Source organism: Tiliqua scincoides, chromosome 4, assembly GCF_035046505.1.
Source record: "Tiliqua scincoides isolate rTilSci1 chromosome 4, rTilSci1.hap2, whole genome shotgun sequence".
NCBI classification, from domain to species: domain Eukaryota; kingdom Metazoa; phylum Chordata; class Lepidosauria; order Squamata; family Scincidae; genus Tiliqua; species Tiliqua scincoides.
In genome coordinates this window covers 177,711,920-177,979,496 of record NC_089824.1, presented here as the reverse complement: position 1 = coordinate 177,979,496, position 267,577 = coordinate 177,711,920, and the positions used below count along the sequence as shown (strand labels likewise).

At 43.7% G+C, this 267,577-nt stretch overlaps 4 protein-coding genes across 6 annotated transcripts; all 4 read left to right on the top strand.

The window, feature by feature from the left end:
- Nucleotides 1-68,555: 68,555 nt before the first annotated feature.
- Nucleotides 68,556-117,967, top strand: SLC26A9 (solute carrier family 26 member 9). The gene is made up of 20 exons (XM_066625583.1): nucleotides 68,556-68,680; nucleotides 73,005-73,144; nucleotides 74,082-74,192; nucleotides 74,581-74,756; nucleotides 76,000-76,164; nucleotides 78,105-78,257; nucleotides 80,318-80,400; nucleotides 82,463-82,610; nucleotides 84,963-85,076; nucleotides 85,182-85,259; nucleotides 86,390-86,485; nucleotides 89,615-89,721; nucleotides 91,864-91,933; nucleotides 93,566-93,658; nucleotides 95,122-95,244; nucleotides 105,500-105,817; nucleotides 107,079-107,133; nucleotides 109,053-109,198; nucleotides 117,726-117,803; nucleotides 117,920-117,967. Exons 1-20 carry the CDS (start codon nucleotides 68,556-68,558, stop codon nucleotides 117,965-117,967), a joined length of 2,427 nt encoding a protein of 808 aa, XP_066481680.1.
- Nucleotides 117,968-123,391: 5,424 nt separating this feature from the next.
- Nucleotides 123,392-153,614, top strand: PM20D1 (peptidase M20 domain containing 1). Its single transcript, XM_066624227.1, has 13 exons — nucleotides 123,392-123,623; nucleotides 128,291-128,377; nucleotides 130,296-130,531; nucleotides 132,207-132,293; nucleotides 133,654-133,787; nucleotides 137,269-137,388; nucleotides 139,316-139,391; nucleotides 140,650-140,711; nucleotides 142,181-142,259; nucleotides 146,989-147,060; nucleotides 148,461-148,629; nucleotides 149,741-149,840; nucleotides 151,044-153,614. The coding sequence occupies exons 1-13, from the start codon at nucleotides 123,392-123,394 to the stop codon at nucleotides 151,174-151,176; spliced, it is 1,587 nt and encodes a 528-aa protein (XP_066480324.1). The 3' UTR covers nucleotides 151,177-153,614.
- A 26,348-nt stretch (nucleotides 153,615-179,962) lies between these two features.
- SLC41A1 (solute carrier family 41 member 1) lies at nucleotides 179,963-225,871 on the top strand. Of its 3 annotated transcripts, XM_066625094.1 has the most exons (11): nucleotides 179,963-180,070; nucleotides 183,868-185,195; nucleotides 205,001-205,108; nucleotides 216,481-216,552; nucleotides 216,950-217,094; nucleotides 217,194-217,340; nucleotides 217,953-218,100; nucleotides 219,157-219,236; nucleotides 221,337-221,471; nucleotides 222,604-222,752; nucleotides 224,933-225,871. In XM_066625094.1, exons 2-11 carry the CDS (start codon nucleotides 184,812-184,814, stop codon nucleotides 225,116-225,118), a joined length of 1,554 nt encoding a protein of 517 aa, XP_066481191.1. In that variant the 5' UTR covers nucleotides 179,963-180,070; nucleotides 183,868-184,811; the 3' UTR covers nucleotides 225,119-225,871. The 3 variants fall into 3 exon arrangements, with proteins under 3 accessions (XP_066481191.1, XP_066481193.1, XP_066481192.1); XM_066625096.1 differs by lacking the exons at nucleotides 179,963-180,070; nucleotides 183,868-185,195 and adding an exon at nucleotides 193,890-193,946; XM_066625095.1 differs by lacking the exons at nucleotides 179,963-180,070; nucleotides 183,868-185,195 and adding an exon at nucleotides 194,028-194,099.
- Nucleotides 225,872-239,790: 13,919 nt separating this feature from the next.
- Nucleotides 239,791-264,277, top strand: RAB29 (RAB29, member RAS oncogene family). Its single transcript, XM_066623863.1, has 5 exons — nucleotides 239,791-240,459; nucleotides 253,768-253,839; nucleotides 254,959-255,140; nucleotides 259,561-259,682; nucleotides 260,470-264,277. Exons 1-5 carry the CDS (start codon nucleotides 240,336-240,338, stop codon nucleotides 260,591-260,593), a joined length of 624 nt encoding a protein of 207 aa, XP_066479960.1. The 5' UTR covers nucleotides 239,791-240,335; the 3' UTR covers nucleotides 260,594-264,277.
- Nucleotides 264,278-267,577: the final 3,300 nt, after the last annotated feature.

Sequence of the window (267,577 nt, the reverse complement as noted above, 5' to 3'; positions counted from 1 at the left end):
CAAATAGTGGTTCATTACTTCAGGTACTCTGCATGGAGAATCCATGTGGATCCCAGGCTTGTAAAAAGCCCACCAAGTAGTCTGAGCTGTTACCCCACTGCACCACAGCATAAATTGGACAAGCATCAAGACTTTTCAATGCTGTTGGCCTGTTAAACCCTATGTGCAACTAGTTTGCAGACTGGGATGCATACTACATAATGTGCAGCGCCATCTTAACTTGCACTGGAGCAGGCAGGCCAGTGGGCCTACGCTGCATCCAGGGCAAGTTTGGGGCTAGAAGCAGGGCAACCCGAGGCAAGGAGAAAACTTTCCCCCTTACCCTGTGTCATAGTGCACGGGCCCCAATAGGTCTTTTCAGATCTGCACCACCTCAAGAGGTGGTGCAGATCCAAGTAGCAGCCAGAGGCTGCTCCGTGCCGCCCGGAAACAGGGGTCAAGATCCCTGCTGGATAACTGCCGGATCCTGGCCCCGCCTCCCGCTTCCTGCCAGCCCACCCTGGGAATGCCCACTGCCTGCCCTCTCCATGCCCCGAAATGCCTCCTCCCCACCTCCTCCCTTCCCTTCACATGCCCCCCCCGACCCCTGCGTTGGCCAAGCTTGGCCGACACAAACATACCCCACCTGGCCTGGATCTGGCACAGGGAGGCCAGAGCAACTCATTGCGCTGGCCTCCCCAACTTCTGAGTCAGTGCAAACGTGCCTTATGGCACATTTGTGACAACCCCGGGTTGGTGCAAGTGACTTCTGCCAGCCTAACCCGGCGGTTAGGATTGCGCCCTCAATCTTGCAGCTAAAAAATATGATCTTGTGAACCTGAACATCAGGGGTATTTTGTGGAGTATGTTTTTGAACACTTCAGAATTCAGCTTCAGCTATGAAGCTCTGGTCAATTCATTCATGCTCGATTATATTCTGCCTGTGCTGGGCCACAGCAGAGAAATTGTAACTATCGTGGAACCTTCCTGATTAGCTGAATGAGACTGTCTACTGCCATTGAAGCCCCCTAAAGACTAAAGGCTTCTGGGGGTTGGACGTTTGGTGAGCAGCTGGTGATAGCTAGGACATAGGTCTGTGCAGGAGGTTCATGTTGGTGCTTTCAAATCTGTGTTAGCAAAATGTATAGAGAAAGTAAACAAGATTTTGTAAGAAATGTCAGTTGTGTGTGTCTTCTATTGTTTGCTGTTGCAGAGGTTGGGGTGAATACTTTCTTCAGCAGCTCATAAACCTGAAGAGTCCACATGTATTTCTTCATTCTTTTCCCCGTTTCCTTGGGCAGTCATTTCCTGTGTTTTCAGTGGGAATACATTCAGCTGCCATAAGACTGTTCAAGCTCAGCACAGTTAAACACAAGCCAAACTGGGGAAGGGGAGACTTGCTTGTTCCCAACCCCTAAAATTGCAAAGACCTGGACATAATAATCTGGCAGTCTCTTGACTTCAAGGAAACCACACTCTCTTTTTATATTTATTTTAGGATTTATGCACCGCCTTTGTTGTTTAGATAGCATTCAAGATGGTTTACATGGGCAAGCTAAGTCTAAACCACCATTTTTCAGTAGGGGCTTTACAAATTTTTGAATCACAGAATCCCCAGTCACCAGGTGTTGCCTTCATAGTGTTGTTATCTTCTCTGGCTGCATGCCATCAAGCTTCAGTAGCCAATTGTCAATCAAGCCTGAACAGATCCTCATGGTCATTCTCCGTTCCTTGCCGTCTGACCTTCTCACACATGCTTCTCTCACTGCATGGCTCACTCCTGCCACAACGGGTACTACAATTTGCCACAACGGGTACTACAATTTGCCACAGCCTGGTATCCCATCTCCCATCCAAAAGCACAACCACAGAGACTCCTGTTTCGTTCTTGAGGCAGTACCAACAGCTCAACCATCAGTCCACACCTCCTACTTATATATCTAGGCAGTTTTTGCCACTCTGGTCTAGACCAGTAAAATTGAAGTAGAACTTGTGTGAATGAATAAAAAATTAATAATTTTTTTAAATAGAAAACACAATTAATGAGACAAACTATGAGAATATTAATGCAGTCTGTTTATAATAATGACATACTTTACATTAGAAATCTCAGTTTTAGGCATGTGCAAATTATATCAGCTTACACTCAGTTTAAGAGCCCAATCCTATGGGCTTTGAGTACCTACACTGTGCTCTAACATTAGTACTGGGCGTTGCAAACATGCCATCAGGCACATCTGTGACACCCAGAGTAAGGAGCACTAGCACTGGGCCCAGCAACAGTTGGACAAACACTGCCTGGAGCATGTTAAGAGCTCGGGGGGTGGTGCTGAGGGCCTTGGGGGCAGGGGGAGACTTCCGGAGTGGTGGGATGTTGGAGCAGGGGGGAGGAACTGAGGTGGGAAGGGGAGGGGCTGGTGCAGCCCTGCTCAGCCATATCCTATCCTCCATGTCGAACTGAAAAGCCTGACACGGAGGTTCTCAAGTCTGTGCCGGCAAGACAGCCACTGCAGACTTGAGAAGCCATTGTGGGACCTGGGGCTTTCCCTGGGGGAAGGGGACAAAAGTCCCCTTCAGCCGAGGAGACCTCCAGCAGCCTTGGTAGTGCCGCTGGATACAACAGTAGCCATTTTGGCTCTGTTGCCTCCGGTGGTGCCACTGGGAATAGGATTGGGCTACCCGCCTTTGTTACAATTAAGTAACAAAGACTGCAAGCCTATGTGTGTCTACTGAAATGTAAGCTCCATTGAGTTCAATGGGCGCTACTGCCAGATACATAAATAGCTACCAGTGGTTCTCAAACTGTGGGTCCGTGACCCACTTATGTGTTATGATCCACTTTTTGGTTGGTTGTGAAACTGACAAGGCAGATTGGGCTATGCACATCAAAGGTTAAACAACCTGCTACTGGGGGTGAGTGCTGTTGCCCAGTCAGCATTATAGCCACAGAGGCTTGAGCATCTGGTAAAGTGAAACTTTTTGGAGGTAGGTCCCATTGCTAAAAAGTTTGAGAACCACTGAGCTATCCTATGCACACATTCTTGGGAGTAAGCCTCACTGAATACAGGAGGGTAAACATGTAAATTGTGCTGTTCGATATACGTTTCTTTATATGTTTTATCCAGTCCTATATATGTTTACCTTCTCTCCCCCTTCATTCAGTGAATATCTGCAAGGAGCTTAAGAAACAACCTTAAGTCTGTTGTCTGTTGAGCCCTAATTTGTCTTTGTTAATCAAGTGACAGTCATACCAATAAGGTGTTTAGGGCAAGGGAAGGGTGTGACATTAAATTTGCAGGTGAAAACTATTTGCATATTGCTCCAGGAAAAGTGAGGCTTTGGAACTGGGCTGCCAACCTTCCAAAGTGACCTCTGAATATTTAGGGCAGGGGTGTCCAAACATTTTTGGCAGGAGAGCCACATCTGACACTGTGTCTGGGGCCGGGGGAAAAAAGAATTAATTTACATTTCAAATTTAAAAAAATTTATATAAACGAATATATTAGAGATGAAACTTATATGATTGAATGAAGGTCTTGCAATAGCTGAAGGCCTATAAAAAGCCTTGCACAAAGTAAGGTTGGCCTTTCCTTCGCTGCTGCTGCTGCTGCATCACAGACATGAAACAGCAAGCAGTGGAGGGAGCCCTCTTTCCACAGTTCACGCAAGAGGTCGAACAGTCACCCTCATGCTGAGAACAGTTGCATTGGGCCAGCATGGGCTCCAGCAAGTCCCCAGAGGGCCAGAGGCTCATTGGAGACCGAGGGCTCCCTGCAGGCCAGATTGGGAGTTCCCAAGGGCCGCATATGACCCCTTATTATTTTATTTATTTATTTATTTTATAAACCCCTGGGCTGGGGTTTGGGCACTGCTAATTTAGGGCAATCATCACAGAAAAACAAACAGACTATAAAACTCATGATGCAACATGACTGCGTGACCAGAGGGCGACAAAAAGAGGAGCAGATAGGTTCTGTAGTGTTATGCAATCTCCACACCATTTAAAAAAAAAAAAAGGGAAATCAGATTTCATAGTAGAATTCAGACAGGAGACTGTACATTCATGCAATTCTTAAACTAAGTCATAATGAAACAGGCAGTTTCCAAATGTGAAATTTGAAAATTCAGCATTCTTATATTGGACATCTAGTATGACTATAGTTAAAGAGAGGCCTAAATCTTCAGAGTCAGAATGCAAAAAAGGGGGGACAAAGGATCCTAAAGAAAAGCACTGGTGTGCCTCTTTGATTGTATTGATCTACAAAACTTTAATCAATTTATATTGCTGCCTAATTAATAAAAGCAAATCAGGGCCCAATCTTATTCAAATTTCCAACAGCAATGCAGCTGTGGCAACGGGGCAAGTGTTACATCCTGTGGTTTTGGGGCAGTCATGGAGGCCTCCTCAAGATAAGGGAATGTTTGTCCCCTTACCTTGGGGCTGCATTGTGGTTGCAGCTGAGTTGGACAGTTGGGAAGGACTGGGCCCTCAGAGATGCTCTTTTATCCAGCACTAGCTATGACCGAAGTTTCCTTGTATGGCACAGCTGTGCCATAGCAATGGCAGGGCCCAGTCACTAATGCTGGCTGTTGTTGTGTCAAATGATGGGCCATCAGGCTGAGCTGTTTCAGCACAGATCCAAAGGCGTTTGATAGTAGAGCACTGGAAGATGCGGCAGGGCTATAAACAACCACATTATCAGCAGTGCTCTGCTCATTTTCTAGCCTGCCCTATCAACCAGGCTCAATCTGGGCAGAAGCCAATTTAAAACATATACCAGCTGCAAGAATAACGCTAAATACATATACAGCCAAAATAACCCCACATTTATCCCCAACCACTAAATGCCTGTTGCAGTCCAGACAACTTGCATCATTTCTGGAAGACATCCAGGCCCAGCTAGTCTTTGGTAACTCTGTGGAAAAGGGAAATTAATCAATGAACCAATTTTGATTCACAAATTGGTACTTACTTAGAAGCCTTCTACTTCTTTTGTAAGCTAATAGGAAGCAGGACACTTGCATCCTGCACTCCTTTCCTGCTGTTGTAGTCCAATGAAGCTGCAGCTGTGGTTGTCTGGTGGTGTAACTTTGTATTTTCCCTGGATGTACGGGGTGAGAATTATTTCAGCACAAGTTCCTGCTGCACCGCACTGCTGACGTCATCAGGAAAAGGTGTAAACAAATTATTTGATCCCTAAGCAAAATGCCTTGAGGCGCAAAAATATAGTTCATGTTTTTAGCACTGTCGTAGGTGCTAAAGGGGCAGTAGCATAGCTAAAGGGGTTTTGCATGGTGTGCAAGTGGCCCCTCTCCTTTGGAGTCGTACTGGGCCACTAGAGCAAAACAGAGGAGATGCCTCTGCATTGCTTATGCTGTCCAGAATGCCACCGAAGGGGAGGGGGATGGGCAGCTTGCACGTCACATTGAGGTGCTATGCAAAACTTAGTGCTTTGCACACCCTCTAGCTAAGCTACTGGGTGGTCTTCAGAGAACCTCCTTCCACATATAATTCCAAAGTATAGAAAGGGAAACAGGCTGCTATCCCCTAGTCCCAGCCACACATTCAGTGTGACATTGGAAAAGGAGTGCCCATGTACAGCTGCCATGAAATTCCCACAGTGCCATGTAATGCCCACAGTGGCTTGATGTGTAATCAGGAACTGCAGGTGTGCAGAGTTCTTGATCAGATGGACAGCTTATATGCACACAATTGTGTGTGTAGGCTCATTCAGACCTTCCAGTGAAAGCATAGGGGTGGAGCCAAGAGGTACACTAAAGTGGCCAGCAGGGGCAGAGCCCTATTTCAGTCTTTATTCGGTGAATAAGTGTGGGGAACTCATGAAACAAGCTTGAGTGTGTTGTCTGTTGACAACACACATTAATCATTCAGGTCTTCATTATTCATTTAGGTCTCACAGAGGTTTTATGAAAACAAGGTTATATACAACTCTCTAGTAAGGCTCTAGACCAGGGGTGTCCAAACATTTTGGCAGGAGGGCCACATCATCTCTCTGACACTGTGTCGGGGGCCAGGAAAAAAAGAATTAATTTACATTTCAAATTTGAATAAATTTACAAAAATGAATAAAGGTCTTGCAATAGCTCAAGGCCTATAAAAAGCCTTGCACAAAGCAAGGTTAGCCTTTCCTTCACTGCCGCTGCTGCATCACAGACGTGAAACAACAAGCAATGGAGGGAGCCCTCATCCCACAGCTCATGCGAGAGGTTGAACAGTCGCCCCACACTGAGAGCAGTTGTGTTGGGCCAGTACAAGCTCCAGCAATTCTCCAGAGGGCCAGAGGCTTATGGAAGACAGGGGCCTCTCCGGGGGCCAGATTGGGAGTCCTCAAGGGCCACAAGTGGCCCCTGGGTCGGGGTTTGGGCACCCCTGCTCTAGACAAAAGCCTGCTGTAGGATATATCCCAGAACAAGGAGAAAGTGGAAGTGGGTATCTGAATGCTGGGTTATCCTTAAGAGAACAATACACATGAACTCAATCTCGTTGAAGACACATTGAGGATTCCAGAAAAATATCACAAGATGGCTATCACTGACCCTTTCCTGGAAGGCATGCATATAATCGTCAGTGAGATAAATCAGCTGCCTAGAAACATGGCCTCAAATTATGAAGGCAAATCACCAGGCAGGTGAGGTAATGGGCTGTTCATTGTGTCTCTAATTTAAAAACAGCAAGGGATTTTCCTGCAGCTTCCTATGTCACAATCTTATTCATGAGAATGACTTATCAACATGTCCATGCTGGGAAGAGTAATATGAAAGCCAGGCTGCATATCCTAAGAAGCCCTTCCTTTTCTATGTGGGGCTCCCATTCTCCGGCAGCAAGGATTACAATGGATGACTTGCTTTGGATGCTCAAAACGTTGCATCGGCTTCACATACATTTTACATCTGTCCTGACATAAAAAGACTGGTGAATTTCATAAGGAAGAAAATACACAGAGAACCCCCAAGAAAGGAAGAGTCAGAATCCTAACCCACATAGTGTCAATTAGGTCTCTCTCTCACTCCCAGATGATGCACCATCACTAACTTTCTCTTTTGACTGGGATTCTCATGTTCATGTTGGTTGCTGCTGGTCAACAGAGTAATGAAGGGTGGGCAGCATGAACTCAGTACAGTCAGAATGCCTAGTGCTTTGCTTCCCATACACGTAACATACGGAATAGTTTCTTGGATGCTAATGTTGGGGTCAATCAGGGTGCAAAAACTGCTGTTTAGAGCTCTAGTGTTCTTAAAATGCCACTGAATGGAGTGCTGGGAATAATGGGATGCTTCAGGCAGGACATTGTGGGTTGCACATTTAAGGCACTGAGTTCCATTTTGTCTCTATCCTTATTTTAAGTTTAAAAATTGTAATTGAAAAAATTGCATGTAGACAAGTAAACACGCATGTCCTTTAGCTACACGTATTTGGAAGACTCAGATCCAATTTCTTGCATGCGCCCATAGAGTTGATGTACAGCTGATATCTTTCATTTGGGCTCCCACTGCCCTTCTGAATCTCCTTGTCGTACATGTGACTGGCAGAGCCACAGAGCCAGTGAGTGTTCATCAGATTTATTCATTGCAAGGTCAGCTGGTTGAGAAAGCCCTGCCATGTGATCTGCCCCAATAGTGGTAATGGCAAATGTGGATTTGTGGCATCCTCTGCCTTCTTAGCAGTTCCCAGCCTACCAGCACTTGCATGCATAAGGGAGCCTATTGCCAATGTGGTGTCCCCCTGTGCACCACATTGCAAGTCCACTTGTGTGTTTCCCTGCCCAGGGCATCCAAGAGGAATTTTATCAGGGGATACAAAGTTTTTTTGAGGGTCCTTCCCAAAGAGGGAGGGAAAAGCAGGGCCTCTGAGAGGAATTTTATCAGAGGGTACAAAGTTTCTTTTGGGCCCCTTCCCAAAGGGGGGTGGAAATAGGGGTGAACAGGATGGAGGCAAAACCGGCAGGGGGAAAGTGGCTACAGCCAGAATAGTCTTTGGAGCCCAGGTCTACCTGTCTGTCCAGTGTTGGCAGCTTGATACAGTAATAAGGAAAACCAAACACACTCTCTTAATTCTCTCTAAAATCTTTCAAATACAGAAAAATTTTGCAGGAGATTACTATCATTGTATTTAGGCTCACACTAAACTGGAAACTGTCCTTTCCAGGACAGGGGGAGGATGGCAACAGCCTTTGGAGTCTTTGGAGCCCAGTTCTACTGGGTTCCCCAATGTAGAGCCCAGGTCTACCTGCCTGTGCAGCTAGATACAGTAATATGGAAAACCAAATGCACTCCTAAGTCTCTCTAAAATCTTTAAAATATAGAAAATCATTGCAGAAAGTTAGGGTCATCTTGTTTAGGCTCTCACTAGAATAGAAAGTGTTCTGTTTGCACCAAAACACACTTCTGCAGCAGCTGTAGTCCCACAGCAGTGCTTCTGAGCACCTATGCACTCCTTCACGGCAAGCAAATCTACATGTCAAAAAGCTACTGTAAGTAGGCCAGTTTCCTCCCAGATTTGACACTTTGTTAATGAGTGTCATTTTCTTGGCCCATCACATACGGCTTTGGGTAGCAGCAGCAGCAGCAGCCACACACCCAGCATCCCACACAGGTAGCGAGTCTAGGTGGGGTAGGAAAATATAAGATCCCAGGAAATTTCTGGGCCCGCTTCTTTGGCTCTTGGGCTCCCTTTTTGACACTGGGTCCAGGTACAAATTACCCCCTTTATTAACCTCTCATGGGCCCTGTGCCTATCCCTCACCCAAGAGCCACTAACCTGTTCCCTTGCTTTCTTTCCTAATCATCAGGACAAACATGGAGAAGAAAAGTGATGGAAGCCATGGAGAGAGAACTACACACAGCTACTGCACAGCAGTAGCTCTTAGTCAAGATTTTGCTATAAGAGCTCAGGTGCTAGCCAGTCAATTAGTGAGGGAGCCATGATTACTTGTTTTTTGGTTGACCTGCTTGTTGGCCTAATGAAGTGACAATAGTCGGCTCCACAGCTCAGCTCCAGTCCCTTATTCTGATATTTGTTCCTTGTTTAAAGGAAACAGATCAGCAAGAAATAAATGCTGTGCAGTTAAGCTGTGGTGCTTATAGAGCAGGAAGTTACTTACAGCAGATCTTTTAAGCTTGGCCAATAAACAGTTAGAATGAACGTGGTTTCCGCCTTAAAATCACAATCTGGGCATTGTGCTGGGCATTGTGCTGCTCCAGGATGTCCTGCTCACAGGGCAACAGCTGCTGTGCAGTCGACAGCAACTATTTGCAGCTGGGTGGAGACAGGTGTGCGGTGGTGGCTGAAGCAGGTCGGGGACAGCTCACTTCCATGGCATCATCAGCCATTGTGACAGCAACCTGATCAAGGTAACAATCAAGCAAGCAAGCAAGCAGTAACTGGCATAGCTGGACAGACTTGCTCCATTAGCCATGCAGAGGAGACTTCCAAGTCATGCTGTATACTCCTAGCAGGCCTGTTTAACCTATTTTTTTCATCATCATCCTCATCATCATCACCATTATTATTATTATTATTATTATTATTATTATTATTATTATTATTATTATACTTTATTTTTACCCAGACTTTCTCCCCAAAAGGGACTCAAGGCGGCTTACAAACAAGGTTAAAACAAGTTAAAAACATAATTTAAAAGCAGATAAAAGCATAACATACCATAAAAACAGTAGTCAGATAAAAACTAATCAGGTAAGAGCATAGGGCAGCAAATTAGAAAAGGATCAGGCCTGTGAGAAGATGTTAAAAAATGTTAAGAGATGTTAAAAAGATGTTAAAAAGACCAGGAACTCAGAAGGCTTGTCTAAACAGAAGGGTCTTCAGGCCTCGCTGGAAAGTTACAAGAGAGGGAGCCGTGCTTAAGTCAAGGGGAAGGGAATTGCATAGCATAAGAACATAAGAACAGCCCCACTGGATCAGGCCATAGGCCCATCTAGTCCAGCTTCCTGTATCTCACAGCGGCCCACCAAATGCCCCAGGGAGCACACCAGATAACAAGAGACCTGCATCCTGGTGCCCTCCCTTGCATCTGGCCTTCTGACATAGCCCATTACTAAAATCAGGAGGTTGCACATACACATCATGGCTTGTACCCCATAATGGATTTTTCCTCCAGAAACTTTCCAATCCCCTTTTAAAGGCGTCCAGGCCAGATGCTGTCACCACATCCTGTGGCAAGGAGTTCCACAGAGCAACCACACGCTGAGTAAAGAAATATTTTCTCTTGTCTGTTCTAATTCTCCCAACACTCAATTTTAGTGGATGTCCCCTGGTTCTGGTGTTATGTGAGAATGTAAAGAGCATCTCCCTATCCACTCTGTCCATCCCCTGCATAATTTTGTATGTCTCAATCATGTCCCCCCTCAGGCGTCTCTTTTCTAGGCTGAAGAAGCCCAAACACCGTAGCCTTTCCTCGTAAGGAAGGTGCCCCAGCCCAGTAATCATCTTAGTTGCTCTCTTTTACACCTTTTCCATTTCCACTATGTCTTTGTTGAGATGTGGCGACCAGAAGAGATGTGGCCAAAGATAGCACTGGTGCCACTACTGAGAAGGCCCTATTTCTTGCCGCCGCCCCACATACCTCCTTAGGCGGCGGCACTTGTAAAAAGGCCTTCTCTGATGACCTAAGAGGATGAGCCGGATTGGATGGGAGTAGGCAATCTCTAGGCAATCTCTAAGATACCCTGGCCCAGAGCAGTATAGGGCTTTAAAGGTCAAAACCAGCACCTTGAATTGGGCCCAGAAACAAATGGGCGGCCAGTGCAGCCGCTGGAGAAGCGGACTGACAGAGTCAAACCACCTACCTCCAGTAACCATGCGGGCCGCAGCATTCTGCACTAGTTGCAGTATCCAAACTGTCTTCAAAGGCAGCCCCACATAGAGCGTGTTACAATAATCTAGCCTCGATGTCTTGTCGCTTGCCAGATCCTTACCATTATGTCGCTTGCCAGATCCTTACCCAGGGTGGTGACTAGCAGGACTGTGTGCTCCTAGCAGGGTAAAAAGGCAGTACTGGTTGCTCTCTGGAACATATTCCAGGGTCTTAACCAATTCAAAGGGAAGCCGACCAAGGAACTCAGGCCCTTGGTCTGAAGTGTGACAGTGACTGTGACAATATTCTCCCTGTGATTTTCCCAAATGTAACGCATTTTTCCTCATTTTGTACATTTTACATACAAATGTATGGAATGAAAGCCCCTTTAGAGGGGCCTTTGGTGAGCCTTTGGTGAGGGACCGTGTCAAACACCTTCTGAAAGTCCAGATATATAATGTCCACAGGTTGTCCCACATCCACAATTTTCACAATGGAGAGAGGTGAAAAGCGGTGTGCCCCAAGGATCTGTCCTGGGACAGGTACTTTTCAACCTCTTCATAAATGACCTGGAGACACAGGTGAACAGTGAAGTGGCTAAGTTTGCAGATGACACCAAACTTTTCCGAGTGGTGAAGACCAGAAGTGATTGTGAGGAGCTCCAGAAGGATCTCTCCAGACTGGCAGAATGGGCAGCAAAATGGCAGGTGCGTTTCAATGTCAGTAAGTGTAAAGTTATGCACATTGGGGCAAAAAACCAAAACTTCACATATAGGCTAATGGGTTCTGAGCTGTCTGTGACAGATCAGGAGAGAGCTCTTGGGGGGGTGGTGGACAGGTCGATGAAAGTGTCGATGTAATGTGCGGCGGCAGTAAAGAATTCTATGCTTGGGATCATTAGAAAAGGTACTGAGAACAAAACAGCTAATATGATAATGCCGTTGTTCAAATCGATGGTAAGGCCACACCTGGAGTATTGTGTCCAGTTCTGGTTGCCACATCTCAAAAAGGATACAGTGGAAATGGAAAAGGTGCAAAAGAGAGCAACTAAGATGATTACTGGGCTGGGGCACCTTCCTTATGAGGAAAGGCTATGGCGTTTGGGCCTCTTCAGCCTAGAAAAGAGACGCCTGAGGGGGGACATGATTGAGACATATAAAATTATGCAGGGGAAGGATAAAGTGGATAGAGAGATGCTCTTTACACTCTCACATAACACCAGAACCAGGGGACATCCACTAAAATTGAGTGTTGGGAGGGTTAGGACAGACAACAGAAAATATTTACTCAGTGTATGGTCAGTATGTGGAACTCCTTGCTGCAAGATGTGGTGACGGCATCTGGCCTGGATGCCTTTAAAAGGGGATTGGACAAATTTCTGGAGGAAAAATCCATTATGGGTTACAAGCCATGATGTGTATGTGCAACCTCCTGATTTTAGAAATGGGCTATGTCAGAATGCCAGATGCAAGGGGGGCACCAGGATGCAGGTCTCTTGTTATCTGGTGTGCTCCCTGGGGCATTTGGTGGGCCGCTGTGAGATACAGGAAGCTGGACTAGATGGGCCTATGGCCTGATCCAGTGGAGCTGTTCTTATGTTCTTATGACAAAGCACTAAAATTTTCAAGGCACACCCTCACATTTTTGATAATTGCCAAGGCACACCATGCTGCCAGTGGGAGCCTCACATCCCTATTGGCCCTACTAATAAATGACCTTCTCTCAAATTCCTGTGGCACACCTGTGGACCACAGCACAGTGGTTGAAAATGATTGTCTTAGCCACACACCTCAATTGCTCTTGTGTACAGAGCTTGTCGGCAGAGCCTTTCAGCATGTATATAAAATTCTCTCACCCTAAAGTTGGATACATCTCTGCCCCATTCAGATCAGAAGCTGACATACCTGGAAAATGCCCTTCAGCTTGCGTAACATATAGTTAATTACTTTGACCACAGTCAAGGAATCCTCCAGATATTTCCTAGATAGACTTATCTAGAATATTGGTTCATCTGAGAGAAGGAAAACTCTGATCCCAAACTTCCACTGCCTTATGGCTACATCCAGTTATGGAAAAGACTTCAGGAGACAACCTCAAGGCAAAATCCAGAGCCAGAGTCCCTGAGGCAGTTCATGGCTGAACACAGTCACACTCTGGCAACTCCTGCGACGCCACTGGAACCAACCGTATTGGCTTCTGCCTTTCCATTGGTCCATTCCAGCAACGTGGAGAGGGGGGATTTGCTGTACGGTAACAGTCTAACCTCCATATCTACTTTACCCAAGCTTCGTGCACTGGAGAGGACACTAACCACCATTCAGAGCACGATACCATAGTCCTCCGAGACTGAAGGATGCCAACTGGTTCAAAGCATGGTCCTCCCACATTTTGGGGGATAATCCTACACTGCCTATGCCAGGGATGGATATTAGCATATCCATATTAGCATATCCAAAGCATATTTGAGCTCCTGTAATCTTAATAGTTGGGTAGGAGAGGGAATTTTGGTATGCAAATGGTCACAGTACTGAAAAGATCTGAAAAGCTACCAGAATTCCCTTGGGTTACAGAACCCTACTGCTGAAAGAATGGCCAGCTCTGCGTTATATTGCCAGAGCATGTGCAGAAATATTTTACTTCCAGCTACCAGCTGCAGAACTATAATAATAATAATAATAATAATAATAATAATAATAATAATAATAATAATAATAATAATAATGGTATTTATATACGACCTTTCTTGGTCATCAGATTTCTTCTCAGACTTTAATTCAAGGTGGTTTACATAAGCAGGCTGTTCTAATTCCCCATGGGGATTTTTACAATTGAAGAAAGGTTCTATCTTTCAAGAACCACAACATTTCAGATGGATCTTTTTGATCTGGTATCACATTCTGGCCTCCAATTTCCTCCCACACAAGCTGACAAGCAGCTCCTTCCTCTCTCACATGGAGGGCAGCCAAGACGCTTCTTCGCTCACACCAAAGAGCAGGTGGAATAACTCGGCTCAGCTTGTCAGTTGCTTCAAGGTCTCGCCATTCATGGTGCTGGTGGCCTCAAACTGGCAACCTTCGGATGTTATCTTCAGGCAAACGGAGCCTCAACCCTCTAGACCAGACCTCCTGCCCCTGTATATAATACAGACATATAGAAGCATACCTGGTTCAGATTGCAAGTGGAACTTGTACACATGGTAGTTTGCAAATCCCCTGTTGGAACTGAGATAGCCCCAACATGGACTTTCAAATTTGGTTTACTACATAGGATTCTCTTTTTGTATGTCCAATACTTTGAAATGATAGCAGTGGTGGACCTCCCCAGCCCTGAGCCCCAGGGCAAAGGTCCACAGTAGTACCCCCCCCCCCACACAGGCTGCCGCCATCCCCCCTACGAATCCACTCCCTCACAGAGCTTTGTACAAGACCCTGTCAGGGAAGCTTCCTGAGGCTTCCCCAACACTTTAAACTGTGCTTCTGGAAAAACAGAAGCACAGTTTCAGACCCCATTGAGAGCCTCAGAGGGGCCTCCGCGGGATCCTAAAGGCACGCGAGGCTCTGTGCCCAGGGCATTTGCCCCATAGACTTTAATGGGAGGTCTGCCACTGAATGACAGAGCACCTAAACAACACATTGGCCCAGTTTAAATAAAGCAATAAACTAAGATTTGTTGGCTACCCATATGCCTGTGTCCTTGCTCCTCCCTTTTCTTCCTCCCTCCCATTACTGACTGAAATTCAGTGTCCAAGTTTGTTAAGACACCGTTTCCTGCAATACCGAGAACTGAGAAACTATGGTCTAAGTCAGGGTTGGGCAAACATTTTGGCAGGAGAGCCACATCATCTCTCTGACACTATGTCGGGGCCAGGAACAAAAATAATTCATTCACATTTCAAATTTGAATAAATCTACATAAATGAATGCAGTGGAGGCGGAACTTATATGAATGAATTATTTTTACTGAGCATTTTTAAAACACATGAGAACTATAATACAGGCATGTAAAACCATACCTGGAGACATAGGTGGTTCAGAGGCAATGGGGTGTGTGTGTGTGTAAAATAATGCTCAAGAAAAAGCAGAAAACACATGGAGACTATAAAAGGCCTTGCTCTAGCTTGGCCAGCAGCTCACATCTGGTAGTCATGACTGGTAATTGTGAGCCAGCACAGGCTCCAACAGTCTCCGGTGGGCCAGAGGCTCATTGGAGCCTGGGCACTCCCTGCGAGCCAGATTGGGGGTCCCCAAGGGCTGCAAATGGCCCCTGGGCTGGGTTAAGGGTGCAATCCCAGCACTGACATAAGGGCAATCCCAGCACTGACATAAGGGCAATGCAGCTCTGAGATAAGGGAACAAACATTCCCTTACATTGAGGAAGCCTCCATTAGTGACACCCAACTGCAGGATGCAGCACACGCCCCACTGGCTATGCCAGTTCTGGAAAGCACTGACATAAGGCGTTAGGTTTGCGCATAAGTGACCCAAACAAGGATATCAACCAGGATATCAAACCCTTGTTTGATCCAAGTTTGCAATCCTGTTTTGTAGGAATTCCTTAATCCACAGTTATTCCAGTTGAAACATCATAGTAAAGTTCTATATAAAACAACAAGAAACTCAATAAACCAGAGCAGCATTTAAGCTTCCAGGCCACCTGAGGGAACTTCTGAACTTGCATGCCAGGGCTATTTCCGAAAGCATCCCATATACTCCACCCTGGTCACATATACAAGCAAGCTGCATCTGCAAATGGCATCCAGTAATGCAAGTGAAATATTTTGTCTCTGCCTGGCACTAAGTCCGGAAACCTGAATAGTCAGGAACTTCCTAGCAGAAAAAAACACATGACAAAAGAAGCGTACATATTTATGAGAGCCAAACATGCCTTCTTTGTTGTAGGGTGATTTATATGTTAAAGTTAAGAATGTAAGAATTGCTTGGATTAGTGTGCTGTATGAAATGAGTAGGTCATTCAGTTTGTTCATTGCCAGATACTAATCCCTCCTTCTTTCATGTTGTTATAGCATTTCCTCCAATATCAGTCTGGACGTAGGCTTACGTGCAAATCCATACATTTTTGTGTTAATGCTCAGTGGATTTAAGCTATTATTAGTCTAAGACTGAAACACAAACCATAAATAGAACGCTTCGTTCTATTTTTCACCAAGTTCAAAGGGGGAAAAATGAATGATGTCGTTTAGATTTTATATAGGGAAACAAAATTCCAAGGGAGCAAGAATGTAATGCAATCGTCATCTCAAATGACTCATATGTAATAGTCATCCCAAAGAGCAAGCAGCAGCCCCTGGAAAGGTTCCATTAATGAATAAGTGGCTTATAAAGGATTAATATATGCTTACTAGATGCTTGACTAATTTGTTAATCCACTTACACATCTTGTACATAGAATCATACACCTTCACACCTGAAGGTTGCAATCCTGAGTTTCACTGAACTTGTGATGCTCCCTTAGTTTCATGCAGTAATATAGACTGCCTCATTCATAACCCCCCCCCCCAAAATACTCTACATCTTCACATGTATTGAAGATACATGAAAATTCACATTTCGCCTAGCTAGCTGTAGAGCAGGCGCCTGTTTATCCTACTTCTGTGGAGTATTAGGTCAGCCACACTGGACAAATGGTCCACCAATGGTCACATAAAGAGGGTGTCATATCAGTGCCTTTTGAGTGCTGGGAAGGACTTCCCACTTCTGCGAATCTCATGGCAGGTGTTTGCATTTAACTGAATTTATTATCAGAATCCTTCCCTTGTTTATTTGACCATTTCACTGTTATCCTAGCCCAGCAGCCAGCAAGCTGCAAAGTGCTCAGTTGTGCATGATTCATAAGAGGATTGGGTATCCTGGGAACATACAAAATTAGCCCATTTCCAAGACAAATGAGAAAGCATGGCATGCAAACCCTCCCGAAATATTCTCATGTTGCAATAAATATTTGTGTTCCCACTTAAAGCCCATATCTATTAGATTCACAATGTGTTTTCTAATTACCTTGTTCATCAAGCACTCAGCTGGAACAATCATTCCCCTCACACTGTGCCTAACCTGAATGGCCACAGAACCTAAAGATTAATGGGAAATAAATTGGTATAATCCCATGTGCTTTCAGTGTGTGCTGTTCATGACTCTGTCCTTTTAAGTCTGTCTAAGGACCTCTCTAGGTAAATATCATTTTCCATTAATCAATTACAGTAGAACATCCATTATCTCAGTGTCCTAGTTTCCTCAGGTGCTTTCCCTCATCTATTTCATGTTGATCTATATCCAGGTAACCATCCGTAAGAAGCACTTCAGTTTATCCAAAGTACTTACTATCTGATTGTTTGAAGGCCTCCCAGACCCCTTGGATAAGGAAAGGCATCCTCTATAGTAAAAAAATGTATGGTGAGTAAAAGCTATTTATGTAGCCCTGAATGTTATTTAGTAGCACAATGCCAAAGGTTAGCATAAGGGGTTGGCATTGGTGGGACCTGAGAAGAGACCACAGCTGATCCCGAGATGTAAATTCTCATGCGGTGATACAGCAGCATCGGTATGGCTATTGCTATACTCTGCAGGGGACTTTTGGCTGCTGGAGTTCTCCTCAGTGTAAGGGGACATTTGTCCTCTTCCCTCAGGGTAAGCCCCAGCAGCTGCTATGGGTCAACATGAACCCGCACCACCTCAATCACTGGTGCAAGTCCACAGTGACCCAGGAAGGTGGATCAGGCCAGGGAAGGGAGTCAGGATATTGTATACACCACCACCGCCGCCAATTTCAACACCCTCTAGAGCCTGATCCTCCTTCCTCCATACCCCCATCATTCCCTGCCTATCTTCAACCCCATGTTCAGGCTTACCTGCTCCAATGGGTCTCCATGGACCTGTTGGCATGCAGGAGGCTATTCTGGCCTCCCCACCAGTGGGCTGCAGCATGTGTTGGCAGAGGCTGCTTTGTGACTGCCATCAAGTAACCTCAGCTGGCACAAAACAAGTTATGCTAGAGTGGAGGGGGATAGAATTCGGCCGTTAGTTGAATTTTCTCCATTTTGTAATTTTATGCTACATTTTTGGTTGTTGCCCTTTATTGTTTATGAATTTTTATTGTTTTTGTTATTTTTAAATTGTCGTTAGGGTAGAATATAAGTATTTTAATTAATAAATACTAAATGAAAATATATATCAGTATCATTTTTACATTATAATGCCATGCGCCCCACCCAGATTTTCACACTATTTTTAAAAATAATTTTGCCCTAGCTGAGGACTCGTATTTTGAGGTTATTTGTTCTTAGCCTATCCCCTGTTACTTGTGAACTTCCATTCACCATAGGTGGTGTGATGTCACAGAATGTTCATGAACGTTCCAACTGCTAAAGGGGAAGTTGACATTATGGAATGGGGTGGAGGGACAGGAAGTGCAAGTGCCTCACACTACATGTCCCTTGTATTTCTCAGCTATCTTCTGAAAGGGAACTCCCCACAACAGAGAGATGTGCAAGGTTCCAGCTTGAGCATAGCTCTACCGTGGTAGATGTGAACATTCTTCTCATAAGAACCAGCTGCGCCTGGACTCTGATGATAATACACCCAACACAGAGCAAGATCTCTAGGAGTCAACAACTCCTGAGTGACAACGTCCCCCCCATGATACCCCACTCAAAGGGCTTGAGATGTCAGATGATCCAACATTCCTTGGCTGGATCTGAGTTCCAGGCACCCTTGCAACTTCAGGAGTAGTGGTGAGAAGCCCAGACCCAGACTCCTAACCTAATAAGGCACCCATTTGGTACCCTAAGATCTTCATTCATACAGTCCTACTTTGGATGTGGAGGCATGGACAAGTACAATTCCTGAATCCATACCAGATGAGATCCAGGAAGAGGTGGAGCAGTGAGTCACACAGACTCTGCCTGCCAAGTGCTTGTGCATCAGCTCCATGTAGATAGCTTCACAATGACCCTTTCAAGCTCCACGCTCTGGTCTTGCATGACCAACTGGGAACAATTGGCAAAAATGCTATTTGGACATAGCTCTAACAAAAAAATTATACAGAACTGCTAGCTTCCATGACTATCTCACAATTTTCATAATCAGGATCGTTTATTTCAGTAAATATTTGGGGGGGGGAAGAATCTGTACTTTTGCTCAATCACAAGCTACAGAAGACTAATTGTTTGGAAAAACACAATTCAGTAGACTTCCACTGCAAAGGTTGGATCCACTTATGGGAAGATTTTGGCCCAAATCCTTATAAACTTTCCAGCATTGGCACAGCTGTGCCAATGTGACATGTGCTGCATCCTGCAGTTGGGTGACACTCACGGAGGCCTCTTCAAAGTAAGGGAATGTTTGTTCCCTTACCTCAGAGCTGCAATGCCCTTATGTCAGTGCTAGAAAATGGGTTAGGACTGCGCCCTTAGTTATTTAATTGTAAGCAAGTCTGCCTTGGACAGTAACTGAACATCAAGGCACGTGTAACGGTCCCTCCACCTGCTGTTCACTAGCACACTGCATTATTACCTTTGGGGAGGTGAGGTATCTGCAAAGGAATGAAGAGCCCCAGTGCTTTTCAGATCTCCTTGCAACTTGAGATCCAGTATTGGCCTCCTTAGCCTTGTGCCAGGGATAGAGAAAAGGTTCATGTTGTTGCACATACCATGGCCATGTGTGAGAAAGGGATTGTGGCTAGCAGCACCTAAACCAACCCCATTTTCTGTAGGTGTCCTGCCTTTTGCAGCCTCTGATCCCTTTCACTCAAACAAGCCTTATCTTATCTTCAGTGTATTTTAATCTGTAGCCTGCACGGTAGCTGGGTAATCACGGTTCGTAAAAATGACATCATAAACTGTGTTTCTGTGCCATATAATTATGCATTCCCTGAAATTTCCTAGAACAAAAATAACCTGGAGCTGCTTACTTCCACGTAGTCTACATTTCTGAGTTCCCACTAAAGTCATGGACACTGAAGGGCTTACCAGGGCTTCACAATTTTTCAGTACCTGCATTTTTCTAAACTAAAATTGGAGGCCCACTTGGTTCTACACTTTTAAAAGATGTATGTTTCTTAATCAGCTCCCAAGTGATGAATAGGCATCTTCTTTGCAACATCAGAATAACTAATAGCACAATCCTAGGCATGTCTACTTAGAGGTAAGTCCCATTCTGTTCAGTTGGGCTTACTCCCAGGAAGATTTGTATAGGATTGCAGGCTAAATTAAACTGTCCTACCACCCTGTTTGTTTTACTGAACATGGGGAAACCAAACGGAAATGAACCTGCTGGCCCTGTCCTCTGGCTGCCCCTTTGTCAAGGATGCCAAATACTGTACAGTTGCCAGAGGTGTGGCTAATAGGCATGTCACTTTGTAGAACTCAAGGGTACAAACCTGTTCCTTCTCATCATGTTTGATCAACACAGAGCACAGGGTTTGCAGGACCGGCCTTAGGAGCTGTGGGGCCCAATTTGAAACATTTTTCTGCTGGGCTCCCAGGCTCGTAACCAAAATCTAGAATTTTAGGGACATAAATAAAATTGATTATAGACTTTGTTTTCCATTCTACCATAGGGATACAATCAACATGTGTGCTTCAAAACTGCATGTGAGTTAATTGACCAAATGGATCTAAACATATTTTAATATTAATTTGCATACAAAACAATAGCAAGGGTGCGGACCAAACTGAGAACAATTTGTCCGGTTGGCTTAAAGCAGGCCCTTAAAGCAGGCCCTTGAATCACTCAAAGGTATAATGCTTCCTGACCATTGACAGAACTTTTACATTCCCCATGCTTCTCAGTTGGGCTGTATTTAGAAATGCTTACTTCCTTCCCCAGGACATTGTCACTGTTCTTCTTCTTCTTCTTCTTCTTCTTATTATTATTAATAATAATAATAATAATAATAATAATAATAATAATACAGGTATTTCTATACCGCCTTTCTTGGTCTTCACATTTCTCCTTAGACTTTATTCAAGGCGGTTTACATAGGCAGGCAAATTAAATCCCCATAGGGATTTTTACAATTTGAAAGGTTCTATCTTTCAAGAAACCACAACAATCAGATGTTACTTTCTTGATCTGGTCGCACATTCTGGCCTCCATCCTCCCACGCTCAGAGCAGATGGAATAACTCGGCTCAGCTTGTCAGCTGCTTCAAGTCGCACAGTGCCGGTGGCCTCGAACTGGCGACCTTCGGATGTTATCTTCAGGCAAATGGAGGCTCAACCCTCTAGACCAGACCTCCTGCCCTGGGAGAACAGAACAGTTCTCCCAGTCCCAGGGGCAGAGCCTCCAGGAGGAATTTTATCAGGGGCTACAAATATTCTTTTAAATCCCTTCCCAAAGGAGTAGGGAGAGGTGAAATAGAGCAGAGGGAGGGTGACAAAAGGGTGGGCAGAACAGGGGTGGGAGGAAACAAAATAGGGCAGGGAGAGGGTAGCAACAGCCAGAAAAGTCTCAGGAGCCCAGGTCTACCCACCTGAACAGTGTCGGCAGCTAGATACAGTCATGCAGAAAACCAAATGCACTCCTAAGTCTCTCTAAAACCTTTTACATATAGAAAATCATTGCAGAAAATTAGCATCATAGTATCTAGGCTTACACTAGAATGGAAAGTGTTCTGTGTGTCCGAAAATCTGCAGAAGCTGTAGGCTCCTACCTGTACACTCCTTCATGGTTAGTGGATCCACAAGCTAAAGAGCTACTGTAACAGCCTAGTTTCCCCCAAGATTTTACACTGCAGTAAGGAGTGTCATATATGCATTCCCCCAGCAGATATGGCTTGCAGCAGCAGCTGCCACTTCACACCCAGTATCCCATGCAGTCAGCGAGATCAGAAAATGTAAGATTCCAGGAAATTTCTGGGGCCCCTCCTTTGGCCCCTCCTTTCCTTCCAAAAGCAGTGCAACCTGAGGCAAGGGGAAACCTTACCTCGTGTTGCAGTGCAGTGGCCCCAATGGATAGACTTGGATCTGCACCATCTGGCAAGGTGGCACAGATCAGAGTAGAACAGAGCAGCCAGGGGCTGCCCAGGAATGAAGTCAGGGTCCGGCATAACCATTGGATACTGGCCCCGCCTCCTGTTCCCTGTTCCCCTGGGAACACCCGCTAGCTGCCCTCCCCCACCCCAAAACGCTTCCACCCCACCTCTTCCCTGCTCTCCCCATGCCCCCCCCACCCCAGACTCCTGCATCAGCCAAGCTTGGTTGACGCAAACTTACCCCACCTGGCCTGAATCCAGTGCAGGGAGGCCAGTGCAGGGAGGCCAGCGCAACTCTGACTCCTTGCGCCAGCCTCCCTGACTCCTAAGTCAGTGCAAATGTGCCTTACAGGACTTGCACCAGCCCAAGTGCTGGTTTGGATTGCACCCATAGTGTCATGCCTAAAAGACTCATGCTTCCATCAAAAATTATGTCTAAGTGGCCTTAGGCATGTTCCTTCCTCTCAAGCTCTGTACACCAGCTGCAATGTGGAAATATGTGCTTATTTTACACGGTTGTTGTACAGACAATGTCAAGGTAATCCACTTGAACCACTTTGAACATTCAAAAAGTACTATATGCATGCAAATTATTATTATTACAGTACTTTCAGTATAGGTAAACTGTCAAATTCCTTCTCAGTCTTCCTTCCACCGAGCCATGTTTGGCACAGGGGAATGTGAGGACACCAGAATGGTCCCGATCCAATGGAACTGGAGCGCAACAAATGCTCCAGAAGGCAGCCTTCCCCCCACTGAAAAGGACAAAAAAAGAGGCTTGAACTGGTAAGGGGAATGTTTTCTATTTTGCACTTGTAAAGCCAGGTGGGTCTTTATTCTGATATGCTTGAAGTAGAAGAACTTTAAACTGGGCACTGGGGAGGGCTGGAAATCTCATTGATTCTTTGGGTGGGGTATTGCAGGCAGACGACAGAGAAAATTCACTTGGTGGAACAGGGCTGACCCCTCCTTACTTAATTATTTCTTTTATTTTAATTTAATTATTTATAATTATTTATTTTAATTTGCTTGATGATGTCACTTCTGGCCATGATATCACTTCCAATGGGTCCTGGATAGATTGTCACTCTAAAAAGTGGGTCCTGTGCTAAAAGTTTGAGAACTGCTGCAATAAGGTGTTTGCAAGTTGACACGGTGTGTGTGTGACTCTACAAGTTTTCAAAATCACTAAAATCAGAGTTTGGAGGAATAAGACCATTGTGTTATATATCAATCAATGTGTAATTTCATGCAGAATGCAATGGAACAAACCACATTGAAATATCTGTGTTCTAACAAAAGGTACAGCCAAAAAACCAGTGGGGGTGGGGCAATGGTACATCACCATGCCTACCACCTGGGGTGTTGCCCTGCCCACTGCATGGGGTGACGCGCAGGCCTCCCGCACCGGGTAATGTGTATCCTAGTGACGCCACTGACTGCACCCACACCAAAGTGAACAGAATACCCATGTTGCAGGAAGAAAAGCTCTGTGTGTAACTGGAACTCTGAGGTCAACTCAAGGCCCCTGAATCAACAGATGTGGCTCAGGCTCTCATTCAGGTATGTTCTGGGTAAATGTATTTCAAGCGAAATATTCTTATGGCAGGCAATCCATTAACTTTCTGAACGGGTAAGTCACAGATCACTCACACTCGTGTCATCTTCTGGATTCAACAGGACATTATCTGTGAATTGCCTTCAATTTCAAGAGTGTTATAAAGTCAATAAACCAATACCATGTTCTCCTGCGAACTGGGCAAAGAGGCATCTTTTACAGTGGCGTCTTCTTATATTTAGCAGTGGGAGGGTAATCGGCCTACTTTACCCTAGAATGGCACCTTTTCCAGTGGCTGTTGTCTTTTCCAAACTTTTTAGATTGTGAGCCCTTTGGGAACAGGGAACCATTTATATATTTAACTACTTAACCCACTTTGTGAACTACTTTTTGTTGAAAAGTGGTATATAAATACTCTTGATAATAACAATAGTGCCATCAATGTTGGTTGGGGGGAGAAACATTGATGTCAATGTCTGCCTCTGTTCTCCTGATCTGCCTCATGCTAGGACCCAAAATAAATTTCACTGTTGCCACCATGATGAAGCCAGAAAGAGAGAGATAAAAAGAGAAAAGGAGGGAGGGAAGGAGAGAGAGAGAGAGAGAGAGAGAGAGAGAGAGATCATCCTTAGAAGCCTCTCTCCCAGTTATGTGGAGAATTCCCACAACACGAAGATGCAACATGCATCCCAAAGGTCTGAGGGCCCCAATCCTATCCAACTTCTCAGTGCTGATGCAGGTGAGCCAATGGGGCATGTGCTGCATCCTATGGTGGGAGGGGGAGAGTCATGGAGGCCTCCTCAGGGTGAGGCAGCGATTTTCAAACTCTCAGGGAGAGTTTGAGCCACTCTAAGTTCTTGTGGGGGCAGGGGGGGGAGGCAGCAGAGGTGGGGAAGGCAGCGGCGCGATCCCCAGGAGGCTTTAGAGGAGGCGGGGCACAATCGCTCCACTTTCGCTTTCAAAGCTCCGGGGAGCCCTGCAGAAGGTCGTGCAGGGCTCCCCACACCCCTGGGAGGCTGCAGGAGGTTCAGGTACGTTCAGCCAAGCCCCTGCAGTCCCCCTGAGCGGCACGATCCTGGGGATCGTGCTTCTGCCTCCTCCCTGCTTCCAGGTTGCCCCCTGCCGCTTATGGTGAAAGTGGCCAGGGCCCACAGGCTGGGACGTCACGACACCCCAGTTTGAAAAGCCCTGGGGTAAAGGAACATTTCTTCCCTAACTTTGGATAGGATTGGGCCCTGAGAGGACTGGGGCTATGGTCTGGTTCAATCTCAGAACAGGCAGAAGAAGGATTTTTAAAAAGTGTATTAAAGGGGAGGGGAATATCAATTTGTATATCAAAGAGGAAAGAAATAAAACAAGTAGACTTTGGGAAAGACAGGTGTTTGCAACACCCAGGTGCAGATCATAGCAATCTTAAGGAAAATACAGATGATTACCAGGAAACCATAAAACAACATAAAATTCTGTAATGTGGCTATCTCACTGGCACAGTTTGTACAGTTCCTGGAGTCCTGGAGCCTTCTGGATGTCATTGCACCTTACTGAGTTCTGGAAGGCGGGTGAGAACATGATCACACACGGAAGCATTATCTATGGAAGCCAACCTGAAACACACAAGGACATTCCTGGAAACCTAGGTTCTTTTCAAGGGAAGACTAGCCATGAGGCCAGTCAGAGCCCATTCCTATGCATGGCTACTCAGAAGTACGTCCCATTTTAATCAAAGGGCCCTACTCCCAGGTAAGTATGGATAGGATTGTAGCCTTAAACTCCTTGCCTTAGGCAGTGGGCTGGTGAAGGTGCATGGTTGGGGATGCTCATGTTCGCCCACCACCACCACCACCACTTGGGTGCCCTAATCTCTTCCCATACACTCTTTGAGAGAATTTTGGCACAAAGACTTCATCCCTCTCTTTGTTCTGCAGCATGTCACTATGTATGCACTATGTATGCAAATTATTGCAAACCTCATGTGATTAAACAAAATCATTACAAGGTAATACACTAGACCAGTGTTTCTCAAACTGTGGGTCAGGACCCACTAGGTGGGTCACAAGCCAATTTCAGGTGGATCCCCATTCATTTCAGTGTGCATTTTATTTTTAATATATTAGACTTGATGCTACCATGGTATGCAACTGCACTTGGGGATATGTTACAGATCTATACGTACTTTTAACAGGCTATTATGCATATTCTTTTAACAATGATAGTCAATGGGGCTTACTCCCAGGTAAGTGTGGGTAGAATTGCAGCCTGTGGAATGTTCTGGGGAATTTTTAGAAAAATCAACAACTGCTTGGGAGAGTTAGAAGGGTTTATCTTTATTTTAAATAAATTTTTAAACTTATATTTATTGTAAACTTTTAATTCACTTAATCCAATTTGATTTTGTTGTATGAGGGGGTGTTAAAAATGTTCCTGCTTGATGATGTCACTTGATGATGTCATCTGGCCATGACATCACTTCCAGGTTAAATGGCATCACTTCTGGTGGGTCCCAGACAGGACCCATTCATTCTAAAATTCTAAAATTTGTCATTCTAAAAAGTGGGTCCTAGTGCTAAAAAGTCTGGGAACCACTGCACTAGACTCATGTAGACCAAGTCATATTCAGTCTGCCATTTGCTAAAAATATAAATAGTGATCACACATCAAAAATTCATATGAATCAATGACATTTGGCAGGCTGAATACAGAATCTCAGAAAAAAATTGCCACAATGCACTGAAGTTGCAAGGGAAGCCTAACAGCGCTATTTTCGAAATCCCATAGCTGATGAAAAGGGACGCACAGATGAGTGAATATGGTGTTAAATGATGCGATTGCAAGGTCAAGAAACCCCACAGGTATGTTTTCATGCCTGTCAAATAGATGGTTATTAATCAGCAGACTCCAGATATGGGATTTTGCACCAGCTGTTTTCAACCACTGTGCTGTGGTACATTGGTGTGCAGCAAATGATCTGCAGGTGTGCTGCTGGAGTTTGGGGGGAAGGCCTTTGGAGAATGCAAGCTCCCTGCTGGCAATGTGGTGTCAATTGTCAAAAAACTGTTGGTGCGCTTTGTCAGTGAGATGAAAAAGCAGAGAAAAAGCAAAGATGTCATGTGAGTTTTAACTAACAGGGCAAATTGCAATTTCAAGAGTACAGTTTTAATGATGAAACCATGCTAGGAGAAAAGGTTAAACCCCATCCCCCCATGCTATAATCCTGATCCAGAAGCCCCCTCTCTCACCTCATAGCTACTTGCCAAAACAGAAAGAGATGGGAGATCTGATCCCTGATCTCCATCCCATCATCCAGTTGGCTCGTACCAGCTACATGCCTGGTAAGAGGTGGTAACTGTGGGAGCATATAGAGTAAGCCATAAGCAATTCAGCCACAGAGACAGAAAGCAAGATCCTCCACTCTATGAGAAACAAGAGTGAACCTTTGAATCATTTTTGTTTTGGTTACCAAAACATTTTCTTACTTTCTTCAGTTACTCTCCCAGGCCCTTCCCCTTTCCTCCTCCTCTCTCTAATTTCGGTTCCTCATTCCTGCATGGATAAAGTTCTCCCTCCCTGTGCCAGCTCAGGCAAGCAGACTCTGCTGCATTCAGGGTAAAACAAGGGGATTTATTTGGGCTAAAATTATAACATTGATGGCTGAAATATTTGACAGGGATTATTTTACCTGAAAAAAAGACAAAGGGCCTGCATCTTCCTTGGAGTAACATCGTGGGCTCAATCCTGCAAATATTTTTGGTGATATTTGCTACTGTAGATGTAAGGGCTTCAGCTCTGAACCTCATTTGACCCAACTAGGACACACTGTCATATAATAGCTTCCCTCCTGGAGCAATTAGCAGCTATGCCAGGATATGATCTAGATTGGAACCACAGCAGGGGTAATGTGTTAAATCCTTTCTCCCCCATTTCATGTGCCCAGTGTAGATCAGGGCCCTGCCTCATGGCTGTTAATCAAAAAGCAAACAAAAATGCAAACATGACACATTCAAAGTAAGGTCTAGTTTGCCCCTAGCCTTCATTCATATGAAATCCAAAGAGTAATTTGGGACAACAAATGTTATCATCAGCTTATCCACTCAGCTGTCTCTCTCCACCAAGAATAACAAACATTTCCAGGAAAAAAAGTTATGTTGCCAACTTTTCAACCAGCATCTGTAGCTGCACTTCAATAGGGGCTTTAAGTGGGCATCAGTTAACAGGTGATTGCATTTATCTCTTGGTCCTGAAATGATTTTTCTTCCAATTCACACAGAACAAGCTGCTGTTGGATACTGCTACTGTCAGTTGGAAACCCTGAAAACAGCATCCAGGCATGGTAATGTTTTGTGAAAAGAACTAGAATTATCTATTTTTAATTGGTTCTGGTCCGATGCCTTTAGCAGCAGCCCAGATGGTAGCATGGGACGCTTTTCCTAACATGGATTTTAAAACTATAAGAAAGGGTTCATATGTTTAGGGTAGGGCTCTAGCTTACTGGAAAAGCATCTGTTTTGCATGCAGAAGGTCCCAGTCTCAATCCCCAGCAATCCTAGGTCCCCTTCCCACGAGCAATCAAGCAAGTTGCCCTCTTAAAAGAATACACAGATGCACATCGTATTTCCATTTTTAAAAATGTTAACAGTTCATCTCTTCAGGTCAAGAATACACAAACACACCTTGCATTTCCATTTTTTTAAGTGCTACCGATTAATCAAATCATGCTCCAACCTGCTCCCTGGTACCAAGAATACACAGACATACATATTTCCATTTGTAAAAGTGATCTCAGTTAATCAAATCTAGCTTGCCCATAACAAAGAATACACAGATACTCATCAGATTTCCATTTTAAAGAGAACCAATTAATATCTTTGCAGTCCTATCCTGTCCCATCGCACCCTCAACAGCAATCTAGAGCAGTGCTTCTTAACCAGTAGTACAGGTATCACCAGTGGAACTTGACATGATGTCTGATGTTACATGTAGGACCCCCGTCCATTTGCCACCCAGCAGTGAGAGAAGCAACGTGATGTGACGAACAGCAATAGAAGCTTGACTTGGCAGGCAAAGCTCCAAAGCATGCTTTTTGTGTGCTCAAAAAAGCCCTCCTGTCCACCCTGAGCCTCTTTCTGGTGTTTGTCATGTCACATCTAGCCTCCCAACCCAGAAGTAACTGGCAATTATGTCATCACCAGTTACTTCTGGTGATACTTCCAACATGTGGACCATACAAAATGTTAGGGTGGAGGGCTAACATTGAGAAACGCTGATCTAGAGTTTGTTTTCCCCAAGTTGTCAATAACCCCTGCTAACAGGGTAAGAGGCACTCTTTCAAGTGGGTGCTCTTCTTCTTAGCAGGGGGAGAGTAACTAGCCCACCTCACCCCAGCAGCGTCTTTTCTAGTGGCTGTCTGCTGGTCTTCTTTTGCATCTTTTTGGATTGTGAGCCCTTTTGGGTCAGGGAGCCATTAGTTGTTTGTTTGATTTTCTCTGTAAACCGCTTTGTGAACTTTAGTTGAAAAGCGGTATATAAATACTGTTAACAACAACAACAACAATGACAACAACAACAACAACACTAGGTACATATTTTTTTCTAATACTGTCTGTCCCTCCTCACTGCCAGAGGTGGTGTTTTCCCCTGAGCAATCATACAACTAGCCTCACTCTCAGTGTTCCTCTGGCTGGCTTTGCTGGGGTTCTGTCCTAGAACACAATCCTATGCTTGCATACTCAGAAACCCCATTGTCTTCAATGGAGTTTATTCTAAGGAAAGTGTGCAAAGGATTGCAGCCCTAGTGAGCCAGGCACTATACTGGGCTGGCATGCCTGACACACAAACCCTGAATCTTGGCTGGAGCCTGTGCTGGCATAGCAGGAGCTGGCTAGGCTTGGATGTTTAGTCTGCATCCTAGGGTCACCTCCAAGAAAAGAAATCCTGGTAAACATCATTAAAGTAAATTGGATGCCACAAGAATTAATTAAATCATTGTAAGTTTCAGTGCTGAGTAATGATGTGCAGGATTGGGCTACAAGCCTAACAGTACATGTTCACCCTGTACTTCTTTACCCCCAATGCTGCGGTCATATTTTTCTTCATGCAAACTGCAGCCTGGAGCTCCAGGATGAGGTTTATTGGGCTTATGGCAATAAATTAGTCCTGAATTATTATCCAGTCAAAAGCAATCAAGTTGCTAATATTAAGAGCCTGAAAATAAACCCTTTCACATGATGGTGTTATCATGGTGGGAAATAGTCATGTGGCATGAACGTGTAGGGTACTGATGTCCAGATTGGAATAGAACCATTTCCTCTTTCTCAGTCTTTCAACCATCTAAGAGCCATAACTAATTGTATCTCTGGGTCTAGCACAGAGGTTAAAATCATTTCTTCATCTGGAGAAATAGGACTAACCTTCCATCTTGCAGGAGTCAGTCATAGTATCAAGCCCTCATCCCCTTCTCCTGGGGTGAGGAAACAGGTAAGGTACAATGTATAGAGTTGTCATCCCTTTTTCCTCACTGCCTTTAACAATAGCCTAACAAATGGAAATTTAAGAGGTGAAGTTGCTTTTTTCTCCCACTTATCTTCATGTCAGGAAAAGCTTCACCAACTACATTTGGCTATCAGGCTGCTGGTAAAAACAAGGTAACAGAACTTCAGGGGGAAATGTGGCTATTATGCAGACAGGCTGATTCAAGGCATAGTCTGAGATCACACAGTAAAACAGCCACCTTGTTAAAGTTAAGCAGATCTAAGCTGTGTCAGTGCCTGGATGGATAACCACCTGGAAACCATGTGAATGCCACCTTGAACTATTTGATGGGGAAAAAATGCAGAAACTAAAGGTAATTATTAATTAATGGGAAGTCAGTGGAGACTGTAGAAAAACAGCAATTTTTCACATAAAGGTGTGGAAGATGTACATAATCAATTCACCTGGATGATTTTAATATTGCTTGTTAACATTCGCAGTTTCCAAAAGATGCAAGGTGTGGCCTGGAGGTTGAGCTGTCACCTTGCCTGAAGAAGCAAAGCAGGATCTATTCAGATCTTACCTTGGATAGGTGATCAGAAGCTGGTGGCAAGAGATGAAGGAATGTAGAGAAATCAGCTTGTCAGGAGTATGAGAACCAGCCTAAGGCATGTTGAATAGGTATGAATATCTATTGTAAAATATGAATACCACTTGTAAAAACACCATTTGAAAAAATTGGGTTTATGATCAACCTGCCTTGAACCTGCAAGATTCAAGTCTGTAAGTAAGTAAGGGCCGAATCTTTCCAGCACTAGTGTGGCTGCAATGCAGCCCCAAAGAAAGGGAACAAATGTTGCATACATTGAGGAGGCCTCTAGGATTGTCTTCCCACCTCAGGATGCAGTGCACACCCCAATGGCATGGCTGCACCAGTACTGAAAAATTGAATAGGATTAGGTCCTAAATAAGTAACATTGCCCTTCTTTGTTTAGGTTCGCTGAACTTTCACGGTAGCTTGAACACACTGTAGCTTTACATTTGATGTACTGCGGTTTGCTCAGTGTCTAAATAAGGAAACCATCAAACAAAAAAGTCAAAGCATAATTCAAAATCATCTCGACATAATTCTGACATGGGATGAAACATCACTTGTCACCAGTGATGTCATGGATGTTACCCTCCTACAACCACCTTCCAAGTAGTACTTTGTATTGCAAGAAACACTCTAACTGGGGGAGGAATAACACTTTCCCAGCTTGAGTTCAACAAAAATGCAGCTTGAATTCAACAAAAAATTTTAGCGGATTGAGTTCAACAAAAATGATACATATACAGTATGTGGAAAGCCATCTCCCACAATTAATGAATAACAGTAGCATGGTCGTTCCAAAAAAGAAAAAGTTTAGAGAGGCCCTAAATCAAACATTTTAAAAACTCAAGGACATATAGATTTATCCTTCCCTTAGAAACCCACCCATCAAAAGTAAAAAGGCAGAATAAAACTAGGTATTGTATCATAATACAGTATTTGGATTCATCCCAACCTCTTTAATGTAAGTGTAAAGCAAACACATTAAGGCTGCAGCCGAATGCACTCTTACCAGGAAGTAACCCCATGGAAGTCGACAAACCTTACATCTGAGTAAGCATGCTTAAGATCATGCTACGCAGTTACAATCTTATGCACATTTACCAGAGGAAATACCCGCTGAACTAATTTCTGTTTAAACATAAACAGTATCAGGCTAGTTTTAAACCAGAATAAAGTCAGGTTTTCCGTTGTTCTGTGAATATGCTGAATAACCCTAAATCCAGCTTTGTTCTGTTTGGTCTATCAAAACCCTTTACAGGCAACTAATCGTAAGAAAGAAACTCTGCCAGGCGACACATGGGATTCAAAAGTGACAAGATGGTGGAGCAGCCTTTGTAGCAGTTGTGGGCCATTAAAAGTGGTACAGCTGGCAGATCTCCTAAACCACAAAGCCCTCAACGCTTCTTTCCATTAAATCTGGCATTTGTTTCCTCCAGTGTCAATCCTATCAAAAATGTACATGACTTGGCACATATAACACAAAACTCCAGGGAACATAAGCAACCAATGGTTTTTTTCTCAGCTGGAGCTGATTATGTTTCCCTCATTACCACCAGTGTCTTAAACATGTAGCCAATATTTTGTTCTGCTGTGAACTAACAAGCTATCAGGTTCCACTTTTCAGATATGATGCAAATTCAGCTGCCTCTTATGCGGTGTATCTTAACAAAGGCAAGGTCCTACGCTGTCAGCTCTGTGTTTTACGATTGCCAGAAGCACCATTAACTAAGGCAGTGGTACTCAAACTTTTCCAGCCAGTGGCTCCCTTGACCCCCATGGCTGTTGGCCATGACTCCCCATCATGTTCCTGAGGGCTGGAAGTGACATTATTAAACAGGAAGTGGCCAGAAATATTAACTATATTAAATATAATATTATAATATTATATTTATTATAATATAATATTAAATATATTAACTATATTAATATTAATTATATTAATATTAATTATATTAATAATATCATTAATTAAATGCAGATCTTAAAAATATATTATTAATACACAGCAATATGCATGCTTTATAAATGATCAGTTGCTGATCACTGTTGGAGACAGGATGCTGGAGTAGGTAGATTTTGTCTGGTCCAGGAGGACTCATTTTTTAAAACTTTGTAAGCATACCAATAGAATTGTTTTATCAAATGAACTTTGTGAACAACCAGTCTGACCAACATCACACACACACACACCCCTGTGGACCCCAATCCAACTAGTCATTTCTCCCATTCTCCTTGGATAGGATTGAACCCTTTATTAATTTAATGAAATTAAATTTTTCCAGCAGCTGGTGGGGAAAACAAAGAGAGACCATGAAAATATATCAGAGCTGATAAGGGTTTGGTTAGGAAGCTGATTTGTCTCCTATACTAGAGGATGCACAGCTCAAGTCTATGCATGTCTACTCAGAAGTAAGTCCCATTAGAGTCAATGGGGCTTACTCCCAGGAAAGTGTGGATAGGATTGGGCTGGCAATCACTTCATCAATGGCTGATAAGTATTCCCTTCAAATAGCAAGCTTCATCACTTTAAAAATACAGCCTTTCTTCTTCAGTCAAACAACAAGATTAATAAATCATTTTAAAAACAGTACCCTTCTTCTGCTCCTGGCCAAGTAAAGTGCGTGCTTGTCTCCCCCCCCCCCCCTTTGCCAACTGCATGGAAGCAACTTTAAGAGTCCTGATGACTGGTAAAATAGGAAGTGTTTTATTTGGGGAGGGGGAGGAAAGCGGGAAGGTTTGGAGATCGAAAGGGGGGAGTGGAAGAGGGAGGGGGTTGAAAAGAGAGATTTCACTTCGATGAGAAGCGATCCCAGTGTGGGAACTAGGAACCAACCAGATGAGGATCAGCAAGGATTAAGGACTGCAAGCTGAGCATGCTCGGTACTTGCCAGATGGGGGTTGGAGTCCGAGAACTTTGGGAACAACATGCAGCGAACACAGAAGGCAGCAGCCTCGGAGTGGAGGGAGAAGAGGGCGGGGCAGCGGCAGCCACTCTCGCAGCTGAGCGATGGGCAGAAGACAGGCTCACATTCTGCCCAGGGGTGTGACTGTATCGCTGTGAGAGGACATCCCGTGCCTCCCCTTTGAGTTCCTGGTGCCGCCCTAAAGAGCCGTGACTCACAGTTTGAATAACACTGAACTAAGGCATGTACCTGTACATTTTAATTTAATGCACTTTTGCCCACATGTATCTGGATAGCTGATTTTGTCAGTGCTGTAGCTAAGGCTAAAGTTAACAAAAAAAAGAGCATTGCAATGGAGGGTAGAGAAGTAGATTTCCACCAGCAAATCTTCTTGCTATTATTCAGTTTCTAAATAATGTTTCCATCCTACTTGGGCTCCAACCCTGCATCTAGTTGTATGTTTAAGGTCACTCATTCCAATGATATTAATACCCCAGCTGAAGCAAGTCTATTCAGAAGTAGGTTCCTCTAAATCCAGTTGGGTCTACTTCCTAGTAGGTGTACTTCAGGGTGGCAACTGTATGCCATAATCCACAAAAGTGCTCCATTGTGCTGACATTATGTGACTATGTAATTAACCTCCAAAATATGCAAAACTCTTTTCTTCTTTTTTCCTCTTCAAAACATGCAAATCTTAATAAAAGAGGAATAACAAAATATGTTCTAACAAATGTATACTTATACCATACCATGCAGATATACATGTCAGGCTTGCCTGTGGCTCACCGACCTGTGTTAGGATGGTGGAAAATGTGTGTGCCAGACCAACTCAGAACAACAGTAGATAATTGTAGTTAAACAGAGCAGACTTCCAAGCAAACGTGCCAAAGTTCACATACCACAAACATAATGTAGATGTTTATAGAGAACTAAGAGCCCAATCCTGAGTTTGGTGCTGGTGCGCTGCCAGTGCGCACTTTTGCAAATGTGCCATAAGGCACGTTTGCGGGCCGTAGCACTGGTGCTCTGCTGGTGCTAGCCCAGCACTGGCCAACGCTGGGCTAGCGCTGGGCGAGCACCAGAGCTCCACCGCTCAGCAGTCATGCGGACTGCCTAGCAGTGGAGAGGTAGGTGGAGGCATGAGGGGAGGCGGCGTTCCGGGAAGAGGGGAGGTGGAGAAAGGATGGGGAGAGGGCAGGGAGGAGGTTGCCTGGAGTGTGCTGGATGCAGCAGCAGTCATTTTCTGTGCCACTACCGCCCCATGCGCCGGGCAGCTCAGGATTGGGCTGTTAAGAACTGGAGGCCTCTGGTTCATTTCTCAGTTAAATCAATGACATCAAACCAATGCTAATGGCCTTCAGAAGATACTTTTTCATGTGGAAGTGAAATGAGATGCTGGAAGACACGGGCAAGAACCTCATGCTCTGCTAGAATGGTGTTAAGCCTGGTAAGACTCTCCCAGCTCACTTCCTGTTTTGGAGGACTCTGCAGTTTCATATCAAGCTGCCCTTTTAAAAGACAGTGATAGAGGTAATTAATTATATGTACAGGAGAACAATTGGGGGACTATTTCCTCTTTTCTCTCAGAAAAGAATTAATCAGACTTCTGCTTTCACTGATAGACTAAACAAGTACGACCTGTGTGTATGTGTGTGTTCTCTTTGGACAAGGTGATAAGCTCCTTGTATTAATGATACTTAATGATGAAAAATTACTGACACTTTTTGAGCTTCTAGTATAGAATAAACAATGTATCAATGTATTATTTTCCCAAGGCCAGAGAGTAAATTCCTGGGAACCTCCTATAGCAGTGATTTTCAGCTACTGTGCTGTGGCACACTGGTATGCTGCAGATGGTCCACAGGTATGCTGCGGAAGTTTGGGGGACATAAACCCCCCCACCGGCAGTGAAGTGTACCTTGACAATTGTCCAAAATACAATAGTGGCCTTGACAATTTTAGTGCCTTATTTGTGTGCACTGAGATGGAAAGGGTTAAAAATTGCTGTCCTACTGCCTTCTCTAGCCCTCCTTTTCTATTTTATAACCCACCTACCTATCTTGCTACCACAGAAATGCCGAGACCTGTTGTCCCCTGGTCTGTAAGCCACAGAATAAAGCTATGCAAGAGCTTATAATTCCAAATGGTCACTCAGATGCATTGGCATATAATGCAGTCTCTGGAGGGCGCAATCCTAACCCCTTATGTCAGTGCTGGAAAGCACTGACATAAGGGCAATGCAGCTCTGCGGTAAGGGAACAAACATTCCCTTACTTTGAGGAGGCCTCCGTGAGTGACACTCATCTTTAGGATGCAGCACACGTCCCATTGGCACCGCTATGCCAGTGCTGGAAAGTACTGACATAAGGGGTTAGGATTGTGCCCTAAATTGTATTGTGTTTATCTTTTTAAACATTTTATTTGTATTGCTATTGTTATGATTCATGATATGTTTTTTATTAGCAGACTTGAAGCTTGTGCAAAAAGTAGAATACAGATCATGCCTCAATATCCACAGGGGTTGCATCCATGAAACCCACAGGTCAGGCACTTCAGACCCTCTGAAGCTGTGCTCCAGTCATGTCTAGAGGGTGTTCTGAGACCCGGGGTGGCTGCGGGCTTCAAAATGCCTTCTAGAAGCAAAAATATACTACTTCCAGTTTGGGGGCAAAATCCAGAAGTGACATTTTAATGCCTATAAAAGGCATTTGGGGGGGGGGGGAACCCTGCATTGGAGTTCCTGTATTGAGTCACATCCATGAATTAAAAAATCTGTGATCAGGCACCACCTGTATACAGGTGGAGCCTTTTTATCTTTGGATTTTACATCCACGTATCTGGCTCAACATTGGTCCTCTGAATCCACACTGGGCTAGACTTGGCCTATCTGATCCCTCCAAGGGTGACTGGAACTGTGCTCCGGTTGCCTACAGAGGGCTTTCTGAAGCCCGCAGAGGCTGCACGCGTCTGCCCGTGGCCTCTACGGGTTCAGAATGGCCTGTAAAGGTGAAAAAGAGACTTCTGGTTTCCCTCGGAAAACCAGAAGTGATGTCTTTATGACTTTTAAGGCAGGCCCAAGAAAGCAGGAATTTTTTTGCCTCTATGGACCATTCTGAAACCCAGAGGTTGTGGGTGGATGCTTTGGAATGCCTCTAGCAGGGACTGAAACACAGCTCCGGTCCCTTTTGTAGATGTTAAGGGGCCAAAGATTGCGAATTTCCTTATCCACAATTTTCGATATCCACGTGGGGCCTGAGAACAGATCCCTGTGGATACCAAGGCCCCATCTGTACATACTTAAAATGGAACAGCTGATTTTTTCCTTACCTTTCTTCTAAGGTTTGTGGCTCAAGCAGAAGGGATTGTGCCTCAGTGGCAGATCACTTGCTTTGCATCGATATACAGGTTCAATCATTAGCCCCTCCACATATGCCTGGGAAACATTTCTGCTTGAAACTCTGGCGAGTGCTGTACCAATGAGGATAGAAGTGATGTGAAAGGGGGGCGGTAGCATTTTGCATCCAGCATCCAGCCTATGCCAATGTACTGCAGTGACCTTTCAGAAGACCTGTTGATTGCCATGGCAGGCATCCAATCTAGCAGGATCCAACATGTCTATGCATGCACATGTAATGTGTGTGTGCACATGCCAAGGGCATTCCTGTGACTATTCAGATGGACAAGTATTTTTCTGGATTTATTCTGAGGTGGTCATATAGGAAAAATAATAATAGCCTCCCTCACAGGACTGTTGTATATTGAAATAATATATACGGATACCGAAATGGTGACAGAGGGAAGTGGGAGGTGGGACTGTAAGCATCACAGGATCTTGTGAGGTATGTCTCCCTGTGAACAATTGTCAGCACAATCCTATGCCTGGATGTGGGAAAAATTGGGATTTTTTATTTTATTTTGGTGTTTTCCAAAGTTAGAAGTGCAGAAAGTGGTGTTAGGTGTTTTTATTTACATTATAATTATAAATTACAATCACTTTAAAAGTGTACTAGGCAGGTGATATAAGTGTATAGTGTCAGTAGATGCAGATGCATTACCCATGCCCCTATTAAATAATATAAACCAAATAAAACAGTTTTTTTCACAGATTTCAGTGTTTTTTGTAAATAAAAAAAATGAGAAATGCAGAAAGTGATGTTATGTGTTTTTATTTCATTATCACCATTTTCTCCCACCTCTACCTGCCTTCTGTGTTCAGTGTTCAGTGCAGCTGTCTGTGTTCAGTGTCTGTGTCATGTCTCTACATGTCTGTGTTCAGTGAGGCTGACTCCCAGGAAAGTATGTATACGATTGCAGCATGTGTCTTATAATGTGGGATTCCTGATGTTTCAATCAGATCATCTGAACATTTCAGTGTATTTCTCTGGAGTTGATTTTTAAGCAGGTGGATTTTTATGCACAATGGCAGTGGTGGTGGGGAACATTTTAACAGCATCCAGCCTGTGCCAGTACATTTCACTGGCAGGTTCAAAAGCATATAAAGACAACTTTTCTGTTTGACCACTTGGAGAGGATCTCCAGAAATCACTGTATGAGAAACCTGTTTCCATGTTCTAAGAGGCATTTGGAAATGCAGTTGCTATGACTGTTCAGAAGAAGCCATTGCATGCCGGTTGGTATTCTATGTCACTCCTTTTAGAAGCAGGTTTGGAAGAAAGTCTCTCCAATATTGTGCGTTTCATGAAGGAATGACACAAGGCATAAATCTGACCCAAGTGAAGCATTTTTCAGTCCCACTTCATTTACAATGGGCTCCTGCATAATATGTCAGTAGAAGTTGTGAATATGAACTACAATTTTGCTCTGGTTAGGCATGTATCTGGACCCCTCCCAGTTTCATCACTATGGCCTCTTAAAAATATCATCATACAAAGTAGGTCTCTGTAGTTGTCTCCTTGGGCCTGAAGGCCAGATTTTTCCAAAGTTACTCTTTCTCAATCATGTTGCCTTCAGCTGTACACATGGGCCAAAGCCAACAAAGAAAAGACTGCATTTTTGAAGATGAATTTTTGAAACAACAAGAATTGTGTGGCATCTTAAAGACAAACAGGTTACTTATGATGTCCCTTTTGAGGACTGGACTCTGCTTTGCCCGTTGCATGATTACTTGCATTATGTAATGATGTGACTTTCATTTTGATGTTTTAAAGAGCTCATTCGGAGAGATGGCCTTCAGTGATTTGTGTGTGCGGCAGAGCAGAAATCCCATGCCTGTGTCTCATTTTTCAAGCTCAGGGACATCAACACAGGGAGTCCAGCATTAATTGTCAGTTTTGAGGAGGTCCTCTCTTTGTTTTCTTCCTTCCTTTCTTGTCTCTTCCTGCACATCCCATCTTCAAAGCCCAACCTGTGGGAGTTCAAGAGCCGGTACAATGAGTTCTATTGTCCTTGTCTGATGCAGAGAAGCCATCAAAGTACAAAGACAGGCTGGAGACATTGTCTAGTCCGTCATGAAACCACAGAACAGGTCAACAAAAGCAACTTCTCTGCTCATAACCCCCAAAAGTCCAAACATTGTGAGTGGAGTGCGGGGGGAGGAACCCCACTGGACACTGAATGTGATGTATTGTCTAGAAGTGGCCAGGTATGTCAAAAGGATCAAACAACCTGATTCTAAAGAGGAAGTGGGGTGGGGGAGGCATGTGTACATGCATACATACACAAAAAGCTGCCCTTCTTCCAGTACCCCCTTATCTCCCTTTCCTATCTCCTGGGCTTTGCCTGGGTATTCTGGCTTCCCAGCAAGCCAATCAAACTTTAAGCTCAACCCTCTGGCCCAATGAATGAGGTGAGTTATAAATGACTCACACACTGGGTTTTTTAAGCACAGAGCTTCTCAGTACACCTTCTTGGGAGCAGCTCTTTGCCTGGGGACTCCTGTCACTTGTGCAGCTCACTCACCTGCCAGAATCAGTCCCTTTCTCCTCTCCTACTGAGTGAAGGTAAGCTTTGCTCTCAACAATTGCACTCTTTGTTCAGGGTGGGTGTAGGGAGGGGTGGAGGGGAGATTTGCACTCCTGGGCTTACAAAACCACTGGGTGTGAATTTCAATATTATAAGACCTAGGTCTCTCTCTCTCTCTCTCTCTCTCTCTCTCTCTCTCTCTCTCTCTCGCTTTTCTTTTTAATGTTTCCTTCTTCTTTTGCAAAGTAAATTTACCAAGGAGTTACTCTTACTAATGATTTATGGCTGGATGTAAATATGTGAATTCATTATTAAAGAATCAAAAACCCAGCTACCCACATTGAGGCACATTTCCACTAAGTTCACTGGAAATTTATTTGAAAAGAGAAGTTATAATGTCAAATTATTCTAAATTCACACACACACACACCCAACACTGGGTTTTTCTTTTCATCCTCAAGTGCGTCAAAGAATGGGCCCCTGCCCCAAAGAATTTACAACCTGAGAACTAAAGAGAAGAAGTTATTAGAATACACAAGAAGAAGGGAACCTTGCATAGCCACTGGTAACTATAAAGAAGTAAAAAAAAAAATCCTTTAATTCAAGGTGATAGCTTGAGTCTTGAGAGTTCCAAGGTCAACACTTATACCTACAGCAGACCAGCAGGTCTGTAGCTTTTCAGTGTGGCTTTGGTCAGGTATTCAAATGACTGCATGACTCAGTTTTCTATGTAAAAAGAAGGAATACTCTTTTTACTCAGCAATACTCAGCAATACTCTTTCCTAGGCTGAGAGAAAAATGCAGTTGTCAGACACTTTGCTATTGTCTCTGCTACTGTAGCAGATGCCAAACTGAAAGGGCACAGAAAATGTTAGGCTGCTTATTTGAACTCAATTAAGATCAACATATGGAAATAGGTTCTGCTTACATGAGAGATGTTACTGTGGAAGTGGGGACATCCTGCAAGACTGACTCAATATGCTCCCCCCAAAGCAGATTGTTAGGGATGTCACATTCACAGTGCCAATGGGGGGGGGGAGTTTACAAGAAAGCAACAAGCACACAACTTTCTGTTACATCTTATCATATCTGGACTGGGGACACTGGGTTTTATTCCTCACTTATTGTTCATCTGCATTAATCTCTTCATAGCAAGCTAAGTCCTACCTAGAATGACTTTAGCGGGGATCTGTGCAGCTATGATGTTTCATCATGTGGTTGCTGTACCAGTTGGAAGTGTCTGCATTTATTCCTAGGGAGCTGCAAGCCTTCTTCTAAGAAGTAGTTGGAAGTAATAGGAAAGTAATTGTAACATATCTCTGCTGTAATTGCAGAGACAGATTGCCATTATCTAGAGCAGGGGTGCTCACACTTTTTTGGCTCGAGAGCTACTTTGAAACCCAGCAAGGCCCGGAGATCTACCAGAGTTTTTTTTACAATGTTCGCGCCATCATAACATATAACATTTATGTGTACAATGTATGTTGGTGTACCTTGAGCCCCACTGAGTATAACAGGACTTACTCCTGAGTAGACATGCCTAGGATTAGGCTGTGAGGCTGCAATCCTAGCCACACTTACCTGGGAGTAAGCCCCATTGAGTACAATGGGCCTTACTCCCAGTGTTTCCTCCCAGAGGCACCTGAAGGGGAGCGGTCGGCACTCTGCGATCTACTCATTTTGCCTCGCGATCTACCGGTAGATCGCGATCCACCTATTGAGTACCCCTAATCTAGAGTTTAATAAAGAGCTATCTTGGACAGTCAAAACAAGTGGTAAGAGAGGAACCAAATCTGATTCATGCTTCCTCTCCCTGCATTCCTGGGTCTTATCCAGGAATTCATTCTGCCAATGCAGGGACAGAATCTGCAACTTTCCTGTCCCCTGCAGGTGAGATCCAGGCACAGGAGAAAGGGCATATGATCTACTGGCACATGCTCTCTTGCTACTGCTTTTTAACATCAAAATAACCCTAAAGTAATCTGTACAGTGTACATGCCATGCGAACATATTTGTATAAGCTGTGAGAAGTGATGGACCCAATTTATGTGTTTGTTTTAATGTAGCATGTGAGTTGAATGACTGTGATTTGAGGTCTATATTTTTTTTTCTTTTCCTCCTCTGAGCAATCATCCAAAACTTGATTTTCACCCTGCAGCAGCAATCGTGCAATGTCATAAATTGAGATCACAGCATGCAATAATCCATCATCCTATCACTTCACTGTGTACACAGAGGATTAAAAAAAGAACACCACAAACCACATTCACTTGACACACATTTCACAATGAGTCAGACCTGTAGTGTGTGGCATCAGAAATGGGCAGGGTTGCGCACTGACTGGGGCCACACCCATCAGAGCCTATCTGACCAGATCAACACTAAACCTTCACTACTGATGGCTGGGGTAACACCCACAGTGGTAGTATTGGGGGTAGAGTGCACCATGTTGGAACCAACTGCTGGATTTTCCCTGGGCCCCAAGGAACCTTGCACCACCAGGCAATCCTAATTTGATTGCTTTGGGATACGTTTAGTGCAGGGGTGCTTGCACTTTTTTGGCTCGAGAGCTACTTTGAAACCCAGCAAGGCCCGGAGATCTACCAGGGGGGAAGGAAGCGTCTGACAGACACCCCCTTTAATGTATGGAGCCCCTGCTGGAGTCTAGTCAGTTTCGTCAGTTTTGTTGCTGCATGCCTGAAGAGCAGCTAAAGTGTCAGTTTCAGTTTAGTGTCAGCTAAATATGTCAGTTTCGTCTAGTCACTAGACGAAACTGACATATTAACAGTTTGGAGAGACAGGGCTCCGCGATCTACTCATTTTGCCTCGCGATCTACCGGTAGATCGCGATCCACCTATTGAGCACCCCTGGTTTAGTGGCTTCCAATTCTAGTTTGGAAAGCGTGTTGTGTTGAGAATGTGGAGAAAGGGTCATAGCTCAATGGCAGATCATAGGATTAACATGGGAAAGAGCTGAAACCCTGGAGGGCCACCACCAGTCGTGGAGATAATACCGAGCTGGATGGAGTAGTAGTCTCCAGCAGTATACATTTAACTTCTTTTGTTGTGCTGGCTAATTCGTATTTGTTCCCTTTATTTCTGACTGGGAAAAGAAAATAGATGAATAGGTTATGATGCTTCATCTAACTCATTATATCACAGTTAAAGAAGGTAGACAGTACTGCTATACATTTGTCCAAAATTTGTTTTCTTCCACTGAATGGTGAAGAAATATAGCACATTCTTCTTCAGATATCTGGCATTCATATGTAGTCTGCTTTAATAGTCTGCTTGCTGTATTTATATTCATTTGACCACTAACAGTGTTATATGTTTTGTGATTAAAAATGACTATACACATGCATGCATTTACCATACAAATATTTTAAAATATTTTAATAAAATGCTTATGTGCGCTAGACTGATATTGTATTTCATTGTATTCATACCTTGGACAGAACATTAATAACGAAGCATATATTGTCTTCATTCCTAGGCCAGTTCTTTTTCTGGTGAGAGAAGACTGATTTCATTATAGTGTATGTGATTGTGGGGCAGGGGAGGAAAAGCAGAGATGCTGCAGTGACACTGATGCCCTTGTATTAAGCTTTTCCAAGGGGAAAAGACTTTCTCCTCAAGGGTCACCTAAGAGTGATTGTCCTTCTCTAAAGCCTGGTTCTCTAGAAGTAGAGGGGGAATGACAGAGAGCTCTCAGTATGAGGCTTAGATAAGAGTGCTTTTAGGCAGTAAAAGAATGCTACAGCAAACTTTTTAATTCCATTGAAAGTGAATGAGAAACACAGCAACCAGTTCAGGAACTTTATCAGTCTTGTGTCCTTTCCATCCTGCAGTTCTGACTGGTAAAGAACATGGAGGTCAATAAATTTCTTTACCAAGCATTTTATTGGGGCTGCAAAAATATTTTCATTACATATCCTCTAAAATTCAGGACTGCCATTTAGGGAATGTAGGAATCTCTCTCTCTCTCTCTCTCTCTCACACACACACACACACACACACACGCGCGCGCGCGCGCGTGCGTGTGTGTATACTCAGCTGAATGGCTAAGGTGACTAGATGCAAAAGCAGATGGGACTTCCTCCCCCCTTTAGGGAAATATAAAAGAGGGAAATCCAGAAGGTGTCCTTTTTATTGCATATTCACTTTGGAGTATTTTGCAAATGGAAAAGTGATAAGTTTTACAAAGAAATGACAGCACAACAAGCTGTGTTCACCAAACACTTTTATACAATTCTGAAAGATACAGGAGGCCTGTCCTTTTAGGCACTTGGTCACCCTACTGATGCCTGCTTTACACTGGTGATGGAAAAGGATGTTGGTTGGTAAAAATAGCTGTGGTAGCCCACTTTTTCTATGCGGTAGACTTGCTGGTTTCTTTGCTTTTGACTGGTCTTGTCCCTTGCTTTATAAAACAGTTTGTTATATTCCTGATATGGAAAGGGCTCGTAGCTAAGGGATTGAACTTATATGTTTAATGCATAAGTATTCCAGGTTCAATTCCCACCATCTCCAGCAGGGCTGGCAGATTCCCAGGCTAAGGATTTGAGGAGCCATTGCCACATGCTGTTGATAACACAAGAATCAGCCATCTTGGGCACTGTCTAAAGACCCACACCACCCTGTCCAGTGAGGGTCAATGAGCCAGACTGATGCCTGAACCCTCCATCCTGGTGGCAGTAGTATTGCCTAGTGCACTGGTGGGAAGGGATGCCATGTGGGCACCAGTGCAGGGTTTTGCCCCAGAACACAGCAACTAGATGCTTCTATTGATACTGCACTAGATGGATCAATGGATTAATTCTGTATGAGGTTCAAATCCGCTCTCGGCCATGAGACTCCCTGGGCAGTGTGACCAGATTTTCTCTTTTTCCAGAACATATCCTCTTTTTTAACATCACATCCTGGAAAATAACTTAAATGCCCTCCTTTTCCCTGTGAGCAGGCCCCTGCAGGCAGCGCATAGCCTTCTTATAATTAATAAATTATATGTAACAAATTATATGTATTATAGTTTTAAATTTAATAATAAATAATGTTGTGTTTAAATTAACCACATGGAATCAATATACAAGTGCTTTCAGCTTTTATTTTGTCATGTTCTACATTTTTCTTGGATGTCCTACATTTTGGGGTGCCTTATCATCTTTTGTGGATATGACATCTGGTCACCCTGTCCCTGGGGAACCTTGAACCTGTTGCTGCCTCTCAGCCTAACCAAACTCAGAGGGTTAAAACAGGAGGGGGGAATCTTTTATGCTACCTTTTGCTCCTTGGAGGTGGGGGGGATGAAAATGTAATAACATAAATAAATACGCCCCACAAACCACACTTGAGCCTATCATACTCTGTCTCATTCCCTAGATAGGGGCACAAATGAAGGCTACCAGCTGATTCAGCACTCTGGGAAGTCCCCAAAAACTTTTCCTTGGTTTAGAGCCCAATCCTATGCATGTCTACTCAGAAGTAAGTTCCATTTTAATCCATGGGGCTTACTGCCTGGAAAATGTGGATAGGATTGTAGCCTGAGAGCCCAATCCTGAACAGTGTGCACTGGCTTGCATGGCATGGTAAGAGGGAGCCAGGGTTGGCAGGAAGCAGGCGTACTAGGGAGGGGGGAGGCAGACGGAGGGCGGAGAGAGGGCGGGGAGGAAGCGTGATGGGGAGGCGAGAGGCGGGGAGAGGGAGGGCGTGCGGGATGCGTGCCAGAGGGAAGGAGGTGGGTCTGGTGGAGCTCTGCTCCACCGGATCCTGTTCGTTTAGGTGGGGTTCGGCACCCTACACAAACGCCTTTACCCTACTACCAACCTTTTGGTCAGTAGTAACTTGAGTAGCCCCATTGCTACTTCCCTTACCCAGGAGAAGTCCCCTTCTCCAGAGGTGCCGCCCGCGATAGCCCGTGGCATGCAGGATCCAGTGGTAGCCATTTTCGGTGTCACCAAAGCTGTGTGCCACAGGAGCTCAGGATTGGGCTGTTAGGGCGCAATCCTAACCAACTTTCCAGCACTGACATGAGGGCAATGCAACTCCGAGGTAAGGGAACAAACACTGCCTTACCTTTAGAAGGCCTCCTTGACTGTCCCCCAACTACAGGATGCAGCACAGGCCCCACTGGCACAGCTATGCCAGTGCTGGAAAGTTGGTTAGGACTGCACCCTTAGTCAGGTTCACTTCAATGGAGAGTGAGAACTCTTGGTATGTACCAGAGAAAAAGAAAAGTACACTGTACTATATGCACTATACAGAACTGTATATTTCTTGGCTTAATGTTAGTTCATAGTTTTGGGCTCAAGATTGAGAGAAAAAATATGAATGTCAATTTTAACTCCCTACTTGTGTCGGGTTCTTGCACTTGTAGCCACTCTCCAGGTGTCTAGAGTGCTCATTCTGGTTGCCAAGTTCATAGTTTGGTTTGAAACTTGTGTGAAGTGGTACATTAAACATTGGCACAGGCTCAGTGGCAATGGAGAGTGCAGGATCTGTGAATGACTACGGGTGACGTTTTTCGTTTTAAAGGACAATCTGCCTAGGGGGAAAATCACCGATAAATGCTTTCAAATATTTAATTTAAGTAAAAGAAAACATTGACTTTCATCTTAGCTTCTGGAGTGTCAAGAGGAATGGTAGAAAAAAAGGGCACTTTATTTTGGCATTAATTTGGGAGGAGAATTTATAAGCATTTTAAAGGGCAAAGGTGCTACAGAAAGATTACTAAAAAAGGTAAGACACACCTTTTATTTCTCAGCTTCTCTCTCAGACACACACGCACAGAGTAAACAGCTTAGAGACTTGCTGCATGTTCAATTACTGCTTCAGGCATTTTCTCTATTTTATCACTGCTGTTTTATCTGTCTGTTTTGCAAAAATCTCTGTACTTTATACTGGATATTCAACTGCCATAATAAATAATCTATATTCACCATCCCGTCCTTTCTCTTCAGCTTTTAAGAAACACTATGGGCACCAGCCTAACCAGGTCTACTCAGAAGTAAGTCCTATTTTGTTCAATGGGGCTTACTCTCAGGAAAGTGTGGTTAGGATTGCAGCCTAATATTATTACATTTTCTCCAAGTGGCTTCCCCTAAGATTCTCCCCCAACTTCTTCTTCAAAATAACCCAGTGAGGTAAGTTAGACAGAGAGGCAGTGACCAGCACAAGGTCATGGAATTATCCTTGTGGTTGACTTGAGTTGGGATTTGAATGCACCACTCTATTTGAATGCACCACTCTACCACTACACCATACTGACTTTCCACAGTGCCACTGTCAATTAGTGTCCTGCATTGTTTTGAAAAGTCTGCTGTGTAGAACAAGGTGCTACTTGAAAGTGCCCACTGATGACAGAACTAGATTTTTAAATGCTGCAATCATGGCTGCAATTATTCACAGCAGAATCTGAAGTGTCAGAGAGTCTGAGCTCTTTGACACTGTAATCAAGGGTATTACTTCTAGAATTGTTAAAAAATTAATTTTGCATGCCTGTTGATTAGACTTGCTAGTTTTCATTAGTGTCAGAAAAATCAGTGATAGCAGGGTCAGGCCCGGTTAGTACTTGGATGGGAGACCGCTTGGGAACACCGGGTGCTGTAGGCTTATACCATAGTCTTTCGAGACTGAAGGTTGCCAACCATGCCAAATCCAGATGCAAATAAACCTACATCTTCTTTGCACCTATAAATCTATCAGGGTAACCAAACATTGGGTGTGGAGGGATACACAGTCCATTGTTTTCATGACTTCTTTCTGTGTCTTTAAGAGCAGTCCAACACACAGAAATTTAGCAGGTTAAGTTTTTCCTGGCAAGGAGATAATATAACCGGAAAACCATCACTTGCTTGATATCTACATGTCAGGCTGCTATTAAATGCAAAGAAGAAGGGCTGTCAAGAATAGTTGGCAACCTGACTATTGATTCATTCTTTAGAGATTCCCATTAAAGACGGAGAAGCTGGGCTTCAGCGGTATCGACCATAACAGGTTTGGGGAATCCGTTTCAAGGTTGGGAACTCTGGTACAACAGGACAGCCCAGACTTTGTATTGTACAGGACCTTGCACAATAAAGCCCTAATTCCAATCAAGGCCTCTAGAGGGCGTGAGACAGCAGTAGCAGGAGGTAGAGAATGTGGCTGATGACTGGCACTCTAGGAACTGGAGAGGCTTTCCAATACTCTCTCATACCCGTTTACATTGGTTTGAAAAGATGTCTCCTTCTCCTTGAATTCCACAAAGAGACAACGTCACAAAACAAATAATATCAGTTGTTCCAGGGTAAAAATAAAAGAATGCTACTTGCACTCAGGAGCACCAAATATAGATACATTCTCCTTAACTCAATTTAGCAATCTTATCACACTCAGCGGGTAGCAGAGGAGGTTGAGAATTTTTCCATCCTTGAAATGAATCCCAATGAGTGAAGCAGGGATGGTAATTCAGGCTAGCGGTTGTGCATACAGAGCCAAAAATGGTAGTTAGATTATTCCACACTGAGGAATCATGGGCAAGACAGAGTGGATTGTATGCATGTTCTATACTCATACAGAAGTTAAACAATAACAGTTAAGAGACAAATAAATGAGGCAATAATCATAACGTTGTATCCTGAATTAATTCTGCAGAAATGAAAAGCATTTCAATTTGTGGAAGCGTGGGGAGGAAGCGGTGAAGTTCCTTTCTTCTACTTGAGTGCCTTAGGATACAACTAGATAACCGTGATGATAGTAAGCATTTAGCACTTCTATAGTATTTTTCCTCAGTGACACATAACAGATAACAGCAATCCTTATAATCACCACCTTGTAAGATAATTACCTCTATATTACAGCTGGGAGAAATGGCTGTAACTGCTTGGAAGTTCTATAGGTTTTGCCAACTAGGACCTTGATTATGGTAGGGTTTTACTTGCAGCCAGGAAGCCTAAAGAGCAAGATCACAGAGTAGATGATCTGTCATAGAGGAGAGTTGTGGCCATTTGAGCAAGGTGACCAAACTAGGCAGGAACAAGGAAGACACTGTTTAGAACTCAGACCAACATCACTGAAATCTGTAAGTCAGCATTTCTCAGTGTGTACTCCTTGGAGCCCTGGGATTCCCTGACACCCAGGGAGTTTGTTAGGAGCAGGAAAGGCTTTGGAGACCACAAAGTTTGAGAAGTGCAGCTGTAAGTTGTTTTTTCTGTTATTGGTGGTTCATTGATAATCCACTTTCGTTTCATGGATGAACTGAAGGCGGTTTATACAAAGTTCCCAGGTGATCACCCATCCTAGCACTAACCAAACCCAATCCTACAGAGTGCCGACCTGGGGACCAATCGACGTATCAGCAGGTCGTATGAAACCATTTCTCTATTAGGATCATGCATCTCACTGATAGAGACAGATTAACTCCAACAATTTTGTACCTCTAACAATCCAGCAATGTTCATCCCTGTGGGCAAGTTCCTGTTATATGTTTACTCAAAAGTATGTTCAGCTGTCTAACAAAGACTCTGAAAACAATCACTGATCTTAATTGGATTGGCAAAATTATGATGAAGATATAGACCTCTGCTACAATACTACATCACATGCACAGGTTATCAAGACGGAGACAGTCATTAGATAAATTACACAGGAGATATATTCCAGAGTGATGCCTATGTTAATCTGTTGTAGTGAAAACAAGAAAAAGTCTTGTGGCACTTTAAAACCAACAAATAAGTTGTGGCCTAAGCTTTTGTGGGCTGGAGCCAGTTTGTAAGACTCATGAAGTTTTTTCATCTGGCAGTTGTGTACAGTGTACGTGTGTGTGAATACATACGCATACTGCAGCAATGTGACATTAGGTTTGATATACAATAACACATGGGAAAAGAGAGAAAAACAATGGTAGGGTGGTGGTGATATTACAAAGTGGTGCCAGAAGCAATGAAAGGGGTAGATGTGTCACGTTATTCTATAGAGCAGCCATTTTCAACCACTGTGCTGTGGCACACTGGTGTGCTGCGAACGGTCTGCAGGTGTGCCGTGGGAGTCAGGGGGAGGGTCATTTATTAGTAGGACCATTGGGGGAATATAAGCCCCCCACCAATAGCATGGTGTGCCTTGTCAATTGTCCAAAAAATGATGGTGTGCCTTGACAATTTTAGTACCTTGTCAGTGTGCCCTGAGACAAAAAAAGGTTGAAAATCACCGCTATAGAGGCAGAGTTTACAATGAAAACTAGTCAAAACAGAAAAGATTCCATCAAAGTTGGTGTGAATTACTAAAGATCAGCAATGAATTGGGAAAGTAAAGCAAATAATGGACATAAACAGCTAAAGAGGGGCAATTTGAGTTCTCTAGCCATTTTATAACTCTGATTTGTGCTCATTTGTTCATTTGCATAGAGGCATTCCAGAGAGGCCTATGCAAATAGCAGAAGGGCTTTGCTGTGTAGAACAATGGTTCTCAAACTTTTAGTACCAGGACCCATTTTTTAGTATAAGAATCTGTCATGACCCACCGGAAGTGATGTCATGACTGGAAGTGATATCATCAAGCAGAGAAATGTTTAACAATACTAGGCTGCAATCCTACCCACACTTACCCAGGAGTAAGTTCCATTTACTATCTTTGTTAAAAGCATATACATAGTAGCAAGTTAAAAGTACAGATCTGTAACTTGCCCCAAATGCAGTCACATATCACAGCCTCAAGTCTAATATATTAAAAATAAAATATTGAAATGAATGGGGACCCAACTGAAAATGGCTCAGGACCCACCTGGTGGGTCCCTACCCACAGTTTGAGAAACACTACTGTAGAGGATGATGGAATATATATATATATATATATATATATATATATATATATATATATATATATATATATATATATATATATATATATATATATATATATAACAGGGAGCAAGTGAGAGAGTGTTGCTTGAGTAAACCTGAAAACATAATTGGCACAGGGGTTTTTTTTTTTGCAAGAGCTAATAAGAAATTTTTTTCCCTTGCTCAAGGAAATTCCCAGCCACCACTATGCATCAATGCGGACCTGTGTTAGCAGTATTGGTGGTGCAAGTCCAAGTTGACCCGTGTTGGTGGACCAGGCCCCAGAAGGGGGGTAGGATATGGTGCTTACTGGCGCCACCAATCCCACCCCCTCCTGGGCATGACCTCATCCCCGACACTATCTTCCGCTGCCCCATTACAACCCCTGTCTTCTCTCCCCTCCACCCCAATATGTGCCCTGCACTGGATCTACCTGCTCAGTGGGCATAGCTCCATCTGCTGGCACTAGTGGGAAGGCCAGAGCCTATAGGCGTGCCATCGCAAAGTTCACTGACTCAAGTTGGGAATAGGACTGGGCCATTAGTCTCTTTGTTGTTTATGCCCCCTTTTGACAGCCCAATCCTATCCACACTTTCCTGGAAGTAAGCCCCACTGACTCTAATGAGACTTATTTCTGAGTAGACATGCCTAGGATTGGGCTGTCAGTTGTTACCCTTTCATTAGTACTCCCGTTCATTTCTAACCATCCCATCCCCATCCTTATTACCCCATTTGTTTTCATAAAGAGTTGGGGAGGGGATTACCTTGTAGGGGGATGACAGAGTAGCAAGCATCTCCCCTCAATCTCTTTTTAAACTGTTTTTGAAGTGTTTAGAAAGCATCAGGACTAGAGCTCCACACAGGAGTCTGTAATTGCTGTGGGGTGGACATGGATAGCTTCCCTAAAAGCCTGCCTGAAGCATGGGAGAGAGCGAGACAATCCCCAGTAGATTCTTGCTGGCCACATACACGTGCGACACTAACTGGTCATATACATGTGCCACTCAGGAAGCAAGGGCAGGGAAAGGTGAAGACTCCATGCAGCAGATAGGCTAGCACAGGTAGGGAGGTATGCCTGTATGCAACCTAACTTTTAGACTGCATACTTTCAGAAGAATAGGGTGTGGCTTCTGCTTTCACAACACAAACAAGTGTTTGCATGGGAGTCACTAGAATTGTTTCAAAGAACTGGGCTGCCCACGTTATGATTAAGCAGTACCAAGCAGGAACCTCAATGTGACTTTCCTTTTTCCAAAACAAGGCTATCATCTGTATCAGAACAAGTGATAAGACCGCAACAATTTATATGAGCAATTGTTGCCCACTGGGAATCTAGTGAAGCCCAAGTGGAATAGACATGACTACTCAGGAGGGAGTAGTGGTGCACTAAAAGCACTTTTGAGGGTTGCCTTGAGCCTCTACTTGTATGTATGCGAATTATTTTAATGCTGGGGGAAAGTTAAACAGAGCCATTCCAGCCAATGGCAGTTTTTGAATTGCCAAATGGATCCAGAAAACCAAAGCCTCATGTGTGAAAATGCATCGTGTCACATAGCCTTGGGTCGCATAGCAATTTTTCAAGGTCTGTAATATGAAGTCATGTGATCCAGGTTTTTTCTACCTCTTGACTTCAGAGAAAAGCTTGCACACATTCAGAACAACCTTCTGTATGTTTACTCATAAAGAAGCCTCATTAAGCTCAGTGGGAAAGTTATATCAGAATAGAATTCCAAGGAACCCTCTCCCAAGGCACAAGATCTAGAATGCAAATATTTTTCCTGACTTTAAATTCACATCATTTTATATCATGTGTACAATTACAGCTTTCTGTTTCAGGAGTCTTGCAAAATTGCCAATCCTAAGCAACTGTTCAGCTCTGGTGCAACCACAATGCAGGCCCAAGGTCAGAGAACAAATTGGCCCTTACCTTGAGGCCTCTGTGACTGCACCCCACCACTATAGAATGCAGTGTGCCCTATTAGCATGGCTGCATCGGCATTGGAAAGCTGGTTAGGATTTGGCTGTAAAGTCACAATCCTTTTTGGAGCCATGAAAGCTGCAATCCTTAAACTGAACTGCCAGAAAAAGCATTCCATTAGTGAAAAATCATTGACGGTTGTCACAAAATGCAAACTGCTAGCTCGTGCTGCCTGGCTGCCATGACAGCCAGCTGAATTCAGTGCGGGGGGGGGGGTTAGGAGAGGGGTTGCAGGATGTGGGAAAGAGATGAAAGCAGGGAGGAGGGCAGATCAGACCCACTATGGGGGCAGTATCAATGGCAGCAGTGCATGCCCATATCCTATCTCCCTTCCTGGCCCCTACCCCCAGACCCAGGTTCACCAAGATGTATTTATTTATTTTTCACATTTTTACACCATCCTTCCTCCAAGGAGCTCAGGGTGGTGTACATGTTCCTCCTTTTGTCCTCACAACAACCCTGTGGGATGGGTGAAGCTGATAGTAACTAGCCTAAGATCACTCTGGGAGCTTCATGGCTGAGTTGGAAATTGAACCTGGATCTTCCAGGTCTAACTCCAACTCCTGAACCACTACACCAACCTGGCTCGCAGGTTCAGATATAGCTGGCATAGGTTTGAGTACACCCAGTGGGATGGTGCGGGCCCCAGAGCAAGGTAACAAATATTCTCGTACCTTGAGGAGACCTCCAGAGGCCAAAACTCCCCCTGCACAATACAGTGCATGCCATGTTGGCACAGCTGCGTTGCTGCACAGGGAGTTAGATAGGATTAGACTGCCCATATAATCCATCTGGTAGTACAATGTACTGTTTAGGGCATACTGTACAATGTACTGTATTGTAAAGGTTAGTTGTGGGGAAGAATGCTTCCACCCTTTTCCCTGACATGGTCCTCTCTCTTCCCCCACCACAGTTACTTGTCTTGAGAAGGACGCCAATGGTTAAAAGGTTAAAGCAGTGGTTCTCAAACTTTTCCGGCTCGCGCCTCCCCTGATCCTTGAAGCCATTGGCCACAGCTCCCTATTACAACACCTCACCTCAGTTATCCCCAAAATGGGGGTGAAGGTGTTATAATTATACACTGGAAACAAGGCTGCCAGCACTCTGAAGCTGCAATCCTAACCACACTTACCTGAGAGTAATTCCCATTAAACAAAATAGGACTTACTTCTGAGTAGACCTGGTTAAGATTGTGCCCTGAGTTTGTTAGCAGCACACCTGGAGGGTTTTGGAAAGGGAGGGGGGAAGAAGTGATGAATTTGCTGGGGGAGGGGAAGACTTGAATGAATGAATAAACCTTTATTAGGCATAGATAAAGAAACCATAAAAACAAACATAATCAGTCCTAATCCCATTTATCAAAAACGGAGTTATGTTACTAAATTACTAATAGTACATTTATAGTTCACCATAAAATATCAATTTTTTTGACAGATTACATTAAGAAGGTTTCGAAATCACTAAAAGTAAAAATTTAGAAACTCCCTCTAGCACATCTGGTGAGCAGTCATTTAGGAGACGCTTCAGTTTTGCCTCATTCGAAAGACCATTCATTTTGCCAAGAAGTGGAGTCATGTAAGTGTGGCGTGATCTAGTGTGCCGAGGACAATAAAAAAGAATGTGTATGATTGATTCAACAATTCCCAAATTACAAGGGCAGAGGTGTTCTTTATATGGTATTTGCCTATATCTGCCTTCTGTGACCTTGGATGGAAACACATTGAATCTTGCACGACGTTCAGAAGGGTTGATCAAAATACTCAAATAAGGAGCCATTTGCCCATACTTATGCGGGATAGAGAAATTAATAGGGGAGCAAATTCTAGGAGCAAGTTCAAAGAGGTTTTGTGCCTCAATGTCTAGCATTCTTTGCTTTACCCTTTGATAAACTCCAGGAATGGATATAAACTTTAAAAATCCAATGAAAAACCAATTGATTCAATTTTTGATTTAATTTGGCTATACCATTTAGAAGAACCAGACTCAGATAACATTCTGGATAGGAGACTGCCCAGTTTCACATTATAATGTAACTGGAGCCAATAGCATATGGTTAAAAGCCGTGCTCTTGATACTAAGAGCGATTGTCGGGTCTCCAAACATAATGCAGAGTATGGTATAGATTTAGGTAAACCCAAGATAGCCCTCAAAAATTTAGCTTGGATACTCTCAAAGGTGTGATTTATAGCGCTAATTCAGATAGGGTACACGTACAGGAGCTGTGCCAAAACCTTGGCATTAAATACCTTGAGAGCAGCTGGTATATAAACGATTGCTCTGACTAAAAAAGAATCGATTGGTGCACTGCAAAGTAACACGGGCTAAGTTTGTAACCAATTTTTGATGAGTACCCCAGCAAAGATTGTAGTGGCAGTGAATTCCAAGATATTTAAAGCTTTTGACCTGTTCTAGTTTCGCCCCTCTAATAGACCAAGGGCCTGGGCTCCATGATTTTGAAAAGACCATAACTTTGGTTTTCTGGGAGTTCAATTCAAGTTTGTTACATTTCAGATAGAATTTCTATTTAAAAGTCGCTTAAGTCCAATAGGTGTACAGGAAACTAGCACTGCATCATCCGCATAAAGCAATGGTGGAATATGCAGTGAACCTAATTTAGGCATATGTCCATCTATCTGAAGCAGAAAGGGGGTAAAATCGTATAGAAAAAGATTTAAAAGGGTAGGTGCTAAAATGCACCCCTGTTTCACTCCCCTTTCGACCTGAATTTTGGGGGTCAATTTCCCCCAAGATGTAAATTTAATTTGGCAGGTGGTGCCTGTGTAAAGTTTCTGAATAAGAATCAGAGGTCTAGGGTCTATATTAAGTTTAATTTGTCCCATAACAGCAATCTATTAACAGTCAAAGGCTCCTTTAAGATCCAGAAAAGCAGCATATAATTTTTGATTTTTTAGCCTTGTGTACTTGTCAATCAAATGAGCTAAAACAGCACAGTGATCAATTGGTGAAAATCCTTTTCAAAATCCTATCTGATCCCACTCTGGAAGGCCCAGATCTTCCATCCAGGATAGCAGCTTGTTTAAAAGATGTTTTGCATAAAGTTTTCCCCCACTGATAAAAGGCTTATAGGTCTAAAATTGGAGGGATCACGATGGTCGCCTTTTTTGTAAATAGGCACTATAGTTGTATTTGTCCATTCAGCTGGTATTATACCTGTTTGGTCCACCACTGTAAATAATGAGGATAGAATAGGAGCCCGCCATTCGGGGTCCACTTTCAGGATCTCTGGCAATACCAAATCTGGCCCAGGAGCTTTCCCTTGTTTAATTTGAGAGACTAGCTCTATAATTTCTTCAGGGGATATAGGAGGCCATGGGGTGGTTGCTAAAAGATTTATAGTAAAAGATGCTAAGCCACTTTCACCCTCTTGGCAGTATAAGGCGGAGAAGTAGTGGCACCACTCGTGTGGGGAGATGACCATCTGGAAGCGAGGTGCAGTTTTCTGAGAAGAATTGGTGATTATACCCCAAAAAAGAATTTTTATGTTCTATGGCGGCTAGTAGTTTATACCACAAGCGGGAAGCATAATTATTTTGCTTTTCTTGGATCAACTGTTTCAGCTGCTTCTTTAGTATAAAATATGTATTGGGAATTTGAATATCCCCTGAATAGCAGTACTGCTGGTAAACGGATCTAATCTGATTTTTGAGTTCCATACAATGCCTATCAAACCAAGGGGATATTGTTTGGGATCCCTCCCCTGTACCACCTTTAGCAAAGGGCATACTAGTGTAGGAGACTAAGGTGGATGAAACCCTAGAGATTAATAACTCATATGTCTTAATTAGTTCTATCGGATCTGACTCATTTAAAAGTTGGATTCTATAGCTCTTATACGGCTCTGTGTAGAGCAGTTCCCTCATTTTCTGATTTATTGTAGTATTCCACAAGATTTTGGGCCTAATTTCATACTCATTTTCAAGCTCTACATCAGGGGTAGAGTATTGGAAAGAACCTAAATCTAGCTTGAGTATTAAAGGAAAATGATCACTCATTCCTAGATCATCAACCAAAAAATCAATAACATTGACCTTGAGGTGAAGTGGAACCAAGAAATAATCTATAACACTGGAACCAATGGCTGAAGCGTAAGTGAATTCACCTGAATTGGGGAAATCTACAAGGCCATTTAACCATATTGTATTATAATTGACACAGAATCTAGAGGCCAGCTGCATTTGTTTACTTATCTTTGGAACATCTTTCTAAAGTAAATAAATCAAGGAAAGATGAATCAGTTTCTAAGTTTACGGCAGTACTGAGCAACGGCTCAGAATTTCCAACCCTGGTGTTGAAATCCACACCAATAAGACAATGGCATCAAGGAAATCCATGTCTAACTCCTTGACAATTTCGGAGAAGGTGCTCCAATTCTGGGATAATAATTGGTTGTTCAAGCCAGGAGGGAGATAAACATTTACAAATATTAATTGGAGATTGAAAAGAATAAGCTTGACTGCATGACATAATTTGCTAGTTGTCTTGGTGACCACCAGTTCTGAATTTAGCTGAGAAGAGACAAAAATTGTCATTCCCGCTTGCAAATGCCCCTTGGAGCTTGTTCTATAAACTGGAATATTGTTGGAATTAAAAACCTTGAAAGTATAAAGGAATTTGAGTCCAGGTTTCCTGCAAAAGGATTACGTGAAAATCACAAATATCTCTGGAAAATCTCATCGTTAACCTTGCTTCGCCATCCTGCAATATTCCAAGAAAGAAGTTTTAAATATGTTCTTGGTGTGAGATCAGATATTGCAGATGTAAGTCAATCTGATGGGAGAGCTTGAATGTCTTCCTCTCCATGTCCCGAAGAAATAAGCTTCTGTGTTTTAAACCGTTGAACAGCAGATGGTCAGTGGTCCTCAGATGCAGCCTGGAGCTGTTTTGTGGGCATTGTCATTTGCTCAGATGAGTCAGATCGTCTATGTATTTCTGGCTTTATTGTAATTTCCTTAGATACTTGTGGAGGAATAATAGCAGTACCAGGATCTAATTTCTCTTCTGAGCAGGCCTGGACAGTTGCGACCTCAACTGAGAGAGGCACCCCATTAAGTAGACCTTGCTGGCGTTGCTGGATCTCAGCTGTTGTGTATATAACTGTGCTCATGGGACTCTGATGGGGAATATTAAAGTACGACTGAGCAGTCCTTGTTCCAATAGCAGTTGAGGTCATGGTCATCTGTCCAGCCACGGAGTCTTTACGTTGGACTCTAATCTTATCCAAATTATCAATAACTTTGGCTTGCTCTCCAGCAGTCAAATTTTTAAAAGCCTCCAAAACCTCTGAGGAAAGAGATCCCTCTGCAGCCTCCAGTTGGAACAAAAGTTCTCAAAAGTTCTCTAGGTCTTCTTCCCCAATACTGTCTTGAGTGCATATAGTTTCCAATCTCATATTGCTTCCATTGACCACGCTGGATTTCTGGAGAGCAGCGCTAACGCCAGATGATTGTAAATAAGCTGTTGGCTGTTCTGTTGGCTGTAGGGTGCCTTACCAGCAGTATTTATTGGCTCCCCAAATGGTTTGGCAGGAGGGGATGTTAGTTCAGCTGTTTCTCCTCCAGCTTCTTGTGTAGAGGCCAGTAGAAGTACCAAGTCCTGAGAGTCATCCAGCTCTGCCAGTTCTCTCTCAGTGGGGGTAGCTGTATCCATGTCCTCCACATGGCAAACCTGACTTGAATGGACCATAGCCTCTACTGCCACCGTGGGAAGTACCCTAGGCATTAGCCTTGCCAAGGATTCCTTGAGGGAGGCTGTCATCTCTTCCAATTCATTTGTGGCTGTATTCAGAGAGTTTTCCAAAATATCCTGGTCATTCAGAGCACCATGTAAATTTTTAGCACTGCTCATCTGTAAATTATTAGCAGCACAAGTCCAGGACAGATTTTCCAAAGTATTTTGAGAGTTAACTACATAGCTCTCCAGCGGGTCATTAGTAGCCCCAGTCGTAGGCTGCACGCCAAGCCTCTCAAATCTTGACCTTGGAATGATAACAGCTGGAAGAGCTGCACATAGGCATTCAGAAGGCAGCATTGGTGGCCGGCTTATATCTGTAAAAACTCTCATTGCTCTTATTTTATAAGAGTTCAGAAAATCCCGCATTCTGAAAAGCATCAGGGGGATGGTCGGGCTTGCAAATTCCAGCCTCAATTTTGTTCTATCAGGAGGGGCAGCCAATCTTTGGAAATATTTTAAATCAATCCATTTGGGTTCCAATCTAAGTAATCTAGCCAGCGGATCCACAATTTTAAATTTATTTAGCCATTTACCAACATTATATCCATTCTTTTTGAGTTCAAAGGTCACCTGTTTCACTAGAAGATGCCGAGATACAGTTGGATTCTCTATCTTCTTCATGTTCTCCCTTTCTCTTCCCCCACTCTTAGGCTTGGGAGTTGCTTTTTTGCCTTTGATGCCTCTCAGACTTAGGAGTGAAGCTTTTATGCCTCCCGTCTGTCTGCTGTTGCGGTGGCTGGGAGTCAACAAAATGTTTACAAAACAATTCTCGGAGGGAGTTAACTGACTCCTGGAAGGTGCAAACACGGGAGGCTATACATTTTATTTCTTCAAAGAAAATCAAGGCGGTCCTCCCTGTTATCACACACTGCTCTGCCATAAGAGGCAACAAGGGACTATTAAGTGAAAACATACCCTCCTTACCCTCCTTTAAGTTCTGAGGTTTGTCTGCGTCTTCCAGGAGGCAGTCGGTAAGAATAGTATTTTCCTTTGTTGGAAGAGAGGATGTAGAAGCTGTGTTGAAGACTTTGTTTTGTGTGCATCTGCTAATTGCAAATTGAGACCTAGAGACTGGCTGGAATCCTAACCCCACTTTCCTGGGAGTAAGTCTCATTGAACACAATAGGACTTACTTCTGAGTAGTCCTAGCTAGGATTGTGCCTTTTGTCTTACAATAGTAGCCAACAGAGTACCCCCCAAAAGGAGGCAGGAGGAAAAAGGGGATGGCTGAAAAGAAATGGGGATTTTAATTTTTAATCAATTTTTGGAGACAAAGCCATCAAGAGTGGCTTTTTTTTCTTTTTTGAAGGGGGAGGAAAAAGAGAAAGGTGAAGATCCTGGGTTAAGCTGACACAGACCCCAAGCCTAAGTAGGTCTACTCAGAAGTACGCCCCATTTGAGTCAATGGGGCTTACTCCCAGGAAAGTGTGGAAAGGATTGTAGCCACATACAGCAAGATTACAACTCACCCCAAAGTAGATGGGGGCTGCTCACACACATACACCCAGCATGCAGATGCTACCCCTGTTTCCCCCAGGCAAGACGGAGGGATGCAGGCTGGGGCATTTGGACACCCTCCACTAAGAGCAGGCTGGCTCCCTCCTTCGCTGAGCTGCAAACTCTACCCTCCCAGTTTGAAGCCTCTTCTCCTCTCCTTCAGCCTTGACCAATCCCAGGATGCCCAGGGCAAGGGGCATGCTGGGAAATGTAGTCCTTGGGGCAAGGTTGCACATGGAGAGAGCTCCATGAGATGCCGCACCTCTGCCTGCCCAGCCAGCCTTCTCTCCCACCTCCCCCCACCATGTTTCACATGCCCTCCCAGCCTCACGCTGCCCCACCCTCCTCGTTCACAGTTGCAGAAAAGCAGCAAGTCAGCAGGCAGCATGTGCAGTGGAGCAGCCCAGCCCCTCTCCCCGAGATGCCTGGCAACATCCCTGGAGGCTAGCCATGCCTCACCAGGGAAGCGGGACGCACAGATTGAACACCTCAGGGTTAAAGTGAAGTAACCTGAAAGGGAGGTATGGAGCCAAGATGTATGCACAACATGAAGAGGGATATCTGTTATCTGTTATCACATGGGGCTGGCTTGAGGGAGGATATCATCTGAACTTGCCCAGTATGTAACTGGAAACTATCAAAGGAAACTGTCTTTTCCCCCTCTTGATCCCTAAAGTGCAGGTTGTCCTTCACAGTTTCTTTTTTTTTTCTGAAACCTTTATTGGCATATCAAACGATTAACAATTGTACTTTACAATTGACATGACAATTTGCATAACACTCAACAATTTAAACAAGATACTAGAATTATTTAAATTCTAACAGCGTTACTTAAAGGATCTCGGATAAATAACCAGCAACAGCTGCAGTTAGGGAATCACAAACATCACTCATAAACTTGGAGAGAATAATATCAGAGGGGATAAGGTCAGAAGGGATCCAAGAATCAAGGTAATGATTCCGAATATCAAAGTGTGCTGGGCAAAGAAAGAGTATATGAAACAAAAAATCAGGAGTCTCATGACAAAAGAGACAGAGGCTTTTCCTTCACAGTTTTAGTATGTCCAATGTGATTTATCCAGATCTGTTTAATCTCCAGCTGACACTTGTCAGATTTTTCTCTCCAAGTTTAACTTATGAAGTGACTCTTTCATTGTTAAATACAAAGCCTCTTTCCCCTACTTTTAAGTAACAAACAGAGAGGCTCACATTTCATGTCCTTTGATTTCGCATACATTTCCCCAATAAAATGCTGGTTTGAGATCAAAAAGCTTCTGCCAAGCTTTCAGCCAAACTTTTTTTGTTCTTCTCAAGAAGAAATGTACAAAGCACAACTGGAAAAATAAAGAGAAGCCTGGACCCTGGATACCCTCTGACCAAATCATACCTCTATTAATATCTCCAAATGCATTACAATAATATCCTTTTCCTTGCTAGAACTTTCTTTTCCAAAGAGCTCTGCTTCTGTGTCCAGAGCAAAACTCTGTGGTCCCAATTCAGCTCTAGTTATGGGCAGCTATTTGCACACAATTACTAGTAGGTCCTAAATGAGGATGAGCATTCTCACTTGCATCAAAAGATGCATCCAGCCAATTCAGCAGGGCCAGGTGAGCGTCTATGAGCTTCAGCTGGACGTAGAATGCTGAAACCTGTTTCAATACTCAGAATGCTCTGCTTATTATAGTTTATTAATTTTCTCACAACTCTAAAATCCCAATACAAGTATGGCACTGTATGCATTTATGTTCTACTGCCACTCAACTGTCTCTAAAATCTTTCTCATGCTTTCAGCCTCTATATTTAGAGACTGCTCTATATTGAAAACTTTGTTCGATCTCTTCCATGCTAGATTGGACTGAGTAGCTACATGTTCTAAAACTATCAGCATAATGTTGATGTTTGCAATCAGCAAGGCCAACTGGAGTTTGAAGGATATCATCTCTGAATTCCTTGTCTGCTTTCTATTGGTCAAAATAGAAGCTGCTCAGGAAATTTTTTCCCTAAGGTGGAAAAATGCAGATCTTGGGGCATATCTGTTCTCTTATGGTCCATTTGCTAAGAAAAAAATTGCATATCTTTATTCCTTCAAAAGAGTGTCTTCAGAGACAATTCACATTCATCTTGTTCAGCTCACACCAGTGCCTTTTTCAGACCTTATCTCTTATGGCACGTGTGTGGGCTCCTTGCAGAGGATGAAACACACACACTGCTGCAGTGCCACTACCCTGCATACACACAATCATTTCTGTCCTGAAAAAGGCTCACGAGAGCTGCCTTTGCGTTATGCTCCATGCTTTACACTCCATGACTCCAAATGCTTTCTTTCTGAAATCTGAAATGTCTCCATGTGTGTTTGATGTAGGGCAAGGCCATTGATAAGGCCATCTCAGAAACCTGACTCTTAGTGATGTTGACATCATTGGCCTGTTTGTTTTAGGTAGAATGTTAATCATGGGATTGTTTTTTTCTTTTGCCCTTCTGCCACTTGCATTTTGTCAGTTCTTCTTGCTTTGATTTTTTTTTTTCTGAGAGAGCCTACTAGCTCTTTCACTTAGCAGGAAGGATATAAAAGGAAAGAGCAGTGTGTGTTTCAGTGCTTGAGCATCTGACAATATAACAGGGTGTGTAGTTCGGAGAGCTGAAAGACTGGAACAGAACTTGCACTTTGCAAACTCAGACTAAGTTCAGTATAGTTTATATACTGACCTCGGGGTCAGCCTGCCTATGGCTGAGTTTTAGATATAGCTCCTTACACAGTCTGAGAACGTCTGGCGTGGTGGAGGGGGCATGGAGGACTAGCTCTGACGGCCAAACAGCATGTGATATTAAACACATCATTGACCCTCACGCACCTCATTTTTGTTTCCTAAATAGCAGTTACAGTGCTTGATATGGATTGGGACCATGTTGTGGTAGAGAGATGGGATTTAATTGTTTGCCTGCCGTAGTCCTGATCTGTATTTGCTATCTGTGGCTCCTGATGGCAGTTCCCTCCTCCGGTAAACAGGAATCACATCAGGTCTAATCCAAACTGGGACTATGACAAGGACAAAGAGTTAAATCCCTTCTTTCCCATGGATCACTGTCCCATTCCCCCTTTCCTAATTCCTGCTGTTTAGGAAACAAAAATTAAATACATACAGGCCAATGATGTCTCTAATATAATACACTGTATGTAGGTTGGCACAAGACTGCAGATCTGTGAACACTTCCTTGGGACATAGTTAAATAGATCTAGTGTAGTGGTTCCCAAAGTGTGGGTCGCGACCCACCAGTGGGAACAAAACCTGGGCCATTCCCTCTTAAGGGGAGTGGCACAGGAATGGGTCCCCAACAGCACCACAGCAGTCATGGTGTTGCGGGGACCCTTCTACTTCCCCACATACTTGGGGGTGTCCTAGAGCCTCTTGGGGGGTCCTGGAGGCTTGCAGCAGCCTCCATGACCCTTCTTGTAGCTGCAGCGAGCTCTGTTCTGATCTAGGAGCTCACTTTGCACAAACTGGAAGTGAGCTCTGAGATCTGAATGGAGCTCACTGCAGTCGGGCGGAGGCTTGTGGAGGCTGCTGCTGGCCTCCAGGACCCCCAGGAGGCTGCAGGACACCCCCAAGTACGTAGGGATGTCCAAGGGTCCCCATAGCACCACAGCCACTATGGTGCTGTCAGGGCCACCCCCCTGCTCCCACCCCGCAAATACTCACAATGGTCCCAAAGTCCAAGTAGGACTTTGGGAACTGCTGCTCTATTGGCGTTCACCACTGAGTAAATATGTATAGAATTAGTACAACAAAAGGGACTCAGTTTCTGAATTGGACTGAAGCTTTCCTTCAGAAACAAGTCAACTGCATGTCATTTGTAAGGGCTATGAATCTCTCCCTGATGTTTGGAACCCAACAGGGCTATTTTATTTTACTTGAGTGTTGCTACATCAGGAGCATTTTTGGAGAAGGGGCACAAAATGGCAGCGGCAAGAAACTGGCCACTAAGAAGAGTTTTGGGGAAAGAAAGGGGGAAATAATGCCTCTTCCCACTAACAATAATCCTTCTCCCCATGAAACATGTTAGGAAATTGAAGCGCTGCACCATAAGGGCTCCACATTTGTTTTGCATCCCAAAATCTGAGAGACATTCTCCAGCAATCAATTATTCTGGGTCATGACAATCGAATGGACACCTATACCATAAAAATATGAAACTGCCTTATGTGAATCAGATCATTGGTCTGTCTGGCCAAGAACTGCCTACTCTGACCTGTAAGAAGTTCCCATGGGCCTCAGGCTGAGGTCTTTGCTAATTCTGCTGAGATCCTGTAACTGGAGATTTTAGCATATGCCCTGGGAGCAGGTGCTCTGTCATTGACCCATATCCCTTCACTATGTTATAGCACCCTCAGCAATGATCTTAGGTCGGACACCTAAGATATGGTACAGAAGGATAGCATTAACAGTAGTATAAGCTTGATGGGAGTGATATTGCTTATTGTCCTATAGTAGTTACATAACTCCTCATCCTGGGTAGGTGTCTAGATTAGAACATGAAGACATTTTAGCCCACATTTCCAGCCAACTGCTTTAAAAAGTCTGGTATTTGAGTTGAATTAGATCATTAAATATTCCATGACATATTTGCATGTAGGCAGAGGTGCTCCACAGATTTCCTGGCTAAAATCCCACAGTGAATTAGTCAATCAGCTGACCTATATTCATCATCAGAGGCACCTCTGTAGTGCACTCATTCCTTCCAGCTCTGACCTGCTATACACTGTTAAAATCGTCAGAACTCCACCCACAAAGATGATGTCATGTTCATGGGGAATGGAAATGGGTTGATGTCTTCCTCCAAATATGACTTCCTAGTAGCTGCTCACAACACATGTACTTCAAACATATTCTTCCAGTATGTATAAGCAGTACTTTACAGTACGTGTAAAGTAATGCACATTGAGGCAAGAACTCAAAACTTCACATATACGCTCACAGCGCTTCCCAAATGTTTTAGCACTGGGACCAAGTTTTTCAAAGGACAGTCTATCATAACCCACACATCTATTGACCCTCCACCTTTAGTCCCACCCTTTAGCCACTCCTGCAGCTCACAAGTCCCCTGAATGCATCCTGCTTTCTGCCCCATGTTCTTCCTCTTCCCACCACCTGTATGGGTGAGAGCCTGGTCAACCATGGTCCATCTGTTGGGTTCTGAGCCTCCAGGAAGGGGCATAGGCCACCTCCTCCAGCTGCTGGTGGCACATAGGCCCGCAGCACCCCAGTGCTCCAGACCGCATCAAGTGTGCAATGCCCCAGCAGGCCTTGTGCACAGTCTGCTGAAGGCCAGTCACCATGGCTTTGTTCTGGCTTGGCAGTGATCTCAGCCATGTCAAGTGCTGGGCGGCCAGGTAGTGCACATGCAGGCATTCTGTGCAGTTCACCAAAGGCAGGTTACCGTGGCCTTGTACTAGCTAGGTGGTGCTCCCATCTGCATCAAGGCCTGCATTGGCTGGGTAGTGCCCCAGCAGGCTATGTGAGCAGTTGGCCAAAGGCCAGCTGCTGCTGCCTTGTTCTGCCACCTGGGGTGGTGATATCATGGCGTCACACAATGTTGTGATGTCACGTAATGCCATTACCTCACTTTTGAGTTCAGATGAGGGCAGTAGCAGCTTTGCAATATGGCTGCCACCCTGTTTCTTCTTCAGCAACCTCCCAGCAAACTTTTCGCTTCTGGCAAGCCATTGCAGGCCCCAAGCACAGCGCTGTGCTCAGAGGTTTGCAGTGGCTCAGCAGAGGCCTAGAGTCGGCTGGTAAACCTCTGCTGATTGGTGCCCAGGGCATGATCCAGTTATGGAAAAGGCTTCAGGAGTCAACCTCGAGGCAAAATCCGGAGCCGGAGTCCCTGAGGCAGTTCATGGCTGAACACAGTCATGTTCTGGCAACTCCTGCGACGCCGCTGGAACCAACCGTATTGGCCTCTGCCTTTCCATTGGACCATTTCAGCGACGTGGAGATTGGGGATTTGCTGCATGGGTAACAGCCTATCCTCCATACCTACTTTACCCAGGCTTCGCGCACTGGAGAGGACACTCTGTTCCAGAACCACCATTCAGAGCGTGACACCATAGTCTTCCGAGACTGAAGGATGCCAACAACAGATACACCTCTGACACCCACTAAAATTGAGTGACAGGAGAGTTAGAACAGACAAAAGGAAAAAAGTTTTTCCCAGTATGCAATTAATCTTTGGAACTCGATGCCACAGGATGTGATTATGGCACCTGGCCTAGATGCCTTTAAAAGGGGATTAGGCAGGAAACATCCATCACAGTTTCCAAGCCAGGCTGGGTATACGCAACCTCCTGGTTTTAGAAGTAGGCTATCTCTGAATGCCAGATGCAAGGGAGTGGTAACAGGATTCTGCAGTGGTTCCCAAACTCTAGGGGTAAGTGCTTGTGGGAGAGTGGCAAAGGCAGCAACGCAATCACACTGCTGTGGGGGAGAAGGAGTTTTTTTAATGTACCTGGGGGTCACTATAGCTCTCTGGAGGGTCCGGGGAATCTGCAACCTCATCTGCAGCCCTCCCCGCACCTCCAAAATATCGTAAAAAGGGAGGGACCACTTCCGGTTTCTGTTGCAAACCACAGCACAGAAGGGTTTTACCCCTTTAATTCTGCAGCATTACCCTGTGAAAAACTGGCACTTGCTGAAGGTGCCTGGGGCTGCGAGGAAGGGGTGCATGTTAGGTGGAAAAATTGCACACAATTAAAGAGTTATATACCCTCTACCACTACAACCATGCCACAATCCCAGTCCAGGTTAGGGCTCTATGCACTTGCTACCTGGAAGCTGCAAGTTGGAAGTACAGACCAGCGCAGATCCTGGAACAACGGATGAACTGATTCTGCATTTGGGCCTCTGTATTCCACTGTAGCAGCAAACCCTTCTAAATCAAGATGTTGCACTGGCCTTTTGCACACACTTCAGAAAGAGAACTTTCCCTCCATTGGCCTGCAAGTGGGCCCAATCCATGTGTAACCATTTTGTTACATTCACATGTGAAAGGATCTGTGGTGAAAATTCTAGAATGAGTGACAAGGGCTAAATTCCTCTATTGACAGACATGATTGGTTACCCATTTCAGTCAGTTTTAGCAGAAACTTGCCTTTCCCCTGACAACCTTTGCTACCCCCTTCTCACCTTCGTCTTCCCTCGGGCTTTCTCAGGGTGGGGTGCAAGAGGCCACCTGTTATTAACTCCCAGTTTATATGGGAAACTTTTCATATATCTGCCAGCTGTTTAAAAAAAAACCCAAAAAAAGTTTAAAAAGGAGTCACAAGGTGAATTCTTTCATCAGAGGGTTATAGATGCAGAGGCTAAAATTTCCGCAGCCAGTGAAAGTCTTAAAGTATGAAAGTCATCTACATTGCCTCTTGCGCAGATGGGTCCACCACCCAAGGTCATCCCCCCCTCACACACAAGGAATGTGGAAACTGGAGGCAAAATATGCAGGGTTTGGTTCTGAAAACCTCCCATCATATGCAAAGTTTTTTAGAAGATTCCCCAAATTACCTTCTGTTCTGAAAAATCATCCAGATAATGCCCACATGAACACTTTGATTTTCAAAACCACATCTTCAATTAGCTTATGTGAATATTCTCATCCGTTTTTGCACTTTTTTGAGAACTGTTTGTGAAAAACTAGAACAAACCATTCCTTTTGCTTTTCCAACTCATTTTGTTCTTATTTCCTTGAATTCTTCTAGGTTTTTCTTTTTAAATTTTACAAATTTGGGCACTTTGCTTTGGTTAGCAAAGACAAAATTTAAAATGGAAATGATACAAATAGCAATGAACTGTTTTAAGATGATGTTGTTGTTGTTGTTGTTGTTAACAGTATATATATACCACTTTTCCAACAGAAAGTGCACAAAGCGGTTTACAGAGAAAATCAAACAAACAACTAATGGCTCCCTGTCCCAAAAGAGCTCACAATCTAAAAGGATGCAAAAGAACACCAGGAGACAGCCACTAGAAAAGACAGTGCTGGGGTGAGGAGGACCAGTTACTCTCCCTCCCCCGCTAAATAAAATAAGAGCATCACTTCAAAAGTGCCTCGTACCCAGTTAGCAGTTACCCAGTTTTTAAACATGTTAATTTTTACTGCTGAAGCTCTCCTATTTAAAAACTGAATTGACCCTATATGAATCTATTACTCAAGTTCCATTATTGAGCCAAACAAATTATAGGGTTCTGATGATTTTTCAGCAGAATTTCACCTCCAGTTGGTGGATGTGCTGCCTGATAAATCTGTTCTAAGAATGTGAACCATGCAACAACATTCACAATTGCTTCATAATCTCTGACTACCCCTTAAAACAATCCCCTCCTCACCATTTTGCCCACTTAACTAGACATCAACATGCTCAAGTGCAATACAAAAATAATGATCTACATCCTTGTTCTATATTGGCACATTCTTCCACTCCAGCCCCCCCCCCAACTCACCATCTTGCCAAAGATCTTTTCCCCTCCTTTGATAGCTTTGTTTATATTAAGGCTACACCTCGAGGAGTGTATTTATTACCTGCCTCTGGAAACACCTTGATACTGCGTAGGACTGGTCAAACAGGAATGCTTAGCATTATTATAATTAAAATAGGTCAAATTGTTGCATTACTGTTGCATTGCCTTAGTTCCATAGCATATTTCCTGAGTTGTATATCACAGCTATTAGTACCTAGGAGCAACATTTCTGAACATAGGTGATTTTATGAGATGTTTGGGGGGCAGATCTACAAGGCACTGAAGCACAAGTTTAAGGGATGTTTAGAAAAGTGTGCCAAGTATTTTGAAGCAGCATCCTGATTCATTCTTGCAGCAATCACTAACCCAATTTTCTTGATGGTGAAATCCTGGTAAAGAAAGGCCAAGTGACTTCCCCAAGGCCAAATGGCAATACAGTGCAGACCAATTATTACAATGTGTTACTTCCCGACACCTGCCCATGTGCACACCTTTTTTAGCTCAAACTATCCTACGTATCATTATCAAGTAATGGATCATTTAAAACTCCTTTGGCCTGCCACGTGAGATCATGACAGAACAGTGTCAAGCCCCACTCCTCCTCCAGGAAGATAAAGGGGTGGAGCTTTTGGGAAGCAAATTCTAAAAGGCGGGCTCTTAGCAAGAAGGCCAAGGTGAGCTGCCTATTTTATTCAAGGCCTCACACTTGCCGACACTCATCTTTTCATTCCAGCTTCCTTCTGCTTCTGTTTGGAGGGAAAGATGAATGAAGCTCGGCCCCGTTATATCATCAACCGCCCAGCCTACTCTAGCAACTTCTTTGATGAAGAGTTTGAGAGGAAAAGTAGAAGTTACCCCCTTCGAGAGAAAGTAAAGAATCTTTTCAGGTATGTGTCATGCTATTATTATTATTATTATTATTATTATTATTTATATACCGCTTTTCAACTAAAAGTTCACAAAGCGGTTTACAGGTTCACAAAGCAGTTTATAAAAGAGTGTTGTGATTTAAACATGCAGCCTAGAGTCTTGTATACCTTGGTGCTTAATGATGGACAAGCAGACAGAAACCAAAAAAGTGATTGTCAAATCCAGTCTGAACCAGTATTGCACAAACTACTAACAATTTAATCCCAATGCTCTCACTAAAAAATGAAACTAGAGATATTTTTCCACAAAGTTCTTCCTGGAATCCGCATGCTTGGCAAACCCTTGGCAGCACCGAATGCTCACACGTCATCAGACTTCAAAGAGAACTTGCAAAGCATCTTATCTCTTTCTCTTTTTTATGTTAAAATATTACAAGGAGACTGTTCTTGTTTGTGCCATATTATTCTGTGTCCACTGCCAAAGCTAGGCAAGAGATTAGAATAAGCAAACTATGCACAGAGAGGACTAAATAGCTTTTCCAACTTTAGGCATCAGAAAAAAAGCATTAATTAGGGATATAGATAAAGAAGCTGTTTGAACAATTCCCTTCCACAATCACCTGCTAGTTGACTTTATTTGTTCATGAATAAATAATGGTTTTCTAAGGAAAGAACTATAATATTGATAAACATCTTTTAAGGCAATTGTGGAGGGAAGAATGAGGCTTATTTGCGTTGACCAGTGACAAATCATCAACTTTCTAACCTATTTTTGAATTAGGATTGTTGGCCCAAAGCAAATTTTGGTCTCTGCTGATATTTTTGGTGCATCGTGGCACTATGTAGGGGCTGCCTACAGAAAGGTCCCTAGCTACAGCTGGTTGAGGGCTGGTGTAGCATAGTGGTTAAGAGACTGAGCTGTGAATCAGGGCTTTCCCCAAATCTCACCTTTGCCATAAATTCACTAGATGCTTCATCCATCACCATGTCAAGCTCAGTAGGTCCAAGGCAGAACTTTTATCCTTTTATCCTTTTCCCCAAACCCTCTTTGCCCTGCACTTGCACTCTCTCATTATTCGCTGACAAAGTATTTCTGTTGCATGTAAAGAAATGAGGTGTGGTGCATAAAACAAAATAAATGGCAGAAGCATTGCCCTGAGGCTTACACTCAGAGGGAGGAGTAGAGGAGAAAACTGGAGGTCTGAAGTCAGAAGATTTTAGAGCGAGAGGAGCATTTTTATCAGACTTTTAAATATACTATCGGAATGAGTCAAATGCCTCAAACAGCATCATTAACACAGATGTGTATGTGTTTGCATGCAGGAGGGATAATATGAAATAGCTCATATAGCTTTATATTGTCCTGTGGCTTCTTTATCACCCTCCTTCCACCCTTGTATATGCTCACAAACAGGCAGTCACCCTTTCCCTATCCTGTTAATTCCATAACTGCTAATCAGATATGGTTGGAAAGTATGACCACTGCATTTCCCAACCTGAGCAAGAGACAAGTATTTTAATTTCCCTACAACTGGGAATTCAGTATTCCTCCCATATCATGTGGAACATTCTCTCTGAAATAGCACCCTCAGATATTTTTACAGACAGCAGATCTTCTACTTTAGTTTGGACCACACTGGGCAGCAAAAAGGTTAAGGATTACATGGGCAAGAAGTTATTCAGCCTGTGCATATTATGTATGAGCCCTTCCTATCCAGGGCTGTGTCATGCATGGATAGATGTATAGTTGTATAAATATTTTCCAATTTCTGAGTTTCCAGCCTTGTTTTACAATGCAATCCTACGCATTACTCAGAAATGCCCCATTGAATTCAGTGAAGTTTACCCTCAACTAAGAATGCAAGGAATTGAAGCCACAAATTGGTAACGGTAAGGACTTGCTTAGATGTGGAATACAAGAACTGCAGAGACCATTTACAGCTGTCATAAAATGCACATGTACACACGTAAGAGACTAACAATAATCAAAAGTGTTTAATCAGGAAATAAGCAGCTGGCAATTGAACACAGGAACTGGAACATTAGAGTTCTCAGCACTAGAGTGTTCTTATTGCACTGTGTGACTTAGATGGATGATGGATTGATGTACTCATTCTCTGAAACACCAGTTGGGTGAAGCCATAGCCTGGCAAGCATTAATTAAGTAAACTGGATGCATTACTTTATTCTACAGAGTAATTCCTATGTTGACTTTAGATTTGGGTGGCACCCAATGTGACTGAATGGCTTCTTAAGTGGACAGAGCTGTGCAATTATGCCAAAGGAATAACTGCTCCCTGTGAGATTTCACAGATACTCAGAACTGAAAAGTAAAGACAATCAATATGGAAAGAGCCAAGTAAACTGAACTGAACTTGGGCTCTCCATTAACTTCATTGGGTGCATATTTGGTTAACTATTCTGCTACTATAATTTATACTGCAGGGTGGGGATGGGACATAGCCATAGGGGAGCATAAGATGCTGACTAAGCTGACCACTTTTCCATTTGTTCCTTGTCCTCAACTCTTTCCACTTCCTTTTCATTTTCATAGTTACAAAGGTGTAACCACTGCATGAACTTAAGGCCACAACTGCATAGTGACATCACTATGCTACTGTAATTTCATTATGCCATTGCAACTTGGAGTTACAAAGACATAGGGGGGTTAATAAAGCTGCAATCCTATCCACACTTACCTGGGAGTAAGTCCCATTAATTGTAAAGGGACTTACTTCTGAGTAGACATGCATAGGATTGTGCTCTAACAATTCTACCTTTATCCAGCCAGTATTACCTGAGGATGGGATTGCACGGTTAGGCTGCAATCTTATGTATTCTTGCACAGTCCTGTTGAATTCCTGTTGAAGCAGTGGGACAACCTTCTGAGTAAACATGCTTAGAATAAGGTTGTTCAGTACTTGCATGTTATATAAGCAGTTGTGTCTTGCTGATTTCTTAGGAAAGCTTGTGTTCCATTTGGGAAGTAGGGCACAAGTGATTATTTACTGTATGTTATTCAGCTGGCTAAATCCATTGAGCAGGTTGTACTAAGGCTGCTTGAACTAATCATATGGTTGTTTATTACACTCATGTGTTTTGTCTCCAATAGCAATGCCAGTTATAAGGACTTTGATAACATTTGATCTGAACATAGGGTACTAATTTCGATGTGTTGCTACTTAACAACAAAGCTGAGCAAACATCGGAACAGAATTTGACAAAGTATTATGTTCTCTAGAGTTTGAGAGTTGGTGGGATAATAAGGTGCTGACCTATTATGCTAACACAGTGACAGGCTCATTATGAATAATGACACATGTTTTCCATTGTGCCTTCTGTTATCCATGTCAGTATTATGTGGGTGTAGAAAACTGCAGGGACAAGACAGCAATTCTTTGCTTTGGCTGCACCAGGTATGGGGTAATGAACAATCAGTTCTCTTATCATTTACACAAAAAACCTAAGAACAGACAGTGGTGTGTGCTTCGTTAGTGAATGAATGAAAAACTGAACCACTTCAGGCCTAATGAATGCAGAGGAGTTTTTGAATGAATGGCATACATATGATGTTTGTTCCATTTGGGACTCCCGTCTGCTTATGGGATGGGAGGGCCTTATCTAGTAGTGCTGCCAAGTGGCAGATTTCTGTGCTTTTTTTTTTAAACTGTTTAAAGTTGAAGAAAGCCATTTGCAGTCAACTCTGGTGCCACTATTTTTAGTGCCACATTGCTCCATAATGCCCCAGATTAGCATTGGCAGTGTTTATGATAGCAGCCATCTTTTCCTCACAGTGTTTCAGGAACATACCGTTTCAATGCAAAGAACAGGGAATTCTAGGGGATGGGGCAAACAGCCACCACCAGAGATACCTCCTTGAAGAGATTCTACCAGTCTTTTTTCACTTTCTACCATAAAAAAGGGGCAAGAAAGACTGTCATGCTGCCTTACTACAAGTTAGGTCCCCTCTTTTGAAAATGAACAAAGATCTTCCCAAATTTCTCATTTTTGTTGCAAAACAAAATGCAGGGTTCAATCCTATCCAACTTTCCAGCAGTGATGCAGTCGCAGTGCAAACCCAAGGTAAGGGAACAAACATTCCCTTACCTCCCTCTGTGACTCCCCACTCCAGTATGCAGTGCATACCCAATTGGCACAGATGCACCAAAGCTCTAAAGTTCAATAGGATTGTGCCTGCAGTCTTTCATGAATGAAAAACTAAACTGGGTCTGATCATCAAAATTAAGGGGAAAATGAAATGAATATATATATATTTATTTCTTGCACCATCAGTATTCAAAGTGCTTCTTTTTAATTCTGTCTGCTTTTCTTTCCTCTCTAGATGTTCACCATCCAGACTCAAACTGATCCTGTACAGCCTGTTTCCCATACTCGTGTGGCTCCCAAAATACAAAATCAAAGATTACATACTGCCTGATGTCCTTGGTGGAATTAGTGCTGGAACTATTCAAGTGCCTCAGGGTGAGAGAATGCGGTCTTATACATACTATTCAAATACTAAATTGTTTGAATGACCAGAGGACAAATGAAAGGAAATACCGGCCCATTTTTCTCTAATATGTAAATAGTCCATCTAATATGCTCTTGCTTAAGGCCCAGTTCATACATGGAAACACTTGTGTAATTGCTTGAAATGGATGGTTTTCAACTATTACTCTACCTTTGTTCATATATTTAACCATTCCCCCCCTTAAGGATATGTGCAGGTATGTAGAATGGATGTCCTATTTCATATGTTACTTCCCCATGCAGCTGTAGTTAGGGCTGCTAAATGGAAGATATTTTTAAAATGAATGAACTGGACCTCTGAAATACGGACCCATAGAGGAAGTGGTTGTGGCTCAGATTCAGAGCTACTTAAGCATGCCAGAGCTACTTAAGCATGTCAAAGGCCTTGGCCTTGGGCACACCCAGCAGAATCTCTGATGTCTTCCTTTTGAGTGGCAGATCCTCATGCCAAATCAAAAACTGATTTTCAAACCTTAATGAAAATTTAGGCATGCCAAAGACGCTATCTGGATGCACACCTATATGTGTCGCATGCTTTAAATGGCCAAATACGTAACCTTCCTGTACAATAGAGACAGGACATGAATTTCACTCCCAGCATGTGTGCTAAGCTGTGTTGTTTGTAGGTGCCACCTCTAGCATTTGCCTGTCACTCTTCCTAATTATTTCTGTGTTGCCTAATCTAATAGTCTGAAGGCACCGTTTTTGATTTGAGTAGCTCCTAAGCAGGGCTATGGCATCTTCTAAATGAGTGCATCAGAAGAAGAACCCTGCATCACAAGCCCTGTCACCATGTGAATAGTAAGGTATTTGTTTAATCCAGGTCTGAGCATAGCTGGCCATTTTTAAGGATGGAAGATCAGATGCGTTTTTCACTTGTGCTTTTCAGGTATGGCCTTTGCTCTGCTGGCTAATCTACCTCCAATCAATGGGCTCTACTCTTCCTTCTTCCCTTTGATAACGTATTTCTTGCTCGGTGGTGTTCATCAGATGGTCCCAGGTAAGAGCTCCTTTCCACTTCAGTGAGAGCATCAAACATTTTATTTTTCATTCAGCTTTATTATTCATCATTTTGTTTTCTACTTTGGTGGCCCAACTACATTAATTAAATGACTATAGAGTCTTAATTTCATGAACAAACTGAAAAGCTGAGGACAAAATTATCGATAGGCCTTTATATACAAGTGTCAATCAGCTACTAATTAACTGTTGTCTGCTATCTTGCTACCGATCACACCACCCATCCACCATGCAGACAATTAAACAACTGGGTAGTCCAGGCTGGAGTGCTGATTTACATGAATTTGCAAGTCATGAGTCATCTAAAAGAACAGTAGCTACTTGTTATGGCATGAATGCAAGTTAGTATTTCTGTGTGTCGCCCACAGGTACTTTTGCAGTCATCAGTATAATTGTAGGGAATGTCTGCCATGAACTGGCCCCTGATTCTGAATTCCAGTACTTTAACCACACGGCCAGTGAGATGATGATTAACAACACAGCCATGGAGGCTGCCAGACTAGAGATTTCTGCCACTTTGGCTTGTCTGACAGCCATAATACAGGTAAATATGCTCTGTGGGATTGATTGATTGACCGACCAGCCAACCAGCCAGCCAGCCTGTCTGTCTCACCTTCTTCCAAGGAGCTGAGGGATGGTGCATGTAATTCCTCTCCTTCTTTTGTTTTCACAACTGTGAAGTAGGTGAGGCTGAGAGATAGTGACTGGCCCAACGTCACCTAGGAAGCTTCATGGCTGAGTGGGGACTTATTAGCTCCTTATGCATTGACCAGTAGGTGAGACTGTGTCAGTCTATTTCCACTTTGGTTTTGCATAATTGACCGTGTGGGTTTGGAGGGATACTCGGATTTTCTTCTATTTTCTTCCATATTATACTATGGAAGGGACTCCTGATTTTGGAGCCCAGGATGTCTTTTGTCTGAATTTGGACAAAGATCTGCTACCAGAATATCTAAAGAATCACCTTTTGTCTTAGGAGCAGAGCCAGGAACTAGATCCTATACCCAAGACTTCATTTGTTCCCTCAGTCATTGTGGTTGTGGCAGGTGGGTTCTTGAGAGATGGCTTTCTTAGGGCCCAATCCTATCCAACATTCCAGCACTGGTGCAGCCTCAATGCAGTCCCGAGGTGAGAGAACAAATGTTCCCATACCTTGAGGAGGCCTCTGTGACTCTCTCCCTATTACAGGAAGCAATGTATCCTCATAGGCACAGCAGCACCGGCACTGGAAAATTGGATAGAATTGGGCCCTTAGTTGTGGGGCTGAAGATTTGAAAGAGGCTTACAAGAAAGGTACACCGGCCCCATCGCTGCATGCCTTAGACAACTCTGCCAAAGGAAACTTTTCAGTTTTGTGTTTCAACCACTGCTGTTGTCAGCTGGCTTTTGGCATGTTTTATGATGTGGTGTGTCTGTGGTTTTTGGTGTGTTTTGTTTCTATTGAATTTGTTTTTGGAGTCATCTATATGTATTGTTTTTTATAGGTGACGTTATATTAATTTTACATTTGCAAGCAGCCTTGAAGACATGATAGAAATGACAGGATATATAATTAGAATAGTATATTTTTTCCCCTTCTCTTTCTTCATCCCTCTAGCAGGGAGGGAGTCACAGTCGTTGGTCTGTGCCATACTCCTACAATGGAGGAAATTCTTCTGGAATAGTTGAAGCATTCATTTCCACAAAGCAGGAACTGTTCTTAACCATAATATGAACTACAGGATAACTCTCTGAGGAGTTCCATTTGCCATTCCCTGTGACATGTCTAACTATCTGTCTGTCCATAGATTTGCCTGGGATTCGTGCAGTTTGGCTTTGTTGCTATCTACCTTTCTGAATCCTTCATCAGAGGTTTCATGACAGCAGCTGGTCTCCAGATTCTCATTTCAGTACTCAAATACATCTTTGGTGTAACAATTGCTTCCTACACGGGGCCTCTTGCCATTGTCTACGTAAGTCAGCTCTCGGGGATCGATGTGATAAATATTTGGTTATGGTGTAACAATACACAAATACATCTGTAATGATATGTATGAATAATTCCCCCAGTAAACCGATCAGGGCCTGGAAGAGTTGATTACTGATGAATTAAAGTAAAAGTGAATAAAAAAGCTAAGTGAGTTTTTTTGACCCAAATATATTGGCACCATACACTGCTGGACAAAGCATTCTGGCAGTATAAGGTGCTTTTTGGCTGGAGCAAGTGGCTGGTTTCATGCACAAGTGAACTTCGGACGCCTGCTGGCACATCTAAGTGTGTTCAAAGGATAGGAGGGAGGCAGGTATGGTCAAAAGGGGACAGCAATGGGGGAGGGGAGGAGAGTGGACCACGATGGGGTCAGATCTGGCAGCAGTAGTGTTGGCTGTGACCTAACCCTCTTCCCAGCCGCAATCCTGATCTAGATCCATGTAGACTTGTGTCAGCTATAGAACCGGCGCAGGATTGAGTAGACCTAGCATCCCAGCTTGGGCTTACTCCAGGGCAAGTGAACAAATATTCCCTTACCCTGAAAAGGTCTCCAGAGATACAGCAGACACCACGTTGGTTGGAGTTAGTTAGGATTGGGCTGGCTTTCTCCTTGCCTCAAAGTTCAATAACAAATGACAGAGCTCAATCCTATGGCTAGCACAGTATCTTATGGCTACCACTTCATCCTGCAGGGGGGCAGTTGCACAGGTCTTCTCTGGGTAAGGAAACAATTGTTTCAACTATGCAACTGCTCCCCTGCAGGTTGCAGTTTCCTTACCCAGGAAACCTTATCCAGGAAACAATTGTTTCCTTACCCAGGGGTAAGCCTCCATGGTGCAGGGGGTTCTACACAGACCTGTGCTAGATAAATAGCTAGCACAGGTCTGTGTGGACCTGTGCCACAGGGTCAACTCCAGGAAGGGAATTATATGATTCAGCTGCTGCTGCCATGCAACCCACCCCCTTCCTGGACTCAGCCCACCCATTTCCCACTCCTGTTCTGGCCTTCCACCTCCATCTTACCTGGACTCCTGATCTACTGACACTTTAGGAAGGTTCTGGCCTCCCTGCCAGAGATCTTGGCAACATGCTGATTAGCGCTCTGCTGAAGTGCCTTTTACAGCTGGTGTTGATTGCTTAATGGCAGTCACCTCCAGTGGAACAGGTGCTGCAACAGTGGAGCAGGTAGGATTGGGCCACTAAATACTCATATATTTATGCAATACAATATTGTTTCTATATAACTGAAATTTGATTGAATAATAGCTGTGGTCAAGAAAGCTGTGATGCTTAAAGAAAGAATGGTGGGGGGAATGGAGAACTGCAAAGTCTCCTGGACTTTACCTAGAAGGCAGCAACTGGTTAGATGTTCCTTTTTCCATCAGCTGAACCTACAGGACTTTACCCTTCTAGGCAATTCTTCAAGGTTTTGCATTCAAGGTCTTGTAACTGTGCATACTGATCAGTCTGGAATGTGGGAATGCGCAGAAGTATTTTTTGAAAAGTAGTATATAACTACTGTTAGTAATAATAATAAATAGCAGAAGGTTTTAGTTAATTTTACCAAATTTTAATTAGAAGAGATTTGGAGAAAGCTTCCATGGAGTTACAGAACACACTATTGCCTACTGTGAGCTTCTTGAACCTTTCTCCGAAATCTCAGTTGGATGCCATTGTTGGAAATAATAAATCAGCTTAAATGAATCCTGCTTGTTCAGGCCCTACTTACTTATATTTAATCCATAGTTGGCTACTGCAGATTGCAACTTCTCATGCTGCTTTGATTGCTGGTTATAAACAGACAAGCACAAAGTTGAACAGTCCACTGATGTGCTATCTTTGAGTCTGGGAGAGCAAACACTGACATTACTTCCAGTTCTGCTTTTTTGAAATGTCTGTAACTCTCTTTTTTCTCCCCTCTAGACTTTTATTGATATTTGCAAAAGCCTTCCAAAGACCAATGTGGCCTCCCTCGTGTTTGCCTTGATCAGCATTGTGCTGCTGATAATTGTGAAAGAGCTGAACATGAAATACATGAAGAAGATTAGAGTACCCATACCCATGGAGATCATCATAGTGAGTAGAGCCTGAGCTTTCTCCTTCACATTTCATCACTGTGGCCAAAGAGCCCTCCTCATGGTCAGAACATTCATTTCTCTTCAGAAGCAGAGATGATATAAGAGTGGTTGAATTGTCGGGTCTCATAGTGGACTGACATACACTCAGTGAGAACATCATAGATGTTGTAAGATATCAACTCTTAGAGTGCAATCCTAACTCCTTATGTCACTGCTTTCCAGCACTGGCATAGCGGTGCAAATGAGACATGTGTTGCATCCTGCAGTTGGGTGTCACTCACAGAGGCCTCCTAAAAGTAAGGGAATGTTTGTTCCCTTACCTCAGAGCTGCATTGCCCTTATGTCAGTGCTGGAAAGCACTGACATAAGGGGTTAGGATTGCGCCCTTAAACACTTTGCTTCAGGCTTCTATATCTTTATATCTATATATGCTTCAGGCATCTTTATAAGCTTCTAATAATACCAGAAATCTTTTGGGGTGTTTTCAAATGCTAGGATATTTTTATCTCCCTCTTTTGCACAATAAATATTCAGTTAATAATTTGTAGGAGAGGATTTAAACATATTTGACCAAAGCAGTACTTTTGTTGGAAGGTGAGTTGGGGCGGGACGAGGCGTTCTGGGATGGGGGAAAGGTGGGGCGGGATGGGGCGGGACTCTGCTCCACCTGATCCAGAACTTTGTGTCAGACCTCCCAGCCTGATGCAGGGCCTCTGTACTGGCTAAATAGCCAGCATAGACTTGAGTAGCCCATTGCAGGGCCTGCTATCTCACCAGAGGGAGGGGAAAGGGGATGAATGTCCCCTTCCCCTGAGGAGCCGCAAGTGGCTGCCTGTCACACTCTGGATGCAGTCATTGCCATTTTGGTGCCGCTTCTCCTCTGGGCGCTGAGCAGCTCAGAATTGGGCTACCTGTTAGGACCCAAAATCTGAACAGAGTTTTTTTTCTCAAGTCACATAAGTCACAGGTTTGTCTTGGAGTGAAAGACTGTAGTGATAACTCCAACATCATTTCAAGAACATTTTATGCAGGAATACCTGCTTTTCATGGATGCAACATCATGGTATTCAGTTTTACTCAGTATCTCTAAAATTAGAGCAAATCTGCCTTTCCTGATATCCTGTATCCAGCACCACCGTTCACAGCAGAGCAGTGTGGGTGTGAGATGTCCCCATGGGAGAACAGCAAGGTTCATTTTACACCACAGCACTAGCAGACTGGGAGGGATTGCAAATTAAAACCAAAGACAGCATCTGCTCAGATCTTTGTATTTCCCACAGTTCTAATTACACAAATACTCCCTGGGTGTCAGCACGTCTTTTGGCCTCCTGCCTCCCCAGTCACCTGAAACATGCAGGCATTGTGCTGCAACTTCCTATCTTTTCAGTCTGCATAGTCCGAGGATGTTTATTTATTTATTTATTTATAAACCCAGATTCACTGAAATGTGCATCAAGATGACCTAAGCACATGGATGCATTCTTCTCCTGTGACTGTGTCTGACCAAAGTCACCTCTCCTTGGACAGCTGCATGCTATGGAGTGGCAGGGGATAAGATTGAGTTGTTACATTATGAATTGACTGAAGCCAAAACTAGTTGCTCACATGTCAAGATGCACTGTCTCTGTGTGGTGTATGTAGTAAATAGTGGTCATCATTTTAAATATAGGAATGGGTACTTGGGCACAAAGCAGCATATGGGAGTGTTATGAATGTTGTTTTCTATACTTAAGTCTACAAGGCAGCCAACATTTTCTTCAAATGAAGTAGGGTTTTTTATGTTCTGTCTCCTGGCAGTAAACACAACAGTCCAGTGCACTCTTGTTAATTTCATTCATTTCTCCTTCACTGAATGTTCACAGAAAAATGTCAGTTCTGTATTTATAGACCACTCCCAATGGATTTTTTCCAATTAATGAAAATTTAAACAGACACAAACATACTCCAGGTATCCAATTCTCAGTTGAAGGGAAATGTTAACACCCTCAGTTCATACCCACAAAATGAAAAAAAAAAAAATATCACTAGGCTGATGCCTTTTTCATACTTTTATTTCAGGTCATAGTAGCAACTGCAATTTCTGGAAGTTGTAATATGCCTGAAAAATATGACATGCCAATTGTTGGCCACATTAACATGGGGTGAGTATGTGTTTCAATGATTTTTTTTTTCCAAGAGCTTCATGATCTCTTCCGGATTAGGAATACTTTCACAGGGCCAACTCAGTAATCCCATATTTAATCATTCACTCCTTTCTTGCATTTGAAGATACATTGAATCGATAGTTTACTTCACATGGGCAGCAAGGAGAGCAGTGGAAGGAAGCTACAGAATGGGAAGGTTTTGACTCTAACTCTTCTTTAGCTCTCCACACCCCACCCTGTCTTTCTTCTCACATGCTCCTGGTATCAGCGGCCAAAAATATTGGAAGTGAACTCAGAGAGCAGACAAAGTTGTGAGCCCCTTGAAAAACAAATTGAAATGGCTCAGAAAAATTATCAGTGGGTGGCTATGTAGCAACTTCTCTAAATGGAATAGAATCTAGGGCACCCTTCAAGTGGAAAATGTCTGCAAGCCTGGATTTATATGAGTCAATCCATTAATGAATTATTAGCACAGCCTAGCTGAGTTGTAATTAAATTCATACAAGCCTGCATTCCTGTGCTGGAGGAATAAACAAGTGCTGGGGACAGAACTGCATTTTAAGCCATTCTTTGCTTACGGGAAATGGCTTGCATGTATTCAAGACTGGGCCTTGATTGGTTGTTGGTCCAATTCATGCAATACCTTTGGGTCATAGTGGCCACTGCAAAGCTGCTCTCCACTCTCCAGTGCTGATCCCCCATGCAACATTAAAAGCATATGGATGTTTTGTTCTGTGGGTTAGGGTGCCAACCCTCGAGGATTGGCCTGGAGTCTCCAAGAATCTGCTCTGATCTCCAAAATTTTAACAGGGCCTCCTTGGCTTAATAACATTATGCCATGGTGATAAAAAAATAAATTTCCAGGAGTGGCTTCAAGAAGAGTTGACAACCCTATTTGTGGGCAGCCTGATAATGTGAATGCTTCCCATACCAACATCACATCCTAATTTATGACCACTGACATGGAGCCACACAAACTGGACAGCTCAGCCATGAAGCTTACTGGGTGGCCATGGGTCAGTCAGTCACTATCTCTCAGCCTAACTTACTTTGCAGGGTCATTGTGAGGGTAAATGGGGAGGAGCCCTGGGATCCTTGAAGGAAGAGAGGTTTGTAAATGTGAAAAATAAATAAATAATATTTATTTGCAGCGCAGTGTCAGATGAAGCAAACAACCAAACTTAACATATAGATTAAGCCTTAATGTACATAAGTCTGTCATTTGTACAACTCGCAGGTGGTTTCATGGAAACACTGAATCAGATAATTATAGTGTTGATAGACATCTTACCCCAGAAAACACATTGAGTTCATCAACCAGGTCTGTGCCTACTGTAAATATTGTAGAAAGAAAGACACTACTCAGTGCTAGTCTGGATGAGTGGGAGGTAGTACTGTATCCCATTCATATAACCCAGTTGACCTGTTGCTGTGGGTGGTGGAGTTGTACAGTGGAGCTGCACAAAGTATGGCACAGTGTAAAGTATTTGTGTGATTCCTTCCCCCACATGTGCAGATAGGAATTAGTTCATCAGCCCACAGTTGCTGCAATAAAAGCCGCTGAAAGAGAATAGCACAGCATCGTAGTAAATGGGTTGAGTTGTAATTGGGGCATACAGTAAGCTCACCATTTTGTTTCCATCAATGAAAATTAATAGTTTAAAATTTAGATTTTCATTGACACTCTTGTTTCTCAGTTTGAGGGACTTGCTCTGAAGTCCAACACTCCAATAAAATGTGACAGTCTCATTGTCTTTATCATTCAGTTAATTCAGCTGTTGTCCTTAAATATATTGCAACTGACCATCTTGATGGGTGACTGAGGGCCCAGTCCTATCCTACCTCCCAGTGCCGATGCAGCTGCAATGCAGACCCTGTGGAGACCTCCTATTGTAAACAACAGCGCATTTCACATTGGTACAGCTGCATCAGTGCTGGATAGGCTGAGGCCCTGAATCATGCTTCCATATTGCAAAAATACAAAATGGCCCCTATGGGGTCTGCAGGCTTCACCTTCACTGCTGCTTTTCCTGACCCCTTGCTGTTGTTTGAATTCTAGCTTTCCTTCTGCCACTCTTCCACAAGTGGGAAAGTGGAAAGACATGATTGGCACGGCTTTCTCCCTTGCCATTGTGGGGTATGTGATCAACCTGGCCATGGGAAGAACTCTTGGAACCAAGCATGGATATGATGTAGATCCCAACCAGGTAACATTCACTGACTTTTTAACAGATAAATCTATAGAGGAGTCATTCCGACTGTTCACTCCACTGAAAGTGGAGTGCTATAATGCTATTGCCAAAAGAGTCTGGCGACTTGATCCCTCAGAGTGACAGTGCTCAAATTGTGAGAAGAAAGGTAGACTTGCTCCTGACTCCCCACACATTTAGCTAATTCACAGCTCTGCCCCATCTTCTAAAACAGCAGTCTCCAAACCACAACCCACTGCATGCCAGGAATATCTGTCCGGGCGCCATGGTGGTGAAGGCTTTCTGTTCTGTACTGCAGGCTTCTTTCTTTGCACCCCCTCTTCACACAGTTTTATGTCAGGCCACCATTTTCACTACCTGTTGCCCCAGAAGGCTCTGTGCCCCAATTTCCTGGTGGAATGGCTGCCTGGTGCAAAACTGTGTGAAGAGTGAGCATGAAGAAAGGAGGCTGCAGTGCAGAACGGAAAGTCTTCACTACTGCCATGCCCGGATGGATACTCCTGGTATCATGCCTCCTGGCATGCCAGATCTGGCCCATGGGACAGGGTTTGGAGGCCCCTGTTCTAAAAAATAGTAGTTACGGAGGTATCACAAATGGTAAGAGTGCCAGGTCCCAACCAGCCTTCCTATAATCTGAGTATTGCACTGCAGAGATATCTGTTGGGACTCAGGAGCTCCATCTAAGGTTCCAGGGCCCTCTTCTCATTAATGTTCACATGTTGACAATACAGGTTGAGGGGGAGCAGGATTGCACCACCTGCCCTGTCCTTCACCTTCTTGCACTGGCTGGTTCCGCCCCACCCTTTGTCCCTGGGATCAGGAGAATGGATCATAACAGTCTCCAAGCAGTGAAGCATTTCTATGCAGCACTTCACAGCGTGGACAGTTTTTTTTCAACTCTATCACAGAATCTTTTCCCCCAACACAGGAGTAACCTGTACTGCTGTGAAGGAAATCACACAGAGAGCAGACAGAATCTGCTGCACGTGGAGGGAGCAGCCATATGGAGTGGTTTAACAGTCTTCATATGGCGACTGTAAGAGATTATGGCTGCAAAAATCTTTGATGCATTTTCTGGTGCCATTTTTTTCAGTAGCTGCTGTACACAGAGGCTGTGCTGGTCCATAAACCTTTGCTACTTAATAAGTATCCCCACCAGAAAAATCTAGAGCAGGTGCACAGGAACTATTAGCTGGAAATTTAGCAATCGGTTCAAGTGATTAACTTGTAAACTCTTTCAGTCAAACGGAACAAACTCTACAACTCGAAACTGTGTCAGCTGAGAATCCCATATGTACTCTACGGGGCTATGCAGTGCACTGTTCCTTGATACCACTTGCACAATCACAGCTTCTAAATAACAGACATAGCCAAGTGTGCCACTAGTCACCCCTGCTGAACTTTTCCCTGCACATACTTTGGAAGGAATGAGTCACTGGAGATGACACTATCAGATTAAATGTATGGTTAAGAGAAGGCTGCTGCAATTTCCTTGGCCCAGAGTTTGCAAGAAACTCACGTGTTGTACAGAGTTGACTCAGAGTCGCCAGGGAATGAGGACCAGCAATACTCATGGGGTGTGGCTGTGCCTCAGGAGATGGGATGACAGCTATGTAAAGCTGGGGATGGCAATCTTTGCATGAATAATGCCACCCTTGCATATTTAAGACAAGAGTGTTAGATGGCTGTTTGACTGATTTCTTGCAGCCAGCAATATAGGCCAAATGAATCTTAGGGCGCAATCCTAAGTGTTCCTTGGGGTGGCACAAGTCCCTTGCACCAGCCCAGGAGGGTTGCAAATGTGCCGTAAAACACATTTGTGCCTCCTCTAGAGTTGGCTGGGCCAACCCGCAGGGGAAAATTGTGTTGGCCGAGCTCAGCTGACGCAAGGGTCTGGGGTGGGCAGGGAGGAAGTGGGGAGGAGGCAGGAGGGAGCTGTTCGGGCAGGGGGGGTGGGCAGAGGGCGGTCCCAGGACAGGCGGGCAGGGAGCAGGAGGCAGAGCTGGGACCCAGCTGTTATGTTGGATCCCAACCCCATTCCCCGAGCTTGCAGCTGCTCCACTGTCCTCGAACTTATGCCACCTCCGGAGGTGGTGCAAGTCCAAGGAGACCCATTGGGGCTGCAGTGGCTTACCCTGCAGGGGTAAGGGGAAGAATTTCAGAAATTTAGAAGAATTTCCCCTTACTGCTGGCTGAGCTAGTTTGGGCCGCTATCTTGCGCTGGTAACAGTGCAGGCCTCCCAGCCTGCCTGTTCCAGCCCAAGATAGGATTGCACTGCACCTGTAAAAACAAGGTCAAGATGTTTGTTGCCACCTATACTGACTAGCCCATTTTCCTTGCTTCCACAGGAAATGCTGGCTCTTGGCTGCAGCAACTTTTTTGGATCCTTTTTCAAAATCCATGTGATCTGCTGTGCGCTTTCAGTGACTCTAGCTGTGGACGGAGCTGGAGGAAAATCTCAGGTTATTTATTTAATTTTTGCCTCTCAGAAGTAAGAATTGATGGAGAGCATAAAATTTGTTTAAGGTCTAACTTCCCATGGTGATAAGTTATTTTTCTTCCTTCAGATGGCAAGTTTTTGTGTGGCGGTGGTAGTGATGATAACCATGCTGTCTTTGGGGATCTTCCTTAGCCCCCTTCCTAAGGTAAAAACCCACCCTAAAAAAATCTGTTTAAGAACAGAGGAGTCCAAAATAGAGGATCCTGTTGTGTAGTATTACTTATCTTAGTTCTTCATCTTTATAAGTATAGTTACACTGTAGACTTAAGTGGGTTTAATAGTCATGCCCTCTTCTCAGCAAACTGTATTTTTCTGAAAGAATTTAGTGAACTTTCACTTCACTAAACTATAATATCCCAGGATTCTTTGTGGGAAAGCCATGACAGTTTTACAACTGGTATACAATGAATAAAATCATAGTGTAGTCCACACTGTCCATCTTAAAACATCCATCTCTAACCAGGCTGGGCCTGCTTTCTGCAACACATATATCTTAGTCAAACTATCAAACAAATCTCTCAGGTTCATTTCAGATGGAAGGAATCTTCCTGTGAATTTTCATATAAATAATAGTACTTTTATTTAAATTCACTTAAGTGGAATTTATGCCCCTGTAAAAAAGTTTAAAATAAAGCTAGAAACTCGGCCAACTGGTAAAAATCTAATTTACAGTCCAATCCTAACCAACTTTCCAGTGCTGATGCAGCTGTGCTAATGGGGCATGCACAACATTCTGTAGTTGGGGGACAGTCATGGAGGCCTCCTCAAGGTAAAAGAATGGCCCCTTACCTCAGGACTGCCTTGCAGCTGCACTGATGCTGGAAATTTGGTTAGAACTGGGCTGTTAATGTGCCAGTTTTCACAAAAGCAAGGGAAAGAGATTGAGTTTTGAATTTATAAGTGATATTTAGTTCATTTATCATTGACCATGGAGAACCACAAATTGTTATGAACCAGGCCAGAGTCCCATATTGTTAGTCACTGAGCTTTCTTGTGCCTGTGAACTGGTTCTAGTAGATACTGTCCAATAGTCAAGTTGGATTTCTAAGACACTGTGATAGAAAGACAGAGGGTCACATTATATTATGTTAACTATTCATTTGAAAATACTGTATGCAGACATATCTATCTTATGGCTTGCTCCTTGCAAGCCAACCTTGATGACTGTAGCTGCTGTGGCACAAACACATGTTGCACTAGGGCAGTCAGAGTGCCTAATATCCTTGTGATTTTTTTGGTCACTCATTTTGATTCTTTGTGTGATTTTTATTGTAGGCTGTGTTGGGAGCTCTAATAGCTGTGAACCTGAAGAATTCTCTCAAGCAACTGACTGATCCTTATTACCTCTGGAAAAAAAGCAAGCTGGATTGTGTGAGTGTCTCATGTCATGTAGCCTGGAAAATGCGGGGGAGTCTGAATGTATTGTCCAGTATGAGTCAAGTTGATCCTGCGTAAACTACCAACATGAAGCCTATCTTATCCACTTATATCTTATGTGGGGAGGTTTGGCAACCAGGATGTGTGTCTTTTGCACTTATGTATGCATGAAATTTCTTCTGTAATTTATCTTAAAGATTTGCAGAATATCAGCGACTTTTAAAATGTCAGTCCACACATTTATGATGAAATCTCAAGTATGTAGTCCACATGCTTATGAAGACACAGCCATGTCTTTTTCTGCAAACAAAAAAATTCAAATTCTACAATAACTCAAATATCACTTTCATAATAAAGCAACAAAGGGCGCAATCCTAACCCCTTATGTCAGTACTTTCCAGCACTGTGCCAATGGGACATGTGCTGCATCCTGCAGTTGGGTGTCACTCACAGAGGCCTCCTCAAAGTAAGGGAATGTTTGTTCCCTTACCTCAGAGCTGCATTGCCCTTATGTCAGTGCTGGAAAACACTGACATCAGGGGTTAGGATTGTGCCCATAGTAAGAGAAAAGGGTATTATTACACTGCATATTTTACACTAAACTACAGGTAATGCAAGTAATACAGGCTGTGCAGCATGGCCTTTTCCAGTTTGAAGAGACACTTGGCCAACAGACTGAGGCAAAGAGGCAAAGAAGGAAGGCCCATAGCCAGGGAGACAGACCAAGGACAGACTGCACTTGCTCCGAGTGTGGAAGGGATTGTCACTCCCAAATCGGCCTTTTCAGCCACACTAGACGCTGTTCCAGAACCACCATTCAGAGCGCGATACCATAGTCTTTCGAGACTGAAGGTTGCCAACAGAACAGGTAATGCATGATTAGAGCTTCCCAAGTCTTTAATGATAAAAGCATGGGAGGGCGGCGGAAACTTGACACCAATCTGAATAAGACCTGTGGTGCTAGGAGAGGGAAGTTAAATACTTTTCTCATGCCACCTCCCCAAATTAAAGTGTCTCTCCCCAAAGAACCTGTCCATATTGCACCTGCATTTTCCCATCTCTGGCTAAATGTGGTTTTAAGGACAATTTAAGAAGAGAAATGGCATGGGGAAAAGCTTTTTAAACCTTGTCCCCTATTCCAGACCTATAGACTCAGACTGTACAACTTTGTCAATATTGCACGGGATGGCTTAATATAATCAAGGTCACCGCTACATTGCTTCAACAGGAACTTGTTTTATAACATGGTCGTTGACAATATGCACAGAGAGAGAGAGAGAGAGAGAGAGAGAGAGAGAGACTCACAGCCCAATCTTATTCCCGGCAGCACCACCAGATGAAGCAGAGCCAAAATGGCTATTACTGCATTAAGTAACATTGCCAAGACTGCTGGAGGGCTCTTTGGGGGAAGTTCCAATCCCCGCAATGGGACTTCTCAAGTATTTTGCCAGTGCAGACTTGAGAACCTCCACCCCCCTCCCACCCAAGTTCCTTTCCCCACCTTGGAACACCTCCCCCCCATCCCAAGGTCCTCACTGCCACCATGCTCCATTCGCCCGTGGTGTTTGTCCAATGCTGGACTCAGTGCCAACTGGTGCTGGGCCAGCACAGGTGCTCACTGCTCTCTGGGTGCCTTATGGCACGTTTGTAACACCCAGTGCCAGCACTGGAGCTCAGCACTGGTGTTGGAGGCCCATAGGATTGGGTCCTCAGTCCAGATGGGGAGGGGATGGGCATGGCTACCCATAGTGAAAATAAAAGGTATAAAGAGATTTGATTGCATATCTCTTGAATCACATGTAGTTTGGCATACAATTTCCTTGCTAGAATTTATGAATGGATTATAATTAGCTATTTAGTACTTGATAGCAATAAACATATTAGTGCAAAGCACTCTCATCATAGATACTACATGCATTTCACTGGTATGAATGATTTTTCAAAGTTTGTTGCCATAATCTACTAAGGGCCCAATCCTATCCAATTTTCCGGTGCCGGTGCAGCCATGCCAATGGGGTGTGTGCTGCATCCTTTGGTGGGGAGGCAATCACAGAGTCCTCTTCAAGATAAGGTAACATTTGTTCCCCTACCTCAGGGCTCCATTGCGGCTGCACCAGTGCTGGAAAGTTGGATAGGATTGGGCCCTAAGATGGCAACTAACTCTAAGAGCTTATTACTAACACAATAATACTGAGTCTATCCTATACATAGAAGTCATGACTTAAACTGCTGCCAATCGCCCTCTAAAGAACTGGAGACCTTCAGAAAAAGATAAGGGTTCCAGGCACTGGGTAACGTAAAACTCACTAACGTGAGCGCCACGGAAAAAAATTAGTGAGATTTACAAACGTCTGGTTATTAGATATTTAGTTTGAACAAGATATGCATCAGTAAATATATTTGCGCAAATTGAACCAATGACCGACAAGTTTCTCCAGAAACTACTTTATCAGCAAAAAGAATAATCCAAATTGTCCAGCCATAGATATTAGCAGCATTCGCAGTATCTGAATGCTATTCAGATAGAAGAGAGAAGAGTTCTGGATACAGAAAGCCTCATACATTATAATTGAATTGGACAGACTTAAATTCTGTCCTGGAAAATCCTGAGCACATTTTCTGATCCAGTGGAGCACATGCAGTAGTTAATTTTAAATGACTGAAGGATCTCGTTGATTTTGACAGCACTTATTCACACAACCACATTCACAAACACTTTGCTGCTGGATCAGGTATCACTTGTTTTACTGGGTCAGGTCAGTTATTTCTCTAGGCTAGTGATCTCCAGCGATGACTATCCAGGTTATGCCCTGCTCTCCTTGCTCTAGGGTGGCAGGTGGAAAGGTTACAAAGTTAAAGGTCGTTCAAAAGGCAGCTGGTTCAACTGGTGTAGATTCCACAGAGCAAAAGTCTGCTGGGAAAAAGGCAATTCAGCATTAGAGAATGGTGACTAGTTTTCACCACGCAAATGTTTAAGTTCATCAGAACATAAGTGTCTAAAGACAGCAGCATCACTTCAGCAGCATTGCTTCAGCCATATTTACAATGTATGTTCTATGCCCGTCCATTTTGTCCATTCCCAATGCATGGAAGTGACCTGCTGTGTTTTATGTCTTTCCACAGATGGTCTGGGTGGTGAGCTTCCTATCGGCTTTCTTCCTGGGCTTGCCCTTTGGACTTGCCGTGGGAGTGGGCTTTTCCATCCTGGTTGTGGTTTTCCATACCCAGTTGTAAGTATTATCCTGGTGATGGCCTACAGCAGAAATGCACCAAGTGCAGACACTTTCCAATTACATATTGTTTGGGTCAAAATTTCAAAGGCAGGTGTGACTGGCAGCACGTGGAAACTGAAAGCACCATTCCCTGTTAGTAAACAGTGATGTCAGTTTAAGATAACAGCTTCCTAATCTCCCATCTGAATGAATATATTCCAGAGCTGGTTTCATCTCAAAGTATTGACATCACGCTTGAAACACCTGCTGTATTTATCCTTCCTTCTCCAAGCCAAAAGGAAATCCCATGCATTGCTCACTGAACTCTGAGTATGAGAGATAACTATTGGGCTGGTCTATGCTGACCTCTCTCTGTGTTAACTGCAACCAAAAGAAAGTCAGTCTTGTATATTAGCCTCTCTCTCCATACCGACTGAGCAAACAGCATTAACTTGTGGGGTGCCTGCATCTTTTGCCACACCTGCTTCATCATGGCAGGGGTTAGGAAAAGGTGAGGGCCTCTGCATTTCAAGCTTTCTTTTCACACAGGCATGATTTCAGAGAGACTCCCCTTCATGAAATTTAAGTAGCAAAGTCACAGTGAAATGACTGCACTAGCTCAGTAAGAGATCAATGAATTGTCTTTCAGATATTGCTCCTCTCACAGGAAGAATCTCACATTAACATTATTTTTGACAGTGTGGCAATGAACTACATAGCATCTTGGCATTTTCTCAGTTGGGAGATGAGGGCCATAATACTGTTCCCAGACACTGCCTTTACTGGCCTCTGAAACTTCATGTGTAGAGAGCTTAATTCCATGCAATTTCTCTTTATAAGAATAATATGTGAATTGGCAATGATTGCCCCTGTGGCAGAATTCTGGTCTGGCAAGGAACCTTGAGAAACCATGGAGACACACCTCTAAATTCTAATCCCACATTCACTTTTGGAATGGTCAAGTCATCCAGAAATCATTTGTTACCTTTTCAGTTTCAGATGGTAAATGGTGGTTGGAGTTCATCACTTTCAGTTAAAAGAAAAGAAAAAAAGCTTAAGAACCAACATGCTTCATAAAATGCTCTCAACTCTCACCACATAGGGGCTCATTCATAGCAGAAGTTCCACAGTATGAAATTTCATTCTCTACCATATTCCTAAGTCAGCAGTTTTCAACTCTTTTGAATACTGGTTATATAAAACATATACATCAAACTATATTCTCATAAAGGGAGAAAGTGACTGGGCATTTTAAAATGTAACTAACAATTTATCCAGCAGACAGATGCACCTCCCTTTCTTCACACCCTTGACAACCCAGTCTATCAGTGAAGGTGGGGAAAGAGAGTGGACCCATATGAGCACAGCTACATAGTGCCAGACTAGTAGTGTCAGTTTATTGAGATTGCATGCAAAGATTCAAGTTAGTATAGCCAGTGAATCTTCCACTTATAGCCAGATTTCTTCCACTTGTTAAGTGGAGGGGGGAATTCTGGAGGTACTTGGTGACTCTCATGGTGTTGTCAAAGAGTGGTATGAATGCAGAGTTCTATTATCTGATAGCCATATTTTAATCCCTTCCTTTGGAAAGGAGTACTCACTGCCCCTTGAGGTATTTCTTCTCTCCCTCACCCAGTGACAGCAACTAACCAATCATATTGGAAAGGTTGCATGTTTCCTAATTTGGGCAGATTCTGGTGAGGATACTATGAAACAGTGGACATATTATGAAAACCAGTTCCTGGTACCATCTCTGCTAAATACGGTTTTGGAACAGTTAGTCTCTATGTTACTGGAGCCATTGCCTCAGAAGAAAAAGAGGCATTGTCCACTATCTTATCAGTTCTGGACAGCTAGGCGCTGCTTCTGCTGAATTGCTCCATCCCTCCAAGAATATGGATTCTGCTTCAAAAGATGGTTCTTTTACATCATAATGGTTGAAGCCTGCTTCCATCTACTAAAAGCAAAGTGATGATTGGGAAACAGTAAGGAAGTTGTTGATTGTGTTCTCATTAGCAAGTCAAATACATAATTCTTCCACTTTTACTTCCTCCATATAACTAAATTGCATTGATAGGTAGGTTGTTTCAGGCCAACTGCATCTTTAAAAGCTGCCTATATTTTGAAAGTTTTCTTTTTCCTTTTTTTTTTTTATCTTAGTCGCAATGGCTGTGTCCTTGGCCCTGTAGCTGCTACAGATATATACAAGAATCCCAAAGTCTACAACAAGGTAAATGCAGTGCCTCTATTTTGCCATCATCTGGCCAATATACAAAATGTTTGTTTAAGAGTACAAGATGACTACAGGCCTCTGTGTGTTGTGTGAATTTTACTTGCAGACCTGGTGGAATTGGATAAGGGGCTAACTGGGTAAGAGGCACTTTTTCAAGTGGGTACTCCTCTTTTTAGCAGGGACAGAGTAACTGGCCTGCCTCACCCCAGCAGTGTCTTTTCTAGTGGCTGCCTACTGCTGTTCTTTTGTATCTTTTTAGATTGTGAGCCCTTTTGGAACAGGGAGCCATTAGTTATTTGATTTTTCTCTGTAAACCACTTTGTGAACTTTTTTTGTTGAAAAGTAGTATATAAGGGTGCAATCCTAACCCCTTATGTCAGTGCTTTCCGTTGACATAAGGGCAGCGCAGCTCTGAGGTAAGGGAACAAACATTCCCTTACTTTGAGGAGGCCTCCATGAGTGCCACCCAACTGCAGGATGCAGCACATGTCCCATGGGAACTGCTATGCCAGTGCTAGAAAGCATTGACATAAGGCAGTGGTATTCAAACTGGGGCACTGCACCCTTAAGGGGCAGGGGCAGCCAGGAGACAGGGGGAAGGCAGCAGCGCAATCCGCAGGATCGCACCACTCAGGGGGCTGCAGGGGCTTAGGTGCATTCTCTTCCTCAGTAAACAGATAATCAGTGGGAATTCAGCTTTAAAAAAAAGACTCTATGCACACAGTCCTAATTACTCCATGCACACTGTGTTAGATTGGGGTCAAAAACTGCAAAGCATATTCTTCTTAATTTTTTTTAACATATATGGATAGATATATAGGTCCAACCTTGTTATACACTGATTTCTTTATACACAGATTTGACTCAACAGGAATGGCCCTTGCAATGAGAAGGAATGTGCTGATCCCTGGAGAAGGGGAAAAATGCACCCCTTTAAAATGTGTTTCTTACTTTTGTAGAGATTTTTATCTCAACATGATGAGAAGGGCCCTTTAAATTAAAGGAAAACAGTCCTTTACAACAGTTAGAGAGAGGGCAGCCAGCTGACAATCCATCAATCATTCTCTTTCCCTTCCCCCTGAACACATGAAAGATAATCCTTTCTAAGTGTCTGGAGAGAGACTGATAGTTGGATTGTAATCTTAATGACTCTATCTTAACATCACAAAGGTCAACAAGGTTATTTTTAAATCACCTGGGCAAAGGCACTTTGTTTTTTAATTGATTGCTATAGATTTTTGCCATCCATGTGAGTAAAGGGGGAGGAGGAGGAATAATGAGACTCAACCTGTAAAGCTTTTTCTAAGTTCTCTCATGAACATAATCAAACATAATCAATGATGCAAAATAAGGAAATAAAAGTAAAATTGGCTCATAGTGATTCAAGTTTCAGAATTCCAACCTTTCTTGGTGCAGAATGCAGAATACATTCAGCATAGACTTATTGTTTCTATTGTGTTAGAGTATATAACATCCTGATCATAAAGGAAGTAGCAGGATACTGCGTTCATTAGGAGGGACAGCTGGGCTTGCCTTTGATTCTTTTCTCTTTTCCTGCCTACTTGCCCCCCATACCAAAGTACATTTTATCACACACAGTCTTAACCCTGCCAATCTCTCTTTTTGTAGGTCCAAGAAATTGAAGGGATTAAAATTGTCACTTACTGCTCTCCCCTATACTTTGCTAACTCAGAGATATTCAGGGAGAAAGTTATATCCAAGGTAAGGAAAAATCTCAGAGTGTATGTAATAGAGACCATTTCAGGGGCAAATTACATTCTTGGTGCTGGCATACTTACAGCCCAGTCCAGGGGTGTCAAACATAAGGCCTGGGGGCCGGATGTGGCCCCTGGAAGCTTTTTATCCAGCCCTCAGGCTCTCAGCTGCTGAAGTGTTACAGCTGAAATGGCAGCCCACATGAAAATTGGGCTTTCCCAAATCTGATCAAGATTTGCATACTTTCTCTTATGTCATTTGCAGTTAATCAGTTTCTATATGAGAACAGGGTCTGATTTCTGACCATCAGCTGCTTGATGATGTAACTTTCTGCTTAATGACATCACTTCCGGCCCTCAACTGGAGCCCTGAATGCTAACTTTGGCCCTCTGTATGAAACAAGTTTGACACCCCTGGCCCAGTCCTACCTAATTCCCCCCTCACCTGCTGATGGACACAACACCGGGGCGAGCTTCTGCTTGGTCTCTTTTGATCTATGCCCGCTATCTTGCTGCCGCCACAATTCCACTTGTACAGGGGTGCTCACACTTTTTTGGCTCGAGAGCTACTTTGAAACCCAGCAAGGCCCGGAGATCTACCAGAGTTTTTTTACAATGTTCGCGCCATCATAACATATAACATTTATGTGTACAATGTATGTTGGTGTACCCTGAGCCCCACTGAGTATAACAGGACTTACTCCTGAGTAGACATGCCTAGGATTAGGCTGTGAGGCTGCAATCCTAGCCACACTTACCTGGGAGTAAGCCCCATTGAGTACAATGGGCCTTACTCCCAGCGTTTCCTCCCAGAGGCACCTGAAGGGGGGGGGTCGGCACTCCACGATCTACTCATTTTGCCTCGCGATCTACAGGTAGATCGCGATCCACCTATTGAGCACCCCTGCACTTGTATGTTCTCTGTGTGTGTGTGTGTGTGTGTGTGTGTGTGTGTGTAACCTTTCGCCTGTGTCATTTTCCTAATCAAAATCATGTCCCCTTCAAAGTTGCCATTAGCCCTGCCTGTATATCATGCCTGTATAATTTTTTACAATTGGGCCAATAGCACCTGCTCTGAAGTTGAAGGAAAAGAGTCAGAAGATCAGATCACAGATCTCCTGAATGATATTTGTTTCAGCCCTTACGAGGCATACTTTTCACAAGTTGTAGTTGATACAAGACCATGGACAGTTGCCCAGGAGGCATCTCCTACTAATGTCCAAAAATGATAGCAGCAGAAAATGGCAATAAGAGTATTTGGCAGCAGAAATATTTTTACGGTACTGCCTAGATTAGCTCCAGCAATGCATTGTATCCAATTGTGAAAGAAAGAAAGAAAGAAAGAAAGAAAGAAAGAAAGAAAGAAAGAAAGAAAGAAAGAAAGAAAGAAAGAAAGAAAGAAAGAAAGAAAGAAAGAAAGTTGTAGTTCATGTTGACATCAGCCCAGCTCACTACCTTTTCTTTGAACAGACTGGTGTGGATCCCATAAAAGTCTACTTGGCCAGGAAAAAGTATGTGAAGAACCAGGAAAAGGTGGCAGCGACAGCAGCACACCAAACCAACAAACTAAAATCCATCTTCAAGAAAAACAAGGTAAATTAACAACTTCTCTGGTCGCGAGTGATCCTGTTCCCACCTAGTGGATTAGGAAGTTAGTCTTGCTGCAGGGACAAGTCTGGCTGGGAATGGGGAGATAGTCCTACTTGTGTTAGACACTTTTTAAAGCACTGGAGACTTACGTGCAACTGTACTGGAGAAAAGCTTCACACAGTCAATGAACAACTATTGCTGCTGCAGAATGGAATAGCAACACTGGAGCCACAGTGTACTGGGCTGTTAGCAAGGAATGCTAAATGTGACACAAGCTTTCATGGATTAGAGCAGGGGTCTCCAAACCCCGGCCCGGGGGCCAGATGCAGCCCACAGAGAGCCTCTATCCGGCATGTGGCCAGTCTCTGATCCCCTGAGAGCCTCTGGCCCAGTTGACCAAACACAACCAGAGTTGTACTTGTGGGGTGTGGGAATGGGGTCCATTTAAGTGTGTGTGTTTTATTTCTTGTTGGTGTATTTATTTCTATGTTCTATGTGTTGGTGCTTGGAGAAATCTGGGACATTTGAGCCCATTCATTCCAGTCATTCATCTAAGTTCCATCTCTAATGTATTTATTTAAATTTTATATTTCATTTTTTTTCTGGCCCTCAACACCATGCCAGATATTTGATGCCCTTTGGCCAAAAAGTTTGGAGACCCCTGGATTAGACCCCTGGATTAGATATGCATGAAATGTTATTATCAATTGTGATGTAAGAACATAAGAACATAAGAACATAAGAACAGCCCCACTGGATCAGGCCATAGGCCCATCTAGTCCAGCTTCCTGTATCTCACAGCGGCCCACCAAATGCCCCAGGGAGCACAACAGATAACAAGAGACCTCATCCTGGTGCTCTCCCCTACATCTGGCATTCTGACTTAACCCATTCCTAAAATCAGGAGGTTGCGCATACACATCATGGCTTGTACCCCATAATGGATTTTTCCTCCAGAAACTCATCCAATCCACTTTTAAAGGCGTCTAGGCTAGACGCCAGCACCACATCCTGTGGCAAGGAGTTCCACAGACTGACCACGCGCTGAGTAAAGAAATATTTTCTTTTGTCTGTCCTAACCCGCCCAACACTCAATTTTAGTGGATGTCCCCTGGTTCTGGTATTATGTGAGAGTGTAAAGAGCATCTCCCTATCCACTCTGTCCATCCCCTGCATAATTTTGTATGTCTCAATCATGTCCCCCCTCAAGCGTCTCTTTTCTAGGCTGAAGAGGCCCAAACGCCGTAGCCTTTCCTCATAAGGAAGGTGCCCCAGCCCCGTAATCAGCTTAGTCGCTCTCTTTTGCACCTTCTCCATTTCCACTATGTCTTTTTTGAGATGCGGCGACCAGAACTGGACACAATACTCCAGGTGTGGCCTTACCATCGATTTGTACAACGGCATTATAATATTAGCCGTTTTGTTCTCAATACCCTTCCTAATGATCCCAAGCATAGAATTGGCCTTCTTCACTGCCGCCGCACATTGGGTCGACACTTTCATCGACCTGTCCACCACCACCCCAAGATCTCTCTCCTGATCTGTCACAGACAGCTCAGAACCCATCAGCCTATATCTAAAGTTTTGATTTTTTGCCCCAATGTGCATGACTTTACACTTACTGACATTGAAGCGCATCTGCCATTTTGCTGCCCATTCTGCCAGTCTGGAGAGATCCTTCTGGAGCTCCTCACAATCACTTCTGGTCTTTACCACTCGGAAAAGTTTGGTGTCGTCTGCAAACTTAGCCACTTCACTGCTCAACCCTGTCTCCAGGTCATTTATGAAGAGGTTGAAAAGCACCGGTCCCAGGACAGATCCTTGGGGCACACCGCTTTTCACCTCTCTCCATTGTGAAAATTGCCCATTGACACCCACTCTCTGCTTCCTGGCCTCCAACCAGTTCTCAATCCACGAGAGGACCTGTCCTCTAATTCCCTGACTGTGGAGTTTTTTCAGTAGCCTTTGGTGAGGGACCGTGTCAAACGCCTTCTGAAAGTCCAGATATATAATGTCCACGGGTTCTCCCGCATCCACATGCCTGTTGACCTTTTCAAAGAATTCTATAAGGTTTGTGAGGCAAGACTTACCCTTACAGAAGCCATGCTGACTCTCCCTCAGCAAGGCCTGTTCGTCTATGTGTTTTGAGATCCTATCTTTGATGAGGCATTCCACCATCTTACCCGGTATGGATGTTAGGCTGACCGGCCTATAGTTTCCCGGGTCCCCCCTCTTTCCCTTTTTAAAAATAGGCGTGACATTTGCTATCCTCCAATCTTCTGGTACCGTGGCCGTTTTGAGGGACAAGTTGCATACCTTAGTCAAGAGATCTGCAACTTCATTCTTCAATTCCTTAATAACCCTTGGGTGTATGCCATCAGGGCCCGGTGACTTATTGATCTTTAATTTATCAATGAGGTCTGAAACATCTTCTCTTTTAACCTCTATCTGACTTAACTCCTCGGTCAGGAGGGGCCGTTCGGGCAGCGGTATCTGCCCGAGGTCTTCTGCCGTGAAGACAGATGCAAAGAACTCATTTAATTTTTCTGCCATCTCTAAGTCTCCTTTTATCTCCCCTTTCCCTCCCTCACCATCCAGAGGGCCAACCGCTTCTCTGGCGGGTTTCCTGCTTCTAACATATTTGAAGAAGCTTTTATTATTCCCCTTAATGTTGCTGGCCATGCGTTCCTCATAGTCTCGCTTGGCCTCCCCTATCACCTTCTTACATTTCTTTTGCCACAGTTTATGTTCCTTTTTATTCTCTTCATTAGGGCAAGACTTCCATTTACGGAAGGAAGCTTCCTTGCCCTTCACAGCCTCTCTAACTTGGCTGGTTAGCCATGCGGGCACTCTCCTGGATTTACTGGAACCCTTCTTTCTTTGCGGTATACACCTCTGCTGGGCCTCTATTACTGTTGTTTTAAGCAGCCTCCATGCACTCTGGAGAGACTGGACTCTTTTTACCCTCCCTTTCAACCTCCTTCTAACCAGCCTCCTCATTTGAGGGAAGTCCGCCCGTCGGAAGTCAAGGGTTTTTGTTAGAGATTTGCCTGGTATTCTTCCCCCAACGTGCACGTCAAAACGGATCGCAGCATGATCACTGTTCCCCAATGGCTCAGTAACGTTTACATCTCTAACCAGGTCCTGCGTACCGCACAAAATTAAATCCAGAGTCACCTGTCCTCTGGTGGGCTCCTTGACTAGCTGATCTAAGCCACAGTCATTTAGCACGTCAAGAAATCCGGTTTCCTTATCGTGACCAGAACACAAATTGACCCAGTCAATATGAGGATAATTGAAGTCCCCCATGATTACAACCCTGTCCTTCCTTGTCACCTCCCTGATCTGTTTCCTCATTTCAAGGTCCCCATCAGATTTCTGGTCTGGAGGACGATAGCACGCCCCCAGTATTACATCGCTGCACAAGCCTGGTAATTTAACCCACAGAGATTCTACGGTGGAGTCGGACCCACCTTCAATCTCTACTTTGCTGGATTCTATCCCTTCCTTAACATAAAGGGCCACCCCACCTCCAACACGCCCCTGCCTGTCCCTCCTGTAGAGTTTATAGCCCGGGATTGCGGTATCCCACTGATTCTCCGCATTCCACCAGGTTTCCGTTATGCCCACTATGTCAATATTTTCCCTTGTCACCAGACATTCCAGTTCTCCCACCTTTGCTCGTAGACTTCGGGCATTTGCATAAAAGCATTTATACACGGAATGCCCCAGGATGGGCTGCTTATTTGCTCCTTTGTCCCCGCATCCTCTCATTGTGCCAAAACGTCTATCACATCCCATCACCCTACCTTTCCCAATTTCTTCTCCTACCCTGCCTTTGTCTTGTTGTTCTCTAACCTCCCCATCCTCATCCCATAGGGATGAGGAGTCCCGAACCGGATGCCCCTCGGCTCCTGTCGGCCTTCCCCCAGGGATCAGTTTAAAAGCTGCTCTGCCACCTTTTTAATGTTATGCGCCAGCAGTCTGGTTCCATTCTGGTTCAAATGGAGCCCGTCCCTCTTGTACAGGCCCCGCTTGTCCCAAAACGTTCCCCAGTGCCTAACGAATCTAAACCCCTCCTCCCTACACCACCGTCTCATCCACGCATTGAGACCCCTGATCTCCGCCTGCCTAGCTGGCCCTGCGCGTGGAACAGGTAGCACTTCAGAGAACGCTACCTTTGAGGTCCTGGCTTTCAGCTTCCTGCCTAAAAGCCTAAATTTGGCCTCCAGGACCTCCCAGCTACACTTGCCCACGTCGTTGGTGCCGACATGCACCACAGCCGCTACCTCTCCCCCAGCACTGTCTACCAGCCTGTCTAGACGAGAAGTGATGTCCGCAACCTTCGCACCAGGCAGGCAAGTCACCATGCGGTCCTCACATCCATCGCAAACCCCCCTCACTATGTTTCTAATAATCGAATCCCCCACTACAAGAAGCCCCCGACCCCCCTCCCGCCGAGGAGTATCCCGAGTGCGCTCGGATACGGGCCCATCCCCTGGAGAAGGGATCCCCCCTAGGGGATTGTTTCCCTCCTCTCCAGGATGACGTCCTCCAGTCCCGAGACTTCCCACCCGGGCAGCCGAGGAGCTGCACGCCTGAGGTTGGGACGAAGCCTGATCGTCCCCGGAAGTCTCCCCACGGTCCTCCTCTGGCTGCCTGCGCTTCTCCAGGTCGGCCACCAAGGCTTCAAGGGAGCGGACGCGTTCCCTGAGAGCCTGGAGCTCCTTGCACCGAGGACACACCCATGACTTATGCCCCAGAGGCATATAATCATACATGTGGCACTCAATGCAGAACACTGGATAGCCCCCACCCTGCTGCTGGCTGTCTGACTGCATAGCTTTTTTGTTGTTGTTTTGTTGTTTTATTTAGGGGTCCTTTTAAAAACCCTGGATAGCAGCCCTCTTCTCAAGGGAAGAGGAAGGGCAGTGTCTGGGGCCCTGGCCTCCTCGCCCTGCTGCTGAACTCGCCCAGATGCTAAACTCTTGTGCCTTACCTGGCACTTAGTTCCCAGAGGCACTGGGTTCCCAGAGGCCACACGCGTCTGCAGAGAGCCTCACGCGATGGCCCGCCTAGCTTTATACTCCTGGCTGGCTCCTCCCCCCTCCTTCCTTCCTGATTGAAAGGGGGCTGGCCTTCCCAGGTGAGTTTACTAAAGCTCAGGAAGGCAAATGGCTGCTGATGGGCGTGACCTACTCTGCAGGCTCCTGAATGGACTGCTTGGATTAGCCTAATGGGGCTCTTAATGGGTTGGGAATTGGCCCTTCCTAGGTCCTTTCCCTCCTAGTTCTGTTCTCTTAGGCTGGACTGTTTTTGTAACCTCAAGCTAGTTTTTATTTGGGTTTGTTTAATTATTTATTGCTCTCTAGATCCTGTGTCCCAATTTACTGACCTGTTTAGGTTATGTTCTAACTTAGATTAGGTTTAACCTGGGTTAAGTATAGGTTTAATTTAAACAAGTAGAAAACCTGCTTTTCACTTTATCCTCCTCCCTTCCTTCGATTAAGTGCTACCTTAGGTGCAGCTAACTTTCAATTTTGATTTAAATGCCTGACCCTTGGGCACTTACTCACGAGTAGGACTCTGCTCTTACTCACGAGTAGGACTCTGCTCCTGCTCACGAGTAGCCCTATGTACCTCCCTTAGGTGCTAACTTTCAATTTTGATTTAAGGTTGCTTTAAAGGTAAGGTTAAGGTTAGAAGACAGGGAGTTAGAAAGACAAAGTGTTAGAATGAGTACACTTACCTCCTCCTCCTGCTCCTCCTCCTCTCCTTCTCCAAAACTCAGAGGTCTCCTTGCCTTCTCCTCGCCCAGATGCTAAACTCTTGTGCCTTACCTGGCACTTAGTTCCCAGAGGCACTTGGTGTCCCAGAGGCCACACGCGTCTGCGTGTGTTTGTGTTTGTGAGTGTGTACATGCATATACAGGTGCAGACTCCTTGTCTGTGGGTGTTCTGTTCCCAGATCCCACGCTGATACTGAAAAGCCACAAATATAGAAATTTGCAATTTTCAGAACCCATCTTTGCTCCAAACATGACTGGAGCCATTCTGAGCCTCTTTGAGTAAAGATATTGAACTTAGCTGAAAAGGATAAACTTATGATTTTCCTTAAAGACAAGTCAGTAAAGACTTTTATGGACAATTGGGAACCATTCATGGACTTCCTGCACATGAAGGGGAAAATTAGTCTAATGAATTATGGATTTGACAAGTAGATAATTGATACAGAGATAAAATCTTTTGTTGCAAAGACAATAAAGAATTGATAATCAAATAATTTATAAAGAATATAAAAAAAAATTTAGAATTTGAAAAAGTGTTTTAGAAACAACCAATAGACTGTTTAAGATATGATACTTAATGTGTTTTATGATTTTGCAGAATAACAAAGTAATGTAGATTTTGGACTCTGCACTTGCTACAAAAATTTCAATATTTAAGGTTCAGAATGGCATCTGAAACAGTTTTCGGTTGACATTTTGTAAAACCAGAAATCATCCAAAATCCGCTCCGGGCACTATTCTAAGCCTCAGAGAGGACACACGTGACCTCTCCAAGGCCCAAACACCTTGGTTCAGAAAACAAGGTTCAGGTCGCGTCTGGGAGGTCTGCAGGGTGATGGTCTGGTGGTTCGGCATTCATGATGGGGCAAATCTGTGGATGTCAAATCCACAGATAAAGAGGCTGCACCTATACATACATACATAGAGGAAAATATATAATAATTAAGGCTGAGACTATGAAATGCAAGCTCACATATATACAAAATATGCACAATGTTTGTCAGGTCCCAGGCCTCCTGCTGTGACCTGGACACTGACTCAAGGAGAAGGCCTGACTGGGTCAGATGATCTAAAAGCACAAGTGGCAAAGGCACTTGATCAAGGGCTTGAAACCTAGACTGAGTTTAGCAACCCAGACCCCACCCAATCCAGAGACTCCCAGACTACAGACCCCTAAGGCAGATGCTGCTGCAGACACAACAGCCTCACTCCCTAAAAGCCTCACACTCCCTTATCACTGCAGACAGCTTGGCCAGCTGGAGTTAATGGAGAGAAAATGGAATACCAGACTCTAAGCCAGAGGGCTGACTCTTTAAGGGTTTCCATTCACCAGCAAGGGAGCAAGATCTTGGGAGGATAGTCAGACCCAGGGAATATATAAGAGTATATAAGCGCTCCGTTACCACCAACTCTTGTTGGAACAATTCTGAATATTTGCCTTGGCATTTTAGCATAGACCCTGAATCCAAGCTGTGGGTCAATTTCTTTGTTCCCTATTACTGATTATTGCCTGACTTACATTCACTGATCTTCTCCATTGGCTCAGCTCAGCTCACACCAGTGGCGTCGCTAGGGGGGTACGGAACACACGGGATGACGCGCACGGGGGGGGTGACGTGTACTGGGGGGGTGATGTGCTAAAATTGCGGTGCTTAGGAGTAACCGCATCATATTATATACTGTTGGATGTGGAATTTCAAGCAGAATGCATTGCAAAAAAACCAAATATGTCCTTTCTATCAAAAGTTATGGCAAAAACCTGGAGAACAAAAATGCATGGATCCTAGGGAAAGTGAAAGTGAGCCATATCGTGCGTTTACTCATGTGTAAGCAAACTTGCCTTAGTCCGTTGGAAAAGGCAGGCTGAGAGGAATCCAAAGTCACCAGAATGGTCCTGATCCAATGAATGCAGCCCCAAAAAACACCTGAGAAGGAAGTCCCTCCCTCCAAGCAGATGAATGTATTGAGCCCTATGGAAAGCAAAACTAAGCCTCACGGTCACATTTACTCGTGAGTAAGCAAACGTGCCTTGGCTGGTGTGGAAGATCAGGTGAAGGAGAGTGCAAGGCTACCAGAATGGTCCTGATCCTATGCACCTGGAGCTAAACAAGTGCTCCAGAAGGCAGCCTCCAACCCCCCCACTCCACCCCCACTAAAAAGGATCAAAACAGTGGCTTCAGCTGATAAGGTGAACTTTTTTGAGACCTGCAAAGCCAGGTGGATCCCGACAGTGATCTGGTTTAAACAGAAGTTCTTAAATTGAACTGGGCACTGGGTACGGCTGAAAACCTTACTGGTTTTGGAGGGAGGGTTTTGTTGCAGGCAGGCTACAGAGGAAATTCACTTGGTGAGCCAGGGCTGGTGTCTGCTTATTTAATTATTTGTTTTACTTTAATTATTTATACTGATTTATTTTAATTTTCCTGATGATGTCACTTCCACCATGACATCACTTCTGCTGGGTCTTAGACGGATTGTCATTCTAAAAAGTGGGTCCCAGTGCTAAAAGTTTGAGAACTGCTGCAATAAGGTGTTAGTAAGTTGACACCCTGGGGGGAGGTGACACCACTAGTGACCAAAAGCACTAAAATCAGTTTGGAGGAATAATACCATCATGTTGTATATCAATTAATGTGTGATTTCATGCAGAATGTGTTCTGTCTTTGTTCTATCAAAAGGTACAGCCAAAAAACCAGTGGGGGTGGAGTGGTGGTACATCACCACGCCCACCACCTGGGGTGTTGCCCTGCCCACTGCATGGGGGGGGGGTGTGACGTGCTGGCATCCTGCACCGAGTGATGCGAACCCTAGTGACGCCACTGGCTCACACAGACTGGCCACAACAGTAATGGCAATAACAGTCTCTCTAGCATTTTATGTCAGATACCTCTTCTGTAATGGTAGAAAAAACTATGGGTTTGGCTGAACCCCAAACAAAGAGAATCAAATTTACTGAGTATTCTAGTTCACTAATTGCATGCTAGTTCAGCAATTTCAGGTCGCCTGATCAGAGTAGTTTGTTTTTAAGGAGCCACAAAGTTATTTTTAATTAACTGAAGCATAGCAAAACAAAATGCATAATTAGAAAACTGGTTCCCGAAGTGTTGCTGTTTTGAAATATGTCACCCATTTATTTGACAACTGGAAGAGCAAGAATAAAGAAAAAATTACATAGCTAATGAAACTAGAATGATTCAGGGCCCAATCCTAACCAGTTTTCCAGTGCGGTGCAGCAGTGCCAATGGGGCATACGCTGCATCCTGTGGTGGTGGGGCAGTCACAGAGGCCTCCACAAGGTATGGGAACCAGGATTTGGTCACAGTGATGTTGGCTTGTAAATAAAATGCTGGCTCAAAGAGGAATTTTTAGGACCAAAAAAATTCATTCATCACTCCTCCATTGGAATCCCATTACAAGTTTTTAGAATCTAAGAGGATACATGATAAGAAATTGTATAGGAATTGTTGGCCTAAGGCTGGCAACTCTGACTGAACCTATTTCTGGAGATTTATTTTTCAGTCTGAGGTAAGCTGAAAGTCCTTGTAGCCCTTGTTAATCTCCAGAACTGCTTTCAGTAGTCATGCAGAGACTGATGCTAATTCCTGGAGACTCCAGGACAACCCTGAAGGGTTGGTAACCCTAGTTGGCAGGATGTTAAGATAACCAGAGGAGGGGAATCTTCTTCCTTCCCTCTTTTGCCCTGCACCGGCCACTTAGGGCGCAATCCTAACCCCTTATGTCAGTGCTTTCCAGCATTGACATAAGGGCAATGCAGCTCCAAGGGTTTGCAGCTCAAACATTCCCTTACTTTGAGGAGGCATCTGTGAGTGACACCCAACTGCAGGATGGAGTACATGTCCCATTGGCACCGCTATGCCAGTGCTGGAAAGCACTGACATAAGGGGTTAGGATTGCGCACTTAGGTATTTAAATATCTCTTTCCCACATTCCCAGTTTTATGTGTACACACCAGGTTAGAATCCCAAGCACTAAGCTCAAGCAATCTGCACCCAGAGATACAACAGGGATGGCTGAATGGGGATATGGGAGATGTGCATAGTGCTCAGTTTAGTTTGATGTCTGCTCTTTGCTGCTCTTTAAAGTTCATCTATAGCCCAATCCCTAACCAAATTTCCAGTGCTGATGCAGCCACATTGCAGTCCCAAGATAAGGGTACAAACATTCTCTTACCTTGAGGAGGCCTCCCTGACTGCCCCCTCCACAGCAGGATGCAGAGCATGGCTGCATTGGTGCTGGAATTGGGCTGTTAATAACCTAGCATTTAGAAGTGCTTCACCTGGAATGTTTTGATGTAATCATTATACTAGCTGTATTGTATTATTATCCCGATATTGCTGCTCAGGGGTTAAGGCTGAGAAGAAGTGGCTGATAGAAAAGCAGAATATTCTTTTATTATAATAAGATAATCATACATTTACCTTGAATATTCCACCTCTTCCTTTGCTGCAGACTATGTCTCTGCAAGAACTCCAGAAGGATTTTGGAAGCACTTCTCCAACGGATACCAACAACAACCAGACAGCTGCCAATGGCCCCAGGCTCTCCTATGTTGCTTTCAACCCATCTGCGAACTCTGCTGGGCAGGTCAATGCCTCTTGTGAACAGGGAGCGATTGCTAATCATCGGAGCAGTACCTGTAGTACTATCCCAGCCTCAGATGTCGATCCAATACTTACAGCACCCCCATTTGTCAACTTCCACACAATAATTCTGGATATGAGTGGAGTCTGCTTTGTGGATCTGATGGGCACAAGAGCACTGGGGAAGGTGAGCTATTTCCCTGGTTCTGCTTCCAATTTACTTTTGTGATCTCGCTGCAGCTACTGTGTTTTAAATTGACGGTTGGGCTCAGTTAAATATGTTGAAACCGAGCCCTTGATTTCACACAAGGTTGGCAGGCACAAGGCTGCTTCAAGCCAACATCAATTGGGGTGGGAAACTATAATTGTAAGGGGTGGAAAACCGAGCAGTGAGGATGAGATGCTAAGCAGAGGTCAGTCATCAGGAGGGTCTGTGTGATCCTGTAATGGCCAAGATCAGATCAAGAGTCAGAAGGGAGAAACAGGCAAGACAGAGGCTGTTGTCATGGAGCAACAGTTTTGAGGCAAGCAAGACTGGAAAGCCAATATGGTGCTAGAGCAGGAGGTTAGTAAAAATTAGGGGTTGGGCATCGAGGATCAAGCACAAGCATGAAGCAAGAGTGAGATACCTCACAGCTTGACAAATAAGATACAGTGCACAAAGACAACTGGAGCAAGACAAGGCATACAGAATATATCCTGGTAATGAGCAAACAGAGCCAGTATCTAATGCATTGCTTTAGCTCTTTCCATTGGCACTGTGAGTTTTATGTATAGACTTACACAGCCCATGGGCCATGAGGAGTCTGAACAATCTGGAACAAACCATTGAATAAGGAGATTCTGATTCTCCTTCTGCAGAACTGTAGGTGCCATGTTGCACAATATTCAGAATGCTCAAGGTTCAGGTGGTCCAGCTGTATTAAGGCATACCAATTCATTGAGTGTGTGGAACAGGAGGGGGGAGCAGGGGCATGCTGTCTAGCCATACTCCTGATGGCAATGCACCCTCTAGCCATGCACCCAGGCAGCAGCACATTCAGCCTTTGTTTGCAAAGGGCAGAAAGCAGGGCAGGTTCCTCCATGAGACTTGGAACTTGTCCTGTGTACAAAGCTACCCTTTGCACACAAGCACTGAATGTGTGGGCAGCTGTGGGATGTGACCAGCAGTTGTATCAGTGCAGGACATGTGATACTTTCTTTCCTCCTTCCCTGCAACTTTCCTACCCTACCCAGTTCCCTGGGTAACTCCTGAATTGTGTCTATTATGTCAACGGAAGCGAAATACTTTGAAAATCCAGTGCCTCTTAGATTTTTTATCATCTTGTATGTAGCAAGGAAACAATTACAGTACTGAGTGTAGCATTTGAAGTACATCCCATATGAATCAGATGCTGTGCTGTAAAGTCATATGAAAGCAATTATCTCTTTTTTGCCTTTTTGTGTAGCTGTGCACCAACTATCAGAGGATTGGAATTAAAGTCTTCCTGGCTAATGTACCTGGTAAGAATATTGCCACATGTACCATACATCATCTATCTTTCATTTTTGAGGGCTTTGAGGAGCAGAACTGCTGCAGGAGGCAAGATACTGGATGCAAAATGTATTATCAGAAGATTGTTCACTTGACTTCAAGCTGTTGCAAAATCTCCACAAAAATAATACAGAGAAAGCTTAAATTACTACATTATAGTATGGACACATATACACATGCAGTGTATATACTGCCTTTCAGACTGTACTCTCAATTTGTTTGTACCAAGTTCCTACCTATCTTGGTTTCATTTAAAGTAAATAATACAAGGTGCAAAGATGATAAGCCATCAGAACTTTTACATACACCTTTGCAAGGATATATCTTATCTCAATATAGAAAAAAGACTTGAATAGGTCTTTAATAATGCAAAGCAGGTACAGAATTCATTGCATTTTTGGGGGGGGGGAGATTAGATTGCATGATTTCTCTTCCCCCCTAATTATTTTGTTGGTTTTTGCTGGATTTTAAACTGCAGAACAGCCTTAGAGGCTGCCAGCTTGACTTTGGAAGAGTAGGGGGAAAGAGGCAACTTCATGCTTTCCCTTCCTGCCATTTTTTCCACTCAAATGTGCCAAGCTGCTTTTTTGCCTCTTGGGGAAAAAAGACATTGGCACCCCCCACCAGTTGGGAGAGCAGTTTTGAGTGGACAAACCGCAGGAAGAAAAAGGTTAAGCATTTCTTCCCTCCTCCCTCTTTACCCTTCATGCCCTCAGGACCCAATCCTATCCAACTTTCCAGTGCTGACAGAACTGTGCCAATGGGGATGTGCGCTGCATCCTGCAGTGGGGTGGGCAGTCATGGGGGCCTCCTCAAGATAAGGTAACATTATGTTTGTTCCCTGCATTGTGGCTACATTATACTGGAAAGCTGGATAGGATTAGGCCCTCAGTCTACTACTTCCTGCTCTTTACATTAGAAAAAAAAATTGGGAGACAAATTGCACATCTGATGTCGCGTGTGGTTTCTGTTCCTCTGTGCTAGTATTAAATATCCAACGTGACTTGGTGTTGTATCAGTTCCCTGGTGTAAACCCACAATTTCATTCTGGCTCTTTTAGATAGCTAAAGGGTTTGTAGTGTATGAAGGTACCTAACAAAGCCTTTGTAGCTAGAAGGAAGAACTCACAAAAGGTTTTATTTTTAAATCACACAAAAGCCAATGAATAGACAGGAATAGGAGACTTACCTGATTAAAGAGTTGAATTAGTGTTTTGTTCTGCTTGACCACATTTTACATCCAGGAAATCATTAGCTATCACTAATGGTTGTAAATGTGTGACTTTATTTATTTATAAGAAGTAGGATTATACCTAGAATTCACTGAACTGTATTGTTCTTGGTAATGGTATGTAACTGATACGTCAAAGCAAATTAAAGCTAATCATATTGAGGAAAGTTAGAAACACAAGGGGAAAAGGCAGGACCTTGGGGGCATAAGGGTAGTATTTTATTTATGACCATATTTCCTCCAGGTCTTTACATATTAAATCTGTTATATAGGTATATAAAAGGAATCATGTGGGACTTCTGTCTTTTGTCTGCAATGGATGAAGGTTTCTCACCCATAAAACTTTGTCCTTCAAACAAACAGCAACAGGGCTATGTTCTATCTCCACCTGTGAGATTCTTTGTCAATTTCAAGGACTCCTATGGGCTTTGAATAAGGGAGACTTTTGTGCTGTATCGAACTGTTGTACTTAGCAAATATTATTTACACTCTCCTGGATATTCTCCATTTCACATGGATTTAAGAGATCAGACTCCTTTCCACATGGATATTAGGGAACATTCTTTTCACATGGATGTTAAGGAACAGGAAATGCACTGATTCAAATAATTTCCTAGTACACTGCTTTCAGTCAGTTTATGTTTTTTGTCTCTTGCAGCCCAAGTGTATGATGATATTCGCACAGGGGGAGTCTTTGAAGAAGGAGGCCTTGAACCCAGTCACCTCTTTGTGACCATCCATGATGCTGTTCTGTTTGCAACAATGAATGGAAGCAGAGCCCCACATCTTCCTGTTTTTGCAGAGGTATGGATGATTCATTGACCTTCCACTTAGGGCTTGTTTTGACTATTGGCTGCACCAGTGTAGTTGTGTGTGTGTTTCATACTCTCCTCCCTAGAGGTGACACTGGGATTTGCAGCATCCAGTGCAAGAGCTCACTGCGTCACCCCCATGATGGACCTCTTCCAGTACCAGACCATACAGAATACATTTCAATATAATACACACAGCCTAAATGCAGTGGCATCACTAGGGTTGGTGTCACCCCCATTCACTTTATTTATTAGATTTATTTATATAATTTATAGTATCCAACAAATCAGTAACCAACAAAAAATCAGTGGCCAACTTGGTGACACTCACACAACTGAAGGGCAGCCCAATCCTGAGCTGCTCAGTGTGTGGGGCTGCAGCAGCACCAAAAATGGCTGCCACTGCATCCTGTGCACTTTGCAGGGACCACCAGCAGCTCCTCAGGAGTAGCCCCATTGCTCCTGCAATTAGGCTACTCAATTCCACCCTGACCCTCGGGTCGACATAGAATTTTGAGCCTCCATGTTAGGCTGGAAGCCCAAAATATAGGCTCAGGAACCAGTGAAGCATCCCGCCTCACTCCTGCCCCACTCTCTCCCCCTGGCATGCCTTCTCCCACCCTCGCTCCACCTCCCCGCGCCCCAGAACGCCTCCTCCCCGTCTCCCCCATGCCTCCACCTACCTCAACGCTGCTCTGTGGTCTGCGCAACTGCCGAGCAGCGGAGCTCCAGCGCTCGCCCAGTGCTCAGCTACCACCAGCAGAGCACATGCGCTAGGACCCGCAAACGTGCCTTATGGCACGTTTGCAACAGTGCACACTAGCAGTGAGCCAGCGCACAGAGCTCAGGATTGGGCTCTAAGAGTTCTAGTAATAAGAGTTGGGCTGTCATATGGAAGAAGGGAATAATTTATTCACAACTGTCTCTGAAAGTAGAGCTAGAACCAACAGGTACAAATTGCTAGAGAGGAGATTTTGATTAGACATCAGGACAAAATTCCTGACGGTCAGGGTGGTTTGGCAGTGGAACAGATTGCTGGGAGAGGTGGTGGACTCTCCCTCACTGGAGATATTCAAGCAAAGGCTCGACAAGCATCTGTTGGAGATGCTCTAAGAGGATTTCCTGCCTAAGGATGACCTATTAGGCCCCTTCCAACTCTATGATTCTATGAGTTCTCCTGGCCAGGGTAATCCTATTAAACCTAATAATCCCTTCTCTTCTCACTGAAATTGCTCACACATTTTGAAGCTAGTTCTACAGCCATAAAGATTAGAAACTGCAGGGGAAATGATGCATGGAAATGAGAGTTGATTCATTCTAACACCTGCTGTATCATAACAACACTTCATTGGCTTTCAGAACAATCAGTCTCATTGGTCAGTTTTGAGTTAAGAAAATCTACTTTTTGTTATAGAATGCAGTTGTGTTTTCCTTTTCTGTGTATTTGGTCATAACCGTTGATAAAATAGATATCTAAACAGGGTTTGTTTCACTGCATTCTGTATAAAATTCTTCATTGAGATATATATCATGATGGTATTAAATATTAAGATGTCACAATTTTGGCCAGTAAGTGCGTCATTGGTTGAGTTCCGTACTCCTCTAGTGACACCATTGCTCCTACCTTATTTTCAGACCTTATTTTAAGAATGTAGTCAGCAACTAGTTTAGTTATCAGTTCAATTTAGGACAAACTATGAAATGCAGCCCAGTCTTTCTCACTGTGCCTCTAATTCACTATCACTCTTAGGGAACAATCCTAATCAGGTCTACTCAGAAGTAAGTCCTATTTTGTTCAGTGGGGCTTACTCTCAGGATAGTGTGGTTAGGATTGCAGCCTTAGACACACAACCTGCTCCTGCCCAGGTTAATCCTGTTAAACCTAATAATCCCTTCTGTTCTCACTGAACTTGCTCACACGTTTCAAAGCTAGTTCTGCTGCCATGAAGATAAGAAACTGCAAGGGAAATGATTAAACTTTTCTCCCCCAGTGCTGACACACTAATCTGATTGATCCACACACAACTGCTTTTAGTGTTAAAAAGAAAGCAGACTGGATCACAGGTCATCTGGTTTGGCCCCCAGTGATAATCAGATCTGAGTACTATTATCATTATTTTAAGAAGAACTAATAATAATAATAATAAATAATAATAAACTTTATTTATATCCCACCCTTCTCCCTAAAGGGACCCAGGGCAGCTAACAACATATAAAAAACACATTTAAAAACATAAATTAAGACAAGTAGCAGATAAAAACATTAAAAACACATTAATAGTGACCTTAAAAAACAGTAGTCAGATTAAAAGACAGACTAAAAAGAGTACAAAAGAGCAAGTTACAGAGGAATCAGGCCTGTAAAAACTACAAAAGGTGTAAAAAATGTTAAAAGGCCAAAGAATCAGAAGGCTTGTGTAAACAGCAGTGTCTTCAGGCCTCGCCTGAAACTCTCAAGAGAGGGAGCCATTCTCAAGTCAAGGGGAAGGGAGTTCCATAATGTTGGTGCCACTACCGAGAAGGCCTTATTTCTTGCAGCCGCCCCCCGGACCTCCTTGGGTGGCGGCACTTGTAGAAAGGTCTTCTCTGATGACCTGAGAGGGCGAGCCGGATTGTACGGGAGTAGGCGGTCTCTAAGATATCCTGGCCCAGAGCAGTATAGGGCTTTAAAGGTCAAAACCAGCACCTTGAATTGGGCCCAGAAACGAATGGGCAGCCAATGTAGCCCCCGGAGAAGCGGACTGACAGAGTCAAACCGCCTAGCTCCAGTGACCACACAGGCTGCCGCATTCTGCACTAATTGCAGTTTCCGAACCATCTTCAGGGGCAGCCCCACATAGAGCGCGTTACAATAATCTAACCTCGATGTCACCGTGGCATGGATCACCGTGGCCAGGTCTGCACGATCCAAGTACGGCCACAGCTGGCGCACCAGCCGAAGCTGAGCGAAGGCCCCCCTAGCCACAGCCGCCACCTGGGAATCCAGGAGCAGCTGCGAGTCCAGGAGGACCCCCAAGCTGCGAACCTGCTCCTTCAGAGGGAGTGCAACCCCATTCAGAGCAAGCCGATAATCCAGCACCTGCATCGAGGATTTCCGAACCAGGAGAGCCTCTGTCTTTTCCGGATTTAATTTCAGCTTGTTAGCCCCCATCCAGATCCTTACTGCTTCCAGACAGCACTCCAGGCCCTCAACCGCCACCCTGGAATCTGGAGGAAAGGAGAGATAGAGCTGGGTGTCATCAGCATATTGATGGCACCTCACTCCAAACCCCCGGATGACCTCTCCCAGCGGTTTCATGTAGATATTAAATAGCATGGGGGACAGAATTGAACCCTGCGGCACCCCGCACCTCAAAGGCCAGGGTGTCAAACAGGCATCCCCCAGCACCACCATCTGGGACCGACCCTCCAAGTAGGAGCGGAACCACCGCAAAACAGTGCCTCCAACTCCCAACTTGGCTAGTCGGCCCAGAAGGATACCATGGTCGATGGTATCGAAAGCCGCCGAGAGGTCCAGCAGGACCAACAGGGACGCACTCCCCCTGTCCAGTCCCCGGCATAGGTCATCCATCAAGGCGACCAAGGCAGTTTCCGTTCCGAAGCCCGGCCTGAAACCAGATTGAAAAGGATCCAGATAATCCGCTTCATCCAAGACCCTCTGGAGTTGGGTCGCCACCACCCGCTCAATGACCTTGCCCAGAAATGGGATGTTGGAGACTGGCTGATAGTTATTCAACACAGTGGAATCCAGGGAGGGCTTTTTCAGGAGGGGGCGAACCACCACCCGCTTCAAGATGAGCGGCAACGTCCCCTCCACCAAGGAAGAATTGACCACCCTCCCCGTCCACTCAGCCAGTCCCCCCCGGGCAGCTCTAATCAGCCAAGCTGGGCAAGAGTCAAACAGGCAGGCAGACGGCCTCACACTCCAAAGGAGTCTGTCCACATCCTCAGGCTGCACAAGCTGAAAAGAATCCCACAACACTGGACAAGCAGTTGCCAAGGGGACATCATCAGACATTGTCAATGTGGCATCCAAGTCGCGACGAATACGATCGATTTTATCTGCAAAATGTTGGGCAAACACGTCGCAGCGGCTGACCGTGTATTCCTCCTGGACTACCGGAGGGGCCTGATGAAGGAGGCCCCGCACCACACGGAACAGCTCTGCCGGATGGCTATCAGCAGACGCAATGGTAGCAGAGAAGAACGATCTCTTCGCTGCTACCACCGCCACTATAATACACCAATTCATAAACTTTGATTATAATCATTGTCAACAGCCTTCAGAGAATTTGTAGTTTCATCCTTTTGTTGCTTATTCACCATGGAGATAAACATATTTAATTATTTCCACCCCGCTTAGGGCCCTCAAGGCAGCTTACAAAACAATATATCAATACAATGATGCATAAAACAATACTAAAACATTAATGTTAAAACAATTAAAACCATAAAAACAACTAAGAGCCCAATCCTGAACTCTTATCACTGGTGCTGTGTGTTGCAAATGTGCCATAAGGTACATCTGCAGCCCTCAGCACCAGTCCAGTGGTGGTGCTAGCTTAGCACCAGCTGACGTTGGGCTAGCACTGGTGGGCTGCCGCTGCTCCACTGTTCCATAGCTGCCTGAACCGCTGGGCAGTGGAGAAGTAGGTCGGGGAGTGGCAGGAGGCGGGGAGGAGGCGTTCTGGGTTGTGGGGAGGGCAGGGAAAGGGCGGGGAGGAGGCAGGCTGTGGAGCGGGAGCAGGGTGAGAGGGAGATGGGGCCCAGAGGAGCTACACTCTTCTGCATCCAGAGCCTCCGTGTTGGGCCCGACACAGAGGCTCTTAATTCTACGGCAGCCCAAGGGTTGCTGTAGAGTAGCCCCATTGAGGGGCTACTTGCTTTACCCGGTGGAAGGGGACAAAAATCCTGTTTCCCCTAGGAGCCACCAGCAGCTGCCCTGTTGCGTGCAGGATGCCGCAGCAGCCATTTGAATGCCACGGCAGTTCCAGCCCAATGGGCAGCTCAGGATTGGGCTGCAAAACAATAACACAGCATATGCATTTACAATGAAGACTCACAGAATCACTAAGCTACAACTAGAATAATTTGCCTAACATTCCTAAGCTCTGATGGAAAGAGGGGCAATAAATAGCATTTGTGTATGTAGTTAGGACTAAGAACATTCTGAAGTGTGCTCAGTGCACTGTCCTGTCCTGTCCTTCTTCCAATGGGTTGAATTTTCTTGTGTATGTATCAGCTTATCACAGCTTAACATTCCACGCTTTCATAGGCAAATGTGTGAACTGGCTCTGTTGAAAGTACTGGGCTTAAGAAAATTGATATGAGAATGATGCCTTGTGACTGATCTGTGATGGCTGATTCAGACATGCAAGTCATCAGCAGATATGCTGCAGTTCTGAATACGTGAATAAATGTGAGAATCAGCCTTCAGAGTCCCTACACTAATAATGCTTGTTTATTACCTTTATTTATAACATACCTGAAGAACAAATTAGCAGCAAAGACTTAAAAAAAAACAAACCACCAGCTACTGGTGTTTTGTATTCAGCTACTGAGATCATGGGATAACTTTGCTCCTCATTTTCTTGTTTGCCACTTGATAAAGTGGCACCTTTCCTTGCCACCACTTGATAAAGGATTTGCTGACCCAGCCTTCAGCTGACATGATGAAATGTCTTATCTTTTCCATATAGCAACTATTTGCTCCTCACAGATTTGCTGAAGGTGAAACCACCTGGTTATCATTAGGTGTGGGACAAGGGACTAAGGCCTTGTTCCACAGTGGATGTGTGATATATCTTGAAACTCAGCAGAAGACAGCAATGTAGTGCTTGAACAATCTCTTTAAAAGCCCAGGCTACACCACACATTAATATGTGTGTCCAGAACATTCATAGCAGATATTCATGTGCATTTTTTCTAGGATAACATCTCCATTTCCTCCACTGGTAAATAGTTCTCCTACCTTATGTTAGAAACACCTAGTTTCTAAATCTCCTTTCCTACTATTCAACTCATTTCAAGAACAAAAAGAATTGTAGCACCACTAAAACCAAAGTGTTCACAGAAAGAGTGTTCTATGACTTGTTTTTAGGATACTTTTTTATAATACTATACAAGTACAAGATGCATGCACAGTTTATTAATCATGATTTGCAGGTGTGTTCTAGCCTTGTTATTCCTTTAAAAATGTATGCAAAGTGTTTCCAAAGAACTGGATTTTATGCAACCTGGAAATTTTTTTTTCCACAGTTTAAACAGTAGTATGTGAAATTTTTGCCAAGTAATCAAGTTCCAATTATCACTTCACCTTATGTCTGGATCAATCAGAGGGCAGAGCCTTTCAACTCTGAACATTTTCCTTTCTGTGCTCAGCTGTTAGTTGCTATGGTAATTTTCCTGGGACATTCCAGCCAAAGTTAACCTTTTATTCTCCTTCCTTCTGCTGCAGCCTGGTTCTGCTTTGCAAATGCTTGCAAAGCAGGTCTGTTTTTTGAAACACCAGGATGGGATCCTCCTTCCCAGGCTACAATTCAGTGCACTATTACTTCAGAATAACACCCATGGAAAGCAGTGGGTCTACTTCTGAGTAAAAAGGGTTGCAAATATCTCATCTCTCTGCTGTAAATTGAATTGCACACTCTCAGTTATGTGTTATGGGTTGTACAGGCTGAGACTAATTATTTGCATGGGTTCCGATCCAAGCACTAACGTGGATGGCAAAAAGCGCACTATAGCAAATCAATTTAAAAAACATAGTTTCTTTGCTCCAGTGATTTAAAAACAGCCTTGCTGACTCCAGGATAAGAGTCATTAAGAAGACAATCCATCAATCAGTCCTCCTCCAACCTCTTCACTCAGCCCCTCCCTTCATCAATGGAAACATGCTCAGGGGGAAGGGAGGGGCCGCTGGAAAGAAGATTGATGGATTGTCAGCCAGCTGCCCTCTCTCTCGAGTTCAAGAACCTTTATTGGCATTAAAATGCCCTCTCTCTCATTAAGGAGGCTATTGTTAAAGCACTGTTCAGTTTTTTAAACTGATTTTAAAGGGGTGCATTTTTCCCCTTCTCCAGGGATCAGCAAATTCCTTCTCATTTGCAGTAGCCATTCATGTTGAGTCAAATCTGTGTATAAATAGGCTGGAGGGGGGAGCTTCTGGCTTAACACGACAGATACCTTAAAGGTGGATTTGATTCATGGTGGTTCCCAACCTTTTTCACTTGCATATCCCTTGGCAGCCCATTTCCATAAATTGTACCATTCATATTAGCAAAATGTTTGTAATTAAGAATACAAGCCCTCCTCTCCTCCATATGAAAGCCCAGACTTCATGTATTCATCACATATTTTCTCTTTTCATCTGTTTGAAGAACAGAAGACTCTGCCTTTGCACTGCTTTGCACCAGAAGTGTCCTGAGAAATTCTCAGTGATTGATCACTTTCCATATTGTTTCAGCTTTTCTACTGTGCTGGTTTTCAACCACTGGTTCATAGATGAATTGATGACCAAAAACTAGCTATTGGTGGGGCTTTCACAAACTAGCTACCTGCCTTCCTGCCTTGCTGGTCCTTCTGCATTCTGGAGCATGGCCTGCCTTTTTCTGCCATTATTCCATTCTTTTTCCCCTAAAGGTTCTGTTGAGTGTCCCTGGGAGTACATGAATACCAGGTTGGGAACCAGTTTTACTGGTGGATACCAGTTTTACTGGTATGTAGTTTACAGTGCACTTACTCTGATAGGGTTTACAAAAAGGTGGTGAAGACCAGAATTTAAAAAAAATAAAAATGTATCTTATGATCTTTTACTATGTTTTTAATAAATTAAGAGACTACAGTTCTTAGTTCTTAGTGGTAGGTTATTTTTCAGGATCTGGCCTTGGGTAAAATCAGACAAAACTATAGTCAGACTCCCCCCTAAGTTTAACCCCCGACTTATTCGAGCGTCATAGAAAATTCCCTGATTGTTGGATTGCCCTTGGCTTATCTGTGGGGTCGACTTATAGGCGAGTGTCTATAGGCGAGTGTCTGCAGTGAGTGTAGAAGTGTTGCCAGAATAGCGCATAAATGTATTTACACAAATATGTTAGAGTACCTTTTGCTAATGTTTACACCCTATGTCAGTGCTTCCCAAACTCCTACAAGGGAGTTAGGAGCACTGTGTCTGCGGAGAAAAGACTACGGCAGCAACATGATCCCCAGGATTATGCTGCTACTGAGGGGGAGGGCATTTTAAAATGCCACACTAAGGGAGTGGGGGGGTGTGGAGAACCCCACAGATGCCTCTGCAGGGCTCCCCAAGCCTTCTGGCTGGTGGGTCCCAACCCCCCACTTTGGGAACCACTGCCACTGCCTTATGTTAATATTTCAGTTCTGAATTTCTAGTTTAGTTTGAGATGTTTATTCCAACTCTCCAGCTGTAAAGACTATTTCCATGAATTATTTTGTGGCTAACTACATTCTCCTGTCTTTTAGCTTGCAAATGGTAATCAGTGATTTCTCATTTTTCTATACAGAGATCAAATCAGATAGAAGTTTTTGTCTCTGATGATTCTCTGGAAGACAGCAGTGCTGAATTCCACAACTTGGAAGAAGTAAGTGAAAGGCAAAGATGGTTGTGGCTGAAATCACCCGGATTTTACCCTGAACCCTCCACTGCACATTTCTGGCCTGTTGCTCATATCCTAACACAAATTCTCTTTTCTCCTAGGAGATGTTTGGAAGCATTTTTCATTCAGATGCGCAGACAGCATTGTGAGCTCAAAAGGAACATGATTATGTTGGCAAACCTTCTTGGACTGACTCCTTATCCATGACATTCTTTTATGGAGAAAGGTTCCTGTGTTTGATTAGCAAGGACAATGGCCTTTGTACATTTTGGATATGGGACCATGGTGCTTTTGCAGCACAGAGTATACAGTGCCACTCTTACCTTACATTTTCTTTTCCTTACATTCATCTCTGCTTATGAAACTTGGAGCAACTGGCTCTTGATGCATGTGGCATGGGCATCAGAAGAAGGAACTCAGGGAATAACCGTCTATCTGGAAGAAGCAGAAGAGTAGAAGGACTATAACTACTTCTCCTTGGTCCATTTTCCAACACTACAAACAACTGTTATGTAACCATGCATATATGCATATCTAGGGTCTCTCAAGCACCAGCCTTGTCCTTATGAGTAGGACATGGAGAGCATTTGACAGCTCATCAGCCATAACTCTCATGCAATGCCATAATTAGGGTTTGCAGGGGGACTGTTATTTCTAAAGTGTGCACTGACATTAGAGACATCACACTAAAATTTTAAAAGCCCCAATACTGCTGCCCAGTTCCTCTGTGGCTTTTTAGTACTAAAATTTACGCCATTTCTGCCCAATGTTGCACATATGCAATAGGGATCAAATGTGTGGGCTGGGGAGAAATGGGTTAATACTCTTTCTTTTTTTTGTAGTTTAATTGAACCAATCAGACTACATGAATTATTTGTAGAACATCAATTATTTTTTGAAACAGGTGCTGAACTTTCTGTAGCAGTGCACATCATTACACCACTAGCTAGTGGCCATGCTGCCTTCTCCCTTTTCGGGAATCAGTCTTTTCAGTGAAAACGTTTCTGTCAGTAGGAGCTACACACATAGACAAACAGGCCCTTTCATAATACTTCAAACCAAAAATGAAGCTTATTTGATGGATGGCCTGACTAAACATACGCTGAAGCCAAAGGTAATATTTTCATTTACTGCAATGGATTATTATACTAGTCCTTGTGTTTAGAAATCTCAAATGAATGGCTACTTGCACAATATTTTCTTGCTTCCGTCAATAGGTAAACATTTACAAGCAGGTTCTGCTTAGGTTCATCTTGAGAAATAAACAAAGCTTCCAGAGGGCCAATTTTCCTTGACCTGATTACCAGTCTCAAACACATTCTGGAATAAGGATAAATTGTATGCCCTGAATAGCATATTACAAATATTTAGAAATTTGGTCTGCCTGATGTTCAAGCATCACCTCATATGGAATTTAGGATAAAGGACTCTAAACTGATTCACAAGCCAGAGCTTAGGGGCAATGTTTGGTTTATTTACTTCTCTCTCGAAAGCTGTTTTATTTTTTCAAGCACTAAATTACTTTTCATTAACATATGCTACAGACGAAGAGAATCTACCTCTCAGGCAGACAAGCCTGACTAGATAGCCTAGAAACAGGTCTTTTAATTTTATTTTGTAAATGCAAAGTAATTTTTATATAAAAATGTGAATGATGCAAATTACTATTGATGTCTTAGTTTTCTGTTGTAATTCCTTCTTGCAAGGAAGCCCTAAGATGTTGACTCTGTAAAGCCTGTAACAAGGTAAAATGTTTTAAAGTGAATGCAAAGTCTGATATATACAGCACAAGCCAAAGGTCATGAAGAAACCGGTTTGTACATAGATGCCCCCCTCCCATGCAGACTGTGCTAAAATGCTGATATCTAAATATTTCATTGTGAATATGTGGTTAGGGGGCGTTTCCAAGGAAAATTTAAAAAAAACAGCCAGAAAAATGAAAGTAACTTGAAACCGAAATGAAATGATCTAGTTTTCATTCAAAATACTGTATCACATTGTTAAAAATAAAGGAAAATCAGCTAGGCTCCAAAAGTGTGTTTAATGTAGTTATAGGATTGAAACTTAAAATATATGGTTTTGAAGCTGAAACCAAATGTTTGTTTAATTCTTAGGATTGTCTTATACAAAACTTGATATATACTCTGAACAAGATAATGTGGCTGCATTGTGGCTTTCAGATAAATGATGCCCATTTTGCAATGAAAACAGAACTCCATGAATCATCAGGAGTGGACAAACACATCCAGGATTACAATATCAGTCTGATTTTCTGTGATACTTTATTTCCAGAGGTACTTCCAAAAGGAAGTGGTTTTTTTTTTCCCCTCCCATACAGAGAATAACTTTTCAGAAACTTGAAAACTGTACTGGAGAGTTATTATTCCCTATAGTACACGTGTTTTTCTTTCCTATTCTACCAGAGGCTCCACCATGGCCTCTGTTCAAGTCAACATTGCAAGTTTCTACTGTGTTCAAGTAATATGCAGGAAAAAGTCAAAACTAACCCCACCAGGATAACTAACAGCCCAATCCTGAGCTGCCCAGGTTGCAGCGCTGCGGTGGTGCCAAACATGGCTACTGCCGCATCCTCTGCACTTTGAGCAGCTGCAGGCGGCACCTCAGAAGAAAGGGGCTTTTGACCCCTTCCCCGGGTAAATGCAGTAGCCCTACAATGGGGTTACTCGATTCACTGCCAACAAAAAGATCGGCGGTGAATCAAGTGCCTCCATGTTGGACGGTGAGCCCAACACAGAAGCTCTGGATTCAGTGGAGCATCACTCCACCAGTCCCGCCTCCCTCCCTCCCCGCTTTCTCCCCTCGGCATGCCTCCCCTGCCCTCTCCGCACCTCCTACCTCGAAGGAACGCCTCCTCCCTGCCCTTTGCTTGCCTGCCCCACACCCCCACTTACCAGTGGCGTCCCTGGGGGTCCCCGCATCCGGGGCAACCCCCCAGGAATCCGCCCTGCACACCCTGTTTTGCCCCCCTTCTCCGCCCCTGCACACCTGACCCAGAAGTAATTGCGCTGACATCACCGTCACTGCAATTATTTCCACGCAGCTACCTCCTCCGTTCCCCCTTTGAAAACAAGGGGGAATGGAGGAGGCAGCTGAGGCCCCCACAGAGCCTTCCACAGCCGCGGGGGTCTCCATGGCAGTGGTCTGGAGCTGCTGCCAGCAGCCCCAGACCGCTGCAGTGGAGAACTCCACGCAGCTCGTAAGCTGCACGGAAAGCTCTGTGGGGGCCAGGAAGTGGCACGCGTCTTCTCCGAAGTCGGAGGGGGTGCATGGCGTTTCCCCTCCACCTCTAAGGGACACCCTCCAAGCTGTAGCAGGGGCAACCCAGGCCAGGAAGCTTCCCCTGCGCCTTGCAGGGACGCCTTCCAAGGCACAGGCGGGGCGACCAGGGCCGGGAAGCGGCATGTGTCCCCTCTGAGTTTGGAGGGGGCGCGCGCTGCTTCCGCTCTGCCTCTGAGGAACACCTCCCAGGCAGCATCTCGGCGCTAGCTGCGCCGCCCCCCTCCTTTATAGGAGATGAGATGGGCGCCCTAGACCGTCAGTGCCTATCTAGGGTGCCTGTCTCTTATCCTCCTATAAAGGAGGAGGGGAGGGGCAGCTCAGTCGGCGCCCAGGCGCTGACGGAGAGGTAGCAAGCTGCCTCTCCAAAGCGCTCCTCCTGGGGGGGGCGAGAGCAAGGCTCCGAGGCACCCCTGGAGGGTTGGCGCTCGGGGCATTTGCCCCGTCTGCCCCCCACCAGGTACACCAGTGCCCCCCACCAGGTACACCAGTGCCCTGCAGGGCCAACGCAAGGACAAAAGGTAGGCAGGGGGAGGTGGGAGGGAGATGTTCCTGGGCAGCAGGCAGTGGGCAGCCCCGGGGGCAGGAGGCGGCGCTGGGATCCAGCAGTTATGCAGGATTCCAACCCCCTTCCCTGGGAAGAATGGAGCAGCATCAAGCCGCTCCACTCACCTTAGACTTGCGCCACCTCAAGAGGTGGCGCAAGTCCAAGAAGACCCATAGGGGCCAGCGGCCCTTACCTAGGGGTAAGGGGAAAAGTTTCCCCTTGCCTCTGGCTGAGCCACTTCAGGCCCCTAGCCTGAACTGGATACAGCACAAGCTCCTCAGCGTGCCTGTTCCAGCGCAGGATAGGATCGTGCCCTAATATCTCAAACATTCATGTATTGTCTGTTTCTATAGCGACATTCAACATCCTAAAATAATCCCCCATGCCCAGATGACAAATGTTGGGAAACACTGCACAGACCAGTGTTTCTCCACAGTTCCCCCCCCCCCCGTACCACTTCACATGGTCTACCTATTGGAAGTACCATGAGGAGTAATGTAAATGTAATGTTTGTAAGTAATGTTTGTAAGTAATGTAATGTTTGTAAGTAAATTACAAACATCACATACATATGCAGAACCCTGAGATATTGACTAAGCAGATTAGTGGAGGAAAAGCTCCTTAGTAAAAGAACTCTTTTGGCAACAGATGTTGAAATGCTGCTGCAAAACCCACAGGGGTTAAAAACTTCTAAAAATAATTAATTCATAGAAGAGCTGTACCCTTTCCAAATCAAATTCCTCTCCAAAGGATTCATACTATGATTTATTTGGTCTTTGCACAGGAGGGAGTTGATGTTTGAATTTCTATCAGAAAAAACCCTCTGGGTTATTTGTATGTCACCTCCTTTCAACAATATTTCATAGTGTTACATAATACTCACATAATACCAGAACCAGGGGACATCCACTAAAATTGAGTGTTGGGCGGGTTAGGACAGACAAAAGAAAATATTTCTTTACTCAGCGCGTGGTCAGTCTGTGGAACTCCTTGCCACAGGATGTGGTGCTGGCGTCTAGCCTAGACGCCTTTAAAAGGGGATTGGACGAGTTTCTGGAGGAAAAATCCATTATGGGGTACAAGCCATGATGTGTATGCGCAACCTCCTGATTTTAGGAATGGGTTAAGTCAGAATGCCAGATGTAGGGGAGAGCACCAGGACGAGGTCTCTTGTTATCTGGTGTGCTCCCTGGGGCATTTGGTGGGCCGCTGTGAGATACAGGAAGCTGGACTAGATGGGCCTATGGCCTGATCCAGTGGGGCTGTTCTTATGTTCTTATGTTCTTATGGGATAGTAGCTGTGGGTAAGATTGCAGCCTCAAAGCCCAATCCTATGCATGTCTACTCAGTAAGTCCCAGGAGAGTCAGTGGGGCTTAGTCCCAGGAAGGTGTGGACAGGACTGCAGCCTGACAGCCCAATCCTATCCACACTTTCCTGGGAGTAAGCCCCATTGACTTTAATGAGACTCACTTCTGAGTAGACATGCATAGGACTGGGCTGCGAGTCCGCTGCACGAGGGAGGGAACCACCACCAAGAGCTGTGCGGCAGCTGCAGACTAACCAGCTGGGGGCCCCTGAGGGACCAGAGCGCCCAGGGCTCCCCGTCCCACCCTGCAAGCTCGGAGGGCTCCCGCGGGGCTACTCCGCCCGCTCGCTCGCCCGCCGGGGCCGGGATGCAACGGGCGATGACGTGGCGCCGAGGAGCCTTCCGCAGTCCAGAGCTGCAAAATGGCGGCGTGCAGGCTCCGGCTGCGGGGGGCTCTGTGCGCGGCGGCGCTGGCTCTGTGCGCGGCGGCGCTGGCTCTGGCGGCCGTGCTCCTGGTCCGCACCTACGGCTCGCGCCGCGCGCCGCCGGCCCCCGAGCGCTGGGCGCGGAGCCTGCAGCAGCAGCAGCAGCAGCAGCGCCTGCAGGCGGCGTTCAGCCCCGAAGAGCGGCAGGAGCTCAAGGAAGCCTTGAAAGGTAAATGAACAGGAGGAGCCGCCGCCCGGCAGCGCCCCCTCTGGCTGAGAGGGGCACGGCGGCTTCGGGCCCCTCGGCTCCAGGCAGGCTTTCCCCCCCAGTCCCGCCTGTCGCCAGCTTCGCCCCCGACCTGCCATTGCCAGCAGAGCTGTGTGTGTGTGAGAGAGAGTCATCTCTGTTTAGCAGGGACGTGCAGGGGGTGGGGAGGCAGGTGAGGCAGAGCCTCCCCACTGGATTCCTTCGGAAAGAGCCACTGGAGCCTTTCAAAAAGCGCCACCACTGTGGGTGGGGTGCAAGCACACACAACCCATGCACAAGAGCACATGGGTTGTGTGTGCTTGCACACACCCCACAGCTCGCTGGAGTCCTTCAAAAAGCGCCACCACTGTGGGAGGTGTGCAAGCACACCCAACCTACTTGCACATGGGTTGTGTGTGCTTGCACACCTCCCACAGCAGCAGCTCACTGGAGCCCCTCAAAAAGTACCACCACTGTGGGAGGTGTGCAAGCACACACAACCCACTTGCTCTTGCACATGGATTGTGTGTGTCCCTACTGTTTAGTTGATTAGTGTTATACCTTAAAAAAAAAACCCTATGGAGAAAGAAATCCCTGGCAACCAACACTTTAGCAAAACCCAACAAAAGGGAGCATGAACTTCCCATGACTTTCTCACTAACGTGGGATCAAAAATATTGACCATTCTTCAGAGAACCAAATATGAAGCCCAAATATTAGCATTATAGTAGCTGAGTTTTTGTTGTTTGCTCTGTTGGCCATGATCTGACTCTTTTGAAGTGTATCTGTGTGAGTGAGTGATGGTCTGGATGTGGCTTGTGTATAAGAGGAAACTTTCTCTTCCTCACTGTCCTCTCAGCATCTGCATTCCCCATCTGTAAAATGGGAGAAATGTCTTTGATAATGACTTACAGGTACTTAATTTCTTAGCAGTACACTCCTTTTCTGTGTATTGTATATAAAATCTGCACAGATTCTCCTGAAGTTGTATTATTTTTGTGTACAGGACATGAAAAAACCTCCATCGAACTCTGGCATGCTAAAATGAATGACTGAAAATGGCCTTTGAAATTTTTGCATTTTTTTTCTTCAAGTCTGTGCCTTCCTCTGGCAAAAAGTACATTTCAGTGGCCATACTCTGTCATCCCTTCTGCTGTATCCCCATCAAATCTGCATCTCAAAGCCTTGCCCATGGATGCATCCTAGAATTTACAGATCTAGTACCTGCTGTTTGGCACAAAAGCTTGGATCCAGGATCCTCATACTTTTACATGTCAATCCATTGTCAATCATAGCTCACAACCATGCTTAAATAATGTACACTGTAAAAATCATGGACTCAATACCTTCTGGAATAGTCAGTGCCTTCAACACCTACACAGGTGAAACACTATTTCATTTGAATATGCATTGTGCTTCACAGCACAACAACAAATGATCACTGAATAGCTGTGCTATTGCCCCAAATATATAATCAGTAGTAGATTATGTGGTTCAGGTTTGAGAAGTGAGCTGCTAAACCTGTGTGTGTGTGTTGCGTGTGTTCCTTTGGAACTCCCCAGTGTCTTTCTTTGAAGGCCTTGTCATTTTGCCAATATACAGTTTATCTCTTGGATATTGGATAAGGGAAACTATATTAAGTGCTGTTACAGGTCATGAGATCCTTCATTGTATACAATCCTTCATTGTATACTTCCTTGTGTTACAAAAGTAGAGCTTAGTGAAAGCTCTGCTTTCTTCTGTTTTGCTCACAGAAACAGTGCTAAACACTGATTCTACAAGCAAAATAGCCTTGCAGAAGAGAGTTTAACAGTGCGAGTTGAATGACATTCTTCTGAGAATGTGTGTCTTTTCAGTTTCAGCAGCCCTTGATATTTTCTTATATTTCTCTTATTGCAATGATAAGCTTATCCTTTCACCCACGTACACTTGTAACCAAGTTACAATGTCAATACATGCCGTTTCACCTAGTCACTATGTAAAGTGAATGGACCTGAACTTTGGGGATTTTTATTTATTTTAAATATTTGCATGCCACTTTAATGTTTAAAAATATCCAAAGTGACTTACAGTAAAAATCCCACCAGTTCAAACAACAAATATTACACAAATAAAATCAATTAGATCAGAAACCAGAGTAACATGAGATCAGTAACCAGAGTCAGTGCAGTCAAAGAATCAAATGAAAAACAAATCAAGAGGCTGAACCACAGATCACTCATTAAAAATGTTGTTGGAGATTTTAAAAAGTCTAAACCTACCATATGAAAGATAATAATGTTGGTGTCTCATCAACCCTCGGAGGGTTCTTCAATCCACAAAACATCTTAGTATACACCGTATTACTGAGGGTTGTAATAAGTTATGGAAGTATGTTCTAACCCAACTATTTTCAAGATTTTCCTTCTCATTGCACTCTGACCTCTATGGTCCTCTCTACGGTCTTCACCTCTTGTAATGTCATTTCTGGGAGACTCGTCTGGGATCTCTGGCTCTGTTTCTAGGGCAACTGTCTGTAATAATGAATTGTCTATCCCTCTTCCTCTGCCAGTGGCAGAAAAGAGACAGACTATTCATTACTGCAGACTTATTACAAATGAAGGAAGTTTTTAATGTACCTGGGAGTAACACCAGCCATCGGGCAGGTGTGGGGGTTGCAGCCCCTTGGGGCTCTCCACTGCTTAGAAAGGCTCCTATCTCCGACTGCAAACCACTTCTGCAGAAGTGGGTTGCAATCGGAGATAAGAGCCTTTCTAAGCAGTGGGGAGGCCCACAGAGAGTGCTGTGAGCCCCTGCACCCGCTCAACAGCCGGTGCTACCCCCAGGTATGTTAAAAAGTCTGTTCTTCACGGTGGCGGTGTGAACACTGCGTGCCGTCACCTCGGTCATTTCATGGCCATTTCCCTTAAGGGAGAATGACCTTCTTCCGGTTCCCCTGGTGGGTTTGAGAACTGTTGATTTAAACTATTCTGGTAGACACCTGTCTATTTTATTTTTTGTATAGTACTTAGAATTTTAAACACATAATAAGTAATAATATGCAATTTCACAATGCTGGCAGTTCAGTTTCTGACCTTCCTTATTTATGTGCCTTTCTAGTAGGTTGATTTATTGCATTGTGGACATAGGATTTACACTATGCCATAATTATGGGTAAATGAGTTAGTTTGCCAAGTCACAAAAGCAAGGCTGAACTCAAGTGAAAAAGTGCTCATTTCTTCAAAGTAAATGTTTCTGTCTTGGCTTCTGTATAAAGAGTCACCTCTGTAATTCCAGCAGAGAAAATTATAGCCTGTCTTCATTTTCTGACTTTACCCTTTAGCCATTATCATGCAGAATTGATTAGTGCTTTTTCTTTGTTGGCTAAAATTCAGTGCTTCTCTGATGCTGACAGCCTGTCTTACTCTTTGAATACCTGCTACAACTGCTGAAACAGAAGTTCTATAAAAAAAATTTTTCCACAGAAATCAGTTTCTGTCATATATCTGTGTACCACCTAACGTACAACCACACATACTATGTTCTTTCTATGGCTTCCTAGCAAAAAGTATCAACCCCTTAGCGAACTGTTATGGCCCTTTTCCACATTATCTGAATCTGCTTGCAGTACTCACATGAAGGAAGAAGCAGGATTACACCTACTGCTCCCACCCCTGACCAAAATTTGTCATCAGTTCCTTGTGCAGAGAGCCTAGGCCCAAACAAGTTATGTGGATACAGCTGGGAACCCTGTAAAAAGCAGCAGTAGTCGATACACAGAGAGCCTATATGCATAGTCTCTCTACGTGCAGAGCTGATGAATATATGGAGGTCAGATGTGGGGACAAATCCCCCATTGTACATTTGTTATACACTGTTTCAGACCACAGAATAGGACCTGGATCACAGAAATTAAGAGCTTCTGTCGTCTAGGGCTTCTAGTGCTTCCCAAACATCTTAGCACTGAGACCCAATTTTTAAAACAACACTCTGTTAGGACTCACCTTAGGTTTACAAGACTTTTTTTTAAAAAAGTTCCACTTTTCCAGCTGTTCAGTTCGATGCTAGGGCGGGGGGGGGGCTGCCTTCTGGAGCATTTGTTGAGCTTCATATTCATCTGTTCAGAACCGTTCTGGTAGCATTGTGCTCCTCTCGGTCTGTCCTTTGAAATAGACTGGGGCATGTTCTCCTAATCTCAAGTAAATACACATGTACGGTTCAGTTTCATGTTCCATAGGGCTCAATACATTTTCCTGATCAGCTATCAGCTTGTCAGTTTCAGGACCTGCCAATAATCAGGTCGGGACCCACAGTTTGGGAAACACTGGTCTAGTGGAATCTGGGGATTTTAGCAACTTCATCCAGCAGCACTACCTGCATGCATCACATTGCGTGCCACTGAGATTATTAAATGATGCAACCGGCGACAAACACAGCTCTTATTCACAGTGGTGATGGAAAATGAGATTTTGGAATTGTGTTGTTGGAATTGGCATTCATAGAAACTGTCGGTTCAGTGGTAATTGTGCTTGTATGCTCAAGTGAAGTGATCATTAAAATCTACAGCATATAAATTATTTGGAGGTTTTTTCAGCTCATTACACTAGTTTAAAAATAGTGCTATCTGACAAAATAACAAAATCTCTTTTTATATTTAAATTTTATGTAAGGTGCCATCAGACTGCAGACAGTTTCCTTCTCACTGGATGAACAAAATATAACAGCCCTGGCAGAATTTGAGCCTTATATTCGTAAAGGTATTTGAATTTATTTTCCTGTTTTTAACAGGAGGCTGAAGATTTGCTGCATATTAAGTCTTGCATGGTAGGAAGAGATAGTGCTTGGATTTTTCTTGACAGAACTAACCTGCTAAACTGGTAAAAACAGGATTCATTCTATAGAGTGCAGTTTAACCAGTTGAAGCAACTGTGGCATCATCTTTCTTTAACTGAGCATTTATAGGTTTTTACAGTTATAAATACAATTTAAGATAAGCAAGAGAGAAGACACACATTGATTTTGTCACTGTGGAATAAAGCTCAAGAGATACTATAATTTTGTTTGTTAGTTGAAGTTTAATCTTAGACCTGGCTGCAGATCTGTTTTGCAGCGTAAGCATTTCCATAGCCATAATAAATCACGTAATGTCTTGGATCTGCTTTAGCTCAATGAAAAATTATGGAGAAGCTTATGTAGCATAGTGGCTATGAGTGTGAGATGTAAGTCTGGCATGTCCAAGTTCAAAAGTAATTTCAGCCCTGAATATCTTATCACTGTTCTTATTATTAAGTATAGGTATATACAGGTCTAGCCACACTATGTGCGGATTTGGAACCCAAAACCCATGAGTGGGTAGATCTGGACCCTCCAGAGGCGAGGGGAGCTGAGCTTCCTTTACCTCCAGAGGGTCTTCTGAGGCCCTCAGAGGCCACACGCGACTGCTCACTGCCTCTGCAGGCCTCAGAATGGCTGTTCTGGCAAAAAAAAAAAATGCTCCTTTTGGTTTCCCTCTGAAAACTGGAAGTACTTTTTAATGCTTTATAAGGCATGCTGAGGACTGGGAAAGAATGCCTTTAAGGCATAAAAACAAGGTTGCACACTGCCTCTGCAGGCCTCAGAAGACCTTCCAGGTCCAACTGGAGCTCAACTGGAAGGTGGGCTGAAAACCATGGGTTTGAATACTCATGGTTTTCCTTATCCACAGGGCTTCCTGGACCAGAACTCCCACAGACAACACTGCCCCACTGCACTGCATTTCAACCAAAAAGTTCAGAAAGTGGTTTACACAGATACATAAATGGTTCCCTGCCCCTAAATGGCTCATAATTTTTAAAAAGATGCAGAAGAAAGCACCATCTACCAGAAGACATTGTGCTTGGCTGAATAGGAACAGTTTCTCTTCCCCTGCTAAATATAAGAGGAGCGATGCTTGTCTGCATCTTTTAGCAGGAGCAAATTCCACGGTAGCCTTCTATATGGGCTGCTGTAAGGATAATGTATATTAAGTACTTGGAGCATTCACAGTAGCACCCTGTAAACATCAGGTATTCTCATCAATGCAGAAACTACAGTGGTGTTACAGAAAAATGGATTCATAGTTTTGGGCTTTAAATGTTTTTGGTCTTCCAACTTCATGACCAATGACAGTCAGATATGTTACAGAAAAAAGTGTATCTACATCTTCTTTGTAGTGTTACTTTCATTGTTTCTAGCTAACTAGATGTTCAAGATGTTACAGATGTCAACGAGCAGAACAAGAAGAACTGTGGATATACAGTTTTTATGCTCAAGATCTGTTCCATATATTTTTGCAGTGGAGGTTTGAGGGGTTCAGCATTTTGTGAGGACTGTCTCTAGTCCTCTAGGTTGGGGCTTTAGCTCAGTGCATTGAGAAGGTTCCAAGTTTTACACCTGGCATTTCCAGAGAGAGACTCCTTTCTGAAACAGTGCTAGCTATCATCAGATAATACAGAGCTGGAAGGACTTAGCTGTATATGTTTCATTCCTCATCCTTCCCTGAAATATATGAAGCTTTGTGAAGCTAAATCATTCCACTTGTAACTTCACTTAATATGTCTCCACTGATTTCAGTAGGTTATGTTTGTATAATTCATAACCTCAAAGTTAGGAGTAATCTGAGCTAATCTGTTTTTCCTTATGTTTCTTCTGCCTAAGCCTTTCCAGCAGTGTTTTCTACCTCATTCATTCAGCATGAAGTTATTGGAGAGTACAGCCACCTGTTCACTATCCAGGGGTCTGACCCTCAGCTACAGCCCTACATGCTACTTGCACATATAGATGTGGTTCCAGCTACCCCACAAGGATGGGATGTTGATGATCCTTTCTCTGCTGAGGAACGTGATGGTTTTATTTACGGAAGAGGAACACTGGATAACAAAAACACTGTTATGGTCTGTGTTGCTAGTTTACCTCCTTCTGGAGAGATGCAAAGCTTTCATGAGTAATTTGTGTGTTCATGAAGTTGCATGTGCCATGTTAATGATGATTTACAAGTCGATGCCTGTTCACAGAAATGAAAAGGAGATTATTGAAAGAAAGCCAAACACTTTTTTTTTCCAAGCAGAAGATAATGCACTTAAAAGCATGGTGTTAAAATGTTAATAGCCACCTCAGCTATGCTTCAAATTGATTTCTTGGAGTTAACCTTCTGCCTCAAGCTCATACTTTCAAGGCCTAGGTGCTGCTTCTCCTTATTCTGGGAAGATACAATTTGCAGTTTTCTATTGGAGGTGCAAGGAGGGTTCGTGAACCTTTCCAGTACCTGTCAATTTTCCCACATTACTTCCTAATCCCACCATATGCTTTTTCCCCCAACCCAAATTCCAGACTCAACTTGAGGTGGAAAAATTTTCTCATCAGGAAGGGAGGTTGTGGGAGAAAATTCTTGTGAGAATTGTGTGGAGGGAGAAGAATCAAGTACTCACCCCCTGCTCTTCTTGGAGCAAATGTCAGTTAAAATTTAAACTGTAAATTGTCAGGGAGAGCCCTGGTTTGTTTTTTTTAATAATTTTTTTGCTTACAGTGCAGTTTACCTATGTACTGCACTGTATGTAGGTATATTATGAGTGTAGCTGAACTGTTTGCCTTCTTGCACCTTGTCTGTGTCTTGATGGGAGATCCACTTGGCTTGGCCATGGCCTACAGCACCCAAAAGTGGCATCTTAGGTGAGTGCATTGGGCCATAGCTGACATGGATGTGGTCTGTAAGACATAATGAGCTCTGAGATGGGGACGTTGTGCCATGTGGCAGCTGGTGATAAATGAGGCTGGTCGCTTTGGGAGAAGGTAAGAGGCTGGAATTCGAAGAGCTGTGAGAAGCTGCCATAGCCTGAATGTCAGCCAAGAGAAGGACCTCCAGGGTATACCCCTAAACTGTGGAGCAGTGATGGAGCTTTCTTCTTGAAAAAGGAAAAGAACTGACTTGGTTCCAGCCTACAGAAAGGGATTTGAGGGTACTATGCTAGTTAGCTGAAATGACATTGCACTAACCTCTAACTCAGCGATTTTCAACCTTTTTCATCTCATGGCACACTGACAAGGCACTAAAATTGTCAAGGCACACCATCAAGTTTTTGCCAATTGACAACGCACACACTGCTGCCAGTGGGGGGGCTACAACCCCATTGGCCCTACTAATAAATGATCTTCCCCCAAATTCCTGTGGCACACCTTGAACCACTTGCGGCACACCAGTGTGCCACAGCACAGTGGTTGAAAATGGCTGCTTTAACTGAAAGCAAATACTATACTGAAAACTGCATGACATTTACCAATCAGTCATTCTAGAGCAGGGTGGGCAGGCCAAAATTACAGTGCAGATAAACAAAATGTAGTACTACTTTTGACTCTTTGGGGCCTGAGTGCAGGGTTCTGTGTTCTTTGAGGAGGAAAGCAGAAAAACTTCTGAAAATGGGCTTGCAGGTTGTAGCTGAAGTGTAGATCAAATTCTGTGTATGATCCCTGTCTTCTACTAGGCAAATTCTTGCTCACAATCTGGGATAGGTTCTGTAACCATGCTGCAAAAGAGCACAATGCTTAACCTTTTCTTTTCTTTCTTTTCCTCAGGGGATTCTGAGTGCGCTAGAATTCTTACTGAGACGAAATTACAAACCTCGCAGGTCTTTCTATATTGGCTTTGGGCATGACGAAGAGGTATTCCTTTGTGTCTTTGTCAATGTTTCCCCTCATTTATTTATTTATTTATTTATTTGATAATAATAAAAGAGCATCCTTCCCTGAAGACTGAAATGGTAGATTCAGTCATGGATTCCAGTAGCCTGTGTTGTTAAGAAACTTGAATAGGTCAGCTTCCTGTTCTGTAAAGCTGGAGAGCCCGTACTGCTTTTGTGCTGTCCTAAGATATTGTTCACAGATTGCAATGGTAGGTGTCTATTGACCAGTCAACTCTCAACATAATGGGAATTTGAGTTTGCCTTGTACAAAGGAGAAAAAGTATATCTTTGGGGGTATTTAGTATTCATTTGTGTGCTCCCCCCCCCCCCAAGCTCTAACCAAAAACAGAGCATTAGGTGTTCATCTGGAGATTATCTCCAGTTAGTATTTGGACATATTTGTGAGATATGTAAAGAGATACAGTACAGTGGACTCCACTTTACAATAGTAAACAAGACATCATTGTATTGTGAAAATATTGTAACATGAACTCAATAACACATTGTTGGTAATTTGTTCTAAGACCTAAGAAGCTGAAGTTGCTGCCGCAGATCTAAACTATTTCCCTCTTTGAAAGGTGATTTAAAAGGCATCTATTGTACTCCTTAATGGCCCTGATTTACACAATGTTGTAGTTTGCACTTTATAATTACAGGGTTTATTCATTCTCAGAGGAATCCATGATATTGGTTCAGACACTATTTAGAAGGCTTGCATTTGCTTCAATGTTTGCTTCAGCTATATCCTTCCCTCCAGATGCTCAATCATTATGTTACAAACACTGCTATTGGCTGAGATGCTACCAAATACTTGCATTCACATCACTGATTGGCTTATCTATCATCCACAAGTTCCTGTTGGTGACAATCATGAGCCCATCCAAAGTGAATAACTTTATTTGACTACAGAGAGTCCATTGTAAAATGGTTTGATCGTAAAGTGAACCCATTGTAAAACAGGTGTCCACTGTATATTGAAATTGATAGATTCATTATTGAAGGTTGGAGAAATCTGATACATTTCTTTGTCCTACTAGTACATTTTATGTGTGAATAGTTCATTTTAACACAATAGCTGCAACTTTAGTGGCACTCAGAGATTTAGTACACCTCAGGATTTTGGCAAGATTCAGAACTAGTTATTGCAAATGAAGCAATGTACCATTTCTTTATTTGGGAACTTCAGTGGTTTTGTAGCATTACAACTTTATGTATTATCTCAAGTAGGAGGTAGCCAGACTTGTCTGCACTTCCCTGAAGTGATGGATATTTGTTGCTGCCTGAGGCAAAATATTGAGCTAATGATGTGATTGGTTTTAATGATATTGTGGGTTTTCCAGGTGGGTGGTCAAAAAGGAGCCATGAAGATGGTGGCTGAGCTGGAATCAAGAGGAGTGCTGCTTTCTTTCTTGCTTGATGAGGGAAGCTTCATCTTTGATGGGGTCATTGGTTCAATAAAAAAACCAGTAGCTATGTAAGTAAGGAAAGATGAGAACAGTGGTGTCACTAGGATTCACATCACCCGGTGCGGGAGGCCTGCGCATCACCCCATGCAGTGGGTGGGGCAACACCCCAGGTGGTGGGTGTGGTGATGTACCATTGCCCCACCCTCACTGGTTTTTTGGCTGTACTTTTTGATAGAACACAGATATTTCAATATGGTTTGTTTCATTGCATTCTGCATGAAATTACACATTGATTGATATATAACATAATGGTTCATATTCCTCCAAACTCTGATTTTAGTGATTTTGAAAACTTGTAGAGTCACACACACACACCCCGTATCAACTTGCAAACACCTTATTGCAGCAGTTCTCAAACTTTAGCACCAGTGATACCAAAAAAGGCTGTTTTGTTTAGGGGAATTAGTATATTAACCTTTTGGAAACTTTTAGGACCATAGGCTAGATAACAAGACAGCGTAGAGCAAAGAAATCCCTTGTTTAGCTTAAGGAGGAGACTGGGAGAAAGGTAACTTTCAATCAAAGGATTATATTTTTATTGCAAAAACACACAAAGGTAAACATAATACACATGGATAATAATAAGTATAGATTTCTAGTACTTGTGTCTAGTGTACCTAGCTTGTGGTGGCTGCATGTGCTATGTATTTGGGTGCATCCGAAAAGGAATCAGAAACGGATAGGGTGTAGGGAAGTATTTTAGGGGTTCCTTAATCTGCTAAACCCAGTTTGCTAACTAAAGATGGGGAAGAAGGGAGGAATAGATAGGGAAGAAGGGAGAGAGTTTAGACGCAAGATATATTTACCTGTCCGGGGAACAGTTGGATGGGAAAGAGTCCTAGGAAGGACCACTCCCGTGGGAGGGCAGCCAGAGAGAGAGAGGCATGTGCTCTGAGCTTACTCTTAAGGGGTTGTCTGACCTGGAAGCTGACCTAAACTGACCGGACGTATCCCAGAGCTGTGCACATGCTCAGTATATACACAGGTACACGTGGAGTATGTAAAACAAAGGGTAGAAGGGTCTAGAAATCAGCTATCAGCAAAGCCTGACTCTGGGGGAAGGGGGAGTAGCTTGCTTCCTGTTGCTACTGGATTTTGGAGTCTGGAGGTAGCTTAATGGCTGTGATTTAGTTAACAATAGGTGATAGACTTTGCTGCCAAAGTCCTCCTCCTTTAAGGTGTTTGCATATTCAGTGATTGACTTAAACAATAAAGACATTTCCAGTGTCTCTAGCGAAAACGAGTCTTCCCAGACTGAAGGTGGCCAACAACATGAGAAATGAGTGAGCTTATGATTTGACTCCTTTTGTGGCCTGTAAGAGAAGTTTTAGGCCTGCATTTTAGTCCAAAATACATAACCAGATATAAAACACAACTTGGAAGGGAAAAGGGGATTTTCACGTAACACCAGGACCCACTTTTTAGAATGACAATCTATCCAGGACACATTGGAAGTGATGTCATGGCCAGAAGTGACATCATCAAGCAAATTAAAATAAATAATTATAAATAATTAAATTAAAATAAAAGAAATAATTAAGTAAGGGGGGGCCAGCCCTGTTCTACCAAGTGAATTTTCTCTGTAGTCTGCCTGCAATACCCCCCCCAAAAAGAATCAGTGAGATTTCCAGCCCTCCCCAGTGCCCAGTTTAAAGTTCTTCTACTTCAAGCATATCAGAATAAAGACCCACCTGGCTTTACAAGTGCAAAATAGAAAACATTTCGCTTACCAGTTCAAGCCTCTTTTTTTGTCCTTTTTAGTGGGGGGGGGGAGGCTGCCTTCTGGAGCATTTGTTGCGCTCCAGTTCCATCGGATCGGGACCATTCTGATGTCCCTAACAGGACAAATATAAGAGCCTCTCTACTGGCTTAGATAATCAGTGGTGACCCAAATGCCACATAATAATAAAAGGCATCCCATGGAGTGTTGCAGCTCATCTTCCTTCTGAATGAGTATAACTTATCTTGGGAATGTAAATATGTAATTAGAACTGTTGAAATAGCCCCTGGCAATAAAACAGTATACCACAGGCTTACAGCTCTTACATTGGGGCTGTTACCACTGTCCCAAGACACAGACAGCAGCATGCTGGAAGCACCAGAGTAGCAAAGTCATGGCATTATTGATAATTAAGCATGCTTGGCCTTGTCAGGGACTGTAGAGGCCGTAGAGTCTGGCTGTGCTGCATAACATAACTGGTTTGTGTACTTGACCTAAAGATCATTAGCATTTGCCAGGGAGCTGACTGTGGGGAACAGCATCTAGTGGTTGGCATTCATGCACCCTTTCCCGATGTCTGCTTCCCATGCTTACTGGGTGACCAGCTGAACCCAGGAGGATAGACTAGTAGAGGTTTTCAGCTGACTCTATCCCAAACTGTCTCAGCTGTCTCGGAAAAACCACCCCACCCAGGAGAGCACAGAACCCTGTGGTTCTTGTTCAAAATCAAATCACAGTAGTGCCTGTGAGCTATCAGACATGATAGCTCACTGAATTACCCATAAACATGAACCAGGCAGTCAAGGAATCAAAACATAGTCCATTTATTAAAAACTCCAAAGAAGAAGTCAAACAAAATTGGGGAAAGGGACAGAGTAAAGTACAAAAGCAGGCTGATGGAAAATGCCTGGACCTGGCTGGTTCAGAAATAGCTTGATCACATGGCATGTAGTAACTAGCATTGCTCAGCAGTGTAAGCTGAGGGGGGAAAGCATATAAAACTCTAAATGTCACTAAATGAAGTGAAGTTTGGAAGGTGAGCAAACAAAACAAAATTCATTCCCTAAACACATCTAGGTATAAATACAGCCCCTATTGCTAGCCACCTACATTATCCCAGGAATTCTGGTCCCTGCACTTACTGGAGAGTAAGTGGGTATGCCTTCTGCAAACCAGCATTATATCCCAACAGCAGAGCTGGCAAAACACACGCAAACATTCTTATGTTTCATCTTAAGAAACCTAGATTTGATGTCATAGGTTATTGACATTGACTCATAGGTTATTGACTCATACTGATTGTATGAGTGGGAACCACCTGTCCATTCCATCTCACCTTATTACCTAATCAAGCAGATTTTACTGCCCAGTTGGGGGGCACATGCCAGTAGGAGGCTTGGCTAGCCCAACCATGACTGTCTGGGAATGGTGTTTCAAACAAACAACAAAGGCTACTGCAGAAGGATGTCCCAGCAGGTTTTAGTTTACAGAGCAAGCAGAGAAGACCTGGGGGAAGGGGGGTTGGAAGCGTCCCAAAAAAAAGGAAAAATAGGCCAAAAAAGAGGGAAAAACCTCACAGCTTGACGCATTGTTAAACTGGTTTCTGCTACCTTATTGATTATCCTCTTTGGAACTTTATTCTTTAAATTTTTAAAACATTCAAAATGGTCACATTTGTCCAATTAGAAAATAGTTGGTTGTTGTTTTTTTAAATGCTATTTTGCATCTGGAATCTCATTAATGGTTTTCTTTTTTTTTCTATTTATCAGAATAGGTATCACAGAAAAGGGTGGAATTACAGCAAATTTCAGTGTGATGTTGGCACCAGGTCATTCTTCAACACCACCTAAGAGGACAAGTATTGGTATTCTTTCTGAAGCATTATCCAAGTGAGAATTTATCTAGCCTGGTAACAAATTACAGATACATTTTGTAAAATCCAAAGCCCTCACATGGAGTAGCAAGTTCAAGGGAAGAGGGGCCCCATACTCCACATCTTCTCACTACCACCCTGTCCCACTGCAGATGAAGGCACACCTGTTTGTGCGTTGGCAGGAAGAGAATCTGACCATCGGCAGCCACAATCCTCCACTGCAAAAAAGGGGGGAACCCTGCTGCCTCTCCATTTCTCTGTCTTTCAGGCTGCTTAAGAAAGCAGCCAAGTAGACCAGGAGCTTCCCTCCCCTTTCAATTACTGACAGCTTCAGTGTCCTAGATGCAGCCTTGTCACTTGCCCCAGTCCTGTATTAAAATGCTTCAAAAGAGCAGAGCTGCATTCCTCCTTACTTGAGGACATTGTGATGGTACCTGGCCTATATGCCTTTGTAAGGGGATTGGACAGATTTATGGAGGAAAAATTCATCACAGGTTACAAGTCATAATGACTGTATGCAGTCTCTGGGTTTTAGTGGTAACCCATCTCTGAATGCCAGATGCAAGGGAAGGGCAACAGGATTCAGGTCTCTTGTTGTCATATGTGCTACTAGAGGCATCTAGTGGGTCACTGTGAGGTAGGAAGCTGAACTAGATGGGACCTTGGTCTGATCAAGTGGGCTATTCTTATGTTCTTGCGTACTGCAATCAGAGCAATCAGTTCACCCTGATCATGTGAGCCACTTCTATCTCTTGCCCTGCCTCCCCCCAAATTTTCCTTGAAGCAAGGGAAGACAGATGCAGCTAAGATGGTGGTCGGCAATCCAGGCCCCAAGTAGTCTTTTCCTGCTTGGGACTGAGTTAGGACTTAAGTCCCAGAAATCTGGCATGAAAATTACGCTTGGACCTTCTCAATGGGAATGGTGTGCAAAGTGCCATTTACCACCAGAGATGCTGGAACTTGTTGTCCCAATGCAATCTCTGATGGGAAAAGAAGCTCTGCTGGACCCTCTGCCTAGTAACTTTACCTTCTCAGTGCCCCAGGCTAGGTTTCTAGGAAGCCTTGCAGCAGGAAAAAGGAAATGCAGAGGGGGACACTTTGCAAGCATTCATGTTGATACTCACAAAGCCCTTGAGGTTTTGCATGTATTCCAGACAACACAAATTGTACGCAAATCTTCATCCCCTTTTCAGGTTTCAAGTCAGATACTCATGTATCCCTATTCTTTGGTATTACTTCATAGAACGTAGGATAGCAGTTTGCATTCCCTGGGTTAAATTTGGAACACTTGTGGGTGCCTGCTGGATCTCCAGTTGTTAACCCAGGGATGCCACCAAGAGGAGAGGGAGATAGGAAGAAAAATGAGATGGGGGAGAGGAATGAGGCATGATCAAGAAAAGGGCTTCTTTTTTGGCCCCCAAGGGGTTCTGTGTAGGCTTAGTTTTTTAGGCTATTAATACATATTATTACAGACATCCCACTGTATCCACAGGGGATTTGTTCTAGCCCCACCCACCCCATGGATATTGAAATTGTGAATAAGGGGGAACCCTATCTTTGCATCCCCCCATGCCCATTAGCATTGTTTAAAGAAGTGTTTCTTGCTTTTACAGGTCTCTATAAGCTTGCAAGGTGATAGCACCTGCAGGCAGGCTGCCAGCAGCCTGAATGCTTTAAGAGACTAGATTGTAGGTTAATAGGAATCGGTTAAATTCCTATTAGCTGTGATAAGCCTTTAAGCAATGCTAGTGGGCACAGGGGGAGAGTGGATCCCTGGATAACTGAATCTGCACATGCCAGATCTGCAGATATGGGGGGCCGCCTGTACTACATATTATCAAAACCTTTTAAAATGATGCCCCCTATTAACCTGATGAAATTCACTAATCAAATTAATACACTGGACGAGTTTTTATTTTTACTTTTCCATTTTGTTGTTCCAGGTTGGAGCTGCATCCTATGCCCAACTTGTTTGGTCGTGGACCTGAAACCATGATGTTTGAACAATTAGCACCAGAGGTAAATTAACAGTGTGTGCTGTTTCAGTGAACTTGAAATTATCAGTGTTACTTTTAGTAGTAAAGGATTAGTATCTCTCAGTTGTCACCTTCTTGGAAGATTTTCAAGGCCTTACTGACAAAGGGAGGGAGGGCTCAGTGGTAGAAACATGCTTTGTGCACAGAAGGTCCCGGGTTCACTTCCTGGCATCTTCAGGTAGGTCCAGCAAAAACCCCGGTCTGAAAGCATGTGGATCATTATTTGCAGTTCGTGCAGATGATGCAGAGCAAAATGAACCAATGGTCTGACTCAGAATAAGGCAGCTTCATATGGTCATCATTTTCAGTATCATTCCCACCTCATCTCCTTCATAGCAGCTACAGGCTTGATTCTGGCATGATAGACAACCCAACCCTGAGCTGCCTGGTGCACAGGGCTGCCGAAAATGGCCGCCGCCGCATCCAGCATTTGTGCGTTTGTGCATCCAGCGTTTGTTTGGCACGTTTGTAACAGTGCACGCTGGCAGCAAGCCGGTGCACCAAGCTCAGGACTGGGCTTTCAGTTCAAGTGCAATGCTAAAGCATTTTACACTAGGGGAACCCCTGCACCCTTGTGCTCTCCCATCATCCCTTTGCAGGATTGCAGATTGAAACTGGTTTTCAGTCTTGAAACATTTTGAAACTGGTTTTCAGTCTTGGTTTGGAGGTCAAGTGCAAACCATTGTTTGTGGTTTCAGCTGTAACAGTAAACTATAATTTGTATCAAACCAGGAAGTGACTGAAGTGGTGTGTGTGAGGGAAGGGAGAGGATGTATGAGCTTGTTTCTGTAGCACCAGGCTGTGCTGTGGCATTCTGTCTGAAGAGAATTGATAACAGCTGCTGAAAGGAGCTGTTTCCTTGTAGATGGGAATGTCATATTAGAAAGTTGCATTAAGTTGCTTTTCTGCATAACTTGTCCAAGGGTGATGCCATGATTGGAATCCTAGATAACTTTTTCCCCAGATAAACTACAAGTAATAGGCAAGAGTCAGGGCTATGTCATATCTTTCCCTCCCCTATGTGCTGCTTCTGTGTGTACAATTCCACTCATCTCAAGCTCAGTCTCGCATGCCTACCATATGCAGAGGGCAAGAACCAGAAAATACCTTGTGCATAGAACAATTTCTGAACTCACATAAGTCACTGCAACAAATTTTTTGAACAGAATATGTTTGTTATTATCTGGAACCAAATTTGCTAAAAGCCTATTTGCTTTTATTTTTCTTCTCTTGCTTTTCAGTTTGATTTCCCTCTTAATGTCATCATGGCAAATCTGTGGCTGTTTGCACCACTTGTTGGCAGGTAAGAAAGCAATACCCAGTGTTTTGGGTCCTTAACATCCAGGGCGGATCCAGTTTGTGTTGGGGGGGGGGGGGCAGGAGCACTACCAACTCCAGAGCTCAGGTCAACAAGGTGGGTAGACCTGGGCTCCGGGGTTGAACTATCTACCAGCTGGGGAGACCTGGGCTCCTGCTTGACCTTGGAACCTGGTTCTACCAGTTGGGTAGACCTCAACTCCCATTCTAGCCAATCTTGTCAGCCCCACCAAGTGGGTGTTCCCTTCATGCCTGTTTTTGCTCCTCAACCTAGCGGGCACCCTTGTCTGCTGGCAAACAGTTGGGGGGCACACATCCATGGTCCCCCCTTGGATCCACCCCATTAACAACTGGATGTAGTTGTTTGTTGAGTGATTCTTGATCTTCTTGGTCACACTGTGCTCTCCACTGCCGTTGTGGAACTATTTCACAAATTGCCATGCAGTAAGGAATTTATCTCACTCAGGGTACAATCCTAACCGGGTCTACTCAGAAGTAAGTCCTATTTTGTTCAATGGGGCTTACTCTCAGGGAAGTGTGGTTAGGATTGCAACTTCACAGCCTTTTCTACTCCTGTTGCAAGTAGCCTTTGTGAAACACTCACACAGGTCCTTTTACAGTGTTAGTAGAGTCACCTTTCAGAACAGATGGGATTAGGAGACTCTTGCTAGGTGTGTGCTTAAATACAAGAGAAAGGGATTCTTCTAAAGAATTTCATTCCTATTATTATTATGGAACTATTATACATGGCTCTTTACCATGTACAAGGAAGTATATTCTAGTCCCAAGGATTTTGATATTTAAAATTCAACACATTGATAATGTCAGAGAAAAAGGAAGGAAATGTAAACCGCTTTGGCAACTTTTTGTTGAAAAGCGGTATATAAATACTGTTGTTGATGATGATGATAATAATAAACGGGAAGAATATGTATTAATTTTGGTCCTATATATTTAGTTTTAAGGGTTCAGCATTGCTGGACAGGGGTGTGTTGCTCATATGATGGTTCCTTTTTGTAGGCTTGTGTGTGTTTGTGCATACATGTGTTTTAAGCAGCTGTTCTTGTGCTGGAGTGTTAAACTTGCAGGTGAGGGGGGGAATTATTCAGCCACCAAATAATTTTTTAAAACACCTTTCTTAAAAACTTTCTTTAAAGTTTCACATGACAATATGCTCATGGAGCAGGGGTAAGTGCCCATGCTCCACACAGCAGTCACAGAGTAATAAATATATTGTGGGTTGGAAGGACAGTTTGTGTTTGTGCTTTCCAAAGCACAACATATTGTTGTTTCATAGTTAGGTGAAGTGCAGCATTCTCACACCAGAAGTGCAGGGAAAAGGGAAAATGTACATTTGTTGATTTAAAATGTATGAGATTTGTGTTATAGTGCAAATGACAATGTTTGTTTCTGTTTTCTCTGACTGTTGTGTCTTGCTTCCAAACCTTTACACAGATTTCTAGAACGGCAACCCACCACTAATGCCCTTGTTCGAACCACCACTGCACTCACCTTATTTCATGCAGGAGTGAAGGTACTGTTGTATGTATTCCTTGAATTTTCCATAAAGTATAACAAGAGAGATTCTAAATTCTTCAGACCTATAGTTCTGGCTCTTATGGTTACTAGTACCAGTACATAACTGGTATACAATCCCCTTTCCTTTTGCTTCTTGAGACATTCTTTTCTCAGAGTGGCTGTGTGCTCAACCCTCACTATCTAGGCAAGGATATACTGTTGACTGGAATTACCAGTAACCCAGTCCTCCTGAACTATTATTATTATTTTTATTATTTATTGGATTTGTAATCCACCTTTTTCCCCGAAGGGCACCCAAGGCAGCTAACAGCACTTAAAAAGACATAAAATACATTAAAAATACATAAGATGATAAAATACAATAATAATAAAATAAATAATAAATCAGCAAGACTAGCAGCAATAAAAAGAGCAGTATAAAAGCAATTATTAAAAGCAGCCACCATGCTCTCTATCAGGCATCAAATGCTTTCTGAAATAAGGAAGTCTTCAGGCCTCGCCAGAAGGTTAGTAATGAAGGAGCTGTTCAAACCTCAAAGGGGAGGGAATTCCACAGTACAGGAGCCACCAACAAGAAAGCCGCCATCCCCCTCACCTCTCTCAATGGTGGCACAACTAACAGGGCTCCCCCCCCCCCATGACCAAAGAAGATGGGCCGGACTATATGGAAGAAGGTGGTCTCTCAAATATGCTGGTCCCAAGCCGTTTAAGGCTTTAAAAGTCAAAACCAGCACCTTGAATTGGGCCTGGAAATGAACTGGCAGCCAGTGCAGCTGCCGGAGTCAAACCGCTGACCTCCAGCAACTGCAAGAGCCGCCGCATTCTGCACTAGCTGCAACTTCCGGACCGTCTTCAAGGGCAGCCCCAAGGCAGTAGCTGAACAACAGCTACTAGAACAGAAAACTGTACATAAAAGCAGAAAGCTTAGGCGGTTTTAAAAGAGAATTTAGATTCATGAAGGATATGTCTGTCAGTGGCTATTAGCCAGGATAGCTACATGGAAACTTCAGAAGCAGCAGGGCACTGAATGCTAGTTCCTGGAGAGCAATGGCAGGAGATGGGTTAGTGCTTTCATCCCTTGTTTTTCAACTTCCCAGATACTTCTGGATGACCACTGTGCAAAGTAGGATGTGGGACCTTTTGGTTTTATTCAACAGGTTTAAGCTCTTCTTAAATTTTACTTGAGGGTTGTCTTCAGTCATTCCCTAAAGTGGGATAGTGCTACGAAAATAAAGCCTCATGATCACAAGACAGAATATCTAATTTAAAAAGTTGAAGTGAGGGCATCTCGCATGTTCCACAGCAAGAAACCTGAGCGCGCCATTTAGCAGGGAACAGTGTCCAGTCTCTGCTCTCTGACCAGAGTTCATGTATTGTACACAAACAGCTGTTTGTCACATTTACATACATATTTGGTTGTACACTTTAAAATCTTAGATGTACTCCTAAACAATATAATGCATGAAATGGCCCTGAGCTTGCTTTCATAATAAGAGCAGTTTTGGTTGACAGTTGCTTGTTAGCCGAATTATTCCGAATGGGCACACAAAGGGTGGAATGGGTGGAATTCCATACCTCTTCCTCAAAAAAAAAAAAAAAAAATTATTTGGCCATAGAAGTGTGATGGCTGAACAGTGACACCAAGTGGTGGAAAGGGAAAGAACACGTTAGGTTTTCTTTCGTGATGTTTTTGTTTGTTTAAAGATTGTTTAAAGATTGTTTGTTTGTTTAAAGATTGTTGCCAACACTACACATGAGGGCAGCAGAACAGTGTCTTAAGCACATAGTCTTTAAAGGTTTGGTTGGGGAACAAAGTGTGATTTCAAGCATAAAAGGGGTGCATAGGTAGGGAATACTGCATCTACAGTCCCTCTCCCCCCACAAACTGCTTTACTCCAAGCCAAGCTCTTGTGTTCTTGAGTCCAGATGAGGGGGAAAGATCCAGAGGGAGAGGACAATTCAGTACCTCCTGCATGCACACCACTTCTGCTCTTTAAAGAGCTTCTGCTCACCTCCCATTTCCTGATTTACACATGGTTTACACATGATGATTACACCCATATTTGAAGGCACAGGTCTGCTGTTGTCATGGGCAGCTTAACCATAAGAAAATAAGAAGAGCCCTGCTGGATTAGGCCCATCTAGTCCAGCTTCCTGTATCTCATAGTGGCCCACCATGTACTTCAGGGAGTACACAAGACAAGACACAACCTGTGTCCTGGTGCCCTCCTCTGCATCTTGCATTCTGAGGTAGCCTATTTCTAAAATCAGGAGGTTGCACGTACCTATCGTGACTTGTGACCCGTGATGGACTTTTCCTTCAGAATTTTGTCCAATTCCCTCTCAAAGGCATCCAGGCAAGATGCCATCACCACTTCCTATGGCAAGGAGTTCCACAGACTAATTTTATTTATTTTTATTTATTTATTTACTTTATTTATACCCTGCTTTTCTCCCCGAAGGGACCCAAGGCAGCTAATTACATGCTGGGTAAAGAAATATTTTCTTTTGTCTGTCCTAACTCTCCCAACACTCAATTTTAGTGGATGTCCCTGGTTCTGGTGTTGTGTGAGAGGGAAAAGAGCATCTCTTTATCAACTCTATCCATCCCCTGCATAATTTTGCATGTCTCAATCATGTCTCCCCTCAGGTGCCTCTTTTCTAGACTGAAGAGCCCCAAACACTGTAGTCTTTCCTTGTAAGGGAGGTGCCCCAGCCCAGTAATCATTTTGGTTGCTGTCTTCTGCACCTTTTCCATTTCCATGATATCCTTTTTGAGATGTGGCAACCAGAACTGGACACAATACTCCAGGTGTGGCCTTACCATCGATTTGTAGAATGACATTATAATATTAACCATCTTATTCTCAGTACCTTTTCTAATTATTCCCAGCATGGAATTAGCCTTCTTCACTGCCACCGCACATTGGGTCAATACTTTCATTGAGCTGTCCACCAGTACCCAAAGATCTCTCCTGATCTGTCACAGATAGCTCAGAACCCATTAGCCTATATGTAAAGTTCTAATTCTTTGTCCCAATGTGCATGACTTTACATTTACTTACATTGAAATGTATCTGCCATTTTGCTGCCCAGTCTCCTAGTTTGGAGAGAACATTCTGGAGCTCTTTACAATCTCTTCTGGTCTTCACTACTCAGAAAAGTTTGGTGTCATTCGCAAACTTGGCCACCTCACTGCTCAACCCTGTCTCCAGGTCATTTATGAATAGGTTGAAAAGCACCGGTCCCAGGTCAGATCCTTTGGGCACACTGGTTTTCACCTCTCTTCATTGTGAAAATCGCCCATTGACACCCACTCTCTGCTTCCTGGTCTTCAACCAATTTCTAATCCATGAGAGGACCTGCCCTCTAATTCCCTGACTGTGGAGTTTCTTCAGCAGCCTTTGGTGAGGGACTGTATCAAACGCCTTCTGAAAGTCCAGATATATAATATCCACAAGCTCTCCCGCATCCACATGCCTGTCGACCTTTTCAAAGAATTCTAAAAGGTCAGTGACTATCCTTACAGAAGCCATGCTAATTCTCCCTCAGCAAGGCTTGTTCATCTAGGTGTTTTAAGATTTTATCCTCAATGAGGCATTCCACCATCTTACCCAGAAGGGACGTTAGGCTGACAGGCCTATAGTTTCCCAGGTTCCATCTCCTTCCTTTTTAAAAAATCAGTGTAACATTTGCTGTCCTCCAATCCTCTTGCATTGTGGCTGATTTAAGGGACAAGTTGCATATTTTAGTCAAGAGATCGGCTACTTCATTCTTCATTTCCTTAATGGTTAAAGCCATCCTATGTAAATTTGTACTGTAAATACAGTATATGCATTTTGAGAAAGAAAGAGAGAATAGTAACAGGACTGAATAACAGGATTGAAACTTGCAATGTATAATCACTTCTCGTTTTCTGCAACAAAAAGCATTTACTTACTTAGATCCTCTCATGCCGTTCAGCACATTGGGCAGTAAGCACTCTCCATCATCCTCAATCAATTGCAGCAGCCTCGGCTTCATCCCATGACAGGCTGATGGCCGTTAGAAGCACTATCAGTCCTTAAAGTTTTAGGAGAACATTTACTTTTTGTTGAAAACCTCCTAATTTGGGGTGAATATATTCTCTGCCATTGTCATGCACTGCTTTCTGGGCCAGGGAGCTACTCCCCATGAAGAGAACACATAGAGGGTGCTAGCAGCTGTGCGTGAGCTCACTGGCAGTGCTGCCACATGGCCTAAGCATCTGACACAAGCCTTCCTGTTTGGGGGAGTATGTGAACTTGGCTCAGCACTGAGGTATTTGGGTATGGAGGAACTGTGTGCATGTAAGGCTCAGATTCTCCTTCCCTTTTCTAGGAGAAGGTAGTCATACATTGACTCAACTCTGTCCGTCAGAAGTCAACACTGTAACAAGTCCATATGTCTCTGGTGCCCTTGCAGATGAGGAAAAAACAGAGCTGCGTTCAGAGTCAGGACTGAATGCAGTTCAGGGGAGGAAGAGAAATTGGTAGTTCAGGCACAAAGAATGGGTGAGCATCCTGTTTGCAAGCCTGATTCTTGTTGGGTGCCACAGACTAGTTGAGTAAGGCTTAATGGGTTTGGATGCTTATTAGCAGGCAATGGGGCATTGTTTGGAAGCTACTATCTTATGTCTCTGATTTATTATTTGTTGGAAGCTACTTTCATATCACTGTGTACATTTGGATTTTTTTCCTTTCCAGTCAAATGTTATTCCACCATCTGCAAACGCAACTGTGAATTTTCGCATCCATCCATCGCAAACAGTTGAAGAGGTACATTGATTATGTTGTGGGTTTTTCGTCATCCCTAATGATCACTCTTGGAATTCATTACAGGAGTGATTCTCAAACTTACCTGGGTTACAATGGCCCTGCAACTTCTTCTTCCCAACTCACAAGATCCAAGATGGTCGCTCCAAAATCTCATGAGATTTTATGAGATCCAAGATGGCAGTACTCAAATCTTGTGAAATTTTAGTGCTGCCGTATGGGATTTTGCAAGATCCAGGCTGGGGGAACAGGGGAAGGGGCCCACCAGTGACATCCTGCAACACCCCTGGGAGTGTACCATGTCACCCTAAGCCATCACGATTCACACTTTTGGAACCCCTGCATTAGAGGGCAGGCTGGTGCTATGGGATGGTCTCTTCAGTGTCATAGCAAGACATACTTAAGCTCAGACTAAAGTATGACTAAAATAGGCCTGTGACATCCATGGAATCTTTCAGAGAATCCTTACCCATCTCCTTAACTTGGCACTCAGAGGGACATGGGCAGCCCAATCCTAACTGGCGCTGGTCAGGGAGGAGGCTGGCTGGCCTGCCCCATATCCAGAGCCAGGTTGGGATTGCCTGCAGCTCAGCCCAGGCAAGGGGAATTCATTTCCCTTACCCCAGGTAACATGGCAGCAGCCCCAATAAGGCTACTTGGATCTGTGCCACCTAAAGATCCTAAAGAGCAGTCTGGCGCTGCACATTGCCCAGAACTGGGGTTGGGATCTGGCCCAAGTGCCAGATCCTGGCCCCTACCCGCTGTCCGGGTCCAACAGACTGGGAGGGGAAGGGCTATAGCTGCATTTTCTCCTGTTTTCCCTGGGAGATTGGAAGGTGCCGGTATATAGATATCCCTGGGTTTTGAGCCATCAACCCTAGAAGTATTTGGCAAGACTGCCGTGCGGTATCTTTCTCCAATGGCTTTTTGGTAGGGAAGATTCATTTCCCCTTCTCCCTTTTTTTCCTATTTACTACCCCAAGTAGTTACTATCCCAGGTTCCAAAAGGGAATATGTAGTACGGCTAGTCTCTCATTCTGAAAATAGTAATAACTTGACTGACTTTTCCTGTGGTTATACTCTTCTGTCATTAACATCTCTGACCAATTCAGTATATTGGGAATGTATCTGTGCTGAAGGGGACTAAAGCAAGATCACTGAAGCAGTGACCCAAAGGTGATTGCCTGGGAAGAACTTTGACCAACCCATTGTGTAACAGGAAAGCAGACTTCCACAGCAAGGCCCGTGCAGGATGCCTTTCCGGACTGTGCATCTTTATTTGGAGAACTGTTGCTGGAAATTGATTTGCAAAATTGACATAGAATCTGGAACTTGTACTAATGCCCGTAATGGAAACCACTTCTACGTTTTTGCTTATTTGTTCTTTTTGGGTGTGTTCTCAGGTCCTGGAAATAGTAGACAAAACGATTGATGATAAGAGAGTGAAGATAGAAACAGAAAGTGCCTTTGATCCTCTCCCTGTTAGCCCCTGGGATGACCAGACCTTTGGAGTGCAGGTTTTCCGCCAGACCATCCTGGATGTTTTCCCAGATGTTGGTGGTATAGCTCCAGGTAGTAGCAACTGCTTAATTGTTGTTTTCCTTTTCTGTTTCCACCTCCCTCTTCTTTGTTTCCATTTTCTGCATATTCTCATTTCCTGACACGTGCCCTCAGGCAAACACTCTCGTACTATTGATGAATAGAAACAATTTTCCCTGTAAAACTGGGAAACAATGTACCTTGACCTAAATCGCTCTACTTATTAAAAATGGCAGCCCAATCCTAATGTCCTCTTTGGTTGGCGCAACGGCCACTGCACCAGCTCATAGTGTCAAACATGCCATAATAAGGCACATTCACAGCTACTCTAGAGCCGGCTGGGATGGTGCGGAGGTCTACACCAGCTCAGCAGCACCAGATCCATTCCCTGTGCTGGCCAGCACAGTCATGCCAGGCAGCTTAGGGAGTGGGTGACTGGAGGGCATTTTGGAGGCAGGATGGGGGGGTTTGGGCAGGGGGGGAAATGGGAGCCAGATTGGGCCGGAGAGGGGGTAGGATTGGTGGCGGCGCACACCGTATCCTAACCCCCCTCCCCACCTGGCCTAGCCGGTGTTACATCACGCTTCCCAAATTTGCACCAGGTAAATAGCTGGTGCAGATCTGAGAAGCCCCATAGGGACAGCTGGGGCTTTACTTGGGGTAAGGGGAAATAAATCTTCTTACCCTGAGGTGACCTCCAGGCACCGCCTAACCTATGTTGGATACATTTGGCCTAGCTGTGTTGGCACAGGTTAGGATTGCTCTGTGATTTATATCCTGCCTTTCATGCAGTCTTTCAGGCTTTGTGAATATTTCACCATTGCTGCTTACCTCTCCATTATAACTTTAAACTGGTCCAGCTGAAATTTTCTAGCCTTCAGGTTGTTCCAGACTGATTCAAAATGGTGCCTTAGTTTTCACCAAGACAATGGGCACTACTCTTCTGAGAACTGAGATGTTAAATTGCTATTGATTGCCTCATGAGATACAGGGGAAGAATTTTCAGAAGTTCTTAAGGAAATTAGATGCACAGTTCCACGTGCAAGTCAAAGGATGCTAGGAACCTAATTTCAGTAGCCTGTGGTCTTGATAGAATATTGATTTCAGTATTGTCCATTTTTTTCACTAATGATTTCTTCTCTAGGTATTTGTGTTGGAAACACTGACAGCAGGCACTATGGCAATCTCACAAATGCCATTTATCGATTTAATTCAGTGATCTTCAAACCTGATGATTTGCCAAGGTACCAAATTCTCAGTTAAGTTCTTCATGGTGGAAACAACAAATGAGAAACATGAATAATCTAGTAGTAGTAATCTATATTGATTCTGTGCTTGAACATGCAATTTGCAGATTGGAATTGAAGCATCTATTTTAGACTTGAACTAAAACTTTTTCTGCTTTGATATTGCAAGGACTATAGATTAATTACAATCCTCAGTCACTGTTTGGAATTATGTTCCAGACAAGAGTCAAAACCTTTTCTTTCTACTGTGTTTCATTTAACTCATCTTCGTGTGCACTATAGCTGTGCACTGCAGTTGGGTATAAAACATTATTTTTATTAAAATGCTTTCTATGCACATATCTGGAAAATGAAAGATCTTCTGTCTTGGTGCACTACAAAGTCCAATGAGTTTAAATGCTGTTTGAAGCTGATGTAAGTGTCATGACGTCTCCTGGAAGACTGGGAACTGCAGTTTTCTTGAAGGAGCTAAGGATTACTTATTGGCAATTTTTCTCATATACGCACCTGCCTTTGCAGAACTAATGTTAGAAGTGAGGTGGATGGCAGCCAAGGACAGAGTCTTCTCTGTAGTGATGCAAAGACCTTGGATTATCTTCTCCAAAGAGATTCATTTGACCTATCTTTTTCTTTCAAGTGGCAAATGAAAACAGTTTTGTTTACGCATGTCACTGAAGGAAGAAATAGATAACATGGTTTTAGAAAACTATTTGCTGTTTTATATTTCTGTTTTGAATTGATATTTGCTGTTTTGTGTTATTGTTAGGAATTGATTTGGTTAACTTTTTGGGTACTTTTTAATGGCAAGGTGGAATAAACTATAATTCAGGTATACCTTGACTTAGTAGGTAAGGTAGTAGCCATGACCACCAAACACATTTGAAGCTAATACATCAAAATGTGTAGTGTTAGACATGCTCTTTAAGGCTGAGAAAGGAGCAATTCTGATCCCAATTCCTTGTCTGTAATTTCAAAGGGGGGCATTCACTTCAGGAATAGATTTGGTATAATTTGTGCTATAATTTGAGTTCTATAAGCTTAAATTATGCTCTGTCCTTGGACTGCGTTTTTCTAGTCACATTGTTTCATAATATGAAACTTGGAGTGTTGCTGTGTTGTGTGTATTTCTAATGTAGGTGGCTAATATAAGCTGGAATGAAATTAGCTTCTTCTACATCTCTTTTCTTTTTTTTAAATCAGGTTCCATGGATTGAATGAAAGGATATCTATTGAAGGTTATGAAAAGCAAGTGGAATTTCTCTTCCAGCTGATTCAAAACTCTGATAACAGCGCACCCCTAGAACCATATACAACAAAGTTCCATGAGCTATAAAAACAAGAATGTAAGAATGCTTGTGGGCATTGTAAGGGATCAGAAGTATACAAAGCAGCTGTGTTCCATGTTGCCCTCTGTTTGAAACCAGAATTCTTAGGAATGATGACTAGCATACAAATTTAAAGGAACAAGACTGCTGTATTGCACTGAACAAAACTGTGAAATATGCTAAAAATATTGTTGAGCAAATTCCTTTAGAAGAACCAGAACAAAGCTATTAAACATCATACTATGTCATATACTATAGGCATTAAAACCCAGGCAGCCCAATCCTAACTTGCGCTGGAACAGGCAGGCCAGCGGGCCTCGTTGTATCCAGCGCAAGTTTGGGGTCTGAATTGGCACAACCCAAGGCAAGGGAAAATTTCCCCTTACCCTGTGTCATGCTGCACTGGCCCCAGTGGGTCTACTCGGATCTGTGCCACCTCAGGAGGTGGCACAAATCCAAGCAGAATGGAGCAGCGCCATAATCTCCAGATCTTGGCCCCACCTCCCACTCCCCACCTGCCCTGAGAATGCCCACTGCCCACCCTCCCCCTGACCTGAAACACCCCCTCCCCACCCTGCCCATGCCCTCCCATACCCCTGCATCAGCTAAGCTCAGCAGAAACAAACTTACCCCACCGGACCTGGATCCGGCGTTGTTATGTTGTTATGGATCCGGACCACAGCTCGCCCATGGGCCCAGTTGCTGTCCACTTCCCCCACTCCAAAATGCCTCCTCCCAACCTCCCCAGAACCCCACACTGGTCTGATACAGCCAGTGCAGCCTCACCTTTCCTCCAGCACAGTGGTGCCTCAGGTGACCTCTGAAGGCCGGTGCACATCTGTATGCTGTCCTCCTGGCTCCCAAGTTGGCACTTTTGCAACACTTCAAGGCCGGCACAGGGGACATGCACCTGACAATCTCAGGGCCAAGATTGAACCCTCAGTCTCTTAACTGCCCTGGAAAAAACAGTTGGGATGAAGTCAGTTGGGAGAGAATTCACCTCGGTCGTCCCATCTTTTCATGCTACACCCTAAATGACCTCACACCCTTCATTTTATTTGCATTTGTTGTCTACTGAAGGGTAGCATACCAATGGCACTAGTCTTGGCACTAGTTCTGGCCAGGGTTTTTTAAAGCATGTTGTCCCTCTCAAAAGAGTAAACGGAGCCCTTGTAAAGCACAGGCTCAAAATGGAAACTAACAGCTCCGCATCTAAAACCTAATTATTTCAAAAAACAAAAGCAGCCCTTGATCATGTCATAATTATTTTCTCTGTTTCTCATTATGCACAGGATACTGAAAGTTCTAATTAACTGCTTTTATTCCTGAAGCATATATAAAGGGTGCAACTTTTTAATGGTGTGCAACAGTGAGGGGAGGCATTCTGATCAGGATCATGGCAAGCAATAGCGGCTTTTCTAGTTGTAACTGGCTTCTCAGCTGCTCTTTGCCCTGTGGGGCAAGCTATATAGGTATGATACAAGTCACAATTGTGCTCCCCCAACACAGCCACTTTGGTCATTTTTTTACATCTGTGGGAGATGCCTCAATATCCCTCAGAAGACGTCACAAATATCCTGCCATCTCATCTAATATGAACTCTTGGGTTCTAGTGTGAAACATACAATTATGGCTCATGTTTGGAGATGTTTAATTCACTGGATTCAGTGTTTCTTATTCACTGAATTGATTTATACGGACAGCCTGTTTTCCAAGCCACTCCATCTTCACTTTTTTCCTTCTTTAAGGAACTTGTTTTTGATTGGTCTGTCAGTTCCGTCTTCCTTCAGCCGCTATATGTTGACAGATAAAAATTACATCCAAGTGTAATTTGAATGCTGATATGAGCCAGGGAGCTTGTGACTTCTTCACTTCTTTGTGTGACATTCAGCCACTATGGGTCTTTCCATTATAACCACTGGGGGAGATGCTGCAATAGGACAGATCTCTAGGTGTTGTTTTTCATTTATTACCCATATTGCTTATGTTCTCTGATGTGTATTAGAAACTTGATTACATAATTGCCAAGAAGGAAACCTTATTTAAGTGATTTTCGTTAAGAAATGAAAGGTGCTCTCTGTATACAGAGATACATATACCATATACATATACCATATATTCTCTGTATACCATATACAGGTTGTTAAGAGGAGGAAGCTGAAGCTTTGTTTCTCAGGGATAAGAGTCTGAATTATGCACTGAAATATAAAAATGCTCTTTCCTAATATTTCTGGTACCAGGTGTGATTAAATGAAACCTGCAACACAAAGAAACAGGGAGAGCACCAGATAATTATACTGTGATTCTTAAGGACTTCTAAATGTATTTACACTATGGCTTTATTTGACTGTAATAATCACTGTACCTTTGTGTAACAGGAAATGTTTTTTTTTTAATCTTATAACAGTAGATTTTTCATATTAAGACATTAAAAAGAGAACTGTTGCTGCTGGAACATGGTCTTTAAAATGATTGTGGAATGGTGCTCTACCCCACTGAGATCAATGCTCTTTGCCCCTAATGTTTCAACAGAGTTGAAAAAAAAAGTTTCCATCAAAACAAAACTTTCCTGGAAAAAAAACAGGATAGAACTCCACTATTTTCCAACCAGTTCTATCTTCCACCCGCATCCTAGATTTCCTCCCTTTTGACCAAAAAAAAAAAAAAAGCCTGATGTTGATTCATGTTCTAGACGCTGAAGACCTCCCACCAGCTTTTACAGATTAACCTGAGGGTGGAGGGGAGAAGGCAGGAATAACATTGGGTCATGTCATCTCTAAAGGTCACTATTTGGTGCATTTTGAGAATTGTCTCATCTGCCTGAGGTTTGCCTCAGGACTATCACATCAAAGTCCATTTTAAAGAGTTACGTGTATGGCTTAAAATGGGGGGAAAGTGCAATAGACATCAGAAGTAGAAATTCCCAAGTTTAGTATGTGCTGAAGGTGTAATAGAGGATTGCCTTCCCTGTACCCTTTTCTGCTTGGGATTCAGAAAGGAGGCAAAAGCTGGGAGTGGGGGGTTGGCAGGAACAGTAGCACAATTTACAAGTTTTAAAGTTAGGGGTCTCCTTGCATTTGTGTGCTGGTCTAGAGCAAAATAGCAGCCTGTTCTACAGCAATAGGGAAAAGGAAAGAGCACAGTGTCTGAGTTGGATTGCAGGGGAGGGAGGACACTTATGAAGAGGTAGGTGTTCTAAGTGTGGGCAGATATTTGTACTTGGATCTGCTAAACCTTAATTTGGGCATCTAATCCCTTAAAGATTCCATAAAACCCATTTAGAGACAATATATGGAGGGAAAAGGGAAGAATATGGTGCTCTGAATATTCATGAGATTTTCCTGTGAAAGTTGCACTTTGAAGAAGGGAAACGGGAAAACCCTGTTTTCTACTCTTAGATATATTTTTTGTGCCTGGGTGCAGCCATTCATTTCTGCTATCTGCTGTTGTACTGACACTATTAGTTTTATTTGAAAGGGCTGCTTCTCTGTGATTATAGCCAGTCATAGATCATTCAGACATCACACCACATAGATTTGACTATATGATGACATCACTGAAGGCAAGGAAAGCCTTCCTATTTTCTCATACTCTGTGGTTCCCTTTCCAAGCAACAGCTATGATGCCCCATCTTGCTATGTGCTGCGCTGGTGATTTAACTATACATCCAAATGTCGATGTTGCTTACTCTATTAGGGGAACATTCTGTTTGTCTTGTTAAAATTTTGTTTGCCCTTAGAGGACAAACAGTCATGGGGAGGTGTAACTTTCATTGGGAAAACAAGAGGTTTTTCCTCCCCCCCCCCCACACACACATACAGCTGAAATTTAGGGATGAGAAATCTTGTAATGGGTCCCTGACTCATCTAGTTAAGTGTTTAATTGCACTTATACCCTGAATTATGTTAGAGTAGGCTAAAACCCCAATCCTACCCCTCACCATTGGCTATAGCCCAGGGGTGTCAAACTTAATGCCCACAGGCCAAATGCGGCCCCCAAAACCAATTTATCCAGCCCCCATTATAATTGAGCTCTCCCACATGATAATTAAGCTCTGTCATCTTGAAAGTATGAACTAAATTTGCCCATTTCTCTTCCATCATTTGCAGCTAATGAGCTAATAAGCTAGTGCTTATTTCTGCCCATCGTCAGCTTGCTTCCTGCTTAATGATGACCTTAGCAGGTGCCATGAATGGTATTTGGCCCACTATATAAAATGAGTTTGACACACCAGCTATAGCCTACACCAGCGTTTCTCAGCGTTGGTCTTCTGCTGTATCACTTCACATGGGCCAGCAAGGTATCACTGGAAGTAACTGGCAATGACATCATCGCCAGTTACTTCTGGGTTGGGAGGCCAGATGTGATGTGACAAACACCAGGAAGAGGCTCGTGGTGGATAGGATGGCTTTTTTGAGTGCAGAAAAGCATGCTTTGGAGCTCTGCCCACTGAGCAGGGCCTCCTACTGCTGCTTGTTGCATTGTGCTTATGGTCTCACTGCTGGGTGGCAGGTGCCAAGGAATCCCATAAGTACCACCAGACATTACCTTAAGTACTACTGGTGGTAGTTATACCCCTGGTTGAGACACACTGGCCTATACCTAATAGCAGTGGTTTTCAAGCTGGGGTGTCATGAAGCCCCAGCCTGAAGGCCCTGGGCTCTGCCCCCTTAAGGGGCAGAGGCAGGGAGGAGGCAGCGACACAAGCCCTAGAACCAAGTCGTTAACGGGGCTACAGGAACCAGGATGCATTCACCAGTCCCTGCAGCAGCTGTCCTGGGGTGTGGGGAGCCCTGTGCAAGTGTCTGCAGGGCTAACCAGGTTGTCAAAAGTGAAAGTGGAGCAATCCCGTTCCACCTCAGCAAACCCGGAAGTGGAGCACAATTGTTCCACTTTCACTTTTAGAAGCCTGGGAAGCCCTGCAAATGCTCGCACAGGGCTCCCCGCACCCCAGGATGGCTGCTGCAGGGACTGATGAATGCATCCCAGTCCCTGAAAGCACCCTTACGGTTGCGATCCTGGGGATTGCGTTGCTGCCTTCCCCCTGCCCCCACCAAGACTTACTGTGATTCAAACTGTCCCAGAGCTGCTGCCCTATAACATGCAGCTGTGTCAAAAAGGTGCATGCTGCATGCTATGATGGTGGTGGGGCTATGTGAAGGCAAGTGAGAGGTAAGTAAAAATATTTGTATTTATCTCCTCAGGTTGCCCAAGTATCCCCCCAGACATATGCCACCCATTTTGGTGTCATATGTCTGAGGACAGAAAAGGGACAAGGATGTTTTAAAATGGGATAAGGACTGGTGTAAATGATTGCAGCAAGATCCTTCCCCCCCCCCAGTTCCTCTCCTGAAAAGGCCCGTTTCTCCCCCCCCCACACACACACACACACACTCTTGCTGATTTACCAGCACTGGGTAGCTGGGTAGTGTGTGACAGTGTGTCATGTTTTGCAATGTGGTTAAGTCAGACTGCACTGAATGTGAATTCTGGCAGTGCAGCTTGATGATAGGATTGGACAGTCAGTTACATTTTCTTCGGTCTTGTTTATTTTCAGTTCAAATGTCATTAGTAAGTCCTACAGTGACTCAGTGGAAACTACAGTTAACTTTCCTAAAGGTAAAAGTGTCTGGTCAATGGCAAACAAGCTCTTTCCTGTACTAGTCAAAAGGATGACAAGTCAAAAGGATATACAGTATACATTTATATCCTTAAAGCCAGACAGGAATAATGGGTTCAGACAGATGCCCCCACTGAGTTTATTATGCTCTGTAGTTGTCCTTGGCTCCTTTGACTCCCTTTAGCCCTGCAAGGTCCATGTGGCAGTGTTCTTGATCAGCTGGTGCTCTTTGATAGGCAACAGTACATTTTAAAATGAAAAGAGAGTTTAGACACCTGTCACCAATATCATCTGGAGTGAAAAGGCCTCAATGACTGTGCACTAGGCCAAAAACGGACACAGAAAACCCTCTGGGAAATGGGGCAATTGCCTTATCAATTGCTTTCCTGGTAGTTTGTGTTTGTCAAATGAATTTCACAGCCGAAGGGAAAGTGAAGGCCAGCTGGGCATAGATCTGGCAGGCAAACTGCAAGTCTCAAGGCTGATTATAACTGAGTATCAGTGGATTCAGGGTCTCTATGACCTGGTTAAGCTGTGAGTCAAACATTCAAAAACTTTAAAAACAAACTAATATTAATAGTGCCCTAAATTCCATACCTCCTGCTCCAGTCACATTGTCATCTGACTTAACTAATTTTCTAAAGGAAAACAGTCTCCAAATTCATGCTTCTTAACTGCCAGCCAATTTAAATGCATATGAAGACAACACATTTTATTTTCTATATTCTGGAAATACATCAGCTGCAATTCAGTAGAAGGCTCCCAGATAGTGTACATGTTAATCAAGCAAACAAATGCAATACAATTCAATATTAACATAAAACAATTAAAATAGTAGAAAGCTGTATAGTCAAGTCAAAAAAAATGCCCAACAATAAAATGCTAATTAAAAGAAGCTTCAGAATTTCCTAAAAGGTATGGGCAAATAAAGTCTTCTGGTACGATCTTTTGCATGTCTATTCAGAAGTAAATCCTATTAAGGTGCAATCCTAACCAACTTTCCAGCACTGAGGTAAGGGCAATGGAACTCTGAGGTAAGGGAACAAACATTCCCTTACCTTGAGGAGACTTCCATGACTGCCACCCAACTGCAGGATGCAGCACATGCCCCATTAGCACAGCTGTGTCAGGGTTGAAAAAATGGTTAGGATTTGGGCCTTAATTTCAATAGGATTTGCTCCCATGTAAGTGGGCATAGGATTGTCGTGTTAGCCTAGCAGTTAAAAGACAACAGGATTGGTGCCAGCTGAGCTTCTCTGGGGAGAGCATTCCACAAAATTGGGGACCACAACTAAGAAGTCCTTCTCACTGTTACTGCCTTCCTTGTTCTGAAACTGGGGAGATCAGGAGAAGGGCCTAGTATGTACAGTCGGACAGGCTTGTGCAGTGGAACACTGTCCTTTATGCACCCAGGTCCCAAGCTATTAGACTGTGAAAGGAAAGAACCAACATTTAAAATGTGACCATAAATGCCCCAGCAAGCAATGTTCTTGTTGAAGTATTAGTGAGAGATGTCCCCTGTGGCTGATTCCAATTGGTAACTTAGCAGCTGGATAGTGTACTAATCAAAGTTTCTGGGAAGTTTTTAAGGGCAGCCCCATGGACAACACACCACAGCAGTGGTTCCCAAACTGTGTGCAATGGTGCCTTTGGGCGCTATGACAAACTCTCAGGGGCTCTGTGGGATGGCCCCAGTGGCCTCTTCTTACTGGCTGCTTTCCCAATGCCACCATCTTGAATTGTATGAGATTGGCAGGATCTTGTGTAATTCAAGATGGTAGCACCTGGGAGAGAATAGAGCAAGAAAGGCAGAGCAAAAGAACAGAAATGGCAGTACCAGGGAACAAGAGACAGAGCAAGAACGGCAAACATATTTTCCTCCCCAGAATTCTTCCATTTCAAAATGAGTGCTGCAGAGCAAAGAATAGAAAAATGGGCAGCATTCTCACAAGAATGCATTATCACCCTTTGTACAATTTCCATTTCTCAGTATGGCCCTCAGCCCAAGAGGTTTTCTCACCCCAGGTCTTCATAGATTCTGTATTTGTCCCCATCAGCCATGTGGGGAGGTAGCTGGAAGACCAATGGTAGTTTCCACAGACCTGTATGTATGAACTATGGCAGGGGTTGGCAACCTTAAACACTCAAAGAGCCATTTGGACCCATTTTGCAGAGGAAAAAAAACTTCAGGAGCCACAAAACCCTTTTGACACCTAAAATGAAGATAACACTTCATATATAGTTTTTTTTTTACCTTTATGCTCTTATAGGTCCCATTTTTATAAAGTAGCTCCCTCTTGTAGCTTTTAGTTAGTTTTATCATACATTCTTGTCCTGTGTTTTCAGACACCTGGTCCTCTATGGTGTTTTGCCTGATTCCAAGGCCATTCTCTGCCTGGAGAATTATGCCCACTTTAAGCAAATTAGCTCCCCTTTCCCCCAACAAATGACCCTGGTTCTGCCCTGCAGCCCTGCTGGACCCCACCTCCAGGGTAGCTCGCCTGTTCAACCTGCAGAGGTCCTCTCTCCTGCCAGCAGCCTCCCACCACTACAGCAGACCCTGGGTCATCAGCAGGTCTTGGGCACAACAGCCACACTTCAGACTCCAGTGTCTCTAGCAGTCCCTTAGTCACAAAGTCAGTCAGAGTATCCAGGGCAGAATCCAAAGTCAATAAGCCAAGTCACAGTCCAAGGTCAGATTCCAAAGTAAGTCAGTCAAATCAGTCAGAGTATCCAAGACAAAGTCAATAAGCCAGGTCAGATTCCAAAGTCAACCTGCACTCCTTCTACAACTCACAAACCCTTCCTGCCTCAGGTGCTCTTATATCCCTGAGGGCCCTATTGCCTTCAAGTGGCTGCAGCTGTGCACTCTGCTGGATGCCCAGGCTTACCCTTAAAGGGGCCACTGCTGACACCACATCTACCTCCTCACCAGATCTTCCTCGATTCCAATACAAGTGGGGCGGGGAGCAGATCTCTATACAGACCAGTGCAAAAACAGGGAGAAGGTGCGGGGGAGGGAAGATCTCTATATAGATATCACAGCAAGACCATTGCAAAACCCCTTGCACACAGAACCAACAGATGGAAGTGGGGGGGGGGCAGATCTCCATACATACCATTGCAAAAACAGGAGGAAAGGTAAGTCAGCCCCAGTAGAGTCAACGCGGCTTCATCTCAGGGATGCATGGACAGGAGTGCAGCCTGCGAGTGGCTCCTCTCCCTGTCTACTCAGAAGTCAGCCCCAGTAGAGTCAACGGGACTCACTCCCAGGGGAGTATATATACACTGCATATATAGTTTGCGCTCCCCTCTTATAGGTCACAGTTATATAATACACTTCCCTCTTCTAGGTCCCACTAAAAATCAGGTCCAGACCCACAGTTGGAAAACAACTGTTTTAGATTGTGCACAGGTGAAGGATACTGTCATTCTTTACTGTCATTTACTTCTGTACTTCTGTAAATGCCTTTCCGCACAATACTACCTCTGAACAAGACCACTTAGTACTACTTAACACTGTTCACAAAGGTGCTCCTGAACAAACAAGCTAAGAGTTCAAAACTGCATAAAATAAAAGGCATACTAACAGTGATTACTTCCCAACAATGAAATATGCTTTGATGCTACATATACAGTATGTTACACATACAGTATACAAACATATACAGAATACCATCTGGTGCAGGGGTCTCCAAAACCCTTTCAAGTTTCCAAGTGAAGGAAATGGAGCAGTGAGCGTGTGAGTGAATGACGGGGGAATGCTGAGTGGGCAGCTTGAAGGCTGTAATCCTGGGAGCAAGCACAATGGGACTTACTTTTGAGGAGACCCGCACAGGAGAACTGAGCAGCTGCACAGGAAATGGGGCAGAGAGGGCGAGTAAGCGATGGGGGAATGCTGAGTGGGGAGCTTGAAGGCTGTAATCCTGGGCGCAAGCACAATGGGACTTACTTTTGAGGAGACATGCACAGGAGGACTGAGCAGCTGCACTCAATTGCTTGCTTTTGCGCTGCGGCTCGGGCAGGAGGGAACGGGCGGTGCGGGCTCTTTGGGCAGGAGCTGCTCCACCAGCCCGTTCACGCCCTCTCCTATGGGGCGCAGCCGCAGGATGCGTGGGAGCTGCACTAGTGCGCTCTGGTTGGTGAGGGGCAGGTGCGTTGTGGGAGGGGTGAGCCCCTTCCTCCCACGGGTTGGCCCCGCATGGAGCCGCAGCAGAAGGCTGAAAGAGCCGCTTGCGGCTCCAGAATGGCAGGTTGTCGACCCCAGAACTATGGGAATGGGCACATCCAACCCCTCAAAACAATGATGTGCAGATACAGAATCACACAGTGCAGTGATATTTTAAGCATGCCTGTTTAGCAGGTAGTCTTGCTGTCTGCCTTCTACATCCTCTTTCCCTCCTCCCTCTTTTTCATGTCCCTAAGACCACTCTTGGCATTAAGCAGTCACTTCAGGAAGCAGATTCCAGAGAGAGGCATCATTTCCTTGCCTCTGACTTCCATATGTGTTCAGCAGGAAGGTGACGTTTTGCCTCAGCTGTGAAAATGTCAAAGGCCAGCAATACTGTATATGCCTCTAAGTACGCCCTTTCTTCCCACCCTGGGTGTGTTCCCCTTTAGGTTCTGAAAGCTACTGAGGCAATGCAATCAATATAGCCTTAAGGATTCTGCAGTGGCCTTTTTCTGGAGTCTGAGAGCATTTCCTAATGGAAGTGACATGTTGATTTTTTTGAGCGAGATAGAACCAGGCATGCTGAAAACAGGAGGAATCTTAGATGAGATGCACTGATTGATTTTCTGCCTCTGTTGGGTAACTATGTCCTGTGTTTGCAAAAGGCTCTTTCCTTATTTTTGGCAAAGCCCCAATCGAATCAATCTGCCTTCTACCAAAGAGACAGAAACCAGTGGTCCTCCCTCTTGTGCATTCAGCGACTCAGGCCTGAGTTGGTGGCATGTCGAGAACTGTAGTCTAGCAGAGTTGTGCTCTGCATGGGCTATGAACCTGGAGGTTTGATGTTCAGATCTCAACTCATTTAGCAACTCTCGGCAAGCCTGAACAAGCCACATTCTTTCAAACTCTGACACACACTCTAAACACCAGTAATATAGAGATGATACAAGCCTACCTTATAGGTTTGTTGCGTCATTACTTAAAATAATGCATGCAAAATACTTAGTACACTTAAGGGTCCAATCCTAACCAATGTTCCAGTGCTGATGCAGCCATGAGTTAAAAGAATAAACATTCCCTTACCCTGAGGAGGCCTCCGTGACTGCCACCACCACCACAGGATGTAGTGCACACCACCAGCGCTGGAGAGTTGGATAGGATTGGGTCCTTATGACACTTAAGCCCTCTTCAAGTGTGCAAGGGGAGAGGAGGGGAGCATGCTAGTTAGCCCCACGCACCCTGCACTGATGCACTATCTAGCCATAAGAACATAAGAACAGCCCCACTGGATCAGGCCATAGGCCCATCTAGTCCAGCTTCCTGTATCTCACAGCGGCCCACCAAATGCCCCAAGGAGCACACCAGATAACAAGAGACCTCATCCTGGTGCCCTCCCTTGCATCTGGCATTCTGACATAACCCATTTCTAAAATCAGGAGGTTGCGCATACACATCATGGCTTGTACCCCGTAATGGATTTTTCCTCCAGAAACTTGTCCAATCCCCTTTTAAAGGCGTCCAGGCCAGTCGCCATCACCACATCCTGTGGCAAAGAGTTCCACAGACCAACCACACGCTGAGTAAAGAAATATTTTCTTTTGTCTGTTCTAACTCTCCCAACACTCAATTTTAGTGGATGTCCCCTGGTTCTGGTGTTATGTGAGAGTGTAAAGAGCATCTCCCTATCCACTCTGTCCATCCCCTGCATAATTTTGTATGTCTCAATCATGTCCCCCCTCAGGTGCCTCTTTTCTAGGCTGAAGAGGCCCAAACGCCGTAGCCTTTCCTCATAAGGAAGGTGCCCCAGCTCCATAATCATCTTAGTCGCTCTCTTTTGCACCTTTTCCATTTCCACTATGTCTTTTTTGAGATGCGGCAACCAGACCTGGACACAATACTCCTGGTGTGGCCTTACCATAGATTTGTACAACGGCATTATAATATTAGCCGTTTTGTTCTCAATACCTTTCCTAATGATCCCAAGCATAGAATTGGCCTTCTTCACTGCCGCCGCACATTGGGTCGACACACATAGACACACATAGATAGTGGCTAGACAGAACCAGAGGCATGGCAATAGAGAATGTCAAGACGGCTTTAGAAAAAGTGTTGTAGATGTATGTCCTTGCTTCTTTTTTTGGATGCAGAACTGTAGTTTATGGCCCCATCCCAATCTTTTCAAGGCATTAGATGGCATGAGATATAGAATCCCAGAGTTCAAAGCCAGCATCAGATCTCTGGGGGCCCTGGACAAATCCCTGCACTGGAAGCCCCAAGCTTAGCAGTAGTGGGCAATGGGCAGCAGCTCCTCACATCCTCACCATTGGTGAATGGGGGGAATCTGCACCAGATGATTGATACTGGAAAGTTCAGGGAATTGACCCAGCCAGGTGCGATATTTCACGGACACAGGCCCTTGGCCAGGTTCCAACCTGACCAACCTGTAAAGACCTGAGGTAAGGCAAGACCATCCAACCACCTACTCAAGTTGCCTACACAATTCAGGCTACAATGTGCCCAAAGCAGAGTAGGTGCCCTTCAGGCATGGGATTACAGAGCAGATCATCTGAGGAGACTGATATGTCAACTAAGCCATGCAAACAAAAAGAAGCCAGGGTCACTGGTCAATCTGACCTGAGGGAAATGTCCTTCTTCACTGTAAATAATGATAATGGGTCAGATTCTGGGCAGCAGTTTTGAAACCAAAACACCCAAGTGACCATTCTTTTCGCACATCTCTATGCCCTCCATCATCATGTCTGTGGTTGATCACAGCACTTCCTAATACCACATTAGGATAAAGTACCAAGATTACAAACCACATTTTTGGAAGGATGATCCCACACATAGGATTGAATATTCCTGTGCTGCAAAGTTATTGCAAAATTAATTTCATCATAAGGAGGCCTTATCAAACCACTTTAAAACTTACCTTATAAACATGATTTCTGAGTGAAACCTGTTTCTCTGTCCTCTGCCCCAAGGCAAAGTTGCTGCAAGTGGGATGTGTGCCACCAGTGTTTGGGTCCTTCTTGGCCCTGGGGTAAAGAGGTAAAGAGTGGTAGAAAAAGGGGACTGCTGGCCTAGCAGCCAGGACACCAACCAGGCCTTAAAGTTCAGTGGTGGGGAGGGAGTTGCTTCATCCTCCTTCCTTTTCCACCCATCTCCTGGCTCCTTCCCTGGCTCGGCTGGGCTGGGCTGGGCCTCATTCCCAGGGGAGCAGATACTGGGTAGCCCCCTCCCCTCATCACTGGCCCTGAGTGCCTTATGTAGCCTCAGATCCTCTCCTTCCTGGGCTGTCTCACCCCAATCCCCTCCCTACCCCTGGCTTTACCTGGCCTGGTGCTTTGGTTAAAGGGTCAGTGTCACCTCAGGGTGGAACAGCATTCATCCTTCACAGAGTAGCTGACCTCATGCCCCAATGCCTTGGGGGACAGTGGGAGGACCAGAAGTTGGCCACATAGTGCCTGTTGATGCTCACCCACCAGGCTTGTGATGGGGCATCTGGAGTCCCCAAAAAGCTGGGTTGAGTCCAGAAGTGGACAAGGTCATAGTGTAGCTGGTTTGAGGCCCCAATCTGGATCAGAACTATGGCCAAGGCGAAGGGTTAAATTCCTCCTTCTTCTGCCATCCCATGGTGCCAATCTAAATCCCTCTGCTCACATAGCAGTTATTTACCTAACAATCTACAAACATTCAGGGCCAAACATGTTAAAGTTAAGTCTAGTTTGGTGCTTGTTTTAGCCTCTTAATAGTTCTGTGTAGAGAAATTTTCTAATACAAAAAGGAAACATGGGCAATTAAGTAAAACAGGAGAGAGAACTCCATTGTCACACACTATCTAGCATGAAATCTGGGTTTGCTACCACTGCATAGGCAACAATATTACCACAGCCATATCCAGCTGTCCAATGGTGCACATACTTGCAAACAGGTTTACATTGTTTTATGCACACATGAAACAGCTTCAGTGTAATGTAGCCCTGAGAGAACTTCGGAGAGTGACAGTGATAAACAAAGACCTGAACTAAGAAGAGAGAGAAAGAACCATCTTGAAGAAAAAGGACAGTGAAGGAAAATAGCAGTGCCCCTGCATTCTACCTGAGTCCATCCTACCTGAGTCCATCCTACCACCAGCAGTAGGTAAACATCTAGCTGGGGAGAAAGGGATGCATTGGAGAACCTACCTGCATTCCACCAAAGGCACTGCAATAGTTTCTACAGCAGTGTCCCAATGAGCTCACAAAGCCTCTTTTGTGGGCTTGTGGCAACCTTTCAAAATCCATCCCATGACCACCTTTCCCCTCTTTCTGCCCCTAACCTATCCAGAAGACAGGGGTAGGTGTGGGTGTATTGGGTCCCAGGAGAGGGGAGGGGTTGATGGTGGGTCTCCAGTCTGTTATTTATTTATTTATTTATTTATTTATTTGGGGTTGTGGGATGAAAAAGGTTGAAGACCACTCTCCTACAGGTCTGACAGGGAGAACTAGTAGCCATTGTATGGGGTAAAACTGGTATAGTAGCTATTTCAAGTTGGCTCTGATTAACACCAGCAGGACACCAAGACTAATTTTTTTATTTAAAACATCTATATCCCGCCTTTCCAAAAAATTACCCCCTCGGCTACTTCAGGAAACCCAATATCCACTTGTTATCAATCTTTCCGTTTTAAATTGTGTGTGTTTGCCTTGATTCCACTTGCTCCCTTCTTTGCATTTTGTGAAATTAAGCTCTGTATTCTTTAACTCCGTTTTAATCATGGGCAGGTGTTAAAATTGGTGGGTCTTTGAGTTGGGTGACTGGACTGAAACATCAGCTCTGCGACTGTGCATCATCTGCCCACCAGTCATGTGCTGTAGTTGCTGCTTCTATGGAGCTGCAATAAGAGTATCAAGGATCTTATCTAATCTACGGGCAGTTTGCCAGGCATACATCAGCCCTGCTGAGCACATGTAGCATGGGAGCAGAAGGCACTGTTAAGACAAGGTCAAATCCCACACCTGCGTTTTCTAAAGCTGTCTTGCCAACTTCTATTTTAAGGCCTGGATTTATTCTGAGCCTACTGCTACAGACTGGGGCTCATGATGTGCAGGCGATGTGGTTTTAGTGCGAGCAGTTGGTGCCTTCAAATAGTGGGGAGTGCTACAAGTGTGACCCCCCCACTGCCAAGCCACTCTCACAATACCTTCCTTTGGCTCCACCCTCTTACAAGCCCCTCCTATCAGCTAAAAAGAACCTCCAGATGCTAGGCAAATGTCTCACTTTACCTCCTGCTGAGCCTACCTCCTGCTGATGCTTCTCCTCCACGGGAAAAAAAAAGTTTCCGGCAGCACTTGAGTGTCCCAGCTGATGACATCACTAACAGGAGATCTCTCAGAGCTCTACCACCCCCCCCCCGGTTCGGTCACAGGTGGTGTTTACAGACATTTCCTTCAGACTCCAACAACTTCCTTCTTGTCTTATCTTTGCTATTTCTCCTTGCCAAATTTTAAAGTGTGTAGAAGTGTTTTTGCTTGCAGCTGTTGCTGCCAGAGCTTTCCTTCTCAGTGCTGCTGCTACCGCTGGTCAGCCATGCAAGATCACTTTACCTTCCAAGCTTTGGTGGCCCCTTCTCAGTTTTACTACTGTTCAACCCCAGGCCTAACTGATACCATTCACTGCTATCTCGTCTCTATCTACCATGCAGCTAAGTAGCAGTCTAAAAGTGATACTACTAGAAGGAGGGCCATTCCTGGAATACGTAGGCCTCGCAGGAAGCATGTTTTTGTCAGACCCCTCTCAGAAAGATTGCTGCGGCAACCTTTGTATAGTCATGCAGCATGGCATATCTTCTCAGTTGCTTGGCAAAGGAACCCATGCTCAGTTTCCGGTCTCATAGTGGTTTCCCAGGGCAGCAGGGCCTGCAGATAGAATGAGCTCAGCGTGATGGGGAAGGGAGTGCCAAGCATCATTCACCCTGAACCCCCTTTGTGTCTGATATACGAACAGTGGTACAAAAGGAAACACTATCAAACAGGAAGGAAAATGACCGCATCAAGGGGAGGGGAACCGACGGATTTTATGATTGCTCCCCTGGTCAGTCCTGGGACAAAGTGATATGATAGGCAACAGAAAGTAGAAATATTCAGATATAGGGCCTTTCATGTCATGTTCCATTATTATTTTCAATTCAATCTCCTGGTGAGTTTTATTATCACCAGGAGGGCTTAATAGTAGACATTGTCCCAATTGTACCACGTAGCACAAATCTTATGATTTGGTCAAAATTTTAAGCATCTCCATTGATGTGGATATCCCCCTTTTATTTTTTTCATGTATCTACGTCTCCCTACATCACCTCCTCATTCTCTTCCCTTTTTGTCTACAGTGTAGGGGAAAGTGTTCCAGAATCCAAAGAGGACAAGCTACTAAAGGTAAAGTCTTCTGGTAGTCTACAAAGGTAATGTGCTCACCAATTGATGAGTAAACAAAAAACAAGTAGCAAACCACAATGGTGGAAAAATTTGTTCAATACGTATGTTCATTTTTTGTTACAAATATTTCTTCTCACCTTTCTGGTCCACAGCTGGATGACTCAAGGCAGCTAAAAGAATAGAATAGAATAGAAAATTTATTTGTCATTGTACCCGTATACACGAGTACAACGAAATTAGGTGCTTTCGCAAGGTAAAACAAGACAAGACCCACACAAAACAACAATACAACAAAGTCAGGCAGACTACATATACAATCACCACATTGCTAAAACTCTGTTCAACATATCACTGTACCCCCGCATTTAATCTAGACACTGCACTGGGATAAAAACTGTCCTTTAATCTACTCGTTCTTGTTCTTATCACCCTATATCTTCTTCCTGATGGCAATAGTTCAAAAAACTGATAACCAGGATGTGAGGAATCTCTCAGAATTTTTAAGGTTTTCGACATACACCTTGTACTGTAAAGCTCCTCCAAAGAAGGGAGGGAACAGCCAATAAACATTTAAAAAAAACGTTAAAACTGCTGTCTGCACAATCCATTAAAAAAAAATCCAGCAAGCAGGAATGGTGAATTAAAATAACAAACAAAATCAAACAAAAGAGACAGAACCAATAAAAAGCTATAGATAACACTATCAGTGGTTTATCTTGAAGTCTCGTTACTTTGCTCCAGTTGCTTTGTAAGTCTTCTGTTACAAAACTCAGGCAAGCATTAGAATCCACACTACTTTGTCTTTAGCCAACTGTCTGATACCAATTATGGATCTTCAGGTTGTTGTCCTTATTGGTTCCTCTCCAGTCAATCAATAGTAGGCTTTGCGCCTACATTTTCTGTGATTTCTTTCCTCTCTCCAAAATTTTGCTGCTCAGATGTTAGTTTTTGTAAGTGGATCCATGGTAATGGCGCCACTGATGCAGTTCCTACAACTGAGCCAGTGCAGATATTATGTCTCTAGGAGTTTTTATCCCAGTGTTTATCTCTGGGAAAATAATAGCCATAGGAGAGTCCAAGTCAGGACCATGGAGGAGGGAAGGATTAAAGGCCTCCCTCCACCTTCACGCCTGCAGTCCTGGATCCGCCCCCCCAGTTTTCACCAAAAGAAGACAATGCACAAGAAGTAAACTACATCCTTAACATAATATGTAGATTTGCCCATTTGATCCCAGCTAGCAGGGAATACTGCGTATCTCTTCAAAACCTCTTGGGTGCTTAAACTACTGTTATTTTTGTTCTGACTGCTCTGATTTGGCACTATTTGTATTTTACTCATTGACAGCCCAATCCCATGCATGTCTACTCAGAAGTAAGTCCCATTGGAGTCAATGGGGCTTACTCCCAGGAAAGTGTGGATAGGATTGGGCTGCCAGTGCACTAAAAAGGACAAACTGCCTATTTACAGCCCATCGTATGCATTTTACTTGGAATTAAGCTCCAGTGAGTTCAGTGTGACTTCTGCTCAACTGAGTACAGTGAGCATTTTATTGCAGCCCTAATGTTGAAGGGGGAAAATGGTCGTTCCATAACGTGGAGGGCCAGATGGTGATGAACAATTTTCCAAGTTTGTGAATGTTAATCTCACTGCAGGCAGGTGGGCTCATAATGCCTTCTTCCTCTTTCCCATGTCCATATTTAGTGGAATCAAAATGTTCTTAATGAATATAGTGTGATGGGAAAAAAATATGATAGGGCCTAGATTTTTATTTGACAGGTGGCTGCTTTGTCACCAGACCAGCAGCTGCATGGCACTAGAATCTCTGACGTCACAGAGACACAGGATATGCAGATAACACTTATCTGGGCTGTGCCTAAAATCCCAGCAGAGGGAAAAAGAGACAAACAGCACAATCCTATGCGTGTCTACTCAGAAGTAAACCTCACTAGAACTTATTCTCGGGTAAGAGTTTATAGGATTGGAACCTTAATAGTGGCACATTCAACATTGCCTGCTGCATTTCATGTAGCAATCCCTAGCAAATGGGAACGCCACAGCTGGATAACTGTGTATTTGTAGATTTTAAGGTCCAAGACAAATGCAATCAATGTTACAGTTTGGCCTTTTGGATAAGGTGACCAAACTTCAGACATTCACCCAACAATTCCTGCAGGAGGCTTACAAGCTTTTGAATGTCAGGGACTGGTTTGAGTCAAAGCCTTAAAAAGTTCTCTGTTCTCCCAGCCAAAAATGCATGCCAGGGGGGAGCTAGGAGCCAAATTAAACACCAAATTAAAGCAAGTGAAAGCATAGGGGAAGAAAGCAAGACAGATACATGGAGGGGCAGGGGAAGCCAAGCAAGTTCCATTTAAACCACTGGCAAATGGCAATAATCCTTTGACCAATTTTGAGGGGCACGAAACCGGAATGATCAATCCACAAAGACTGCCTAAACGCAGAGCAGGACCCAAAGAAGCAAGAAAAACAGACACAGGTATAGACCTTAGGACTGAGAGCAGCAGTATACAGTATTTCAGCTATATATCAAAGTCTGATGGCCCCAAATACCTACATGGTACTCAGAATGCTCAAGTAGGAAATAGCATCACCCTCCATACTCTAACCTTGCATTGATAGGGAAGGGAGTTTTGCATACTCTCTCATTGTGGGAATGCAGTGTGTTTGTTCCTGCCATTCAATCCAAAGAGCTGAAGCCAGGAATCCGGTGTATTCACAGAAGCGGTACAGAATGGGCAATTAGTAACAGCTTAGACTTGGAAGGTTTCTTTGGCTCCCTGAAGTAGTCTTGGCTCATCGCCTTTGGGTTTAAATAGCCCAGATCAAAATCTGACAATGCTTCTTCAGAGATTCCTGCCTGTCTCCCTTCTTACCGTATTGATCCCTGCACTCGTAATTCATTTTCCAGTGCATGGCAAAATCAATATCATATTGAAGAGTAAAATACATAATCACTCACAAACAACTGTTCTGCAAAAATTCAACACCTGAATTCTCTGTCTGAAACCCATCATTTTTCCAGAATATCTTTTCAGGAAAAAGAAAACTGATGATAACTCTTAAAATGCTGGAGCATTAGAACTTTTTCCTGTTGGAATCATTAGGATTGTTTAGTCCCTAGGCACATGTGAAGATCTGATTTTCCAAAGCATCTAGAAGCTAACTCAAATATGTCAACATTTCTCTTGTTGTTTCCTGGATAATCCAGTGTGTTAGTATTTGAATTCAATGCCATCAAATAATATATTATGTGGTTGCTATAAAGGTTCTGTCTCCTGTACTCCAGGACCCCAATGACTGAAAAGTGCTTCTTTTCCAACATGCTTGCTGTCATTGATTCCAGAAGTCAGCCATTTTTAGAAACCGATTTTGGGCGCTTTTTAAAATATTTCTGCCTGCGCAATCTTTGCACATTATTGTGGCTTCCTCCTCCCCCTCAAGATGTTCTGTTTTTACTTCTTTTCTCAGCTCAATTTGTGTTCCCACATCCATTTCCTGAACTTACAGCTGCTGAGAACATTTATAAACAATGCCACTTTCTTGTTTGTTTGTGGTGTTGTGTGTGTGTGTGTGTGTGTGTGTGTGTGTGTGTGTGTGTGTGTGTGTGTGTGTGTGTGTGTACAGTGCTTACATTTAGTAAGCAAGTTGCTCAAGACTAATGGATCCTGCTTCGCTTTTCAAAGTCTGGTGAGAATAAAAGAAAACCAACAGGAATGCAGAAGACCCTGAAGTGGTAGGCTGGAGCTCTTTCTCCATCATCAGATTTGCTTGTGAACAGGAGTGGATCTACTATGAAGCTAAAGCTTCAGGGCTCAAAATCTTGGAGGGGCCCCAAAGGTACTTTTAGTCCACACTGATTAAAAATTTTGGGTCTACTGCATGATGACCCAGTAGTAGTTAAATTTTTTTTGTTTAATTGTGGTGATCTGTCATGGAACAACCCCACTGAAGATGATAACAGTGGGCTACCCAGACCTGGTTGCTGGTTGTGAAGAGGCCCCTATAACAGTTCAGGCTTCAGGGACTCAAAAATGTAGATCTGTCACTGCTTGTAAGTAAACAACCCAAATCTGATTTACATGGTCGGCAACTGGATTATATCCTCAGTGTTATTCAGGTACTACTTTTTGTGCTGAACAGACTGCAAATGTTCAGAACTGAAGTGTTCTGGGGTAAAGGAGGACAAACTGAAAAGGAAAATAAACGTAGGTGACAAGAAACAGTACTTAGTGCAGATCAGCTTGAGACTATTCAGTCAAGCTTTATTGCTGTAGCAGTCAAACTGTAGCATTTTCATCACATTAAAATATGATTTGAATCTGTGCCAAGACATATGCCCAGTGACCCAAGGAAAGGCTTTGGCACAGCAGGGAAGAACAACATCTTTCCTTCTAGAACAGGTGCCTATGCATTAGGTCCCCTTGTTATATTTTGCTGGCCATAGCCAAAAGACAGTTATATTCTCACTTGTATTTTTAGGTAAAACAAAGGTCCTAGTCAAACCCTCCCTCCCTGCACTGTAGAGTCTTACTCCTGGTATGGGAACAAATTAGATCCCCAGACCCTCCCCTTCCCACAGGATGCAGCTGTAGCCTTTTTGGAGCCTCTGCACCAGTGGGGTGGTGATGGTGGTGGATAGGATTCGACTCTTAGTATAGTAGAAGTTAATATGATAGGCTAGCGATTGGGTCAGACTTTCTTGATTCTTTATTCTGAAAGTATTAATTGAATGTATTTTGAATAGCCCACCTGGCTTAGGGCCCAATCCTATCCAATTTTCCAGCCCCAGTGCAACCATGCTAATGGGGCGTGAACTGCATCCTGGGGTGGTAGGGGTAGTCATGGAGGGCTCCTCAAAGTAGGGGAATGTTTGTTCTCTTACCTCAGGGTCCCAGTGCGCCTGCATTGGTGCTGGAAAGTTGGATAGGATTGTGCCCTTAGTTGATACTTTGTTACTGCTTTAAATAAAGTTTATAAGTGTTGCCTTAACTGTATGACTTGTTCTGTTCAATCCCCAAATAGCAGGGATTTCAGTGGCAAATCCCAAGATGGTCTGAATTTTTTATACTAAGCCAGTGGTTTCCAAACTGTGGATCCGTGGCCCACCAGTGGGTCCTGACCCCATTTTTTATAATTGTCACGAAACTAACAATTACACTAGACTACGATTAGACAATTAGATTAGATCCACAGTCAGGGAATTAGGGGACAGGTCCTCTCATGGATTGAGAACTGGTTGAAGACCAGGAAACAGAGAGTGGGTGTCAATGGGCAATTTTCACAATGGAGAGAAGTGAAAAGCGGTGTGCCCCAAGGATCTGTCCTGGGACCAGTGCTTTTCAACCTCTTCATAAATGACCTGGAGATAGGGGTGAGCAGTGAGGTGGCTAAGTTTGCAGATGACACCAAACTTTTCCAAGTGGTTAAGACCAGAAGTGATTCTGAGGAACTCCAGAAGGATCTCTCCAGACTGGCAGAATGGGCAGCAAAATGGCAGATGTGCTTCAATGTCAGTAAGTATAAGGTCATGCACATTGGGGCAAAAATTCAAAACTTCACATATAGTCTGATGGGTTCTGAGCTGTCTGTGACAGATCAGGAGAGGAATCTTGGGATGGTGGTGGACAGATCAATGAAAGTGTCGACCCAATGTGCGGCGGCAGTAAAGAAGGCCAGTTCTATGCTTGGGATCATTAGAAAAGGTACTGAAAACAAAACGGCTAATATTATAATGCCGTTGTACAAATCTATGGTAAGGCCACACCTGGAGTATTGTGTCCAGTTCTGGTCGCCGCATCTCAAAAAAGACATAGTGGAAATGGAAAAGGTGCAAAAGAGAGCGACTAAGATGATTACGGGGCTGGGGAACCTTACTTATGAGGATAGGCTACGGCTTTTGAGCCTCTTCAGCCTAGAAAAGAGACGCCTGAGGGGGGACGTGATTGAGACATACAAAATTATGCATGGGAAGGATAAAGTGGACAGAGAGATGCTCTTTACACTCTCACATAACACCAGAACCAGGGGACATCCACTAAAATTGAGTGTTGGGAGGGTTAGGACAGACAAAAGAAAATATTTCTTTACTCAGCGTGTGGTTGGTCTGTGGAACTCCTTGCCACAGGATGCGGTGATGGCATCTGGCCTAGATGCCTTTAAAAGGGGATTGGACAAGTTTCTGGAGGAAAAATCCATTACGGCTTACAAGCCATGATGTGTAGGTGCAACCTCCTGATTTTAGAAATGGGCTATGTCAGATGCAGGGGAGGGCACCAGGATGCAGGCCTCTTGTTATCTGGTGTGCTCCCTGGGGCATCTGGTGTGCAGCTGTGAGTTACAGGAAGCTGGACTAGATGGACCTATGGCCTGATCCAGTGGGGCTCTTCTTATGTTCCCCCGGATAATGTGAGTAGCCCCCCAATGGGACTGCTCGATTCTATGACGACTCAAAGGTTGGCGTAGAATGAAAAGCCTCTGTGTCAGGCGGACGGCCTGACATGGAGGCTCAGGATCTCGTGGAGGTTCCCACCTCCCTCCTGCCCCGCTCCCTCCCACCCCGCATGCCTCCTCTCCACCCTCTCCCTGCTCTCCCTTTGCCTCAGAATGCCTCCTCCCCACCTCCCCCCACGCCCCCACCTACCTCTCTGCTGCCTGGTGGTCCATGTGACCACCAAGCAGCAGAGCTCCAGTGCTCCACTGGCACTAGCCCAGTGCCAGCCAGTGCTGGGCTAGTACCAGCGCTCCATTGGTGCTAGGGTTTGCAAATGTGCCTTACACACTGTTTGTGACAGTGTGCACCAGCAGTAAGCTCACTCACACTCTTTAGGATTGGGCCTCAGCCATTTAATAATAAAAGAAGATTACAGATTACCCCAATACACTTGAGCCGTTTCTGCCCAACATTGCATGTACACAACCGTGATCAAACGGGTATTCCTATGGGATGGGCAGAAATGGGTTTTAAGAGTACAGAGTACTACCAGCAGCAAGTTAAAGGATCCAAAAAAAAGATATATCTACCTCTGAGCAAACATCATAGATGTGAATTGGCAGCTTGCTGCAAAACAGGACCAAGAGAAAATCAGAAAAGGTAATATTTGCTTGATCTGAAGCACTTTCACTTGAAGGCTGCCATGGCTACTGGAGAGAAAACCATTCTAGGACCTGGGACTAAATCCTCCCTCTTGGGGAGAATCTCAAAGCCTCCATCACACCCAGGGCTGAGTTCTAAGCTCCTTTTCTTTCTTTTTTCTTTTATGTTTATAATGTCATTTTTAGTTCATTAGGCCTCTTTTAAATCATTCCCCAAATCCTTTTTTTTTCCTGCAGATTATGAGCCACTTGAGGATAAACATGTGGTGGGGGAGAATAGGGTGTCTCAAAAAATGTGCACACATTTTAATGAGCTCTAATTGATACCAGCTTCATTGTAGAAAACCTGCAACACTTGAACATCAAAGGGAAACAATTGAAGAGATGTGTGGAACTATCCCAGCATCAATGCTGGTGGATATCTTTCATTCCCTTCCCCCAGGTAAGGTAAGCAGCCCCGCAATGGGGCTACTCACTTTACCACCGACCAAAAGGTCGATGGTAGAGTAAAGGCACTCGTGTAGGGCGCGGAGCCCTCCACAAGCGCCTTGGATCCTGCGGAGCAGAGCTCTGCGGAACCGCCTCCCTCCCTCCCCCTGGAACGCCTCCAGCCCACCCCTTCCCCATGTCATGCCTCCGCATCAAGCCTCCCCCCACCCTCTCTCCGCCCCCACTAGCCTCCCCCCTCCCCAGAACGCCTCCTCCCCGCCCCCATCGCTGCACCCGCTTACCATGCCACGGCTCTGCGGTCCAGGAGACCACCAAGCTGCGGGAGCTGGGCAACCGCCCCGCAACAGCCTAGCATCGGGCGGTGCTGGGCTAGCCTGGGTGGGAGCCCAGTGGAGAGACTCACAAACGTTCATTATGGCACATTTGCGGCAGTGCTCGGTGGCACAAAGCCATGCCGCTGAGCACAGGATTGGGCTCTAAGTTGGGTTAAGCAACTGTTTCTGTGTATACTGTACACAGTACACATGTGAATTTTAGCATAAATTTGACACTATAAAGTGCGCGCACATAACCTGGCAGGACAAAGTTCCAAACAACACAGTACAGTCCTGGAACGAGCTGGAATCCCTAGCATGTATGCACTGCTGAAACAGAGACGCCTGTGTTGGCTTGGTCATGTTTTGAGAATGGGCAATGGCCAGATCCCAAAGGATCTCCTCTATGGAGAACTCGTGCAGGGAAAGCGCCCTCCAGGTAGACCACAGCTGCGGGCCTTAGGAGTGGACCTCAACAGGTGGGAAACCCTGGCCTCTGAGTGGCCCGCTTGGAGGCAGGTTGTGCAGCATGGCCTCTCCCAGTTTGAAGAGGCACTTGCCCAACAGACTGAGGCAAAGAGGCAAAGAAGGAAGGCCCACAGCCAGGGAGACATACCAAGGACAGACTATATTTGCTCCCAGTGTGGAAGGGATCGTCACTCCCGAATTGGCCTTTTCAGCCACACTAGACGCTGTTCCAGAACCACTCTTCAGAGCACGATACCATAGTCTTCCAAGACTGAAGGATGCCAATGATGATGTAAGAACTCTAAGCTTGTGGGATAGAGCAGGATGTCAATCAAGATGACAGATGTCAATAAGAGATGCAGTAAATACCACTGATTTCAAGAGTACTTTCTCAAGGTAGGGAAATGATATTTTTTCCCTTCAAGATAGGGTAGGCTTCACCAAAAAAAGAAGTGCTATCATTGTGCAAAGCAGATTCAAAAAGTTCCTATTTGTTTGCCTTCTACACAGGAGGAGATGTTGTTATGGGGATGCTATCAAACAAGCTATCCTCTGCCTGCGTCTTGAGACTGACAGTCTTGTTCCGCAACTGCAACACAATTCCCTTCTTATTTCATTCATTCACACGTACTCCACTATTCTTAACCCTGATTTTTTATGTAGAAGTCCTCTGAAAGTCCACTTAAGTTCCCACCAGAATGTCATCAAAGAAGAGGCATTTTGCAAGCCCTCTGGGAGGGAGTTCCAAAATCTAGGTGCCACCACTGAGAAAGCACTTCCACTAGCTATAACCCCTCTCACCTCCATAGATGGTAGCACCTGCAAAGGGGTTCTCTTTTTGAAGAGAGAATTGCTTTGGCCAGGCTGGTCTTTCCCTTGCTGAGATTCTATTCCTGGGAGGCAGGGGAATAAAGTCCCAGGGCCTGTAGTCATACTGTACTTCTCTGTTATGGATCTTTGAGAACCAGAACTTCATTTTTTAAAAACGTGTTGATGGTTTTTGTTTGAGTGTGTGTGGGGGGGGGGGGGATACAGAAAGCTTGGGCTGGGGATGACAATGTGGTATTTTCCCTTAACATGACTATTATACATATTATCTGATGTATACACATTTAAATATTTATGCAGAGAGTATGGTTGGAACACTTGACCTTGTTAACCATACATCATGTACAACTCAAAACACTTTGAACTTACTTCCAAGTTATCCCGCACAGGAGGAGGCTACACATGTCCTTGTAGTTAAGACGCAGATGTAGAAGTCAGGAAAATTGGTGTTGCCAAAAACGTAAAGTAAGACCTTGAGCACATCCCTTCACATTAATTTCCTCTGGCAAGGAAATGTAATCAAAAACTATCTCATGTAGCAACTCTAGTTTGCTGGTGCCTGAGGTCTTTGAATGCCACTAACTGAGCAGATGAGGAGCAGCTTTTCTTGAGAGGGAAGAGATTGCAGCGATACATTCACCTTTCATATGTCAATATTTGTCCTTCATTGAAGAGAGGTCCTCAAAACCCACTGTTCCCACCATAACTGTCAATACATCAAGTTTCACCTATTGACCAGTTGCAAAAATGCAAGGTGTTCTGTTTTTAAACAAGCTTTCACAAATCAGTCAGAGATCAATGTAAACCACAGCTTATCAAGACCACGTCACAGAACCTCTTTTCAGTGTCCTGACTCAAACCTGGAACATATGAAATAATAACAAGTGTCCTTCCGAGCATAACCCCAGTGTTTTTTCGCCACTGAGCAACATCGACCAGCGCTTCATACATGTAGGATTAAGGTAAGAACTTCAAGCGCTAGGTGGAAACGAAATTGTAGGCCTAAGCTCTGGCATTCATAGAAATTAAACACTAGTTATGCAACTGCGAAACAAACTAAATGTAACATCGGAGTTCCATGATTAGTATCTCCTGTAGATTTTAAAAATCCCTCCCATGGGTGTGGGGAAACTGGATCAGAACTGCAGTGCTTGGAAGGGGGGGTTTAGGACCCAGTCCTATTCAACTTCCCAGTGCTGATGCAGCAGGACCAATGGGGTGCTTGCTGTATCCTGCAGTGGGGGGAGGGGGTTATTTCCTTACCTCAAGGCTGCATTGGCACTGGAAAGTTGGGTAAGATTGGGCCCTAAATCTTCTCCCCAATTTTCAATCCATTTCCTCCCCTACTCACACTACTAACTTTAAAAAAAAAGAAAGAAAAAAACAGAATTCTAATCACAAGTCTTCTGCATCAAATCTGATTGTATGTGGTAATCCTCAGTAAGCAAATTTATTTGGGTGTGTGCATTTGGTTTGTCTTTTTTTTTTTTTTTTTAAAGAAATGAAACTTACCTCCCCCCCCCCCCAAAAAAAAATGGAATTAGGGGTTTAGTGTCTGAAGTCCACATGCCCTCACTAGATTTTTTTAAAACCTCTGAAGCCCTCTCTCTTGCAAATCCCAAAAATAAATCCAGGCACTTTTGATTGCTGCTTCACACATTAAACCATTTAGTTTATTTGAGCCATTTAGTTATTTGATTTTTCTCTGTAAACCGCTTTGTGAACTTTTAGTTGAAAAGCGGTATATAAATACTGTTAATAATAATAATAAACATTATTTATCTAGTAGAAAACACTTCAGAAATCACTGCAAATTCCATATATAGTTCATCACTTAGGATGATCATACATACAAGAATTTAGCTGCATGTACACGTGAGAATCTACAACTGATGCAATTACCCGATGCAGGTACATATAGGGGTATGTGCAATCATCACAGGTGACAGGAGAGAACTGTTTCCTTCATATCATGCAACTGGTGGTCCACTATGGGATACAAAGTATGCTCGACTAGATGGACCTTGGTCTGATCCAGCAGGGCTTTTCTTATGACAGTTTGTATGCAAATGCTACACTATATCCTATATGGAAGTCCTTTATACACATAAGAGAAACAAATGCACAATGTGAAAAGAAGCCTTCACTCAACTCTCTTCACTGATCAGTGAGCTACATTTTCTGCAGCCATTATGGCTCGACTCCTATCCACACTTTCCTGGGAGTAGTAAGCCCATAATGGGACTTACTTTAGGTAGACTTGCATCAGATTGTGCTGTAAGACCCTCAGGGTGGGAGCTGGGATAACCCCTGAAAATTAATCCTTGGGAGCCCAACCCTTTCCCCCCTCCCTGAAGACATTTTGAGGACTTGCCTACATATGCAACAGAACTAGGGACCAAATCCTATCCAATTTTCCAGCACTGGTGCAGAATACCAACAGGGCATGCACTGCGTCCTACGGTAGGGGGCCTGTCACAGAGGCCTACTCCAGGCAAGAGAATATTTGTTCCCTTACCTCTGAGCTGCATTGCAGCTGCACCAGCCTTGGAAAGCTGGATAGGATTGGGGGCCCAATCCTATCCAATTTTCCAGCACTGGTGCAGCCACAATGCAGCCCCAAGGTAAGGGAACAAATGCTCCCATACCTTGAGGACAGTTGCCTTCCCGCCATGGGATGCAGCACACGCCCCATTGGCACAGCTGCACCAGCACTGGAAAACTGGATAGGATTTGGCCCTGGGCGCCAAAGTGACCGTAAAGTGGTGGAGTGGAGTTTTTGATGCTCCCCTGGCTAAAACCTTCCTGCTATGTATGCATATAATTTAATTCAAACTGAACGCCAGTACATTTGCCCTGTTTTGACCTTATGGTTCAAAAACAAATTAAGGAAGAAAAAAAATCTCCCCACAAGTAGATAAGGAGCATCTCAGGGGGGAAGGACTAGCGCAGCCAGTCAGCCAGCCCCTAGCTTTCTACATGCAGGGAAGAAAAAAAAAAGTCTGTCTCCTTATCTGAAGCGGGAAGTCCACTCCACCACCTCTGCCCTGGCAAAGCTCGCACTGCTTGACCCCCACACAGCCAGGCTCCCTCCCTGCCAACCAGCCACCCACCCAACCAGAGATGCTGAGCATTCTGCACGGGGCACGTGACTGCCTCCAGTCCCACCAACCGCGCAAGGCTTCTCCCCTCCCTCTCTCCCTCCCCATAAGGCCCGCCTCCTTTCCTGCTGCGATTGGGTGGAGTCGCCACCAATCCCCACCCACGGCTCGAGAGTGTGTCAAACTGAAGGGAACCAATCATCGGGAAGCAGGGAGGGCAGCGTCGCGTTCCCAGTGGAGTTGGGTGATGTCAATCCCCGAGTGGGGGCGGGGCCTACACTCAGCCCGCCTTCCCCTTGATGGGTTGAGCAGCCGGGGCTTCTCATCCCGGAGTGTCATTGCAATGTAGCAGTGGCGGGGAGAGGTCGCAGTGGGGGAAGAGCCATAGCTAGACCCCAGAGGGAGAGCCAGGCTGCTGAGGCAGAGGTAGGTGCCTGTCCCCTCTCTCCAGTGGAAGGTGGGATGGGCTGAATCTGCCAGGGGGACTAAGGGCTGCAGCACTGTACATGCTTACCTGGGAGTGAGTCCCACTGAGTGTGATGGGGCTTACTCCTGAGTAGACATGCACAGCATTGAGCCTCTGCGGGAATATACCTGCCTGAGGGCAGGGTGGATCAGGGGGCGCATTGACATGGGTGCCTCTTCAGCATGCCTTCTCCCCCTTCCCCCCACACCCCAGCTCCCCTTTTCCCACCTGCACTAAGCTTGTGGGGAGAGAACCCACAAGGGTCATAAGACCCCCTTCAGGGCCACTGCTGTGGGGTGGGGAGGGTGGCACAGAAGTGGGGTCTCTTTGGGGTACCTGCTTGCTTGTGTCTGGGTGCCTGAGGTAGGGGCACTTCTGAGGTGTGTGGGAAGGGAGTAGTTGATGAGAAGGCACACAATTCACAACGAGGAGTACTAGCCACTATACGATCACGTCCAAGAAGACGCCTAACTATGGCAAAGATGGTGGGGTGGGATATTTTTGGAATCGGTTTTGTGGTTCAGTGTGAGAATCTTCCTCTGTCTCTCTTTTTGGCTATGTGTGTTTTCTTTCCCCTCAGCTAAGATGTTGAGGAAACGTATTAGATGGGTGAGAAGAGATGTTTAAATCTAGTGGCTCACTAAAATTGCGGGTGGCTCTTGTCGAGGAGGAGAGCATCATGCGTACAAAGTGTAAACTGATCCCTCTTAAGAATGTGATTTATAGAATAGATGGGTGCATAGGATGCCTGGCCACGCTGATCATGTGCGGTAGGTGAAGAGAGACTGAAATGGAATTCAGTGATGTGAGATGGAATGTAACTTGCTTGTCAGGCGCATGGGACTGGTGAAATTGAATGGCTGAATTCTGAAGTGCACCGTAGATGAGCTGCATATCCTGTCTTTTCAATAATAAGTGAGCTACTGCCTGACTCATAAGCTGACGGAATAAATTTAGAAAGGAAGTGCTAAAATTGAGTTGCTCAACTATCTAAGAACTGGTATCTGTTCTGTGCTTTTTACTGAACGCTGAGTGGATGAGAGAGTGAGTTTTTTTGTTTTTTTTAAACTGATGTCAGGAGTCCCACTTCCAGAAAACATTAATGTTATCTGTTGCTCCCATCGGATTATGAAACTTTGCCAGTCTGACTGATGATAAATTCTATAAAAAGTACTTCAAAGATGTAGGTGCCTGTGTTCAAAATGATTTTGGCTCCAGAACTAGTGCAGTTCAACAGTTGCATAGGTCTTGTTCACTCAGCAAAGGTGTTGGCTCAGTTATGGCCACATAAAGACTGCTACCAGAATGTAGCATGTTAGACTTAACAAGAATTTATTGTGATAAGGGGCATGAGATCTTACTACATATTACCATTCCCATAAAAAGCCATGTACCATGCAGGTGCAAAAATGAATTTATGAAATAAAAAAAAGAGAATGAAGGTATAACTGTTTTGTAGGTGTGAAGGACTCATAAGAACATAAGAACAGCCCTGCTGGCGCAGGCCATAGGCCCATCTAGTCCAGCTTCCTGTATCTCACAGCGGCCCACAAAATGCCCCAGGGAGCACACCAGATAACAAGAGACCTGAATCCTGGTGCCCTCCCTTGCATCTGACATAGCCCATTTCTAAAATCAGGAGGTGGCACCTACACATCATGGCTTGTAACCCATAATGGATTTTTCCTCCAGAAACTTGTCCAATCCCCTTTTAAAGGCATCTAGGCCAGATGCCATCACCACATCCTGTGGGAAGGAGTTCCACAGACCAACCACACGTTGAGTGAGAAAATATTTCCTTTTGTCTGTCCTAACCCTCCCAACACTCAATTTTAGTGGATGTCCCCTGGTTCTGGTGTCATGTGAGAGTGTAAAGAGCATCTCTCTGTCCACTTTATCCTTCCCATGCATAATTTTGTATGTCTCAATCACGTCCCCCCTCAGGCGTCTCTTTTCTAGCCTGAAGAGGTTCAAAAGCCATAGCCTTTCCTCATAAGGAAGGTGCCCCAGCCCAGTAACCATCTTAGTCGCTCTCTTTTGCACCTTTTCCATTTCCACTATATCCTTTTTGAGATGCGGCGACCAGAACTGGACACAATACTCCAGGTGTGGCCTTACCATCGATTTGTACAATGGCATTATAATATTAGCCGTTTTGTTCTCAATACCTTTTCTAATGATCCCAAGCATAGAATTGGCCTTCTTTACTGCCACTGCACATTGGGTTGACACTTTCATCGACCTGTCCACCACCACCCCAAGATCTCTCCCCTGATCTGTCACAGACAGCTCAAACCCATCAGCCTATATGTGAAGTTTTGATTTTTACCCCAATGTGCATGACTTTAAACTTACTTACATTGAAACGCATCTGCCATTTTGCTGCCCATTCTGCCAGTCTGGAGAGATCCTTCTGGAGCTCCTCACAATCACTTCTGGTCTTCACCACTCAGAAAAGTTTGGTGTTTGGTGGTCTGCAAACTTAGCCACCTCACTGCTCACCCCTGTCTTCAGGTCATTTATGAAGAGGTTGAAATGCACCCCAAGATCTCTCTCCTGATCTGTCACAGACAGCGCAGAACCCATTAGCCTACATGTGAAAGTTTTGATTTTTTGCCCCAATGTGCATGACTTTACACTTACCTACATTCAGTTTTCTTGTTTCTGAAAACTTGCATGACTCAAGTTTTCAGAGAGCATCTGTTCATTGTGAAAGAGAAATTCAGGCTGACTCTGTTTTCCTTTACTGCCACATGGCACCCTTATTCCTTTGAAGAGCTGGAGGCTTTAATTTTCAAGTACAGAGTTTATAGAGTCTATTTTACAGGCAGACAAGACTACAATAGCTCAGTCTCATGATGATTGAAAAAGCCAACAAATGCAAAGTTGTGACTCTGTATAGAAACACAGCTCACTAATGCCTCTTCTCCTCATCTCCAAACTATATACAGGTTTGTAGATAGGAGAAAGCAAATAGATTGTGACTTGTATCTGGTGCACTTGACACTGAGGATATAGTGAAGCTCTGTTTACACCTTGAGAAAATGTGACTTTTAGGATTGCCCTGTACAAGGAGAGCTGAACCTAGGAGCAAAGATTCCAATTTCCAAATCTACTGCTGCTTATGCTAGGAGCATCATCAACTAGCTGTTGGATTAACGTGTAATGCATACACCAGAGGGCAGTAACATACATAATCACATTTATGCCTCTGTCCTTCCTCTGTGCGTGCGTGCGTGCGTGTGTGTGTGTGTGATTTATTGCAGATAAGAATCTGTCTGGTTTTCTTGGCTTCAGGACCCAAAAAATGCCATGCATGTCCATCCTGCTTCAGAAATGGTCATGAGAGTGTGGTATGCTTGAGAGTGTGGTATGCTGGCCTGACTCACTTTTGAGAATGCTCATTGGCTGTAGTTGCCTTGGCTCACCAGCACTGAACAATGGTGCCTGTCCTCTACAGAGCACACATCTGTGCTTTATGTCCTGTAACTCTAATATATGAAAACATTGAGTATGTTTTCATGTTAAGCGGGAAACTGGGTAGACTGAGTGGTAACAAAGGAAATATAAGGGCCTCTTCCTCTGCAGCTGTTTTTATACTGACTTGTGAGGGGGGTGGATTTTTTTTCCAGCATAAAGAACAGTAAAGCTATTGATGTATATACTCATATATGGGAGGGAGGGACTATGTGAATGAAAGCTTTACTATGTAGTTGCCTTGAGATTGTATCATGTCTTCCACGCTTCTGTATTTAAGGTAAGAGCATCGTGATCCCTCCAGAGTTGACAGAGGAATTTTTCAGTGCCAGCACCGGATAAGCTGTCTAGAGACTTCATGTTGCTTTAAATAAGAGTCTCCATTGCCGCATATTGTAAGCTGAGAGGTTTCCTTTCTGAGAGTGAGGGTGGCTCTTCTCGTAGCTCATGGATAACCAAACTGACGTGCAAGGAACATGAAGGAGGAGTTGGAAAGACCAATGGCAAGACATTAACCAAGCCCCTCTTAACTGACTGGAACTCCAGGAAAGAAAGGCAGCCCTGAAAGAACCAAATCCTTCATTCGGGAGAAGAGGAGAGATACTTTAGGGAGTTCTGTTTTTCAACTCGAGTCTTCCAAACTGGCTGGATATAAATTAAAGCAGCTATTGCCTAGGGAACTAATTCAGAATTTATTCTTGTTTTAAGCTAGAATCCAAATATATCTCAAAACTAATAGTCTAATTTTCAACGTGCCTTTCTGAAAAACCCTTATTTTTGCCTGCTTTAAAAGCAGCTGAAGTATTCATTGGTAGTAAAAGCTGGACCTGAAATCAGGAGGGTGCAAATTTGGGAAGATAATGTTCCAAAAAGTTACGAACCAAAGAAGCCAATAATCAGGGCACTTTTTGTCACGAGTGTGTCTCAAGGTCTCTTGCCTGGGAAAAGAGCTTTGGGAAAGCAAAACTGAGTGAATTTGTGATCTACTGTGGTTTCTCTGCTGGCTCTGTGGCTTGTGTCTCCAGTTCTCGATTGTGCTTGATGGGGATTTTTGTTAGGGGAACAGATCTTGCAGCTGAGGACGGAATTGTGGAACTGGGGAAGCTGGCATTTATATGTCGAAAGACACATCGGTTTAACCGCCAAGCAAAAGATTTTTTCTCAAACAGTTGCCTGCTGTAGTACATCAAGGACTGAGGTTGGAGGAGGTCATAACATTGCAACATGACATCAAAGCAAGAACTGAAGGAAGCTCATCACACCAATGGAGTTGTGCTACCCGTTGTTGCTGGTCCTATAGACTGCCTGTCCAGCCCTGACCGAGAACATCTTGTTGAATCTTCAGAGTTCCTGGGACCTGAGGAAGGAGGAGTGGAGGTGGTGGTGATTGAGTCCAGAGCTAATGCCAAAGGGGTACGTGAAGAGGATGCCCTGCTGGAGAATGGCAGCCAAACTACTGAGAGTGATGACACTAGCACAGACCGGGGCCCAGAACCATCATCTGCTCTTAAAGAGACTTCCTTTTCCATTGGATTGCAAGTCCTCTTTCCATTCCTGCTGGCAGGGTTTGGGACAGTAGCTGCTGGGATGGTGCTAGACATTGTACAGGTAAGACTATAAACCTTCAGTGTGGCATGGGCAGAATGAGTGATTGAATTATATGCCTTTTGGGTTTCACCTGCCCAGCCAACAAACTACATGCTGCAGTAGGATGAACTTTCTAGTGCTCTTCTGGAAGCTATGAAATTTGGGTGGTCAGCAGCAGCATGCCCCATGTTTGCTTTTCTGAACTGGGGGAGACTATTTCTTCCCTAATAGCCCGAGTGCTAAGTCCTGAAGTTATTAAAGCTGACAGGTGTGAACTGTAAAATCCAGCTACTGTGACTTAATAGGTTGGCTTCTCATGCTTGGGGTGTCCAGAATACGAAGACTTTAGGTGTTTGCCTACAGGTTCAAGCCCTAGAAAGTAAATGAGAGGGGGGGAATTCCAAATTATCTTAATTTTTGATGCATGATTTGTATGGTGTCTCTGGAAGTTGTGCTGGAATTGAGGAATTTTCCTCTTTCATTGGGAGAGTGCCTGTAGAGCTGCCAATCTGGGAATGACTCAAAGTGCTGCAGTAAAACTATGGAGCCAATGCTTTATGTCCTCCAAAGCTAGTGCTAGTATCAGTGCTGACAAATCGGAACAGCTGCTGTGCAGCTAAATAACCTCTTCAGCTGAGGTAGATTTAGGGCAAAGCTAGATGAGAGTGTCCATGTGCAAAAGCTCCCTTTTTGGGGGAAAAAAAATAATTGGAAATTCAAGGCACTGTGGAGATTTCCAGCCATTTTTTTCTTTAATATTAAAAAAATAAAACTAGCTGCCATTTCTCAAATGATGATCCTGACCTATGGAGGTTATAGTGTCACTGGCCTTTGGGAGTGCAGCCAAACTAGTTGGCAGGTCATGTTAAAGGCTGAGGCCCATCTTTTGAAGCTTATCTCTTTAAACAGGTCAAGAAGCACTTTGGACAGAATCTAGCCTTACTGATTTCTAAAACAGTCATAGTTTGGAAACAGCATAGTAAGAACAACCTCCTCAGCTTGGCTTTATACTGCTGCTCACAAGCAGGCTGCATGTCTTGCATTTGTTGGATCAGGCATCTCTCCTGTGTAGGCAAGACAGTCAAAGGGATGGGGAGGAATTATTTCAGAGAGTAAGTTCTCGTCCTTTACTGCTTCCTTGAATGTCTTTGTTTGAACATTTGGTGACCTCTCATTCTAATATCCATTTGCTTGAGTCCAGGAATGTGGTGGAATTTAATCTTGCAAGAAGAAAGTGATGTAGTAATGCTATGTTTGTAGGCAGGTGATCTTGATTTTCTTCTTGCAAGACTGACATCTGGGAATTATACTACATCAGCTTTTTATGGCTGCCATCCTATTTGCACTTACCTGGAAGTAAACCCCACTGAATACAGGAGAACTCCAAAGTGCATTGGTACACCTACCTACGTTCTGATAAGATAGGATTGGGGGAAAGTGGTTGGTCTTCGCATTCAGCCCTGAAAACTCCTTTAAGATATTCTGGGTGTGTTATAATTACTAATTATTTAAAAGATTTGTACTTTGCCCTCCCCCTGTCAATTTACCACCCAGGTTTCCATGTTATAAGCATATTTTAGTGGAGGACTGACATAAAGCTTCATCAAGAATGCATAGCTTTTACTCTCCTGAAAGATTCATGTTATATCTTTCCATTCAAATGCTCACTTTGCCTGGATCCTCATGGAAGTATAATGCATGAGTGTGTTGTGCCCATGAATTCATCGCCTACTTGGGATGGTGAGCTTGGTGGATCTTCAGAGTCAGCTCATACAATTTTGCAGAAGAGTCCTATTGAGCCCAGACTAATAGGAAATTGGGATCTGGAAAACTAAATATGCTGATTAATTTTCCATGTGAGAGTAAGTACCAAATGATATGATCTTCTAATGATTGCATCTTCTTTCCTCAACACCGTTGGGAGGGCAAATTGCACAAATTTTCTCCTTTGCTTCCAGTATGGTTTTCTGGAAGAAAATCTTCTATTGCATTTTGCCATGACTGGAGCTAAATAAGTATTGATTTCAGCAATTAACCTAGAAGAATCTGTGTTAGAATATACAGTATTAACAAACAACTTAGTTTGGGCAACCTGCATGCTTTTAGCAAATCTATTGCTCATTTAGCATTGACTTAAGTAGCTTTCAGAACTTACCCAGACTGGACACTCTACCTGGACACTTTGCTCTTTATAAAAGTCCATGCAATTTGAGCATAGTTTGGTGCAAGAATGACACTCCTAGTGTTCAGTTTCATGTGTGTCTCTGTGCTTGTGTTTGTCAGTATATGTGTAACAATAGAAACTGCTGTTTAAATACATTCCCTGTTGTTAGGTCTTCCTGGGTACCAAGAATAATAGCTCTATTGTTCTAGTTTAGTGGGAGAATTTTACATAGACATCAAAAGTAGGAAAGTACAGAGTGTGAGTCTCTTGGGCTAAGAGAGGAAGGAGGAGATAATTTAAGGGGTGTCATGCTTTAAAATCACCTTCCAAAGCTTACATGCCTGTGCTGTACAGTGCCCTGGGCTCCTACATATGTGTCAATATTTAAACTTTCCTTTTTGCAATGGAGTTGTGCAAAAACAAAATATAAAACTAACAGCCAATGCCCTAAGAAAATAAAAAGCAAAGGCCAATCTGCTTGTGTTGGCTGTACAGTGAAAATTGTAGTTAATCCTTCATGATTGGCTCATTCTCACTGGTATTTGGCATATATTCTGAGACTTTGAGAACTCCGTTGGAAATCTGAACTAACCCTTCTCATTCCTGCAGAAAGATGTTGGCTCCTTGAGCCTGGTGGCATTGCCCTGTGTGCTAATGGCTCCCAATATTTCACTTATTTAAGTCAGTCAATAGGATTTGTTTTTACTTTCTGTGGGCAGAAATGGGCTTTCTGAACCTCTTCATTACCATATTCTACTTCCTTGAGTTTCATATCCACAATTTACCTGATTTTTATTTCAGTATATCTTTCCTCCCAGGAGTTCAGAGCAATCTACATACCCTCCTCAGGCAGCCCAATCCTGAGCTGCCTGGGGCACCCAGGCTTGGCGGCACTGAGAGGGGCTGCCGCCGGATCCTGCGCCTCCCGGGCTACCGTGGGATGCGCCTCAGGAGAAGGGGACTTTTGTTCCCTTCTCCCAGGTAAGGTAAGCAACCCAGCAAAGGCACTCACGTAGGGCTCCACGCCTTACATGAGCACCTTGGATCTTGCGGAGCAGAGCTCCGCGGACCCATCTCCGTCCCTCCCTGCCCCTGGCACGTCTCCAGCCCGCTCCCTGGCATGTCTCCCCCTGCCCTCTCTCCGCCCCCTGCCGGCCTTCCCCCTCCCCAGAACACCCCCTCCCCATGCCCTTCCCTCTCCCGCTTACCATGTTGCGGCTCAGTGGTCCGGAAGACCGCCAAGCTGCGGAAGCTGGGCGACTGCCCTGCACTAGCCCAGGATTAACCGGTGCTGGGCTAGCACGGGCAGGAGCCCGTTGGTGAGCCTCGCAAACGTGCCTAATGGCACGTTTGCGACAGTGCTTGGTGGCACGGCTCCGTGCCGCCAAGCACAGGTTTGGGCTCTAAATAGGCTAACAGCAAACCTGTGACTTTGATTGGTTTTAAATTAGATTCAGAGACATTGACTGGTTAAAGCTCATCCAGTGTGTTTCATGGCTGAGTAGGGATTTGATCCTAGATTTCCCCAGTTCAAGTCCAGTGCACTATCCACTACACCATAATACCTCTTATCTACTTACCACTGAGTCTTGGCTCTTTTGGAATCATTGCTATATGCCCCTGTGGGATTTTAGGTATGCCGTAGAGCTCATTTACCAGCTCTTACTTTCCATGCGCGAATGAGTTAAGTGATGGAGGCTTTCTTGAGAACTGCAGTACAGAAAAAGAGACAATAGGTTTGAAGTCCGCAAAGATTCTAGGCAAAACGTTGACCTTTGAACAAACTGATCAAAAAGGTTGAGTGGGTTTCGTTCCTTGAAGATTTCAAAGAAAGATAATAAAAACTTATATTGGGGATGCTAACAAATATAGAATATCCAGTCATGGCACAAGTAAATTGGCATAAGTAAATTGGAATATACAAACTGTTTGGTTCTTTAAGCTCTGCTTATCTGTTATGCTTGTTTTAATGCTGATGTAGTATTACTCTGCTTTTAGAACTGAGTGGGTTTTGTGTCTTGCAACCCCCAATTCCAGGAGTTACGTAATATGAACTATTGCATACTATGTAATGGAGAAGAGAGCCCAGGAATGAATTATCGCTATGATGGAACATAGCGGCTAAGAGGTTGTGGAGAACGGTCTTTCTGTGATTGATCAGGTTTCCCCTTGACTGTATTAGAGGCCCCTGGTCATGCCTTGATATTAAACAAAAAGGATTGGGCAGCTCAAGGTGAGAGTTAAAATGGAGTTCCTGTTGCTTAAGGTTCAGTCCTAACAGGTTCTGATAAGAAAATAAAAAGGCCACTACAGTATTCTGTAGGAGACTAGCTCAAACCTCTTATTTTTGTGCAGTGAGAATTTCACTTCCATTCTGTACTAAATGAATCCACTTTTTGAGAATCTTCTTGTGGTTTGAGGTTAGAGTTGGGAACCATTATTGGATCAACCTTACAGTTCAGTGCCAATGAGCTCTATACAGCCCTGAATGGAACCTTGGAGATGGTGGCTTAAAACATACTATACAGGTTGAGCCTCATTGTTTGCATGGGTTCCCTTCCAAGCACTTACATGGATGACAAAAAACACTATAAAAACATTTGCAGTATAGCAAATCAATTTAAAAAAACAAAATTTCTTTGCTCTGGTGATTTAAAGACAGCCTTGCTGACCTTCCTGATGTAAGATAAGAGTCATTAAGAAGACAATCCATCAATCAGTCCTCCTCTAAGCGCTTCACTCAGCCCTTCCCTTCAAAAATGCAAAGTGATCACCTTTCTTTCACTGCTCAGGGGGAAGGGAGGGGTCGCCTAGAGAGAAAAGGATTGATGGATTGTCAGCCAGCTGCCCTCTCTCTCTCTCTCTCTCTCTCTCTCTCTCTCTCTCTCTCTCTCTCTCTCATTAAGGAGGCTATTGTTAAAGGACTGTTCAGTTTTTAAAATTGATTTTAAAGGGATGCATTCTTCCCCTTCTCCAGGGATCAGCACATTCCTTCTCATTTGCAGGTGCCATTTTCATGTTGAGTCATTTGTGTGTAAAAAAAATCCATGTATAACAAGGCTGGACTGGTACTACTGTGTTTTGCAACACGACTTAAATGCCACTGCACCTTAAATCCCTAATCTACAGACTTGCCTCTTGTATAATATTAGGCAGCAGTCCATGTTGGTAACCAAACCAGTCAGGCACCATGCTATGCTGCTTACATTTATCATACAGCTGCACAGTCAAGGGGACAAATGGTTGTCTAAGTGTCAAACAGCCTTATCTATCAAACAACCTTATTTTTCCTAACGGTATGGTGAAAGCCCAGAGAACTTTGCTGTTCCAAAATTCCACTTCAGAGTGCTTTTAGAGGCTGTACATAGGGGTATATACATTATATCTGGTGACTGGTGTTTAATATACTGTACATTGACCCCTAAGTAGTATGTGATCTTTTCCCAGCTTGTTGATTCCTGTCATGTATGGACAACATGACTCTTACAATTTTAGGAAAAAACTTAGTTTGGCAGAAACATGATGTAGTTTTATAACACCCTGACCTGACTTGCTTTCTCTAATGAGAATTCAGTTTAATTGATTGGCCTGCCAACCAGAGAAGCACTAATTCATTCAGTACACAGTTTATTTATGGAATTAATTGCTACTAGATGTGGTGATCTAATATAATGATTAAAATTTGCTCCCTTTGTGGAGTACCAGCAAATGCTGATTGCAAAGCAGAACTTGGCAGTGACCCTCATGCCCCATGTGAGTTTTCCAGGAGTCACAGTTGAAGTCAGAATGGTGATTACAGGGACCGTGAATCTGATCAAGCAAAGCAATTCTTTATACTTAAGTCATTGCCTTGTATACACTAAAATCATCAGGGCTTAATTTGGGCCAGATTCCATTCATGCTCAGCCTAAACATCTGTACTCAGTACTCAGCTCTGATATGTAAAGGAGTGATGAAACTCCCTCTGAGCATGTGATGAGTGTTCCTACTTACCGCTGGACAACTGTCCTCACACTTAGGCATGCCCTCCAAAATGTTCAAGTCCCAGTACCTTTCCTAGTGTTAAAAAAAAAAAAAGTTTACATTTCTAGGAGGCCAGGTCAGGAGTGCAGATATACATGACTTTGCTAAAATTGCTTAATTCTCTGCACTTCCATCTTCATTGTCATCACAAGTGTAGTACTCTAAGGCAATTGTATACTTGCAGTGACTAGGATTTTTAGGATTTGATGCATATCTTGTTGGTAGTTATAACATGCAGTCTGATTCATATCCAGCATTGCCACGTGGAAATCAGCCTTGTTGAATTGGTATCTCCTCCAAATTGCTTGAGGATAAAATAGGGATTGTTGGCAACCTTCAGTCTCAAAAGACTATAGTATCGCGCTCTGAATGGTGGTTCTGGAACAGTGTCTAGTGTGGCTGAAAATAATAATACAGGTATTTATATACCGCCTTTCTTAGGCGTCAGATTTCTCCTCAGACTTTAATTCAAAGCGGTTTACATAGGCAGGCTGTACTAAATCCCTGTAGGGATTTTTACAATTGAAGAAGGTTCTGTCTTTCAAGAACCACAACATTTCAGATGGATCTTTTATGATCTGGTATCACATTCTGGCCTCCAGTTTCCTCCCATGCAGGCTAACAAGCAGCTCCTTCATATCTCACTTGAACGGAATAACTCGGCTAGGCTTGTCAGCTGCTTCAGGGTCTTGCCATTCACGATGCCAGTGGCCTCAAACTGGAGACCTTCGGATGTTATCTTCAGGCAAACTGAGGCTCTACCCTCTAGACCAGACCTCCTGCCCCTAAAATACTAGCAAGGATCAACTGCTAGACTCCTTGTGAAAGCAGTAGCTATCCCTATTAGTTCTCTGGTTACATCTCGGCAAAGTGTTGCAAGACTTTTGCAGCTTCTAATGACCTCTTGCTGTAGTGTATTTAGAATACACAGTATATGAGTATGGAAAGTGTAATACAAAGGTTTTCATCTGCCTACTGAACTGTTTGGGAGCATGTTGGTGCCTGGAGGCATCTCTTCATATTTTGAATAAGCACTCAATATCCTTTTGCTTATTAGATTTGTGATGTTAATATAAGAGGCCTAAAAATACAAAGGTTTTAGGCACAGCTGCTTGCCATTGTGCTCCAGTTCTCTGCCACAAACTTACAACACCTGTTTGCTTGCAGTTCATGTTATTTTGGCTCTTGAACAACTATTGGTTCAGCTTAATAATTTTTATAACTAGCAGCCTGGGATAGTGGCACCTAATCCGCTTGATGTCTGCAAGTCATCCTGCTTTGATAGATATAAGATATTTGCCTTGGAATGTGTGTGTGGGGGGGTGGGACTGACTCTGCGCCTTGCAACCTATTATAATCCATTGTGTTTAATAATTGCTTAATCTGTTTTATGGCTCAGACTAGATTACACTTCAGTTTAATTTTAAACTGTTCAGAAATATCTATATTGTCCCTTGTCTGAATAAGAGAGGTCTTGCACTGTTTTGAGAACGCACTGGCTAAGGTTTTGTTACACCTCTGAAGAAATGGCATTCCAAAATTCAGGCACTTTCACCAAGGAGTTTTGTCTGCATCCTAACTTGCCACTTGCAGCCTGATAATATCTGCCACTCACAGCATGGTTATGCAGAAACTACCTCCACTGACTTCTATAGAACTCGCTTCCTTGAGTGTGTGTAGGATTGCAGCGTTGAGATTCTGTTCAGAAACTACTCTTGCCCTAATGACGATATGATGGAATGTAGAAATTATTGTTGCAAGCAGTGTGGGCAACTTTTAGCAATAGTTTGTAAAAGTATGATTAATATAGCTGGGGCCAAGGAACTATTAGACAATAAACAAATCTGCTTATTTGTTCATATCCCACCGTTTTTCAGCTCTGAATGGCATACATGGAGTTTCCAAGAATGTTTTTTATCTTGAAGATACTAGGCAGACCATGACCTGCTTAGCGGATTTCCTTTTTTTTTCCTTTGCCTGTGGCTTGGCTCCAGCTGTTTGCTTCAAGATTCAACTTATCTAATTGGCTTGGGCCACAAAGATGAACTGTCACCCAAGGACTATAATTTTCCTTCGGTACTGCTTCTAATGATCACTCATGGGAACTCAACTGTAACAATGTGTTGCCTGAAGGATAATAAATACCACTCATTTACCCTTTCTGCCTGCCTTCCTCCGAACAGCGGTGTTGGAGCTTAGGTCTTAAAACTCCTGGTCTTCAAAAGCCAAAAGATGTGCCAGAAGATGACAAACTAGCAGCTTGAAAATCTCTTCTGATCTTTAGGTGTTAAAATTTGGGATACTTCAATCTCCAGGAGGAATTGTGGTGGTTTGTGAATGGAACGTGTTGAGTGCTGGCCTGTGGCTAAAAATATTTAGAAAAAATATTTCGCAAGTATGTATAGCCTTATGGCAGTTGAGCTGTTCCTGTGCAGAATCAGATGCGACTGTGTGACCCTGCAGGAATTTTAATTGCTTTCGCTTCCCAGGCAGATTGGTTTCAAGGCAGGCACTCACAATTTCTTTAGCAAGATCTGCACTGAAGACCCTGCCTCATCCCAGAAGCAGTTTCATCCTGAGTGAAGGTAGCTAATGTGTCAGTTGACCCTGATACATATGGTCTTGGGCTGAAAACTCATTTTGTGGCAGTACGCCTAGGCAGAAAGTATTGCCCTGGCCCAAAAAAGATCATCTGTCAAGGAAGATCCCAGGTATAAGTGGCTTCTCTATTGCAGCAGGTCATACTTTCCTTTCTGTTCAGGGGAGCAGATTCTGGGTTGTTTTAGGGAGAAATTTTCATGAGGGTATTGCTGTATCTGTTTAAATTTGGCAATTTAAAAAAGCTACTTCTAGCAGATAGTACATACTTAAAAGGTACAGTAACTCTTCTCTCTATGTGCACCATATTAATACCTATTATTGAGTTAATGAAATACTGGCTAGGGTGCTTTTGTTTCCTACTGTATACCACATCTCGAAAACCATAGCATTTTAGAACTCTATTTTCAATGCTGGGTTTTCAACGCTCTTTCATTGAGATCTGTGATTTAAAACTAGCAGCGTATATCAGTGTTTTTCTAGATTGTAGGAGAAGATTTTTTTGAGGTTTAGGGTTCCAGAACACTCAAATGGAATACTCTAATGGCCTGCTTGTTAAAACTACAGGTCTGTAACATTTCCCCAACTGAAGTCCCATAACATGGTAGCATCAAGTCTAATATATTAAAAATAAAATACTGAAATGAATGGGGACCCACCTGAAATTGGTTCATGACTCACCTAGTGGGTCCCAACCTACAGTTTGTGAAACACTGGTATAGGGCACTTGAAGGCTTCTAGTGCAGAGTAGAAGAGTTTCTTGTACAGTATATAATGTTTGTCGAAATTGGGGGTAGATTGTGTTCTTCATCATCTTCCCATCTACTAAGATGGATGTTGTCCTAAGACAGAGGTGCCCAAACCCCAGTCCAGGGGCCACTTGCAGCTATCAAGGTCTCCCAGTCTGGCCCACGGGGAGCCTCCACACTCCAATGAGCCTCTGGTCTTCCAGAAAATTACTGGAGCCCACGCTGGCCTGTCGCAACTGCTCTGTTCAACCTCTCACATGAGCTGTGGGATGAGAGCTGCCTCCACTGCTTGCTGATTCACATCTGTGATGCAGCAGCAGCAGCAAAGGAAAGGCTGGCCTTACTTTTTATAGATCTTGAGCTATTGCAAGACCTTCATTCATTTATGTAAGTTCCACCTCTAATATATTCATTTATGTAAATTTATTCAATTTTTAAATGTTAATTAATTCTTTTTTCCCATCCCCCAACACAGTGTCAGAGAGATGATGTGGTCCTCCTGCCAAAACGTTTGGACACCTCTGTCCTAAGACACTGAAAATGTTAGATTTGTTCCTTCAATTTGATACTTAGGGCGCAATCCTAACCTACTTTCCAGCACTGACATAAGGGTAATGCAACTTTGAGGTAAGGGAACAAATATTGCCACACCTTGAGGAGGCCTCTGTGACTGCCCCCCAACTGCAGGATGCAGCACAATGCCCCACTGGCACAGCTATGCTGGTGCTGGAAAGTTGGTTAGGATTGCACCCTTAATGTTACAGGTTTCCCTGTCAGTGATTTGTTTCCAAAAAGTCTTGGGCAAAGGGCAGCAATTTATGTGCATCAGTCTCTGCCCTCTGCAGGAGCCAGTGTGGTCCTGATCATGGTTATAAATATACCAATAGCAGATATTAAGGGAGTTGGCAAGTACCCATAAAGCTCAACTTCTGACGTAAGTGAAGAGTCTTGTTTTCTCTCCTTGGAAGGAGCTTTATTTTCCTTTGGGAACATCCCTGCTTGGATTCAACTTCATCTGGCTCCAGTTACAACTCATACCAGAATTATCTGGCTTTAACTTGAAGTGCAGCCCTTGCCGTGTGTACAATAGAACGGTGAAGGTCTTGCTCATTTGCAGCATCGTAATTAATAGGCCATTCCTAATAGAGTCTTGGGGACTAACTGTATGATGCATGCATGTATTTGATTACCAACATATTTTTTTTAAGTAAAGCAACCAGGGGGCAGAGGGGAAGAGACAGACTGAGACCAGATAAACTGTTAAGAATAGTTTAGTTTGTGGAAGGCCTGGTGCTTTCTTATCAAAAGCTGTCAAATGATAAGTTTCTGTCTGGTTCAGGAGAACCAGATAGCATATCCTATGAACCCTTGTTATTTCCTAAATCCTGGTATAGACTTTGGAATCTTAAAAAGAAGTACTTGAGTACTGTAATCCTATACATTGTATAGGGCAGTGAGTTTTTCACAAGGATTCCATGGCTCCCCAGGGAGCCATGGCTCACAGTTTGGGAACCACTGGCGTAAGGTACCTTCCAGCCTGTGCTGGAAGGCTGGCGACCTGACCTGTATCCAGTGCAGGGTTGGGGCCGGTTGCAAATTCATTCTCCTTACCCTGAGTAACTCCATAGCAACCCCAGTGGGGCTACTCAAATCTCTGCCACCTCAAGCTGCTCTGGGCTGCTTGGAACAAGGGTTAGGATCTGGCACAAGTGGCATCCCCTGTTCACCCATGGCCTGCCTCTGCCCCTCCAGACTCCTGTGCCAGTCTGACTCAACTGACATGGGCTTACCTTTTGTGCTGGCCCTCAAAAGGCTTACCTTTTGCACCAGCCCATGGGGCTTGGGGTGGCCTCCCTCCTTGCTCAATGGCACATTTGTGAACTCTTCTTACAGCATGTTTGCAACTGCTGGCCCATTTCCCTTTTGGGATTGTTCCTTTAATGACTGAATTTTCTGTATTGTTACGATGTAGGGAGTAATAGCCAGCATGCTTTCTAAATTTGTGTTTTAAGAATATAGTAAGCTGCCTTGGGTGCTTCAGTGCTGAGGGGGATAGGCTGGGTATATATTTTTAAATGACAAATAGTACATCAGAGTGTACCCATTGTGTTAGTTGCACAACAAATGGGTGACAGTCTGAGAGGGGTGTGTGTGTGTGTGTGAGGCAGAGACACAGGAGTTTGAACAACAGTCTTGATACTAGCTCTCTAGCTGTTGGATTGTAGAATATGTTGCCAAAGTCTAAACGCTGCAATATTCTTGCTTTAAAATGTGGGGCATAGATTTCCATCCAGTAGTTCAGTAACCTATTACTATAAGAAATACCTTCACACAATTATGTTGCTGTTCACCACTCTGGACACCTTTTACCTTAACTAACTTATTGCCAATGTGGAAAGAAAAAATGTGTGAAAGAATTTTGCTGACGCTTTCCATCATACTGTGGAACAGACAGAATTGAAATGCAACATGGCTGTTTTTCTAAATCTTAAGTACTTGGTCATTCTGGTTACAGGATTTCAGAATAATATTTGAAATGCAGGGAATAATAAATATTCTCATTCTTGGTCTCAGCCTTTCATCCACTCCTGTCCACCCATAAACCAAAAATTGTTAACCTTTGACTAATTTCATTTATATAAAGTATGGGGCACCCAACGTAGGTCTGGTCAGTACAATATTACACAACTGCCTGCCAGTCAGTCCTAAAAATAATCATTGAGGAAAATGAATCTTGCTGGCACCTGACCATGACCTTATAAGAAATGAGTACCCTGAAGCACTGCTGCAACTCAAGGAATCTTTTAGAGGTCATTGCTTACGCGGGACCACTGCCTAGGCTATGTATCCCCTTTTACACTCAATCCTGTTGCAGTATTCATACTTAAACCTTTTCTGCCCTTCTTGAGACCATAACCAAAAAAATTGGTTCTAAGCAGATAGTTCCATGAGGCAGATAGTTCCAGCTTCTTATGGCATCTTCAGTTGGCCATGGCCAGGCCCTTCTGGCTTGGGCTAAATGGGATGGAGACTTTATTATGCGTGTCAAAGTGTATAATATTCATGGGACAAGCTCACCGCATCATGTTTGATGACCTTTGCTTTTCTGCCTGCAGATTTGGTTTTTTGCCAGACAGCAAAGTTAAATGTACACAACATGGCCTAGCAGCAGGTGCTTCATAAGCACTTATAGACCTGTAGTTAGGACCCAAGCACTGCATTGCACAGAGTGGTGAGGTAAGCTGAGGGGGGTGGAATTCTTGATGGTTCTACTTCAGACTCTAAGGTGGGAATGCATCTAAGCTTCCCCATGCAAACAAAGAAATCCTCACTGCATGAAATAAATGAGCATATTTGAGAAAAGATTTGGCACTGACCACTCTGACTTTCCGATGGCTGGGTTACTGTAAAAAAAAAAATTGCTCTATTCTTGCAGTTTGAATTCTGGATCAATCCACTTCAGCCAGTTCACCCTGTGTTGTTTGGGTCTCCTTTTGAGGAAAGGTTCCAGGAGAATACAGGGTTTCCACAGTATAATTTTGATTACAAATAGTAAGATTTGATCAGAGATCTGCTACAAAATGTTACAGTATGTCCTTGGCCCCTAGAAAGAGAGCTCCTGTTTAGGTCTACAGCTAGCCTGGAATGCCTTGCAGTGCTGTTCAGGACTGTCAAAAGTAGGATATTTCCAGTATCCTTTTCCAGGAGGAAAAGACACATTTTTATCCCATCCTCCTGAAACCTTTCTCCACCATGCTGTATACTCCTAAAATGCTCTGGTTTGGACCTGGCTGCCAATCTCAAATCTGAGTGCTTTGTTGATATATAGGGGAATGGTCAAGAGCAGTGTTTCTCAAACTGTGGGTTGGGAGCCAATTTCAGATTGGTCCCCATTCATTTCAATATTTTATTTTTGGGACTCGAGGCTCCCATGGTATGTGAGTACATTTGGGGAACTGTTACAGACCTGGACTTTTAACAAGCTACTAATGTATATTCTTTTAGCAATGATAGTAAATGGTACTTACTCCTGGGTAAGTGTGGGTAGAATTGCAACTGAGGATTGTTAAAAATTTTCCTGCTTGATGATGTCATGTCCAGTCATGACATCACTTCCTGTGGGTCCTGACAGATTCTCATTCTAAAAAGTGGGTCCTGGTGCTAAATGTGTGAGGATCACTGGTCTAGAGGGGGGAAATCCTTTCCTTGGACGAGAAGTTTTTACTTCCTAGTATGTATTCCTCCCCACCCCCTCCTTAGTATGAGCTGTTAGGACCCAAGTATGCCAACATTATTCCCTACATGCTTTCCCCTCTTTTTTTGTTTGACAGTTTTTGACAGTTTGACAGTTTTGTTTGACCCTCAACATTTCATAGGTTCTTGAAGTCTATAGGCATAGGTGATAGGCCACTTCTGAATTTAATTTTTTATTTATGGAGTCGTCCAGTTTCAGTAATCGAGGGAACAATGGTTCTTGGGCTGACTTCACTAGACCATGAGGAAAATTCGTGACAACCATCAGTCTAGCTGTGTGAGGTTTTTTATATACATGCATACAGTGCTTTTTTTGTGGAAAAAAAGGTGCAGGAACTCACAACTTGTTAACCTTTTATTTGTTTGTTTGTTTATTTATTTATTTATTTGCTTCCCCCTAAAGATGAACTTACTTCTGAGTAGACATGCATAGGATTGGGCTGTCAATCTGCACATCCCCTTCCCCCTTGGGGAAAAATACTGTACAGGTGCACTTGTAGCGTGTAGTATGTAGTGTGGCACTACTTCGAGGAGAGGAAGCAGTGAATGGATTCCAAAAAATGGCTTACATGAGTGCTATGTAGTAAAATTACTCTAAGCAACTGTGGGAGTAAGAACAAAAAAGGAATTCTTACATGAGAAGGGTCCTTAGGTGCACATAGAAACAGCTACTTTTGCAAACAAGCGATTAAATATGGTTTAATTCAGGTATCAGAATACTCTGTCTTTGGGAAGGCGCTTGGCATGCAATTGTATGTTCTCCGCTGCCCTGAGCAGCTGCTGTGCATTGCTGGAGAGGAGCTGCAAACGCTGGCTGGCGGAGGGCATGCTTGTGGGGGAAGGATGAGGAGGATCTCTGGCAAGGCTGGACAGCACGTTGTACACACGTAGAATCCCTTTTCACCTGCCCTTAGCATGTGAAAACGGGTGCAGATATATATCTCTGCCAGGATTAAGAGCCCAATCCTAGGTATGTCTACTCTGAAGTAAGTCTCGTTCTAGTCAATGGAGTTTACTCCCAGGAAAGTGCCTAGGATTGTAGCCTAAGAGCCCAATCTTATGCATGTCTACTCAGAAGTCCACTTTAGTGAATGGGTCTTACTGTGGATAGGATGGCAGCCTTAGAGTCTAATCCTGTGTCTGTCTGCTCTGCCTCTGTTTTGCTCCCCGCCCTCCTGGAATGCCTCCGAAGGGGAGGGGCCCCTGCAAAAAGGTGCCGGAACTCCATCCCCCTGCGTTCCATTAGAAAAAAAGCCCTGCATGCATATCTGTATGTGGGCTCAGAGAGTTGCATGGTGTGTAAGTGATTAGGGAATCTGCTGTCAAAGTAGGTTGGCTCATTATTCAGTCTTGAAATTCTGCAAGAATTGTGAACTGGGCATGCTGGAGGCCCTTTCCAAGGAGAAGGTAGAAAGCCTAGCTGACACTTGACCAAAATAGATTTCAGTGCTGTGCCCTGCCCCCACCATTTGTAAATGTCCAAATGTTACAGAAGTTAGAGTTATTGTAGTACATGAAAGCATTTCTGTGATGCACCTTAAATATGACCAAAAAGCCAGGGCAGAAAGTGAGCAAGGGGTAATACTGGAGCATGGGTAAATACCGGAGCATGTAACTTCATGCAACTCCACTTCACACAGTGAAGGATTATAGCCTGTAAGGAATGGTAGATGAGAAAGGTTTTTAATTTTTTTAAAAAATGATTTAGTTATATGAGTGGGAAAGTAGGAACCAGTGGCGTAGCTAATGATCGTGTAGCCTGGTGCCAAGCTCAAAATGATGCCACGGAAGTGTTGTTACAACCAGAAGTGATGTCACCTTGGGCTGTTTTAAAAAGTGAAAATTGGGGAGAAAAATGACCTCCTTCCCCCAGCAGCTCACCACCCACTTGCTCTGCCACCTCCCCCCCCCCCAGCCAGTGGCATAGCTAAGGTATCTATCTGCTACCTGGGGTCAAAAAAGCTTTGTAGACCCCCCCAAGACAAAATCAAATTTAATTAAGTAAATAAATAAAAATTGAGCCCCTGATTGGTTAGAGACTGTACTGGGGTGAAGAGGGACAGTTATTCTCCCCCTACTAAATATAAGAAGAGCACCACTTGAAGAACTGCATCTTTATCCAGTTAGCAGGGGTAACTGTATTAAAATACATGGAAATGAAAGCTGACTCATATTAACACCTTATTGGGTCCATGCTGCATTATAATAACATGTCATTGCAACATGTCAGTAACATAATAACTTGTCATTTGCTCTCAGAACAATCAGTCTCATGGGTCAGTTCTGAGTTAAGAAAATCCACTTTTTGTTCCATAAGGCAGTTGTATTTTCATTTTTCTGGTTAGTTGGCCATAACTTTTGATAGAATACAGATATTCCAATTAGGTTTATTTCGTTACCTTCTGCGTTAAATTACCTTTCCAATGATATATAATATGATGGTATTCATACATACGAAGATATTCACAATTTTGGTCACGCTCAGCTTGTTGCCCTCCCTAAAGCTTGATGCCCGGTCCAGTTGCTACCCCCTGCACCTCTTTAGCTACGCCACTGGTGGAAACTCTAAGAACAAAGTTAGGCCCAAAACCTATGTGACTTTCTTGTACAGCAACTTATCCAAGAGTGTTCCTTCCCCAAAGACTATATCTTGCATGGGAGTTGGGAATGGAAGAAGCAGCAGTACTCCTGTGCCCAAGTATTACTTTCCTCTTCTAGCAAGTAGGAGCAAAAGCAAAAAGTTGGTTTAAAAAAAGCAGTTACTGAACTTAGCATTCCTTGGGGGGTCATGAGGAGCAGAGAGGAATAAAAGATACACACACACACTTTTTATCTCTGAAGCATTTATGTCTTGCTTATGTGTGGTTTCCCCCCCCCCCCAACTGCCCTACTGCCACAGGCTTTACCCTGTAATTAGCTGTGCCTAAAAAGCCAATTTGTTTTGCCTTCTGTGCCAAGAGCTCGGGTTTATGCGGGAAGGGACAGGATGTTTACAGTTTGTATAGGTTTTTGGATGAGGGGAAGTGAGTTTATTTCTGTAAGGATTGCCTCTCCCCCCCAACTCCCCCCCCCCCCGTGCCAACATCTATATGTGTGTGAGTTAATTGGAAAAGTTTTACAATCCAGGAGGAATTGGAGGAAGCCGTGGCATAGCTAAGAGGGTGCAGGGGGTAGCAGTCGCACCAGGCAACAAAATTTAGGGGGGCAACAAGCTGAGCTTGACATTAGTGGCCAATATTATGAAAATCTTGGTATGTACGAGTAATACCATCATGTTATGTATCATTGGAAAGGTAATTTAATGCAGAATGCAATGAAGCAAACCTCATTGGAATATCTGTATTCTATCAAAGATTATGGCCAATTAACCAGAAAATGAAAACGCAATTGCCTTATGGAACAAAAAGTGGATTTCTGTAACTCAAAACTGACCTATGAGACTGATTGTTATGAGAACCAATGAGATGTTATTATGATTCAGCATGGAGCTAATAAGGTGTTAATATGAAGTAGCTCTCATTTCCATGTATCATAATATAATTGCTCCTGCTAACTGGTAAAGAGGCACTTTCAAGTGGTGCTCTTCTTATATTTAGTGGGGGGAGAATAACTGTCCCTCCCTCTTCACCCCAGCACAGTATCTCTAACAAATACGGGGCACATTTTTAATTTATTTACTTAATTAAATTTGATTTTGTCATGGGGGAGCTACCAAAACCTCTTTGATCCCAGGTAGCAGATAGATGCCTTAGCTGTACTGCTGGCTGGGGGGAGGTGGTAGACCAAGTGGGTGGTGAGCTGCTGGGGGCAGGAGGCAGGCTTTTCCCCAAATTACACTTTTTAAAAAGCCCAGTTGTGATCAGTGGCATCACTAGGGTTCGCATCACCCCGTGTGGGATGCCAGTGTGTCACCCCCATGCAGTGGGCGGGGCAACACCCCAGGTGGTGGGCATGATGATGTACCATCACTCTGCCCCAATGGATTTTTGGCTATACCTTTTGATAGAACAAAGATAGAACATATTCTGCATGAAATTGCGCATTGATTAATATATAACATGATGGTATTATTCCTCCAAACTGTGATTTTAGTGATTTTGGTCACTAGTGATGTCACACACACGCACACACACACACGCACACACACACGCGCACACACACACGCACCCGGGTGTCAACTTACTAACACCTTATTGCAGCAGTTCTCAAACTTTTAGCACTGGGACCCACTTTTTTGAATGACAATCTGTCCAAGACTCAGCAAAAGTGATGTCATGGTAGAAGTGACATCATCAGGCAAATTAAAATAAATAAGTATAAATAAAGTAAAACAAATAATTGAATAAGCAGAAGCCAGCCCTGGTCCAACAAGTAAATTTCCTCTTGCAATAGCACCTCTCTCCAAAATCTGTTTTGATCCCTTTTAGTGGGGGGGGGGGGGGTGAGGCTGCCTTCTGGAGCATTTGTTGACCTCCAGTTCTATCAGATCAGCACCATTCTGGTGGCTTCACATTCCCCTTTGCCTGGCCTAACCATCAGCCAAGGCACGTTTGCTTACTCGCGAGTAAACGCAACCGTGAGACTTAGTTTCGCTTTCCGTAGGGCTAAATACATTTGTCTTCTTGGAGGGAGGGACTTCCTTTTCAGGTGTTTTTTGGGGGTTACGTTCATTGGATCAGGACCATTCTGGTGTTGTTGGATTCCCCTCAGCCTGCCCATTCCGATGGACTAAGTTCACCTACTCGCAAGTAAACGCGTGATACGGCTCAGTTTCACTTTCCGTAGGTCTCCATGCATTTTTTGTTCTCCGGTTTTTTGGCCATAACGTTTGATAGAAAGGAGATATTTCACTCCGGGTTTTTGCATTGCGTTCAGCTGGAAATTCCATATCCAACAGTATATAACATGACAGTATAACCCCTAACCAATACGATTTTAGCTTGTCACCCCCTTGCGCATCATCCGGTGCGGCCCGCACCCCCCTAGCGACGCCACTGGTTGTGATGTCACTTCCAGTTGTGACGTCACTTCTGGGGCATCATTTTGAGTTCATAATTTTGAGCGCCGCATCGGGCTACATGTTCATTAGCTACTCCACTGGGAGGAAGGTGACCTTTGTTACTGACACTGATCTGAAACCTAAATCAGGAGTTGAGCTCAGAGCTATTTCTATGGCAGAGATTTCTTGAATCCATTGTCTTGTCACTTTATTATTTATAGAGCAGTGGTTCTCAACCTTTTAGCACCACGACTTACTTTTTAGAATGCGAATCTGTCAGGACCCACCGAAAGTGATATCATGACCAGAAGTGACATCATTAAGCAGGAAAATTTTAACAATCCTAGGCTACAATCCTACCCACACTTACCCAGTCCCCAATGGTAAGTCCCCATTATCATTGTTAAAAGCATATACATAGTAGTCTGTTAAAAGCACAGATCTGCAACTTTCCCCAAATGCGGTCACATACTATGGTAGCATCAAGTCTGATATATTAGAAATAATATATTGAAATGAATGGGGACCCACCTGAAATTGGCTCGCTACCCACCTAGTGGGTCCCGACCCACAGTTTGAGAAACACTGTATAATATAGAGAGTAAAAAGACAAGGTCCCTGCCCCAAGGTCTTTATAATCTATATATTGACACAGTAATTCTGCCTCGATTTCTCTGGCCTTTTTAGTCAGCCAAGTGATGGTGCATTGAGAAACAGACTGGGATGAAAGAATCCTCATTTTCTCACCATTTTGCAGCACACTCTGCTTATGCTTTTTGGCCTAGCAGTATCCTGTGTGCATTAGGGGCATCTGCTTCTAGATTATGGCCAAAACTATCATTTGGCTGCATATTCCAGGCAAATATTAACAGGCAGCCTATCTCTTATTATCTGATCTTGGGCAGAGAGGAAGTGAGAGCGAGGTATATTGAGGGCCTCTAAGATTCAAAAGAATATAGTTTGTAAATGCATGCTCTTGCTCAGTGACCTGTTGCACGATCCTGAATAGTATTTTTGTTTGTTTGTTTGTTTTTTGCAGCACTGGGACGTCTTCAGATATGTGACTGAAGTATTCATCCTGGTTCCTGCGCTCCTGGGTTTGAAGGGGAACTTGGAGATGACATTGGCATCTCGACTTTCTACAGCTGTAAGTATTTTTTATCTTATCACTTATAAGTAGCCTGCCTGACTTTGCTCTTATCCACATATATAGAGATGGATGTCAACTTACAACATTTTGTTTCTTGAACACTTAAACTGAACTCTGGTCCCACACTTGGTTCTCTTTCAAACAAACCATGTGGCCTAGAGACCACTGTTCCTTTGAAGCTGCATGGCCGAGCAACTCTAAGCCCTTGGAATCTGAGCTCCATGCAGTTTGGTGGTGTTGTTGCCAGAAGTCTGGTGATGACATGTGTGACATCATTGCCATGTGTCCAGAAATGCTGCAAGGCTTTAGTGTGACAAATGAAAGGGTCCATACACCGGCACAGAATGCAATGGATCATTTGCAGAATTTTTACTCTGCTTGGATCTTCCACAAGGTGGGCAGAGCCACTTCTAACCCATATATGAGACTACCTAATGAGGAGACAGAGGTGATGGCAGATTAGGGGTTGCCTTTCACCCCAAATGTGCTGCCACCACCTCTCTGCAACATGCCTCCAGTGCAAGCCACAATGCAGCCACAATTATCTGCTTTCTGCTTGTTTGAGTGAGAAGTGGATCATTCCCCTCCTTACTGTGCTCCTTGTACACTACTGTGAAACCTGGAAGTGTGGGACTTTTGGTTTCATTTACAGGCACAGTGTGAACTCTTTTTTTGAGTGGGGGGGGGATGTAGTGCAGAAGTGGTGGACACAAGATGGCATTGGGCAGTGTTTGGCTTCTACCGCTCCTGGGCAGAACTGATACATAAAAACCCATTGGGTTCTTTGGTGAAAATGCAGCATCCCAGGCTCTTGAATTAACAGGTTCATGAGTATCTCAAGTCTCTTCCAAGATTGATCTTGGAGTGATTGAAAGAGGTCTTCCTTATTGTTCTTCTTGATCTCAATTTCCATCAGTCTAGCAGCAAGAGTAGTGATATCAAGATAGCAAGAGAAGTTCTCAGGTGCTGCCTTTTAAAACCTTAACTGAGAAGGGGCATCAGACTTGGCAGGAGATTAATTTATGCCCCTATGTAAGTTTCTCAGTTTATGTCTAGCCACTGCCTTTCCCAAGGACTGAAAGATGCTATGTAGCTTATGGTATATGAAAGCTACAGTCCTACGCAAATTAATGTAGGCATTAAGTTCTGTTGAGCCCAGTGGGACTTCTGAATAAACATGCATAGGCTAGTACTCTAATATACTTTTTATGTTTATCTGGAATATTTTAAATCAAATTTTTAAAATTATTTTAAATGTATTCACATTAATCTATTGCAGCCCATTTTGCCAGGTCAAAGAATATGGAAGTTTGACGATAAGGCAGGAGGTTATAAGAAGCTTCTTCACCTAAAATTTACCACTGCATCACTGTTATAGTTATTATTATTATTAGCAATATTTATATACCTCTTTTAAATAAAAAGGTTCATGAAGCAGTTTTCAGAGAAAACCAAATAATTAAATGGTTCCCTGTCCCAAAAAGGTTCACAGTCTAAAAAGATGCAGAAGAACACCAGCAAACAGCCACTAGAAAAGACAGTGTTGAGATGAAAAGGGGTGGTTACTTTCCCCTTTCTATACATGAGGAACACCACTTGAAAAAGTGTTTCTTGCCCACTTAGCAGGGAATGTGCTCTACCTTGCCCTCTTCTTCTGAAATGTGATGAATGGCAATTTGATATTTGTATGATTCACTTGACCTCCCTCTCAGTTCTTGTAGTACAAAAGCAACCACTGCCAACAGCCTGTCCTCTGCCTAATCTCTAATACAATAAGGATACAGCCCTCAAAGTAAACATCCTGCTCCTCTCCTTTGCAGTGCGATGGAACACAAAGCTGTTTTAACATGCAAAAAGATGTTGCCAAAGACTGATTCTCAGGGAGCGATTCTAAGGCAAGATGCCACATGGCCGAGCGTGTCTCATTTTGATGTGTGGATTCAATCTGTTTTGTGATGGGCAGGTGCCTTGGTCTTCAAAACTCTCTTTTTGAACAAGGCTGTTGAATACCTGTGAGCAACTGAAATTAAACAAGATTTATGAGAGACCCATAGTGTGTTCACCTCTGTTTCCCTGATAATGCTGAGGTAGGTTGACAAGACCCTAAGCAGGGGAAGAATTGGTGGTGCTTTTCTTTTGCCCGCAGATTCTGCAGATGCCCCTGCCATAGCAGTCTTCAGTTCATTTTTCTTTTTTTAATTCCCTTTGGTTCTAAAGTAGAAAGTAAGACTCTGGAAAACTGCTGGGGGTGGCAAATTTGTAGGATACAAGTGAGATTGAGCATTCTTTGCTTCTAGCTGCTTTTCTGTACACTCCCCGGGCATGAGGGAATAACACTATATGCCTGCTGAGAGAGTCTAGTCTGTCCCTTGGACAGTACTACTGTGATTGAAGTGGGCATGCCTAAAAATATATGCAACTCCATGCTGCTGGTGTCCAAGACTAAAACACAAACTGGTAGGCCATCCTCATGTAACTCAAAGAGAAGTCCCAGAAAGCTGTGAAAACTGGCAGCAGTGCTGCACGAGCATTTGTAACCACCTGGGTCACGTCTGACCCTGTTTCTGTCAGAACACTGAAGCGGTGGCTTAGCGTTTGCTTAGGAGTCGCATAAATATTTCTAGTTGGCTGCATGCTGACCAGTGGTGTCACCTCCATGCAGTGGGCGGGGCAGTACCCCAGGTGGTGGGCGTGGTGATGTACTATCCCTCTGCCCCCACTGGTTTTTTGGCTGTACCTTTTGATAGAACAAAGATAGAACACATTCTGCATGAAATTACGCATTGACTGATTTATGTAACATGATGGTATTATTCTTCCAAATTATGATTTGAGTGATTTTGGTCACTAGCAGTGTCACACAACCCAACTTACTAACACCTTATTGCAGCAGTTCTCAAACTTTTAGCACTGAGACCCACTTTTTAGAATGACAATCTGTCCAAGACCCACCAGAAGTGGTCATGGTGGAAGTGACATCGTCAGGCAAATTAAAATAAATAAGTATAAATAATTAAAGTAAAACAAATAATTAAATAGGCAGAAGCCAGCCCTGTTCCACCAAGTGAATTTCCTCTGTAGACTGCCTGCTATAACATACCCCCCTTCCAAAAGCAGTAAGGTTTTCAGCCCTACCCAGTGCCCCGTTCAGTTTAAGAACTTCTGTTTAAACCAGATCACTGTCAGGATCCACCTGGCTTTGCAAGTCTCTAAAAGGTTCACCTCATCAGCTGAAGCCTCTGTTTTGATCCTTTTCAGTGGGGGGGGGGGGGGAGACTGCCTTCTGGAAGACTTGTTTAGCTCCAGGTGCATAGGATCAGGACCATTCTGGTAGCCTTGCACTCTCTTTCACCTGATCTTCTACACCAGGCAAGACACATTTGCTTACTCGTGAGTAAACACGACCTTGTGGTTTAGTTTTGCTTTCCATAGTGTTCAATACATTCATCAGCTTGGAGGACTTCCTTCTCAGGTGTTTTTGGGGGCTGCATTCATTGGATCAGGACCATTCTGGTGTTGTTGGATTCCTCTCAGCCTGCCCTTTCTGATGGACTAGGGCAAGTTCGCCTAATCGCGAGTAAATGCGCGATATGGCTCACTTTCACTTTCCATAGGGCTCTATGCAATTTTTGCTCTCTGGTTTTTGGGCCATAACTTTTGTTAGAAAGGAGATATTTCTCTTTGGATTTTTGCATTGCATTCCACTCAAAATTCCACATCCAATGGTTTATAATATGATGGGGCGCCTCCCAACCACCACAATTTTAGTGTGTCACCCCCCAGTGCTCATCCCCCCCCCCCGTGCGCGTCACCTGGTGTGGCCTGCACCCCCTAGCGATGCCACTGGTGCTGACACTCCCTTCTGATATTACCCGACTTCTACTTAACACTTCTCCACTGAGTGCTTCATGAATGTCTTGCCATGTTACAGAAGACCTAAACAGGACAAGGAAGACTTTTGGAAGGATCCCATGTCTCAAGCTTATAATCTTTTCTGGCTAGGGTAGGCTTCCAGTTGCCTGAGGGGATGTGTTCTTCTCCCGTTTCCACCTCCTAAATGTAAATGGGGCAAAGGGGTTTCAGACTGGTATGTGTCTGCTCACAGACTCCTTGAGGCAATTGCCTGATGCATTTTGATGAAAACATGCTATTTGTTTCATTCCATCCCTAGAACTTAATACTCCTGCCACACCAACAGCATTCTACCATGCCTGTGTAGAAGAGGCATAAATGCACTTTGTCATTCTCTTCTGCACAGCTGTAGTTCTTAGTCCTAAATGAGGAAAGTAATGACTGCACTTGCTTCCCTGAGGCACCTCCTCTCGTGTTCTTTTGCTTTTTATAGCATAAATGGGTTTTTTTGGCCTTACCAGCTGCTTGGAAGATCCTTTATTCCCCCGTGTGACTGAGGACTACTGATTTCACCCCACAGATGAGACAATGCAGGGATGCAGTAAGATTTTTGGGCTTCAGTGAGTTCTTCTTGGTTGTCCGCTTTTATACCTTTTCTAGTTCTTTTCTGGTAGACATGTGGCTACCAGAACTGCACACAGTATTCCAAATGTGGCTGCACCATTGATTTGTACAGAGGCATTGTAGCAATGTTGTTTTCCATCCCTTTCCGATAGCCTAGAATGGAATTTGCCTTCTTCACTATTGCCGCATACTGGGCTGTTTTCACTGAGCTAACCACCATGACTGCAGGGTCTCTTTCCTGGCATCACCTACAGCTTAGACCTCATCAGTATATTTGTGAAACTGAGATATTCTTCCCTAATGTTAATCACCTTACACTGCACTGCATTTGCCTTGTGGTTGCCCATCACTGGTTTAGAATGGTCCTTTTCTAGAGTATTTCACTGTCTCCTTGGGTTTTTACCACCGAGCAGTTTGTGTGATCAGGAAACTTGGCCACCTCACTGCCTACCCCTAACTCCAGATTATTTTATGAACGAATTAGAAACCATCAATCTCCTTGAGCAACCCCATTTCTTACTTTCCTCCATTGTGAAAGTGTTCTTTTTCTCTCTCTCTGTACACCTTGTTTGTTAGCTTCCTTGGACATTTGCCTTTGCAAGGGAAAGGCAGAATAGAAGTTTTTAAAATAAATGAATATATAAACCAGTTACCAGTTAATAAAATGACCTGTCCCCTTATCCCATAATTATATCTGCTGCCTTGGTAGTTCTGCTCTGAGCTGCTTCCACAGGTTTTGGCAGCAAGAGAGGCTTGGCAGAGAAATAAGACTCCCCATTGTTGTGTGGAAAGCTTTCTTCCATTTCCCATCCTCCTCTTATCTCTCTGGCAAGTTCATACATGTAGAGGACAAGTTTCCTTAAAGTATCTGGGTCTAATAGCTCATCTGATTAGCAGTGAACAGAATTAACTTTAACAGAAGTTAGCTTACCCTGTGATGAGGTTTCAGTTCACCTCTCGATAATAAGGCTTTCTTAGAGTAATGCATTTAATTGTTAGATGAGCCATGCTCAATGTTGAGTAGATGTTTGTGTGCTGTTCTGACTCTTCCAACTTTCTCGTACTAAAGATTTGAGGTGTCATATGAGTACTATTCTTACCGTTCTCTGAAGGAATACATGTTGGCTAATATTGGTCATCTGTTTCCAGCTCCAGTTTTCGTCATATATGCAGAATTCTGCAAAGATTGTGGCTGTGTCAGATCAGCTGAGCTTTCCCCTTGTCCCTCAATGCATCCAGTGTCTGTCTACACTCTGTAGCGTTGGCAGGTATATCCCTCACATAGTAGCCTTTGCTCTTCTGAAACTACTTTTCTTGTTTCACATTGTTACCAGTGCATCATCCATATGTGCATGCTTTCTGAGAAGCATATTCTTGGTATTCTAATCTTGCACTTGTCCGTACAGACAATTTCTCATTAGACAGCGTTAGAATTGCCAAGTGTATTGACGCCACAGAAACCTCCAGCAGAATTACTTTCCTCTTTCTTCTACACATGCAGGAAGGTAGGTAGAAACTCATCTCACAGATAAATTGGATCCTCTCTCTCTCCTGGCTTGATTCTCCATTTCTCACATCTTCTGTGGCCTGCCCCCCGCCCCCCACTAACCTGTCTGCCTATCAAAGGAGGCTCAAATTCTCAGAGCAGGTGAGTGGGGCAGCTCTTTCTTGTTGAACAAAAATCCCATCAAACATGTTTGTGTTTGCTGTTTATCTATCCATTTCCTTCTTTTGTCTGTTTCTTCCTCCTTTTCTCAGAAATCCTCTTTCCCAAAAGTTTTTGTTTTTGAGCACAACATTCTTTCAGTTGGATCTGTGCTTGTTGCTTGTTTTGTCTGCTTTTTTCCTTTATTTCTACCCTGCTTCCAAGCCAAATAGCCAAAAAGGATGGATGGGAGGGATATGAACTGAAAACTCATTTAATTCAACTTTTGTTCACTCATTCTCTCTGCTTTTTTTTTTTTTATTGTAGAGGAACTTCAGCTTTCACAAGAAATCTTAATAATTCCACTCCCTTGTAAACAGAAAGAGGATACCCCAAAATTGACATAACATAGTTTCCTGTGTAGTCTTCTGAAGGGGATGAAGCACAATCTTCCTGAGTTACTAATTCTTGTGTACTTGGGTTTTATACATGCATGTGCATGTCTAATCAAAGAAGATCTCACTTAATTCAATGGGATTTGCTCCCACAACAGACTTCTGTGTCCAAATTGAGTTAGAATCCAGGTTCTGCCCAGACAGAGAACATCAGAACTTTTTATTATACGTAGATTAGGTTCACCTCCATGTGAGCTGTAGTCTGAGTACCTGTGTGTTGGAATCACATGGACTTCCCCCCCTCCAAGGAAAGGCATCTAAGGGTCACCCACCCACAGTGGGGAGAATTCAGGAATGGCTTCTCAAAGCAGCTCTTCCAGAAGTTTGGTCACTGCACTTGCTAATGGGAAGAAAGCTTAGTACAACGTCTCATTAGCTTCGCATTAAGGCTCCCAAAATAGTTTGTTTTCCCATGTTCACTAAAGAGAATTTTTCTCCTGTAAAGAGGATTAAAAGTTAGTTGCTATTGCCTACAGCCAGGTTATGTTGATCCCTAACCTATTTACAAGAGAGTCAGGAACCTCTGAGCCAAATTCATCTTAGAACTAACTAAATTTTTAGTGCTGCATGAACTGAGTGACTTGTGTTTCATTCGTTGAATTTGCTAGATTTCGGGCTGCCTTAAACCTCTTGCATTTGCTGGAAGCTCCATTGCTGAGAGAAATTTTTCTTAACCCTCTTGTTTCACCAGTACTTGCAGCAAGGCATGAAGGGAAAATGAGGCCCACAACCAGTTCATAAAATACATGGATACTTGCGGAGTTGCATCAGAGGTTGACCAGATTGGGCACTGGTTGGTGGCCCATACCCATCAGCATTGGTGGCAGGGTAGCATCCAAAGCTCCACTGGGAGGCTGGGTGGAGGGTCCTGGGCAGGATTTTGCTCTAGTGCCCCCAAGAACCTGGTGCCAGCACTGAACAAGTGTAATGTGTGAACCATGCAAATCACTGGCAGCAGTTCTTACTATAGCAGTGAACATTTGACAAGCTGTCACAACAGTGAGTATTGCTGCCAGTCAGATCCTTAACTGCCCTGTTCACAAGTTCAGTTTTGTTTACAGTATTTTGGGGGAAATTTGCTCTACATGAAAAATATATTTTGCAAGCCAGTTCTTTTAAATTCTTCTTTTCCAGTGTAACAAGTTGTATTGCTGTTTCTTTAACAGTTTGATGAAAGAGTGGGGTGCCTTATTCCGTACCATTCCAGGCTGAATAATTCTATCCTTTGAAGTTGTGCCTTCAGTATCTGCTGGTAGTCTTTTTTGTGCTCTCAGTAAATTCTTGTACCATTGACGTTTTGTGTCAAAAGTGCCTTACTCAAGCCCAAAGACAAGAACGACATTCCATGAATGTGCTTCTAGCATCTTCAGGACTGGACAATGATGCGGAACTGCAGGACTAGCCTTAAGCAAAGCATGCCTTGGAAGAGAGAAGTGATCCATCCAGCAGAGCACAGCACTATTCATTTGGGGAGCAAAAAAGAAAAAGTGCCAGCTTTGTAGCAGGAGAACTGTTAGCAAGCTCTTTAAGGCATTGTGTACCTAAGGTCATCTTGGTTGTCAGTCCATGTGCCTGGCCTGGGACACGGTTTGGTTTTCTGGAGGCAGTGGCAGGGCACCTCGGGGTCTGGCTCCAGTGATGTCAGTCTGGCCCCAGTGGCCTCAGTAGGGTTCTGATGGAAGAGTATTGTTGTATCACCCAGGTCCTTCTCCCTACCATCTGGGACTCTCCCAGCCCCAGGCTGCTTTGGCTCATAGGCTAACCTGCATCTGCTCCAGCCAGTAGCCTAGCCAGTTTTGCATTCATCCCTGGCCAGGCTGGGCTTTGTGCTGGAGACAGCCCCCTTAGGCTCTGCCCCTTCCTCCCTGTGAGGGTTATGATAATGGCCACCTAAGCCTTCCCTCCCTCTTCTCACCTGTGGCTCTCCTTCCTGTTCTGCCTGTCAGCCAGGCTGCAGGGACTGCTGCCCACCCCCTCACCCCTGGAGTAAACTGGACTTGTGGACGTTGTTGTCCTTGCAGACCAGTAGGCAAGGGGGCAATGGTGAGCCCTGGAACTTCATGCCATTGGCCGGAGGCCCATCCAGCCAGTCAGGGACTGGCTTGGTCCCCCACGGCCCCTGCGCCAGGCTCAGGAACAGGCCAGATTTTCCACTGAGTGTCCAGTCGTGGCTCGCCGTAGCTTGCTCCCAGGGGTCTGCAGGCCAGTCCCCTCTGGCCTTGTTACTGCCCTCCTGGCGGGTGTGAGAGTCCACCTGTGACAACCCCATGGTTCCATTTCCCCTGCAAGCCATGGGGGCTAAGGCAGGCTCCCTCCCCCCCACTGCTGCTTGTCATGAATATGTACAGTTTAGGCCTAGTAGCATGTAAAACCTGAACCAAGCAACAGAGAAGTGGCTTGCAGTTCCTAGCTGCAAGGAATTTACAACTCAATGGAAGGTGATAATGTAGCACCTAAGCAGACAGAGAGGCACCCATGAATCTCCAGTGGGAAGAGCTAGGAGGACTAGCATCCAGCCCCACTTTGGGAAGATTCTGATCCCAAGGGTCTCTGATTGGACAGTTTAAATGAATCCAGAGTCACCTCAGACCTGTTAGCATGAGAAGTATAAGTACAAAGCCCAAGGGGTGTATCTGTCTTTTTGGTGGAAAAGGTTGTGGGTGCAAGATCCTGCAGGGAGAGCCTGATCCACCGGGGCCAGGTGGCCTCTTAGGTAACTGGGAGCTGAAAGATCTACAAAAGAAGCTGACCCAGGTGAGAGTTAGGGAATAATAGAGATAGCCAGTTAGCTTTGTTATTTTAATGCTGATATGTTTCCTAGAAGTTTTATGCCTCTAGCATTTGCTGCCTTTTGTAACTTTATGTAACCCTATGTATTTAATAAAGTAAAAATCCTTTTACTAACTTGTTTCATTGTCTGTTGGGGACAAAGGGTCAGAATCCTGCCTAGCCGTTGAGCAAGCTACCAAATACTCATTGAGGACTAGTAACTTGAGGACTGAGGCTTTAATTAAAGAAAGTACTCAGTGCCTGCAAGGGATAGAATTAAGCCTAGAGGGTCTCAGTGTCCCTGGACTGAGACACTGGCACATACAGGGTGGTGGCAGTACTAACAGGGGTCATTGAGGGCTCTAGGGTTCGAAACCAAGAACTCTGAGTACCCCAAAACCCTGGGAGTGTACAAAGTGTACGACACTGCTGTTGCCCAATCTGGGGGCTGGCTCCTGGATGGCTCTGCTGCCAGGTAAGTTGGGAATTCTGACACCATGATTAGTGGCTATATTCTGTCTAACATGCTGTATACTAGAGTTAGGGATCAAACTATATGGAATTTGGTTTCTTGTGAGTTTTGGTAAAGCACAGTTATAGAAGCCCTCATAATGACTAGAGAGACTATTAAAATGGGCAATATCTGTCAAATACAACTATGAACAGAGCTTCAGTAACAGGGAACAGAGAGGGACTCCTGTACCTTACTCCCTAGTCTTCTGTTTGCAAATGAGAAATCCATATCTCCCCTCTGCCATAGTCATATTTTCCTTAATATTCTTGTAAAAAGAGAAATGTATTAACACTTCATTGTTGCAGTAAAAGAAAGTATAAGGGATTGCTCTTTTCTGAGTGGAAGATAGGAGTTGCCCTGGTACAGTGTGCCTACTGCATTGTCACGACCAATTCCATTTAGAATGTTTGTATGTTGAGGAACCTGACTATCTATTTCAGGCATGTCAAACCTGTTTCGCATAGAGGGCCGGTTAGTATTCATGGTGCCTGCTGAGGACTAGAAGTGACATAATTAAGCAGAAAGTGACATCATTAAGCAGATAATACTCATTACTTGCAAAAGACAGAAGAGAACATGTGCAAATCTTGTTCATATTTTCAAGATATGAGAGAGCCCAATTATCAAGCTGGGAGAGGACAATTATAACAGGGGCTGGTTAAACTGCTTCCAAGGGCCACATTCGGTCCACCGGCCTTATGTTTGACACTCCTGACCTATACTGTTTCCCTTAGCTAGAGTCTGATCTTAGGTAGCATAATTTCTCTGACTGTGAAACCAAAGGCTTAGTAGGTGTTGTGGAATTAGGTGACCCTTCCAATTAATCCAAGTGCTAACATGTTGTAAAATCTTCCTGTACTCAGTGGATTTTCAGGTGGCGTGTACTCTGTTTGCATTTAATGTCTACTGATGTCACTCTGACCTCTTGCCTTATCAAAGTTTAAGTAAATCAGCATGGCCAGCTGTTTTGGGACCAGAATAAAGGGGCCTTGGCAAACTGGACTGTTAAATCAACAGCTTGTCTCAGAATTTTCTGAGAAATTATTGTATGTAGGCAGTTGGGTGGGCTCTGTCTCTGCTTATTAGGATTTTGAGCTCTACAGAAGTATCAAATGCCTATACACAACCTTCATGTTTTTCTACTTTAAAGTGGACCACCTTTCGTGCTCTCCAGAAAAGATGGTGGGTGAACACCATAGCACCTATGATATTATTCTTGATTCAGGTTGACCAGGGAAAATTGTTGCAGAATACAGAAATATCATACCAGGCAGTGCTTCTGAACCAGATACTGAAGAGGGTTTGAAGCATGTGGAGGAGATGATGGGAAAGACTCTTTCCTGAAAATGTTAATCATAGACTTGTAAGGGGCTACCTACTCACCATCTGCCTATATCTTAGTCTGTACAATCAAGGTCATGTCACAAGCAGAGTGCAAGTGCATTTTAAAATTGAACAAATGGATCAGGATTTGTTGCTAAAACATTTGACTTTTTTTTTCTTTTTGCAGGCTAATATTGGCCAAATGGATGCTCCCAAAGAACTCTGGCAGATGTTAACGGGCAACATGGCTCTGATACAAGTAAGTTCTGGAGGACCAAGGGGGTTTGCAAAACAAAGACTGAAGTCCCAGCTGTCAGCCAGCCATTTCTGGATACATCTATCATGTGAACTCCTGCCCCAAAGAATGCTGAGCAGCCTGCTGCCAAACACTGCATGTGCGTACTAGAAGAGGATCCTCCTTAGTTGTGTCCTTTTTCTCTGACCCAACAAAAACCCAGCTGAGTCTTCAGTGGTCGCAGGCAAGAGCTGGAGTGGTAGCAGTGGAGATGTAGCATTAAACCTTTGCCAGGACGCCCTGTAATCTATACCAGCTGTGACTACTGTCCAACTGCAGTAATGTCCTGGGTACTTCATTTGACTGGGAATAGAAACTTTGTTCTCTTTCTCTGCAATTAACCCCTGGCTGTGTCTTCTAGGTTCAAGCAACTGTGGTAGGTTTTCTGGCCTCAATTGCTGCAGTGATATTTGGCTGGATCCCTGATGGACACTTCAGCATTCGCCATGCCGTTCTTCTCTGTGCCAGTAGTGTGGCCACAGCCTTCATAGCCTCCCTCGTGCTGGGTAAGAAGGAAATACTGTATAGAAGGAAAAACTTCATTGTGGATTCCTTCTGTCTCTAATGTCTCGGCAGCAAGACTAAATATTCCTTCTGTTATTTAGGAATGATCATGATTGGTGTCATCATTGGTTCCAGAAAGATGGGCATCAACCCTGACAATGTGGCTACACCCATTGCTGCCAGTCTGGGTGACCTCATCACCTTGGCTCTGCTTTCTGGGATCAGCTGGGGTCTCTACATAGAACTGGGTAAGATGCAGAAGATTGCATCACTCTCTGTTTTGTATATAAAGCATTGGGCAGCTGCCATGAGCAGGTAATGAGGTGCAAATGGTTTTTTGTCTCCCCAATCCATTGCCAACTCACTAGGCCGTAAGTAGATGCATAGGAAACTATCTTGTATCAAGTCAGACCACAGATCTAACTAGCTCACAGTTGACTGACTGGCCACAACTCTCCATGTTTTCAGATAGTCTTTCCAAGCCCTACTAGAAGGTGTCAGGAATTGCACCTTGGACCTTCTGCATGCAAAGAATGTGTTCTTCCACTGAACTATGGCCTGATCCCTGGCACTGGTTCTAGTGCAAGTGAAATGCTATTTCCTGCAAAGCTTAGTTTGCAAAATGAGAATCCAATCTTGGCAAGTTTTGTTAGTTGGCACCCAAGATTGTGTCTGTGTACTATTCCTTAAGCTTTAAGCTACACACACAGTGGTAGGTAAGTTTTTCTGCCTGTTTTAATGTGTGAAACTGGCGTGTAGTGGTTACCAATCATTTTCTGCTTCCTTATGGTGGTTTGTTACCCTGCAGTTTCTTTTCTTTCCCTATTTTTTCTGACCTCTTGTTGCTTCTATCCATTCAGAGCACAAACCCTATGTGAATCCCCTGGTATGCGCTTTCTTTGTTGCACTGCTGCCCCTTTGGATCATCATTGCCAGGAGAAATCCAGCGACTCGTGAGGTGCTGTACTCTGGCTGGGAACCGGTCATCATCGCCATGGCTATTAGCAGGTAGGAAGAATGTAAGAGCCCAGACTTGGAGCTCTGCTCCACTGGATCCTGTCCATTCGTGCAGGGCTTGGTGCCCGACACATACACCTTTACTTTACCGCCGACCTTTTAGTCGGCAATAGAGTGAGTAGTCCCATTGCAGGGCTGCTTCCCTTACCCAGGAGAAGGGGATGAAAGTCCCTTTTTCTTGAGGCGCCGCCCGCGGCAGGCTAAAGTATGCAGGATGCGATGGCAGCTGTTCTTGGTGCCACTGCAGCTGCGCACCCCAGGCAGCTCAGGATTGGACTGTAAGTTACTTTTCCCCAAGAAAGATGTCTTTTGGGCTTCTCTGAAACATCTTAGCTGTGTAATAGTTCAGCTGTCTAGGAAATACATAGAATTGAAGAGGGGGAAAGTATTTCATTTATCTCCTAATAGAATAAACTATCCCAAGGCTGAATTGTGTTCATAGGTTAACTTATCAGGGTCAAAGTTTATGTAGACATGCACTTTGAAGCTCAATTCTATTTATTCTTAAGCATTCTTCTTTTTGCTAATATTTTGTATGTTATTACTAGGACACATAAATTAAAATGTACCCTAGCCAATTGCATGGGGCCTTTTCCTTTAACCAGACAGCATGGCAGCAAAGAGCAAGCCAAGCGGGACAGTGTCTTATTTTGACTTCTTGGCTAGACTGCTGTGTCTTGCCCACTATTGCACATGGAGTCAGTTGCAGAGTTAATATTTTAAAAGCCATGTGCTGCCTTCGGCTTAAAAAATAAAAAAATAAAGAAAGAAGGGCTAGTGAAGTCTGCTATCTAAAATGGTCTGGTTGCAGTTTTTCCATTGCCTGGCTTGGGGCAAGCTGCAAATGATCATGATGTATTGGATCATGATTATTCAAAAGAGCAAGTGTCTGAGGAAGTGTTCTAATGACTATTTCACTCAAATGCCTCTCAAGGTTTCACTGAAAACAAGACTGTCAGCAGAGAACATAAGGTTGTAGCAGTAATGGATGACTGGATTTGTACGGATGGCTGTTCACAGCATTTTCTTGAATGCTTCTCTTTGCAGTGTTGGAGGATTAATATTGGATAAAACTGTATCAGATCCAAATTTTGCAGGGATGGCAGTCTTTACACCAGTTATTAATGGTAAGTTCCTTTTGCCTGTGGCAATCAACTTTGTATCATTTTTAAGAGTTCAAGAGTCATATGTAGCTGAGTTGGTGAATGGTATTCCCATGAAGATGATTCTGCTTCTTCTGGTTTGGGTCCACTTCATGTGCAGTACCAAAGATTGCTACCTTAGGAAAACACAGCTCCTTTTGTTTTGACCAGCAGAACTTTGGTCAGCAAAAAAGGAGGTCAAGCTGGGATTGAGGCAATAATTGCACTAAGTGCATATAATATTTTTTGTATCAACCAAAACAGAAATCTGAGTTTGGGGGGGGGGGGGAATACCAGTGGAAATATTTGCAAAAATATCACAGGAGAGAAATTAATGAACCACTTGTGGAGACTATGGCATCAAGACTGCCTGCAAAATGAACCTGGTCTTAACTGTTACCCAAACTGTGGGTTGCTACCTGATTGTTAGTGGATGTGAAGGAATTGGGCCACCCCAGCTCCCTTTGCTGCTTGCCTGCACAAGCCCCTGGGTTCTCCTGAGCCATCACATCCCACCTTTGAACACACACTCACCAGAATCCAAGTAAAAAGTTCTTTATTGTAACTGAGGTTAGTAACTTAAGCAGCTGCCACCCAATACAGTGGGCTCTTCAAGGGCAGCTGAGATGTCAGTACATATATAGCAGGGAAAATAATAAAGCTCACTAGTTCTACTCTACACATGCCTATATACACTTACATACTCCTTTCATCACCGTGTTCAGAGAAGCAGAGTTTTTCCTTGGCATTCGACAACTCCAGAGGGGACCCAGAGAACAGGCTTGGCACAACTTTATTTTCCCATCCACCAATCAAGATTTTACAATGTTGCTGAGTCATACTCATCCCACTTATCTAATTAACCAATCATATCTTGGGTCCGCTTTTCCCCTCAACCCAATCAGAACCCCTTCATGTACTTCTTTTCCCTGGTTCGATCTCATCAATTGCACCTGTGTGTTATCTCCAGACCCTGGTGCTGCCCTTCTCCTTCCCAAGGCCATCTGGCCTTCTGAATTTCTTCTACTTTCCACTTCAAAGTTAACTCTTCCTCCCCCTTCCTGCTGCTTCACACCTTTTCCACTCCATCACTCTGCCTAACTATGCAGTTCTAACTTCAAAGGCATAGCTTCCTTTCCCATGTTTACCCTCTATGTTAAGTACTCTTCCTCAGTTACCTGTCCCATCATCCTCTTATATATTAAATAATCCCTTATAATTCCAATTCCCCTTAAAACCTCCTACACCTCCTTCACAGTGGACACTGAAACTCAAACTGTCATGCTGATAGCTGACAAAGAAAATGTGTCTTTTAGGTTTGTATTTTGAGGATCTTTTTCTCTGCTACAGTGAGAAATTACTATCATTGAATATATTTTTTAATTCTGTATTTTTAGAGTTGTACCATGTACACACAAAAGACTATGTTGGTGCTGAGTCCATGAATGCTATCAAAAAGTATATTGAAAGGCCTATGATTGTGGTAGCATCAAAATTTGAGTGAATGTTTAATATGATCATATATTCCTAGTTTGGAAAGAGCATTTTTAGTGATATACTAAATGAGAAATCAAAAATGTAAACAAGAGGAAATGCCATTAATCCACAGAGCAGTCTCCCTGTTCTTCTTTCTGGGCATGTTTTATTTTTGTGTGTGGCTTTGTGGTATTGTAGCACAACTAGTTTGACTCTCTTTCCCCCTACCACTATGTGGCTTTGTATGCTAGTTAAAAACTGGGCCTCCTTCCTGACATGAGTAACTGCTTTGAAACTCTCAGGGGAATACTCTGGCTGTTGTTCCTTCGAAGAGAAATAATGTTTTGGGCTTTAGACAATTCCTGCTCTGCTGCAAGAAACTAAATTTGTTTCTTTATCCAGAGGCTATAACAGTAACTGCAATCAATAGCAGCATATATACTACACCAGTAAAATCATGTAAATATTACAGATCATGTTGAGATTCTGGATATGCTCAGTAGTAAGTGACATGTGTGTGCAAAAAAAGAGAGGAAATGTAGAAATCACTGACTCTTGAAACTTCTGTATCAACCAATTTATGGTTGGTGTTCTGTACCATTCCTGCAGGTGTTGGTGGCAACCTGGTAGCGGTCCAGGCTAGTCGCATCTCTACTTACCTCCACATGAGTGGGATGCCTGGAGAGAGCTCTGTGACAGCACCCCGCAAGTGTCCAAGCCCTTGCAGTACTTTCTTCAGTTCAGGTAGCCTTAGAGCATATAGCAGTGGTCAGAATGTGCTGTTTGGTTTTTAACTGTTATTTCTTCTTTAAGTAACTGAGCTTAGAATGGGACTGCTTTATAAAAAGGAAAGTTAATTGGAGACTTCTTGGTTAACATGTCCACTGGCTTTGATTTGCATAGTTATGAATATCTGTGGAAGACTTTTCTTTCTGCCATGTTTATCAAGTAGAGAGTTATGTATTATCCTTGTTGAGAGTTCTATGCCATATTTTTGGCCCTAGCAATCTTTATTAAACCCTCTCCTTTTCCATTCTCTGTCATTAACAGAATGTTATCTGCACCTAACCTTGACATTTGAAGGAACCCTTTTCTCATTTAGCCAGAACTAGTTGATCACATACAGGATCAAGAGTTATTTGAAGCCCTTGCTAGTCTAACTTATACTATTAAAAAGCTGCATTTTCTCAAACTTTCTTCTGGTGGATTTCCCCCAGCTTCTATAGTAGTGCTTTAGCTTCCTCTAATATTTAGTTTGGTTCTGGGTGAGTCCAGCTCTGTAGATGTTCTGTGTCATTGCCTCTGCCTTACTGCTCTTCTAGGCCTAATAGTGAGATCAAGAATTTTGTATGGCAATGCTTATGAAATGTAACAGTATATAACAATTTATAATGCAGAATTAGTTTCTTGGAATACATTTCTAGGATGAATGTAGGGGGAAGAAATCCTGAAAACAACCTGACACTTTCTTTTAGAGATTAAACAGTAGGAAGGATCTTGGCATTGCTCTGTTTTGTTGTTGGGACATCCCACAGACTACTTTTAAGGGTTTTTTTGTGCAATTCCTGACAAACTTTAATTTTTCACAAGTGCTTAAGAACAAAAATGGAGCTCAGTGGACAAGAAATATGCAAATGAAGAATATACTTCATAGGAATGAAAACCTGTGTAAAATTTTTCATAGTTCAGTTACAGGATTTCAGATCCTTTGTTCGTACAAATTTTCAGCATACAGATTTGATACTGAACATAGATTTCTGTCTAATGGGCAGACCAAGACTGGAACAAAAGAACCAGGATGCTTTCCTTCTTAATGAATATATGACTGGTTAATGCCTTGATTGTTTTTTCCCTTCCCTCCCCATCTGTTCAGCAGATGTGAATTCTCGGTCTGCTCGAGTACTCTTCCTCTTGGTAGTTCCTGGACACTTGGTTTTCCTTTATACCATCAGCTCTATGCAGGCTGGCCACACAACTCTCACCTTGATCTTTATCGTTTTCTATATGACTGCAGCACTTCTCCAGGTAAGCACTGGCTCTTGTTGTCCAACTTGTGTTCTCAGTCTGACTGTAGTTAAGAAACATAATTGTGGTTCTTGTATACAGGATGTCTAAAAAAAATGTGCACACGTTTTATGAGCTCTAATTCATACATACTTAATTGTAGAAGACCTACAAAACTCAGTTATCTAAGGGAAACAATTGAAGAGATGTGTGGAGTCATCTCCAGCACACACATTGGTGGATTTTTGCAGATCCTTTAGTCAACAATGTCAGCAGTGTATAGATGCCAGTGGAGAACATTTTGAGCAATTGATCAAGTTAACTCATTAACAAGTTAACTACCTAACTGGGTAAAAAAAAACTGCTTCTGTGTACACGATATGCAGACTGTGTATGGGTTATAGCAGCAGGCACCAAACCCTGGCCTGTTGGCTGGATCTGGTGCCTGAGAACAGCTTTCCCCCATGTGAACAGAACTTATCATTGTGTGGGGCAACTTCATTCCCAATCTCACCACCACCACAACCTCATGCTGGTCAGCAGGCTCTGCACCCGGATTTCCAGGCTAATGCAGCTTCCCAGCACGCGGTTCTGGGAAGACTGGGAAGGAAGATACGAGACTGCCCAAACGAGCCTCCATTTGTGCCAGGGATGAGTTTTCTGGAGAGCAGTGGTCCACAGTTTGGAGACTACTGGCTTATAGTATTTCAGGTATGCCCCTGTATCAGAACAGGTTTCTGGTTGTATGGTTATAAAGACCTGGTCGAAAGCATGTGAGTAACCTGCAGAAATCTCAGAGCCAGAGAAGGGGTTAAAATGGATTTCCAGTGGTTAATGGTTGGTCTTGTATGAGAAGGGAAATTGTTCCTTTTCATTTAAAAAGGGGAGGTAATAGATGTGAGTGTGCTACCAGTTTGAATAATTTGGGATTGACTGCATTAAGCATATTGTAAGACTGGACAGAACCTAAAGCTAAGAATGTGCCGGTGTGTGTGTGTATGGGACTAGGGTTGCATCATTAAAAAAGCAGGTATAAGCAGGAGGTTACACTGTGACATTAAAATGCAGATGTTTTACAGCATTCAGGAAAAGTAAGGAGAAGGCATTCAAATGGAGATGCAAATACAAGCATGAGGTGGTACTGGGAAACAAGAGGTTGCATTCAGTGAGAACAGTACAGACAGGAAGTGTATCTCCATGATTGCACTATGTCAGTGTTTCTCAACCAGTGGTACCGGTACCACCAGTGGTACTTGAGGTGGTGTCTGATGGTACTCACAGGACCCCTGGACACCTGTTGCCTGGCAGAGAGACCAGGAACATGATGTAACAAACAGCAGTAGAAGGTCAGTGGGCAGAGCTTCAGATGCTTTTCCACTCTCTCAAAAAAGCCCTCCCATCCATCCTGAGCCTCTTACTGGTGTTTGTCATGTTGCATCTGGCCTCCCAACCCAGAAGTAATTGGTGATTATGTCATTGCCAGTTACTTTTGGTGGTACTTTTGAATAGGTGGGTCATGTGAAGTGGTACAGCAGAGGACAAACCTCGAGATGAGACAAACTATGTGGAGACGGGAGCACACAAACTTCTTTCCAGGGTGTGACTGGAAGGAACAGCACATTCGGAGGGTTTTCGTCTTGACCAGGAACTTAGTCTATGGTTCAGAAAGGCAGTGTCCTGACAAATACACATTTTGTTCATCATGCCAGGCTGGCATCCATATATGCTGGCATGTAAAGCCAGTGCTTGTGCCATCTAGCAGCAACATCTATACTGGCATTTAAAAAGGGATGATATTGGCACCAATTAAGGAATAGTGATGATAAAAAAGTTGAACCGTAACAAGGACTAGGAGCAGCACATGTTAGTCCAAGATTGGGTAAATTGCTCTCTTCTCAGCCAGCATTCTGCCTCTTTTACTGCTATTCCTCACCCTGCCGTAAGAAATGGGCTATTCTTCCCGGTATACCTTTGCTGCTCTAACACTATCCAGTCTACATCAATTGCAGGGTGACTGACAGTTGTCATTTAATAGTGAATTGGAACTAGCTGAATGAACCTGTATGTGTCTTTATACGTATGTAAGCGCATGCACCAGTTGTTTGAGTCCCTGCGGTTCAAGGCCAAACATGTAACTATGATGGCCTTCACATCTGCCCTGATGCCTCAAGCTGTAGCTAATGTGACTGTTGCTCTTCCAGGTTCTCATTCTTCTCTACATTGCCGACTGGATGGTCCACTGGATGTGGAGGAGAGGCCTGGACCCTGACAACTTTTCTATTCCTTATTTGACAGCACTGGGAGACCTGCTTGGGACAGGTCTCTTGGCACTCAGCTTCCATATTCTCTGGCTCATCGGGGACCGGGACACAGATGTGGGGGACTAAACCACCCTTCCGTTTCTCCACTCCCCCTTTCTTCTCCTTCAGTGACATTCCCCTATCCCCCAAAGCCTTGCTGCCTCCCTCTGTCTCTCTCTGGGACTTTAACTTTGATACTAGATTCTCATTATTTTCAATGGGAATTTTATATTTCAAGCCAAGTTTGTACAGGGAAAAGTACTTTTAGGAAGGAAAAAAGAGAAACAGTGTGTAAAGACAATCACTAAGTGCAATTTCATAATGGTTAATATTGGAACTAAATTGATCAACTATACGGATTTTAAAGAAACCCCACCTTCTTCATTGTGCACTCACTCAAAGCACTAGATAAAATTCAGGTTCTCGTTTTTATTAAACTTTGGTTCTGAGTTAATGATTTGGAGCTATTTTGTGCATACCCACTCCTGCATGTCTACCTTATTAGTCTGTCTGCTTTGACCACAAATCAAGCCTGTGTCTCTGGCCACTTGCAATTGGTGGAAAGAAACATCAGAGTTATTGTACCAGTTGAATGAACAAATAGAGTGGTAAACTGTGGAATAATAGTCTGTTTCCAACCATAATTTCAAATTCATTATTGGCTAAAGTGACCTTGAAAGTCTGCCTCTAGGAAGATGCGTACCCTACACATGACCCTTTTAAGCTAGCTGACTGTTTGGTGCCGATTGTGGTGGATTCTTGAATCAAGTTGCAGCTGTATTATGTTATGTTTCTGTTTTACCATGCTTCTAGAAAGGCATCTTGAAATACCATGCTTCTAGAAAGGCATCTTGAAATACCATGCTTCTAGAAAGATTTGTTACATCACACGTAGTGCCACTTGTATGAAATGCAGCAATTCATTTAAACAAAGCCTGATACAAGAATTTAGCATAGTGTTGGATACCCATCTCTTATTACACAGAGTTGGATTTTCATTGCTTTACACAGAACTGCATATCCTGGATGTTTCTTCACCAATTGTAGCCTTAAACTATTGCATGTTTTATGTGTATTCATTCTATGTGGATTTTCAAAACTATAAACTGATTGGCCAAAATGCACGGTGTTTACAATCTTAAACGCCTGGTATTGAGAGGAGTCTAAGCTTCTGCTGCTAAGCCAGTCGTGTTATGCCAAGGATGCTTCTCATCTCATGAGACCTTGGAAAGTCAACCCAAGATGTTTGGAAGAAAGTTTTCTTTCCAGAAAGTTCTATATACCAGTGCATCATGTCATAATTCTTGTGATTCCTTCTCTTAAGGAACCCTTAGATGTGATCTACTACTTTGAACATGCCCAAGGATGGATTGAATACATGTGATTTTCAGAAAACTATCTTGCCCTTTTCTAACAATAGACTTCATTAGTGAGCTGATTCCAGTTGCAAGTAACTTTGGGTCTGAACTGCTATTTAGAGCATAATGATAGATTTCAGACTCTGGCCTTCAACTGCACTTGGAGGCAGCATTGCTACAATTTAAACGTCTTGGAAATGTGATCAGAATGACTTTTGCAGCAAAATTGTTGCCAAAATGACACCTAAAGGGCTAAATTGAACCACTTTATTCTTTTGCTTAATTGGGCAAAATGCACTTGCACCTGTTGTCCTAAAAGTACTCAGTATTAAGGATATTTCTATGGCTTTGATAGACTTACCTTAGTTTATGGCATGAGCCTTGCAAGCCTTCATATTTAACATCTTACCAAGGGAATAGTTGTGGGATCACTGTGCAAAGATGTCAATAGAGCAGTGCTTTCCAAACTCCTCCCAGAGAGTTGGGAACCACCTAAGTGCTTGAAGGGCACTGCTGTGGCATTGGCACAATCCCAAGGATCAGGCTGCTGCCAGAATCAACAGGGTGTTTCCTCCTTAACCTGGCAGCAGTGCTGGCCTCCAGGAGGTGCAGGGAGCCCTGAGGATGTCTCCACAGGGCTCCTCAAGCCTCTGATTAACAGAAATGAACTGTCAAACCACTCCTGGTTTCCAGTGACAAAACCAGAAGTGGTTTCAAATCATTTATTTCTGTTCATCAAGAGCTTGGGGAGCCCTGTGGAGATGTCCACAGGGCTCCCTGCACCCACCTCCAGAGGCCGTCACTGCTGCCAGGTAAGGAGGAAACCCCCCTTTGCTCCTGTCAGCAGCACAATCTTCAGGATCATGTCGCTGCCATCCCTGCAGGGCACACCTCTTAAGGGGGAACACCCTGCTTCCTGTTCCCCTGGTGGGTTGCGACCCACCAGTTTGGGAACAACTGCAATAGAGTAATCCTTTCTTCCATTGCAAAGTGGCCTTAATTATGTGGGAGCAATGGGCATGGATAAGTATTTCATTATTGCCTTACCTATTGAGATTGGCAATTCTTACTCAGCAAGTTAGGTTTTCGTAGTATATCTGAGAGCAATGACCTCCAGATTTCAACAGAAAATACCTGAAAATATTTAGTTGCTGCTCAACAATGGACGTTGTCAAAATAAGTTATTTACCCTATTAACATTCATAAGGGCCAGCTCATCTTTTCCCTTTAAATCTTATGAATGTCTTAGCAATCATTTGTTTTGCCAGTTTGCATTTTGTATTGCGGGATGCACCTTTTCACCTTCTTAACACTTGAACAATCAGTTTCTTGGTATGGAACTCTGTCTGAGCATGTCTTTTATCTCATATCTGTTTTGTGCTCCTAGTTTAAAGTTTGTGTCTATGCATCCAAAGAAGGAGTTTTTAACACCCCAATCTTGGTTGCAAAACTTAGCCCCAGATCCAGGAGCTGAACTGTTAGTGCTATTTGGGTGACATCCCTAAATGTGTTAGGGCACAATCCAAACCTTGACTTGGGCTGTAAAGCATGTTTGCGCCTCCGTGGGTGCGCTGACATGTGGAGGCTGGCAGAAGCCTCCGCGTCGCTTCCTCGCAGCCACTTGTGTTGGCGCATCCATGCCAACACAAGTGGTGAAGGTAGACGTGGGGGTGGGTGGGAGGGAGGCATTTCTGGGCGGGGAGAGGGTGGGCGATGGGCGACCCTGGGGGCAGACACGTGAGGAGCCGGAGGCAGGGCTGGGACTCGGCAGTTATGCTGAATCCCAATTCCCGTCCCTGGGGAGAACAGAGCGGCTTCAAGCTGCTCCACTCTACTCGGACTTGCGCTACCACCAGAGGTGGTGCAGGTCCGAGGAGACCCATTGGGGCCAGCAGCCCTTATCTAGGGGTAAGGGGAAGAGTTTCCCCTTACCTCTGACTGAGCTGCTGCTGGCCAGAAACCTGCCTTGGATGCAGCGCAAGCCTCCTGGCTTGCCTGCTCCAGTGCAGGTCTGGATTGCGCCCATAATTATGTCTGCAATGTGGTGGGGTGGGGCTGTGTGGGGTTGTATCAACGTCATTCAAACACATTGAAGAATAATTTTATTCTCACCACTTGAACTCAGTTGCATGTATATTTGACCTGGCTGCAAATGAAGATAAAGCTATTGGTTTAAACCTCTATTAAAAACAAAATTTTAAAAAAATTATTTATAGTTGCTATAATTGAATTGACAGATTCCAATTTAACTGATTAAATTATATTTGGTAAAATAAATATTACATTTATTTATAAGGCTTTTGGTCTTTGTGTCTTATTCTGCTACGAAATGAGAAACAAGCCCTAGTCTGAACTGATAAATTTCAGCTGGTAAAGTTCAGTCCCCCTCTTTGCAGGCTGTGGACTCTAGCACTCAAAATTTCTTCTCTTGAATCCACTCCTGTGATGCCAGTCCTTCTGTATCATTGTATTGCTTATGTTCCTCTTTCCTTTGAGACTCCTTCTCGCTGCATGTTCTTGATTCTCAATGAACAAGGTACCATAGATACTACACTAGGTAACATTTTTGCCAAGTAATCAAGCTCCAATTATTGATACACCTTATCTCCAGGTCAATCAGAGGGCTGAGCCTTTCAACTCTGAAAAGTTTTCTTGCTAAAACAGGCTCATTAGAAGCAATTCAGAGATCATTTGTTTCTATAGTAACTTTCCTGGGAAATTCCAGCCAAAGTTAACCTTTTATTCTCTTCTTTTCCCTTTTGCAAATGCTACTGCAACCTGGTTCCTTTCTGCAAATGCATGCATTTGGCAGAAGTCTTTTTTTTTCCCCAACACCAGGATGGGATCTTCTCCATTACAAATAATGTCCCAAACTACAATTCAGTGCACCATTATTTAAGGATAACTCCCATGGAAAGCAGTGGGTCTATTTCTGAGTAAAAAGGGTTGCAAATGTATGCAGCTGCATCTCTCTGCTGTGAATTGAATTGCACACTCCCAGTTATGCGTTGTATGTTGTATGTGGAGCTTCTGGCTTAACACACCAGACACCTTAAAGGTGGATTTGATTCATGGTTCTCCTGCAGTGGTTCCCAACCTTTTTCACTTGCATATCCCTTGGCAGCCCATTTCCATAAACTGTACCCTTCATATTAGCAAAATGTTTGCAAATAATACAAGCCCTCATCTCCTCTCTATGAAAACCCAGACTTCATGTATTCATCACATACTTTCTCTTTCCATCTGTTTGAAGAACAGAAGACTGCCTTTGCACTGTTTTGCACCAGAAGTGTGCTGAGAAATTCTGGGTGATTGATCACATTTCATATTATGTTTCAGTTTTTTTACTGTGTTGGTTTTCAATCACTTGTTCATAGATGAATTGATGACCAAAAACTAGCTATTGGTGGGGCTTTCACAACCAACTAGCTACCTTCCTTCCTGCCTTGCTGGCCCTGCAAAGCATTCTGGACCTGCCTTTTTTTGCCATTATTCCATTCTTTTTCAAGTACCCCTGAAGGTCCTATTGAGTGTCCCTGGGAGTACATGAATACCAGGTTGGGAACCTCTGTTTTACTGGTATGTTGTTTACAGTGCACTTACTCTGATAGTGTTTACAAAAAGGTGGTGAAGACCAGAATTTAAAAAGAATAAAAATGTATCTTATGATTTTTTACTATGTTTTTAATAAATTAGAGACTACAGTTCTTAGGTCAGTTTTACAGTCAGTTTCAGTACCTTTATTGGCATACAATTACAAAAAACATTGAACACTTTGATACATAACAAAAAAAAATAGCTTAAAAGAGCTAACTAATGGTTCATTTACTAAAAACATACCAAGCTACAATTAACTCCTAGAAACCAAGGACTTCAAGAAATAGGGGCACGCTTCAAGTTGGACGCCACAATTTGTGAGATTAATGTAGCAATCTGAAAAATGGTGTTAGGGTCAGTGGTAGCTAATAGGTATTGCAGTATGACAGAGTCCTCAAAAAGGGAATTAAGATGGGGTTGAAGAACTAAGCATTTCCTCCTGGCCTCATTGTGGAGCGGACAATGAAAAAGAAGGTGGTCTAACGTTTCTACCACTCGCTGGGAGCACGGACAAATTCTTTCCTGGGGAGGAGTACCATTAAATCTGCCCCAGAGGACAGCAGATGGAATAGAATTGCAACGGGCCATAGAAAAGGCCCTTCTGATTTTTGGGCATTCCAAAATGTATAAATAGTTGGGGATTTCCCCTATTTTAACTGGTAAGTGAAAGTGTATTGGTGAACATATTTTATTAGCAGCAGATAGAATTTTGGAAGTATGAATGTCCAGGAGTCTCCCTTTAATGAGCCTAAATGCCTCGTCTTGTGACAGATGGCCAAGTAAGTCAGGCTCGACTCCCAATTGTTTTATTTTTGTGCTCCAAAATTTGTCTGTAAAATAAGGATCATCAAGGAGGTAATATAGGAGAGTGTTGGAGTCGATACTGTAAAAGATTTTAAGCCAAAATTTAGTTGCTCTGATCCACGCCAGTGTTTCAAGTTGGATTTGGCCAGATTCAATACAAAGTACCTCATAAGACACACACTGGGGCAAGCCAAGTGTACTTCTTAAGAAAGCTGATTGAATCTGCTCTAGTGAGCTATTGAATGACTTGATCCAGATCGGTACTCCATATAAAATTTGGGTGGAGCATCTCGCATTGAAGGCCTTCAACGCCGCTGGAATATACGAGCCACCTTTGCTATGAAAAAAAACTGACAATGGCTTGCGAAGAGGCTTTAGCAAGAGAACGAGCCATATAACAATGGCGCGCCCATGCTAAATTATGCGAAAAAAGAATGCCCAGGTATTTAAATGACAACCTGTTCCACAATTTGACCATTGAATCTTCGCTCTCTTGGTCTCCAGGACCTTTCAAAAACCATAATTTTTGATTTGGTGTAATTAATTTGTAGCTCATTAGAGCAGAAAAATTCAATGCACTTCCTAATCAGACGTTTTAGCCCCAAGCAAGAACGAGATAAGATGACCGCGTCATCAGCATAGAGTAGGATCGGGACCTGCAAGTCCCTCAATCTGGGAGGGTGTCCGTCAACTGTGGCCAGGGAAGGAGCCAGGTCATTAAGAAAGAGATTAAACAATGTGGGAGCCAGCACACAGCCTTGCTTCACCCCCTTGTTGGTAAGAAATTCGTCGGTGTAATTGCCTCCCGGGGTATATCTGACTTGAGCGGATGTATTAGAATATAGGCCCCAGATAAGAGCAAGCAGTTTAGGATCTAGTCCCATACGAGCTAGTTTTGTCCAAAGAAGGTTTCTGTTCACATTATCAAAAGCCCCTTTAAAGTCCAAAAATGCTAGAAAAAGTTTTGATTTCATTTGGATGGAATACTTTTGTGCTAGATGTTGAAGGATGAGGGCATGGTCCAAGGTGGATTTCCCCTGTCTAAAGCCTATTTGTTCTATACCCATGATGTTAGAATGGGTAATCCATTGATTGAGGCGCTGGAGAAGAAGTTTTGCGTACAGCTTGCCAATTACAGAGATTAAGCTGATAGGTCTGTAATTATCCGGCTTGCTAGAATCACCTTTTTAAAAAATAGGGATCACTGGGGCTTTAAGCCATACTTTGGGGAATCAACCTGAGGCATTGATAGATTAAAAAAAGCGGGGCCAGAATGGAAGTCCAAAATGATGGGTCTTCTTTGAGCCAGATGGTGGGAATGGCATCAGGCCCCGGGGCCTTGCCCAACTTTAGAGTTTCAATTAGATCAAAGATATCCCCTTCGGATACGTCAGGCCAAGCCTCAAAGTTGGAGAAGGAGAACTCTGGGTCCCCACTGCAGGCAGCTGTCGGATCATAAAACAAGTCAGAGAACTATTGGCACCAAGTGTGGTTAGAGATTAGGTTAGGCTTGCCCGTACCTTCATTGGAGGCTCTAGAGACAATGTCCCAGAATAGCTTATGATTGTTGCTAATTGTAGCTTGGATCAGTCTTTCCCAGGACTTTTTGATGAACTCATGCTGTTTAGACTGGATCAGATCCTTTAGGGAGGCAGTGGCTGTGAAGTAGATTTTTAGATCCTCCTTTAAATTGCTAGCTCTAAAGTTTCCGAAACCCTCCCTGGCATGGGCCTTGGCTCGTTTGCAGTCCCGATCATACCATCCTGAATTGTCATTACTAGGCCTACCTTTGGCCACGCCCATTGGATTAACAATATTTACAAGGATATAGTTCATTAGAGATTCAAAGGCAGACACTATAGATTCAGGCTCTGATAGGGTCAAAACATGTTCCCTCAGCATCTTACCCCCCCGCCCGAGTTGTTCAATAATAACTGAATTTCAAAAAGGGTGGAGTCATTCCATCTAATTTTTGCCAAGCGGGTGGGGCTATCCCTAACACACAGTGGGGGGAACAGTACAAGGTGAGTCTATGTTGAAAACAGTGCATAGAGACAAATGGTCACTCAGTTTAAAGTCATTGACTTTAAAGGTGGAAACAAAGGGCAAAAGAGCGGCTGAGATTAAAACGTAGTCCCCCTTTTTTCCCTCCCCCCATGAACAGCAACAATTAACATTAAGTATTTATATCTGCAGCCATAAGCACACCTTTTGGATTTTATCCATTATAACAGTATTGGCCCCCCCTTCCCTTACCCATCTTATATACCTCAACCATTTCTTTTTTATCTCGGTTTTCTTATCTTCCCATGTCTTATCCTGTTTCAGTATTGATACTGAAAAAGATTGAAACACTGAAAATACTGAAATACTGAAAAAGATTTTCAGTATTGATACTGAAAAAGGGGGAAAAAGATTGTTGATGATTATGTAAATATAAGTGGAATGTATACTTTAAAAAATTAAACATCAATTTAAAAAACTTTAAAAAAAAAAGAGATTAAAATGTAGTCAATAACACTGGTACCTACTGGGGAAACGTAAGTAAATTCCGAAGCCCCTGAAAAGTTACATAAGCCGTTGAGCCAAATCAAATTGAACTGGAGGCTAAAATTTGCCAGGTAGAACCCAGCATAGTTGAAACAGATATCTTTAGAGGACCTCGCTAGGTGTCCATGGGTAGAAATAAAAGGTTCAGAATCCTCCAGGCCATCTTGTGAAAGATCTCAATACCACCCCCAACTCTTGAGTTGAAGTCTGCACCAAGGATAACTAGCGTTAGGAAGAGTACTGCACGCCATATTACATTGTTCTGAAAGGAAATTCCAAGCTTGCTCCCGTTGTGATCTGTTTTGACAGGGGGGTAAGTAAACATTAAAAACAAGAAAAATCTTCTGTTGAATAACCAATTTGATGATTAATAAGTTACAAAGATTTTTTGATGCTTCCACAAGGGTCGCTGGCAGGAGCGGGTTGATTAGAATTGCCAGGCCTGCTTGAGCGCGACTCTTCTTGTTAAGTCTATAGGCTGGTAGATGGAAGGATTGGTAATCATCAAGGAAGATTGGTTCTGTTGACCACGTTTCTTGCAGGAGTATGATGACAAAAGATGCTAAATAGGTTAGGAATTCCTTATCAAGGCACTTTCGTTTCCAGCCCGCAATGTTCCAGGAAACCAGCTTTACCTGGCTGGATGAGTGTGTGATGACATCGGGGCTGTGAGGAAGATAGCTGTCGGTCAAGAGTTGCCTTAGTCTCAGTTGGGGAGGATTAGAGTTCAATGGGGGCGTAGCAGGGCGATTGAGAGGCCAGCCAGAGTTAGTCATTACTAAGTCGAAATAACTTCCAACTGGATCTGGCTTCATAGTAGACGTGTTAGAGTCACCTAGTACTTCCTTCTGCGCTAAAGGAGTTGGGCAAGAGAGTTGTCTAGGGGGAGATCGATGGTAAGATGCCTTGGGACGGGCGTCCAAGTCAGGTATAAGCAAAGATGTTACAATTGACAAAGGCTGGCACTCAGCAGTCTCCAAGGGAGGGGGACGCTCACTCTGTTGGATCTCAAACTCCCAGGTGTGCAAATTTTTCAAATCATATCTGGAAGAGTGCGCACTAGTCTTCTCTAATTGTAGGATTGGGCCCATGGAATTGGTCAAATAGTCAGGAATTGAATTGGACAAGGGAGGCACAAATAATGGCCTTTCAGCTATATTGGGCATCAGAGGTTTGGTTGAGATCAATGAATTTGAGGCTAAGAGAGGATCATCCCAAGGAAGCATATCACAAGGGGGGTGGATTGAGAAGTCCGGTTGGGAACAGAAGGAGGTCTTCGTGTGCTGGCACTTCGTAGGCATAGTTCCTGCACCCACAGGATCCACCACTGGTGGGATTCGATTGACACCATGCACTGAGCTACACGAGGGAATTCTGGAAGAGACATTTGTTCGAGAACTAGAAAACAGTCTCTTAGTTAGGGTAAGCGGCTTATGAAATTTGGATTTAAAAAGCATTTGTCTTCCGGTCTGTATAAAAGTTCTCTGGATGGTTATGCTAAAATTCCTAAAATGTGTTCTGGCGTTAAAAATGAGGTTAGATACTGCTTCCGAGTTGAAAGCCAAGCAGAGCCTTTTGGTATAGTTCCTGGAGGGCAAAAAGAAAAATTCCCGCAGTGCAGACCGATCCACTTGTACCTTCAGCAGTTGAGACAAGGCCTTGGCCATCCTAGACTTGGAAGACCACAGAAAAGAATCTCTATATGGAATATTGAGAACCACAGCAGAGGAAATCAATCTCAGGTGTGTATTGCAAGCAGTGGTAATTAGGCTACCCCTCTCCAGTTGTGGATTGTTGTTAGACTTTACTCTTAAAGGAGAGGGTGGCACCGAGAGGGAGCTGGGCTGGCATGGATGAAAGTTACTGCCAGTTTGGATTTTATTTTCCAAACACTGCAATGCCTGTAGAGCAGTTTGCAGTTGACCTTCCAGTATGTTAAAGCGTTCATAGGTTGTTAGTAGGGTCTGAGCAGAAGTTAAACAGGCATCACCCAAAGTTTTTAGTTTCCCCACAGAGGATGTACTAGCATCCAGGCTTGTCTGTTCTCCACCTAGCATAACAGAATCTGTGTCCTGAATGAATCCTTCCTTCATTCAGGGTCAGATAAACAAACTGCTGATAAATCCAAAGAAGAAGAGCAACGCAGGGTAACATTTGTAGCCTCCGACTGTTGTTTAGAGTTTAAGGGCAAGGAGTGTAATTTAGTTTGTAAAAGAAAGGGCTCAATAGAAGGGGAAACCTTCACCACATTATTTAAGTGTTTTTTTTTTCTTTTGGCACCTTTCTTGTCGATCGCACTCGGCACCGGGCTGGTTCTCTATCTTTTCTTTGAAGAGGCTGTCAGCATTGTCAACTTTTTCTTTGAGGAGCCTGTCGGCATTATGCCCTTCAGGAACTTTACTATGCTATGTGTAGCAGTGATTCTTTGGGAGCAACCAAAACTCAGGGGTCAGGTTGCTGGATTTAGGTGCAAGAGCAGAAGCAAATGAATGGTTAGACAGAAAATCAAGAGACAGCAGACAGATTGAGGGTTGAGAATGCAGAGAGAGACAAGCCGCTTGTACGAGCTTTCTCACTGCCCTTTATTGAACATTGCAACATCAGTTACATTCTGTTCCTAGATAGTGTGCCACATTAGAATCTCATACAGGGGCTTAGAACAATGGGTGCTTCTTCACAGAGTGCTGTATCAGCTATTGTCACACTTCAGCCTGAGAACTAGCACCCCCTTTGGTGTGCCGTAACAGGGGGAAATTTGCCTGCATTGCCATGTCATCAAGGCTTTCTGTGTGCTTCTGCTTAAGCAGCACTAAAACACCACAGCCTGTAATGACTCAAAGACTTCTTGATATCACTTGTAAAAAGAAAAATAAACTTTAAGATAAGCAAGTGAGGGAGTAAAAGAAAAAACAGGACTGAAGGGTAAAACAAATATTTATAAATTAAAAGCCAGAGCACTCTGAGAAAGCAGCTGCACCGGCAGCCATCTTGCAGTTCTTAGGTAACAATTAGTGGAACATGCTGGAATCCCTAGCATATATGTGTTAGAGTTGCAACCCTTTGTCTGGTAAAGAGTTGTATGGAACCTTGGATGAGCAGGCACACAAAACAGCATACACCAGCAGAGTTCTTTGCATGCAGTGGTTATACTTCAGAGCAAGGGTTATCACAGGTAGAGTAATCAGTAAACAGTCCTAGTCAGCACGATGAGCAGTCAGTCCATAAACAACAAATCCAACTCAGCTTTCCAAGATACACAGTCAAAGTTCATTCCATGGTCAGTAACAACATGTATATACTCACATCCAGCCTCCCAAGTTACTAGCAGCAGTTCAGTAGCCTCCTACTGCTGTACTGGAAGCTCAACAGACCAAACATTAAGTAGTTGGAGTGGCCAATCAGTGTAGGCTAAGCCACACCCAGGGTGAGGCAGTCACAGGTGTTTGCTGATCCTGCTGACTCCAGCAATCTGCACCTGTTCTGTTCCTGAACCACCTTGTTGGCTGTGTTTCTGCCTTATCCAGAACATAGACCTGACAGTATGCACTGCTGAAACAGAGACGCCTGCATTGACTCGGTCATGTTGTGAGAATGGATGATGGCCGGATCCCAAAGGATCTCCTCTATGGAGAACTCGTGCAAGGAAAGCGCCCTACAGGTAGACCACAGCTGCGATACAAGGACATCTGCAAGAGGGATCTGAAGGCCTTAGGAGTGGACTTCAACAAGTGGGAAACCCTGGCCTCTGAGCGGCCCGCTTGGAGGCAGGCTGTGCAGCATGGCCTTTCCCAGTTTGAAGAGACACTTGGCCAACAGTCTGATGCTAAGAGGCAAAGAAGGAAGGCCCATAGCCAGGGAGACAGACCAGGGACAGACTGCACTTGCTCCCAGTGTGGAAGGGATTGTCACTCCCGAATTGGTCTTTTCAGCCACACTAGATGCTGTTCCAGAACCACCTTTCAGAGCGCGATACCATAGTCTTTCGAGACTGAAGGTTGCCAACAAGGAAGTGGTAGGTTATTTTTCAGGATCTGGCCTTGGGTAAAAACAGATAAAACTATAGTCAGACACCCCCCTAAGTTTAACCCCTGACTTATCCGAGGGTCATAGAAAATTCCATGATTTTGGTTCGAAACCTGCCCTCATCTTATCTGTGGGATCGACTTGTAGGCTGGTGTCTGCGGTGCTTATATGCATGTGCAAGTTTCCTATGTGGCTAAACATAAATTCACACATCCAAACCCCACTCCAAACCATAGAGAAAATTATATTCTGCACAGGTCTTGACTTGTGGTAATGCTTACCAGGGATATACAAGGTGTTCAATACCACAGCTGCATCCTAGAATACTCAAGCATGTGAAGAGTGCATTTTTTTCTGAACAAGGTCAGGTCAGTGGTTCTCAAACTTTCCTGTCCCATGACCCATCTTCAGTGTGGAGCTTGAGAGGTGATGTCATCACTTCGCTGCCAAAACATTCAACTTGCTGAGCTTTCTCCCTTTTTTTAAACACAAAAATCCTGCTGCCGGAGCTGCTGCACAGCAGTCTTGGCCTGTTCCAGGCCTCATCATGTTCTCACTGACAAGCATGTTTTTGTCAGCGAGGACGTGACGTGACTAGGCTTGGAGAGGGCCAAAGACCCCTGTGCACATAAAAAAGCCTACACCATGTCTTCCTCATGAGGAAGCTGCTTGAACCATTCACTAATGAGGCTATACTATATCTCCAAAACTAGACGTGATAGAGCAAAACGGATGCCATTTTTGTAATCAGCACCCCAAATTCATATCAAATCACCATAAAGTTTGGGAAAAACTTTTCTGACCCTCAATTTTGTAGGCCTGTGTTATTAATGTAGTCCCCACATTTCCATTGTGAACTTTGTTTTTCAGTTCTAAATGCAACAAAATTCCTCTGAACTGTGGCCAGAATGCAGAATAGAAATATAAACACCTGCATGCAATTTGTAGCCAGTATTCAATATGGATTTTACATTCTCACTAGAGCAGACACATTTAACCTCACAGCATGTGAAATTTCCCTTGGATCTGCCAAATGTGGGTTCACCAGGTAGCCCTGGGTTCATGCTGCATTTCTGCCTCAGTTTCCCTATCTGGAGAGTGGTAAGTTTTTAGGATCCATTTTAGTATTAAGTTGCTTTCTTTAACAAATTTGTTTGTGGAGTTAAAATGTACCATGTGAAGAAGTTTTTCCAAGCATGAAATAATGGAGAAGCTATCACTAGCTCAATTGCAGCCTGTCATGCGTTGAAGCCTTCCCAGGAAGAAACAACAAAACTCCTCTCTATCAATAACACAAGCATGTTATTGTTCTTGTTAAATTGATGGTCAGAAAAACCCTTTTTTTCAAAGTTCATGGTAGTTTTATATGAATTTGGGGTGCTGTTTCCAAAAATGGCATCAGTTTTGCCCTATCATGTATAGTTTCAGAGAAACGACATATCCTCAGTGAATGGTTCAAGCAGCTTCCTTGTGATGAAGTCATGGTGTAGGGTTCCTCATTAGGAAGCTGCTTGACCCATTTACTAATGAGGCTATGTCATTTCTTCAAAACTAGAGTTGATAAGGCAAGACTGATGCCATTTTTAGAATCGGCACCCACAAAAAGGTGTAACATTTAAGGCAGCAAAATATGTGTTGGCCTGTGTAATCAGGGTGACCAGATACATTGGAGGACAGTGTGCCTATACCTTTAATCACTGTATAAAGGAGGGAATTTTGGCAGGTGGAGCTCAGCATGGAAGGGTTTAGAAAGCTGCACCTGCCAAAATTCTCCTCTTCTATACAATGGTTAAAGGTATAGGCACTCTGTCCTCCATTGTCTGGTCACCCTATGTGTAATATATACAAACACTTCCTTTCCATGTTCATAACTGATAGTACTACAGAAACAGAAACTGCCCCTTAAAGCAATGTTTCTCAAACTGTGGGTGAGTCATGAGCCAATGTCAGGTGGGTCCCCATCCATTTCAATATTTTATTTTTTAATATATTAGACTTGATGCTACCGTGCAGTGTGACTGCATTTGGAGAAATGCTACAGTCTGTCCTTTTAACAGGTAGGTGTATGCTTTTAACAATGATAGTAAATGGGTCTTACTCCTGGGTAAGTGTGGGTAGGATTGCAACCTAGGAGGATTGTTAAAAATTGTCCTGCTCGATGATGTCACTTCCAGCCATGACATCACTTCCGGTAGATCCTGACAGAGTCTCATTATAAAAAGTGGGTCCTGGTGCTAGAGCTTGACAACCACTGCTAAATCAAAGGTCTTGCCTGCCTAAAAACACTACATTTCCCGTCATGCAGAGTTTTCCTCACACCAACCCCCATGCATGACGGATAGTGTAGTTCCTGTAGTGGGGCAATGCAGCTTCCCACCCTTCTCACGTGACAGCCAGAGGAATGCGGAAAAGAGCTGGGACATTGCGTTAGGCACTTTAAAGGGAGGAAGTGTGCGTGAGCTGCATCTTATCAGGAAGGAGTAGAGGTTCAGTTTTCCCCTTGCACCTCTTCCAGCAGGCTGCAAAAGGCTGCCTTGCCTTCATTCCAGGGGCTGCAAGGCTCAGCTACCAGCACTGCATGAAGACTTGTCTTTGGATCCAGGCTGGTGGTTGCTTTTTCTCCTGCCTCCAGTTGACAATTATTGCTTTCCTAAGTCATTGGGTGGAAAACTCTCCCCTGGGGTTAGTTTGTGTCAGTCCATTTGCAACTCTGTATCTTGCGGGCTCTGATTCCCAGGGAGTGCCAGGCTTGCAGGAGGAAGTGAGACATTAGACTTGGGCTCCCCCGCCTCTTGATCTTCATTCAGCTCTTCCTCAGCTGGGAGGTGATGCTCGCAGAGGGAGGAAGCAAGATACGCGGAGTTCTTCTGCAGGCTGCTCTTGAAGACACGGATCTCCCTCTCTGCCATAGGGAAGAGTGAGGGGTCCCTTTCTTTCCACGTGGCTGCTGGGCATCCTGAGAATTCCACAGCATGGGCCACCACGACCATATGTTTAAGGTGCTGGTGATTGGGGATGCCACCGTTGGGAAGACGTCTCTGGTCCAGCGCTATGCCAACGATAGTTTCAACAAGCATTACAAATCTACAGTCGGAGGTGAGTGTTTTGGTGGGGGTTGGGATGGTGGTGGTGGTAGTTTTCTTGCCACATGAAGAAAACAAATTATAGGCACTAAGCTCAACATAAGGAGACTAAGGGCACAAGCCTAACCAGGTCTACTCAGAAGTAAGTCCTATTTTGTTCAGTGGGGCTTACTCTCAGGAAAGTGTGGTTAGGATTGTAGCCACACTTTCGTGAGAGTAAGCCCCATTGAACAAAATAGGACTTACTTCTGAGTAGACCTGGTTAGGATTGTGCCCTTAAGAAATAAAAACTACTCTTCTTAGCTTGTGTTGTCAACATGTTGTGTTTACAAAAACATGTGTTGTAAGGGTTTGTGTCTTCCGGGAGCCTGCCTGATGAAAGTCTTTGTAGAACTCAGAAGCTCTTTCAGTGAGGGAAGATGATTCAGTTGAAGATATCATCTTATTGTTGTTTGTTCCTGTTTCTCTGGCCATTGCATTTCTCACTGTGTCATTTGGGTTTTGATTCTTTATTTATTTTAAATAAAACCATGTTTTTCTTTAACACTGGCAAGTGATGTGCTCCTGATGTGTCCTCCTAAAATATGTAGGTATAGTTACTCAAAATTGAAGGATGCTTGCCAGTTTCTAAACTTCAGCTTTACTTGATCTCTAATCATGTGGCTTTCTGAAATTGCTTATGCTAAGCATGACCTCTCTCTATCAGGACCAGATCAAGGTTCGCTTAGCCCAGCATTCTTCTAAGAACTCTGCCACTGGCTGGTGATCAGCCAGTGGACCACAATCTTCTTGGCCACTCATTTTTGTCACTAGACTAAAAATAGAGGTTGCTGTTCATTTTAGACAAAGGAAATATTTGCATAAGTGTGAAGTGGTGGAATTTCTTGTGATGGAGAGAGGGGGAAAAAACCTTTACCCACTTCTTAATTTTGAAAGCGAGACATTACACCTCCTTTTTGACAGCAGAGGTGTGTATGGTCTAAAAAGGCAATTTGTGCCATGTGTGGAAGGAGCAACTAGGGTAGTGGTTCCCAAACTGTGGGTTAGGACCCACTAATAGGTCGCAACCCAATTTTTGGTGGGTCATGAAACTGATAAGCTGATAGCTGGCAAGGAAAATATATTGAGCCCTAAGGAAATTGAAAGGAGCAGCATGTGCATGTTTACTCAAGAGTAGTCAAATGCACCTTAGTCCAATTTCAAGGCCAGTCTGAGGGGATGCATCCCCACCAGAAGGGTTCCAATGCAAAGAATGCAGGTCCCAACAAACTCTCAAGAAGGAAGTCTTCGTTCCCCCAGCTGACAAGGAAACATATTGAGCCCTATGGAAAGTGAAACTGAGCCACACCCCCACATTTACTCATGAGTCAGTTACCTTGGCTCTTATGGAAGGCCAGGCAAAGAGGAACACAAGGTCTCCATCCCAATCTGATTAACGTGGAGCTCAACAAAGGCTCCAGAAGGCAGTCCCCACCCCCCACCCCAACATAGTAAAAAGGATTAAAAAAAAAAGCATGAGCAAATAGTAAAGTGAAACTCTTTTTTTAGTTTCATAGATCTACGTGGGTCCAGCTAGAGTGTTTTAAAAAGTGGGTGTTTTAGAGTGTTTTTAAAAGCTTACAAACCTTGCTAAAAAGTTTGGGAACCACTGAACTAGGGCAACAGTGTCTTGTGGTATTTACTATGTCTACATATTATCACTATCAGAGTTCCTATGTGTGATTTCAACAAGAATGTGTGGGTTTTTCCCCAACCTAAATGCAAGCAGGGCTGCTGACAAAACCTTCAAGGGCCTGCTACACTGTTCAGGCACCACCTCCTCATCCCTAATGAAATGACAACTGAGCTCTGTCCCTGCCCCACCATCACCGGGTTATATGCCTTGTCTTCAGTCCTGCCTAAAAGACATTTAAAAAAAAATGTTCTTTAGTAATTATGAATTCTAAATCCCACTTTCAAAAGTGATTTATGATTGTTTCATATTTTTCACCATAAAAATGCCAGAAGGATATGAGTATGTAAAATTAATTTTGAAAGAAAGTGTGCAATTGTCACATCCAAGTTGAAATGACATTTGAAGAAGTATCAGAATGATTTAAGATCACTGGCTTATTGTAATATAACCTGCAGTGATAATGACCAGTGCTGGGTATCTTGGAAGATGTGTTGAAGAAATATTTTGGAGGTTGTTGCTATCATTCATTCCCAACTTTCTTATACACCCTGAATATGAGAACAGATCAGAAGCCCTTCAGGATCAGGCTAAATGCCCATCTAGTCCAGTTTCTTATTTCCCACAGTGGCCTACCTGCTTCCTCTCAGAATCCTATAAGCTGGTCAGGAAGGCATACTTTTCTCCTGCAATTGATCCCCCACAGCTAGTATTTAGAAATACATATACTGCTGGACTCTGGAAGTAACATATAATCATATTGACTGGTAGCCATTGGTAGACCTGTCTTCCATTAACATGTCCAATTTTCTTTTAAGGTCATCTGAGCGACTGGCCATCACTGCATCTTGTGGCAATGAATTTCACATACTAATTATGCCCTGTTGGGAAAAAAAATTGCTTCCTTCTGTCCATCCTAAATCTCCTGCTTCATTGAATCATTGCAGTCATCCTGTTTCATTGAATGATCTCTGATTCTAGTAGTGTAAGAGAAGGAGCAAAATGTCTGTCTCCATACCATGCATAATTTAATAGGTCTCAATTATGTACCTCTTTCTCAATCATTTTTTTCCAAGATAAAAAGCCCCAATTGTTGTAACCTTTCTTCATAAGGAAAGGTGCTCCAACCTCCTTGATCAGTTTAGTTGCCCTCTTTTGTACCTTTTCGAGCTCTACAATATCCTCATTGAGGTGTGGTGACCAGAACTATTCATGATATTCCAAATATGGCTACACCATAGATTTGTATAGGGGCATTATAATAATAGTAATTTTGGGCCTTATCCTATTCAACTTTCCAGTGCTGGTGCGGCTGCAATGCAGCCCCAAAGCAAGGGAACAAATGTTTCCTTACCTTGTGGAGGCCTCCGTAACTACCCACCTCATGTTATACCGCACACACCATTGGCTCTGCTGCACCAGGGCTGAAAAGTTGGATAGGATTTGGCCCTTTATTCTCAGTCTCCTTTCTAATAGCCCCTAGCATGGCATTTGTCTCCTTCACAGCTGCCCAGGGCTGGCCCAAGACCTCCTGGCACTTGAAGTGGCATGCCAAATGCTGGTGATGTGACAGTCTATGTTCATCCTCATTATGCTTTACACCAGTTAAACTTGGAATAGACATTAAAGTGACTGGTCTATAACTATAATCTCTCCCCATTACCCCCAAAAAACTTTTTAAATATTGATGTTCTCTTGGTTCCCTTCCTTTGTCACCGAGACTGATATAAAGGACTGTTCACATATTTTTGTTAAATAATCTGCAATTTCACATTTCTTTAAGAATTTTTGGGTGGATGCCATCTTGACCCAACAATTTTCTAAGTTTAATTTGTCAGTGTGCTTTAGGACTTCATCTCTTGTTACTTCTGCTTGATTTAGTTCTTCAGGCCTTCTCCCAGACAAGATCAGCTCAGGAATATATCTGCTCTTTGACTTCTGTAGAAGATGTAAATAATTCATTCATCTTCTCTGCAATTTCCATTCCTCTTTAACCTTCCCTTTTATTCCTTCATTATCTAATGATCCAACTGCTGCCCTGGCAAGCTTGAAGTATTTAAAGAAGTTTAGTTTGCCGTGATATTTTAGCCATGTTCTCCTCATTCATAATTTGCCTCTTTATTTTCAGCCTGCATTTCTTTTTGCCAGAATTTGTGTTCATTTTTGTTATTTAGCAAGCTTTCCATTTTTTGAAGTAATCCTTCTTGCCTTTCCACCTTTCTTGATACCACTTGTGAGTCATGTTGGCATTCTCCTGAACCTGGTGGAGCCTTTCCTGCCTAATAGCAAGCATTCTACTTGAGCTTCTGTTATTGTGGCCTTAAATATCTACATGCACTCTGAAGAGATTTCGACCCTCCTGACTTTGCCTTTCAGATTCTTTTTTCCTGTTCTCATTTTTGAGAAGCCCCTTCTTTTGAAGTCATAAGTGTCTGTGTGGGACTTCCCTGAAAAATTTCCATTTGCATGTATGTTGACCTGCTTAGCCCTATGGTCACTGTTCACTATCTGTTCAACAACAATTACATCTCACACTAGATCCTGGGTGCTGCATAGGATTAAGTCTAGGGTCGGTTCAAAATCTAGCTGTTCCAGCGCAGTCATTAACATATTGAGAAATTTTATCCCTTTGTTGTGGCCTGGGTGTGAATTTACCCAGTGAGGGCGATTTAAGACACCCATGACAACATTTTCTCCTTTGGATGCCACCATTCATTCATTCATTTTAAAAATGTTATCCTGGTCTTCTGCCCCCAGGCAGAAAATATGCCCTGGCCTCTCGAGTCACATGGCTCACATTAGACATCTGCAGGTACTAATGTTGAAATCCTTGTGTGAAAAGGGAGAGAAATGGAAACTTTTTATATACCTTTTCACTAATAAAATACATGAGAAATCTTTCCCTGCTGTTTTGGAAAGAAGCATCTTTGAACTTGCTTGTAAATAACATTTACATTTAGCAATTTTCAGCTGAGGAATTTTACGCCCAACATTTAATTAAGTTGAATATGGCTACTGAACTGGTAATTACTTTAATCTTCTGTGTCATCCTCTACCTGTTCTTATCCTAAACACTTGAAAGAAAACACATTCTGCAAAATCTAACTGCAAGGCCTGGGTTTGCAATAACCTGTACAGTGTAATTTACAATGTTTGTGAGACTGTTTCTACAAAAGATGTAAAACTGAGCTACCAATGAAATATTTTTAACTGTGTGTACTCCAATATTTTCCCAATTAGCCTTATTTTGTGGTCTTGAATAGACAAAAATATTTTAAATACTCATCTGTCAAAAGTAACATTCCCAAAGCTGAAAACAAACAATATTGAAGAGAAGTATTAAGTGCAGTTGATTACATTTTTTTTTTTTTGTCCTGGGATTATTTGATGTGGCACACCTACATCACAACTGTCACTATGCTTAGGGTTTGCAGCCTATAGAAGACCTTCCTATGAAACTGATTTGTATATAAAAGCCTTTTTTTTTTTAATCCTCCTGAAAGCTTCATAGTGACTGTGGCTGCATAATTCACAAGATATCAAATCCCTGGCAGTTTCTCAGCATGATAGAAATATATATTTTTCTATCTATGGAAAGCGGGGCTTTTCTCCCGCCCCTGCCCCCCATTTTGTCTTGGCTTTCATCTCTCCATTGGTGAATCCAGAGTGTAGAGCTATGTCAGAGGTCATTAAAGCAGAGCCCAGATCCCACTGAGAAACTGATGTACAAAGGGCCCAATTTTATCCCTGCAAAAGATGCATTTACACATCACTTTGATCAATTGCAGTGGAGAAGGGAAGGGACTTTACAACCTTTCTCTCCTCTCTGCCATTCTTTTTTTTTAAAAAAGAATTTCTGACTTTAAACATTTCAGACCCGCTGACCTAGATAATAGCTGTGGGTCAGTTTTAATTTTGTTCTCGATTGCTAAGCATAGGACTCTTTTGCTCCAGGAAAAAGTGTGGTCCTTGGGTGTCTAAGAACACGTGCTGGGACAGAATTCTTTATTTTTTGGTTTGTGAGAAGGAAATGACCACCATAGTCTATGGTTCAGACAGTGTGAGTGGATAAGAACATAAGAACAGCCCCACTGGATCAGGCCATAGGCCCATCTAGTCCAGCTTCCTGTATCTCACAGCGGCCCACCAAATGCCCCAGGGAACACACCAGATAACAAGAAACCTCATCCTGGTGCCTTCCCTTGCATCTGGCATTCTGACATAACCCATTTCTAAAATCAGGAGGTTGCGCATACACATCATGGCTTGTACCCCATAATGGATTTTTCCTCCAGAAACTTGTCCAATCCCCTTTTAAAGGCGTCTAGGCTAGACGCCAGCACCACATCCTGTGGCAAGGAGTTCCACAGACCGACCACACGCTGCGTAAAGAAATATTTTCTTTTGTCTGTCCTAACCCTCCCAACACTCAATTTTAGTGGATGTCCCCTGGTTCTGGTGTTATGTGAGAGTGTAAAGGGATGTGTAAAGTGTAAAGGGATGGTGATGGAGAAACAAATCTGATGACTTTGCAAGCAGCCCTTGCCACAGAAGTCTGCTGATTTATCATACAGGCTGCCACATTAAAAAAAACAAAACACAGTAAGCATTATCTTAACTTTTTTTCAGTTTTGCAGTAAGTCCATAAGATCATTAATTGAAAAAAACAGAAGAAAACTGGGCCAAGATTAGCATTGGCTTTCTTAAGTTACATTATCCCCATTGTATAAAGGTGACCCTCATGATCTGATTATTTCTGTCTGCTGTTTCTACTGAAGGGAGGGTATAAAGTTTCAAAATATGCACCTGAACATGCTCTAGTCAAAACCAGAATAAAAAGAGGTGGGAGGAGTTGGAAATCGTTTTGATAGATTTGTTGAGTTTCATGGGGGGTTTTTTTTCCCTTGGAAAAAGGTCTGCTTTCCAAGTTTGCTGTATATTTGTGTTGAAGTTGGTTGCCAGCATGGCTATTTGGGTATTATATCCATCAAATATAAATGTTTCCATGCTTGCAGCACACTTTGGGACTGCAGCATAGATTTGCCCTAGGAACATTCCTGTAAAGCATGTTGTGTCTGGCAAATTAAATGCCTTTTGTTTCTCAGTTGTATCCCATAGGCCCAAGAGTCTTCAAACCAAGGTCCATGGGCCTCATCCAATCCTATTTAGGATTTAATGCTGCCCATGAGGTTCCCCAACCTCTGGGGCTAAAAATAACTCAAGATGCACTTCTGGGTATATACCACATTCAGCCACTCAAGGTGCTAAATGCAATGCAATTAAATCGAATGAAATTATTCCATTACATTCCTTTAGTGACTGAATAAGATACCTGTCCAACCTTGCTATACCTGGATTTTTTTATACATAGATTTAACTCAACGTGAATGGCTACTGCAAAGGAGAAGGAATGTGCTGATCCCTGGAGAAGGGGGGAAAAAATCATCCCTTTAAAATCAGTTTTAAAAAACTGCTTTTCCTACTGTTGTAGGGAGACAGTCATGCAAGCGAGAATTCCATTCTTCAACTGAGCCAGGCAAAGGCAGGTGTCCTTTGCATTTCTAATAGCTGACTGCCTCTCTACAACCATAAGAAAAGCTGTTTTTAAACCACAATTGTAAAGGGAAACACTTTTTTATTTTTTTAAATTGCTTTTATTTAACACATTTTGTGGTATCAACAGGGAGTCCCAGAATCAAACTCCTGTAGATGTCGAGGCATGACCTTATTCCACGACTTAAGGAGCAATGGAGGGGCAAGAAACCTGGAAGTGGGTTTTTAGATTTTTCCACTGTTTTTTTTTTTATCCATGATTTTTTTTAATCTACTAGGGGCTCTGGAACAGAACCCCAGCGGATAATGAGAGACGACTTGTATATATCAATGCTGGAAGTCCTGGAATATAAGTATAAATTAAAGTTCGTTCAGCTTAAATAGGAATAGAAACTGAGACAAAAATGTTTCTGATTTGCATCATAGGTTCCTTGATGCTTTTTCAAAATCCATTCCCCCCCATTCCTGTGCAAGCAAATTTTGCCTTCTACTACCCTCCTCCTTCCACCTCCAGCCACTTATTGTATTCAGTCATACTCTCAGAACATTGTTTCTCCATGTATTATTCATTTTCCAGCACTCACACTATGTCAGATACATGATGTGGCCCTTGTGCTGAAAAGTTTGGAGACCCCCACCATAAGCATATGATTTTTATGTGGGTTGTGCTTCCTTTATGGGCTATCGCTTTGGAGAGTACATGTGGCTGAGTAGTAGACTATTTGTTTTGCACGTAGAAGGTCCCAATTTCAATTCCTGGCATCTTCAGGAAGGGCAGAGAGAAAAAATAATCTGTCTAAAATCCTCAAAGTCACAACCAGTCTGTGATGACAATACTGATCTAGGTGAACCAAAGGTCTCTTTCAGTGTAAGGTAGCTTCTTGTGATCCTCTGTTCTCGGTAGCAGAAACTTTTACTATTTAGTTTTACATTTAGTTTTTACATTTAGTTATTTGATTTTTCTCTGTAAACCGCTTTGTGAACATTAGTTGAAAAGCGGTATATAAATACTGTTGTTGTTGTTTGTTGTTACTAGAGAAAATGCCTTTTGACTACCAGGTAGGATTTTCTTTTGTGTTGTAAATGCAGCATGGCATGCAATTTTTTTCAGTTTCAAAGACACCTGTTGTCTGTAATGAGTGACGGTGTCTAATGAGCAAAATGAGTCTTCCTACCTTGCTCAAACAGATCATGGGTTTTTTAAAGCTTTGGGGATGGTGACGATGATAATAAATAATAAACATTTATGTTGTACTTTCAAGTGCTCAAAGTGCTTCCCATTATCTTGATGTAGCCTTACAACAACCCTGTAAGGTAGATCAGTGTTATCTCTGTATTGCAAATAGGGAGGAGGATTTGAGGTGAGAGTGATTTGCCTATGGCCACCTAATGAGTTTATTGCAGAAGCAGGATTTGGACTGGGGATTTGTAAATGGCTGACATGCAACTGGAACATTCCCTGGGTGGTTAGAAAATCCCTGTATACTTGCAGTGTATATAAAAAGGTGAGCTTTTATCGTTGCAGTCAAACAATACTGGCGCTGTTAGTGATTTGAGCACAGTAGTTCTGTTAGACATTACTCCTGGGGAGTGGCTATTATCTTGAAGTTAACCTCAAGTAACTGCCTCTTCTAAGTGAGAGTCCGACAAGTTAGGGATAAACTCAAACTAGGTTTGTAGATTATGATTCCCAATCTAGATTTTCCACAAATTGCAGTACTAACACTGGAAATAAAAGGTGCGTACAGCTGTGGCTAGAGACAATGATCCTTGTGCTAAAAACAGATAGGATTGCTGGAGATCATGATATACTGATGCAGTAAAATTGCTGCAGAGCAAAACAAGAAGACTCCTTGAGACAGTGGCGTAGCTGGAAGGGGGTGCAAAGCACTACGTTTTGCGGGGAGCTTTCACCCCCTCTTGCTACACCACTGCCTTGAGAAATACTAACATTCATTTGAGGCTTTTACCTCAGATTAGGCTGTGGGCTAGTGCCATTTGTCATGCTTGATTTAAAATAAATCCTTGATTCACACAGGCAGAAGAAATCATGGTGAATAGAACTCATTTTTTGGGTACAAAATAACAAGTGTGATCAGCTGTAAGAAATGTATTGCTTAAAAATAATCTGGTTTAAAATGAAATCTGAATTTAACACCAGTTTATAATCTCTTGAGATGGCATTTGTGGCCTTTTGAATTTCTGAAAGCCTGCTTTTCTTTGCAAAGGAAGAATTGTGAGAAAATGACTGCCAATCCTCATATAGTACAACAGTTTATGTAATACTGTGAGCTTATTTGTATAAGGACCCTATTCAACTTTAATCAATGTGTCTTTATGGTTACAGTAACCAATTAGTATGTAAGTTAAGAAGTGTGTATTGGCAACCTTCAGTCTCAAAAGACTATGGTATCGCGCTCTGAAAGGTGGTTCTGGCACAGCGTCTAGTGTGGCTGAAAAGGCCAATCCGGGAGTGACAATCCCTTCCACACCGAGAGCAAGTGCAGTCTGTCCCTGGTCTGTCTCCCTGGCTATGGGACTTCCTTCTTTGCCTCTTAGCCTCAGACTGTTGGCCAAGTGTCTCTTCAAACTGGGAAAGGCCATGTTGCACAGCCTGCCTCCAAGCGGGCCGCTCAGAGGCCAGGGTTTCCCACTTGTTGAGGTCCATCCCTAAGGCCTTCAGATCCCTCTTGCAGATGTCCTTGTATCGCAGCTGTGGTCTACCTGTAGGGTGCTTTCCTTGCACGAGTTCTCCATAGAGGAGATCCTTTGGGATCCGGCCATCATCCATTCTCACGACATGACCGAGCCAACGCAGGCGTCTCTGTTTCAGCAGTGAATACATGCTAGGGATTCCAGCACGTTCCAGGACTGTGTTGTTTGGAACTTTGTCCTGCCAGGTGATGCCGAGAATACGTCGGAGGCAGCGCATGTGGAAAGCGCTCAGTTTCCTCTCCTGTTTTGAGCAAAGAGTCCATGACTTGCTGCAGTACAGAAGTGTACTCAGGACGCAAGCTCTGTAGACCTGGATCTTGGTATGTTCCGTCAGCTTCTTGTTGGACCAGACTCTCTTTGTGAGTCTGGAAAACGTGGTAGCTACTTTACAGATGCGCTTGTTTAGCTCGGTATCGAGAGAGAGAGTGTCGGAGATCGTTGAGCCAAGGTACACAAAGTCATGGACCACCTCCAGTTCATGCGCAGAGATTGTAATGCAGGGAGGTGAGTCCACATCCTGAACCATGACCTGTGTTTTCTTAAGGCTGATTGTCAGTCCAAAATCTTGGCAGGCCTTGCTAAAACGATCCATGAGCTGCTGGAGATCTTTGGCAGAGTGGGTAGTGACAGCTGCATCGTCGGCAAAGAGGAAGTCACGCAGACATTTCAGCTGGACTTTGGATTTTGCTCTAAGTCTGGAGAGGTTGAAGAGCTTTCCGTCTGATCTGGTCTGGAGATAGATGCCTTCTGTTGCAGTTCCAAAGGCCTGCTTCAGCAGGACAGCGAAGAAAATCCCAAACAAGGTTGGTGCAAGAACACAGCCCTGCTTCACTCCGCTTCGGATGTCAAAAGGGTCTGATGTGGAGTGTAGATGTCAAAAGGGTCTGATGTGTAGAGTTGGTGCTGATAACAGTTCATGGCCCACTTGCTTAGGTCAGTTTGGCACTGGATGAACGAAAATGGCCAACGCCTGCTAGAGTTTTGCTGTCATCACGGTCTCTGTGTCAGCAACACGTTATTCAACACAAAGCCCCAACATAGAGTCTCTTGGAGACATCCAAGATCAAAGCACTGGCACCAGCTCGACCTGATCCTCGCCAGACGCTCCAGCCTTCCCAGCATCAAGATCACACGCAGTTATCATGGTGCTGCCTGCGACACTGACCACTCCCTGGTGTGCAGCAGAGTGAAACTGCGAACAAAGCAACTGTATCACACGAAAAAGGAAGGAAGACCTCGCATTGATACCAGCAAGACCCGGGATCAGAGAAAAGTGGAGGAATTTGCACAAGCGCTTGAGGAATCTCTTCCAGGCCCGGCCGACGCAAACGCATCCAACAGATGGGAACATTTCAAGAATACCGTTTACAACACCGCCTTGTCCATATTCGGCTAGAAGAACAACAAGGCGGCAGACTGGTTTGAAGCCCACTCTGAGGAGTTGACACCAGTCATTGAGGAAAAGAGGAGAGCTAAAGCAGCATACAAGGCCTGTCCCAGTGAGCGCAACCTGCAGGTCCTCCGAGGTGCTCGCAGCAAAGTCCAGCAGACTGCCAGGAGATGTGCTAACGACTACTGGCTCCAGCTCTGTTCCGAGATACAGATAGCAGCTGACACGGGCAACATCAAGGGGATGTATGACGGTATCAAGCAGGCCCTAGGTCCAACACAGAGGAAAATTACTCCTCTGAAGTCTGCCACAGGTGAGGTCATCCAGGATCGGGCGCAGCAGATGGAACGCTGGGTGCAGCACTACTCTGAGCTATATTCCAGAGAAAATGTAGTCACCGAAGAAGCACTGAACAACATTGAGTGCCTGCCTGTGCTGGAAGAGCTTGACAGTGAACCAACCCTAGAAGAACTTCACGTGGCCCTGGACTCCCTTGCCTTTGGCAAGGCACCTGGAAAAGACAGCATCCCTGCTGAAGTCCTAAAATGCTACAAAGAGATCATCGTCACTGAGCTGCATGAAATCCTCTGTCTCTGCTGGAGAGAAGGTGGAGTACCTCAAGACATGAGGGATGCAAACATCATCACGCTGTACAAGAACAAAGGTGACAGGGGTGACTGCAACAACTACCGCGGCATCTCTCTCCTTAGCATTGTAGGAAAGCTGTTTGCCCAAGTTGCACTAAAGAGGCTCCAGGTACTTGCAGAGAGCGTCTATCCAGAATCGCAGTGTGGATTCCGAGCCAACAGGTCCACCACTGATATGGTATTCTCCCTTAGACAACTGCATGAGAAATGCAGGGAACAACGACAGCCACTCTTTATAGCCTTCATAGATCTCACAAAGGCTTCCGACCTGGTCAGCAGAGACGGCCTCTTCAAGATTCTCCCCAAGATCGGATGTCCACCCAGGCTCCTCAGCATCATCAGATCTTTCCACAAGGACATGAAGGGCACTGTTGTCTTCGATGGCTCCACATCAAGTTAAGAAGTATCTACATAATAAATATAATTTAATATAATTTAAATCAATGAGATTAAATTGGCTTCTTTCTTGGTGATTCATGTCTCTCTGTTTCTCTGTGTGTATGTGTGTGCCTGTGCATTTTTGATTCAGTTAATTAGAATAATAGCAGTTTGACCACTTCCTATGTGATTACTTCTGTAGAATACCTGTGATGGTTGCCTATAACCTCTGGTCACATAGGAAATTGGAAATTAGTGCACTTCTACACTAAAATCAGGGCTCCTACTATCTTGGGCTAAAACTACTCTGTTTCCAAGCCTCCACAGCTATTTTTAGGGCTTAAAATCTCACTTCTGGGCTATATGGAAGTTCCTTGCTCTTCCCAGGTTTGCCCTAGAATGTATCGCAAGGCATTCCGGAGCAAGGTTGGGGAGGAGTAAGGAACTTGCACACAACCTGGAAGTGAGACAAGCCTAAAATTAGCCATGGGGGCTTAGAGCAGTTTTGGCATGAAATGGTGGTAGCCCTGATTTTCCTGTTGTTGTTGTTGTTGTTGTTGTTGTTGTTGTTGTTGTTGTTTCAAAAGCATTTAAACATGCACCTTGGAATCTGCTGGCATCAAAATAAATCAAATCCATGGATGTTGAACCCACGGGTCCACTCCTGCTTTTTTCCCCAAAGGGCACCCAAACCCACTTACAATAACAATTAAAAATACATAAAACTGTAAAATACAAAATAAATATCAAATACCATCCGGTGTTAAAATCCAACCAGCAGCAATCAATGACAAGACCAAATAAATATCATGATTTTAAAAAAAGCCACGTATAAAACCAGTAGCCATCAGAAATGAAAAACATCATACTGAAGTTGGATGGTTTGTGGAAAGAGGAATGTTTTTTGACCTTGCTGGAAGGTCTAATCATCCTTTTCTTTTTCTCTTTCTCTCTATGACTATTCAGTGGATTTTGCTCTGAAGGTGGTGCAATGGTCAGACTCTGAGACAGTGAGGTTACAGCTATGGGACATCGCAGGTGAGCATTTGAAAAATCATTTGATTTTGTGTGTGTATTTGTGATGGGGAAATATGACTTTCAAACATTGTATTATAATTTTTTTTTTCCTTTTTGCCATTTCTGAGCTTGGGAAATATTGTTTTGGGACAGATTTGGATACTTTATTCAGCAGTCAAGAACCATCAGCTGGGGGCTATAACTTACTTTAGTTACTGCTTGTACTGGTTTGTGTGACATTTTAGCTTCAATTTTAAAGGAGTGTCAGAACACAATTTTGGAGCCAACAAAGTAGCAATTTATATTGCTTATTTCCCTGAGACCTTTCATGGTGCTTGCCAGCAAGCACTAAGCAGGAGGAGAGCCTGTTGATGTGGCAGAAGTTGTGTGTGTCTTGAATCTTATTTGTGCAGGCTTTGAGAATATCGTAATATTGGTACAAGGGGGAGGCCAGGGGTATCTCCATAGTCTGGGGCCCATGTCCACACAAGAACCCACACCTTTGTGTAGCCGACTCTTGAGGAAGTGAAGTCAAGCTGCTGCCATTATTCCTCATCTTTGCCCAGTTTCACTGGGCAGTTTTGCAAGAGCAGCAACAGACCAGTAGCTTCTTTCCTTAGTGCTATTTTTACAGTTCCTAGGTGTGTGTTGGGGATGGGCTGTGTCAGACTAAGCAATCTGGAGGTTGATAATAACATCGGGGCAAGAGAGAAGATGGTCTGCTGCTGCCTGCTCCCTAGTGCTCTCCCCAATAAACCTCTGCATTGGAAGCAGACCCTTCCTCCTCCTGTTCTTTACAAATCTTGCTATATCTGTTGCCCCCAATCACCCAGTAAGCTACACAGGGCCAAATGGGAAAGCTTACCAGGAGGTGGTAAAGAGCAAGCGGCAGCAGTGGAATGATGGTCTTTCTTCACATTACCCCCCATAACTACAGCAACCGTGATCAGTCGCCTAGTTCCTGGGCAGAATGGGGGTTGTAGCTGGCCCACACACATGCTTTCCAAAGCATGGAAGGGGGTCACACACATGACTCTCGGACCCCCCAAAAGCTGGAGCCAACAGTGTATGATGACCGAGTTTCAGAATCTTTACTTTGAGATGATGATTTTAAACCCCATTTCTCACTTAAATCTCCAGGTCAAGAACGTTTCACATCAATGACTCGATTGTATTACAAGGAGGCATCCGCCTGTGTTATCATGTTTGATGTCACCAGCATGAGCACGTTCACCAGCTGCCAGAAGTGGAAGCAGGATTTGGACAGCAAACTCAAACTGCCAGATGGAAGCCCTGTCCCTTGCCTTCTGCTGGCTAATAAAGTGAGAGAATGCAAACTGGGTGGATCTAACTTTTCTTCCAAATGACTATAGGTGGCTAGAACTAGGACAGCATTTTGTGAGGAGCAGCACTATTTTCTCCAGCAGCAAGTGGAAGAAATTTTGTCCTCCTTTGTACTGCTTTGGTGCACTTGTCCTTGCTAGATTGTCTTGCAGATTTGTTCAGAAAAAATAGCAGGCAATGAAAGAATGATGGCCTAGTTCTTGAAATGGAAAAAGATCGGACAAGGGATTTCTTGATCATAGGTATGTGGAATACAAGTAGCTGGTAGGTATGGTGAATCTTGGTGACAGGATGTGAGAACATGCAATATGTTGGGTGTCCAGGCCTGGGGCTCCTGAGTAAATTAGTGGCAAATAGGCTAGAATGGTAGGAGGAATTGGGTTGTGGGTGGAAGGTAATGAGAAAAACTCTAGATGCAAGGGAGTGGCAACAGGATGCAGGTATTTTGTTGTCTTGTGTGCTACTTGAGGCATCTGGTGTACCACTGAGAGACACAAGAAGCTGGACTAGCTGGGCCTTTGGCCTGATCTAATGGGGCTCTTTTATGTCCTCTGCAAAATCTCTGAGAGGAGAAGCAGAGATTAATTTTAAAAGGATGCTTTGTTACTTTTTGCTATGATTCCTCCATTGCAGGCCACTGCAGTTAGGAAGAATGCTTGTCTCCATATGTTCTTGCCACATTTTTGTTGTCTTGTAATGACCTGGAGCGTCCACGGTGACAGTCAAGAACATATGGATTGAGTGCAGAGCTGCACCCTGTCAAAAATCAACTTTTTTTTTAAATCCCAGAAATGTGTCAAAGGATATTAAGGTGAGACCATGATTTTTACTATATTATGGCAGTAGAGCCCACAGCTTGATGCTTACGGAATGTAATAACTGCCATGCGGGAGCACCTCTGCCTGCCTGTTGCAGGCCATGTGGCTCCTGGTGTGAGAAGATTTCCTATAGCTGTTGTTTCTGTATCTGTCACAAGGGAAGTGCTGCACAGGAATTCCAAGGTTCTAGTGCAACGAAAAGCTTATCTTGGTATGTCTGTATCACTCTTTTCTTGTAAGGCAGACCAGTAGTATTAGCCTTATTCCAGGTAGGTAGCTGAGTTTGAGAAATGAGACTTGCCTAGTGAGTGTATTGAGATGAGACTTGCCTTGAGAGCTGAACTAAGCTGATAGCTTTCGTTCTGACTCCAGTTTCAAAGTTATGAAAATATTGTTTAATCCGGTAGAGAAGCCAGAATAAGCCCCATTGCTTGTAACATGTGCCTTGGATATGGGGGGGGGATGACACTGACTCCTCTTTAAGTGGCATATTGCCTTCTGCGATAGTTATGACTATTCAAAGTTCAGCTTGAAGGGGGAGCAAGGGTAGCTATCTGCTTTGTCAGAAGGTTGAAACACAAGAGGATTAGAAGAGCATGGCAAAGCAATTGATACTGAAGTTGCATTTCCTAGTTGGGGTGAGGGAAGCAAAGGCATTTATAGCAGTGTTTAATATGATTACTCCAAGAAAATAGGATCTCTGTGAGTGGCAAATCCCTATGTATTGCTACTGCACGTTCACACTGTATGAAATCTCTCTAAATCTCTATAGATGTATTGATTTCAACTTTCTTGGTGCATTCTGTTCTGCCTTTGAAACGAGACCATTTTTTTTCCTCCCTGATGTTCCCTGTCCTACTTAGAACTGAGCCAAACAGTCTAGCAGTTATTGTAGAACTGCATCTCAGTTTGTCAGTGTGGTTTCAAGTTCACCTTTGAAATATACTCTATTTTTTGTACAAATCCTGGGGAGTAATGAAGATCAAGAACTATGCAAAAGACCCTTTTTGAGGTGTGCTGTTCCCTGAGCTTGCCCACAAGTCATGTTCAAGAAAACTCCAAAACCACCACAGCTGTCATGCTCCTATCGCTGAGCTTGTCTTGTGAGACCCAGCTTGGGGAAGTTCCCCCACTTGACTGAGCTAAAAGTTAGAAACGGTCTTTATAACAGGAGTATCAAACATAAGGCCTGTGTGCCAAATGTGGTCCCCCGAAGCTCTTTATTTGGCCCTTGAACTCTCGCAGCCACACCATCAGCTGCTCTCAGCTGTGCTGCATTATGACTGCTGAAAGGGCAGCCCGTGTGATAATTGGGCTCTCCCATATCTTCAAAATATGATCAAGATTTGTGTGTTTTCTGTCATTTGCAACTAATTAGTTCCTAAATGAGGGAAAAAAGCTTATTTCTGGTCATGACCTGCTTTATGACATCACTCTGGCCCTCAGCAGGCATTGTGAATGCTATTTGGCCCATTGTATGAAATGCATTTGACATCTCTGCTTTATAGGGAATAGCTGTTCATTGATAAAGCACCTGCTTGGCATGTAGAAGCCTCCAGGTTCAGTCTCTGGCATCTCCAGATGGAGTTGGAAGCTCTGGAGAGATGGTGCAAATCTGTATAGATGCTACTGAGCTAGAAGATCAGTGATCTGATTCATATTGACAACTTCCTAGATTCAGATTTATGACAAGCTTCTTTTTTATTTTTTTGAGTAATGAATCTGGGACAAGCCCTTTCCCTCCTACTAGACAATATAACAGCAATAACAAAAATGTGTGTGTTGTAGTAGTGCACAGTATTTATATTGGTTGTGGCTTTGATGGCTTTAATCTGGGGTGCAGTGAAGTACTGAGACTAGGTACTGTGTCTGGGGAAAATAACTCTTCCCTCGAGCACTTAGGAGGCCAAGCCTGGAAAGAATAAAAACATATTGTGTGTCTGTCTCCCTGGAAAAGGAGGAGATGGCTTATAAATGGTTACCATCTCTTAAACTTAACGTAACGTCTCAGTACTGCTGCTACTCTGTAGGTACAGACAGTTGAGGCTTAGACAGTTAGTTACAGTCTGACTGTTGAGGAAGGCTAAACAGCTACCCATTCAGAGTGTATATTTTGGAGTGTTTACTTTTGTGTGTTCTACAAGACTTCCTACTCCACTGAAGCTATCACTGATAAAATCACCCTAGGAGTATGCACCTGGCAGGAATTAAGTCTGCTCTTCCCAGTCATATCGCTCACTTAACTGTAGGATATGCTTTTCTTCACTAAAAATCATTCTTAGCCCACCTCCCCATGTATGGTGATGCTACTCTCAGACACTATCTCACAAGCTTTCCTGACTCAAGCTTCCACAAGCTCCAGTAAAACTCAGCTCCCACTCCCTTCCAGTTAAATGCCAACCCTTTTCCCCCTTCCCCTAATGTTCCATTTCACTTCACTTTTAACCCATTTTTGCCTGGCCCACAGGTGTACACATTTGGTCCCTGTTGCATATATGCAACATTGAGCTGAAATGGCTTTTAATCTGCTATTTTTCCCCCCACTCCCCTTGAAACTTTGAATGCACAGCTCCAGCTGGCTGCACTCAAACCCTATACAGTCCATCACTGGGTGGAAGGTGATTGGGTTACTTACTTCAGACAGGAAGGACATTACCCTGTCTGCCACCTCCCCTAAAAAAAATCCCCACCTCTTCCTTTAAAAGAATCTTTGGGAAGGGAGAATTGACCTTGAATAATGTATGTGCTCTTGTGCATGCTCTCCAACACTTTATTTCTGCCCCATTGGATCCTTTAAATGGGAGGGATGTTTGTTTAAGTTTTAAAGGACTTGGCATAAAGTGGCAGAGCCAGGGAATTCTTCACATCCCCAACCATTGATCAGTCAGGTTCAAATTCAAGTAAAAAGCCATCCAGTTAATCATTTCAACGGGTTTGAGATGGTTAGCTGTACTGGCGGTAGTGCCATGCCACCCAATATTCTATTTGGCTACCTTCACAGTGCTAAAATATTGCACTGTGACCAGTGACACAGAAGAAGTGAGGGAGCTCTGGCTCAGTGAAGCATGAATGTTGTTCATAAGTGACATGACCTGGGGATAAGTGGCGAGGTGGCCACTTAAATTTTGGAGGTAGCCTATCTCTGAATGCCAGATGCAAGGGAGTGTCAACAGGATACAGGTTTCTTGTTGTGTATGCTGCAAGAGGCATCTGATGGGTCACATTGGGATATAGGGAACTAGACTAGATTTCCTTGGCCTAATTCCGCAAGACGCTTCTTAGATTCTTACGAGCAGCCTTCCTGGCACCAAAGAATCTTAACTGAGGCATCTGAATAGGAACTTAAGTGTGTTCTCCATTCACCCATATTGATCTATTCTATGCAATTCTGCTTTGCTCTTGCTTGTTTCAGTGACACATGGGACACAACTGTGTAGTGTTGCCCCACTGCTTAGCTCACCAGTTTAAGATGCAGCAGTACCTTATAATTGTACCGCTAGGCTGTCTTGCCATGTGAGGATATTACTGTGACAAGGAAAAAAATGTGCATATTTAAAATAATCCAAATCCTCTTTCCTAGTGTGACCTTTCTCCATGGGCTGTGACCAGGGAAGAAATTGACCGGTTCAGCAAAGAGAATGGTTTTACTGGCTGGACCGAAACATCTGTCAAAGAAAACAAGAATATAAATGAATCCATGAGGTAGGTGTGCTTCCCAAGGGTGACCTGGCTCCTGAGAACAGGAATAATGTCTTTTTAAAAAGATATTTCAACATGCTTCTCCACCCCTCCCCAATCTCAAAGGATATTTTCATTGTAGTATGTTGTTGGGGCTGTGGATGAGATTGGGACAAGATTTCCACACTGGAGGTATAGTGTTGGTTGTAAAGGGGTACCTACCACTTTGATTTGGACATGTACATCTGTATACGTGAATATAGGGAACTTGTTTTGGATACCTTTGGTCCAACTGGCATATATTCTCAGCAAGCTCCACTTTTGCCATTTTAGCTGTGCCTAAAAAAATTGCATTTAGAGCAATTGCATTTAAAATTGCACTTGGAAGTCAACATGACTTGCACATGATCAATGGAGCTGAACCAAATATCAACCCAGGTCCATATTCAAGGCACTGAAACTGTTTGTAGATGAGCTTGTGAGGTTTCTGTAGTCTAAATTGGAATCTTGAGGCAACAGCTGCTGTGGGAATACAGGGAGTTAGCATGGGGCCAAGAAGCAGTGGGTTGGTGAAAGGAGGATTGGGAAGGTGAACTCTGGGCTGAGAACAATTTCAGAATGACAAGCATCTGCTCTAAAAATGCTCTTTGTGATTCTGATGTTAAAGGTGCTGCATAAACAATGCAGTATCCTGAATAGAGGAGATCTACTTCTAAAACAGGAAGGCTGTTGCTATAATGTAGTCCTCTGCCTCACTTGTGAGGCTGCTGTTGACTTTTTCTCTTGCTAACCTAATACTGTTGCTTCTTAGAGTCCTTATTGAGAAGATGATGGTTACGTTGATGTCGACTGGTTCTGGAGACTTTTCTGTTTCAGGCCACGGGGACTACATCGATCTAAAAGACGCTTCCACACCCAACTGGGGATGCTGCTAGTTGCAGTGCTGCTGTGGCAACTGTAGCCATCCAAACTAGTGTACGGCTTTTTAAAAGCAATAGCCAACAAGTGCCGCTTGATGATGTTGTGAGCAATAGTGGAGGGAAGCCCTCAGCATAGCCGAGAGTCGGAGACAACTGAAGCTGCCATATTTGCTGCTGTGTAATATTGATGTATCTGTTTGCCATTCTGTTCAGCATTGCAGTGTAGGTTAGTTCTGGAAAGAAGACATTTCTAATAATGGCAGCCGACTGCAGTTGAAGGAGAATCCTCCTTCACTTGATCCAGGAGGATTGCAGGAGAAGTGGCTACAGAGAACTCTTTGTTGCTCTGAAAGTGATGCCAAAGTGACCCTGGCTGTGTCTGACTGTGTGTTAAATCTTCCTTCACTCACACTGTGAAGCAGCCTGCCTTTGATGTGTTGTCTGTGGCACTCTGGGCTGTGATTTTCCTCCCTTGTGACACATTTAGAGAACCCTTACAGCCACCCTTCTCCTGGTGCCATGTTTGCCACGAGAAGCCTGCTCTTGTGTGCACGTTTTTCTTCTCAACAGCTGCATTTCAGCTGAAGGAAAGTATCATGAACTCTGTGGCCTTTTTTGTCTTTGTTTTTATGTGGGAGCACACAATTGTTAACTCTTTTACTGGTGCCATTTTCTTAGAGCCCCCAGCAATGAATTAAGGAAAAAGCTGTAAACTGCTTTTCATTGAGGCATCTTATTAGAGCACCAGCAATATTCTTTGTTTTTATAGCCTTTTTCTCTCATTTGCCTTTTTTTTCAAATTCTGATGAGTTACTTCCCCTTAGCTGTCCTACTTTGTGGTAAAGATAGCCATCCTGTGATACAGCCTGAAAGCCCACCTACTGGTTTTAGTGAAAGGGTAGGACAAAAAACATGAATTAAATCTTCCCTGTGTCCTTTTGATACCTGGCATTTCCCTTAGGGTATAGTGGGTTTAAAAATATATATGGATTTTTGTATTTGAGGAAAATTTAAAATAACTTTTTAAAGCTTTTTAAAATTGGCCAGTTAATTCAGATTACAAAACGGAAAGTTGCATTCAGGTGTTGGAGTTTACTTTTTTTAATTTTCCTTTGAAAATCAGACAAAGGAATGCATGTGTTATGGGTAAAATAATTCCTTTGGATGAATAATGTGTCCCCATTCTGGTAGTTTAGAAACTCCTTGGGCAGTTGCCTAAAAGAAGATATATTAAAATCTGGCACTATTAGCATCTTGTCTCTGGTAACATTACTTTAGATTTCAGGTATCCTTGCACCTGCTTACAATTACCTGCTTGGTAATTCTTACATTGACCAGGTAAAACAGAAAGATCCATTCTGACAATGTTGTGAATTATCTAGATAAGATGCTAATTATTCATTCATTGGACTTAACCTTTTATTGTCTGTAACAAGGAGGATATTTTGTAGATTAAAGGTTGTTATATAGCTGCTGCTTTGCAAAGAGTTGGTGTTCATACTAGATGGGAACTAAGACACAATTCGAGGTGGCAATAACTTCTTTTTCTCCAGTATTTTTTTAATGGTGATGAAGACACTCAGCAGGTATCTGTGCTGGGCCTGATAAATACTGTAGATGTGCTAAGCACTGAAGAATTTGAGCCAAGCACTTTTAAAGGGACTCTGTACTGATCAACAGTGTTCTAGAACATTATTATGGTTTGATGCATTGAGATACTTCCTTGCACTGTTTGAAATGAGAGCACAACAAAACTAGAATTGTTCATTTGTACAGTATATGTAAATTGCAAAGATTTTGAATTGTTTAGAATCTTCTGCCATGGTAGAACAGAACTTGTGGGAGGGGGGCTTGAAGATGTCTGTCATGCTGGAGACAGTTTTTACCACATTTTTGTTCACATTTCACCTGATATTCTGTAGTAGCTTTTGCCAACTGCACCAGTTTTGGGAAGCAGTAGATAAATCCTGCATAAACACAAGGACCACTAAGATATGGGTGCTTTCTCACATAATGCAAATGTTGGACACTGAAATTACTGCCTTGTAACGGGCATGTGATCTTTGGGAGTTGTTTCTGAAGTGGTCTCAAGCAGCACCTCTGATATGGCACTGATCAGTATCGGGGGCAGCAAAACATGGAGATTTAATGTACTGACTCTCATGTAAAGTACTTGTATACTGGCTCAAAGCTACTGTTTAGATGACCTACAGTAATGTATTCGGGAAGACCTATAGCTGAATGTCTGATGTGATGCTAAGATGTTGGGAAGCAATTCAAGTCACTAGCCAATGGTACCCCTGGCTTGAGTGAAAGCATTCACAGAATTTGGAACATGAGAATGTGTGCATATTATCTCTTTCACAGACAGTCCTTCCTTTTGTGCCTATGGCTGCTTAGCAAATAAGCTTGTAGTAGTAGTAGTATTTATTATTATTATTTTTAAATCACTGAAACCAGTATTGCATGGAGCTTAGCCTGGGAAAACTGAAAAGCCCAGACAGCTAAGAAAACAGCTGACATTCCAAATGACTGCTTTCAGAAATCCAATTGGAATATAAGATATATAATTAAAATGCAAACCTAAAACCCCAGAATGTCTAAATTTAAATGGTGCTTTGCTCACTGCTCAGATCCAGTGTGTGTTGATCCTAAATGCTTTGCAGAGCTGTTTCTACCAACATACTCCTTGTCATAATGGATGTGATATGTAGCTTAGAGGGCTTATTATGTAGGCTTTTAAAATACACCTTTAAAGAGAAACAGTTTTTCACTAGCTACATTGACTCCTGCTTACTGAAAACTGTTTACATGATGTTTCTAATGAGGTAGTAACTAAACTGAAAGCTATAGGGAGATGGGGGATCAAGTTGCAGCCTCTATGTGCTTCTCTTGTAGGAAAATCTGCACCACTTCTTTTAGTTGGTTTGTTTTAAACTGTCTCTTAGTATGCAAGGAAAGCCTTCGCAATGGCCTTCACTAGGGTTGCTACTAAAATTGTTTACAGCTCATCAATATATTGTGCCTTATTTACTGAGCTTTCTCCTTTACTCCATTCAGCTGCTGTTCTCTGGCTTGGCAGCCATAAAGACATGACAGAATTCAGGTTGTGTCTGCATGGGTGTTTGTTTCTTGTGCACATTGTGTGGTGTAGAGCAAAAGGAGAAAAATCTACTGCCACCTTGACCAAAGAAAGTATAATATAGTGTAGCATTTTCTACAATACCTTCATTCCCTTGTATGGATTGCATTACTGATGCACAGCACATATTTTTCATCCCATTTGTAATGCAGGTTACTGGAGGGTGATACTAAGTTAAGCATGGGCGCTGCTTATTGGCTTGGAGGAACTGAATGTGGTAAATTGGCATATCCAGTTCTCCCCCCTAGACCAGTGCAAGAATACCCCAAGCTAGAAGCTTTAGCTCACCTAGCAGTGAGGCTTGGATAACTAGAAACTTCTCCATATGAAAACTCCATGAAGAATATATGGACCTAATTCCATCAAATCATTATTGATTGAAAAATTTCTCCATATACCAGTGGCAGTTTTACAAAATCTTTTTTATGCATAGGTACTGAAATAAGAATCTTGTATGTCACTGTATTTCTATGTCAAAGGGACAAAAGTGCTTTTAATTGTATCAATAAATAACCAATGCATTATTGGAAAAAATGAAAATAAATTTGAAATAAAAAGTCAGAGTGCTTATTCAACAACCTTTGATTTCTTGTTTTAATGGCAATAGAATTAATAGGATGGGAGCATTTAAAAAATAAAAGTAAGGCAATTTCACTCTCCCAGGTTGTAATCCTATACATATTTCCCTGGGAGTAATTTCCATTGAATTTAATGGGGCTTATTTCTGAGATGACTTGCATAGGATTGCACTGCCAGTCACAGATTATTAGGGAAGTATGTGTTTGCAATTATTAACTAATAACTAGGTATTTATATACCGCCTTTCTGGTCATCTGATTACTCCTCTGACTTTATTCAAGGTGGTTTACATAGGCAGTGTTTCTAAATCCCTCAAGGGAATTTTTACAATCATAGAGATTCTCTCTTTCAAGAACCAACAACATTTCAGAATGGATCTTCCTGGTTTGGTCTCACTTCTTGCCTCCAGTTCTCCCACACGGGCTGACAAGCAGCTCCATCTCTCACATGGGCAGCCAAGATGCTTCTTGCTCACACCAAGAGCAGGTGGAATCATTCAGCTCGGCTTTGTCAGCTGCTTCAAGGTCTTGCCATTCTCCACCTTTGAGGGAGCTGCCAGTGTCCTTGAACTGGTGACCTTCTGATGTTATCTTCAGGCTAATGGAGGCTCTACCCTCTAGACCAGACCTCCTGCCTCCTGACCTTATTCCCTTCCTTAACTACACTGTGCTCCAGGGTTCCATATGCCCATCTCTGTGTCAGCTGCACTGTCCCATTCACATTACAGTATTCATCTGCATCACATTTGGCTGACTAGAAATGTCTTTTCCTGCAGTTGGGAATGTGATTCTCCATCCAGAACCACACTTGTTGAAGGCAGTTGGAAAGAGACTAGACCATCATTCCCATCCATCTAGTGGCTCACTTGGGCTTTTGTAGTAGAATAAACTGCAAGAATGATCCTGCTTTAAACATGAACACACTGCTTGTAATTCTACACCAATAATTTCCAAAGGATGAATTAAAGCTTTCTGGAGAGATGTTGAAACCTTGTATATAAATCAGTGGTCCTCTGACAGTAGTCTGGATGCTGGTAAGCTTGGGCGGATGCTGAAGAAATTGGGAGGAAGTATGTGGGATGGCTAGAGAAAAGAGTTCTCCATGTTGTTAGTCAAAACAGTTCAAACTTTTTTTTGCTCAAGTATATTGAAAAGCTTTATAAGGAATGGTTTAAGGGAAAGAGCCACCCACAGGTTGGCCCTAAATGTAATCATGGACAACTCAAGAAGACAGTGCAGTACATTTTTTCCAAAAGCCCACAAACATGTGGTCTTGAAAGGCACCATTCTGCATCTGGGCATGCATTTACTTATTTCATTATAACAGGGTGGTCCAACATGGGGCCCATGAGGCCTTTTTTGGTGGCCCTTGAAAGCCCCGCCACAGCCACCACCCAGTGCCTTTTCCCATATCAGAGCTTTTCAATCTCCCTGCTGCACCATTCCAGCTTCTCCTTTGCAGAAAGAAAAAACAGAACGGTGTGGCAGAGAAGTTGAAACGCCCCACTGCACCCATCTCCACCTCCTGTTCACTGAGCCTGCTAAGTGACTTCGGCAGCTCAGAACCTGGAAATAATTGAGGGTGACATTATCACATCACCACCAATTACTTTGGTGTTTGTGCATGCTAGGGTTGTGTGGCCCCCCAGCTGTCAGAACCTGCACCGCCCTGCATTAGAACAAGTAGTAGTTCACTACCAAAAAAGAAAACAGATGACATCTGTTTTTTCTCCTTTACACCTATTTCAGGCAGTGACAAGTTCCACTACCACTATGAACGTCAAGTATTTGCTGACACATTGGAGGCTAGGTTTCAAATGCGATCATCTGAATATGTGTGATGTGCATCTTGATGACAGTATAACCTGCATCTCTCTGTTCTAGTAGACATAAATTGAACTGCAGTGATTTGAGACTGCAGCTTGGGTCTCGTTTTCATGCAGTTGTACATTCTTAAGGAGTTACAGACAGTTGAATATATGGGGGAGGGAGTACAACCTGAGTATGTTCTGTTCCTACTGAAAGTATTCCACTTTAGAATGTATGAAATTGCATCCCACTGTGCTTTTAGTCCTAAGATAGTAACTATAACTAAAACAGTATCTGCAATTAAGCAAATGACTGAGATACTCATTCACCCATTTTTGCCTGGCCTACAGGTGTACACATTTGATCCCTGTTGTGTACGCAATGTTGGGCAGAAATGGCTTAAGACCCTCCAAGCAGTACTTAGTCACGTAAACACTCTTGGAGAACTATCCATTTTTACAGATGGTGGTAACTCTTCTGGAATTACAGAAGTTGATATTACTGACAATATTGGTAATCATGAATGAGCTAGTGTGATGCTACTCCTACAGCTTCAGAGTTTTGCAAGTGATAGCAAATATTTATGGTTAAAGCAGTTGAGTATTGGGAAACAGGATAATGATAGATGACATTCAGCATTTGGAAGTGCTACATTTGGAAAAAATTAAAAGAAAAATAACTCAGTGTGGAGGTATTCAAAGAAATGCATGTATAGCATGGGGTGGCTTAGTTTATTTGGGTTATTGTTTTCACTGAAAGGATGACTTTAGTTTGACATGATGGTTTTGTACTCCTGTGTTAATTTGTTGGTCAGGTTTATATTTTTATTAACTGCTTTGTGTAGATTTTATTTGGAAAAGTGGTATAGAAATATAATAAATACATCTTGGCATGGTTAGAAAACTTATAGCCCTTTTTTAGGTGGTACACACTTACCCTGTGAAACTCTGTCACCAGATATATTACTAATGATATGATGTCTGGGTTCAGTAAAGATTAGACAAATAAATGGAAAGTAGGAATAAAAGTAGTTCTTATACAAGTTCCTGCTGTATTTTCTCAATAGCATACATGATAACAAACTGCTGGAAACTAGAACCCAGTACAGTGGTCTAGTGTGGTAGTACCCAATTCACTTAAAAATTGCTGAACATGCGGGCATGGCATGCTAGACTGTTGGCCTGACCCAGTATAACAGTTCTGAAATCCTGCTGACTTGATGAATGCGTGCTATTATAAATTGCTAATAAATCCTATTAAATGGCAGGAGATTCAGAGCAGATAAAAAGTACCCTTCCTGCAAAACATAAATAACAATGAAATTCACAAACACTAGATGTGGTGATGGCTGCTAGCTTAAGACACCTTTTTAAAAGGATTAGATAAGCTTATGGAGTATAATTAAATGAAATCTCCAAGCTCAGAGGCAGTACATGAAGTTCCTGATGCTGGGGACAAAGAGGAAATTGC

Excerpts from the sequence above, each read along its gene's own strand:
- SLC26A9 (XM_066625583.1), top strand. The coding sequence starts at position 68,556 with ATGAATGAAGCTCGGCCCCGTTATATCATCAACCGCCCAGCCTACTCT. Across the intron at positions 80,401-82,462 it reads GTTGGCCACATTAACATGGG|CTTTCCTTCTGCCACTCTTC; the intron begins GTGAGTATGTGT and ends TTTGAATTCTAG. Across the intron at positions 117,804-117,919 it reads AATTCCACAACTTGGAAGAA|GAGATGTTTGGAAGCATTTT; the intron begins GTAAGTGAAAGG and ends CTTTTCTCCTAG.
- PM20D1 (XM_066624227.1), top strand. The coding sequence starts at position 123,392 with ATGGCGGCGTGCAGGCTCCGGCTGCGGGGGGCTCTGTGCGCGGCGGCG. Across the intron at positions 132,294-133,653 it reads GCTTTGGGCATGACGAAGAG|GTGGGTGGTCAAAAAGGAGC; the intron begins GTATTCCTTTGT and ends TGGGTTTTCCAG. Across the intron at positions 137,389-139,315 it reads CTTTCTGAAGCATTATCCAA|GTTGGAGCTGCATCCTATGC; the intron begins GTGAGAATTTAT and ends TTGTTGTTCCAG.
- SLC41A1 (XM_066625094.1), top strand. The coding sequence starts at position 184,812 with ATGACATCAAAGCAAGAACTGAAGGAAGCTCATCACACCAATGGAGTT. Across the intron at positions 219,237-221,336 it reads CTTTACACCAGTTATTAATG|GTGTTGGTGGCAACCTGGTA; the intron begins GTAAGTTCCTTT and ends CCATTCCTGCAG. Across the intron at positions 222,753-224,932 it reads TGACTGCAGCACTTCTCCAG|GTTCTCATTCTTCTCTACAT; the intron begins GTAAGCACTGGC and ends TTGCTCTTCCAG.
- RAB29 (XM_066623863.1), top strand. The coding sequence starts at position 240,336 with ATGGGCCACCACGACCATATGTTTAAGGTGCTGGTGATTGGGGATGCC. Across the intron at positions 240,460-253,767 it reads TTACAAATCTACAGTCGGAG|TGGATTTTGCTCTGAAGGTG; the intron begins GTGAGTGTTTTG and ends ATGACTATTCAG. Across the intron at positions 253,840-254,958 it reads ACAGCTATGGGACATCGCAG|GTCAAGAACGTTTCACATCA; the intron begins GTGAGCATTTGA and ends TTAAATCTCCAG.